This window comes from Suncus etruscus, chromosome 9 (assembly GCF_024139225.1).
Source record: "Suncus etruscus isolate mSunEtr1 chromosome 9, mSunEtr1.pri.cur, whole genome shotgun sequence".
Lineage (NCBI taxonomy): Eukaryota > Metazoa > Chordata > Mammalia > Eulipotyphla > Soricidae > Suncus > Suncus etruscus.
This window is the reverse complement of record NC_064856.1, coordinates 77065326-77353683: the sequence shown is the minus strand read 5'-3', so window position 1 is coordinate 77353683 and position 288358 is coordinate 77065326. Positions and strand designations below refer to the sequence as shown.

Below are 288358 nucleotides of genomic sequence, written 5' to 3'. Positions count from 1 at the left end.
AGCCACGTGCAAGGCAAATGGCCTACCACTGCACTATCGCTCCAGCCCCAGTTTATGCATTTAAATTGTTTTATTCATTTTTGTTGTTGTAACATAAATTATAATACTGCTAATGGTAGTTTGATGCATACATCACTCTTATGTAGAATGTTCAATTATTTAAGTCAAGTAATATACTGCTAAAGACAATCAACCATTAGTGGATATCATCTATTACAAAAATTTGCATTATCTTCCTGACGACTGACAAGTAGGTCAATTAAACTAATTCTTAATTACCCAGAAAGGATGTGACCACTTATCATCTGCCAAGGGAACTGGAAATCAAAAATGACCCCTTCTTTCTATAGAGTAAGGAGCACAATCAAGTGCATAGGTTGAAGTTCAAAATAAATGTTGAAATGCCAAACAGGAATAAGGAAACGGTGTCAGATACACAAAAAATAGAAAACAAAAAACACGAGTTATTTTGAAAAGGGAAATAATCCTAAAGTTAGCTCCCATTAAGGAAGAATTCTAATATATGTTGAACTTCAAATGACTGGTGAGAAGTAATGGACTATCTGATGTGTAAACTGGTTTTTCATCTTCATTGATAAAATGGTATGGCTGGTCAGGATAACTTACAGACAGGCATAGGAGAGGAAGTGACTGGAAAAGCAAATATGTTGATGGTTTTATGCCAGGATAATGAACTTTAATATATGATAATCACAATAATATTTATGATGTATTGAGCACAAAAATTTTCACTGTGTAGCTGGAATCCTCACATATCCTCTTTCACACAGTTAAGTGAATTCTGTATGTTAGATTTTTTTTTTTTTTTTTTGGTTTTTGGGCCACACCCGGTAGTGCTCAGGGGTTACTCCTGGCTGTCTGCTCAGAAATAGCTCCTGGCAGGCACGGGGGACCATATGGGACATCAGGATTCGAACCAACCACCTTTGGTCCTGGATCAGCTGCTTGCAAGGCAAACACCGCTGTGCTATCTCTCCGGGCCCTGTATGTTAGAATTTTAATTCAAATCCATAGCTCTCTAAATACAAAACCAATAGCCTAGACAAGTAAGGTTCATACCTATATCCTGGTTGTGGAGATAGTTGAGAATAGTGAATGCCTTTAGAGGGAAATATATATGATCTATTTTTTGGATGATAATAATTTTTGGAGAGGTGAGAAACTTCAAGTGGAAAGGTTAATTAGAAAGTTATTTGTTCTGGACTGGAAGGATAGTAAATAAAGTAAGACATTTGCCTACCTGGGTTCCCATATTTAATCCCTGGCATTATGTATATGGTTTCTTGAGACATGCATGCTAGGAATGATGCTTAAGCACAGAGCTAGGAGAAAACCCCTGAGCACCCTTGAGTGTGACCTCACACACCGAAAAGGAAAGAAGAGTTCAGGTAACAAAGGACCTGAATAAACTCAATAACAATAAAATGGGGGCAAATAAAGATATTTAAAAGGTAAAATTAAGGTAATTCAATTACAAGTTTTCTAAACTGCATATCAAATTAATATATTAGTTATTTAAAGCAGCCTTTTATCAGACATGTTATCAGTTTCTGTGGTTCATGAGTATTTTCACAGCTGAGTTAGGGTCTTTACTTGTGGTCTCTCAAGACAATAGCCAAGGTACTAGTGGGGATATAGTCTGATCTAGAGGCTAAGATTCTAATTCCAAGGTCACTTAGATTACTACAGAATTAATTTCACTATAAATAATGTGAATGTGTCCCTCATCTTCTTGATAGCTGACAGTTGGAAACCCTTCTTACTTAAATACTCTAATTTACTCCCAGGTCCTTGCCATCTGCTCCCTCCTTTCAAAACATTGTAGCTTACTTTTTCCAGGACAGAACAGAATCTTTCAAATTCAGAGATAGAGAAAGGCTAAAGACTTCTTATAAGGATTAAACTTTTCTCATTTTCCACATTTTGATGAGTTCAAAATCAGCTGATTTGTGACCTTACTCTGAAAAGACCCTTATATTATTAATAGAACATAATCACTGGAGGAACACTTAAAAGGGATTATAAAGATTAATCTTAAATCAGAGGTAGGAGTTCTAGGGAGTTTGCCTCTTCTTTCACATCTGTTTTGACACAGAGGAGAGTTCACTCAGTATTTTTATTTTGATCAAATAAAAGGATAGTGATATAATTACTGAAATAGGGACATGGAAAAAGAGAGGTTTCATAAGAAAAATTATGAATCATATTTGTAGTTGTTGATCTTTTACTTTTTAGTTTTATTTTTGCAGGGGGAGGCACACCCAGCGATGGTCAGGGGTTAATTCTAGCTCTACCCTCAGGTATCACTCCTAGCAGTACTCTAAGGACAATATGGGATCCTACGAACTGAACCTGGTTTAGCAACTGTCTTACCCATTGCATTGTCACTCCATCCTGAAATAATTCATCCTAAGGAATTAGTGGTAAACTGCCCCAGATTTTCAGTGTTATCTACTCTTTATATGATTGATGTGAAAAGGTTATTTTTTAAATCCAGAAGTTATTCTAGATAACTTTAAATGTTCAAATGATCGTGAACTTTAGAAACAATTAACCAGTTGAGTATGTTTGAGATTCATGTCTTCTTTTTACCCCAGTAAATAGTCAGATTTATTTTTTGAGTTGTTTTGATAAGTGCTCCTTTCAGGCCATGTTATTTCTGAGAAATAGCCAAACATCTTTTTCTCTCCATGAATGTTTATCTTAAAATATATCCAGCAATAACTGAATGGGTTGTTAAGAAACAGATAAATGAAATATCCAAATAACTAAGGAAATATTAGGATTAGTGGTATATAAATTAGAGTAAATAGTTTAAACTATGTGAATTATCCCATGGCCATTGGGGTCAGTGAAGATCATATGACTCCTGATACAAATAATATACAGGATATTGTTACTTGGCATGGTATAGAAAATAAATAGGGAATTGGAGAGATAAAACAGTAAGTATTGTGTTTGCCTTGCACACCATTGACCCAGGATTGATCCTCAAAAAAGGAAATAAATAAATATTTACAAGATATTTTCCTATTGCCAACCCCTGTTCTAGAACTTTAAAATATGCTATCTCATTTCTAACTCTGAAATGGAAAAAATATTAGTCTTATTTTGAATAAATAAAGTAGTTGATGCTAAATTAAACATTTTATCCAAGACAAAAGTGGAAATTGCCAGATTACAGACCCATATTTGGAATAGTTTTCAGGTTTTATTCGTTTTGTTATTCAACATTCTTCAGTTCTCAGATTAGTAGAAACTTCTAAGAGGCCTTCCATGATGATCTTCCACAATCATGCTTCCTACATGTTCTCATTGCTATATTTTGTCATATAGCCAAGAGTTCAGGTAGCCTTGGCAACTCTTGGCAGAATAGAGGATCCACACCATTTTTATACATTCTAATAATCAAGCTAGCAAACATTTTTACACAAATGATGTTGCAGTTAAAATTGATGCATACTTACACAAAACTCTTACACAAACTAAGTTACAGTCCAAGCTAATGTTGTTGGCTTTGAGGAATAGTGTTCTACACTTAATCTATATAGCTGCAGCTGCTATATGTGCTCTTGTTATTGGGGGCACCTCTATGTCTGTACATCCTTGTCAGCTGGATTTTACTCCCCAGTTTTTACTTTTAGTTTCCCTCACAGCAGCTGCAGCAGCAGCGATGGTGGTGGTGGTGGTGGTGCTGCTGCTGCTGCTGCTGATGGTGGTGGTGGTGGTGGTGGTGGTGGTGGTGGTGGTGGTGGTGGTGGTGGTGGTGGTGGTGGTGGTGGTGGTTTAAGTAGTAGTAGTAGCAGCTGCAGCAGCAGCATGCTACTCTATTTTATTTTGAAGTATCACAAAGTATATTTTTACTTAAATACCATGGTTACAAGGTTGTTTATGAGTTTTTTCACTGATAAAGTTGTTCATGATTGAGTTACAGTCATACAATGTATAATAACCTTCACCAGTGTGCATTTCCCACCAACAATGTCAACAGTTTCCCTCTCACCCTTCCTGATATCCTCTGTTATTCTATTTTTTCCCACTGGATTGCAAATGCCTATTGGCATTATACACAGACCATAAAATTATCCATGAACCTATGATTTCCCAAGTCTATCACAGTACCTATCTGGAAGATGGCCAATACTGAAAAACTGCTGAGGGAAGGAAAAAGGAAAGGAAGGAAATGGATGGAGGGCTGAAGGAAGGAAGGGGAGGAAAGGGAGTGATAGAAGTCTCCACTAGGACTTCATAATGATGAGTGCAATCTAGAAATCCTAATAGTAAGACTGAACTTGGAAATAGCTAAAGTCTCTCTTTTTTTTTTTTTTACAATTTAATATTTTTTTGTATTCTTGTTTAACAATCATTGAATTTTTTGACAAGGTTCAAATAACTGAATAGGCTTTATAAGTAATTTATATTATCTACACTCAGGATAGGCCATAAACACAGACTGGAGCAACATGAGAAATAGCATTTTCCTAAAGACAGGCTTGCAAATCTGAATCCAGTAAATTAGAATTTTTTTTCTCAAGTAACAGAACTGAGCTATCCCTGGCTGCTCTACTGAGACGAAATGAGGTATATCTGACTATACCCCTCCAAAGGTATAGTCAAGAAAACAGGGTACAGACCACCCAAAATAAGACCAAACAGCCCTTATGGGTATTATGATACAGATTTCACAATTCAAATACCCTGCATTTAAAAATAAATTTATAAAGCCTTTGTAAGACAAACCTGATGTAAAAAATGGGACCATTGCCTTTGATATGCTAAAAATTATACATCCTCCCTCGAGTCACATTTAAGATGCATTGAAAGAGACTATTTGCTATTAAGCCACTGAGAGCAGCTTGAATTCCAATATATGTGGATCCATATTCAAATAGGTTCCTGCAAGCAGGCAAGCTGGTCGAGCCACTGAGTGGAGGGGGAAATGCAGAGGTAGTAGCAAGCTGTGGGAGAACCTAAGGATCAAGATGGAGAAGCATGAAGCAGACACTGTTGCCAAGAAAAACCTGATGATGTTTAATATTATAACCAGAAAAATTAACCAACTTCCAGAAGCAAAATGGAAATGGCTAAAGCCTCTTAACAGGTGAGCCATCTGTCTCCTCAAGAAAAAAAGATCACAATCTTACTAATCTTGTGGTCTGAGGGGCTGTGCTATCTGTAAATAACAAATCTGTTGTTTCAAAGCCATGGACAAGATAACCAATCTCCAGATCTTTTGTGGAAATAATTCTGATCCCTACCGTTTTTGTTGTTTTTTTTGTTTTTTTTTTTTAAGGTTTTTGGGCCATACCAGATGATGTTCAGGGGTTACTCCTGGCTATGCACTCAGAAATAGCTCCTGGCTTGGGAAACCATATGGGATGCCGGGAGATAGAACTGAGGTTTGTCCTAGGTTAGCACACACAAGGTAAATGCACTACCACTTGCACCACTGTTCCAGCCCCCTGATCTGTACTTTTTTTAAAATGTCATATAACTAGAAGATTTTATTGAGCCATAGTTGACATATAACATTGCATCAATTTAAGAAGTCCAATATGTGGATTTAATATACTTATGCATTGTAATATGATGAAAAAAGCATCAACTAACACCTTAGTAACTTCTCCTTCTGCCCTCACCTCTGGAGTGAGAACATTCGAGGTCTAATTTGTGAACAAATTTTAAGTATATGGATTCATATTATTGGCCCTAATCACTATACTGTGCATTAAAATTTCAGAACTTATTTACTCCTCTTCTAACAGTGTGTGGTCTTTTGTAGCAGATTGTCTTCTATCCCCCTAAGTCCTTCTACCATTAAGCACCATTCTGCTCTGTATAGAGATCAGTTTTGCCACTTTTTATTTGCTCTCTCATTGCTATGCCCATTTCCATTTTGCCACCTTCAGCTCCTAGAAGGTCAGTAGAATTTTTCATTCACTTTTTTTTGGGGGGTCACACCTGGCAGCACTCAGGGGTTACTCCTGGCTCTATGCTCAGAAATTGCCCTTGGCAGGCACAGGGGACCATATGGGATGCCGGGATTCGAACCACCGACCTTCTGCATGAAAGGCGTTTGCCTTACCTCCATGCTATCTCTCCGGCTCCGAAATTTTTATTCACTTTTATACTTTTTATTCTTCTAGTAGAATTTGAAGACCAGCCTGGCAAAGAACAAAATCTCACAAACAAGCAAATTTCATAATTATAGTATCAACCCATCTGCACTTTTATGGCTCATGCTGATAAAAGGGGATACTTTATATTTCCCACATTTCTTATAATACTAAAACCAAGTCAGAAGTAAAAAAAAAAAAAAAAAAAAAAAAAAAAGGAAATTAGATAGAAGTAACCACAGGAAAGAGAGATGCATATAAACACAAGCAGCCCTATTCATTTGAGATGCAAAAATCCATTATCAGGAGCAAATCTCCTTGGACAGCCTTGTGGATCCTGCATAATTCACCAAGTCCAATTGTACTTAGGAAGTGATGGTTAAATATTGAAAATCTGATTGGAAGTTGGAGGTGGCTTCCTGCTCTTTCCTGTAATTGCCTTGTCTGATTTTTCTCATGAACAATGCATCACTGGGATTCTTGACTATGATAGAGTGCGTCCTCCTGAGAGCAATGCCCTGAGGCTAGGATGGCAACTCCATAGGAGTTATCTGAGGGGGACTTCATCTATCTCCTCTGCACCTGGCATCCCCTTTTCTCTTGTCAAACCCCAAGGTGTTGTATGGGACTTCTGAGCCTGGTTTCCTCCCACCTTCCTCCTGCTTCACCATAACCACCTCTTTGTGCATTACAGCAGCCTAATGAGTTTAAGAGACAGAGCCAGCTCAGGTTTCTTATTACGGTCACATTCTATTTTCTTCAAATATAAACCCTGCTCAGAACAAAAGTGGGGCCTTCTGGGCACAGCCTTTGTTGTAGATTTTAATCATAACATTTTGGTGGGACCCAGAAAATTACAATGATTACTCTCAAACAATTTGTGATATACATGCTTTGCAGATGAGGTAACTGCAGATTTCTGTTGTACTTTTTGCTCCATTGCTTCACGCAGTGGTGTTGACTATGACAGTACACTCTACAAATGTGAACAGATGTATTTCCCATGACCTTCACGCTGACAAATAGAGTCGTTTCATGTACTTCCCACTTCACATTTTGGAGAGCTTCAAAATGCAATCTTCTATGGTCTTCCAATATTTCTGTTTTCAGCGCTTTCAACCATTTTAGATATCTCAGAAATGTCACAGGCTAATGAGATCTTAGATCAAGAAAAAAAATATGTTCATAGATGCCAACTTTTTAAATAAACATGTATTAAACATTTCTTGTTTCCCTTTAGCTTAATTTTGCATTAACTGGCTAAGATGATAGAAAAGATTTTGAAGTATAAAAATTTAAGGGAAAAAACACCTAAATTCAGGTTATGTAGGAATATGCATGGAAAAATCTAACAAGGAAAATTCAGAAAAAATCATGAAATCATCATAAGGACACATGCAGAATTTATCTTTAATGATTTGGTGGATATAAATCTATTAAAAAGCATTCTACTTTGGATGTCATAATTGTTTCACTTCCCTTTTGGGTGTCCTCCTAGAGTCTGAGGAATGCCTGGGAATGCATCTTACTTATGCCTATAGATTTTCCCAGTAGATCCTTTCTCATATGGTATTCATGCATGAGGTAACTTGACTTGGATCAGACTGCTTTCATAATGGAACTTGAAAAAAAATCATAATTTGATGTGACCTCATTTCTTTAGGTTTGTATTTGCTTTTTTTGTCACTGGTACCATATCCCAGAGAGTTGTTTTCCTTTAAGTATTTTAAAGATTCTGTTCTAATTGCAAGGTGTTTTTTAAATTATCTCATGTATGTGGTATGAAATAGGGGTCTACTTGCAAATTTTGCATATGGCTCTCCAATTTTCCCATCACCATTTGTTAAAGAGGTTTTCCTTGTTTTATACTATGCATCTAATTTCTTGTTGATGACCATTTATAAATATTAATATAATATAATAATATAAATCTGACCATTTATATCTCAGCTCTCAATTCTATTCCATTGGTCTTAGTGTCTGGCATTATACCAGCACCACACAGCTTGGTTACTATAACTTCATAACAAACTGGAAGTTCAGGCAATACAATGCCTACATCTTGTTTTACTCAGAATTGCTTTAGTTATTTGAGAGTATTATGATTCTATATAAACCTTAACAGCATTTATGTTAATCCTTAAAGTCATTACAATTTAATAAGGATGGCATTGAATATAACCTTTGGGTATAATTCTTGGGGTAGTATTATGATTCTGATATTAATTCTTCCAATCATGAGCAAGGAATATCTTTCTATTTCCTTATAGCTACTTTATTTTTATTTGAAGGATCTGGAGGCACACCTAGTGGTGCTCATATGCTACTCCTGGCTCAGTGCTCAGGAGTCACTTCTGGAGATACTCAGGGAACTATATACACTGTTGGCGCTTGAATTGGTATCAGCTCTCTATTAGAAAAGTACTTTAATTCCTAAACCTTCTCTCTCTGGGTCTTTATTTCTTTTAATAGTGACTTATACTTATATACCTATACATATACTCATATGGTTAAGGCTCTCACATCTTTTATTAATTTTCATAGGTACTTGAGGTTATAGGACACTATTTTTTTTTTCATTTTGAGCCACACCTAGTACGCTCAGAGGTTACTCCTAGCTATGCACTGAGAAATTGCTCCTGACTTGAGGGACCATATAGGATGCCTAGAGATCAAACCCCAGTCCGTCTTAGGTTAGCACATGCAAAGCAAATGCCCTACCGCTTGCTCTACCTTTCTGGCCCCTACTTTGTATTCTTTAGTTTTGTAGGGGACCCCTCAGGAAATTCTCTAGAAACATAATATTGATTAGGCCCTGCAGTGCTCAAGTGTCAAACTCCAGGACTAATACTGGCAGTGCTTGGAATCTCCAGAGCTACACATGGTGAAGCAAGGGGAACATGTGGTACCAGGGATCAAAGCTAGATGGCCACATGCAAGGCATGTTTCTTAACCCCTATAATACCTGTCTGACACTGTTAGGGTACTATTTTATTCTGTTCTGTTTTGTTTGCGGCTTCGGGGCCATAACATGCAGAACTCAGGAGCTATTTCTCATTCTGTGTTCAGACTCCTTGGCCGTAATCAAGGGTACAGTGAATTTAAACTGGGGTCACATCTATGCATGTTAAGTACCTTATCTCCTGTATTATCTCTCCAGCATAGGATTCTATTTTAAATGGCATTTTTTTATTTCTTTCCCTTCTAATTAGTTATTTATATATAGAAATACAACAGACTTTTATATAGTATTCATTTTGTATCCTTCTATTTTGTTGTATTGATTTATTGTTTCTCAGAATTTTTTGTGGAGTATTCAGAGTCTTTACTGTCTATTGTCATGTCACCTGCAAATGATAATAGTTTAACTTTTTTTCCAATTTGGATGTATTAATTTTTTTTCCATGGTTACTCTGGTGAGGACTATTAAAACCATGTTGAATAACTGTGGAAAGAAACCTTATTTTGTGGCTGGCCTGAGAGGTGAAAGGTTTTTTTATTTTCCACCACTGAATGGGATGTTAACAATAATTTTTGCTGTATGTGACTATTAATATCTTCTTTTTTTTTTTTTTTTTTGGTTTTTGGGCCACACCTGGCAGTGCTCAGTGGTTACTCCTGGCTGTCTGCTCAGAAATAACTCCTGGCAGGCACGGCACGGGGGACCATATGAGACACTGGGATTCAAACCAACCACCTTAGGTCCTGGATCGGCTGCTTGCAAGGCAAACACCGCTGTGCTATTTCTCCGGGTCCTATTAATATCTTCTATACCTATTTTGTTCAGAATTTTTATCATAAATGAATACTGAACAATATCAATAGCTACTTCTGCACCAAGAGGAAATTGGGTTAAAATATTACACCTATTCAATAAAAAATGTATTTGTATACTATACACCAGATGAAGACTAACATCCAATATACATAAATCACTCACAAGGATTAACAACAAATAAACAAATAAGCCCATACAAAAGTAGGAAGAAGGAATTAATAGACACTTCTGGAAGAAGACATATGGGTGGCAGAAGGCATTTGATAAAGTGTTCATAATTATTTATTATCAGGAAAATTAAAATCAAATGACAATAAGAAATCACATACCCTACCAGTGATAACTGTCTATAGAAAGGGGAAAAAACCAGAAGCAATCAGTGCCGCTAGGGGAGCAGTGTACAGAGAGCGCTCATTCAGTCTTGATGGTAATGTCACCTGGATCAGCCTCTGGACAATAGAATAAAGTTATTTTAAAAAGTTAAAAATAGAATCACCATATGATATAGCATACTACTACTTGGAATCTGTCCCAATCGCACACAGTAACATTAACTCAGAAATATTTATGCACACCTATCTTGCTGGCAACACTAAGCACAATATCCAAGAAATGGCAAGAGCCCAATTGTCCAACAACAGATGTATGGATAAAGAAATTGTGGTGTATATATGTAATACATATACACATATGTGTGTATATATACATAAATATAAAATGGAATATTGGACAAACAAAAAAGAAACAGAACAAACAGTAAAAGAAAAAGATGAAATCTTGCCTTTTGCTACATCAAGGATACAGCCAGAGGGCAACATGTTAAGCAAAATAAGCCAGAGGGAGGACATATATCAGATGATATCACTCTTATGTAAGATATAAAGAAAGAAAGCAGGGGCCGGAAAGATAGCACAGCGGTAAGGCGTTTGCCTTAGACACAGAAGGATGGTGGTTCGAATCCCAGCATCCCATATGATTACAAATATGATTGTAGTTGAGTTTCTGTCATGTAAAAAACACCCTCCCACCTTGGCCCGGAGAGATAGCATGGAGGTAAGGCATTTGTTTTGCATGCAGAAGGACGGTGGTTTGAATCCTGGCATCCCATATGGTCCCCCCGAGCCTGCCAGGAGCTATTTCTGAGCACAGAGCCAGGAGTAACCTCTGAGCATCTCCAGATGTGCCCCTCCCCAAAAAAGAAAAAAAAGTATCATAGTTCAGCAACATGGTTATAGTAGTAATGTTTTTAGATCTGACATAGTTACTGTATTACCACCAAAATACCCATGTCCTCCACCATTGTCTTTGCATTTCCAATTTAATTACTATAATTTATAACAGTAATAGTCTACTTCCATACCTAATCTCTGGTAATCACTATTCGTTCATTATCATGAACTCTTATCATATATGAACATATATGAACATATCATATATGAACTCATATCATCATTATGTCTCTTCAAATGTGTTGTTCAGCCAGAGAAATAATAAGAACACTAGGTAAGGTGCTCCCTTTTTTGCAGGCGAGTACCAGCACTTAATCTGGTCTTCTGAGCACCTCCAGGATTGATCTCTGAGCACGAAGAAAAGTGAGCCTTGAGTTAGATGTGAAAAAAAATAAAATTTTAGGAAATTTGCTAACAATATTCCTGTAATCTATAATTTGGTGCATGCACTTGAAATCATATTAAACACAAATTCTAGAAATGCTACAAAGTGTTCCCATGTACCCCTTACTCAATTTTATATATGGCAATATTTACATAAACAATATTTTCAACATTAAAAAAAAGGAAATTGAGCTCCCATACAATCCAGCTATACCACTTCTAGGGATATATCCTAGAACACAAAAATACAATACAAAAATCTCTTCCTCATACCTATATTCATTGCAGCATTATTTACAATAGCCTCTCTGGAAACAATCAAGATGCCCTTCAATAGATGAACGACTAAAGAAATTGTGGTACATTACACAATGGAATATTATGAAGTCATAAAATTTTCCTATACATGGATGTACATGGAATCAATTATGCTGAGTGAAATAAGTCAAAAGGAGAGAGGTAGATGCAGAATAGTCTCACTCATCTATGGGTTTTAAGAAAAAATAAAAGACATTTTTGCAATAATTCTCAGAGACAAAAGAGAGGAGGGCTGGAAGGTCCAGCTCATGACATGAAGCTCACCAAAAGAGTGATGAGTGCAGTTAGAAAATAACTACATGAGAACTATCATAACAATGTGAATGAATGAGGGAAGTAGAAAGCCTGTCTCGAGTATAGGCGGGGGTGGGGTGGGGAGGAGGGAGATTTGGGACATTGGTGATGGGAATGTTGCATTGCAGAAGGGGGGGTGTTCTTATTTCGAGGGGGGAGGTTGGGTTTTGGGTCACACCCGGCAGTGCTCAGGGGTTACTCCTGACTCTTCACTCAAAAATCACTCCTGGCAGGCTCGGGGGGACCATATGGGATGCCAGGATTCAAACCACCATCCTTCTGCATGCAAAACAAATGCCTTACCTCCATGCTATCTCTCCGGGCCGAGGGGGGAGGGTGTTCTTTACATGACAGAAACTCAACTACAATCATATTTGTAATCAAGGTGTTTAAATAAAGATATTAATAAAAAATAAAAAAGTTTAGTATAATAGTATCCTTAAGTACACTCCAATTGCCAGCAGCACTCAGAACTTACTCCAGATTGTGCTCAGAGATCACTCCTGGTGGGGCCAGAGAACATACGTGGTGCCAGATATTCAATCCATGTCAGGTGCATTCAAGACATGCCCTAATCACTGTACTAATTTCATGAACATGTCTGTGTTTCTTTGATGATAAAATTATTGCCACATTCAGGATATATAAGTTTTCTATCACTATTATCTTCTACCACCAAGATGCTCCCTTAGGTTTACATTAACAGTAATAGCCTACCTCCAAACATAATCTCTGGTGAACACTATCCATTCACCATCATGTCTCTTCAAATGTGTTATTGAGCCAGAGAGATAGTAAGAACACTAGGTAAGGTGTTCCCTTTTTTTCACTGAGTATGGTCTTCTAAGCAGCTCCAGGAATGATCTCTGAGCACAGAGAGCAAAAAGTGAGCCTTGAGCCAGGTGCAGGGAAAAAAAAAAGAAAAGAAAAATTATTTAAATAGAATCATGCTATTTATAACCCATTAAGATTGGATTTCTGCATATAGTGTAATTCCATTGAAATCTATCTAAATTGTTAATGTCAAATAGTAACAACTATTAATATCTAAATTGTTCCTGTTAAGTGTTAAATAATTAACCATTGCATTAACTCCATTATTTGTTGAGTGTGAGACACCAAACCCATTTACCTGCTGTTGTAGAAGTGCCCGGTTTCCAATTTTTACTATAGCGAAGAAAGCTGTCAAGTACATTCATATATGGATTTTTACATAAAGATAGATTTTTCTAAGATACATAATCTGCATGACTTAGTACCTGTCCCAGTTTTATATTATCCTACACAAATGAATTTTCTTCATTATCAAAACAGAATTAACTTAGATCTGAATTAGCAAATAGATTGTATTTCTTGAACCACCAAAAATAAAGAAAAAAAGAAAAGAAACAGAAAAGCTTCTTAAAAGAGAACTCTTAAGACCACAATTAGACTTAATGAGAAGGAATGTTGCAATTAGTATAGTCTGCCCTATGCACAAGATAAAATCATGGTAGTAGCCATATTTACTTTGCTGTTATTCCTGTACCAAAAAATATGCAAGAATTGTTTTCAGAATTAAAATTCTTTGATTCTTACACAAAAAGAACATTAATTTGAATTTATAGATATTTTTGTTTCACCCATTTCCTTCATTGATGTTGCCACAATAATGGGGGGTGTCTTTTTCTTTCTTTCTCTTTCTCTTTCTCTTTCTCTTTCTCTTTCTCTTTCTCTTCCTCTTCCTCTTTCTCTTTCTCTCCCTCCTCTCCCCTCCCCTCCTCTCCCCTCCCCTCCTCTCCCCCCCTCCTCTCCCCTTCCCTCCTCTCCCCCCTCCCCTCCCCTCCCCTCCCCTCCACTCCCCTCCACTCCCCTCCTCTCCTCTCCCCTCCCCTCCCCTCCCCTCCTCTCCTCTCCCCTCCCCTCCCCTCCTCTCCCCTCCCCTCCTCTCCCCTCCCCTCCCCTCCTCTCCCCTCCCCTTCTCTCCCCTCCCCTCCCCTCCTCTCCCCTCCCCTTCTCTCCCCTCCCCTCCCCTCCTCTCCCCTCCCCTCCCCTCCCTCCTCCCCTCCTCTCCCCTCCCCTCCCCTCCTCTCCCCTCCTCTCCCCCTCCCCTCCCCCTCCTCTCCCCTCCCCTCCCCTCCTCTCCCCTCCCCTCCCCTCCTCTCCCCTCCTCTCCTCTCCCTCACAGAGAACTGTTTACAACTGTTAGTTGTAATACTCTTTAGAGCTCATATTTAAGCTTGCACTGGGAGAGGAGAAAGCAATGGGGGAGGGTATGTTTCACATTCTATCCCAGTGCTCCCTCACTCATCTTTTCCGTTGTGATGTATACACTTTGCTGCAATGTAACCAGAAGTTACCTAAAATGCCAGAGACCACCACAAATAACAAAGTTGCCAGACATATAGACAACAGAGATCAGAGAATTACTCTCAGCACATACAAGCACCATCAGGAATTGATTTCTCAGCCTCATACTTACAAGACCAGAACTTACTCACAGAGCTATCTCTTGGGTCAGAATATAGATTTTTTTTAAGTTAAGGTATTATAGTTTACTGCACTGAAGTAATTATTTTATCATTTTATAGGGTTCTACGCCAATTACAAATATTTTAGTAAAAGAAGTAAATGTAAAAGAGAAAATAATGAACATTGAAGACACAGAAATTATACTTTCTTTTTTTTATCTTTATTTAAACACCGTGATTACAAACATGATTATAGTTGTATGATTACAGTCATGTAAAGAGCACCCCCCTTCACCGGTGCAACATTCCCACCACCAATTTCCCAGATCTCCCTCCTCCCTACCCCCCTACACCTGTACTCGAGACAGGCTTTCTACTTCCCTCATTCATTCACATTTTATGATAGTTTTCAGTGTAGTCATCTCTGCAACTGCACTCATCACTCTATGTGATGAGCTGCATGTCCTGAGCTGCATGTCCTGAGCTGCACCTACCAGCCCTCATCTCTCTTGTCTCTGAGATACTGTTAAAAATGTCCTTCATTTTTCTTAAAGCCCATAGATGAGTGAAACCATTCTGCGTCTTTCTCTCTCCCTCTGACTTACTTCACTCAGCATAGTAGATTCCATGTACATCCAAGTATTGGAAAATTTCATGACTTCATCTCTCCTGATGGCTGCATAGTATTCCTTTGTGTATATGTACCACAGTTTCTTCAGCCACTCATCTGTTGAAGGGCATCTTGGTTGTTTCCAGAGTCTGGCTATTGTAAATAGCGCTGCAATGAATATAGGAGTAAGGAAGGGATTTTTGTATTGTATTTTTGTGTTTCTTGGGTATATTCCTAGGAGTGGTATAGCTGGATCGTATGGAAGCTCAATTTCCAGTTTGTGAAGGAATCTCCATATCGCTTTCCATAAAGGTTGTACTAGACGGCATTCCCACCAGCAGTGAAAAAGAGTTCCTTTCTCTCCACATCCCCGCCAGCACTGCTTGTTTTCCTTTTTTGTGATGTGTGCCAATCTCAGTGGCGTGAGGTGGTACCTCATAGTAGTTTTGATTTGCATCTCCCTGACGATTAGTGATGATGAACATCTTTTCATGTGCCTTTTGGCCATTTGCCTTTCTTCTTTTTCAAAGTGTCTGTTCATTTCTTCTCCCCATTTTTTGATGGGGTTAGTTGTTTTTTTCTTGTATAGTTCTGTCAGTACCTTGTAAATTTTGGATATTAGCCCTTTATCTGATGTGTATTGGGTGAATAATTTCTCCCACTCAGTGGGTGGCCTTTGTATTCTGGGCACTATTTCCTTTGAGATGCAGAAGCTTTTCAGCTTAATATAGTCCCATCTGTTTATCTCTGCTTCCACTTGCTTGGAAAGTGCCGTCTCCTCCTTAAAGATGCCTTTAGTCTCAATGTCCTGGAGTGTTTCACCTACATGTTGTTCTATATACCTTATAGTTTCAGTTCTGATATCAAGGTCTTTAATCCATTTGGATTTTACCTTTGTACATGGTGTTAGCTGTGGGTCTGAGTTCGCTTTTTTGCAAGTGGCTAACCAGTTGTGCCAACACCACTTGTTGAATAGGCTTTCCCTGCTCCATTTAGGATTTCTTGCTCCTTTATCAAAAACAAGGTGGTTATATGTCTGAGGAACCTTCTCTGAGTACTCAAGCCTATTCCACTGATCTGAGGGTCTGTTTTTATTCCAATACCATGCTGTTTTTATAACTGTTGCTTTGTAATACAACTTAAAATTGGGGAAAGTAATGCCTCCCATATTCCTTTTCCCAAGGAGAGCTTTAGCTATTCGAGGTTGTTTGTTGTTCCAGATGAATTTCAAAAGTATTTGATCCACTTCTTTGAAAAATGTCATGGGTATCTTTAGAGGAATCGCGTTAAATCTGTACAATGCTTTTGGAAGTATTGCCATTTTAATGATGTTGATCCTGCCAATCCATGAGCATGGTATGTGTTTCCATTTCCGCGTGTCCTCTCTTATTTCTTGGAGCAGTGTTTTGTAGTTTTCTTTGTATAGATCCTTCACATCTTTAGTCAGGTTGACTCCAAGATATTTGAGTTTGTGTGGAACTAATGTGAATGGGATTGTTCTCTTAATGTCCATTTCTTCCCTATCATTATTAGTGTATAAAAAGGCCATTGATTTTTGTGTGTTAATTTTGTATCCTGCCACTTTGCTATACAAATCTATTATTTCTAGAAGCTTTTTGGTAGAGTCTTTAGGGTTTTCTAAGTAGAGTATCATGTCATCTGCAAACAGTGAGAGCTTGACTTCTTCCTTTCCTATCTGGATTCCCTTGATATCTTTTTCTTGCCTAATCGCTATAGCAAGTACTTCCAGTGCTATGTTGAATAGGAGTGGTGAGAGAGGACAGCCTTGTCTTGTACCAGAATTTAGAGGAAAGGATTTTAGTTTTTCTCCATTGAGGATAATATTTGCCACTGGCTTCTGGTAGATGGCTTTGACTATATTGAGAAAGGTTCCTTTTATTCCTATCTTGCTGAGAGTTTTCATCAAGAATGGGTGTTGAACCTTATCAAATGCTTTTTCTGCATCTATTGATATGACCATGTGATTTTTATTTTTGTTGTTGTTTATGTTGTGTATTATATTGATAGATTTACGGATGTTAAACCATCCTTGCATTCCTGGGATGAAACCTACTTGATCAAAGTGAATGATCTTCTTGATGAGGCACTGGATCCTGTTCGCCAGGATTTTGTTGAGGATCTTTGCATCTGTGTTCATCAGGGATATTGGTCTGTAATTTTCTTTTTTGGCAGCATCTCTATCAGGTTTTGGTATTAAGGTGATGTTGGCTTCATAAAAGCTATTCGGAAGTATTCCTGTTTTTTTGATTTCATAAAAGAGCCTGGCCAGAATTGGTAGTAGTTCCTCTTGAAAGGTCTGAAAGAATTCATTCGTGAATCCATCAGGGCCTGGGCTTTTGTTTTTGGGTAAATTTTTTATTACAGTTTTAATTTTCTCAATAGTGATGGGGGTGTTTAGATATGCTACCTCTTCTTTATTAAACCGTGGAAGGTTATATGAGTTCAGAAATTTATCCATTTCTTCCAGGTTCTCATATTTAGTGGCATAGAGTTTCTCAAAGTATTCTCTGAATACCCTTTGAATCTCTGCAGTATCTGTAGTGATCTCCCCCTTTTCATTTCTAATACGCATTATCAAGTTTCTCTCTTTCTTTTGCTTTGTGAGTTTTGCCAATGGTCTATCAATCTTGTTTATTTTTTCAAAGAACCAACTTCTGCTTTCGTTGATCTTTCGGATTGTTTTTTGGGTTTCCATTTCGTTGATTTCTGCTCTCAGCTTTGTTATTTCCTTCTGTCTCCCTATTTTTGGGTCCTTTTGTTGAGCACTTTCTAGTTCTATTAGCTGTGTCATTAAGCTACTCAGGTAAGCTCCTTCTTCCTTCCTGATGTGTGCTTGCAAAGCTATAAATTTTCCTCTCAGTACTGCTTTTGCTGTGTCCCATAAGTTCTGATAGTTTGTGTCTTTATTGTCATTTGTTTCCAGGAACCTTTTCGATCTTGCTGCTTGCAGTATTCTATCTCTATCGGTGGGTTTCATCTTGGTGACTATGATGTGTCTTGGGGTGTTTCTACTGGGGTCTTTTTTAGCTGGTACTCTTCGGGCATGCAGGATTTGGTCACATGTTTTCTTTAACTCTGGTAGTTTCTCTGTGATGATGTTCTTAACCATTGATTCTTCCTGAAGATTTTCTTCTTGGGTCTCTGGAACTCCAATGATTCTAAAGTTGTTTCCGTTGAGCTTATCAAAGACTTCTATTTTCATCTTCTCATATTCTTTGAGTAAATTTTCCATTGTCTGATCATTTGATTTGAGGCTTTTTTCCAATCTCTTCTGCTGTGTAAAGTTGTTATGCATCTCGTCTTCTAAAGCACTAATTCTATCCTCAGCTGCTATTAACCTGTGGAAAGCTCATCCATTATGTTCTTCAATTCGTCTACTGAGTTTTTCAGACCTGTTATCTGATCTGATATTTCAGTTTGGAGTTTTCTGATTTCTATCTTCATATTCTCTTGATTTTTATTAGTGTTCTGATTTATACTTTCTTTGATATCTGTTAGCAACCTCCATATTTCGTCTCTAAACTCCATTTCTGAAAGACTGCTTAGGTAGTTGGTTGTTGTTGGGTCATCAGAGTTTCCATCTTCATTCTCTATGGTTGACGTTGGTCTGCGTAGTCTCTCCATTGTCACGCTTACGCTGTGGGTTTTTCTACGTGTTGTGGTGGCACTCATTGGCTAGGTGGAGTGCGCGGCCGCGAAGCGCAGCGCAGCGGCCGCGCTCCGGCCCCCAAACACTCACCTCAGCCGAGGCAAGCCGTCAGGGGATGCCAGGAGAAGTCCCCAAATGTCCACAATCCACAACTCCAACAGAAAACACACGCCTCAGGAGACACGCCTCAGCCGAGGCAAGCCGTCAGGGGATGCCAGGAGAAGTCCCCAAATGTCCACAATCCACAACTCCAACAGAAAACACACGCCTCAGGAGACACGCCTCAGCCGAGGCAAGCCGTCAGGGGATGCCAGGAGAAGTCCCCAAATGTCCACAATCCACAGATTAATGCTGAAGGAGGTCAAAGTTCCCAGGTTGATGCAGGCTGGGGGAGGTCCCAAAATATCTGCCGGGCCTAAGGGTCCCGCAGTCAGCCTGATCCGCAACTCCGGCCCCCAAACACTCACCTCAGCCGAGGCAAGCCATCAGGGGATCAGAAATTATACTTTCATGAGCAAAAGGAGAACTCATTGTATACCTCAATCTCATTGTTTTCTATTTCCTTTTTCCTGCTTTCCTATTTTCTAATGTTAAGGTTTTCTATATTTTTCTTTTTATGAACTTGAAAGCTATAGAGAATAGTTTTATCCATTTAGTGCTTTTTTTTTAATTTTAAAAAAATACTTGATGAATGTTTCAAGAAGAGTATAATGTCATCCACCCAGCACCAGCCTCTAATCTCCTCTCTTAACAGGCAAAGATATTCATAAACTGTGTCCAGTTAAGACTCCATATCATTTTAGATTATTGATTTCCTCTATGAGAATTAGAAAAGTACTTCCTCCCTTACTTTTTTTTAGTTTCTCTGCCTATTTTAATATCTTACATCATAGTTTTCCTGTCTCAATTTAATTTTCTTCTTACTAAAGTATCTTCCTTGGCACTTTTAATAATGGTTTGTAAAGAGATAATTCTCAGTCCTTGCGTGGGTAAAATGTTTTAATTTACCTTCAATTAGAGTATATATGTGTGTTAGTAGTGATCACAATTTATAATTGGGAACTGAATTCATGTAACAAAATAGAATTTAATCAAGTATTACATTATTATAGATTTATTAAAAGATTAAAATCAGGAAAAAACATTTCCTTTCATTAGAAGGCATTAAAATCATGTATGCAATTTCTTGTCTCTCCTGAACTCCACAAGATATGTGTACAAATAGGAATGACTGTAATGTGTATGGTTAACTTGACACAGTTAAGTAACTGCCTAGGTTTCCTATTACCATTTTATGCTATTCCTATTACATGAACCTAATGCTTGTATTTCCACTGTAGCAACACCAGTTCAAATGTATTCATACTGGTGAGTAATATTATGGTAAATAATATAGGCCATTGGTTAAGAGCATGAAACACTAAACACAGATCTTGACACATGTATCTAACAATTTGATGTTGTTGAGAAAGCAGAACTAAGATCTTCTACCCACTTACCCCAAAATCTTGTAAAGTTTAGGTCTCAAGTCTAATGTTACAGATGGGTTAACTAGACTTAGTTTATGTTGAGAATGATTTTTCCTTCTTAAATTTGTAGATATTATTGCATCTACATGTTACTAATCTAAATATTATGACTAGTTATTAATAATCTAAATATTAAAATCTAGAAGCTATCATATCAATAATTATCATATATTAGATATTATTACTAGTTATGTATATAGAATGATGAGAAATCAACTGTCCATATAATGAAAATTTCTTTCATAATTCAATTTTTTATAATTCAAATTTTATGATGTTCAATACTCTACTTTTATCCTAACTTTCATCTAAATGTGTGTTTATTTTTACTGCTTCTTAGAACCTTAATTATATTTTTATTTCAATATTTAAAACTTCAAAACTAAAAACACTTGTCTATGCTCTTCAACTATTTTTTCTCCACTCTTTATTTTGTTTTAATTTTTTTTTTGCTTTTTTTTTTTTTTTTTAGATTTTGGGTCACACCCAGCAGCACTCAGGGGTTACTCCTGGCTCTGTGCTCAGAAGTCGCTTCTGGCAGACTCCAGAGACCATAGGGGATGCCGGGAATCAAACCAGGGTCTATCTGGAATTGGCTGTGTGCAAGGCAAAAGACTTGCTGCTGTGCTATTGTTCTGGCCCCTATTCTGTTCTAATTTTATGTAGCTTCTGCTAGACCTATATATTATGTCCTCAATCTATTATAACACTTTTCAAATTGATTTTTCACTTTTATCAACTCTGTTTTTTCTTCTAACTTGTGTTTTCTCTAAAATGTGCATCTTCTTATTTTTAATTTTCAATCTAATAGCCTATTCTCAGATGTCTCTGTATTTTATTATTTGCTTTTCAGTTTTGGATTTTGAGCCAAAAATGACCAGTGGGACTTGGGTGCTATTCTTGGCTCCTTGTTCAGGAGTGACCCCTGCCTGTGCTTGGGAGACTATTTATAATATAAGGAATTTGAACCAGATTCAAGGCAAGGTAAGTACCTTAACCCATGTTTATTTAAAAAATTTAAACTTTATTTTTATATAAATAAATGTATTTATTTATATATTAAAAAAGTTGAAAAAAGTTGCTCATAATGCAGTTATTTCTGGCATTCCATGATTCAATACCAATCCCACCACCAATGTAATGTTTTGTCTACCACACATTTGATTTTCCACACATTTCCAAGCTTACTTTCCTCGCAGGCACAAAATATTTTCCTTTATATTACTTGTTTTACAACTAAGTGGTAAAGGAATTATTGAAAATAAAAACTTCAACAACAACAAAAAAAACAGAAAATCTTCAGCAAAAGAAAATTTGTCAGAATTTTTATATCTCACAATGAGGTCATTAAGTTAGTTTCTGAAGGTTTACTAAGATGTTTGTTGCTAGTTGGTCATTCTCTGTTGACCTTAGGCAACTTCTATACTACTTTGACACCTTATTTAGTGTATTCATACTAGGGTTGCAGTATTGAAAATTTGGACTTCAGGGCCCAGAGAGATAGCACAGCGGCGTTTGCCTTGCAAGCAGCCGATCCAGGACCAAAGGTGGTTGGTTCGAATCCCGGTGTCCCATATGGTCCCCCGTGCCTGCCAGGAGCTATTTCTGAGCAGATAGCCAGGAGTAACCCCTGAGCACCGCCGGGTGTGGCCCAAAAACCAAAAAAAAAAAAAAAAGAAAAAAAGAAAAAAAAATTTGGACTTCAAGAATTCCAGAATCTTTGGAGCTGGGCTGATGAACTGACATGGTGGCAGTTGTGAGACGTGTCTGTAGCTGTCAGGTCTTACAGAAGTTAGAAAGGGCAGGGGAGGCTGCCCACCCTTACTTCAAAGAGAACCCAGAGTTTTCAGTCTAAATACTGGGATACCTAAGAAAAAAATTACTAGGATACCTAGAGCTGTGGTTGGTTAGGTATCTTTGCAAAGATCAGTGGTAAAGCAGAGAAGTTGGACCATTGGCATAATGGTGATTATTTACATTATATTCTTGTGGAAGCATTGTTTGTTTTGTTGGTAAATATAAACTTACCTTAATCATAAAAATTTTCATATTATTCCATTTTTTATTTCATTTAAAAATAATTAATTTTAGTAATTTGTTTTGGTTGATATATTTTTGAAGGTAGTCATACCCCACAATGCTCATGAGCTACTCCTAACTCTTCACTTAGAAATTACTCCTGGGGACTGGAGAGATAGCATGGAGGTAAGGCATTTGCCTTTCATGCAGGAGGTCATCGGTTCGAATCCCGGCGCCCCATATGGTCCCCCGTGCCTGCCAGGAGCAATTTCTGAGCCTGGAGCCAGGAAGAACCCCTGAGCACTGCCAGGTGTGACCCAAAAACCACAAAAAAAAAAAAAAAAAGAAAAGAAATTACTCCTGGCGGTGCTTGGAAGATCATATGGGATGCTAGGAATTGAACCAGGTTGGCCACATGCAAGGTAAATGCCCTACTCACTTACTATCTCTCTGGCCTTTAGTAGATAATCTTTTTTTTTATCTTGTGTTATTTGTGGCACTGTGATTTACAATATAGTTAATAATAGGGTTCATTCAAAAGAAATTCCAACACTACACCCTCCACCACAGGTCCACTTTCTTCCACCATTATCTCAGGATCATCCTTTTCCACCCCTCATCCCCTACCATGTTAAACTCAGTACTGTACATTCAAGTCTCATGGTCTTGTCTTTGTCTAAATGTTTATTCCTTCACTTTGTTTCTATGTATTCTATGAATAAGAGAGATTATTCTGTATCAATCCCTCTCCTTCTTAAGCACACTCAGCATGATATCCCAAAATCTATTAACTTAGCAGCAAATTTCTCTATTTAATCTCTTTGTAAAAATCTTTTAATATTCCATTATGTGTATATATCACAGTTTCTTTATCCAGTCACATGTTCATGGACATTTCGGTTGTTTACAGTTGTTGGTTACAGTAAATGTTTCTGCAATAAATGTAGGAGTGCAAATGTCTTTTCAGAATAGTTTTTTGTCTCTCGAAATAAATGCCAAATGAAATTGCTGGATCATCTAAAAGCACATTTCATACTTTTTGAAGTGCCCATATTGCTTTTCAAAGAGGTTAAATCAGTCGACATTTCTACAAGTAGTGGGAAAAGGTCCCATTTTATGTATGATAATCTCACTAGTGTGAGGTCATGTCTTTTTGTTGTTTTTATTTGCATTTCCCTAATAATAAAGGATGCAGATCTTCTTTCATAAACCTATGAACAACTGTTTGTGTTTTCCAAGGGAGTATTTTTTCATCTCTTCTCCCTATTTTGGTGCGCCATTTGTTTATTTGTCGTTAAGTTTTACAAGAGCATATATATACATATATACATTTATTTATTTATTTTGTTTTTTTGTTTTGTTTTTATTTTGGTTTTGGGGCCACACCCGGTGATGCTCAGGGGTTACTACTGATTATGCGCTCAGAAATCGTTCCTAGGTCAGGGGATCATATGGGACTCTGGTAATACAACGCAGGTCCGTCCTGGGTCAGCCATGTGCAAGACTAACACCCTACTACTGCACTCACTCTGGTCCCAAGAGCTTATATATTTTGTACAATAATCCTTTGTCAGATGAATATAGGCAAATATTCTCTCCCAGGCTGCTGAACATCTTGTATTCTGGTCATCATTTCTTTTGCAGTGCAAAAGCTTCTTAATTTGATGTAATCCTATTTGGTTATGTTTGTTTCCACTTGTTTAACTAATAGCACTGAATCTCAGACGATGCCTCTAGGTCAGTGCTTCTCAATTATTTTTTGTCATGAAGCCTAGGGAGAAGAAAACATCCCCCCCCGCGCAACTGTAAATAGTATCTTTATTAAAAAATACTTTGACCCGCAAAACAAAAATATATAAAATAATTTGACCTGATTTTTTAATCAGAGGTGATGTCTGGATTAATGGCTACAATGAGCACGTTTTGCAATGCATAGCTTTTGGAAGCGCGTTTTGAAGCAGGACACAGCAACTCTCAGCTCCAGAGACATACAGAGACATAAACACAGCGCTTAGCTTGTTATGACATTGTTTGCCGAGGTCAAACGCGCCCCCTTTTACGGAGCCTCGCGCCCCACTATTTGAGAAGCACTGCTCTAGGTGAATGTCTTGAATAGTTTTGCCTGTATTTACCTAAATATAATTTATGGAAGGATTTTTTTGTAGTACTCTGTGAATAGTAGAATGAGATTTTCAGGTCTATGTCGAGTGAGTCTCCTTTCCATCAAGTCTCTTTCCTTCCTTTTCTTTCTGATTGTTATTCATTTGTTTCCATGCAACATTGCTAGGCCCTCAAGCTAGAACTGTGTCTCAAGTTGCTTTATTAGAACTTTAGTCACTAAATCAGATGAATCTTGGCTAAAGTCCAGGCTTCAAAACTTCAGCTAAATCTTTCCTGGCCCATATCATTATATAGTAGAAGGCATAAACTTCTACTTTGTATTTATTTATTTATTTTGGTTTTTGGACCACATCTGGCGGCGCTCAGGGGTTACTCCTGGCTCTCTGCCCAGAAATTGTTCCTGATAGGCTTGGGGAACCATATGGGATGTGGGATTCGAAACCACTGTTGGTCCCAGGTTGGCCGCTTGCAAGGCAAAGGCCCTATGGCTTGCTATCTCTCTGGTCCCATAAACTTCTACTTTCTTTTTTTGTGGTTGTTGAGCTTTCTTTTGTGGAATGGTATCCCATCCCATATCTTTTATGGTTTTTTGGTTTTTGGGGGGGTTAGAGAGGTTGGTCCACACCCAGAGGCACTCAGGGGTTACTCTTAGCTCTGCGCTCAGAAATCGCTTCTGGTAGTCTGAAAGTGGGAGTTGGGGAACAACATGGAATGGCAGGGATCCAAACAGGGTCCATCCCAGGTTGGTGGCATGCAAGGCAAACAAACGCCCTGTCCTATCGCTGTGCTATCGCTCAGTCCTCCCCCCCATATCTTAATTTCAACCAATAACCACAGATTTGATCACCACTTTACTGATACCTTCAGAGATTATTACTTTCTGAAAAGGCCACTCCTATTTGCCTTGTCAGAGTGCCAGAGCCAAGTAATTTCAACTACAACTTAATTTATTGCTTTGAATTTATATTTATTTCTGATCCAAAGAAATGCTTGTTTCATTCTTTACTTATTTTACTCATTATTTTATTTGTTATGTTATATTCTTTTATGTTTTCTCAATAATTATCTTGTTGGTATTTACTGTTACCAAGAAAAGAAAGGGTTGGTCCAAATTTTATAGCTTAGTTTTGAACAGAATTACAATAACACTCATTACCCAATATATAAAAATCACTCACTTCTGGAAAATGTCTGCCACAGAGGCAGCCACAAAAGAGAGCAGGAGGGAAACCGGGGATTTTAGTGGCAGGAAATGTACACTGGTACACTGTACAATGTGTGTATGACTGAAACTTTGAAACTGTATATCTTAAAGTGACTCAATTAAATAACTTATTTATAAGTAAAAAATCACTTCTCTTGAAATATTTTCTTCTTAAAAATAAACTCAATCAGATAATGAAAAGATACTTGGAAATTCTTCAGCAGCATAGTCTCCCTTACAATTCCTTATGAAACCAAATATCATGTTACTAAAATGTTATTCAATTATGACATTTCTAATGGAATTAGAGTTATAACCCAAACAAATTTTTTTAACTTGGTTTAAGGTTAAAACAGAAAGATTGAATGGTTAGTTCCAAATATCTCTCAAATATCACTCTTCTCAGCTAAGCTTTTTGACAGGACTGAATATCAGGCAGTTCAAAACTGAGCTCTTTAAGAAGTGAAGACATTGAGTTGACTGAAAGATATCCATATGCTTCAGGCATATGTTTTAAGCTGTCAGGTGCAAGGCTGACATTCTTCAATAAAAATTCAGGACCCTACTTGTATTCTCAGCCCAACAAATAGTATTTCTACCCCCCTAATGTGATCCACAACATGGTCCACAACATGCCTATGAAAAGCCAATCATTTTATTTAAGTGTTTCAAGGGCCAGGGATGTAACTCAGTGGTAATGAGTATGATTGATAGATAGAAAGATATATAGATAGATGATAGAGATAATAGATAGATAGATAGAAGATAGATAGATAGATAGATAGATAGATAGATAGATAGACAGATAGATGATAGATCAATAGGTAGGTAGGTAGGTAGGGAGGTAGACAGAGACAGAAATAGATAGAGACAGATAGAAATAGACGATGGATAGATAGATAGATAGATAGATAGATAGATAGATAGATAGATGATAGATAGATAGATATAGATAGGTAGGTAGAGACAGACAAATAGAGATAGTTAGATGATAGATAGATAGATAGATAGATAGATAGATAGATAGATAGATAGATAGATAGATAGATAGATAGACAGACAGACAGATAGATGATAGATCAATAGGTAGGTAGGTAGGGAGGTAGGTAGGTAGACAGAGACAGAAATAGATAGAGACAGATAGAAATAGACGATAGATAGATAGATAGATAGATAGATAGATAGATAGATAGATAGATAGATAGATAGATAGATAGGTAGAGACAGACAAATAGAGATAGATGATGATGATGATGATAGATAGATAGATAGATAGATAGATAGATAGATAGATAGATAGATAGATAGATAGATAGATAGATAGATAGATAGATAGATAGATAGATAGATAGATAGATAGATAGATGATAGATAGTAGATAGATGATAGATAGATAGATAGATAGATAGATAGATAGATAGATAGATAGATAGATAGATAGATAGATAGATAGATGATAGATAGATAGATAGATAGATAGATGATAGATAGATAGATGATAGATAGATAGATAGATAGATAGATAGATAGATAGATAGATAGATAGATAGATAGATAGATAGATAGATAGATAGATAGATAGATAGATAGATAGATAGATAGATAGATAGATAGATGATAGATAGATAAGTTAAATCATAGAGGATGGAAGGCTACCAAAACTTTAGAAGTTAAATAGCATACAGAGAAGTAGGGCTTAGACACAGAAAATCTGAATTCTAAACCATCCACAGAGAAAGCAGAGAAGGAAACCAAATTTTCAAGAAGAATCCCCAACATTTTGAAGAAGGTATTATGCTTGTAGAAATAAAAATATTAATAAAAGCAAATGGGTTAAAATATGCTAAAAGGGGGAAAGACATCTACTCATCCTCTTTGCACATGTAGTATTCCCTGTCCCTATCCTGAAGGGTTTCTCTCTGTAAGGGAATAAAGAATCAAGGTTAGGACACACCAAACTGAGTTGAGGATAGTACAGTGTTGGAAACAAAAAAAAAAAGGCTAAGTAGAATGCAATTCAATCCAGTACTGAGACTCATGGTCTTCCACAAGTTGGATCCTAAGAGTGCTGGCTGTTTATACTTTCCAGGCAGACAATTGAAAGACTCCTCAGTAGTCTGTCTGATCAAGAAAAAAAAAAGAAAAAGTAAAAAGAAAAATTGTGCTAACAAGGAATTCTTCCAGTAAACCCTCCAGCTAAATCACTCAACAATGCAGATCACAGTTGATAATGCTCAATCATATGCAAAGAGTTTTCTGTTAGAATTTTAGTGGTCTTATCTTAAGAAAATTAAATGGTAAAGAAACATAAGACATTTGAAGATCTTTGAAGCATATGGCACAGGGTCCAAGATAAACACAGAGAATTAATTTGGAACATACCACTAGAATGAAGAGAGAAAAATGACAGTTTTCCTTCAAGAAACTGTCATTAATCCCTTCAGAAAAATGAGTGTTTTTATATCTATAAAACAAGAAAAAATAATTCTTTATAGAACATGAGAGAGATTTAAAGAACATACAGACTTCCTAAAAATTAAGCATAAGAGAGATAAAAATACTTTGATGAGAAGCTTATACAATAAAGCTGAAGAAATGTTCCTTAAAATTAGATTTAAAAAAATGAAGGGAGTATATTCTCTACATTGGAGTTTTACCTGCATTTCACAACCTGAGATATGTACTCTTAGCTCTTTCACTTATGTAGAAATTTGTGTTCTCTTGAGTATTTGTGTATATGTGTGTGCGGTGTGGTGTGTGTGTATCCTTATATACCTCTAAATAAACTCCTCTAAAAGTCATATTTTAGAACAGGAAAGACAGTAGAGTGGGTAGTACTATCTCTTGTCTTATACACAGTTGTTCTGAATTAAACTCCCAGCATCTCATGTGGTATCTTGGAGTTATTCCTGAATGTATGACAGAAGTAACCCCTAGGCATCACCAAATGTAACCCCCAATGCAAAACATAAATTTAAATAACTTAAAAATATGTTTTACTTCCCAAAAAGGGTGAAGGAAAAAGTGATATATAGAAGCTATAGGAAAGACTGGGGCCAGCGTGGTGGTGCTAGAGATAAGGTGTCTGCCTTGCAAGTGCTAGCCTAGGAGGGATCACCGTGGTTGGATCCCCCTGCGTCCCATAAGGTCTGCCCAAGCCAGGGGCGATTTCTGAGCACATAGCCAGGAGTAACCCTTGAGCGTCAAATGGGTGTGGCCCCCCCTCCAAAAAAAAAAAAAGCTATAGGAAAGAAAGAGTACAAGTGTAGCCCCAGTATCACAACATAGAGAAATAAAAGAGAAAAAAAATCAGCATTAAAATAATAGAATTTTTAGATAGAAGAATAAAAATTTATAGGATAATGTATAAGTCATTAATATTTTTAATTCCAGCACTAGAGGTCATAAATTTTACATTGTAGGATCTATTGAGTCAAACATAGTGAATAAAATAGGTCCACTAAGGTACACATAAAATTTGAAAACAATGGGATCAAAGATTTCTTAGTGAAGTGGGGGGAAATTACATTATATAGAAAGGATCAGGAGTCAAATGACATACTTAACTTGTCCACATTAACTCTGGAAGCTGGTAGATTGCAAGGCAATATCTTCATGCTGCTAGATTAAAATTGTTTCTAAATTATAACACATACTCTGAAAAACAATCAATAAAATTGAAAGTTCCAATAAAGATACACAACTCTGGACCCGGAGAGATAGCACAGCGGTGTTTGCCTTGCAAGCAGCCAATCCAGGACCTAAGGTGATTGGTTCGAATCCCGGTGTCCCATATGGTCCCCCATGCCTGCCAGGAGCTATTTCTGAGCAGACAGCCAGGAGTAACCCCTGAGTATCGCCGGGTGTGGCCCAAAAACCAAAAACCAAAAACCAAAACAAAACAAAACAAAAAAAAGATACACAACTCTTCAATGTCACTAACATGAATTCATTTATACCCTAGCTCAGAAAATTGTTAGAGAATTTTTCTCTACTAAACAAGAAAATTAACCAAGAACACAGTAGGCCCAATACAATAATCTGGGAAGCAGGGAACTCAGCGCAGCAAACAGACAGAGGCAACCATCAGAGAAAGGTAAAAGACAAATGGAACAAGAAACTGAGGAAGAATTTGGTCCCCACTAGACAGATTAGGAGGTTCTAGGAGCTGCATCTTTGAGAAACCAGTGTTAATAAATGCAATTATTCAATATATCTGACATTAATAAAAAAGCAGACCTTAGCTAAAATTCAGAATGTGAGTATAGTAAATAAGAAAGAGAATAAAACTGCTCTTGACACCACACCTTCCCTAGTCATCTGTGTTTGCAAACTTTCAGTCACATTTCATTAAAAGTACATGTCTATTTCTTACGGTCAAATTCATCCAATTATATGGAGTCTTGAGTTCTTTTCAGAAAAGGTGGGAATTAGGGTGCTTGATGTGGTAGTCCGGAAACCATGTTGATTTGAGGCAGTTCTCATTCTTTAATGCCAGGCTACATGGTGGCTCTGATTGGTTTCCCTGGTTACAATTCTCATCTCTGATCCACACAGCTGGTGTTTGGGGGGATGGAAAGAGGAACCAGAGCTATTGTAATATAAAACTGACTACTGAGAGAGATGGCTTAAAAGGTTGTCCTGTATGCTTTGCATGCAAGAGAGTAGTGAGTTCAGTTTCCTACACTGAGTGGTTGGGCCTTCATGCACAGCCAGTATAAACACACACATACATAACATAAAAATAATTAATTAAATAAATAAACTAAATAAATTAAAATGTTTGCCTAAACCACTCACAGCCTCAGCAAAAGATTATTGAAAGAAAAAAATATTTCATAGGATGGGCAACTCTTTGGGATAAAGTGACATAATTAATCTCAGATAATTGGTTGCTTTTATGAAACATCAAAAAACACAATTCCTTTAAAGACTCATTCCATCAGTTTCCTCATGGTAAAAACATTTTAAAACCTAAACCACAACTTCCTGCTACAGTCATTTTCACTTATGATCTCATTGGAAAAGTGATCTAGCAGTTTCCCACCATTTCCGTAGTATTCATTCTAGAAAGTTTACATTCTTTTGGGTAGTTGCACCACCAGCCAAAATAAATCCCATTTCCTTACACTATCATTTGATTTCTTTATTTAATATTTTTATTTTAATCATGGCTTACATTTTTACAATACTATCATTGATAGGATTGCATGAATAAAACATTTCCACACCACACTTTCACCAGTGTCCATTTCTACCACCATTTTCTCAGTGTCCCCTTACTCCTCTACTCCCCCACCACATCCCTTCTCTCATCTAACTGCCATGGGGATGAGATGCCACAGATCTTATAATGTCATTTTAAAGGCTAAAAGAGGATAATTTCATTTAACACATACCATAAAATAAATATGTAATCAGGATTTGTTCAATAGTAATAGAGACATTGTATAAATCAAAAGGCATTTTTCTTCAAATACTATACTAAAATATCATTTAAATATATAAAACTTTTGCGCTCACTTAGATCAATTACAAAATGCATAAGTTGGTCTGAAGAAATAGTACAGCAGATAGGGTGCTTGCTTGCCTGCCTTGCATGCAAGTAACAAAGGTCTATATTACCAGCACTATATATGGAATGATCCCTGAGTATAGACCCAGAAGTGAGCCATGAGCACTGCTGAATATGGCTGAAAAACTAAAAATAAAAACCAAGAACTTTAGGTCATTTTCTCTAAAAAGCTACAAATATAGTTCAGTGATGTTGAGTGATACAGTAACTTAAGATACAAATTTAAAGATTAGGATTGTAGCTCAATGGTAACCCCTTGCCCTAGGTTCTATCTTCATTAAGTAAAGCAAAACAAGTGCATTTATACATAATGGAGAGATACTCATAAATTAAAGGAAATGCACTTAAGTGTGTATAAACTATGTGATAAATTATACAGTTGTATCAGACTCAAGAATACTATATATGTACCTATGTTAAGGAAGAGTGAGAAAACAAGTAAGATGTATTTAAAATATGTGGTATTAACTCTAAGGACACTCTAGAATTATAGTTTATTATTAATAAATATCAATTATGCTTTTAATGCTAACCATATGTATACCAAGAAAAAAATATAAAATTGGTTTAGCAACAGGGTCCTGAAAAATTTCAAGGATAGATACTTTCTCATTAGTAACCTTTACCATACAGTCAATATGAATATATCTGAGAAGTGGGCTCTAAGAGTTTTTTTTATCTTGTTTTAGGAAGTATAGAAAAAGCTATCTATATTTAAATATGTACAGATCTTCCTTTTAATTTGAACTATATTTGGTTATTCCCTGATCTGGGCTGCCACCATCAGAGGCCACCACATAACTGAGTTAGTGATTGCTTCACTGCTCAGTATGCTTACTATCAGTCCTTTTCCTGATATTTCCTCCTTTTATTTCTTATTTTTTCTTAGGTATATGGCATAGTTTATTGGTGTCTACATTATTCTCTAATTTTGCTTTTTCATATAAAAATTTTCATATAAAATTACAAAGCTATTCATGACTGGGTTTCAGGCATACAATGTTTCAACATGAATTCCTTGATGGGTTTAGAGAATGGGGAGGGCAGAAAATAGGGATGTGAGGCGGGGAGATGCCTATGATGCAGGAAAACACACAACTTCCTCTCTTTCTATGGTGAATATTCTCTAGAATCCCCTACCATCCATCTATGAGTGTTCCTTTAACATGACAGTCGTTGCCATTTTCATCAAAAGAAATAGCATTGCATGAAAGGACTACAGGAAAATCTCTGGATGAACACTGACAGCAAAATTACAATTCCATCTTTCCTGTGACTGAGAATTCTTAGACGTGGATGATTTTCATCTGGAAAATTATACTGTTAGGAACATGATCTCCAAACCTTATCACCAACAGGTGGATTCAGCCCTCTCCAAGGTTTCCCTGGTCTCTTTTCACAAAAGTAACAGTGGCTCTGGGGGCTTACACTGAGGAAGTGATTAGTAACATCTTGAGGACCCCATATTCTCCACACTTTTACCCCTCTATAAAGCAAGAAGAGTCCTGGGGGCTTCTTAGTTCCATCAGTCTTAGAACAAACCTATCTTAAAAATAGACAAAATATCCAAGAAACAGCTACAAGGGAATGAGACTATATAAATCTTCTTTGTTTAGGGCCTTAACATTATTAAGATCAATAGCACTTACCTTGTCTTCCCACACTGAAAACTTACACACCCTCCAGCAGGGTAATCTTAAACTTTAACTTCTTAGTTGATTGAAATTCCAATCTATTTGGGACAAAAGGGATGAACTCACCTTTAGATTGATTTATACCTATTTTCCAATCAATTAATAAATACCGTTGATTGAAAACTTGATATTTTAACAGGTGTTTTATAGTAATGTTTTAACAGATGTTTTATAGGTAGTGTCAGAATTATCCCGTTCTTCCACAAGACACTTAAATTACATATCTTAAAGCAAAAGAACTAAGTTAGCTATCCCATCCCCTAGTCTATTCCACCAATTCTCTAATTTCAGAGATCATTTTGATTTCCAGCAGCAGGGGGTTAAGAGGAGGAAGAAACTGCTTACAAAGCTCAGAGCAGCTGTTCCTAATTATAAAACATTAAGGAAGAAAGCAGCCTACGAGATCAGAACAACTGCAACAACTAATCACAAAGCATAGAAACCTTTGTTCCTCTGCTTTTGCCAAAATCAGTTGTTGTTCCACACAAAACTTCCTAAATTGAAGTTGCACATCACACCACGACCCACCTACTGTTGTTTTCAGAGAAGTCAAAGCCATTTCTGTAATTCTCTTTTACCTGTGAAAGAGAATTTTTCCTATGTTCACCCAGGTAACATAATAAAATGAAGATGCAAATTATTTTAAAGACACTAAAAGGAAAAAGCTGTAGAATGTTCCAAGTTCTTAATTTTTTTTATTTTGATCATAGTGGCTTACATATTGTTGACAATGATATTTTAGGTACATATTTACATAAAATCAGGGGGGATTCCCATCACCAAATTGTCCTCCCTACATCTCCGTTTTTGTCCTACCACCCATATCCTCTTCCCTCACCCCCAGGGTAGCTGGGATATGTGGTCTCCTCTGTATCTAGCCTACTGCATAGTAGTCTTGCACCTGTTTGGTCCTGGTGTCTCCCTTGTTTCCCCCTCTAATTGGGGGGGCAGGACTAGCTAGTTCAAGTTACGTGGTTTTGTTTGAAGGAGAGAAAAGTAATAAACTGGGGTAAAAGTCTAATACGCCGAAAATAAGCGGAATTCTTCCAGAGGCTCTCAACATCGGTTTGAGAAATGAAGGAGAGAAAAAAGGTGAAACATTCCACCAGTACAAAAAGAAGTGTCAAATATCCCGTGAGGACTCCAACAATAAACACAAGCACCAAAAACAAAACAAAACAAAAAAAAACCCACAAAAACAAACACAAAACAAAACAAAACAAGCAAACAAACAAAAAATGCCATGGTCTTGATGTAGGAAACATGGCATAGCATACAAAGGAAGTACAGAAAGGAAGAGAAAGAATAAGTATAACTGGGGACAACTTCAATTATCACACCCAAACAGAGAAATTGACCAAAAATAGATAGGTAAATAAAAATAATAATAATAAATGAAAATAAAATAATATATATAAAAAATAATAATGTTTTGTGCTTTTTGTTTTTTTCCCTCCTGCCCAGGCACAGTAAATATTGGGGTCATTCGAAAAGGAATTCACTTGGCCTAAGAGATATGGGGTTTCTCCGCCCTTGGAGTGTATTGTCATGGGATCAACTATAGACTCTGTTCAGGATCATTTACTCTCCCGGTGGTGCTTTTGTGGTGTTTGTAAGACCTCTGCTCTGTCCTGGGTGATACTATCAGGCCTCTGTGTCTAGGGATCTCAGTATCTGCACAGATCCTGCGGTGGGAGTTATGATGAAGTCAGTCTTTGTGGTTCTAGAAGTTCTGTTCCATCAGTGTCATTTTAATTCATCTTCTGTGGTTGGTGATCTTGGTCTTTGCACTGAAGCTAGGATGGCACCTAGGACAGTGTCTTTCTTTGTGCTTCCAGAAGCCCCATTCCGTTACAATGGTCTCTGCCAGACCTTTGAAACTGGGGATCATGTTCATTGTGCAGATCGTAGTTCAAACCCTAGGTTAGGGCTTTTTTATTGGTCCCAGGCTGTATACAGACTGGTCATGGTTCTAGCAGCAGTCATCTGTAACTCGAAATCTTGGCTTTTGGGCCTTCCAAAGGGTGACAAGTCTTCTGATTTTGTCCAAGTTCTTAATTTTAAACTTAATAACATTTTGCTCTTTGCAAGAATAATTTTACTTAGTTTGAAAAATAGTATCAAACTTAGAAACATAAATATCATCCTATTTCTCATTTTATTACTTTATATTTACTATTTTGTGGTTGGGTTTCTTTTTCCTTGGCTTTTGAACCATGCCCAGCTGTGCTCAGAACTTACTCTGCTCAGGATCACTCCTGGCAGGGTCAGGGGACCATATAGGGTGCAGAGGACAGAACCCAGGTCATCCATACTGTCTCTGAGCTGTCTATTTTTTGGAATATATTCCTTCAGTCTTTTTACATTTATGCAGATTTTTCAACCAAGAAATATATTTCAGCATACATATTACTATATTATATAGCACTTCTTATAATGAATTGCATGAATGCTCTATAAGTTGCTTTTGTAGATTATTTTAATGGTTGCAAAGTAATCCAATCCATTAAGTGATGACACTGTAATTTTTAAATATCCTATAGTTGCATATTTAGATTGCTTCTAATTTTGCTATTTAAAAACATTGGTGTAATGACTTACACTTATTCATTTTCTGCAAGCATCCCTGATCATTTTCTGGCTCTGTTTTTCTAGATAGATATGCTCGATCAGAGTTTACAAAATTTTAGCACTTGAAAAGTTATGCACAGAAAATTTGTTATGCCAGTAATTTCCTTATAAGAGTTAGAAATTATAGTGCCAATTCTTTTCAGTTTTTTAATCTTAGATTCTTTTAGAAAAAATTGTGCCTGGAATGTCTAATTTAAATATCCTGGAGTGGATCCCAGGTCAGCACATACATTTTTAAAGTTCTGTAGCTTTTTATACATTACATTTAAAAATGAGGACTTCTGGGACTCATTAGGAAGTTTTCTTTTTTTTGTTTGTGTATTTTGGGGCCACATCCAGCTGTGTCAGAGCTTGCTCCTGGCTCTGTGCTCAGAGTTTCCTCCTGGGCATATGTGGTGCCAGGGATCAAACCCAGGTTAGATGCATATAGTTAAGCACCTTACCTGCTGCATTTTATCTCCAGACCGTATGAGTGAGCTTTCTGGTCTACAGGAATTATAAAAAATTATAGAAAATAATTACATAATTATAGAAAAGAGGTCACTGAATTACAATATGATAAGAATTATTTTAATATAATAATTAGAATGTAAATATTTTTGAAATATGCTACTGTGGATATTTCTTTTGTTTTGTTTTGTTTTTTTGGGCCACACCCGGTGATGCTCTGGGGTTACTCCTGGCTATGTGCTTCAAGATCACTCCTGGCTTGGGGGACCATATGGGATGCTGGGGGATTGAACTGCACTAGGTTAGCCCTTGCAAGGCAAACACCCTACCACTTGTGCCACCATTCCAGCCCCTACTGTGGGTATTTTTAAAAGAGTTTTATATGATATCTTTTTTTCCACATACATTTATGTGTAGGTGTGCATAACCAGGTTGCTTTAATTGATTGATTAATTGGGTATTGGTTGATTAATTAGCAGTGTTTCCTAAAGTGGATAATACTATCCTTAAGGTTGCTTGAATGATGGTGGCAATGGTAGCCTTGGGTGTAAATGGGAGGCATTTTTTGTTTGTCTTCTTAAGGAAAGTAGATTTCCAAGGGGACACTGAGTGACTTTTTCTGAAAAGGAAGAAGCAGGCCAAATCAGTATGGTATCATTAAATGAATAAATGTTACTCTGTCTTCTTTGCTTTCTTACTTTGAAGTTCAAGTGTAAACTTTCAAAACGGGGTGGAGCAATAATACTATAAAGGAATTGTCGTGCATGTAGCAGACCCAGGTTCAATCACTGATACTCCGTAAGGTTCCCCTCATATACCAGTAGTGATCCTTCATAACAGTGGCAGAAGTAAACCCTGAGCACTATTAGATGTGTCCCAAAAGCAAAACACACAAAAATCCCCACAATTTGGAAGACTAGAGATACACTACAATAGGCAGGGGCTTACCTTGCAAACAGCTGACCCAGATTCGATTTCCAACACCCCATATGGCTCTCCAAGCACAGAGCCAGTTATATGCCCTGAGCATTTCTAGGTATGACCCAAAAACAAAAACAATAAATGTTTTAAAGACGTGGGATAATAGAGATTGGAATAATAGTAAAGGGGGTAAGTTGCTTGCTTTTCATGAAACTGACCCTGATACCAGACATTGTATATAATCCCTGGCACTACCAGAAGAGAGCCTTGGTTGTGGCCTAAAAATCTCCCCAAATCAAACAAAAACTAGAAACATAATTGCAGTACCATAAAACTGAGGCAGAAATATATAATTCTACAACTTCCTCTTCCTAAACTAGAGGAAATGTTTTAAATCTCTTAGAATCCTTTGAAGTCCTAGCGAAATTTGATCCTCAGCTTACAACTCTAGCTACTCCTGGTGCTCCTGCTGCTCTGTTTTTTCACCCCTGTCACAGTACTTACTGTCACAAGTATTCCCTCCTCACATAGCCTGGCTTGCATGGTCACTGATGCCACCTGACACATAGCAATTACTCCCCTACACCTTCTCCTATCCCATATATTGTGCCTTTTTATTTGTACATAAAAATCATTGTCTTCTCATTTATCCCATTTGATCTCTACCTTTGCATCCAACTCTAATTCTCTTTACAGTTACCATTGAGGAGGCTAGCCATGTTAGTAGCTTAAATCACATAAGGATCAATATACTGAATAAAGGACCTATTTCTGTCTGTTGGTTTCCCTTGTCTTTGGCCATTTCCTAAAAAATATAGCCACAGCCCTAATTAATAATAAAAGGAAAACCTAATATTTGTTAAGTGTTTTGTTTACTAATCCTAACAGTCCCTAAGTATACTATACATATATTCACATGTTGCCTAAGAAAGGTCAAGACACATGTCTAAAGTAGGAAGGTAAGTAAAAGAACTCCAGTGGGGATCCACCATCTAAACTGAATACTTTCTCATTAAGCTCCTAAACTCAATTTTACTTTGTAACCTCTTACTTCTCTCCCCTCAAATATTTTTCTGGCTAGGAAGTTAGATCTGGTGGTGCTTGGGATTTATGGCTTGCTCCTGACAGTGCTTAAGGACCCATGCAGTGCCAGGGATCCAAATGTATGTACTCTTTGATCTATCTCCTTAGTCTACCTCTCCCTCCAGTTTATCTTCTAAAAAACTTCTGTCAAACTGAAGACATTGTTCTTGGCATCTGGAGATACTACCGTGGATAGTACCGTGGATACTACCGTGGATAGGGTGCATGCCTACCATTTGCCTAACCTAGATTCAATCCTCAGCACCAGCTGATGTCCAGAGCATCACCAGATACAGCTATGAGCAGCACTAGGTATGATCCTGGAGACCTCTGTGCATAGCTGGGTTGCCCACATATTCTTGGCACTTCAAAGTCAAAGCAGCATTGTATTTCTGTCCCTTAAATTAAATGATAAACCTGGCTGGCTAAGAATCAGTAGTAGTTCCCTACATATCCTGAGCACCAATTGGTGTTGGAACATACATACACACCAAAATACACAAATTGTTTTACTCCCTGTCCCCCTAAATTAGGATAAGGAATACTCCTTACTCAAAAATCTTCAGAGGATTAGCATAAATTTTGAGAATATTAAAGTTAAAATATTGGGGAAAATCAAATATCTATTTATATATTCCTACTTATCTAAAATTTTTTGGTCAGATCTCTGTTCTGTTTTACAAAGCAGTCTCTTTCCTTGTACCTCTTGACTTCCTGCCTATATCCAGTTTGCATATCCATAAAGACCATACTCATATACTCTAGATTCTCAATTTGCTGCCTGTTTACTTATTCCCTTTTTCCATTTGATTATGGCTCTCTTAACTACACATATCCACTTAGGAAGGGACCAAAAGTGAGGTTATAAATATTTGCCATCTGTGTGCAAATTTATGGTAGAGAATATGGCTTAATGAAAAGAGAAAAACTTGGGAAACTAGCAAAGCATGGTAATAGGAAGCAAACAAACTTAGCAAATTTTTGGCCCCATTACTGACTCAAGTCTCAGTTTCTTCATTCAAATAAAGATGCTATGCTAAATAAACTCAAGTTTTTACTTCTTGATATCTTTCTATACAGTGAATTGTCTGCAGCACTGCATTCAATTAATAATATTGAGTTAACTTACTAATTTTAAGTCTTGAAAAAATAATGTGTCTAAACGCATTCCATATATGATTAGTTGGCTTCACGTTTTGCCAGAAATGCAAAACATTACTGAAATTCTGATTTAACTGAAAGTAATCTTCCACAACAAAACTTCAAGAATCTAAATCCATGTAAGTCAAAGTTTTATTAAGCTACTTTCTAAGTATGACATTTACTAATAAACTATGTTCTATGGTTCTATGCCATATCAACTCTAAAATTACTTTTGCAACATTGACTTCTTAGTTGCCAAACATTATAATGATTTTGAAAATCTCATCTAACTCCATGCTTCACTTCTCTGTGCCATTGGACATAACTCTTATCCTATATGACCCTTTGCTATCATCTGATGCCTTATTATTCCTCTTATTCCCACTTCCTGTTCTTATTTCTTTCATGAAATTTTTCTTTCAATTTCTTCTGATATGTATATTAACAAATATATCCACCAGAAATACCCCAACCAAAAGTAATTTAAAACCAACATATATAGAAATAAATCATTATATTTTGTCCAAAATCTAGTCGAGGGGTCGGAGAGAAAGCATGGAGGTAAGGCATTTGCCTTACATACAGAAGGACGGTGGTTCAAATATCAGTATCCTATATGGTCCCCCAAGCCTGCCAAGAGCCATTTTTGAGTGTAGAGCCAGGAGTAACCCCTGAGCACTGCCAGGTGTAACCCAAAAAACCAAAAGAAAAAAATTTAGTCAAACCTTATTAATATGTATATGTGCTGTTGAATCAGCTTCTTTTTGTAGGTGACAGATGACAAATGTATACCTGACAGATGAACAAATATCCTACATTTTAAAAATCTTTATTTTAGCTCCAACTTAATAAGTTTCTCAACACCAAAATCCTTCAATGGACTTTTATTCTTAAATATGCATGCAAATAATCAACTTCGTGTGTGTGTCCCAAGTTTATAAATCTTAACATATATATCCATTCAAATAAATAGATCTGCAAGAGAAAATACAGAACCTTTCATTATTCTCACCCCCAAAATCCTTTGTTTTATTTCCTTGTATGTCACTTCTTCTCTCACTATTCATGAAAATAATTTATATATATTTGTCACTTCAGTTCTTTTAGAAAATACAGGAAACTGGGGACTGGAAAATAGCACAGTGGGTAAGGTATTTGCTATGCATACTGCCAACCCAACCCAACTTCGATTTCTAGCATCCCATATGGTCCCCAGAGCCTGTAAATAGTGATTTCTGAGCAGAAAGCCAGAAATAACTAACCCCTGAGTACCGCCAGGTGTGGCCCAAAAACAAAAACAAAAAAAAAAAAAGAAAAAGAAAAGAAAGAAAGAAAGAAAATACAGGAAACTGACATCTTTCAATAGTTATAATGTCTTTTGATTAATTTAAAATAGTTTTGTATTTTTTTCCTTTTATGAATAATAGTCAATTTTACAGATGTAACACGAGTTAAAATTTATGTATCAAAAAATTAGTGTTTTGTATTTTGTGTGTCTATGAATAAAACTGCTAAAAATATTCATGTAAAACTCTTCCTGTGAATCTAAGTTTCTATTTCTTTAGGGCAAATACCTATAGTATATCTGGGCCATGCAGTAAGTTTATTTTGATGTTATATTAAACTCTGGATTGCCTACCCTTTGTGGCTGGTTCATTTTACAACAGCAATATGTGCAAGTTCTGGTTATTCCACATCCTTAACAATACTTGTAAATATGTTTAACTTCAACTATTCTAATAAATGTGCAGTAATATCCCATTGTGGTCTAAATCTGCACTTCCTAGATAATTAATGAATATGTTTATATGCTCATCTGTCAACCTCTTACTCTATGGGAAATCTTCCCCAACATCATAACTCATCATCATCAAGTCAGGATAGTCTTGGGGGGGAGACAGATTAAGCCGAGGAATATAAATAGACAGCAAAAATGTACCAAGGAAAGACTAGAATAAAATATTTTAAGATTATCTAGATGTAGAGGACAATGTAGACAAAATTAGAATAGGAAACTGCTCTGACTTTACTTTGTATTTTCAGGGTATCTGCTGATTGTCTATGTAAAATATTCCAGTCTCTGCTATTACTATACCCATTAAATTGTGATGTACTTATTAACTGTTTTTAATGTCAGTGGCAACTTAAACAATAACTCATATATTTGGCCAACCTCTGCACTCACTTAGCCTGCCAAAGCGAACGAAAACTTGGACAGGCCATTCATATTTGTTTGTTTTCTTATATGTTTATTTTGTCTCATCTGCAACTTATCTCACTGAATAGAGGTTGAAGACACCAATCTGAATGACATTAGAATTGCCTAAATTTGTTTGAGATCATTTATTTACTTTGTTTTAATTTATTTTACTTTGAGTTTCAGAATAAGTTTTTACATATCTACCAAAAATTCTGTTGGAATTTTATTTTTTTGTTGCATATATAAAATTTCAAAATAGAGATAAAAATCTTTGCTATGTTTAGTCTTCTAAGTCATGAAGATAGTATTTTTAAAAATAGATCTTGTTTTTGTGCAGTTAACTTTAGAGTTCTTTTTATATTTTAGATGCAAGCCATTTGTTGGAGCTATGATTGTATTTTCTTTAATCTATAGAATGCCTTTTCATTCTCATTATAGTGCCTTGATATACCCATATTTTCTGCTTTACTAAAATCTAATTCATCAATCTTTTTTTTTTTGTTAATGGGTGGTGATTTTAGTATCACTACTAAGAATGCTTTGCCTAAAAATCACAATTTATGGTCTATTTCCTACAATCCCAGGTAGTCTGGTCTGCGTTGATACCTTGGTGGCATTTTCCAAATGAGTGGAGCAGATTCCCTGTTATGTATAAACCACAACAGCCCAGTGCCACAACCTACATCCTCCAACAAAAATATTCTAGCTCCATGACTTAATCGTATCAAACTGCCAACCCAACAAAGTTTGTTTTAGATATATAAGTACCGGAAACCTCAGAATTTTGTAGTAGTGGGGCCAGAGTGGTGGCACAATGGTAGGGGATCTGCCTTGCATGCTTAGCCTAGGAAGAACTGCAGTTTGATCTCCCAATGTCCCATATGGTCCCCCATGCCAGGAGAGATTTCTGAGCACATTGCCAGGACTAACTCCTGAGTGTCACCGAGAGTGGCCCAAAATCAAACAAACAAACAAACAAACAAAAGAATTTTGTAGTAATATCTGTCCAGTAGTTTCACAAGAAATTTGATGAAAAAATTATATGTAATCTACCAAATTCAACCATAACACAGAAGGCTCAACTAGCACCAACCACAGCCAAGTAAATGTATAGACACTGACTTTTGTAACTCTATGAGAAGATACAACAATTATTTGAAATTGATCCTGTGATCTCAATTTTGATTATTTATTTTTGTATTGTAGTGAACAATATAAAATCAATTTGTACCTGTTCAAGGATGCAAACTACCATGGTGGGAAGTAAACAAGAGACATTAATGAAGGAAAGATCACACAGGTGGTGGGACTGGTATTTAAATACTAAATGCCTGAAACAACTGTATTTTGAACAACTTGGTAGATCACAGTGTTATAATAAAAAAATAAGTAAAATAAAAATTAGTTTTCCTACTTTGTCTTTTGTTACATTATATAATTCTATGTATTATAGAAAGATCATATAAAATACATTTAGCTAATTTTTATATGAACTTGGAGGTTAAGATTGTTTTATTTTTCTGCTTCCATTTATCCATTGTTCTAACATCACTGTTGAAAGGAAACCTCTCTTTCATTAATTTTTTAATGTTGCCTTGATTTGCTTTTTCCCATTAACAAGGAATGAACAAAATTTTAAAATATATACTATCCATTCTTATGTTTTCTTCAGAGATTTGTCTGCTCATCTCTTCTCCCCATTTTGATGTGATTTTTACTTTTTTTGTTTATGAGTGATTATTTTTATTTTTGATATTAGCCCTTTATTTGATAGATGGTATAAAATATTTTCTCCTATTAAGGGTTCTTTTATCTTAGTCCCAATTTCTTTTTCCATACAAAATCATTTCTATATAGTCCCAAAGTATGTACAGATTCAATGCATTCTCTATAAGGATACCCATAATATTTTTCAAAGAAATAGATCAAACACTTCTGAAATTCATATGAAGCCATAAACCTTCATGAAGAATTAAAGCAATCCTTGAGAAAAATAAGATGGGAGGCATCACTTTGCCCAATTTCAAACTGTACTATAAAGCAGTAGTCAATAAAACAGCATGGTATTGGAATAAATACAGACATTCAGAACAACTAAATAGATTTGAATATACTGAGATTTTTTCTTAGTTATATGATAAATTAATTTTTGATAAAAAAATATGAAGTGGAGCAAGGAAAACCATTTCAACAAGTGGTGCTGAGAAAACATGCAAAAAGTATATGTTGTGTATGTAAATATTTTTGGGATTATTATGTTACTGACCCTTACCCTGATCCAGTGATTGTGCCCTACTCTAGGGTGTGACCTGGCATTCTGCCCCCACCCTAGAGTGGTACCTGATTCTGCTTCCACCATTGGGTGGTATCTGATCCCACCATTGGGTGGTACCTGATTCTGGGGGATAAAACAAGGGTCTGTGGAAGGCGAGGGGTGGTTGGCTGGAACTGAGGCTGAGACCTTGGACTTCAGTCTTGTCCACTGAATAAAGCTAATATTTCCACAAGCCTGACTGTCTGCGAGCTATTTACCTGCCGTTTCACCTCAGAACTGTAGGCTGGACAGGATGGCAGACGCGTGCTGCTCCGAGCTGGAGGGGAAAGACCTCATCCTCCATCCCTCCATCAGTCAACCTCTTCAGGGGCTAACTTGCAACAATATACTCAGACCTCTGTTTAACACCGTGCACAAAAGGCAAATCAAAATGGATCCAAGACCTTGATATTATTACTGAAACCATAAGAGGAAAATGTGGGCAGAACATTCCATAACATTGAAGCAAAAGGCATCTTCAAGGATGAAACATCACTGATCAAGCAAGTAGAAGCAAAGCTAAACAAATGAGACTACATTAAATTAAGGAGCTTCTGTACCTTAAAGAAACTGTGGCAAGCATATGAAGACTGCCCATGGAATGGAAGAAATTATTCATCCAATAGCCACCTGATAAGGGGTTAATATCTGAGATCTATAAGGCACATACAGATCTTAACAAGAAAAAAAACATCTAACCCCATCCAAAAATGGAAAGAGAAGATGATAGGAATTTTCTAAAAGAAGAAATAAAGATGGTCAAAAGGCACATAAAAAAATGGTCCACATCATTAATCAACAGGGAGATGAAAATCAAAACAACAATGAGATATCATCTCACACCACTGAAACAGGCACACATCAAAAAGAACAAGAACAACCAGTGCTGGAACAGATGTAGTGGGAATGTCAATTGGTCCAATCTTTTGGAAAACAATATGGATCTCCCCTAAAAAACTAGAAATTGACTTTCATCTGATCCAACAATACCACTCCTAGAAATACCTTAAGTACCCCCCCCAAAAAAAATGCAGAAAATCTCTCTACATTCCTAGGTTCATTGTAAACCTATTCATAATAGCCAGAATCTGGAAACAACCCAAGTGCCCAAGAACAGATGAGTGGATAAAGAAACAGTGGTTTATCTACACAGCAGAATATACTACACAGCTGTTAGGAAAAATTAAGTCATGAAATTTGCTTATGCATTGATGGATATGGAGAGTATTATACTAAGCAAAATGAGTCAAATGGAAAAAGGATAGTTACAGAATAATCACAATAATTTGTGGAATCTGAAAAAAAGACAGTATGGTATTAATATACAGAGACAATAGAGATGAAGATCAGTATGATCAATCCATGGTAGGAAGCTTGCCAAAGGTAGTGGGGAAGTGCATTTTGGGTAAAGGAGGTACTACTATGACAATGATAGTTGGAAATGATCACTCTAGACAAGAACTGGGTGTAGAAAAGAAATAACTGATATGCATGATACCCCTTCAATATTACAAACATTATGAACAACAGGGTTTAAAGGAAGAAAATGAAAGAGAGAGAGGAAAAAAGTCCTCTACAGAGGTAGACAGGGCAGGGGAGTGGAGAAAAATGACACTGGGGGCAGGAAGAAATGTGCACTGGTGCAGAGTGTTGTACATCGTATATTAAAACTTAATCATGAACAACTGTGTAATTGTGTATCTCATAGTGATCCAATTAAAGAATTTATTTATGAAAAAGAAGGAACTGGTACTCACATATTTTTTACTTAGTAGAGATTTAAAATAAATCTGATGTGGTCAAGACAAACTCAGCAGTATCAATTAGAGAGAAGACTAATGGCACAATGTGGTTAGTTGCAGAACTTTCCCATTTGATCTGCCTAGGAGGTTGATAAAATGTTAAAGTGTTCCTTTAACAATGACTCATCCATAGTTTCATGACTGCTTTTGCCTGTGTTTGTGGTTATGAAATGATCTTTATGCTACCATTCCTAATATTAGAAGATTCTGTTCTAACTGGTACAAATTGTTAGTAGGTGTTTATGGTATAGGTTTATTTGTTCTCCTGGCGAGCCTGGGTTACAGTGAACTCAGCATTTACTGAGTTACATTACATACTAGAACCATCCCTAATATGCTGAATGGGACTAAACAATAGGTGCTTGGGGGCACATTCAGAGGAACTCAAAGAGCTAGATGGAGAAGTGGGGAAGGTGAATAGTAATAGCTAAAATGTTCTTATATTATGAAAACAAAATTGTCCTCCTGAGTAAACATTTAGCAAACTGGCAGATTCATAACTCTGGTGAGCAGAGGGCTAAACATGCCAATAGCAAAAACAACAAGGAGAAGCCTTGAGGACATACCTCCAATTTCCAAACCTTGTTTCATTAGTGGAAACTTTTGCAGTGCTGTTTCCTGCCCTGGAAAATTGATTCTGTAGAATATTGAGGGTAAAGTAAAACACACAGGAGATATATTTGGAGAGGAGACCATAATTAGGGTACCAGGGACACAATTCAAAGAGCTGGAGTACATAATTTGCATACAGAAGGCCTAGGTTCTATTACAAGCACCCACATGCACCCTCCCAACTACACTCCAAGTATTGAAATAGAAGGAATTCCCAAGCATACCAAATGTGACCCCAAAACCAATAAACAATAAAAACAAAATATGATTAAATGTATGATTTGGGAATCAGAATAAATAGCTGATAATTGTGAGGTTCTTGGTGAGGTAAAAATAAGTTAATGATAAACATTAACTTACCCAATTCTTTTATAGTCTCATAAAAAGCATGACTATTTTCTTTATTTCATATAATAGAAAGCTGAGGCTCAAAAGGTGAAGGGACTTTTCTGAGACACAGAAACTGTCTTGAGTATCTTTCTCTTATTTAAGTATTCTGAGAGATGGAATAAATAGCAATCTCTACACTTTGGTATCAAGAAACTAAGATGCCATGAAGCTAAACCAATTTTTAGTAAAACACAGGCAAGTACAAAAGTAGAACTAGTACCCATAAAGTCAGTTTTAGCTTTAAAGGTCAGGTTCTATCTACTAGTTGCTAAACATAGCTACTTATTAGAAGAGCCTAGGAAAATTATAAGATAATGCAAAAATCCCAACTTGCCTCTATACACTGGTTCAATAATACTTAGTCATAGAGTTCATGAAATTACATATTTATTTCCCAAATTTTTCTCAATCTTGACTACTCTTTAGATTTGGGTGGGAAGGTCATAATCTTAAAAAAAAAAGTGTGATTTTGGCATTGGATGACTGAAACTCAATAATGAACAACTTTGAAACCATTTCTCATGGTGATCCAATTTTAAATTTTATTTAAAATAATTAAGAACAAAAAATCATCCCCAAATGTTGTTATTGAAACTCGGACCAATTAACCAGAATCACCGGTATTGGCTATAGTATAGTTTAGTTTCTAAACTATAGCATAGAATTTATAGTATAGTATAGTATAGTATAGTATAGTATAGTATAGTATAGTATAGTATAGTATAGTATAGTATATAGTTTCTAAACTATAGTATAATATAGAAATATTCCCAGGTGGTATCAACTTGCAAGCCAGGCCTAAAAACAGTGCTTGAACACAGAACCTTGCAAACTCTGTTTTCCAAATTTTATCACAGGAAGTAAGAAAATACAGGTCTGCAAATAAAGAATAACTTAAAAGTAAAGAGCAAAAAGATAAAGCATCCTACACTTGTTCTTTGTCTTCACTGATACTCCTTATTTATAAATCTACTATTGTTTGTCTTATGAACAAGTCACCTCCTTAGAAAGATTTCAATCTTCTCTTCTTACTCCTCCTTCCTTAACCTCTTCACAACTCACAAAAAATGAGAAGCCTAATAGGGAAGAAAAACAGCTGGGATAAGAGCTCTTGCATATTCTATTTCTCATCAGAGGGAACATAGAGGAAGCTTGTCCCCATGAGGAGAAATGGAAAGAAATGAGAATTGTTTAGTCCCAACTGCAGGCAAATATTGTCAAAGATACAAATTCAACCAAAGGGCTGAAACATTAGCCAGTATGCTTTTCCCAGCACTCAAATACAATTCAGAAATGAGACGGTCCATTTCCAATAATAACACATCCCATCGGGAGCAAACAGCTTCTTCATCTGGGCTCTGCCAGTACTTTCTACATCTGACTCTATTGTAATGGGAATAGGAGTGACTTAGGAGTGGGAAAGAGACACAGAAAGAAACCAAACACATTAGGAAAGTAAATGCTCTCTCTGTTCAAATACAACAGCTAACTTCTAATAGGTCACTTTAAACTTTTCATAGGATGACATATTTTCTTTCAGAGGCTTTCATCCTTTGAACCTTTGGAAGAACTATGCAAATCACTAATACCTGGAGTACACCCCCACAGATTCTTTGTGCTCCCTGATGAAATCAAATTATTTTTAAGCCCCTGAAAATACTACAAAAAGTGGGTAGTCAGTGAGAAGAAATAGCAAAATAAGAGGTACAGTGTCTGTATCTCCAAACCTTTAGTTCCCTGAAGATTCTACTTCTGTATGGTCTTCTTTTTGCTTGTTCATTTCTTTTTTTAATATCTTTATTTAAACACCTTGATTACAAACATGATTATGGTTGGGTTTTAGTCATATAAAGAACATCCCCCCTCACCAGTGCAACATTCCCATCCCCAATGTCCCAAATCTCCCTCCTCCCCACCCCACCTCGGCCTGTACTCTATACAGGCTTTCTACTTCCTTCATTCATTCTCATTGTTAGGATAGTTCTCAATGTAGTTATTTCTCTAACTACACTCATCGCTGTTTGTGGAGAGCTTCATAAAGTAGGCTGGAACTTCCAGCCCTCCTCTCTTTTGTCTCTGAAAATTATTGCAAGAATGTCTTTCATTTTTCTTAAAATTGTTGGTTCATTTCTAAAAAAAAAAAAAAAAAAGAACTTTATTTTAAAGTTCCGATGAAGGGAAAAGGTGGGAATGGTGGGTAGAGAAACATGCTCAAAAGAGAATAACCTTCTCCAAAGGCAGAGAGCCCCAGTATACATCCCAGCATAAAAAATAGGAAAGTCCACTTCTCAAGTGGAGAAATGTGGGCAACATGTGCGTGCAGGCATCATGTGCCTGGGCCAGCAAGTCACATGTTTTCTACTTGTGTTTTTTCTTGTCAAACCACCAACATCTTGGCTTTAATGTGCAGGCACATTGAAAATTATGGATCAAGTGTCTCCAGGGATGGGGAAAAAAAGCCATGGCATTTTTGGTTTGTTTGGGGGTCATACCCACTTGTGCTCAGGGATAAGTCCTGGCTCTGTGCTCAAGGATCATTCCCAGTAGCTGTCAGGCAATTATATGCTGTGTAGGTATTGAAACAGGATTGGACCAGTACCTTAACTCCTGCTTCAAGAAGTAGTATTGCTAGAAATATATTTTGCCCATAGTCTCTTTCACCTGTTGCATTAGCTGCAATATTAGCAGCTAATTGTTTTCACCCAAAATTCTGTTAACACCAATAACCATATTCTTGTGTTTTCTTAGTCATTATCTTGGGGTTTGTTGTTGTGGTTTATAATTTAGTCTTTTTGAAAGTCATGGGGCTATGGAGTTGAAGAGATCATATTTTAGGTTGTAGCCATTTGAATGGAAATACGTGATCACCAACGAAGTTATAATGTTACCTTAAATTTCATAGTGCTGGCAACCAAACTCACCCTTATCCAAAATGGTAATATTTTAGAAACATGTATAATGACTGAATAAACTAGACAATAAGAAATTTTTATTTTATTTTATTTTTGGTTTTTGGGCCACACCTAGTGGCCACACAAGCTCAGAGATTACTCCTGGCTATGTGCTCAGAAATCATTGTTCCTGGCTTGGGGGACTATATGGGATACCAGGGATTGAAACCAGGTCCATCCTGGGTCAGCCCCTTGCAAGACAAACACCCTACCCCTGTGCTATCACACCAGATCCTAGACAACAAGAAATTTTTATTTCCAGTCACTTCCTTGAGCTTTGAGATGATCCTCAATATTCTAGGACCAATAGCATTTTCGATTTTGAAATACAAATTGGGCTTTCCTTAGTAGCAGCTAACATAAAGCAGTATATCTATTATTAGAGTAATAGTTAGTGTCTACAGAAAGGCAACAACTCTGTGACATGTAATAAGGTGTTGTATTAATTATTAACTATAATGTCCTAGATGGTATTAGATGGATGGATGGATGGATGGTGAGGCCTTTCTCAACCCGGCGCCTGCAGCCCCTTTGAGCCTGGAGGGTCTGTAGGTTCAGGATAACAGAGAGGAAAAGATCCACAGCAGTCAGATTTCAGGAGGCATGAAGTTTTATTATAAGGCTCTAATCACCATGTGTGGCTTCTAAGCTAAACAGCCTCTTTGCACCCAATCTGTCTCTCCTCTCCATGCTGCTTCTTCATGCTTAGTCCTCTCACACCCCTCTCCAGGCCACTTTAATTAGCAACCACAGACCCCTCCCAGTTATGGGAGGATCTCCCTCTCTAGGCGAGATAGGCAGGAAGTTGGGGAAGGGTAACAATAAGACAGTAATAATTCTTATTAAGCCTTTGGGCTAAATTGAGCACAGGGAATAACCAGAGGATTTTTGAGTTAGTTATAAAGCCCTTCCATTTTAGGCTATGAATGAAGAGTCCTGTAGATCCAGTATGTCCATATTTCTGTCTTTATTTGAGAACCACCTAAAGACTTTAGGCCAGCTACAAAAGCTGTAAAGACCAGTGCTAACCATCAAATCAAAAATGTCATCGTGAATCATTATTTCATTTGGACTGCCTTCAATCTAGATGGTTACCTGCTTCAGAGATAACAATTTCAAATTTAAAGTATAACCTTTACTTGTTCATATCAGATGTTAGGAATTGTCTTTCCCTTCTTCTCCACATGCTCGCTAATAACAAATGATTGACTTGTGTAAACTTTCCTGAGTTACAAATAGCCTGCCTTGGTGGGAATACCATCTATTCCAGCTTTTCTGTAAAACAATATGGATATTCATTAAAAACTGGAATTGAGCTCCCATATGATCCAGCAATACCACTCTTATGGAGATACCCTAGGGCCACAAAAACACAATACAATAATGCCCTCTGCAATCCTATGTTCATAATAGCACTACTTACAATAGCCAGAATTTGGAAACAACCCAGAAGCCCAACAACAGATGAGTGGCTAAAGAAATGGTGGTAAGTATAACCAGTGGAATACTATGCAGCTGTTAGAAAAAATGAAGTCACAGAATTTGCCTATACATGGATGGATATGGAGACTATTATGTTGAGTAAAATAAGTGAGAGGGAAAGAGATAAACACAGAATGGTATCACTCATATGTTGGATTTAAGAAAAATAAAAAACAGTATAATAATAATACTAATAATTAATAATACAGAGAGACAATAGAGATGAGGTTTGGAAGGACCAGCCCATGATATGAAAAAGTGGTAAATGCAGTTATAGAAATAACTATACTTAGAACTACCATGACAATGCTGGAGAGAGAAATATAATGCCTGTCTCAAAGACAGGCAGAGGATGGAGGAAGAGGGAAATGGGGACAACAGTGGTAGGAAAGTTGAACTGATGAAGGGAGGGTATGCATTTTATGGCTGAAACCCAATTACAAACATGTTTGTAACTATATGTTAATATATATATGTTTAATATATATATATTAATTATATAATATATATATAATATATATATGCTTAAATAAATAAATTATATAAAAGATAAATAATAGCCTGCCTGTCCCAACTGCCTGTAATTTGGACTTTTCTAGGGGAAATAGGGCAAACAGATGGTCAAAAATATCTCTGAGAGAGAAGAAAAAATGTCTGCCCCAAAGGCAAGCAGGGAGGAGGGTGATAGGGGAACTGGGGACATTGGTGGCAAGAAATGTGTACTCATGAGAAATATGATTGAAACTCAATCATGTGAAGAAACCTAGATATATTATGAACAACCTCGTCACCACAGTGTTTAAATAGAGTAATTAAAAAAGAAACTTTCTCTCTTTATATAAAAATGTATGTATGTATGCATATATATTTCTTCTAAGTAGCCCTAAACTTATGTAAACGTATATGTATATATAAACTTATGTAAACTTACATGTATATATATATACATACATATATTTTTTTTCTTCTAAATAGCCCTAAACTTAAACTCTAAAAGAATAAAACTATCTTCCTTTCTTTCCTGCAGCATTGGTGAAGGTGTTTTTATAGTTCACAGCCTCATTTTACTCCTGAAGAAACTGAAGTCCAGGGAGGATACCTAGCAGATTGTAAAGCTAGAAAGATGAAATGGGGATGGAAAGGAAAGAATGAAGAAAGCTGGAGTCCCTCTCAAAAGGAGGCATATGCAAAGTAAGAATGACATTAGAATAGCCTCTGATTTCTATGGAGAGGGGCCATAAATAACAAAAGCAAGTTTTTAGCAGAAAAGGGAGTAGCGACTACATGGCAGCAATGACACTTCACTTAAATACCAATTCTCCACCGTTTCCTGGGTTCAAGCCTGGAACGTTTTGCAGTTCACACAATAATGTTATGTGAGTCATTCTGGCACCATTCAATCTTCAAGTTCATCTCAGAAATCAGGACAAAGGAGATTATACTACCAGCCTCAATGATTTATATAAAGGTAGATTACCCAAAGCTTAAGCAAAATCCTTTAAGAGAGCTAGCTGTCTTTCTTACTCTACACATTAAGAGTGTTGGCTAGAAAACTTGGGAATTCTGTAGGTAACATATAAGAAGCAGGGGTGGGGAAAAGGAACAGAATAGTGCAACTCAAAGTTAAAATCAACAATCTTGTTGAACCTGAGCCCTGGACTCTGCCTAAAGGGAATAAAGAGAGACCAAGTTTCCACCTCTCAGTGTAGAAATGAGAGCAATTGTTGAAAGTAAAAAGGAAAATCTTTTTATCCCCTATTCCCAGAAAAGGCATGACTAAATAGGAAAATAATTGGGTGCCACTCATAATCCCATGACCCAATTAGAAAGCAAAAATGATAGCTTTCAAATATACATGTTCAGATCCCCCAAACTGCAATGTAGGTGTCTTCAGTCCTCTGAATAACCTGATAATGCACTAATCAACGATCTTATAACTAGCCCTGCTGGATTCATTCAGATGCCAAGAATAAGCTTCTAGTGGGTCATCAGTTATGGGTAGAAATACCTAATCTAAAGGTGCTAACTCTTTCTAAGCGATGAGTAGTGGATTTCAAATGGTTGCAGAGACATGAAAAAAAGAACAAAGCTTTTGAGACTGAAAGTCATCCAAACACCTGGCTTGCTCTTTATATGCCAAATACTGTCCCTCAGGTCCACAGATCTGTTTTGGAGAGCCAGACTCTAGCCCAGCACATGCAGCAAAGTAGAGACCCAGCCCAGTTCTTTGCTCTCTGCCAACCTGAAATTAGGCCTGAGGACATCTGCCCCAGCCAAAAAAACAGAGTACCAGGAAGCCTGCCATCCTGTGTTTGCTGGGACTTGCAGCATCAATATCTGCAGAGAGAATTTTCATGCAGGATGGCAAATTTCTGTAGGCTTAGCTTTGTATAAGGCCAAACAGAACCATCTCCTTACTGAATTATTTGGAAGATGGATTATTGTCCTGTGGTGACCAACCCATTTTAGCCATCCCTACTCAGAAGGATCAAATCATCATCAGTGGAAGCAGGCCAGCCTGAAGCCAAATTAAAAAGTAGGCCAAACCTGTCCTTGGCATAGTCAAAGCTGGGTGTCTCTACCTGTCTACCTACTTTCAACACACTGCATCTCCCCTGCTTTCTCCCTACTCTCCACTAGGCAAGACCTAAACCCTCCTTATTGCCTCTGGCTATCCAAGGTTCCTTCTTAATAAGCTAAGCAATAATTAGTGCCTTCATCATGTTTTCTGGGGACACCGAATTAGAAAGAGATGAACTGATAGTCCTAGAGTGGAATCAGAATTTGGATTATAAAGGGCAGCATTTGTTGATAAAATTAAGGTCTACTGTAGGATCTGGATCCATTTTGGAGTTGTAGTTATGATAGAAGATCCTTGAAGTAGAATGCCTGTCTCAAATTCAAGCAGGGGATGAGGGGAGGAGGGTGATAGGGGACATTGATGGTGGTAATGTTGCACTGGTGAAAGGGGGAGTACCTTTTATGACTGAAACCTAACTACAAACATGTTTGTAATCACGGTGCTTAAATATAAATATTATTAAAAAGAGAGGGCTAGGAAGAGAAGAAGAGAATGCCCTAAGACAATAAAAAAAAAAAAAGAGTAGAACTTATCTTCAGCAGGGATCTTTCTGGGGAGCAGCCTGGGGGCAGAAGGGAAACAGGGGACATTGGTGGAAAGTAGTAGAGCCTGGTAAAAAGATTCATTTTGAGCACTGATTGATGCCAAAAATATGTCACAAATATTTTTGTAACTATGTAATTTAATGTAATTCAATAAAAATATTTTTAAATAATAGCAAAAAGCCAGAGTTTCAAAATCATCATGAACACAGAGACTGAAATTTCTAAGAATAATGAGACAGTGAACTCAGAGCCCAAATCTTTGAGGAATATCTAGGAATGACTCAAAGTCCGAAAAGGACTACAGTCATGAGTGGGAACTGGTCAATGTCATTGTTTCACATCAAAGTTCTTGAAAAGCGAAGAAAGTTTTGTCAAGTAAGAGCACTGAAACCAAAGCACAATCTCCCCGATCTCCAAAATTTTATTCCAAATATAGGCTATTGGTCCTACAAGATTCCTATTCTGCCAAAAGCGAAAATGACACTAGACTTCCTGCTTTCACTCAAAGGAGTTAAGCATAGAAAATAATGATCATGGGATAAGAAAGAGGTTTCGGGGCGGAGAGATAGCATGGAGGTAAGGTGTTTTTCTTGCATGCAGAAGGACTACGATGATTTGAATCCCGGCATCCCATATGGTCCCCTGAACCTTCCAGGAGCAATTTTTGATTGTAGAGCCAGGAGTAACCCCTGAGAGCTGCTGAGTGTGACCCCACCCCCAAAATAAAACGCAGGAAAAAAAAGAAAGAAAAGAAGAAAAGAAAGTAGGTTTCAAGAAAGTTTTGAAATTCAGGATTTCAGATAGAACTGAGAACACTCAGAAGAACACTAAAAAGCCCTGAGGATACAAGGCTTTTTGCTGATGGGATTGAGCTAAAAAATTATGAATTAGAATATGAGTTAGGAATGTGAATTAGAATAAGGTCCGTATAGGTAACAATTGGATAGTATCTAGGCCTATGATATTAGGAATGACCTGGTGGTTTGAAATAAGGCAAATTAATGTTCTTGGGATTGTTTAAAATATTTAAGTTAGCATGGTGGGGGGTTGTGAGTGTTGAAGGAGAGGACAGTGAATTTCATGCCAGAAATTCAATAGGGCTTCATAGACCCTTTCTGAAATCCTTAGACTCTTTAATGCCATCTCCACTACTTTCTCAGCCAGAAAGACTGGCTCCCTAATTAAACCTTGCTCCAGCAAAATTAAAAGTTTCTCTCTTAGGATAAAGTGATATGCAAGGTTCTCCTTCATTAGCAATAGCGCTAACCACGATGTCAAAAAAGGAAAGAGAGAGACAGACAGACAGAGACAGAGAGAGAGAGAGACAGAGAGAGAGAGAGAGAGAGAGAGAAGTAAAATGCCTGCCCCAGAGGCAGGCAGGGGAGGGTGGTGGGAGAGAAACTGGGGACATTGGTGGAGGGAAATGTGCACTAGTGAAGGGTGGTGTACATTCTATGACTGAAATTCAACCATGAACAATTTTTGTAACTATAGTGCTCAAATAAAGTAATTAAAAATAGATTCCAGGGGCCAGAGAGATAGCACAGAAGTAGGGCATTACCTTGCACTCAGCTGATCCAGAACAGATGGTGGTTTGAATCCCAGCATCCCATATGGTCCCTGAGCTTGCCAGGGGTGATTTCTGAGCTCAGAGCCTGGAGGAGTGTGACCCAAAACCAAAAAAAAAAAAAAAAAAAAAAATTCCTTCCTTCCTCCCTTAAATAAGCAAATCTTTTCACAAAGTAGTTTACAAAGCCCTAAAGGAGAAAGGAAAATTAAATAACAAAGCAGAAAAAACAAGAGTCATACAAAAGGGAGAGCTACCAATAGTAAGGCCAGAAATATTGATCATCAGTATAGCAAAGACTTTTATCATATGGCAAAAACATTGATCATCAGTATGGCAAAGAAAAAGTCTATAGATCATATCTGGGCATTGTCCCATTTTGCAGATTGTTTTGCTTAGAACTTTCCTCATATCAATATCACCTCAGGGAAAAAAAACAATGAAATCATAAAAATAAGACCAAGAATTCATAGTAACTATAAAATTATAATCAAATAACAATTTAAATCCAACAAATAATAAACCTGCATATTATTTAAATAACAAGCAAATGCAAATGTGCTCAGAATAATTATAGAATAATAACATTTTATCTGATAAAATGTGAGAGATGTTTAGGTCAAGCTAAATGAGAAGTGGCAAGATGAGTCAGTGGCTAAGATCTGTAGAAATGTTCTTAATGATTTTTACAACTGTTTCCTTAATAATGGAATCTTAATAAGCAGGTCGATGTTAAATTAATAACAGGGAAGCATTCTAAAAAAGCATATTGCAACATGATTTTAGTTCATTCACTCAGACTTAAAACCATACTCTGCTTATTTTTTTCTTCTTCCTAATAGCATATCATCTATCAGAAGGAAATATTTAAGCTAGGAAATACAGTTTAGGACATAAATTAATAAGAAGAAAAGTACAGTTTTAGCTATAGCCTTACAAAGTCTGTGTATGTACAGAGCTACAATCTTTCTGTCTCTCACTGACCTCATTTGCCCTTTTACTCAATGAAGATCACTGAACATGGAAAAAAGCCAGATACTGAGTTCCTGCTGTGATGCCAGATGAGAATCAAACACCATTCTTCTCCATGAAGCATTATCTGGTTGGAAGGAACATATTGGTCAATACAATACAAAAATATTGATAATTTGCATCACATGCAGATCAGAGAATGAAACATGTGAAATGAGCTGGAAAGGAAAGATAAAAGTTTTTAGAGAAGAAAAGCACACCAAGAAAGAAGAGCAATTACTTAAGGAATACTACTTAGGGAATGTAAGTAGTTTTTATTCAAGGAATGTTTAGGGAATGGAAGTACTTCCCCTATTCTATTGAGCAATATGATAGGAACTTAAAATGAAGGGTATGAAATTATCTGTTATAAAAGCATCTAAACTCTTTGTCCCAAAGTCCCAGGCTTGCCATCCTTCTTCTTCAATGCCAGCCAATAAAAAAAATATGATCATCTGGGGCTGGAGCAATAGAACAGCAGGTAGGGCATTTGCCTTGAACACGGCTGACCTAGGTTTGATCCCCAACATTCCATATGGCCCCCTGAGTCTGCCAAGAGTAATTTCTGAGTACAAAGTAGTAACCCCTTAGTCCTACCGGTGTGGCCCCTCAAAATTAGATGAACATATCCTACCCCAAAATATTCAAACATGTTTTTTGTAAACATGAACAATTGAGGTAGAAAAAAATGAGAGGCTGGAGAGATAGTGTACTAGTTTAAGTGTTTGCTTTGTGTGAGGGTGTGATTTGTATTTGCTATGCATAAGGCTTATCCCAGTTTAAAACCAAATAGTGCATATTATTACCAGGAGTGAACCCTGAGCACAGTCAGATGTAGCCTCCCAAAGCAATCAAAACAAAAATGGATTTTGGAATCCATTCTTTAAAAATAACTAAAAATTTAAGTCTTTTCTAATAATATGTCTAAAATATAATTCTAATTCCAAATTCAATTTTAAAATCTTTTAGTAGCTTACTCTAAACCTGGTATCTCAATCTTTTCTGAGGGCCCCTTCTGACTTTGTGTCCTTCTTATAGTCCCATCATATTGGTTGGATTCCTGCCATGACCCTCTATTCATGTAATTTTTTAACCTATGTACTTCTTTGGATAACTTGGGAAACTGTTAGACAAATGTCTTAATGTAGGCTGCCGCAATCTGCTTCATTCTAAATGTTAACCCACTCCCACACCCTCCCCAACCCCAGTACTATATCCTACACTCTAATAAAGCTCTTCTCATAGCCTAAATAAGACATATTTATTTTTCTTCCTACCTTTGCTCACATACACTTCTCACTGGGATTCTCATTTCTCACTGATGTACTTATAAAATTTTTAATTAGCCCCATACAAAAGTTTCCTTCATACTAAAGCCAAATTTCTCAGCCTGGGCACTATGCAAAAATTTGTACCCATAATTGTTTGTTGAATGGGGCTCTCCTGTGCATTGTGGGATATTTAACAACATTTCTGGTCTCTACTTACTAGATGTTAACAATGATCCTCACTCCTCATTTCTATCCAACCATCTGCAGTCATGACAACTGAAAATGTCTTTCGTCATGGTCAGATATTCTCAAAACTGCCCTTGGTTGAGAATCATTGCTCTGTTCTCTGGTTATTCCTAGTGAGATTCACCATTCACTCTGAGTTTTTGTTTTTGTTTTTGTTTTTTGGGTTTTGGGTTTTTGGGTCACACCTGGCAACACTCAGGGGTTACTCCTGGCTCTATGCTCAGAAGTTGCTCCTGGCAGGCTCAGGGGACCATGAGATGCAGGGATTTGAACCACCAACCTTCTGCATTAAAGGCAATCGCCTTCCTTCATACTATCTCTCCAGCCCACCATTCACTCTTTGATCCTCAACACTATACATTAAAACCCCAATAACTGGGCCAGAGCAATCTTACAGCAGATAGGGTATTTGCCTTTCACAATATGACCTGGATTTGATCCCTGAAAACCCATATAGTCCCAAGAGACTACTGGAAATGATCCTTGAGTTCAGAAAAAAGAACAAGCCCTGAGCACTATTGTACCTGGGCCAAACTAAAATACAAGCAAGCAAGCAAACAAACCCACAACACAAAAGATGGAGCCTAGGATGGAGTCTTTCTTTATGGTTCTAGAAGTTCTGTTCCATCACTGTTGTTTTCCATTTTGTTTGGGGGCCATACTCAGTATGCTCAGATACTATTTTCAGAAATTTGTTCCAGTGTCACTCCTACCACTTCTCAGGACCACGTGATTGCAGGTATCAGGGACAATGTCCAGAGTTTGAGTAATTAAAAATATGCACTCTAGGGGCTGGAGAGATAGCATGGTGGTAAGGCCTTTGTCTTTCATGCAGAAGGTAATTGGTTCGAATCCTAGCATCCCATATGGTCCCCCGAGCCTGCCAGGAGCAATTTCTGAGTGTGGAGCCAGAAGTAAACCCTGTGCGCTGCCAGGTATGACCCCCACCCCCCCCAAAAAAAAGTGCACTCTAGCACTTTGAATGATCTCCCCAGCCTCCAAATAAATACTTTTGCATTAACTGGTTTCCTGCATGGAGAGATAAGCCTACTGTTAATCCATAGATTATTCAGAGGAAGTTTTAGAAATTTTTGTAATTTGATATGGCAAATAATGCTAGAAACTGAATCTACAATCAAGTCCTTCTTCTTTATCATCAGAGCTGATTTTTGTAGATCTATAAAGCTGTCATCCAAAATTGAAGATTTTGTTTCTCAGGTCCTTTTACCAAGATGGAGCCACTGAGTTCTGACCACAGTCCCCTATACACCACCAGGAATGAACCCTGAGCACAGAGCCAGGAGTAGTTACTGAGTATAATTCAACCTGCCCAAAATAAACAAATTGGTAAGTTAGATAACCTATGTGTAAATGTGTATCATACACTTATTTTGTAAATATCATACGTAAATGTGTAGTTTAAATCTATAAAATCTATGCAAATCATAATGTATGCTTTATGTAAATCAGATAAATCATTTCATATACTTTTATTTCTATAATATTAGTAGTAATGATCCTTCTTTAGTCCTAAATTTTAGTCATTTGAATCATCTCTGATTTTCTTCCTGGTCAAATCTATCTAAAGATATGTTAATTTTGTTGATCTTCTCAAGGAATCAAATTTTGTTGGATTAATATCTGACTTTTTTCATTTCTATTTTTTGTTTATTTTATATATTGTTTTAGTTTATTCTACTTGTGGTTTGCTCATTTTTCCCTTATTCATACTAGAGCTCAAACTTTTTTCATTATCTTAAATAAAATACTAGGTGATTGATATGAAGTCTTTCTATGAAACACAGTATTTACAAATATACATTCCCTCTAAGCTTTAGCTACATCATAAATAGAATATTTTTATTTTGGTTTTGGAGTTGTTCCTGGCAATGCTAAGGGCTTACTCTTAGCTCTGTGCTCATAAAATTGTTTAGGGGCCATATGTGGCCCAGCAAGTGAATCAGCTTTGGCAGCATGAAAGGCAAGTGCCTTAGCCCCTGAAATATCTCAGTGGTCTTTAGATGTAATTTTAAACCTCGGCAGAGAAATTTGTTGTCACACTTAGTAAGCATATACTGCAGTTCTTTACCTACTGAAGATTTTTCTTTGTTTTCTAAATCCTAGCACGATTGATGACTGTTTTAAGTAAACAACATTTTTTTCATTATAAAGCAAAATGCCTGGGCTTAAGCTTGCTGGGTCTGCAGGAAGATGGGTTACTGATAGTTAAAGATTTCTTTCACAGTCTGAAATAAAAAGCAAGGGGCTCAAGTATACACTTTACATGCAAGAGCCCCAGATTCTATATACAGGCTCAATATCTAGGTTTGAAATTCAGGAGTGATGTCTGAGCACTACCAGGTTTAGCCCAAACTAAAAAAATAAAAATTGTTCTGTCTCCCTCTTCTTCTCTATCCATCTCTTTCTTCTTCTTCTTCTTCTTCTTCTCTCTCTCTCTTTCTCTCTCTCTTTCACAAACTCACTCTTTCTTTCATGCATATACTTGAAAACTGTACATTCTTCTAGGGGGCCTTCTCAAATAGTTCTTTTAATTAGAAGTTTCCACTCTAATTGTTTTCTATTAATTAGAATTTTGGCAATCTTGATACAATGTTTTTGTCCCTTAAGCAAGGATCAACATATAGTGGAAGCTTCCTATGCTACCATAAGCCCTTTTCCTTGGCCTTCGTACTTTGTTTTTTTGCCTTGCCTTTTCCATAACTTGGCAGCATTATCATCCACTCCACGTGACAAGTGACATCATTGCTATAATGAGAATTCCAAGCAGCACCACTGGATCAAAGCCCATCTGTGTGCCTGCTCCCACACTTGACAAAACAAATTCCAAATTCATTCAGCATGCCGGTGCCATTTAGTCACTGTGACATATCCCAAATTTTGGACTCTGTGCAAAAACCAATCTGTGCCCACAAAATTAATCATGGAACACATTGTATGACGTTTGACAACAACTTAAAAGGTTCTCATCTCTGGCAGGTGGCTCTGCCAATCTGCAAGTATGTGCATGACAAAATTTTAACAATATATTGTGTGACTGAAAATACATTGTATTGGATGCACAGCTTGGTGAGACCAGAGTGAGTTCAACTGATGCAAAAGCCTGTCTTGGGGATACTTAAGTCAGACCATGGACCTGTGAAAGGACAGTAGCCCCAGGTGCAAATGGAATGCCAAAGAAAAGGCAACAGCTCGTGTGCCAGTAGATGCTGAGAACATTGGCACAATTGCCTATGCTGGCAGGACCACGAGTTTGAGATGGCTAATTTAAGCAACAAGATCCTGGCAAACAGATTTATTTAGGGCAAGGGTGCGTCAGGAAGATGCCAGAAAAATACATCAATCTGTGCCTTTACATGTACTAGAGAGTGATGATGAAACAACTGACATTATAAAAAAGTAAACCCTTACACTTTAATATAATCTGCAACTCATCCTAACCAGGAATAAAAAAGTTTTATTTAGATAACTGGTACTCCAAGATGTAATGTTGTGTTCTGATCTGGAATCTGTGACCAAGGTGTTCTTCAAGAGATTTCTCCATATTGTTGCGCAATTGCTTGTGCCAAGTGTTTTTATATATTGCTTATTTTAAATGCAAATAATCTGGGGGAGGAAAACAATAAATAAATGCAAGCTAAGAAAGTCATTTATTTAAAATGTACATGATGAAAAAGATTTTGCAATCATATTACATATACAAGTTTATTGTACAATCTCCATTGGACAAAGAAATAGGACTAAGACTTTAATTGCATTGACAGAAGCCTAAAGATAGAAAGCTTTACTTATGAGGAATGATCTTTTATCCCACAGTAAGATGTCACTATTAAAATATCTATTTGTTCTTTACGATATATCCAATGATTATTTAATAGATATCAAATATTCCATACATTACTTTACATCTCTGTCTGAATAATAGGGAATAAAAGATTAAAACATCACATTTGGATCATCAGGCTTCTCATTTTACCATTTTCTTTGCTTTCTTAGAGAGTGTTCTACTTTCAATTTCCCCCACCCATTCCCCTTTATCAAATAATTGAAGCTATATTAGTACATTGCATTTGCAATGTCTTTGGTTAAAAAAGCTTTCATATCCCAGCAACCTACTTAGGGACTCTGATTTCTTTTTAATACATAAATGTAATTTGCATAATTCTGCTTTCACTGGGATTTGTCTAGACTCGGACTTCCTCTTTTACTCTTCTCAGAGGCAGAAAGTAACAGGAAGATGCAACAGGTGAAGAAAACAATTCTTGATTAGGAAGCCTGGCAATTCAATAATGTTACAGAAGCATAAAGGCAAAGTCATTTCTACTTCTTTCATGCCCACAAAACTTCCTGTGAGATGTGGAACAAGGCTTTTAAACTTTTAAACTCTTTTATAAACACCTTTAAAATAAACACTTTTAAGCTCGTTTAAAAACTCTATTAAACAATTTATAAAGTGGAAGATTTTAACCCTCCAGATCTCTCCCAACTGTAATATTCCAAGGTAGATGAATCAGGGGGTAGTCTCAAAAGGATAGGAAACAAATTTTGCATCCTGGAACCCCAAGTTAAATCCCCAACAATGCCAATTTCCTGAGCACCATCAGATGCACTGCCCCTCACCCCTGAAAAGAAAGCACCACTGACCCGCAAGATATATGAATTAGGAGATTCCACACAAGCAAATAGCTGGTTCTTTTAATTTTGTTTGTTAAATACAAAAGGGTTGTTTGGTTATAAGTTCTCCTCTTAGAAGTAACTATATTACCCTGGTACCTAGATCATAGAACTGAGTGTAGGGAAGTAAAGATGATGAGGGTGAGAGGAGTAAGAAGAGGCAGAAAGGAGGAAACAGGGACAAAGGGGCAGGGGTAGAGACCGTGGCCGCATTGAGGGTGTAGAGCTGTGATATATCTGTATATCTGAACCATAGAACCAAAAAAACTAAAAAATGAGATCTAAACTAGAAATATGCCTATCAAAAGGCAGGGAACTGGGAGAAAAACTGAAGACACTGGTGGAAGGAAAAGAAAAAAGAAGTAGCTCCTAAAAGCTTTCTTCTTTACCTATGCATAAGATAACTATCTATAACTGTTCTGATTCCCAATTCTTTGTTTTGGTTTGGAGGGACACACCCCCAAATGCTCAAGATTTACTCTGGGCTATGTGTTCAGGGATGACTACTGACAAGGTTAGAGGATCATATGGAGCAGTGAGGATCAAATCTTGTTTGATTATGTGCAAGGCAAACACCATGCATGCTGTACTATTGCTCTCTCTGGCCCCGATTCTCAATTCTTATTCTCTAAAAAAGAATTCGACTTTTTGACCCAATTACCTCTGGGATTCTGAAATTTCATGATGATTATGCATGTTAAGAACTTACCAAGGGATGAGGACAGAGAGAGATAGCACAGTGGTAGGGAGTTTGCCCCACAAGCAGCCGATACAGGACTGATGGTGGTTCGAATCCCTGCATCCCATATGGTCCCTCGAGCATGCCAGGAGTGATTTCTGAGCACATAGCCAGGAGTAGCCCCTGAGCACCACCGGGTGTGAACCCTCCCCCCAAAAAGAGGGGAGAGGGTCAGAGCAATAGTGCAATACTGTATGAGGCTGACCCAGATTCAATCCCTGGCATCCCATATGAAAATTGAGCACCACTGGGAGTGATTCCTGAGAGAAGAGCTAGAAGTATCCCCTGAGTACCACTGGATGTGGCTCAATGCCCCCCCACCAAAGAATTTGCTGAAAGGAACATGAGTCTGTAGTTCCAAGTTCTATCCCCATCATTGCATGTATGCTACCACCCTGAATCCCTTGCACACTCTGGGTGGCTTTGGTGATTTATTTGAATCCCACTTCTGGGCCTAACCATCAGTCAGGTATCCAGTGTCAGTCAGGGAATAGGCCCCAGACCTCTGAGCACAGCTCAGAAATGACCAGAGTACTGAGAAGTTTTGTAAATTGTAGAGTCCAGTCCAGAGAGCTAAGGCATTTTTACATAAAGTTGGCCTGAGTTTGATCCCCAACACCACTTATAGTCCCCCTATTTAGACCTCAGAAGCAGAGTCAGTGGTAAGCTGTAAACTTTGAACGCAAAGTCAGGTGCCACCCTCTGGTGTAAGGTCTGAAATGGTAATTTACATGCCTAGCATTTATGAGGCCTTGAGTAATATTCATGACATTATATGGCCACTGGGCACTATTGGCTCAGTGAAAACATGAATTGCCAAGCTCCAAATGACCCCTATCTCAAGAAAAATACCTTTCAAAAGAAACCAACCAAACTATTATCTTTATGAAATAGCAACCTCCATCTACCCCCTGTACTTCCAGAAGCCCCAGCAGTCATGCCCATTTTCTACACAGCTGCTGCCCTGCCAGTGTATAGACTCATTTCTAATGATCCTGAGTTTTCAGGAGTGCATGATAAAATTTATGTCTGTGTAACACCTCCATATTCCTAAATACTAACATCTCAGTAGAAGCACCTCAAACTAGATGTGAAATTAGCAGAGAAACTAATTTCAATAAATAAAAACAATAACACAGAATGCTCATCTAACAACAAATAGCTTAGTAAATTCTCAGACAATGAATTAATGACTCCACTGTGAAACACTGTTCACAAATTTTCTTCTACTGAAATATTTTTCAATAATTCCACTAGCCACTTAGTTGTAACAATAAATATAAAATACTTTATTCTGTTCCTGCCAATGCTTGGGAGGGAAAGTAGGAAACTAGAGACAACAGTGGAAGGATTGTTACCTGGTGACGGGACTGGTGTTGGAACCTTGGATGGCAGAAACAACTGTATCATGAACAACTTTGTAAAACACAATGTTTAAACAAAGTAATTTAAAAAATAGTTCCCATTCCTTCCAGTCAAAGTAGAACCACACAGTTCATGAAGCAAAGGGTAAGAAGCTTGAAAGATGTTGAAAGATGAAGAGATACTTCAATAAAAACCAAACTGGTTCCACCTAAATAAAACTTAAAATTAAAACTCAAGGGATGAGCAATTTGCATTCTGGAGTCCTGGGTTTATTCCCTGGCACTGAAAAATTAACTCAAGTAATTTTGAAAACAGTCCCTGAGAAATAATCCCAGAGCACCACCCTTCTCTAGCCACCCAAATTAATATAGAACATCATCTGCATTTGTTATGTTCCACATGGTTATCTCAATGCCTAACAAGACACCTGGTAAATATAGGCATTTAATAACATTTCCTGAGCATATATATTTAAGATATTTAATAAGATGAAAATATAATATCATTATTTAATAATGATGATATTGATAATAATATCAATAACAATGAATAATATAATAATATAGATAATATATATTCAAGAGTGCTACTGCAGGGAGGCAGAGCATAGCACAGCAGGTAGGGCATTTGCTTTGCACATGGCCGATCTGAGTTTGATCCCTGGCATCCAATATAGTTCCCGAGCCTGCCAGGAGTAATTTCTCTGTGCTCAGTAATTTCTGAGCACAGAGCCAGGAGTAACCCCTGAGCACCGCAGGTTGTGGCCTCAAAACAAAAAACAAACAAACAAACAAAAAAGTGCTACTACAGTGTAGGAGGCACCCCAGGAACCAATGAATAGCAAGGAAATGGGATTAGTAGAAGTACCAGGCTAGGAGAGGTGATATAGTTTAGATATATACCATTTAGGGTTGGAGATGAAGAGCATTCCATCTAAGAACATCATTGAGGCCTTGTGCACAACAGTAAGTTTGAACATACTAAAGTGGTGGTTGTTTTTGAGGAATAATGGGAAAAGATCAAATGGATGAGTTTGTGCCACACATGCAAAGCTTTGGACAGGGAAGGAGAAACCACTGAACTTTTCTGAACCAGTTATTTTTTATCATTTAAAGTTTTTTAATCAAATCTATCATTTACAATATTGAACATGACCATTGTTTACATTACTGATAATTTTCATTCACATCATTCCAACACCACACCCTCCCCCAAGTATTGCAACACTCCCCCTCCTTCCCCTCCAAATCAACTGTGGGAAACTGTTCTCTCTTTTTTGTTGCCTTTGGGATTTTGCTGCTACCTCGCCAAGTATCTTTAAGACCCACATAGGTGTTCAAATTAGCTTTTGTAAGATAGTCAATCACTTTTGGATAGATCAAGGTGCTTAGCACATGAAGGTTTATTTTATGCTTTTGTACTTTGCCACTTCATCCTTTAAGATTTGTCGCGTTGCTTTTTATAAACAAAGCAAACTACAACTCCTGCCACAATAACTCATTCCCACACTTGTTACCTAAATTCCAGTCTATAGAGAATGTAAAGAAAGGGAGAGGGTGACTCACATCACTTCCCAGGAGCAGCGCAGGTTCATAGCTTCACTGATAAAAGAGCTTGGACAAGATCACAGATTTTTTTTTCTTTAGATTTTTGGGCCACCCAGCAATGTTCAGTTTACTATGAGCTTATGGATCCCTCCAGGAGGGATCAGGGGACTCTGTGAAGTGTTGGGGAATCCGGGTTAGTTGAATACAAAGTAAGTGCCCCAGAACCCTGATTCTTTTTGTTTTGTTTTGTTTTAATTTTTAATGGGCCACACTGGGCAGTGCTTGGCTCTGCACTCAGGAATCACTCTGGGTGGGCTGGGGTAAAGGAAAAGAATCCAGATCCTCCCAGTGCAATTGCAGGGTGAGAACCAAAGCTGAGTTAGCCTGGTTCAAGGCCTTACCTGCTATACTATCACTCCAGCTCTAGAATCCAGATTCTTGTAGGTGGAGTCAAAAGTAGACTGGTAGGGACTCAAGGACCAGGAGAACAAGATTAGGGAAATGGGCTTTTAGAAAGGAATCACCTTGGGCCGGAGAGATAGTACAGTGGTAGGACATTTGCCTTGCATGTGGCAGACCTGGGAGGGACCTTCTTATTCCTGCACCCATATAGTCCCCCAGCCGGCCGGGGGGAGGGGGGCGATTTCTGAGTGCAGAGCCAGGAGTAACCCCCTGAGCACCGCCGGGTGTGGCCCAAAAAACAATTAATCAATAGTTTCTTTTAATAAAATAAAATAAATATAAAGGAATCACCTTGTACTGACACTTGTACTCACAAGTGAGGCCCAGGCAGTTTCTAATCTGAAGGACCCAAGGCCCTATTGCACCCAGACACGAGACGAGAAACATCTCAGCATCCTCTACTGTGGTTTAATGGCCCAAGTTCTTGGAGCATAAAAAATGCTCCCCCACCCACTTTTGTTCAATTATAAATGGGGAGGAGCGTCCACCTTTCTTTGGAATATCACTCCAGAAGACCCCTAGGACCCATAATCTGGAAGCTTCCCTGCCTTGCCTTTTCCCTTGCTTTATTTCCCTAAATAAATTTTTACTAAATTCAGCCATTATGCTCTTGATCCCTTGTTTTTCATTTTGATTGCTTGAGGACCAGGATCTGAAGGTTTGTGCCCATTACAAGAAGACTGAGAAAGAATGTCAAGAAATGATAAAAAGATAAATAATAAAAAATGATAAAAAAGAAATGATAAAGAAAAGAAAAAGCATGATTGGGGAGCGGGCCCTTCCGAGAAAGAAACTCCCCACTAGGGCGTATTCGCCTCCCAAAGCAAAACCCTCCAAGGACCACTTCCACTTCCAAGCTCCTCTACCCACCCTCTGCGGGTCTCGGGCTCCCGCTCTCGCGAGACTTAGCCGGCCTCCCTGGATACCGGGCGCTAAGCCCCGCCCCTTCTGTCGTCACTTCCTGTGGGTCTGCAGGCGAAGGGAGACGAAGATGGCGGCTCTCGGGGAACCTGTCCGCCTGGAGAGGGGTGAGTGCGGCCGCATCTGGAGCGCGGAGGACGGAGGGGGGTGGAGGAGCGCCGTCGTTCTAGAAGGGGAGGAGGGGGGTCCGAAGCCCCGATGTTCGGAGCCCAGCTGTCCTCTGGCAGGCGCTGGGGAGCGCGGACGTCGCGGCGCCTGGGCCCCTGGGAGGACTCTGGAGCTCCCTAGATGGAGACCCAGAGCGCCTCGTTGGGCGGGGGATGGACAGTCTCAGGACGCCACTGCACAGCTCAACGCTCACCTGTCCGCCTGGCAAGACGTTGCATGCAAGTGAGCTTCCTAGATGGGCACAGCTGGCGTTGCCCAGCCATGAAGTAAGACATCACACGCCCAATTCGGTTGCTATAAGGTGCCTCCCTTCTTTCTTGAGCGCACACGACCAAGGGGGTGTCCCCTGGATCCACCTTCTTTGACGCATCCACTCCGACTATACTCTTGTTTGTATTTGCATTAGTAATTTCCTTTTGTCTGTTGTATATGGCATTAGGATATTGCATTTGTATTTGCACTAGAGTTTTCTTTTGATGCTTTCTTTCGATGCCCTTCCTCCAGGAAGCCAGCAGGTGCTTTCTAAGCAGCGTCCTGTTGGTAGGCCCCAGATGTGGCTCAGCTGTTTATACTGTACGCCTGGGATGGGTGAGGCCCCACCAGAGCAGAGAGCTATACAGTATATGTTGTCTAGTAAGTTGGTCTTGGAAAGAACACGAGTGAGTGGAGTAGTGATAGGTTGTCAATTGCCTGAAAGTGCGTTGCTGTTGCTTCTTTGCAAAACCTACCATTGCTAACTAGTTAGGACTAATTAGGATATACTGTTGAGAGCCAGCCATGGAGGAAAAGAAAGTTCTCCGGAGTAGAGACCGAAATGTGGCTGAAAAATAAAGGAGCAAGGACTTATCAGGTTTTTGTTACAGATCATAAACACTCTACTCTTATTTCCCAGCTTTTTTAATTCAAAGAATGCATTGGCTACACCATTGGTCTCTAGTGGTCGGCAACATTTTTTTTCAACTGAACTAAATCTCGCCAAAACCACGATTGAAATTTATTTTGACAGCCACACAGGGCGCGCACTGACAGAGGCTAGGAGCAGAGTCCTGATTTCTGGAGCGGCTGCCCGGCACACAGAAGAGATAAATTAAAAGTGTAAAGAGCCACATGTGTACCACTGGTGATGAGCAATAGTATTGGTCTCAATAATAGTACAGAGGATAGGGCGCTTGCCTTGCACACAGCTGACCTGAGTCCTGTCCCAGCAACCTGTATAGTATCCTAGGTACTGCCAGGAGTGGTCCAAACCTTAGAGTCAAGAATAAGCCCCGAACATTACCGGGTGAGACCCCAAAACAAGTCATTGGCTGAGTATTGAGTGGCAATTGTGACGTGTAGGATAGCGGTAGAAAATAATCTTGCAGATACTAACATTTGCAGTTAGTTGAATACTTAAATAATTTCAGCTCTAAAAAAGCAGTGCATTTTTAGTAATACCATATTTAGAGCTACCTCTTTTCTCATGCTTTCACTCAGACAATAGTGCCTTCGACATTGTTTCTCCCTCATGGTGTTCATTATTTATAAGCCTCTTTCTCCAGCATGCTGTTTCCCTCCAACCCACCAGACCATTAATTAAAGTGTCATCTTTGTCAGAGGAGTAGCTACTCTGGGAAGCCTTGCTAAGTTAGACCTAAGCCTGTGACGTATTCCTTTGGAGCACAGTGGTATTATGCTTTGTAGCTAAAACAAATCTGTGTGCTGTTAACAGGAGTAGGTGTTTTTCTTTAAAAGTTAGTTGTAGGGTTCTAACATGTTGGCAGTCTTTTGTATTTTTAAGTGCAGTAATAGAATCTGAAACTTGACTTGGCATTTAGTCATGCTTTTGTGGGCTGTTGTGTGTCCCTTGAGCTCCTTTCAAAGTTTTTCATTTCTACAATAGAAAGCTCAGCACCTTAGGATGAATTACTAGCAGGATAAGAAAGATTGCAGAGTTGTCTGATTCTTACTTAGAATGCAGTTTAACAGGATTTATAAACAAATACTCCAAATGATTTCTCAATATAAAAGTAGTGCTTATGGTCAAGTACTGAACACCTTCAAATAGTCAAATGTTTGGAACATTCAGAAGTGAAATTCATTTGAAAACATTACTAGCTACAATATAAGTTTGTTAAAAGGCCTAAGAGATAATACTGGGTTTAAGAAACATTTCTTACATATAGCCAGCTATTACCACTTGTGGTTCCCTGAGCATAGCCAGGAGTGATCTCTGAGCCCAGAGCTAGGGGTAGCCCCCAAAACATCCTCCTCAAAGGATTTTAGCATTTAAGATCTTTTGTTAATTGAAAATTTATATAGCTTACATAAATCTATTCCTGAAATTGAAATTTTTTAACTTTTGGAGCCGGAACAGTGGAGCCGCAGTAGGACGTTTGCCTAGTACTCGGCTGACTTAGTATGGATCGTGGTTCCATCCACCAGCGTCCCATATGGTCCCCCAAGCCAGGAGCAATTTCTGAGCACATAGCCAGGATAACCCCTGAGCATCACAGGGTGTGCCCTCCCCCAAAAGAAAAGAAAGAAAAATTTTAACTTTGCTTCATATTTTTTAAATTTTGCTTTTCCAACTAGAGACACACAAAGAACCCTACTAATTTTGTCAAAAGTTATTTCAATCTTTATAACTATATATTTTAGATGTAACATCAGCTTTTTCCACTTGGAAAAATATAGTCAAGGAATAGTAGAATAATCAAAGTTCAGATGGTCAGTAACAGTGCTCTTACTGAATCTAAAAAATTCATTACTTATCTTTACATTTCCAGTTGAGAATCTTTGAATATGTTTAATAGATTTTTGTAGATCTAGGGGCCAGGACAGTAGGTCAAAGGACTGGACATGTCACATGTCAGGCATTGAATTCAGTCTCAGGTACTAGAGTATAGTAGTCTACCCCATCCCAGCACCTCCAAATGTAGCGATTTTAACCCAGAGCATTACTGGGGTAGGCCTCCTGTTGAACTTAACATAATTTAGCTTAACGTAAATATGTACAGCCATGTTACTATTTCTTATTGACTGGTGTCAGTGTACTGTAGCATTTATACTGTTCTAAGCCAGGCTCTTTTTCATTAGTTTGTTGTTGTTGCTGTTACATTATCAAGCAATTTTTTTCTTTGCCTTTTTTTTTCATTGTTTATTTGGGGTATTTTGTTTTGTTTTTGTGTTGAATGAGATGTTTGAACACACCTCAGCAGTGCTTGCAGACTAGTCCCTACTCTGTTCTTAGGGTCCCTATATTGGCTGTGAATCAAACTTGGGCCCCCCATGTGCAATGTTGGTGCTCAGCCTGTTGGGGTTGGAGTGATAGTACAACAGATAAGGTGCTTGCCTTTAACATAGCCAACATGTGTTTAATCTCTTAACACTCCATATGGTTTCCAGAGCACAGAATTAGGAGTAACCCCTGAGCACAGCCAAGTGTGGCAAATATAAGGTTTGAAGACCACACCTGGCGGTGCTCTGTGGTTACTCATGGCTCTGCGCTGAGAAATCTCTCCTGGCAGGCTACGAGGACCATCATGGGATGCTGGAAATCGAACCACATCCATCCTGGGTTGGCCGAATGCAAGGCAAAAACACCTTAATGTTGTGCTATTTCTCTGGTCCCTAAAGCAAAAATAATTTTAAAGGAAAGGACTGTTTTCATTTTGCAGTTGGAGAAACCAAGTGTAACTTAACCAGTATCACACAGCTAATAAAGATGCCAGATTTTCAAAACTAATGGTCTTTTCGCTTTTGTATAAACATGTGTTTGGGTTAGTCTTTGTTTTGGGACTCCAGAGCAGTGCTCTAGGAATTGTTCAGGTGGTACTTGGCCAATCTTGCTGGACAGCAGTTTAATAATCAGTTCAGCCATTTTGCCCTGTAATGAGGGCTGAGGGACACATGCTGTGCCTGGGATTGAACTCTGATCACATAAGCATGCAAGATGCCCACCCCTGAGTCCTCAGCTGTTCCCCAGCCTTGTTTTAGCTTAGCATAATTCAAATAGCCATTCAGTGATCTGAAAATAGACAGGTAAATTTTAATTTGTTGTTCTTTTTATATACATTCCTGCCACAAATCGCATCTAACAGTGAATAATTTTGTCTTCGTGTATGTATTTTTTTTGGAAAAATGAACAGATTTAGTACTTGATGTTTTGAACTATACAGTGCTTTGATTGTTGCCATTGTTATTTCAGCCCATAATGTTCATGGGCAGAAATAATTCTTAATATTATCATCTTTTCTGATACAGCAGAAACTGTATTCGTATGTCTAATCCCAAATTCAGTTTTTTTCTATGACATTTAGTGTCTCATTTGGTTTTTTCTGTGCCTCTCAAAGTTGTTGTCTTTGTATCTTTTTCAGATTTTACGTTTCCACCCCACCTTTCTCCATATATTCCATGTATTTCTTGTTACCTTTGGAGAAATGAGTCCTAGTTTCTCTACAGGAAGTTATTGAATATATAGAAAATTGGGGTCAGAGCGGTGGCACAAACAGTAGGGCGACTGCCTTGCATGGGCTAACCTAGGATGTCCCATATGTTCAGGAGCAATTTCTGAGCACATAGCCAGGAGTAACCCCTGAGCATCTCCGAGTATGGCCCAAAAACAAACAAACAAAAAAGAACATACAGAAAATTAACAGTGTTTTTATTTAACTCTAGATATCTGTAGAGCAATAGAATTGTTGGAGAAATTACAAAGGAGTGGAGAGGTACCACCACAGAAGCTTCAGGCTTTGCAAAGAGTCCTTCAAAGTGAATTCTGCAATGCTGTAAGAGAGGTGAGTAAATGGGATTAAAATTTACTAAAATCTTGAGTTGATTAGGCAAATTAAATTAATATTTTCATTTTCTTGTTTCCTCTTTCCTTTTCTATTGCTTCTGCTGCTGTCATCCTTGGGTACTGTCTGAGCCGTACACTTGGTTACAGTTCTGGCACTCACTTGTTTGCAGTGCATGAAGAGCAAGCCCTGTAGCACAGGGATCACAACAGTAGTGCCTCCAGGATCATACTTGTTAATATTGATGGTATCTGGGATTGAACTTCAGGCTTCACACCTACAAAGCAAGCACTTTACCCCAGAGCAACATCCCTGAGACTTTATTTTTAATTATTTTTAAATCATGATAACTTTGGGTTTTACAGGTATATGAGCATGTCTATGAAACTGTGGACATCAGTAGCAGTCCTGAAGTGAGAGCTAATGCAACTGCTAAGGTAAAATTTTCTACATACTGAAATTGAGGGCTCAAACCTAGCACCTCATACATATAGCCTGTGTACTCTATCACTAATCTATGTTTCTAGCCTCATATTAGCCCAATAATTTATTTGAAAAGTAGCATATATCTTTCAACTTTCAGTGAACTCTAAAAGTAGAAACAGGTCTTTGGATGGGGGCAGGAGGACCCACACCTGGTCATGTCCAGGAGTTAGTCCTAGTTCTGTGCTTAAGGGTCACTCCTTGAAGTTCTTGGGGGACTATTTGCTATGCTGTGGATCCTACACAGTGAGCTGTCTACAAGGCAAGCACCTTACACCTTTTTGTTATTTCTCAGTCCGCAAAACAAGGCTTGGTTTTGTTTGGAGGCCACACCCAGTTGTGTTCTAGGTTTATTTTTGGTTCTGTGCTCAGTGATCACTCCTGGCAGGACTAGGGAAACCATATAAGATGTCCAAGGATCAAACACTGGTCAGCTATATAGTTCAAGGCAAGAGCATAACCTGCTTTATAGTCTCTACAGCTCCTGTTTTCCAACATTTTAATTGACCTTACAAAAACATTTTACAATGCAGTTTGGATAAAGTACTAAAAACACCTGGATATACCTAATAAAGTTTTGTTTCTTTATATAATGGATATTTATGTAACTTTTCTTCAATGATATGAAGTATTCATTTTTTTATTGGTGAATAAACTAGGTTGCTTACCTCAAGTAATCTTAAGTAGTAAATGGTAAGACTGGATTCCTTATTCCTCCAGGCTTCTTCCTGATCTTCAGGTAGATCTTTATGCGCTTTTTTGGAGGGGTGGGGGCCGCACACCCGGTAACGTTCATGGGTTACTCCTGGCTATGCGCTCAGAAATCACTCCTGGCTGTGGGACCATATGGGATGCTGGGGGATCGAACTGCGTTCCATCCTAGGCTGGCGCGCGCAAGGCAGATAGATGCCTTACTGCTTGCACCACCACTCCGGCCCCCTTTATGCGCTTTTTTTATTTTATTTTTTTAATTTTGGATTTTGGCCACACCTGGGAGCATTCATGGTTACTCTTGGCTCTGCGCTCAAAAATCACTCTGGCAGGCTCAGGGGACCATATAAGATGTTGGGGATCGAACTCGGTTCAGCAGTACACAAGGCAAATGCCCTACCTGCTATGCTATTGCTCTGGCCCCGAGGCGCTTTTCTTCACCAATGTTTCCTCACATAATTTAAGCATGGGATGACTCAAGAGATAGTACAGTAGGTGAAGCACTTGCCTTGCATATAGCTAACCCAGGTTTTTGTCTTTACATTATTAGTCACCAAGCCCTGCCAGGAAGTAAACCCTAAAGCATCACCAGGTATGGCCAAAAAAATTTTTTAAAGAATAATTTGAGCATTGACCTTAGTATTCATCATATATGGTTTAAACAAGTGAATATAATGATTTCTACTGATGTATGGTTGTTGGCAGGTCTTTCATTGTTAGATTTTGGCTTCCAAAAGGAAATACTGGATTTAAAAACACATATATGTATATTAATTCACAATGGAATTCTGCTTAGGTATAAGGAAAAAAGATGAGGTCTTATTGTTATAAAAAGATGTATCCTGTGTGGATTATGCAAAGTAGAGTAAAACAGAAGAAGAAAAAAATTCTTTAATTTCATTCAATAAAATATACAAAAGCAAATTGGACAAACTAAACAGAAATATAAAAGGACCAGAGAGCTAAATGAAGCTTATCATGCTTTGTATGTATGTTATCACTGTTTTGTTTTGTAGTACCAGCTAAAGAATCTGGGGCTCACTTGCACATGAAATTCTAAAACACTGTCATTTAGTTAACCTTTTCTCTAATTGTCACTTTATGGGCATCCAAGATGCTAAAGTTTGTCTTTCTTAAATAGTTTTGACGTTTTTTGTTTTTGTTTTTTTTTTTTTAAGAAGAGGAGCTAGAGTTCTGGGGATCAAGGTACTTATTTGCCTTGCACACTGCTGACCCTAGTTCAATCCCTGGCACTGCATGTCATTCCCTGAGCCCAGAGCCAAATCCAAAAGACCCTAAGCACCATCAACTATGACCCCAAAACAAACAAATAGAAAGGAAAAATTAAACAAACAAAAGTCATATTTTTTTTAATATGTAAAATTTTCTTTCAGGCTACTGTAGCTGCATTTGCTGCCAGTGAAGGCCATTCTCATCCTCGAGTTGTTGAGCTACCCAAAACAGAAGAAGGTCTCGGTTTCAATATTATGGGAGGCAAAGAACAAAACTCTCCAATCTATATATCTCGCATAATTCCAGGTGGAATTGCTGATAGACATGGGGGCCTCAAGAGAGGAGATCAACTCCTTTCCGTTAATGGAGTGGTACGGATCTATTTTACTTTTACTTGCAGTTACATGTTATGACCACGTGGGGGTGTGTATTCTTTACAGTAACAAGATTTTAGAGGGAAATTTCTAGTTTAGAGACTTCAGCTACAGTGCTGTTTAATATGAACAGTGCTTTTTTAAAATAAATAAATAAAAAGGCACTGTTATTTGCTCTATTTCAATGTAAATTAGCTAACAATTTTTTTTTTTTTTTTGGCAAAGATTGGGTTTTATTTTCAGGACCTATTAGAATCATAAATCCATGGAAATGAAGCACTTGCCAACACATTTTTAATTTAAAAAGAACTGTTTCTGAGCAGGGTTATTATGGGCTTTATGTTTTTTGTTTGTTTTAATTTTTATTTTGACCAAAGTGGGTTACAAATCTTTCACAGTAATTTTTTAGGTACATAGTAACATTGAATCAGGGGCATTCCCGCCACCAGTGTTGTTCTCCATCCACCCCTGTTCCCATGTCCCCCTTTCTTACCCCCCAGGTTGCTAGTATAAGTGGTTCCCTCTGTGTCTAGCATGTTGTAGATTGGGTGTAGATTCTGTTGTCTTTGGCTTTGGATTTGGTGTTTAAGTATGATCATTTTTTTATTTCTACGTTATGTTCATACGACTGTCTGGTCTTGGTACCCTCCATTATTTCCCCCTCAATTTGTGAGGCGGCACAAGATGATTATGAACTAATTAAGCTCTTTAGTACTTCAACAGGTTGAGCACACATGCATGTGCATTAGGGAGACCTAGCTAGATTCCCAGCACCACTTAGTCTTGAGAGCATTTCAGGGAGTGAGCCTAATTAGCAGAGAAAACGGCAGAGTGTGGAATAGCCAGGACATGTGTGGCTTCTAGGGAATTGCTTGGTTTGCTTTGATTGTTTTTTTGTTTTTTTTTTAATCTTTAACTGGATCACCAGGAGATATACTACAAAATAGTTTATGATAGAGTTTCAGTCATACAATGTATAACACCTTTCACCAATGCACATTTCCCTTCACCAGTGTCCCCAGTTTTCCTCCCACCTGCCCCACCCACCACTATGGTAGACATTCTCTCCTCCCTCTCACCCCCCCTTTTCTTTTAAACACTGGGTTGCTTGTTACCAAAGGTGCGTCATGCCTATCACTTTATCATCTCAGCACCCAGTTGTTGTCCAGAGTGATCATTTCCAACTATTATTTTCATAGTGGTCCTTTTCTGCCCTAACTGCACTCCACTATTTGTGGCAAGCTTCCTACCATGGACTGGTCCTCCTGGCCCTCGCCTCTATTGTCTTTAGCTATTAGCACCAAACTTATCTTATATATATATATATATATCCCACAAATGATCATTGTATATCTATCCATTCTCTCTCTGACTCTTTTAGCTCAGTGACTTTGTGTAATGAAAGTATTTAGACTGCCCAAGCATCTTGAGCAGCATTTAATGTCATTTCTCGATAGGATTGTTTCCAGGACTCCTAATTATGAGGTACTTAAAAATTAGTTTCTTTAAAAAAAAAATCTAATGTTCATTCTACATATAGAATTTAGCAGAGGATATTAAACTGATTAAAATATAAATTTCTGAAAGATTCTAATCTTGTTGAACTGCTCTAACATTAAGCATATGTTTTAGAACCCTTGCATTTTGAGTTAATGACGAAACCTAGATAATAATTATATATGTATCTGTTGTTTTTCTAGAGCGTTGAAGGAGAGCATCATGAAAAAGCTGTAGAGCTACTGAAAGCAGCTCAAGGAAAGGTTAAATTAGTAGTACGATATACACCCAAGGTTTTGGAAGAAATGGAATCACGTTTTGAAAAAATGAGATCAGCAAAACGCAGGCAACAGACCTAATGCAGTTGAGAACTTTTTATATTCTATTCTGCTTTTAGCTAGAGGAGTTTTACTTGTGACCCTACTGATGGCCGCAATGCCAATGATTGTTTAAAAAAAATTTTTTTTCCCATGAAATCCTCCTTGCCATTTTATAAATGCCTATTTTAACATCATTTCAGGTTCTAGCAACGCATATACATTTTTCTGAAAAGAAAAAGTAAAAGGTGATGAGGGCAATTCTGTCCTGCTGTTTTTACAGGCCTTTTTCAAATGCAGATTTTGTCATAAAGTTGTTATAGATTTTTAAAAATGCTTTTTTAATATTAAAATGTACTTTTACATTCTTATCTTTTTTTAGAAAGAAAAAAGGATTTCTTCCTTTGGCTGCTTATTTAAAAATAACACTTTCTCTAATTCTTTTTTTTTTTTTGCTTACTCTACTTTTTTTTAATCTGTAAAATTTCTTTACAATTCTCCAAGATTAAATATACAGTCTCAGCTACAGCAGTTCATCACACTATCAATGTTAACATCGCTGCTGCATTTTGTACTTTGGACATATACATCATGAACACTAAGTCATAGCAGTGGAAGTTTTTTACTTTAAAGAATGTCTGATGAATATTCATTTGTACTGGTTTCTAAAAGCAAGTTTTTAAACTGAAGCAATCATTGTTAAAATATGTATGCTTTCATAATATGTGAGGAGTAAGGCAAGAAGATGTAATTTGCTAGCATTACTGATTACATCTTTGTTTATATTCAACAGTCCGTCAAGTTACAAACTCAAGAGTAGTTTTGTTTTATCTTTTACAAGATTTTTAAATGCTATTCATCTTCAAATATACAATTCCTATATTTGATCTTTTCATATCTAAAGATGAGCCAGTTGGTGGTAGGAAATAGAATAAAAGTAATACCTTTAACCTCAAGTGGTCTACATTTTTACTAGCTTGGTTTAAAAAATGAGATCAAATAGAAGATAGGAGGATATATTCATGGTACATTAAAATACTGAGAGGTGGGCCCGGAGAGATATCACAGAGGCGTTTGCCTTGCAAGCAGCTGATCCAGGACCAAAGGTGGTTGGTTCGAATCCCGGTGTCCCATATGGTCCCCCGTGCCTGCCAGGAGCTATTTCTGAGCAGACAGCCAGGAGTAACCCCTGAGCACTGCCGGGTGTGGTCCCCCCCCCAAAAAAAAAATACTGAGAGGTGTTCATGAGAAGATGCAGACTTTTTTAAAATGGGTCAGAAGTCATTAAAATGGTTTGGTTTAAAGATACAGTCTTTGTTTATAATTCAAAATGCTGATGAGAATTGTGAGAGAATCTTCCTTTGTCCACTGGATGTCACTATTTGACTAAAAGGCAGCTTTTAGTGTATGACTGACTGAAATCTTTTTAAAGACTGAAATTAAAAGAGTTGAAGTTCATTTTCAGTCACAAATTACAGGAACATATTTGTAACGTTGTTTGTTTTTTCCTAATTTTGTGTGAGGAATGCTGGAAAGGTAATGGATTAAAATATATAAGAAATTTAACGTAACTATTGATCCTGTGTAACGAATGGACATCTTGTTACATTCCTTCAGGAAAAATAGCATTGTATAACTTTTTTTGCATGTTTGTGAAAAGCACTGTGAGTCTTGAAAGATGATTCCAGTTTTCAATTATTTAAGAATAAAAGTCAATCAGCATTGTTATTTATCATTTAGGTATTGAACACTGGATTGCATGGTTGAATGTGTCTTTAGTCCACTACAAAATATGCTTGTTATTGTTATAGGATCTCATTGTTAAATTGTACATTTGCAAAATTAATTGTTTTTAAAATGTTAAGACCAAAGTAGTGTAGAAGAATTATGGATTTATTTTAATTTAATTGTAAAGTTACTAGAGGTTTTTGTTTTAGAGCTTTATATATTAAACAGAGGTATTGGTGCATCTAAAAACAGTGATATTGTTATGCTTGTATTCTTGCATTAGAGGGTAAGTAAACCATGAAAAAAAAAACCTTATTTTAGTATAGCTACAGCTGCAGTTGCTTTTAAGGGCGGGTCAACATTTCATTATAAATTATAGCTTCCTGGTTCAGTGTCTCAGCTGTTTTCAGAACTTTCAGCCAAGTTAAATCTTTTTTGGTGTGGAAACTTAGTAAGTTGAGTAAGCTATTTTTTTTCTTCTACAGTAATCCACAATCTGTTCTTTGTGTGGGTTGGCATTTATTTATAATGCTTAAAATAAAGATAGCTTAAAAGAGCCAAATACTGTAGTTTTCTTGCTACTGTTGAGCATGAATAGCAGTAGTTTTAGTTGAAGCAGCTTTCACAGTTTTTAAATATTTCACAAACTTTAAGTGTTGACCATAGAAAAACTCAAGCATTCAGTGGCAAAGATGTGCAGTAGTATAAATGAAAGAAATGTCTGTTTTGGAAATAAATGACTTTTGAACATAACTAGGCACATTATATACATATATATAGGTATTTGAGTTATAAATTCTAAATATAAAGGGCCACATAGAGAGCTAAACTGGATCATTGCCGGCTTTGAATGTGAAAGTTTGGGGTTCCCCCGGCAGTGATATATATATATATAGACAACCTGAGTTCCGTTATACACCAACTAAGTTAGACTTTTCAAAGTATGCGGCCAGGTACTTTTTCCCCCAAGTTTATCCAGTGATTCGAAAGGACAAAGGATTAAGAACCACTAGTCTTTCCTTTTATAATACTGGACTCTGGAAGTATTAGGATAGGATAATTTCATGATTATATTATTTCTTAGGAATATATTCTTTAGGAATTAAAGGTATATGGCATTCCTTACTTGGGTGGTAAAGTCAGCCTATTTTTTTTCTTAAGTAAAATCTTCTAATTCTGTATCTTTTGCTTTTTAAAATTTAGAAAAATAAATGTTCGTTCATAAAAGCATGTTGAAATGTTGCAGATAATTATGTGTTGTCCTAACATGGCCACCTTACCTGTTAGTAGAATTGCAAATTACAGTGGTCTGATTTTTTGGATTTTGATAATTCTGATGTTTGTCTTGAAACTCATTGTTTTCTCCTCTTCTAAATTTTAGAGTTATTTTTGCTCAAGTACTTAGTTACATAGTTCATTTACAGCTTAAATGGAGATGATAGCATCTGATAGATGAAATGGTGGCTTACCCGAGAGAAATGTCAGCATGGCTTGGTGTCAACTTAAAAAAATACATACGATGACTCATTTATAATGTGGAATGATCATTTAAATACCCAGGATTCTAGTCATTGTATTTCCTGAATAAATGTATGTTTATGAAGTTTCTAACTTACATCTTGTTTTGTTGTTTTCTCTGTCAACTGTGAGGTGATTTTATTCTCCAAAATTTCACTATTAGTCTATCTTGTAAGGTTGTTACAGTTTTAGAATGGTAAAGTTGTGGCAAAAACTAAATAATTTGCTAATTAGTTTTCAAGAACTCCCAACTAATTTGTAACTAGACAGAGTTTTATTTTCTAAAATATGATTCTTAAATATTTAAGCAAATAGGAGCCAGAGAGATAGGACATCAGTAGAGCATTTGCCTTGCATGCAGTCAATCCAGTAGGGACGGTGGTTCGAATCCCATCATCCCATATGGTCCCCCGTGCCTGTCAGGAGCAATTTCTGAGCACAAAGCCGGGAGTAACCCTTGAGCACCACTAGATGTGACCCAAAAACCAAATAAATAAATAAAAAAAATAAACAAATAGGATAGGATACTCAAGTACATTTTAAACTTTTCGAGATGGCATTACCAGTTTAATTCTGATTCTAAAGCTGTAAATAAATAGTACAGAGGCCTGGCAGGAGACAGCTTTAAGGGCTACAGTAACTTGGTTTGGTCCCTGACTAGGCAGGCAGGTACCCCCAGCCCTTCCTAACACAACCCCACCCCACCCCCAATACCACTGGTTGTTGCTCAAAAAAAAAAAAATGCAAACCCAAGCAAAAAAAACCTTTATTTTTTAGGAATCTATCAGTTATGTTCTTTTGATTAAAAAAAACGACAACTGTGGGCTGGAGAGGTGGCGTGGAGGTAGACCATTTCCCTTGCATGCAGAAGGATGGTGGTTAAAATCCCAGCATCCCATATGGTCTCCCAAGCCTGCCAGGAACGATTTCTGAGTGTAGAATCAGAAGTAACCCCTGAGCACTGCCGGGTGTGACCCAAAAACCAAAAAGAAAAAACTAGGGCCAAAGAGATAGCACAGCAGTAGGGCTTTTTTGTCTTGCACGCAGCCAACACAGGATGGACAGATGTGGTTCGATTACTGACATCCCATGTGGTCTTTCGAGCCTGCCAGAGGCAGTTTCTGAGTGAAGAGCTAGGAGTAACCCCTGAGCACAGCCAGGTGTGACCCAAAAACCAAAAAAGAAAAAAAAAAATCTTCGGAAGCAATGTGTCATGTGATTGTGAGTGAGTGTGAAATTGAAAGCTGACTACACCATGATTACATTCCTCCTTCCTGCGATCATACAAAAGTTACTTTTTTAAAAAAAAAAAAAAGTTGCTTTTTCTTTGCCTCTCCTCAACCTTAGACTTTTACCTGGAAACCAGCTCTAAAATCATGCTTGCAGATGGCTTTAGGACAGGGAACTAGTGAAATAACAAATGTTTCTTTCGATGGCTAGGAAATAGATGAAGGCCCGTGAATTATTAATCATCTGCATTACTTTTAGAGGTTTGTTGACTTTGGTCAGGGATTTGTAGACTTCTGAGATTCTGGGATTGAAGGATTCGTGTCACATTCAAAACAAAAATCAGCAATATATACCAACTGAAAAGAAATGTGTCCAGTGAGAAAGGCAACTAGTAGGGAGGATGTAACAGCTCCAAACTAATGGCTTGGGAGGCATTACAAAGCATTAATATGTATACAAAGCAATATAGGAAAATAGATTGGTTGTTGCCCACAATTTCTTCAAGTTTTATGCGAAACAGAACCCTCCTTTTATTTTTCAGTATATTCACTTTATAATGGAGGGGCCTAATATTTATTTGGTGATAGAAAAACATGAGCTGATGAAATTGTTATATCAAGAATAACATTGCATCACTATAGCAATATTAGCGATATTGGTTCTATTATAAATCATTATTTCTTTTTTTTTTTTTTTTTTTTTTTTTTTTAAGAAATAACATTTTATTACTATGGCAGACAATTTTTTTTTGTGTGTGTGGTTTTTGGGTCACACCCGGCAGTGCTCAGGGGTTATTCCTGGCTCCAGGCTCAGAAATTGCTCCTGGCAGGCACGGGGGACCATATGGGACACCGGGATTCCAACCGATGACCTCCTGCATGAAAGGCAAATGCCTTACCTCCATGCTATCTCTCCGGCCCCAAATCATTATTTCTTATTTTCCAAAATATTCTATCCAGAGCAAAAGGTAAATTCAGTGCCAGAGATAAAATACAGTAGATAGGATACTTACTTTGCACACAGCCTACACTGCCCAGAATTAACATATGTTCACAAATTACATAATCAGTGGATACATAAATTAATGAATATTATTTTCTGTACTCACTGAGATGAGGCCCAAATGTTCATTACAATGAGTAGAATCAGAGCTGTTAACTTTCTTCTAATTTCCTCATTATCATTTCTCTTCACCTACAGAAGTATCTTTTGGTCCCCTGAGCCCACCAGGAATGACAGATTCTTGCTGATAAGGAATTCCTGGGTAGTGGGAGACAAAAGACAAGAAAACATGTTTATAGATGTGTCTTAAATCTAGCAAGGGAACCAGATAGTTCAGCAGTTAAGGTATTGCCTCTCATGTGGCCAATACCCCTCCACCCCCAGTTTAATTTCCTGCACCACCTATATAATCACAAGCACCATCAGGAATGAGCCCCGAGAATAGTCAGGAGTCCCAAGCAATAACATCATGTGGCCTCCAAACCAAAAATAATAATGAAAAAAAGAAATCTTGCAAGGTAGATGAGCTCAAGGAAAAACCCTGAGTCCCTTACCAACATTCACAGCTAATAATATTGTCAATCCTTTCTGCTGAACTCTGAAGATCTTTAGGGCCACTGTAGTCACAGCTTGTTTGGCATTTTATACAGCACTAACTGCATGTCCCCTCAGTGCTTGTTATCACTAGGTACAAGTATCATTTTTTTATGGAGTTATTTCCCACCACTTTTCACTTGGCTGTTACTGCCATTGTTGTAACATCCAGTGATTGCACAGTTGATTGTGATACACAAGAAATTTTAGGGGCCGGAGAGATAGCATGGAGGTAGGGTGTTTGCCTTGCATATAGGACAATGGTTCGAATCCCAGCATCCATATGGTCCCCCGAGCCTACCAGGAGTGATTTCTGAGCGTAGAACCAGAAGTAACCCCTGAGTGCTGCCGGGTGTGACGCAAAATCAAAAAAAAAAAAAAAAAAGGAAAAAGAAGTTTTTATTTCAGCACCAAGAATCACAACAGCAGTGCCACCAGGATTGCAATTGTTGCTTCTGGAACCAGGCCAGGGATCAAACACTTGATTTTATGCCATCAAACCAAGGTGCCCTACCACAGCATTGGGCTCCTAGCTCTAGTTTAGATGCCTTATTTATGTCAATTAGTCCTTCCTCTCCATTACCCTTAATATTTAAGTGCTCATCCTCCATTCTGATTATAATCTAGTGGGTATAGAGCAGTAGTACACCAGGCAGGGCATTTACCTTCCACTTGGCTGACTCAAATCCAATCCCCAAAACCCCAGAAGATGCCCTGTGCTCCACTAACAGTGATCCCTGTGTACATAATTGCCAGGTATCAACCTAATATGACCCCCTAAAAAAATACCTAAACACCTCACCCTGTCAGTGTGACCAGCTTCTGCTTCATTGTCCAGCCCGTTCATATATTTCTTTCCCACCTTTTGTTTCTAATAACAGGCTTTTCTTTACACTGATCATTTCTCTGAAGTCTTCACCCTCTCTAACAGTTACATCAGTCTGTTCCTCCTCCATGATCATGAATTTAAGAGAATACAGGACTCAGTTCTCTTCACTGGTGTATGTCCAAAGCTGAAGACAGGACCTATCACAGTGGACGATGTTCACCTAAGACAAAATATAAGAGGAAGCGCAGGACCCCTTGAGAGAGGACAATATAGACTTCCCTGTAGAGAGGCTATTTGAAGGTAAAGCCTGCATGCTCAGACTTGAAGAAGTTATTGGTGTAAATTGAGGAATTGAGAAGTTGACAGGCTCTAATAAATATTCCCTCTATCTCACATGAGGTTTCTGGGCACAACGAGAAGTTAAAAGTCAGTTGACTGATGGAACCTTTGTGTTATTTTCTTCATGCCAACACTTGTGAAATCAACCACAAGCCAGTCATATTTAATGGACTGAAGGGAAAGGGACCCTCAATAGAGAACATAGTCTTGCCCACCTGGAGGTCAATGAACTAGAGGTATTCTCAGTGCTGAAAGGAGGTAATATGACATACCTCCAATATTTCAGTAACAATATTACAAACCACGGGGTCTAAAAGGAAAAAATGGGGTAAAAAATAGAGAAAAAGTGTCTGTCATAATGGCAAGCTGAGGGGGTGGTCAGAAACAAAACTAGGGACATTGGTGGCAGGAATTGTGGCATTGGTGAAGGGATAAGTGTTGGAACATAATATGACTGAGACAAAAATTTTTTTAAATTATTTTTAGGGGCCGGGGAGATAGCATGGAGGTAAGGCATTTGCCTTTTATGCCTGTCATTGGTTCGAATCCCAGCATCTCATATGGTTCCTGAGCCTGCCAGGAGCGATTTTTGAGTGTAGAGCCAGGAGTAACTCCTGAGCGCTGCCGGGTATGATCCAAAAACTAAAACAAAAATAAAATATATTTTTATAAACAACTTTATAGACTGGAGAGGAAAAATGAGCTTCCTCGGGGAAATCAGAGATTCTCTCTAGCACCTACCATGATGGAACTGTCCTCAGACAAGCCTGCAGGGCAGAGTTTTGCCTGACAAGGATAAAGAGATAAAGGCAGGTGTGACACAAATGCTGCTTTCCAGGAGCCAGTGAGATAGCATAGGTTCAGGTCCCAACATTCCTATGGTCTTTGGAGCCTGCATGTGCACAAATAACCTTCATGAACAATTGCAAATAATGGCAATATGGAGACTTTAGCAAGTCAAATGTGACGTGTGAATTATTTTCTTTTAGATCTTATTACATTTTTAGAGAATTCAATAATATAATTTTTCCACCTCTCTTGTATTATGATATTTAAAAATAACTATAATACTTGTATGAACCTTCTTTCTCCTACTGTTTATATTTCTACAACCTGAATGTTAGGACTTGAAACAGTCACTAATGCAAATTGAATTGAGGTCTTGACAAGATCTAATAAACTGTCTACAAGGTGGCATCGTTTATTATATGCCACAAGGTGGCGCCAAAGTGATGCTACTTTGAATTTGAAGTGCCGAATTAAGCAGGGAATTGTGTTCTTCAGTGAAGTCACAGCCTAGCTCTTGTTTTCGTTTGTTCTACTTCTTGCTAACTAGAAATAGAATCGAGGAGTGAAGAGATAGTAGAGTGGGTAAGGTGCTTGCCTTGCTCACAGTCAACCTGCAACAAACCTCATATGGTCCCCTGAAAGTTCTTCAGGAGTGATCCCTGAGCTCAGAGCCAGGAGAAAGCCCTAAGCACCCACAGGAATATCCCCCAAACAAAACAAGCCCTAAAAATCAATCCTAAGCCTTGTTTTATTTATTTTAAATTATTTGGTGTATGGGGAAGGATGGGCTCCAAGGACCAATCCTGGAAATACTATGGGGACCATTTGTGAGTGCAGGGATTGAAGCCAGATGGGCTACATAGAAAACAAGTGTCTTAACCTTAAGCCCTGTGCTCTGTGGCCCTTAGCCTAATTTTATTTTATTTATTTTTGTTATGTAGAGGCCAAACCCAGCAATTTGGGAGACCATATGTGATGCTGGAAGTACTTTAACATAGGTACTATCTCTATGGCCTATCCTTTGGCCTAATTTAAACTCAAAATGTATTTTGAGTAAAATATATTTAAAATATATTTTATAAAATTCAAAGCGTTATAAGTGAGGAGAAACTCTTACCAACTAGACCTTAAAACAAAGCAAACCTATATTAATTGTCAAATTACATAAATATTGACCCTGAGAGATAGTACAATGATTCCATGGCATACAACCAACTCAGGTTTTAGTATTGCCACCCTATATGGTCCCTGAGACCTGTCAGAAATGATCCCTGAGCACAGAGCCAGCAGCAAGACTCAAGTACGGCTGAGTGTAACCCAAAAGCAAATAAATAATAAAAATTTAAAAAACAGAATTATATTAATATATAACACTTAGTATATTTTCTTGGGATAGAGGAAAATAATTGTTTTCCAATCAACAGAATGACTTTTCATGTGAAATGACTTTCACATCAGACCTTATTATGAAGACCCTCAGAGGCATTAGAGGAATTTTCTCGTAGGACACTAAATTTGTCCAAATTTTTCTCTTTCTAGGAAAATAAAAACTATAAATGACACCAATAGGCTATTTGTGGGGTCTGGCAATGCTATTACTTTAGGTTATATGGAAAAAATGTTCCGAAATATAACTGCCAAATCATACTAAATAGGAATATTCTGCTTTTGGATGTCCAGAGCAGAAACAGCAACTGGCCTGATATAAGGACCTGTCCTGTTGGACTGTGAGTATGTTGTTGCCTTGAGTAATTTCACTGTGCATTATAGTTCTGATTTTTCACTTTTAAGTAAAGGGATTTAATGTCTGATCATAAAAGTACCTCTGATCTGAGGAGTTTTTAATTTATCTTGGGGGATTGGGACTATACCCAGAGGTGTTTGGGGATGACTCCCAGTACAGTTGTCAGGGACTGCTGCAGTTGTTGGGGAGGAGAACAGTGCTGGGGAACCATGTAGGGATGCAAGGTACCATAATAGCCCTTAGAAATTTGTCTTTGACCTCATTTCTAAGGATTCTTTTTAAATATCAAGAAGGAAGATTAGCAAAAGTTAGAACTTTTTGTTTTTGTTTAATTTGGGGTCGTACCCGGCAGTGCTTAAGGCAGTGTCAATGTAGTGCTGGGGAATCAAAAACAGTTCTGCCTGCCTGCAAAGGCTGCAGTTGCATCCTTTTGCACTCTCTTTCCAGCCTCATACATGAAAATTTTCAGAGCCAAAAATGCCCAGATATACAGCTCTACTATCAGTTAAAATGTGCTAACTCTAGAACAAGAACAGCAGGAATGCTGAGGAACAACACTGTGGAGGATGCTTGGGGCAGCAGAGTTGGCCATTGAGGATCAAGTCCAGTGCCTCATAAATGCAAAGCACACACTCCACCATGAGCTGCATCTTGGCCTGTTGAGTATTTTTATGCCTTCAGGAGGTGTTTGGACTATTGGATTCAAACGTATCTTTACCCTATGTTTCTAATTTCCATATGTTAAATTAAATTCTGGGCATGGGAGATGGCTCAAAGGGCTGAGCACATGTTTTGCATGTAAGAGGTCTCAGATCTCCAGCTCCACATGGTCCATGTTTTGCTGAGTGCTGCAGGGAGTATTCCCCAAGCAAACCCAGAGTAGCCCCTGAATACCATTGGGTGTGACCCCAAGAAACAAAAAACAGGCAAATAATTGTACACTGCTAGAAGAAAGGTATCCATGTCATATCTTCTAACTGACATGGTCATGAAAATGGTCCTCTTGGAACTAGGGAAAGAGCCATGGTCTGCACGTTCTTATCCTTTGATGCAAGAAGTCTGGGTTCCACCCATGCCTCATCATGACTTCCAAGCATCAACAGAATATAGTCCCTGAGCACCCTCGAGAGACTATCCCCCCACCCCCAGAAACCCAAGCACGAAGAGAAAAAGCCCCTCTTAGATCTTTGGTTGAAGGGAAACCAGCCCTGCTGAAAACTCCTTTCTATTCACCCCCCAAACCCTGTCCCTATCTTCCTGGTAACCCAGCACAATGGATTCACCAAGGCAGCACATTCAGGGCCCTGGGACTCCTGGTGTGTGGTTCTGTCTTGTGCTCTCTGCCCCAGGGTCTGGCAGAACACAGAGGAATGCTCACAGCCTAAGACTTGCCCACTATCCTCCCTCCCTCTTCCATTGGAGCACCAGGCTTCTCCTCCCCTGGCTCTGCAAAACTCTTGCAGCTCCCCTGGGCCCCCATCACCACAATTCTCCTCACAAACATTTCCCTAATACATACTTTCGCATGAGTCATTCAGTGTTGGAATCTGTCTCTCAGAGAACCCAAAACTTACACAATCCTTGAACAGAGAAACTTAAATATAGGTGAGGGCAGGGTGGTAAGTCTTTATCAGAATTTTTATCAGAGCCAGCATCTTGACATGAGAATTTAGGGTTCAGTTTAGTTCTACTTCATCAGACTCAATGGAGGTGGGATTGCTGAGTTTTCTATTTGATTTGGTTTTGGTGTCACACCTGTCGGTGCTTAGGGATCACTCTTGAGCATGCTCAGAGGACTATATGCTATGCCTGGGAAAAAACCAGGGTCAGTATCATGCAAGGTAAGCACCCTAAATTCTGTGCTATCTCTCTGGCCCTAGAATTTCTGTTTTTAAAATATTTCTTTAGGTGAATCACATGTGGGACTAGCCAGAATTCACCTAAACTCTTCAATCCCTAACAGAAGAGACATCCTGAATATGTAGCATAAATATTCCTTATAAAAAATGCACCTCGAAATGTTAAAAAACTTGACAGATTTGTACTATTTAGAATAAAAAGAGTGCTTTGGCAAATGTAGTAGAGTTTATTTTTGTGGGGGTTTTCTTTCCATTTTTGTTTGTTCTGTCTTGATTTTGTTTTGTGGTTTTGTTTTTGTGCCACATCTGACAGTGCTCAAGGAAGTACAAGGTGCCAGGGATTTTTTTTTCAGGATCTCCCACATACAAAAGATGTGCTCAACACATTAAACTATCTCTCTGGCCCCTCAATTCATATACATATATATAATTTTTGGTTTGGAGCCACACCTGCTGGCACCCGAGGTAAGCTATTTCTGGCTCTGCACTCAGAAAATACTCCTGGCAGGCTTGGGTCACCATTTGGGATGCTAGATATCGAACCCAATCAGCTGCATGCAAGGCAAATCCCTTGCCCACTGTGCTACCACTCTAGCCCCTGATTTAATATATTTTAAAAACAAACATGAGGCAAATAAGAAAGAAGTAGACTTTGTTATTTAGACCCCAAGAATATTATTTTAGCTTCTTTTGAGCTATATCATGCTAAGAGAATTTTCCATCTCTTCTCCATAACTTTTTGTTGTTGCTATTTTGTCCCTTTCTGAGGTAATCTTGAAATTGTATACAGAACCAGGGAGAGAGTTTAAAGAACTGGAGCGCAAGCTTTGTTTGTAGGAGACCTAGATATAATGAAAGAGAGACATACAGACAGAGACAGAGAGAGAAGGAATTAGCAATAGTAGACAGTTTTCTATGTTTTCCTTTTTCTTTTTTCCTTGGTTTTGGTTTGAATGATCACCTAGTGAGGCTACTTCTGTTAGGTGTTGGGAGACCATATAGGATGTCAAGGATGGAACCTGATAGGCTGCATGCAAGGCAAGTGCCTTTCCACTATATAATCTCTCCTGCCCCCTTTTTAATGTATAGGGACCATACATGATAGTGCTCAGAGGCACCACACAAGTGCTGGAAAACACATCTAGGGTGTTGTACATGTTAGAATATTTTCAAATACCTTTTGAATGCTATATTTTTTACTTTGGTTGTTCTCCTCTTAATCTGAAGTTGCAACAGTTGTTAGATGAAAGACCTGCATGGGCTGGAGAGATAGTTCAGGCTCTTACCTTGCATGTGATCAATTCTGGTTTGATCCCAGGCACCCTACATGATTTCCTAAGTACTGCAAGAAGTGATCCCTGAGCACAAAGCCACAATTCCTGAGCACTGCCTGGTGTGCCCCGTCTACTTTCCGCCTCCAAGAAAAAAGGTTTGCAAATTACCTAGAATTTATGAATGTTGATCAATATCTTCATTCATATTGTAGCCAAGCTAACAAAAATAATGTTTAGACTGTAAACTCTTCATGCTATGTTTAAACACAGATTGAGTTAGATCTTTGAGTCTAAGATGTCTTTTTTTTTTTTTTAAGTGAAAAGTGGGTTTTATTTGGAGATACTGTGGACAGGGAGGGAAGAGGATAAGAAAGACAGAGACTAATCACTCAAGTGAGAATCCAGGTTTCTCCAAAGGTGGAAAGAGCCCAGGTACACAACCCATTATGAAACCATGGAAGACCACATCTCTAGAGGAGATGCAAGCCACATGTGCTCAGACACCATGTACCCAGACAACACGTGTGTGTACCTCCTTTGCTCTAAGTTGACCTTTATAGGGTTTTCCCAATGTGTCCTACATGGGCAGGTAAGAGCCCTATTGCTAAAATGGTTACCAAGAGGAAGGGTTTGGGTTCATTTATAGTCTTTTTTGATATGCCTTTCCTGACCTTTGTTTCTGCTGGAGCTTCTCTGGATAGTGGGTCCAGTCTTCTCTGGGTCTGCTGTGGCTCCAGGTAATATACTTATTAATGATGAAGTAGCTCATTCAAATACTGTCTCTTGGTTTTATTACTTTTCAAGAATTTATTACTCATGGGACTCCCTTCCCTACCTGCCTGCCATTCATTAGAATTCATAAATTTCTAAAATCTCCCTCAATTCTGTGTACATTTTGAGCATAGGAATAGTTCAATATGTCTTATTACCTTCTTTTCTAGATTTTCCCCATCCACTGAATATGTTTGCATGTTGTTTCCCTGCTATTTTAGTCATTGCAACTCACCATTTCCCTCTTCCCACACCGCTGCCACAAACAAACAATAAAAGCAAAAGCGTTGTAGGACCGAAGCGATAGCACAGAGAGTAGGGTTTTTATCTTGCACATGGCCTACTCGGATTTGATCCCAGCATCCTGTATGGTCTCCCACTACTGCCATGAATAACCCCATAGCACAACTGCTGGGTTTGACCCAAAGCAAAACCAAGAAGAATTGTGTTAAAAGACAATCACACCTATTTATTTGTATATTTAAATTTATATTTGCTTTTGGGCTACAAAACAGAGTTGCATAGTTGTGACAAGTGCCATATTGCTCACAAAATCCCAAATATTTATGACATGGCCCTAAAAAATAAAAAATAAATAAACATGTTAATAGAAAGCAAAATGGAAAAGGCGACAAATAGGCAAAAATACACCAGCATGTTTAATAAATACATGAGAGAAATGCAACTAAAACCAAGAAAATTCAAATTTAAACTGTACTAATTCCTTTTTTTTTTTTTTTTTAATGATTTTTGGGTCACACCCGGCTGTGCTCAGGGATAATTCTTGGCTCTACGTTCAGAAATCACTCCTGGCAGGCTCAGGGACCACATGGGATGCTGGGACTCGAACCATCACCATCGTACCTCTGCATGCAAGGCAAACGCCCCACCTCTGCATTGTCTCTCTGGCCCCTAATTTCATTTCTTATATGCTGGAGTCACAAATATTTAAGTCTGAACAATAACAAAAAATAACAGGTGGACCTGGGAGGTGAATGAAAGGATGGGAAAACATACTTTGAATACAAGAGTCCAAAGTTCAATTTCCATCATCCCCCAAGCACTATCCAGAGCACTGATTTAGGAATATACCCTAAACATCATCAGGCAGATTCCCTACCCCAGCCAATAAAAAAGCAAAGCAACAGAACAGCTATTGAGTGATAGGGGCTCTTAGTCTTGTTGGAAGAAGCACCAAAAGGAGACTCTTTTCTAGATCATTCGACACTAAAATGGTGAATGTGTATAAAATATTGAATGTGCGGGGCGGGCGCGGTGGCGCTGGAGGTAAGGTGTCTGCCTTGCCAGCGCTAGCGTAGGAGGGACCGCGTTTTGATCCCCTGTAGTCCCATATGGTTCCCCAAGCCAGGAGCAACTTCTGAGTGCAACGCCAGGAGTAACCCCTGAGCGTCATCGGGTGTGGCCCAAAACCGAAAAAAAAAATGTGCATGATCTATTATAGGACTATTCTTCTCCTAAACAGACATATACATACACATGCATAATATACACACACTATTACAAGGAAATATATTTCAAGGAAAAGTTGCCAATTGTATACAAAGATATATGCAAGAATGTTTATTCATCTAGCTGGAAAGATAACACAGGGTATAAGGCACTTGTATTGCATGAGGTGGCTTTTTTTTTTTTTTTTAATTTTATTTTGGGTCACACCCGGCAGTGCTCAGAGGTTACTCCTGGCTCCATGCTCAGAAATCGCACCTGGCAGGCTCGGGGACCATATGAGATGCTGGGATTCGAACTACTATCCTTCTGCATGAAAGGCAAAAACCTTACCTCCATGCTATCTCTCTGGCCCCAGCATGAAGTGGCTCTTATTGAATCCCTAGCATCACATGTTTCCCTAAGCACTAGTGACTTAAGCTGCTAGTGACTCCCAAACTCATAAGTAGGAATAGCCTCCAAGTACCTACAGGTTCAATCCCTCTCCTTGAGAATATACATGGTAACATTTTACAAAAAAATAAAATTAATTTAATATTAATAGGAAACTAAATAAATACAAGAATAGTGATTAAACAGAATACTAGATAGCAATGAAAATGTCTTAATTAAACTGAATAGTTTATGAATATGATTCAAGTTCACAAATTAAGTAAAAATGATAGAAAAGTACATTAGGCAACTGGACTAGTTCAGTGGTAGAGCAGCTGCCTTGCAATTATGAAGCCAATGAGGCTGTGAGTTCTCACCCAGGGCCCCAGCACCAGCCTTCACGCCTGAGAGCAATCCCAGGGACTTTGGTATTTGGAACCCCTGGTGTCACAACAATGTGTAATCTCTACACATTGTAATCAAGTGTGTGACCCCTGTCATCACAGAAGAACAATAATAAAAGAAAAACGAAGGAAAAGGAATGAAAGATGTTACCAAAAAAATTACAGAAGAGTACAGGATGGAAGGATGATGTTTATGAAAATCAATATTAAATATTATTTAGAAATACATAGATGGGCCGGGAAGGTGGCGCTAGAGGTAAGGTGTCTGCCTTGCAAGCGCTAGCGTAGAACGGACCGGACCGCGGTTCGATCCCCCGGTGTCCCATATGGTCCACAAGCCAGGGGCGATTTCTGAGTGCATAGCCAGGAGTAACCCCTGAGCGTCAAATGGGTGTGGCTCAAAAAAAAAAAAAAGAAATACATAGAAGTGTGAAATGAACAAGGGACCACATTTAAAAATCTAGTATGGCCAGAGAGATAGTGGAGTGCTTTGCATGTGACCAAACTAGGTTCAAATCCCAGCACTACACCTGGACTCCTGAGCACAACTGGGAGTCACCAGTTTGTTCAGAGCCAGAGTAAGCCTTGAGGACATCTCGGTGTGTTGCACCCACCCCCAAAGTACAATAATAGTTTTGGACAGTTCACACTTTTCAGAGAGAAGGAAGAGAACAAATATACATGGGCAGCTCTTACTCTATATGAAGCTAAATTGGGGGGGGGGTGATCTCTGCAGCAGTACTGTGGGGCCACCAGGAATATACCCTGACCAATAGGGAAGTTAGATAGTGCCAGGGTTGAACTCAGGGTCTGCACATGCCAAGCCTGTACTCCAACACTTTGAGCCATCTCCCTGTCTCTCAATATATGTGCCGGGGAGTAGAGCACACACCTGGCAATGCTAGAAGGACCATGTGGTACCAGGTTTTGTATCCAAGGTGGAGCATGCACTCCAGCTCCCTGAAATAGCTTTCTTTTTTCTTTTTCTTTCTTTTTTTTTCTTTCTTTTTTTTAATTTTTTTTAAATTTTTTTTAGTTTTTGGGCCACACCTGGTGGTGCTCCTGGCCGTCTGCTCAGAAATAGCTCCTGGCAGGCACGGGGGACCATATGGGACACCGGGATTCGAACCAACCACCTTAGGTCCTGGATCGGCTGCTTGCAAGGCAAACGCTGCTGTGCTATCTCTCTGGGCCCTAAAATATCTTTCTGATCAAACAACATAGTACTTTTTGGGGGGTTGTGAGAGACTGTGCTTGAAGAGACCTGCGGTTTCAGATTTTGAACCAGAGTTGGCTACATGCAAGACAAATGCCTTAACCCTTATACTCATCTGTCCTGCAAAATTCTTAAGCTGGTTGCTGGAGACTTAGACTGTTTTCTCTTGTGGACTAAAGAGAGATTAGAGTCAGCAGGTCTCTTACCTTGCTTAACTGACCCAGTTTCAATACCCAAGAACCCCATGTAGTTCCCTGAGCTCTACAAGGGGCCATCCTGGTGTGCAGAGCCAGGAATAAGCTCTAAGCACCACCTAGTGTGGTCCCAAAATCAAAACAAAAAACAACAAAACACACACACAAAAAAACCAAGACATTTTTATTTTGTAAGTGGGAAGTACTTCATAAAACCCCCAAATCTGTGTGCTTCAGTACTTACAATTCAGTCCATCATTACTGCAATGCCAGAGTTTCCACTATCACCCAATTTTTGTTTCCTGAATGAAGTAGCTTAGCCCAGTCACCTGACAAGAAATGGGTGATATGTCTGTGTGCAATTGTTCAGGTTCTATAAGGGTATTTGAGTATTGAGTAGTAGTACATGAAGCAGGGCGATATCGTTTAATTCCAGGTATCCCATATGGTCGCCCGAGTCTGGCAGAAGTGATTCCTGAGTCAGGCATCACTGTTTGGTGTTCTCTGGCACCCTAAAGAGAGTGCCTGAATTAGGGAGAGAGTGGGGCCAAGTCCAGCTTGGTCCTAATCAACAAAACTTTATGTTGTTTTTATGAGAATCCCCAAATAAGCATCACTCAGAATGTGTGTTTTTATCATTGCCTTAAGCACTCCACAGAATAAGCAGAGATTTCATTATCTCTGATTTAGCTGATAGATGCTAAGTTTATTTTTCTATAGCCATAAAAAAATATAGAAGAAAGAAGAATCAATCTGGAGACAGTCTCTTTTTTGTTTGCTACATCTTTCTTAATTCTTTCTTCTCGATTTTATATTTACCGTATTTTCCGGCGTATAAGACGACCAGGCGTATAAGATGACCCCCTAATTTTACAGTTAAAACATAGGTTTAGGCCTATATTTGCTGTATAAGACAGAATGTTCCTGTGCTGCAACTGTATCTTCCACAGTGAGCCAATCACAACAAGCAAAGGTCCAAAGGTTATACTGTAATAGACGTCCTCTCTGACTCTGGCCAATCTGAGCAGGCTTTTAACAGTGTATAATTTGCATGCATAAAAAGCCTGCTTGGATTGGCTGAGTTAGAGGGGCGGTCCGAGCAGCCTTGCAGTGATTGGTGCAAGATCGAGTTGGAAAATTTGTTTTGTGGCAATATTCAGACAATTTTTGTTTAGCGGCATATTGAAACATTTTTCGGGATATACTCGGCATATAAGATGATCCCCGATTTTCGGTTGACTTTTTTTGTTTCAAACGTCATCTTATACGCCAGAAAATATGGTCTTTAATTTTGGGCCACACCCATGCGTACAGAAGGCTTACTCCTGATTCTGTGAGTGATAACTCCAAGTATTCTATCTACAGTACTATCTCTTTGACTCTCTTTCTTTGCTTTTTGGGTCATACCCATTGATGTTCAGGGCTTACAATGGGCTCTGCACTTAGGAATTTCTCTTGGCAGTGTAAGTGGGTGTTTAGAAGGAGGAGTGCATATGGGATGCTGGGATGCAAGGTAAGCACTCTACTCATTTTACTATCACCCCTGTCCTTCAGCCCTCTTTTTAAATTCTCTCTAGGAATTTCTGGTTTGCCTACGAGCTGGTCATTTTTCTCTGAGTGAATAATCTTTATTTTTTGAGTGAATTATCTTAAATTCCTTTATGCCTTTATTCCTTAAATGCCTTTTCCTCTTTTGTTCAGGGCATCTTATTCAGGAAATTTAGATTTGAGGTGATAGTACATGAGGTTGGGTGCTTGCTTTGCACAAGCTCACCTGGGTTTAAACCCCAGCACTCATATAGTTCCTTGTTCCCTGAGCACTACCCGATGTGACTTCTTTCCTCCCCCCCCCAAAAAAAAAAGAAATACAGGCTAGGGGTCAAGAACTGCAAGAAGAGCTTTCACCTTGTATGCTGCTGTTTCAGATTCAACCCCGCCCTCGTACCCCCATAGGATCCCCTGAGCCAGCTAAGGAGTAATTCCTGGGTGTAGAGTCAGCAATAATCTCTGAATATGGCTGTGTGGCCCAAAAACTGTGAACGAAAGAGAAAGAAAGAAAAAGAAAGGAAGGAAGGAAGGAAGGAAGGAAGGAAGGAAGGAAGGAAGGAAGGAAGGAAGGAAGGAAGGAAGGAAGGAAGGAAGGAAGGAAGGAAGGAAGGAAGGAAGGATGGAAGGAAAGAAGGAAGGAAGGAAGGAAGGAAAGAAAGAAGGAAGGAAAAAAGGAAGGAAGGAAGGAAAGAAAGAAGAAAAGAAAAAAAGAAGGAAGAAAGAAAGAAATGAAACACAGGCTAATTGACCAATTAATCTTTAATGGAAAATGTATACAATGTAGCAACTATAAGAAATAACATTGTGGGCCCGGAGAGATAGCACAGTGGCGTTTGCCTTGCAAGCAGCCGATCCAGGACCAAAGGTGGTTGGTTCGAATCCCGATGTCCCATATGGTCCCCCGTGCCAGGAGCTATTTCTGAGCAGACAGCCAGGAGTAACCCCTGAACACCGCCGGGTGTGGCCCAAAAACAAACAACAACAACAACAAAAAAAACAAAAACAAAAAAAACAAAAAAAATAACATTGTTTTAACAGATCTCACCTCTTTTCTCTCAGTACTTTGTTTAGGATATAAAGTCCTTTTGAATAAGTGTCCATTAGAATCCTTTCTTACATTGCTCATCTGATAGTATGGATCTATTCTTCCATTAAATTTACATCTTCATTTTGCTTTTGTCTTGGGCCACACACAATGGTGCTCAGGATTTATTTCTGGTTCTGCACAACCACTGGTAGTGCTCAGGGAATCGCATGGAGTACCTGGGATGGAACCCGAGTTGAACATGTGCAAACATGAGCTCTACCTGCTATTCTATTGCTTTGGCACCTACATCTCTATTTTCTTAATCTCCTTTCATCCAAAATCATACTCCTAAGGTTTTTGCTTATTGGCAGCAAAGGATAAAGTTGTCCAAGTGCGGTTCACACCACTATATCACTTTCAGGTGCTGTGACATATATCAAAATACTGATTTTTGGTGCGGAATGTGACAAAGGTAAAATACTTGCTTCATGGGCATGAAACCTGGGGTTTTATCATAGCACTGTGGAAATAAAAGAACTAATTTCTGATATCCATGTAGGCCTATCATACACCTATATCTATGTCTATATCTATATTAAAATCTATATTTCTATCTGTATATATATTATATTGGAGGTCATACCTGGAAGTACTTGGAGGTTTTTCCTATCCTGAGAGCTGGGAGAGGGCTAAGGTTGTTCTAGGCTCTGCTGGGGGACCATGAAGTATAAGAGATTGAGTCTAAGCCTCCTGCTACCTTGCATGTGCTCCAACTGGTTATCCTTTTGCTCCTGCTTTACAATATTTTTGGAGGGTTCACTCCCAGGTGAACGCCTACCGAATTGCTCAAGAGTTGCTCTCAGTGGTGCCCAGGAAATCATGCAGAATCAGGGATCATACCTGGTCCTCCTGTGGGGAAAACGTGTGTAACAACCCTATTATCTATCTTCTTAGCAGCCCATCTTTATATTCTTAGCCTAGCTTTGCATGAGATACTTGTTTTAAAACAAAATACTCAAAGAAATGAATTATTTGGAGAAAATAAATGCAATCAGTATAATTTCTAGCTGTTATTTATAAGAAAGAAGAAAGTAGCACCTTGATTCAGCATCTTTGAGTACCATCATGAAATAGAATATGTGTGTGTGTGTGTGTGTGTGTGTGTGTGTGTTTTGAGCCACACTCAGTGACATTTGGGAGTTACTCCTGGCTATGCGCTCAGAAATAGCTCCTGGCTTGGGGGACCATATGGGATACTGGGGATGGAACCCAGGTATGTCCTGGGTCAGCCGCATGCAAGGCAAACGCTCTACTGCTGTGCCACCGCTCCAGCCCCCATGAAATAGAATTCTTAGAGGAATCAATTAAAGAAACTATTTTCTCCTGGCTTCACTTGTTTATGAAAGTTGTTGGAAAATGACGGAAAAAAAATAACCCCTCAAATGCAAAGATTATTTTCATTTGAAATTTCATGGGTCTGCATCCACTTGTTTCCATTTTCTTTAAGTTTACTAACATAACAAACAACTTTAGGGACTTTTCCGCCTTAATTTAAAACATTGATGAAAATGTTTCCAAGCAGGCTGGAAAAATAATTAATGAACTGAGCCCCTGTTCACCACTGAGTGTGGTCCAAAAGCAAAACAAACAAAACGTCTTCAAGGTAAAGTAAAACAGCCCAGAAGCATAGCAGAAGCATGGAAAGGAGGTAGTGGGCTCGGAGTGATAGTACAGTGGGCAGGGTGCTTGCCTTGCAGGAGGCCAACTAGGCTTCAAGCCAAGGCACTCAGGAGCCCCACCAAGATGTTCCCTGAGTGCAAAGTCCCTAATATTCCTGGGTATGGACCTCTCAAAAACCAACCCCCCCAAAAAAAGGAAGAACGGGGCCGGGTAGGTGGCGCTGGAGGTAAGGTGTCTGCCTTGCAAGCGCTAGCCAAGGATCAGGACCACGGTTCGATCCCCCAGCGTCCCATATGGTCCCCCCAAGCCAGGGGCGATTTCTGAGCACATAGCCAGGAGTAACCCCTGAGCATCAAATGGGTGTGGCCCAAAAAACCAAAAAAAAAAAAAAAAAAAAAAAAAAAAAGGAAGAACGTGGCACTAGAGCAATAAATATTTGATAGAAATAAAAATTTGCTTTTGTGGGGCAGGAGAGATAGCACAGCGGTAGGGTTTTTGCTTTGCATGCTGCTGACCTGGGACGAACCTGGGTTCAATTCCCAGGATCCCATATGGTTCCCAAAGTCTGCCAGGAGCGATTTCTGAATGCACAGCCAGGAGTAACCCTGAATACCGCCAGATGTGGCCTCAAAACAAAAATTAATAAATAACTGTTTAAAGAAATATATTTATTTTGTGATACACAAATAAACCACAGAAGTCCAGAAGAAGAAAAAATTGTTGCTAATTACTTAACAACGACATTGCTGCCAGTTTCTCAGTGGTAATACCTAGCATTCAAATGCTTAGAGACATTTTCTGTTCTCAGATAGTTCACCCCTTTTGACTCTTCCAAGAGTCCTGTGTTTTAGGATTTTAAATATGGAAGAAGATTTCTAACTAGCAAGTACCTATGAAGACAAGTATAAAGATTTCAGGTGAAGTGGGAAGCTTGGGGGGTACTTTTATTTTAATTCTGCATCTAGCTAAATAGAAGCCCCAATCTCTCTTAGGATAAAGGAAACTTCTCCCCACCTCTTAAACACCTTCTTCTCCCTTGCTCACATCTCTCAAGCTTTTAGCCCTTTGGAACTGGGTGAGGGGAGAAGAGTCATTTGAAACGTTAACTGAATGCTGGGTGACAAATTCTGCTTTCCAGGTCATCCAATTTAGGAGATCCTATTTCTTCATGAGTACATTGGAGAAGAATATGGGGTGCGGGGATGGATGGTGGGGAGAGAGAGAGGGAAAAAAAAACCCAAAACCAACCAGGGTAAGTCTCTATGGTTCCACCTACAATCTCCAACCTGCCACGCAAAGGCAGCCAAGTCAGAGATTTTTTTTTAATGCCTTGAACCATCACCGCGCAGCACCAACCACACTGTCAGTCAGTCACTACGAATAAAACACGCCCCTCTGGTCTTCTTCTCGACCAATAGAAGCTGGGCTCTTTGCATAGTAATGAGCTCGAGACCTCCCCGGACCAATAGCGCGGCGGAAGAAGGGCTCGTATTTGCATGTACCTAAGTGCTTTGCATAAGGCAGCGGCTGGGGGCTTGGGAACGCGAGTGTGCAACCCTAGAAGGGAAAAGGACGGGGAGGAGGAGGAGGAGGTGGTGGTTGAGCGAGCTGCTCGAGCAGCGCGGCGGCCGGAGCTGGAGCTGGCTCGGAGCTTGGGGCCAGGGGTTTGTTTGTGCAGCGGGGGGCTGGGGCTGAACTAAGCGAGGGGCCGAGCGCGGCATGGCTGAAGGCGGCGGCTGCACCCCGCAACCTTGAATTCAGAGCTAGCGAGGCGCGGGCATCGGCGATGGCACGGCGCGTGAGCCCCCGCCACTGCGCCCGGCCGGGTCGGCTGGCCTGAGCCGAGCCCGGGGAAGAAGAAGAAGGAGGAGAAGAGGAGAAGGAGGAGGAGGAGGAGGAGGAGGAGCGGGGCCGCCAGTGTGCTTCCTTCCATGGAGCAGCGGGAAGGGCGCAACTCCGGAGCGCCGCGTTGAAGGAAGGCACCGCGTTGCAGCCCCGCGCGATCGCCCGCGGACAGAGCCTCCCTCCGGGTGTCCCAGCCCCGCAGGCCAGCCAGCCGCGCCGGGGGTGCCGGAGGGCGCACACGGACACTCGCCGAGAGAGAGGCCGAGCGCGGGAGGCGGCCGCCGCAATGCCGGGCCCGCTGCGGCTGCTCTGCTTCCTCGCCCTGGGGCTGCGCGGCTCGGCCGAGCCCAGTGGCGCGGCGCCGCCGCCTCTCTGCTCCGCGCCCTGCAGCTGCGACGGCGACCGTCGGGTGGACTGCTCCGGCAAGGGGCTGGCGGCCGTGCCCGAGGGGCTGAGCGCCTTCACCCTAGCGCTGTGAGTGCCCCTGGAGGTTTTGGGGGGGATCCGGGGGCCGGGTGGAGTGCGGGGACCCCCCCTAAGGGGAGGAGCAAATCGCCAATCCCACCTCCCACCTCCTACCCACTCGGGTGTCCGAAGAAGTGGGGACTCCGGCGCCCCATTTCGTCTCTGGGTGCTGCACCCATACCCGCTTTCTAAAGTTTGCCACTTGCGTATCCGATCCCCCCCCCCCAAGTGGCTATTTGCAAGCTTTTTTTTATTATTGGGGTGGCGGGGATTCGAACCTTCCGACCCCTCTCCAATCCCCCCACCCGAGTACATCTGGGGCCTAGGAAAGAAGGGGGGTGAATCTGGTGATATTTGCCCCTGGCAAGTCTTTGACTCTCGTTCTTGCATGCTCGCATGCTCGCGTGGGCCCCTGCGCAGCTAGCTGGCAAGGGTTTTTCTTTTTTTGCAATAGAGTCGGGGTGGGTGAGGTGAGGGCGCCCAGAACTTGGCCCCGTGTCTGTCTGCACGTTTCTTGGGGAAGCGCCTGGAACCTTGTTGAGTTCCAGCATGTGGGGAGAAGAAACACCTGTACCTGTGCCCGAGCGACCTGGCACCCCGCTCCCCCTTTTTATTAGATTCAGCTAACAAACGTCCAGGTTTTCGCAGGGCTCAGGGGTGCCCAGAGAAAAAAGCAAGGGAGAAAAGTGAGAAGGAAATTGTAGGTTTCTTAGTGAAAGTACTCTTCTTAACCAACAAAGCCTTTTTTTTTTTTTAAGAAAAGAATGTGGACCTGAGATTTATAATGTTGGAAGAAAATCTGAGTTGCAAAGTATATGCTTTGCCTCATGCGAAATGTGGGTAGCATTTTTTCTCCCCGTACCTTAACCAGCGGAACTTTGCTTTTAAGCTGCCCGGGGGCGGGGAGGGAAAGTCACCCAAATGTTTTTAATTTCCAAAATCTCCCTCTTCCTCCCGGAACCTAAGGACCTTGGGTATTCTCTTTAGGAAAAAAGAGGAATTTGCAAGTCGGTGTTGGCACATATTACCCATAGAGAAAGAATAGGGTGATTGAGTGCTGGGGCTGGGTCTTTGCTCTTCTTCTACCTTTTTTGTGCTGTGGGCCAGTTGAGTGATTAAATCAAGAGCAGTGAAAGAACAATTTGAGAGAGGAAGGGATTCCGAGAGGCCCGTGGGTACAAGAGAATTGCCTTTTACCTTTCAGCTACTGAAAGGGACCTCTTAGGAAGAGATAGTTTGAAAGGAGTCAAGGATATCTCTGTAGATATCCATTCCATGCAGGCCAGAGCTAGGCTGTATTTTCAGGTGGGTTGTGGGAGGTGTTTTTTTTTTTTGTTTTGGGGTAATGGGGTTTTATTGAGTACTGATGGCTTTTGGCTTGGAACCTGTCCTCTTCCTTCTTTTTCTAGATACCCCACTCTGTGTCTCCTTCTCCTCGGCCCCCATAACTACAATGTTAGTTATGTATCTGAAAACATTAAAGTTCACTATCCTGAAAAATGAGTGAACTTTGCGATGGAGAGCAGTTTGGCTCCCTATGTATATTTAAGTGGGAACATTTGAAGGGGAGTGGGAAAAAGTGAGTGAGAGAAGAACTGGGAGGAGATGAGGCTTTTTGAGATTTTAGGGAATTCACTAGAAGGGTGTATTTACCAGATACCTCTTTTAAGTCTCTCTGTAAGTAGCAAAGCACGCTTTTATATTTTAACCAGTTGTAAAGAGCTTAGCAAATTCCTCAGGGTGTTTTTTTTGGGGGGAGGGGTTTGGGTTTGGGGTCACACCTAGCAGTGCTGAGGGGTCACTCCTGGCTCTGCGTTCAGAAATTGCTCCTGGCAGGTTCCAGGGGCCATATGGGATGCCGGAATTTGAACCACAGTCTGTCCTAGATAGGCTTCGTGCAAGGCAAATGCCCTACCGCTGTGTCATCTCTCTGGCCCCCAAGTTCCTCAGTTTTAATGAACAGACTTCCTTTCACAGGAAAGGGGCTGTTTACATCAGTATTTACACCACAAAGAAATAATCATATTAAACATTTAAAAATTATTTTTATTCAGGTGTTGGGTCACATCCTTTGGATCTCAGGGCTTACTCCTGGCTCTGTTTTCAAGGATCATTCTTGGCAGAGCTCAGAGGATGGATTAGGGTACCAGGGGTGAAGCATGGGTGACTCACATGCAAGGCAAGAGTTCTACCTGCTTTATTATCTTTCTAGTCCAATAATCATATTTTTATGAGAACACATTCCTTTCTGTGATACATCAGGCATCTTCTTTTCAAATTCACTCTAAGTAGTGAACACTATATATATTGTGATCTCTGGGTCTTAGAGCACTTACTTTTCTTAGCCTAGGAAACAGAAAGATAATGGGCATTGATCCTGATAGATTGCCTAGACTAGCAATACTGATGCCAGTGTTGGTGGTGGTATGTATATGTGCTCTTTTCTTCTATTTGTGTCCTGTGGACTGTACAATCTGATAATTTCTTCTTTCACTAGACCACTTTTTATTTCACTCTCAAAAGTGAATTGAAGTGAAAGACCAACCATTCCATCTAAAGGGTATTTGAAGGTCTGTATTATTTGCATTTTGAAAACCAGCTAGTTCAGTAGTTGTCCAAACCTGAGTATGGCAGGTGCTGGAGACCAGTCACACGCTTGTGGTATGTGTAGGAAGGACACAGTGGGGTTCCTGGGGTCTTTCTCCCAGTATTGCTGGTCTCTTTTCCTGTTCTAACTTTTATAATGCAACAGTTACATACCTGTGTTCTAGGAAACGGTTACACAACTGTGTTCTATAGCTACGGTTTCCAACTTACGGTCATCTATTCTTAATGAGAATGTGCGTATATGTGATATGTGTGTGTGTGTGTGTGTGTGTGCTCACGTGCATGTGCACACATTTTAGTCACATCTGACAGAGCTCAGGACTTATTGTTCCTGATTGTAAACTCTGGGGTCACTTTGGTAGGCCCAGAGGACCAAGTGAGATGCAGGGGACAAGGCCGGGTTAGCCACATGCAAGGCAAGCACTCTACCTGCTGTACTAACCCTCCTGCCCCCTTTCACTTCTTCCTAATTTCTGTAGTTTGGGCACTCTCTTCCTCTTTAGCTTACATTAAAAGAAATGAAATTACAAACAAAAATAAAAGGTGAAAAGCTGAAACTAATTATTAATCAGTATTCTTTTATTTTTTTCCTTTATCAATTTTTTCCTTTATCAACTTCACTTCTGAGGAATATGCATTCACATTGCACTGGAAAACCCCAATTTACAGACAGCTGGATATTATCTTTTCAACATGGCATTCGTAGCTCCTCATATGTAGACGACACTAGGGAAAGATTGTAGTAAATGGATAAAAACTTCAGACTCCACAGATAAGGCAAAATTAAGGCTTGGGATTTAGACATTCCCACACAGAATTGCCAGAATCAGCATTCTCAGCATTGTCTTGTCCAGATCTGAGAAGGCCCCAGAGAGAGGATTCTTCTTTAGGCTTCTTCTCCTTTAGGCCCGTTTAAACTTGTTTGGTCTAACAGTGCCTATTTCCTGCTGAAAGCTGCTTTATCCGAGTCTGGGGGCAGAGGCAGGTGTAATCCTCAGTATTATTCCTCAGAACTTCATATTCACATCTCTTGCTGCACCTGTAGTTCTCAGTCCTGTGCCATCATGCACCAACTTGTCACAGATGACCCTGGGTGTTTTAAAGGAAGTGATCTTACTAGTATTAACATTCAGTTTATATTATTAAAAGGACTCAAAGTTATTTCTGTATCAGTGGTATCAAAATCACTCTTATTAATTTTGTGGGAGAAATAAATGACATTGTAATGGGGGTGGTTGGGGACGTTGCTTGAGCACAGATTTCCACAGCCCTGCATGAGATCTGGTGCTGTTTTTGGAATATAAAGAGTATTTTAGTGATTTTTGTGGAGACAGTGATTGTTCTGAGCCCTTGATTCTAGTCCTTGCATTCCATTAAGTGATGGCCTTGGGCAAGTTATTCTGTGTGTGTGTGTGTGTGTGTGTGTGTGTGTGTGTGTGTGTGTGTGTGTGTGTGAAAGAGAGAGAGAGTGAGTGAGTGAGTGAAACAAAATGAGCTGATTGGACTTAGTAGATTATTTCTAAGGCTGCTTGTGGCTTCTAGAAGTTATATAATTTTGTCATGCTTTTAAGCTTTAAGATGACAAGGTGGTGGCAATGTTATGATTATCTCATAAAAAGATCCCGGGGACAGCAGAATGTCATTCTCTATCTGAAGTTGCACAAGCCTATTTCTTACCACTCGGAGGCGGAGTTCTTTGTGTTTAGAAGTGTGTGTTAGGAAATTTGCCATGGAGACTTGTTGCAGAATGCTAAGGTGCTTTGCTCTGGTAGAATAGCCCTGCTGTTTCCTGTGGGTATGGCTTAACACTTGGAAAATAAAATCACTCTGTTTCAGTAATTTGGATACTGTACAAATAGTTACTCAACATCCTCACTTCCATATAATTATTGTAATCTCTTCAACCTTCACAGTGTGCTATCACGGATGCTGGCAGGTTTGCAGGTTGACTGTTTTCTCCATAGAGTTGATGGTCACTGGTTACCTGAGGGGATTTTGAAGAGTTTTATAATATAAATTATTACTATTTCTTCTTTTAAAAGCATCATCTTGAATTCCTGTGTGTGTGTGTGTGTGTGTGTGTGTGTGTGTGTGTGTGTTCTTTACTTCAGATACCTTTTATTATTTTTTTTTTTTTGGAAGAGTGTTAAGTAGAAAGTATTTTCTTATATTTTCCCTTGAGTCTGCTGTGTCTGGCCAGTTCCAAGTCAGTAGCTAAATGTTTACATTGTTGTGGGGGAGGAGTCGGGTCACACTTGGTAGTGCTCAGGGGTTATTCCTGGCTTTGCACTAGAAGTTATTAATGGCAGGCTTGAGGGGGAGCATATGGAATGCTGGAGATTGATCCATGGTTGTCTGCATGCAAGGCAGATGCCTTACCTGCTATGCTCTTGCTGCAGCGGTTTACTCATTTTTGATGGGAATTTTTATATCTCTTGATTTCTGAACTATTTATCTGTAAAATTTCCATTCAATCTGTCTTTCTAGAGATGACTTGCTATGACATACAAGTGAGCTTTGTTCTAAATAAGGCAGTTTATATGCATCTACATCTTTAAGTATAGATCTATTATTTCATACTCTATTGGATTCTGTCTAAATACAATGAAAGAAAGATCAGTATGTTGAGAAAAGGAGTGCTGGTTTCCAGAATGGTCAATAAATCATGAGTGACCTTGAATGAGTGACAGGCCACTTTAACCCTTCAGAGGCTTAGTTTCTTTGCCTATAAAAGCAGGTAGTAAACAGCTCTTAATGCCAAGGGTTATCTTTTTATATAGCTGGGCTTTCAAAAAAATTGGTTTTGGGTTACACCCACCAGTGTATAGGGCTGCACTGACTCTGCCATTCACACTCCTGGTGAACTTGGAGAATCATATGTGTTGCCTGGAACCAAACTCTGGTTGGTCATATGCAAGCCAAGCACTGTACCCACTGTACTATTTCTCTGTCCCTTAGTTGTTCTTTAAAAAAGTGCATATCTTGTGTCTTCTGTTTTATGTTCAGTCAAATATAGATTCCTACTAGTGCCAGCTCACTACCCCTTTTATTTAATGGCAATAACTGCCTCCCAAGTCGATGTGCTGGCTGTGGTGTGAGAGACACCAAAAACTTGGTCTACAAGTAGCCACTAGTGTTTTATGATTTCCAGCTGAACTGAATGCTAGTGACAGTTATGGTATCACAAGCATTTATTGTCCAGGCTCTTGGCTCCTAAGATTAGAATCCTAAGGTAACTTTTGACAACTTAATCTTTTAGGGAAGATCAAAGTTGTATGCTAGTAGGTGGGTCTAGGCAAGTTTAGGCATTTTCTTGGCCTCTGTCAGTCTATCTCTCAAATCCTTATTTTAGTCATCTTTATAATAGTGGAAATGATTGACAGCCCACAAGTCTGGATTCTGGTCTCCTTTGTTGGGTATATGCTTTTAGTCTGTTTTTCTTATCAGTAAATAATGGGTATTGTTCTAGATGATGGTTTATGAATTTGAATTTCTTTTTTAGGCTTTGAATTTCTCTGAATCTGTAGAATATGAATTGAGCCATGGCTTAAATGTCTTAATTCTTAGAATTGCAGGAATCTTAATTCTTCAAATTGCAAAAATCATTTAGTGATTGAATAACTTTTTCTAAAATGATCAAATTTTTTCCACTATAAAAATGATTCAAATATTTGTGAAAACAGATGTTGTTGTTATACCTGAATTAAAAGTTTCAGTTCTTCCACATGTGCCTTTTACTGTGAAACACGCAATGTAACTTAGACTGTTGTTGATAAGATAGCTCTTCTCTTTTAAATTTTAAACAAGATCTCAAGGTTATGGCATTACCCGTGTGTTACTCAGCTTGTTGCCTCGTGCAACCTTCAAGTTACTGGCAATGCTTAAAGACTGTTTTTCTTAGGATACAAGAAAATGGATCCTTTCCCCCAACTTTGTTCAGTGAAGTGTACTTTTTCAAAAGCTTCAGGGAGGATAATAAAATGCGTTAGTTTTAAATTCTGTCAGTGAAAAAACATTTAGCAAATCAGTCCTCTCACAGAATGACTAATTTGTCTGCCTTAGGTGACTTTTCTTTTGTGTCTTAGACCAGGTAGCAGCTCTATTGTTTGAAGTTGGGCGAGGTTCAAAATGGAGTGTAGAAATCAGTCTTAGCACAAGATACCTCATGATTTTCAGAGTTCATATCCAGTTAACAACCGCTCCACTTTATAAAGGCCTTAGCAATTAGTACTCAGATACTCCTGTTAGAAATTACAATGTAATTATGTGGTAGGTAATGCACTCAGGATTCATCCACCAAAAGGCAAATGTTTGTTCTTAAATTTTTGTCTATGGCTGGGACTATTTTTTAGTGAGTTTCTTAAAGTTTTCTGAAATATTCTATGACTTGATAGGCAAATCAAAACTCTTATTTTGAGCTGTGTCTCTGAGGGATGTTTAAAGGGGCTGGAGAGGTAGTTCCGAGGTAAGTTACTTTCCTTAAATGTGGCCAACCTCAGTATAAATCCTGGCACTTTGTCTTCTCAGGCTTTACTCCTGGCTCTGCCTCCAAAACAAAAGAAAAAAAGTACATTTTTAAATTATCTTTATTTAAACACCGTGATTACAATTATGATTGTAGTTGTATGATTTCAGTCATGTAAAGAACACCCCCTTAACCAATGCAACATTCCCACCACCAATGTCCCAAATCTCTCTCCTCCCCACATTTTGATACCTGATTAGAACACTAAGCAGATTCTCTTCCCCTTCTTTGGCAAGTTTATGGTGAAATTTGGCATTATTTGCATCTCATTTTAGATGTAAGTGGTGAGGTTAGGACTACCGTTGTAATATATTAAGTCTAATGAATAATATTTTTAAATGTATATTTGTAATTCTATTTTTATGCACTAAAAGGTCTTATGGGGAAAACATTGACCCTTCCTTCCCCCCATTCCCCTGAGGCACCATGTTGGTTCATAAGGATATAAGAATCTCCTTGTAAGGAAATGTAAGCCATAGATATTTTGGGAGGCAGCTGGGCTAAGACAGGGTATACATTTAGTCCCCAGACTAGTCTGTTTGTGCTAGCGACAAAAGATGTATGGAGGAAGCATACTTTATATATAACAAAATATCTGGTGACCCCTTTGCCTTTATATTTAATTTGTAGTTAAGTATTCCAACTCAAGAGAATTTAGAAATTCTTTTAGCTAGTTGTTTCTTTTCTCTGTTTTTCTGTTGGGAATGTTGCCTTTTATTTTGCCAAACTATAACTATAAAGTTAACAAATGTGTGAAAATTTGAATATAATCCTGAAAACATTTTTTGATTCTTGAATTGAATTTTAGAATCTGCTATTTATAAATAAAACATGAACTCTATTTTCTGAAAAATATTTTTCTATCTGATGTGACTTTTTGCCTCCTAAGAAGAGGGATGTGATTCATTTCTGGCAGGAAGATGAACCTTTACCTGGACACGGTGCAAGGCAGTAACAAGAAATGTTGCTGGGATTGCTTCAGTCTCACTTCCCTGTTTCCTCAGGGCTGTGCAGTGTGCGCATGAAGCGCTGAGACTAAACCACTTGAGTATAAACCACTGAGTAACTTCCCTGAAGAGCTGGGTTAGGGCAGTTTTCCTGGAAATGTAGGTTCATGTTCTAATTCTCTCCACATTACTGGGGTTGAAGGTATTTCAGCCTTCAACAACTGCCAAGTGGCAGTCTTTTCTCTGAAATTAGAGGAACTGGAACAGAGTTGATAATATGGTCCTTCTCCCTCTACCCCTCCCCTGCATTTTTTAAGGGATAAGCTTCACGTTTAGACCCTCTTGGAGAAGATGGATGATTGAAGAAGAGCAGAGTGTGCCCTCAGAGGAGACACCACTCGCTACTATTCTGTTTTAGATTGTCACCATCTCTGCTTTTTGTCCATTTCAAAGAGCTGCTTTCTCACAGGAGAATTCTCCAGAGTTAGTCTCTTGAATGACTTACACTGTAGAAAGTCTTTTCTGGGGCTGGCGTGGCGTCCCATGTGGTCTCCTAAGCCAGGGGCGACTTCTGAGCGCATAGCCAGGAGTAACCCCTGAGCGTCACCGGGTATGGCCCAAAAACCAAAAAAAAAAAAAAAAAAAAAAAAAAGAAAAGAAGAAAGTCTTTTCCTTTTCCCCCTTCAACTCACTATTTCTGGTAGTGGGAGAGAAAAAGCAAATAATGTCAGCTAACCTGGAGTATTCTTAGAGCATTTTCCTTTTCTTTCTTTTTATTTATTTATTTATTTATTTATTTTTTATTTATATACAGGGCTGTGTTCAGGTTGGCTCTGTGCTTAAATGTCACTCCTGGTGGTGCTTAGAAAACCATGTTCATCTGCATGCAAAGTAGATGCCATACCTTTTCCCCAGGGGCCCTAAGTCAGCTTTTTATGTCACTAGTTTCCAGTCTTCTTATAAGAATATTTTTATAAACAAGCCTTCCAAAATATTTCTGTTTTTAAAAGTTTTATCCAGTAAGTTTTTCAATCTGTGTGTTTTGTTTATTTATTTTGTTAGTTTTTTGTTTTGTTTTTGGGTCACATCTATTGATATTCAAGGTCATTCCTGGCTCAGGGATCCTGGCTGTCTTGGGGGATCATAGAGAAAACTGAGGATCCAATACAGGTAGGCTGCCTGTAAGGCAAATGCCCTACCTGCTGTACTATCAGGCAGGCCCCAAGTTCCTAAATCTGAGCTTTGGGCCTCTTATTTAACTTTTTATGGCATTGACTTAGAACTACTATGTAATAGGTTACAAGGAGGACCTAGTTTGTTACCATTTGTTTTGAGGAATATTAAACAGCTGTATGTGAGTGTTATCCCTTTATGGTTTAAAATTTCATTTCTCTCTTTTTTTGAAATTTAAATTTTTTTTTGTTTTGTTTTTGGGCCACACCCGGCGGTGCTCAGGGGTTACTCCTGGCTCTCTGCTCAGAAATAGCTCCTGGCAGGCACGGGGGACCATATGGGACACCGGGATTCGAACCAACCACCTTTGGTCCTGGATTGGCTGCTTGCAAGGCAAAAACCGCTGGAAATTTTAAATTTTATTTTAAACCTATATATGTATATTTAAAGGGGTGCTTTTTGGTAACAATTAGAAAGCCTACTAGATAAATTTTAAAATTATAACACTTCTCTATTTAAAGTGTGTATTGAACCCAAAGGCTGCTGGGGTCATAATAAGGGGCCGAAGTGATAGCTCAGTGGGTAGGGCATTTGGCTTTCAGGCAGCCAAACCGGGTTCAATCCTCAATATTCCATTTGCCCCCTCTCATCTTCCCCCCCACCCCCGCCTGCCAGGAGTGATAGCTGAGCAGAGCCAGGAATAACACCTGAATGCCCTTGGGTATGTCTCCAAACCAAAAAACTACAGCAACAACAACAGTAACAAACCAACATAATAGTCCTGGTAGAGAAACAGTAGCATGTATTTTTTTTTTTAAATCAAGATAGGATCTCATAGATTGTGTTGCCTTGTTCCTCATATCTCAAGGGAAAAAATATTTTCTTGCCTTGGACTCTGATTTATTCTTACTTCTTTCAGTTGGCTAACAGGGGAACTTAGTGTTCTCCTCATGTACATGGGCACATGATCGCACTCAATGTCTGGGTGATTTTGAGATAGGAATTTTCTAAGTCCAAATTGTAGAACACTGAGGATTTTTATTACAGGATGCTCATAGAAAGCCTGGGAAAGCTGTACTTTCCCTTCAAGATGTTGGAACGTCAAGCATTCTGTCCAACACTGCTAATTCTTTGAGAACTTCATGCTAAGGAATGCCTGCTCTTATTTTCCAAATCACTTTTCACATTAGGAATGGTTCAGGCTTATTGACTATGGACAATTTAGCTGTGTTCTTGTTTTCTTCATTTTACTTCTTAGCTAGGAAGAAATTTCTACATCAAGAGAGATTTTCTTTTAAGGACTATAAAAATGATATTAAAAAGTAATTTTAGAGTCAAAAATCCTTTCTTTATAAACTTCCACATTTTCTGAAAAGTTATGTCGTTCTTGTTAAGCCATTCTTAGATCTTTTCCAGAAACTTGAAATATTTTTCTGGGTTTTGATCCAGACTTGATCTGCAAATAAGTTCTAAAGCCAGGATGACCACTAGCCTATGCAACAGTGCTCACAACCTATTAGGTTGGCTGAGTGTTTCAAATATAGTTGTGTGTTTTCAACCCGGGTGTTGCTTTCTTTAAAAACAGTGTTTGAGATGTTTTTCCCATTAACAACTTGACATCTGCCTGGTTACACATGAATAGGCTGACCCAGTCCCTCAGCGGGGAGACTACCGTGGCCTTGCTTTCAATAGCCATGTCACTGACAAAGAAAACATATGGAATATTTCATTTCCATCCTTTGAGCTGCAAGAGCATGCAACAGAAGGGTTTATATTTATTAGTAGGTTGGCAAGTTTGTGTCTACCCTCAAGTTCATATTATTTGCAATCAAACTGTTTACTGAAAACCCTTTTACTTCCTATGGAAAGGAGAAATTGCTTTTTGATAAATCTATTCCCAATAGTTGTATGAATTTAGTTGATATGACCTGCTTCCCTGGTGGGCTTTGCTAATTAATCATCTATTTAAATTTTTCCAAAGGGAATTTGCATATAGAATACTGAGATTCCATTCTCCAAGGCTTTATTTGTGGGGTTTGTGTCTGTGTGATGGATCTACATGCTATGATTGGGGTGTTTGATTCCTAATGAGCACCCCTTGAAAACTTGTCACTTTTCTCTGATCAGTTAACAGAAAGAGTTGAACTGATGTTTTTCAGACTAGTTAGGCAATATTGCATCAATTTGTAAAATTTTTTTATTAATTTTTAATCATGCCTGGTGATGCTCTGGGCTTACTCCTGGCTCTGTGCTCATAAATCACTACTGGTGGGCTCAGAATACCCTATACAGTGCTGAGGACTGAACCCAGATAGGCCATGTGCAAGGCAAGCAAGCACCATACTTGCTGTAATAATCCCTCTATTCCTTAATATGAAAGGTTTTTGATGCCTAGTGTCAGCATTATACCTAGGGTTGAGTTTCAATTCAGATTGTGTTCATGGCTTTTACTTGTGGCACCAAGATCTAGTTTGAATGAAAATGTATCAGCAAGTTGGTAGAGGAGGACCAAGAACCTGGAAGGTGGCGGATGGGAACTCATCCCATTGCTGTCTGCTGAGGGAGTCAGACAGACAGACCCTTGCCTTGCATGAGGCCAACCAATTCAGGTTTAATTCTTGGAATCTTTTTTTTTTGGTTTTTGGGTCACACCAGGCAGTGCTCAGGGGTTATTCCTGGCTCCAGGCTCAGAAATTGCTCCTGGCAGGCACGGGAGACCATATGGGATGCCGGGATTTGAACCAATGACCTCCTGCATGAAAGGCAAATGCCTTACCTCCATGCTATCTCTCCGGCCCCAAATTCTTGGAATCTTGTATGGTAGTTAGGAGTAACCCCTGAGCATCGCCAGGTGTGGCCCCGAAACCAAATATATATAATCGAGAGACAGGAGGGAGAGAAAATAAACAGGTCTTTGACAGCCAAAATAAGTCAACTCAGGACTGAGTTAATGAAATGTATATTTATTCAAAGTCCATTTTCCAACTCTAAAAGTTAGCCCAGCTTGAATCTTTAGTTTTGTTGCTTTTTAGATATGAGAGCTGATTTGGACCGAAGTTGGTGATTTATTTAAAAGGAAACACATTCCTGCTTTGTCCCAGATATAGCCAGATATTTCTATTTATATGTCTTTCTCATCTGGAAGACAATATGTGATGATTCTTGGTAGCATTTACTGGACATCATCTGTAAAATAATAATAATAGAACTGATTATCTTCCTTCCCTCTTTCCCTGCCTTGTTTTTGGGAACATAACAAGGAGTTCTGTGCTTGAGTGTCTTTCCCTGGAGTGCTCAGGAACTATGTAGTTCTATATCTTTGGCAGTGCCGCCATTTTTTTTAATCCAAAATTAATTTGTTTAAGCTTACATTGTCCATCTTCTTTCTTGATGACCTAATTCACCTTTATAACTATGAATTCATAGATAAAATTTTCTCACACTTGTTGATTTTTTTAAAATTTGTTTATTTTCTGGATCACACTTGACTGTACTCGAGGTTCACTCCTGGTTATATTTTTAGAGATCACTAAGGCTTGCCAGAAATTGAACCTGGGTTGTCTGCATACAAGGCAAATGCTTTATCTGATATTCTGTCATTACTGCTACAAACCTATCCTAAAATTTAGCATGTAAGTTCTGTAACTGTCTACAAATATTTTCTTTATTTCTTTTTTTTTCTTTCTACTGTCACTTAATCATGTCCTTCACTTCCTCAAGTCTTTTGTAGTCCACCCACTCCTCAACCCTCATCCCTAGCAACTGATAATCTTTTTTCTCTCTTGATTCTTTTTTGTTCTTTTATATTGTTTGTATCATTTATATTTTTTGCACTTGCCAAATGTCATACAAATGGAATGAAACAAATGTATTATTTGTGTTCTTTTGTTATAATGTGTTTGAGAATCTGCCATGTTCATTATTAAAAGTATGAATTATTAAATTATTAAAAGTATTCATTACATGACTACTCTACAAAATTTATTTGCCAGTAACCCTTTTGAGGGATCTTTTGCCTTATATCTTTTTTTTTTTTTTGGCCACACCCGGCAGTGCTCAGGAGTGACTCCTGGCTGTCTGCTCAGAAATAGCTCCTGGCAGGCACCGGGAACCATATGGGACACCGGGAATTCGAACCAACCACCTTAGGTCCGGATCGGCTGCTTGCAAGGCAAACACCACTGTGCTATATCTCCGGGCCCGCCTTGTATCTTTGTTGATGAAGTTAGGATCAAAATTTCATAGAGGTTTTATGTAAATGTAGGTTTATATAAATACTAGGTTAAATACCTAGATCTTTAGTCATATACAATCTTTAGTCATATGCAATCATTAGTCATATGGTAAATTCATGTTAAAAATATTGCTCCAAATTTTGTTTGTTTTACTTTATTGTTTTGTTTTTTACCATACCCAGCAGTACTCAGGGATTACTTATGGCTCTGCACTGAGGAATAACTCCTGGCAGGCTTGGGGAACCATATGGGATGCTGGGCATCCTGGGTTGGCCACCGACAACACCCTACCCACTGTCCAATCATTCTGACTCTGAAATGTTGCTTTAAATCTTATTTATTTTCAACTTTATTTATTGATTGATTGGTTTATGACCCACACCCAGCGACACTGGCTCTGCACTTAGAAACCGCCCCTGGTAGGCTCAGGTACCATATGGGATGTCAGGAATTGAACTGGGTCCCTCTTGGTTTGACGGCATTCAAGGCACATGCCTTACCGCTGTGCTATCTCTCTGGCCCCGTAATGTTGCTTTAAATTTTAATGTCTTGATATTGTAGTGAGTTTTCATATCATATCACAAATTATGTATAACCTCAGTGTATTTGTTAACATGTTATTTATGTAGTTTACAAAAGCTGTTAATAACTGTTTATATATATTTTTATTTGTATACTGTTTGTTTGGGGCCACATCCAGCAATTCTCAGGGCTTCTCAGGGCTTATTTCTGACTCTGCTCAGGGATCACTTCTGTTGAGGTAAAGGGCACCATATGGGATGTCAGGGATTGAATCCTGGTTGACTGAATGCAAGATAAGTACCTTGTTTTATTACTCCAGCTACATGTTTTTACCTTTTTGTTTCTTTTGTTTTGTTTTATTTTTTTGTCCACACTGGGTGATGCTAAGGGGTTTCTCCTGGCTGTGTATTCAGGAATTGTCACTCCTGTCTGTATTCAGGGACCACATGACATCAAACCTGGGTCAGCCAAGTGCAAGGCAAGTGCACTTCGTAAAAATCTTTCTGGCCCCAATGTTTGTACTTTTATTTTATTTTATTTTATTTTATTTTTTTATTTTATTTTATTTTATTTTATTTTGTTGTTTTTGGGTCACACTCGGCAGTGCTCAGGAGTTACTCCTGGGTCCATGCTCAGAAATTGCTCTTGGCAGGCACGGGGACCATATGGGACACTGGGATTTGAACCGATGACCTTCTGCATGAAAGGCAAATGCCTTACCTCCATGCTATCCCTTTGTACTTTTATAAAGAGAATTCTTAGGGCAGGATGTAGCTCATTGGTTGAGTAGTGCCTTGTGTGGGTTTGATCCTTTACACCACAGAGCAAAACAACAACAAAAAAGAGCTAAACAACAACAACAAAATCTTTATTCCAGACTCTTGTGTTGTTAGTAGTTATTAATAGTTAGCAGTTATTATCATACCTTCCATGGATTCAGATAGAAATGTTCACAATATGGAGCATTTTGTTATAGTGAAGAGGTCCATTTTTATGGTTTCATGGTTCTTACTTACTTATTTTTGTTTTGGGGCCACACCTGATGGTGCTCAGGGGTTACTTTTGGCAGGTTTAGAGGACTATATCATATGCCAGGGTCAGCTGAGTCCAAGGTAAACAAACACACTGTCAGCTGTACTATCGCTTCAGCACCATGGTTCCTATTTTATAGTTGAAGCAAACAGATTGGGAGGGGTTAGGTGATTTGTTTAAATGTCTCAACTGGGTGGTAGTTGATCTGCAAAGCTTGGATGGTATTGTGTATTTAAATTTGCCCATCACAATGTGTGCTTGGATAGTTGACAGAGTTTATCAGAATATGAAAAAGTTAAACACGGAACAAAATAGTGAGAAGTTACAAGTTATTACAGGAGACCCCCCAAAAAATCACAGCTAAAAAGATATGCAGAATGTTTTCTTTGAGGCTACGTATGTTCAGCAGTGAGAAGCTTAAGACTTCATTTGGGAATAAATAATATTTAAAAATCAATTTATTGATTTTTTTTTACATAATAGAATGAAAAAGTTTGTTTTACATCATCACTTTAAATTGTTCACATCATTTTTTCTGTTAATAAAGTTTTTCTGTGTTGGAGATTTAAGTGTATATTGTATGTGTTTTGACTTGCATTTTCTTTCTTTTGTGGAGTTTTCTTAGATGAGGAGCAGATCTGTGTTAGCACAGTCACTTTTCTGTTTCTTAAAAGAGCAGATTTCTCAATGTGCTTCTTTTAACCAAAATCCTGCAGTAAATGAAAAGCAAAGTGCATAGAGTGATGGTTTGCCTATAGCTGCCCCCTTTCACTCACTGGAATTTCCTGCCTCTCCTGTTGAAGATGTTTTTATAGGGAAGTCAGCGTTAAAGTGAATCACCCATGAGCCATTTTCTTCCCTGGGGCATTTCATTTCGTCAACTTGGTATGAATTTAGTTGGTACTCTTCAGTTGACTTGAACACTGTGTTTGTTGATTGTGGGAGGTGATGTTTATTAAGCTGTTAATATTTTACAGACTGAATGAATTCCTATTTGGGTCTGTGTACTCTTTCCTTTAGCAGCAGAGCTATTATGATTGAATCTGTGGCCAGAGTTGTGATTTCAAATATGCTAGTGATAGCTGATCCCATCCTCAGGCAGTTCTTTGCTAGATAACTTTTTCTTGCAGGGGAAAGAGTAAGGGTCCACATTCAGTCGTGGTTGGGGGACCATGCAGTATCAGGGATAGAATGGGGCTTCCTGTATGCAAAGGTTGCATGTGAGTTTTTTGAGCTATCTCCCCACCTCACCCCATTCTCAGTGACTCTTTGAAGATTGTATTCCAAAACATTTTATTTTTATTTCAGTTGTATCACAAAGTGCTCTGTCATATTTTCATTTAGTTAAGCCACCTTCATCAACTTGTTATTAATTTAGATGCTAGTAATAATGAAGGTAATTGATAATCAGGTATGAAGCGATGTGCTTTATATGTTAATCTCAAAGCCTGTGTTGGTATTCTCTTTTAGAGGTGGAGAAACCACAACAGGGAAGGGCACACAGGTAATAAATTGGGACTTATTGATAGGGAGGGTTGGATTTTGTTTTATCACAGGAGGGTTGAGTAGTTTTATTTGCTTGAGTGGGTTTCTATGACGGTGTTCTACATAAATGTAGGCATTCATCAATCTTCTGTGTTGTGACTATTGAACTTCTGCTCATTTTACATATGAAGAGTTAGTTCAATAGAAGTTAAATGTTTTGGGGCTGGAGAGATAGCATGAAGGTAAGGCTTTGCCTTGCATACAGAAGGACAGTGGTTTGAATCCTGACATCCCATATGGTCCCCCAGCTTGCCAGGAGCAATTTCTGAGCATAGAGCCAGTAGTAACCCCTGAGCATTGCTGGGTGTGACCCAAAAACCAAAATGAATAAAAGAAAGAAAGAAAGAAAGAAAGAAAGAAAGAAAGAAAGAAAGAAAGAAAGAAAGAAAGAAAGAGAGAGAGAGAGAGAGAGAGAAAGAAAGAAAGAAAGAAAGAAAGAAAGAAAGAAAGAAAGAAAGAAAGAAAGAAAGAAAGAAAGAAAGAAAGAAAGAAAGAAAGAAAGAAAGAGAAAAAAAAGTACTGGTAGAAAGCAGCTATAAAGAAAGAAAGAAAGAAAGAAAGAAAGAAAGAAAGAAAGAAAGAAAGAAAGAAAGAAAGAAAGAAAGAGAGAGAGAGAGAGAGAGAGAAAGAAAGAAAGAAAGAAAGAAAGAAAGAAAGAAAGAAAGAAAGAAAGAAAGAAAGAAAGAAAGAAAGAAAGAAAAAAGAAAGAAAGAAAGAAAGAGAAAGAAAGAAAAAGAAAAAAAAAGTACTGGTAGAAAGCAGCTATCTGACTCCAAGTCTTCATTTATCAGTGAAGATGTCCAGTTGCATTTAGTTTTCTGACTCAGAACCACTAATAATGCCCCTCCCCAATATACCATAGCCTTCCACAGTATGTTAAAAAAAAAGCAGGATATGGTCTTTTCTTTGCCAAGCAAATCATTATCATTTAGTAAGACTTGACTAGTATTGCTCTATCTTATAGTTTTCAGATGAAAGGTTTATCATACTTTGTCCAAGCTTTAGTGGATTCAGTACTTTGTTGAAATTGTCAGAGATAATTATTTTGTGGTATTAAATAATAAAATTTCATAAGGATAATTTTAAGGAGAGGGTTGGGCTGCATCCAGAAGTGTTTGGGTCTTACTACTAACTCTGGGCTCAGGAATCACTTCAGGCAGGCTTGTGAGACCAGGCAGGGGGTCAGGGATCAAACCTGGCTTGCCTGTAAATGACTTCTCCATAGCGCTATAGTGCCAGTCCCCCAATGGAAAAAATTTTTTAAAGTTAACAATTTTTTGAGAGTTACAAATTTTATAAATGGTTCATGGAATCAATAGCCCATAATCTTTAAAGCAGTGAAATGATTAGCTGATAGTGAGAACATGCTTAGTGGCTAAGATTCCTGCCTTCCAAGTGGGAGGCCAAAATTTTGATTCCTGATGGTGCCTGCATTTATCATGTGTCATCCTGGCAGCTCTATTTGTGATCTCAGGGCTGTGAGCAGCTTCCAGTCATACTGCAGAGAGGTGTGTACACCATGGCCAGGAGTAAGAAGACCCTGGCTGATACAAGAAGACGAAAATGCATGATCACAGCTCGAGAGTACAAACCCACCCATCTTCAGGACCAAATATCGGATGCTTGGTAGTTCCAACTACAATTAGCTCCAGAGGGATGGGAAGGTGAAAAAAAGAAAGTAATCATTTCTGAGTTAACAAGTTAATATATTTTTTTAAAGACATTTTTCCCAAAACACGAAAGACTTTTATGTGTTTGGTGCTGGGAACACAAATATCTAATACCTGACTGCTTTTCTGCTTTCACCTAATTTGCCTGACAAGTAGCAATGAGGAGAGGCCATTGATAACCACTAAAACTGTAGCCAGAAAAGCCATTAATGCAGTAATGAAGATAATTACTAATTAGGAGCTGGAGAGACAGTGTAATGAACTTGAGCAGATGCTTTGTATGCAGGAGGTCCAGCTTTGATCCCTGGTACTGCAGAGTCCCCCAAGCACCACTGGGTGTGGCCTCAAAACAATAGTAAAACCCCCAAATAAGATAATCAGTAGCTATTAGAATGTGAACCTATCTTACGTGGTGCTAAACAAGATTTGAAAAGATTTCTCCCTGTCCCATAATAACTCTTGTTTGCTTGTATTTGTTTTTGTTTTGGGGCCACACTTGGTTAGATTCAATATTGTTACTCTTTGAGGATGTTTGAGGATCACTCCCAGAGGTGTGTGAACATCATGTGATGTTAGAGATGAAACCCAGGCCTCCCACATACAAAGCATTTGTGCCAGCCTTTTTATAATGACCGTAATAACTTACCAGTTCAGAATAATCAAAACAAAAAGAGTAAAAACAATATGCTATAGTAAGTTGCTGTATTAATACAGTAGCTCACAGCAATGAAAGAGCAAACTGTTTGTCTCTGTAATGACATGAATAGCTCTCCAAGGTATTTTACAAAGTGGAAAGGACAATCTCAAGGGATATAGAAGGTATATGATTCTTTTCAAAACATCCTAGAGGTGCTGGAGAGATAGTACAGGGTGTAGGGCATTCGTCTTTCTCATCAATGACCCTGTTCTATGTCTGGTACCTCATATGACCCCCACCAGGAAAGATCCCTGAAAAACCAGGAGCAAGTCTTGAGCTCAGTTGAGTGTGACCCAAAAACTCTTTTATCTCCCAAATAAAATAAGCTACTCCAGAAAGGACAAAGTTACAGTGATGGAGAATGGGGATTAGAATTGGAAAATATAGAACCGTGTGACTATAAATGAGGTCAGGTTATGGGGAGTGAAGGAGTAGGACTGGTACAGTGATGTCTTTGTTTTATCTTGTTTATTTTAATTTGTGTAGCTGTTGATATAGGTAGAGTCACATCTGGAGCTGTCAAGCAAGAAAAGGAGACAGGAACACAATTTTCTGTGGGAGTATTTTATTTATTTAGATTTCATAGCAACAACTGTACAGGAAGTTTTGTTTCATTCTCCAGGTGGAAGTTTGTGGAGTTAGAAATGTGTGCAAGATCCAACTTCAATTTCTGGCACAGTGTGGTACCCTAGTACTGCCGGGAAGAGCACTGAGCACAGAACCAGAATGGTTCAGTACTGCCAGGTGTGCCTGCTTTCCCATGCCCCCCAAAGTCTGTTTATGTGATTTGAAATATGAGTGTATATAACATGAAGGGGGAATCAAAGGCTAGATATATGACTCAGTGGTAGAATGCTTGTCTGGAGATTTTGTTTTATTTTGGGGACACACTTGACTGTACTCAGGACTTCATTCTGCCTTTCTGCTCAGGGATCTTGCCTCATGGTGTTTCTCATGAACCATATGTGGTACTGGGTATAGAACCCAGATCAAGTGGCACAAGGCAGGTGTCCTACCTATTATACTATGTCTGCATCTCAGATCTGTAGTAATATTGCTAGTGCTGTACCTAATACACTTTTGGGCTTAGTTAATTATGATTATGTCAGATGATGACATAGGAAAAAAACGGTGCATAGGAACTCTACTACTTTGTATCTTTTAGTAAGCTGTAAATTATTTTAAATAGCAACTATAAAATATCATTTCAGTTTAAAACTGTGAGAAATTGTAGTCTTAATTCTTTTTATTTATATAATTCTATTTGAGGCTTCCTCTTGGCTCTGAGTTCAGGGATCACTGCTGATGGTGCTTGAAAGGCCCACATAGAGTGCTAGGGGTTGAACCTGGATTGACCAGGTGCAAGACAAGTGGCCTACTCACTATACTTGCTCTCTTATTCCTTGCAGCCTTACTCTAAAGTTAGGTGAGGAAACAGCCTGCTGTGAGATAATTGAGGTTGCTGAGACCAAGAGTGAGTCTAGACCTCTTAATCCCAGGTCAACATTATTTACTCCTTTAGATATAACCAGTTTTATCTTTATTTTTTATTACTATTTTTGGTTTGGAAGTTGATACTGCAGTGTTGGGTGGATCATGCAGCATTAGGGATCAAACCTAGAGCTTCTTTCTGTATGCAAATCATGCACTCCAGCCTTTGGGCTATCTTCTGAACACTTAGAGTATAACCAGGTTTTTTTTTGTTGTTGTTGTTGTGGTTTTTTTGTTTGTTTTTGTTTTTGGTGCATACCCAGCAGCACTCAGGGGCTACTCCTGGCTCTACGCTTAGAAATCGCCCCTGGCAGGCACGGGGGACCATATGGGATGCCGGGATTTGAACCACCGTCCTTCTGGACACAAGACAAATACCTTACCTCCATGCTATCTCTCAGGCCCCACCAGTTTTTATTTTGATTGTTTTGTTTATGGGTCACACCTAGCAGTGCTCAGGACCACTCTTGGTGTAGCATATAGTGCTGAGGATTGAACCTGATCTTCCCACATGCTAAGCATATACTCAGCCCTTAGAGCAGCTTTTTGGCTTAAACATATTATAACTGCTACTGAGTTGTAGCTGGGTGGTTGTATGTCCTCCATCGTTCCCCACAGGCTCTTACTTCTCTCCCAACAAATGTGTGTGTGTTTATGTTTGTGTGAATTTACATCTCTGTCTTGCAGTGTAGAAAGCATAATATGCGAAGCAAATATCAGGTGTAATATTTAAGTGATTTTTAGCCCTGTACTCGAATAAAATACACATATATATCTAGTTATGGATGCATTTCATTACTCAGTGCTTGGTACCCTTTGAGTGGTATGGGGAACAATGTTGGATCTCTGCCTGTAAATTAGTAGCTGAGTGATGTTTTACTTCTGATGATTCAGTATATTTGCCTTAATTGCTGGATTAACCAATTTCTTGCCTCCCACAAAAAGCACACACATTTGTATAAAGAGAGGATAAATGAATGAAGTTTTAGGAACTAATTTTTGTGGTATTTAAGCAACAATAGTCTAGATTGCCCACAACCTTAATTTCCTTTCATGAGTCCTATAGATGGGCTTTGTCACCATTTACACTTGATTACTTCATTGTTAACCTCAGTGATGTGATTTAGCATGCAAAGACTTAATTATTCCTTTCTGGCTTAGTGAGAAATTTCCTTCCAATAATTGCCTCCACTGCCCTTTAGCCTTTTAAGCATTTAGTTTGGAACAACATGGTTGCTCAGTAAGCAAATCCTAGCTTAACAGTGCCTGGAGCTCGCTTTGGACCATAACTTACACCTTTGACATAGTGACTTAACCCTCAGTTCTTGGGTGCGCTGACAGTAGAAACTCATTACAGTGATGTATGCTTTAGTTACAGGAAGCTATTGTTCATGACTTAACCGTACTAAATAGTTCTCTTGTGTTTTTCTTCTTTCTCTTTAACATTTCCTTATTTCAAATAAAATCATGCCAGCTTTGGAAATAATAGATTCTTCTGAAAAAAATTTAAGTTATTTTTTTGGGGGGACACCTGCTAGTGCTCAGAGGTTAATTCCTGGTTCTGCAAAAATCATTCTGGCACATATGTTGCCTAGGTACATGGTACCCAAGCACATTGACTTCATCTCCTCTCTTGAGATGTGGACTTTCCTACTTTTATGCTGTGCTGTGTAACCAAGTCCACACACACTCTACAGTGTGTTACTTGTTACTCTTTCTTTTTCTTATCCTCTCCCTCAGTACCTTTGAATAAAATACATTTTCACTTAAAAATAAAAATAAAAATGAATCTGCCCTGGTGGGCTCATATGGGGACCTTACGGGATATTGGAGATGGAACCTGGGTTGGCCATATGCAGAGCAAGCACTCATTGTGTAATCTCTCCAGCCCTATTTATTTTTAGCTTAGTGATTAATATAGGTAAAGTGCTGGAACCCACAAACACAGAAGGGAAATGAGAGCAAAATTTTCCATCAGAGGTATTATTTTATTTTTTATTTTCTTTGTGTGTGTGTGTGTGTGTGTGTGTGTGTGTGTGTGTGTGTGTGTGTTTGCTTGTTTGTTTTTGGGGGCCACACTCAGCAGTGCTCAGAGGCCACTCCTGGCTCTGCACTCAGAAATCACCCCTGGCAGGCTCAGGGGACCATATGGGATGCCAGGAATTGGGGCAAAGGCCCTACTGCTGTGCTATCACTCTGGCAGCCCTCCCTCCCTCCCACCCTTCCTCCCACCCTTCCTTCCTTCCTTCCTTCCTTCCTTCCTTCCTTCCTTCCTTCCTTCCTTCCTTCCTTCCTTCCTTCCTTCCTTCCTTCCTTCCTTCCTTCCTTCCTTCCTTCCTTCCTTCCTTCCTTCCTCTGTTTCATTTTTCAAGTGGAAGTTTATAGAATTGGAAGTATTTCTTTTTTTTGTAAGGAATTGAACAATTCTCCGAGGGGAATTGGTGATACTATAATCATGACATTTTTCTTAATAGGTATTAACTGTTATCATTGAAATTTTACGAAGTTTGGGGTGGGGAGGCAGCATAATCTTAGAATTTTATTCTTGAAATTTCTGCCATCCAGTTATAAGAATTTTCCTTTATTGTTTCCTTAAACAATATTATTGCTTCCCTCTTTTCTTGAGGAGATTGTAGAATAACATCATACCTTCACTGGATGTTCTTTCAGTCAATCTGTTGTTAAGGTTACAGGAACATTATTAGAAAGTTGAAGATTACATTTGATATACTAATTGAAAATAAGTTTTGTTTTTGAGCCTCACCCAAGAAGTTTTCAGGGGCTACTTCTCTCAGCTTTGGGGTCAGGTGGAACTCCTGATGGTGCTAGGGCAGGGAAGGACAGCATTGGGAATCAATCATCTTGGGCTTTCTGCATGCAAAGCATGTTTTGAATGTGTTTATCCTTTTGAACTGTCTCTCCTGCTTCAATGGCTTTTTAACATAAATATTATATGTAGCTAGATTTTCATTTTAAGATAAATGCAAATGATTAGTTTTAAGGACAACCAACTCACTTTCTTAACATAAAATGGATGGGGAGGAACACTTCATGACAATTCCAATCGTTACAAGTATCAGAGCACAGCAGGAACAGATGAAGCTTGTATATTTCCAAAAAAGTGTATTCTTGGTTATTTGTTTGAAAATCACACCTGGCAATGCTCAGGACTCATGTGTGGCAGTGCTCACAGGACCGTATATGGTGACAGATATCGAATTGGGGTGGGCTAGGTGCAAGACAAGCATCTTACCTATGCAAGGTTTTGTACATCTTACCTGTATTAATCCTTTTGTGTCCTTGGAGTATTCTTAAGAGTTAAATATTCATCTTATAGTACCAAGTAAATAACTTCAAGAGCTAGAGAATATAATCTGTATGCTCGAAACCCAGGTTCAATCCAATGCACAACATGGTCCCCTGAAAACTGCTAGGTGTGATTCAAAAATCTAAGTAAAAAAAAATCAATGAAACAATAATATAATATCCTAGAACAGATTTACCATTTGGTTTCTGTAAGTTGCATCTCAAGTCGTGTTCATAATTGCTTTTGTGTTTCTGTTCTGGACCATATTGTGCTTGGCGGGGGGCCACTTCTGGGGTTGCTTGGGGATCCAGGTGGTACTGAGAATCGAAACTTGGCCCTCCAATTAGGAAAGTATAGGGTCAACCATTTGTGCTGTCTCCCTGGCTTTGAAAGAAATTTTACATTCATTTTATATTATAATATCTCCAGTATTATCCTTTAAAAACTTTTAGGGATTCATTATACATAAACAGACATTATTTTATAGACATTCAGTAAATACCCAGACAGTGTTAAGATAATGGACAATTTTTCTTTGTTAAAGATAAGACTCTTGGCAGAATTTAATTAATTTACAGTAATCAGCTCTCTGAATTTCCCTCCATCTATACATTCATGGAATAGGTAAGAAAAATAGCCCAATTTGTTATGTTGTGTTTTATTTTGCTTAATTGAAAGTTGGCAATATCTAGGAGAGTGAAAAGATGATAATTGATGTAGTTTGATGAACACCCCTGCTGCCCTCAGGGGGGTTGATGCAATGACTGATTTAAGGAGCCAGTTCATGTGACTCTTTTACACTCCCCTAAAGAGAGCAGGATGCTGTGAATTGGTCTGACATTGGCAAGAACAAATAGATGTTGGTGACTGAATACTTCACAGACCATAGTAGTATTTTTTGACCAAAGAAACTGGGTCTTGGATAAGGGTCTTGAATAATAATGGAGATTCTGGATGATTGTATTTAGTAATGGATTTTAATTGTTAATGATTTCATTTTGTAAATCTTCCTAGGACTATTACATTTTTTAAAATAATTTTTTATTGAGACCCATGTGAATTACACGTTTTTCAGTTATATTTAAGGTATATAGTGACAGTGAATTAGGACAATTCCCCACCTACATTTAAGCAAGTGACCGAGTATATTAAATAGAATTGTTGAAAAAGCACATGAGACGAAGTAACAAATAATAACTGCAAGAGCTGGAGAACATAATGTGTATGCTACAGGTTATTGGGGCTAAAGATTTGTTGGGTGCTCCACAGGGTAATCATCATTATCATACGAGTGCTGGATTTGGAACTGGAACTAACATATGTTCATGTCATGTTCATAAGAATTGGAGTGAAGTATGTGAAATAGAACACCTTTATTCTCTTATCTTTCTTATCCTTTGTGAAATGAGAGATAATGTAGCATTTAATGTTTGTCAATTTAATACATTGAAAATAGCATTGTCTTTGTATGTCGGTTTAATACATTAAGAAAATAACATTAGTCAGTTATATTGCTGACACTGACCATCAGCATTTACTACAATATATAATACAACAGATACTTAGATAATGATACAGTCATGTAGATATGTATATAAAATCACTTCCCATGGCTATAATCTGTGCCTTGTATATTACACACTTTTTAGTGGTTGTTTTGTTTTGGGGGGCTTTACCCAGCAGTTCTCTGGGGTTATTGCTGACTCTGCACTCAGGAATCACTTTTGGCAAGGCTGTGTGTGGTGCCAGGAATTGAACCCAAGTCAGTTGTGTTTAAGGCTAATGCCCTGTCTGTTGTACTATTACTGCAGTCCCATACGTTATAAACTTTTAAATGTTTTATACATTGCAGGGTACGGAAAAATTGCCTTTGGAACATTCTCTGCATTCATTTATGCATAGCAAAAGTTACAGCCATGACTATGAAGTGCATGCCTATTCTTCCAGTTGTGCTCCCCAGGGGGAGGAAGGCATGGAAAAGATCCTCTGTACCCCCGTTTGAGGCTGCAAACTCTGAGGCACAAAAATGTGCAAGTCACATGAACAAGATCCTTCCTTTTCTAATCTCTCTTCAGCATTTGATCCCAGATAGTCTTACTTCAGAGCCTTCCCCCTCCTCCCAGACCACGCTGGCTCTTGCAGTGTCCTTGGGTGATCCTGTGAGTGGAGAAGACAGACGTAAACACAAATAGAGTACAGTGTGGGAGGGTGCCATCTCGGGAGGGGAACAAAGGGCTGTGGGAGCAAAGAGGAAGGGAACTCAACTCACTCTTGCCTTGGGGAGTTGGAAGGCTTCACAGCCGAGGTGACATTTGAGCTGGGTCATTTAGTCCTCTGTGGGGCAGCTGCCCGAGTTCGGCCTTGTCTGAAATAAGCACATTTACAAGAGAATAGTGGCCGCACATTCCACTTGATGGATTGGATTGACAGTTTGGAAGGAACTCCCTGGAATGATGGCTTTGTTAGGTATTTGTTCTCTCCAAACCCTACCTGCCACTCCCCTTGGGTGAATTGTGGCTGGAAAGCTGTCACATTAAGCTGTCACTCAGGATATTTGTGAGAGTGGGGAGGGATGAACAAATTATGGGCAGAACTAGATATTTTCAGGACAGTCTAAACCCCCGGAAAGATTATATTTCAGAGTGCTTAAAAATGAACACAACAGCCTCTTTTGAAGGGGTGTTAAAAAAAGAAAATTGAATAATGAAAAGTTAATGAGGCTATGGCTGTTTTAAAAGCTAGGCATTCTGGTGCTTAGCCACTAATGTGTATGGAAGCTTTGTTCAGACCAAGTTAGAGCAAGAAATTTAGAGGCAGAAATCAGTGCTAGAACTCTACACAGTTCTTACAATGAATCCTTGTAAAAGTGCTGTAAAATTTTAAATGCGAATTTCCTTTTTTTTTTTTCTTCCTAAATACATTTGGTCTCAGTTGTCAGCTGTTTACTTGAAGACTGATTCCAGGCTTCTTCTGTGGCTTTCAATGCGTGTATGTTAAGCTACTGAAAGGCAGAGGAGAGAGCAGTGTAGGTTCTTCTAAATGATGTCAGCTAACAGTTTATTTCTGAGAAATGGTTTCTCAAGGTTTCTTCAAGCTGGCACTCCTCTCTCCTACTCCCAGCTCCTGTTTTCCCCCCACTTCCTTCTTCCAAACAACCCCCACATTCACCCTCCACTCCCCTGAAATGGAAAGAACTTGCTTTGTTACCGATGATAATATTTAAGCTCTAAAAATTTTAACAGTATTTCAGTTGCAAATAAATGGAAATGGTGTATTCTGTTTAATGTGTTTCAGAAAATCCCTGCTATTTTTTTTTCTTTAAATACAAGAAAACAGGCGTGTAATGCCTCATTGAAAAAAGCCTGTAGGGGTCCTTTGTGCAGGTCTTAATTAAGGGCTTTGAAAGACCCAACAAAAGGAAAAAGGAAAATGCTACAGGGTTATTGTTATTCCACCCCATTGGCTCAGCTAGCTGACCATCCATTGGAGCATTTTGTCCATTTTGAAACTGAATGACACTTTTGTTCGTGATTAACAGAGGTGAAAGAAGCCAATTATTGGGCCCTCTTTTTCCATAGAGCAGCTGCTGTTGGATTTAACTGCAGGCAAATATGGCCTTTTACTACCTCAAGGATGTTGTGATGACAGTTTATTTTTATAGAACTATGTGGTAGAAAACAAAATCTGTCTGACTCCTGTTATGATTATGCCCTGGAATTCATCACGGAAGGGAGATTTTAATGTTCTTGTTGTTCCAAAGTTTGCCTTTTAAAAAAAAATGGTGTGTGTATAGTACATGTCAGTACACATTTTATAAACAGCTTTTTGTGTATGGGATTCCACATTAAATTTGTGTCTCTTTATAAGTACATTTGCAAGTTGCATCAACTTTTCCCTGTTTTTGAAAAAGATAATTCCATCTCCCTATTAACTCTTGAAAGTTGCAGAGTAATTAGTGGAAGACTGAGAAATCCCAGCTGAGTCTTGAGCTATTTTGCTCCAAAGACTACTTAGAAGGGACCAAATCAGACTCTGAGACCACCTACTCATTATTTCAGATTTCCGGCTCCAGCCTCTGTGGCTTTCAGTGGTAACTTGGAAAAATCTCCCCTGTGCCTTGGTATTAAATGAATGTGTAATAATGGGGTACCGTTAGGGGAGGGGCACAGGGATCAGCTTTCTAGACCCACCCTACTCTAATGCTCTTAAATAATGGGGCAGAGAATCGGAGCTTGGGCAGGGGTCAACTATGATTTCCTTCAGACTCAGGGTCTACATTTTCATCTTTGAAGCAGGTTGTGCCAGACAGAGTAGTATGTATCTTAATAGTTTTTCTCCTGAATGTACTTTTCTAGTTGGAGGAATAAATATCTGTCTTTCAGAGCCATGAGAACTAAATGAACTCAGTGTCTTGTATGTATAACATGCACAAACAAAATACTTGATTTGTATAAATTCTCTCTCTCTCTCTTTCTCTCTCTTCTCTCTCACTTGTTCACTCTCACTCTCACTCTCTCGCTCTCCCTTTCTCTCTCATTCTCGGCCACATCTGTAGTGGTCAAAAGCTATTCCTTTTTCAGTGCTTGCGGGGATCACTAAAGGTGGTACTGGGATTTAAACCCGAGACTTTTGTATACCTGTATGCAAAGTCTGCACTCAGTTCATTGAGCTATTTTTCCTGGCTCCACCCATTTTTTTGGCTTGCTGGTTTATTCTTTATATCTAAATTCAATTCAAAGAGCTTGAGTTGATTAATCTTACTTCTCTGACCCATTTAGGCATTTTGTTTGTTTGTTTGTTTTGGGCTCATATCCCAGACCTGGCAGTGCTCCGAGACTTTATGGGGTGTTGGAGATGGAATTCAGGTCAGCTGCATGCAAGGCAAGCACCCTACCTCTGCTCTCTCTCCAACCAGCTCTGCTCCTTTTATTTCTTGTTTCTTTTTTTTTTTTTTTTTTTGGTAAGCCAGAATTACCAGTAGCAGAGTGTTCAGTTGTTTTTCTTTTGAGAAGGTTAGTGGTACTCAGGGACTATTCCTGGCTTTGCCCAGGAGTGACCTCAGCAGTGTTTGGGGCATCATATTAGGTATTGAACTGGATTAGGGATATGCTGTCCAAGCATTAACAACCTGTACTGTTTCTCCAAAATGATAAAAGAAAGCAAACTTTGGTGGCAAGTTAGGTAATCTAATTGTATAACTGCTTTCCATAAATTTCTGTTGGACTCTTTTAATAGTGTAGTTTAGTTTGATGCCTTTGAGTTTTAGGACAGCATATTTATCCTGATGGAGAAAGGGAATTCTGCTGTGTTGGCTGTCTTTCTGGAGGCAAGAGAGGTTATGGTCCTGCCCCTGGCATATTTTTCCTGCCTTCCTCTCCTTAAAGCCTTTTTCTTTGAAATCCACCCTAGATTGGTGCTCTTTCCTACTTTCTCAGTCTCTTCTTTGGGTCTTGCCTAGGGCCACAGTTCCCTGAAGCCTTTTGGCTACGGTTATCCTCCCACACCTTATAGAGAATAGCTCTGGAGCTGGGTATATGACTCAAAGGACTGCATGTGGGAATTCCAGATGAACCCTGGTAGCTTGCTCCTCTAGCATTGTTCTGCCAACAGTGGCCATTTCCACAATGAGTCAGAGAGTAGGTTCCCCCACCTCTAACACTGCAGGCTGTGGCAGTGTCTCCCCTCCTCCACTCCCCCACCCTGTACCCCAAACACACACACACACACACACACACACACACACACACACACACACACACACAGCATTTAACTCCTTTTCATTATTCAATGCTGTCTGGAGGCCATTAGGTCCTCACCTACCAACCACTGTTCTTTCTGTGGTCCATGACCTTCTGGTCGACCCTTCACTAAGGTTGTCATCTCCTGGCTTCTATTGGTTCCCTTTTGGTTCCACTTCAGTTTCTTCTTAGAGCCAAAGCTATGACCTGTATTATCACTCTGGCCCTTCTCATGCATGTTCTGACTTGCTAGAGGTTACATTTTTATGGCTAATAGTATTTAACATATTTTAGGTGTGATGTACACTTAAAAAGATGGTTGCAGCCCTTTGTTGCACCATGTTAGTAATAGAAACATTTCAACTTTGTTAAATCCTCATGTCCTTAGATGTTTTCAGTTTTGTCCACTAATTGTTTCTTACTCTGGTCAGATTAAATTCTGGTTCATTTCTTTCTTTCTAGCATCAATATATTTAACCTTTAACTCCAAAGCTCCTGAAGCATATGTGGCTACGTGATACCTCCAATTTTCACAGAGCTGACAGCCCAGTAGAGCACAAAAAATTAGATGGGAAAGTTGCATAGAAGCCCACTAAGCTCAATGAGTGAAAACAATAACAGAGAAGGCTCAACTAGCACCTAACAGCTCAGTAAATCCTCAGACAATGACTTTAGTAACACCATTACGTGATGTAAGTTGTAATATGCTATATGAAGTAAATTATTTTGTGCCTGCTTAACAAACAGGCTTGGGGGGGGTTGGGTGGGAAATGGGGGACATTGGTGGAGGAAGGTCACACTGATCGTGGGATTGGTGTCAGAACATTGAATGCCTGAAACATATACTGCCTGAAACTGTCTTATGAACAGCTTTGTAAACCACGCTGTTTAAATAAAGTTAAAAAAAATCCTCCCTCTTTTTTTCTGATATTCTGATGATTGGTGATTGAATGTTTTGTTGGGGGTACTCACACCCATTCCAGATGCAGTGTCTACCAGGTTCATATACTTTAATTGTGTTGTTCCTATTCCTGTGGTTGCAGTGCACCAGGGAATTTATACTTTGTTATGCCACCAGGAATTTCTACCAACAGAACCATTGGGATCATACTTAGGCATGTGGGGTGGTGCTGGGAGTTAAACTTTTAGCTTCATTGGCTTCACACCTCCAAGGCAGGCTCTCTAATGTTGATCTATTCCCAGGCTTCAATTATATTTTCAGAATTCTTGGTGAAATAGCTAGTAGATTGCAAACCCAGTGTTGAGTTACCCAGGATTCAATTACTTGTTATCAGTTGAAGATATTACTTGTTTGGACAGCAAATGAACTTTCCTTATTAAATATGTCTTGTGTGTGGTCTTAGATGCTGTAACCTGCCTCATGCACATAATGATCACATACTCGGCTGTAGGAGCACCAATTTTATTTGGCTCTTGCTTTCCATTTGTTAGCTTTGTCACTTTTGGTCAGGCAGGTGTGCTATTTGAACCCAGTTGATTCTCCAGATTGTCACGGAATCTAAATAATATGAGCAGTGTTATAGTACTTTATGATTTAGGGTTTGGTTCTTTTTTATTTTGGTTTTGGGTCACTCTTAGCTGTGCACAGGATTTACTCCTGACTCTGTGCTTAGGGATTACTTCTAACAGGGCTCAGGGGACCATATGAAGGTTTGGGGATCAACTTAATTTAGGGTCAAAAATGTGCAGATTACATATCTAAACCCCTCTCGGACCTAGTACTGTTTTTTACCTGACCATGCAAATGTGCATTCAAATCCCCAGGAAGAATAAAATCCAGAGTTGTGCTTCCCAGGATTTTTGATACAGTAGAGCTGAATGTATTCAAGAGCCACTTAGTGGTCCTGTGGTCAGTGAAGATATTCAGGAGTGACTCAGAGGTCCAGTTCAGTGTTGGGCATTGAATTAGACCTCTTACATAGAAACATTGTCCCTTTGACTCTCTTCAGGTACCATAAATGTACACTTTTAGAACCACTAAGGAGATCTGGATATGTGAGTTATTTCTTTTAAAACAGTTTCATGTGGATATATTAACCTTGCTGTTTAGTAAGAAATGAGGCAAATCTAAGGGTCTTTTTGGTTTAATAGACCAAATTTGTAAATTAGTTTGAATATAAACGCTTCTAGAACATAATGGGTTTACTATTGTATGAAGTGTAAATATGTAAAACTCTATGTCTTTGAGAAGTAACTCATGGAAATCTTTGAACTTGGTTTTTACTCAAAAGTGGTATACTGCTGGAGAAGTTCAAAGGATAGGGCATTCTGCTTCTACATGGGCTGACCCAGGTTCAATCCTTTACACCAAATATGCTCCATGGTGCCCTGCCAGAAATAAGCCCTGAGAATCACCAGTTATGGTCCAAAACAAAATAAATAAATGAATAAATAAATAAAATAAACAGTACTGTACCTGTAAAATAAGAATTTTTCCACAAGGAATATTTAAACATGATATTTCAAAAATGGGGAGACCCCTTTTCTTAAAAAAGGGACCACACAGCTCAAGAGGTTGTGAGAATTATTTCTATTAGGTTTCACAGACTGGAGTCAGAAGTGGCTTTGAGAATGGAGAAGAGTCATCAGCTGGTTATGTAGGCATATGCTTTCCATGTTATAAATGCCTCTCCATACCCCTTCATCCTGGTTAAACTGCATTGTGGAACATATGAAAAAAAACCTACTAAGGTTTCTTTAAGTTGTTCTAATTTGGGGCCAGAGAGATAGTACAGTGGATAGAATGCTTGCTTTGCAATTGGCCAACCTGGGTACTATCCCTACCATCCCATTTGCTCCATTTAGTCCACCAGGAGTGATATCTTAGTGCAGAGCCTGGAGTAATCCCTAAGTACAGTCAGGTTTTGTCCCATAATAAAAACAACAAAACAAAAACAGTTGGTCCAACTTTTAAAGCATTGACTCACTATCTGCTTCATGAAAGAACCAGGAAGATGGAAGGGAAGTAGAGTAGAAAGAGAGTTTGCTAGTCATTAGCAAACCAGGTATTGAGAGCTTTGCCAGTCCAATGCACCTGAAGGAATGTAAAAGGTGCAGCTACTAATGAAAACAATAGTACAAATTTTTATTTTTTTAAAAAACCGAATTACCATGTGACTTAGAATTTCATGCTTGAGAACATACTCAAAAGATTAAGCAAGCTCTTGAGGAAGTATTTGCATACACATATGTTTTCAGCAGAATTAGTCACAGTAGTCAAAAAGCAGAGGTCTTCCAAGTATCCATCAGTAGATAAACAAAATGTATTCTATACATGCAGGAGAATATCATACAGCCTTTAAAAGTAAGGAAAGTAACACATGTTCCAACTTGGATGAACTTTGTCATAATGCTAAATGAAAAAAGCTAGTCATCCTAGCAGAGAGCGTATGATTCCATTCATATGTGATGCCTAGAACAGCCAGATTCACCGAGACAGAATGCAGTAGAATGGTTTCCCAACACTAGAGATGGAGGAATAAGAACTTATTATATCATGACTCCAGTTTCCTTTTGTGAGATGAAGAAAAACAAATTCTGTGATTGTGGTGATAGTTGTATAACAATGTGAGTGTACCTAATGCCACTGAGCTGTACACTTAATGGATAACATGGTAAGTTGCTACTATGTATACATAATATCAGCATTATGAAAATGCCAAAATTTTTGTCCATTGGGGATTTTTAATCTCATTATTGACATTTTGAGTGGTGGGGTTAGGGGGGAATGGGGATACTGAAGGCTTGATTTTGTTTGGGGGCAATAGTGCTTATCTGTAGCTACTGCAGTATTGATGCTTAGAAGTCACTTCCACCAGTGTTGGGTGAACATGTGCTGGATCCAACCCCATAACTCCTGCATACAAGGTATGTACTTTACTGGGCCACATCCCTAGCTTCTTGATTGAGTAATTATTTGTCATGGCAAATTGATTATTTTAGTATTTGGAGAAATGAAACCCAGTAAGATATGTGCAAATAAATTTATAGCTAGAAATTGTTTCTATGGTTCCAGAGGCTAAAAATTCTAAGATATGTATGTAGTCTGTAGGATATTGAATGGGGAGAACTCATGGAAATATTAGATCTGAATTCATAGGACTAATTTGATCAAGAGAACTGATGGTGTGCTTCTAGAGTTGAAGGCTGGAGACCTAGAAGAACTGATAGTAGATTTCTTGGTGAGTTTGAATCGAAAGGCAGGAGAAAATTGAAGTCCCAGTTCAAAGATGGGCAAAGAAAGAGAATTTCCTTTACCTTATTTTGCTCTTTCAGGTTGGGGTGAGGTTCATCTGAACTGGGGAGGGATCAGTTTTACTGAATGCACAGATCCAAATGAATGTCATCCAGCAATATCCTCACTGACACCTCTAAAAAATGTTTAAACAAATATTTAGGCAACCCATCATGACCCATCAGGTGAACACATAAAATGTACCAGTACAGGGCCTGCCTTGTGCATTGTAGGAGGTTCAGCAGCATCATTCACTGGATGCCAGTAGCAAACCCCACCTCTCCAGTTGTGATGGCTAAAAATATCTCCAGACATTGCTCCATGTCTCCCAGGGGACAGAATCGTTCTGTTGAAAAATTCTTGCTATAATACATTAATCAGTCTTTCGGTAAGGAAAATATTCTTCCTAGACTTGTGGTTGTTTTACTGTTACGTTTTTTAAAGATTTTTTTATGTTTCTGTGGAATGCACATTAATACCCCTTTGTATTGGGAGAAACGTAGGAACTGTAAAGCCATGAATTTTTGTTTTGATTCTAGTTGTCTTTATAAAAACAAATGTCTCATTAGGGGCTTTAGATTGATATACCCCACACATTATGGGGATAAGGGTGGCCTTGGAGGAGGCGAGATTTAGATATTTTCAGCTTGTTCCCACACTTGCAACTAATCTTTTAGGTGGAATCTAGGAACAACTTGACATTGATTTACTAAGTGAATCCATCTTCCTTTCATGCATTGAATGATAAGGATTGGGGGACACTAGTCTTTGTATACTTACAGAATACTCTTGCCCCGGTGGCATTTAGTAAAACCAGTCACTCTTACCCAGTTTTAGTTTACTATTTTATTATAAACTTTATGGAGGTATTTGATTTTAATGATCACTTCTAAGCACACTGTGGAACCCTTTTCAACATTAGAAAATAGTAGCATATCGTTGGTTTGTCCCACCATGCTTGGATAATTATGATTTCTTTTTAAAATAGCAGTTCATAAGAAAGAAGTTGACCAAAACAGTAGGGTTTCTGGTCTATTTTTAAGGAAGAAATTACTAAGATGCAAAATAAGTTTTAAAATAAAAACGAATGTGTATATTTGGACTCATTTCCATGTTTACGTTGGTCATCCTGGCTCAGCCGCATAAGTGGCAGTTTGCTCTCTGGGTCAAGCATTTCAGCCTCTCCATCCCCCCAATTTTAGGCCCAGCCCAACTTTTATGGCTAATGTTGCTATCTAAATATTGGGTGGAAAAAACAGAACCAAAATAAAATTGGGGCAGGAATTATTTGAAATTAAAACTAGATTGTAATCAAACAGGCAGAATTTAAATATTGTTTCTCTGACCCTTTCAGTCTTTTACTTCAGCATGCCACCTCCCCGCTATTCCCTTCTGGCTTTCAGTGTGGAGACTGGGTAAACTTAAAACTATGTGAAAGGCCCTTGACACAGATATAGGATTTGGAAACATAGATTTGTCAGAATTGAATGACCTGAAAGCATGTGAAAATAGTATTATAATAACTTCATAAACAGACAATAATAAATTAAGACCTGTGATAAGAACAGGTGAGCTAGTAGCATTTTTTTACTATCACATTATAAACTTTGGAAAATATCCTTACTGACATCATGATTTATTTTTTCTGAGATTTTTCTTTTTCTTCCTTCCTCAGATATATTTAAAAGCTATGATGGAAACACAGTGCAATAAATATTTTTGTTATCTTAGTGGCTTTGCTTCTCAACTAAAGTAAGTCAAACTCATTTTGTTTGTTTGTTTTTTCAGTCTACACCTGGTAGCACTCAGGTTACTTCTGGCTCTTTGCTCAGAAATTATTCCTGGCAGGCTTAGGGAACCATCTGGGATCTAACTTGGGTCAACGGTTTGTAAGGCAAAGACCTTACTAGTGCTATCACTTCAACCTTGAAACACACATTCTTAGTAGATATATTTCCTACGATAGGATTATAGCATTCCTTAAAATAATTTCTTGGGGGCGGGGAAAGTGTGGAGGTATAGTCCTGGAGTTCAGATGCTTGCCCATACAGCTAAGCTTGGTTGGATTCCTAATGCCTTCAGAAATGATTTCTGAGAATAGAGAAGCAGCAGCCTCTGAGCACAACTAGGTGTGCACCTCAGCCTTTTTTGAGGGTCACACCCTATAATATTCTTGACTGCACTCAGGAATTACTCCCAGCAGTACTGGTGAGGGACCATATGGGATTTTGTGATTCAGCCCAGGTCAGCCACATGCAAGGGAAGTGCCCTACCCACTATACATCATTTCATCATTTCATGTCTCCCTTCCTCTTTTTTTTGGTGGGGGGGGTCCAACCGGAAGCGCTCCTGGGTTACTCCTGGCTCTAAGCTCAGAAATTGCTCCTGGGAGGATTGGGGGACCATATGGGATGCTGGGATTTGAACCACTGTCCTCCTTCTGTGTCTAGGGCAAACGCGCTACCGCTGTGCTATCTCTCCAGCCTACTTTTTTTTTTTTAATTAAAGCACTCTGTATAGAAATATTTGGACATTGGGGCCAGCGAGGTGATGCTAGAGGTAAGGTGTCTGCCTTGCAAGCGCTAGCCAAGGAAGGACTGTGGTTCAATCCCCCGGCGTCCCATATGGTCCTCCTAAGCCAGGGACAATTTCTGAGCGCTTAGCCAGGAGTAACCCCTGAGCATCAAACTGGTGTGGCCCGAAAAAAAAAAAAAAAAGAAATATTTGGACATGAGATTTTGGAGACAAGTGTTCAAATCTTGGTTTTAGGCGTGTTCATTTCCAATTCTATACAATGAGAATAACAATAGGATTTTATGAAGATAAGGTGGGTGAATCACTTGTTAGAGTGTCTCACACTAAGTGCTATCTCTCTCTTTTTTTTAATTCTTTTGATTAGTGGAGTGGTATATGCAAATTTCTACGATAATATTATTATTAGATTTGAACCTTCAAGAGAAACCAAATATTGGAAGTTGTATCAGAATCTTTGAATTTTAAAATTATAAGTCACTTATGAACTTTAGTTACTATGATGTTGGTTCTCAGCTGTCTATATGAAGAATTACATGGTCACATAGGAAAACTAGTAGTAAGAGGGTTTGTGGGAGGTGTGGGATGGGTTGGGTTATACCCAGAAATACTCAGGCTGCGTATAGCTCTGTGGCAAATTGCATGATTTGCAAATGTAAGGCCATGAATTTGATCCTCATACATCAGGCAAGATCATGGCAGCACAAAATGTGTGATACCAAGTAAAAGATACCAAATGTGTGACCTTGGGTGATCACTGCAACCAAAATGTTTGCAAGTATCATATAAAAAGTATGATTTCCAGCGACTTATGCTCAAATACTGCAGTCATGCAGGTATCCTTTTGGTCATGATAACGATAATAGTGGTGAAAAGAGATGTAATAAAAGAAATGCTTTCTGATCTCCCCAGTCCTATGGCAGGCAGATGTTTACTCACTGGCCATGAGGAAATCGAGAGCCTTTCTAAGAACAGCATTAAATTTGAGAGTGGAGAAAGCTTTGCATACCATGCCAGCCTCACATCCCAGAAAAGCTTGGAAAAGTTAAGGGTTGTGTCTCAGGCCTCATTGTCAGACTTTGGCTATGATCCTAGGGAATTAAATGCCATTTTGGAGTCTGGATTTAGTCTAGAAGGTGAAACATTGCACTGTGCTGCCTCTGTGCTATGTAATGGGGAAAGAAAAGCTAAACCAACCGACCAAACAAAACAAAAAAGCTCTGCAATGCTACCCATGGCTTTATCATCACTTCCCGTAGAGTTCAGGGTACTGCAATGCTGGGGGACTCCAGCCACCAGAACATGCTCTCCAGCCCTTTGCATGGTCTCTCCAACCAGTGATGATTTGTTTTGCCTCTTTAATTCCCCCCCCATTTTTTTTTATTATTTTCTTCTTTTTAAAAAAAAATAATTTCAGATAAGAGAATATGCTTGAGAATAGGGATGAAGGGAGGACAACACTGCTGGTGGAAAGGCCCTCATTTATTGTCACTGTGTACCTTAAATATCACTGTGTAAGATTTGTAATTTACTTTGGCCACAATAAAAAACAAACACAAAACAAAAAAAAATAATTTCACTTCAGGGGTGTTCTTTTGTGTGACTGAAATCCAACTATAGTCATATTTGTAATCATGGTGTTTAAATAAAGATATTATTAAAAATAATTTCACTCCACTTACCTGGAACAAATATATTATGATCAACTATGTCAATGATGTAGTACATGCTCTTTAAATACAGTAAATAAAAAAAATTGTGCCAAAAGGGAATTGAAGCAATGTCTTGTGAGGTTTTAGTAGCAGTATGCCTTAACTTCTCTGTGGTAGTAGTTATGGCCAGCTGTTTTGTTTCTTTTCTTTCAAATATCTTGGCCAGTGTGAGTGGATACTTTTGTATAATCTGATCAAGATGATATTTTAGAAACATTAAATGGAATAATCACATCGAAGCCTAAAGTTTTTCTGATTGGAAACATAAAATTACTGGTGATAAATTGCTAGGCTGGGAGCTTTCTATCTCAGCTGTTGTCAGTGTGTCTCCTTAACAGCTTGCAGATTGACCACACATTTTAAATTGCACAGATGAGCTTAAGTACAGTTTGGGGAGAAGCAAGCTGTGGGGAGATGTGAGGGTAAAGGGACTTTGCAGGAGGTGGATTGAGCCAAAGCAGAGGAATGTAGGTAACATGAGTAATGAAAAAGAGAAAAAAAAATGAAGAAGTGAAGGTGGTGGTGACTGTTAGGGAAACTCAAGTTGTTTTGTTTTGGGGCTACAGCCTGTGGCAGTCAGGTTACTCCTGACTGTGCTCAGAAGTTACTCCTGGCAGGTTCAGGGGACTGTATGGGATGCTCAGGGATCGAACCTGAGTCAGCTGCGTTCAAGGAAAAAGTTCTACCCATTGTGTTCTCACTTCAGCCCTGGAAAAGTCAAGTTTGCATGGAGAAGAAAGAATTTAAAAATCATCACTGAACAAAGAGGGGGTCAGAGAGAGGGAGAGGAGAGAGAAAGGAGAGAGAGAAGGAGGAGAGAGGGAGGAGAGAGGAGAGAGAGAAGGAGAGAGAGGAAGAGGGAGAGAGGGAGAGCGAGAGAGGGAGAGCACTGCCATAGAAGCAGATTGAGAGTGGGAATGGGAGGAAGAAGAACATGATGGTAACTGAGAAAATTGGTGTTGGGAAATGAATACTGGTGAAGGAACATTGTATGATTAAAACTCAACTATCAGCAGTTTTCAATTCTGTATCTCAAGGTGATTTAATAAATAAAGAAAAAAATCAGCATTGTGGGGCCAGAGAGGTAGTATAGCAGGTTGGGCTCTTGCCTGGCATGCTGGTTTGATCTCTGGCACCTGCTATGGATCTTGAACTTGTCAGAGTAAGTTCTGAGCATCTCTGGGTGTGACCCCCAAAACAAAACAAACAAAAAAAGAAGGCCCTTAGGCTGGAGAGATAGCATGGAAGTAGTGCATTTGCCTTGCATGCAGAAGGACGGTGGTTCGAATCCCAGCATCCCATATGGTCCCCCAAGCCTGCCAGGAGCGATTTCTGGGTGTAGAGCCAGGAGTAACACCTGAGTGTTGCCAGGTGTGACACTCCTCCTTCCCCCCAAAAAAGAAGGCCACTGTGGGGTTGGAGTACATTCTTTGCATATTTGATCCTTAGCATCTCATGATCCCTTCATACTCCCAGGAGATACCCCTTGACATCACCAAGACTAACCCCCAGAGTTACTGAATTGTAGTAAAACACAAAACAAAACAAACAGAAAAACACCCAAAATTAAAATTGACACCATGAGCGAAGGATGTGGGTCAAGTGATCAAGTATATGCATAGCATGAGAGTTTGTTCTGTGTCTTCTTGAGCCCTACCTGATGTTCTGCTGGTTACACCCCAACATTGCACCACAGGCCTGAACACTGAGCTATGAGGCCCACTCGACAGGCTCAGAATTGAACTCTGGACCCCACCATCCCTCCACCATATGTGTTGCTCCTATGAAAACTAAATTGACACCATAAGTCATAGGGAGCCTCAGCAAGTCCTGTGTGTGCCTTGACACATGCTGCACTCCCGATGTTCAGGGATGTTGGGGTCAGCTGTGTGCGTGCAAGGCTCTTTAGTTCCCCTCAGAAAATTCTGAAAGCAGAAAAAATGGTTTGTCAGTCGTCTGTGTTATATACTGGGATCCTTTTGTATATTCCTGGTGATCCTACAATATTTGATGCAATCTACCAGCTTTTTATGTATCTGTCTTGTTAACATGCTCTTTACTCTGCCATGATTCCCTTGTCTATTTTTTTTCATTTTCATGTTATTATTGTTCAATATCTGCAAAGAGCACAAGAAGCCCATTTCTCCTTTGGGGATAAACACTTAGGCCAGGATAGACCAGCTCTTCTCTTCACATTCTCTCTAATTAATTAACTCTGTGCAGTTGCACATCACTGTATCTCATTCTTGAAAATGGCTAACTTTTCAAGCAAATGCTTTCATTTCATTTCTGAGCATTTTGAAAGCAAGGTCAGAGTTGCAGGAGAGGCTTCCAGAATACAATAGAACACCAGAACCTTGCGAAGGAGTATTTCAGGAACCCTAAAGATAGCCCATCTTAAGTAGGATTAGTGCTTCTGGTATGTGGAATGCCTTTGCATTGTTTGCCTCTGAGAGAGTGGCAGGAGTTTGCTATATAGACCAGTCCTGATCTATTACGACCAAGAATTTGGTAACAATTTGGGATTAACCACCAGCATACGGTAGGTAATAAGACTAAAATCTATGGAGAACTTTGTGTATAACAGGTTCTGATATAAGTGCCTTATATGCATCATATTATTTGAATTTCACAGCAACCTTGTGAGGTAGGTGACATTCTTTTTTAGTTTGGGATTTTTTTTTTGTTTGTTTGATTTTGGACCACATTCTGCAATGCTCAGAACCTACTCTTGGCTCTGCACTCTGGATTCACTACAAGCCCAGCTCAGGGAACTATATGAAGTACTAGGGAATCAAATCTGGGTTGGCTACATGCATCAAGCCACTTAATTCACTGCACTATTTCTCTAGCCCATTAATCACTATCTTTTAGCTGAGGGAACTAAAACATAAGTTGATTGTTTAGCTGAAGTCCACAGTGACTACTTGGAAGATTTTTTATTTCAATCCAGCAGTCATTACATATTATGGCTTGAACTTGATCAAAGCTTTACAATGGGGTCAGTGTGCATTGAGGATTGGTTGTCTAGCACAGATTGGCCAGTTCTATAAGGGAAAAAGTCTTTTTATCTTGAATGCTGAGGAATGTGGATGGAAAATCAGTGACCTAAATGTAAAAGAGGAAGGAACAAGGAAGTATATACTCTAGCCCACTAGGTCTGGAATAAGAATCAAGAATATGTGTTTCGACTAAATACCCAGGTGATGACTCTTCATCATTGTACTTTGTGAACCGTTGGTTAAGTAGTTACTGATATTAATTAACAGTCTGTGAGGGTTTTAAAAAGAAATGAAGTGTCAGAGCAACAGTATAGCAGGTAATGTGCTTGCCTTGCATGTTACCAACATGTATTCTATCCCAGCACCCCACATGGTCCTCTGAACTTTGCCAGGAGTGATCCCTGACTACACAGCCATGCATAGGTCTTCAGTAGGAGCCAAAATGATTATATAGCAGGTATGACATTTGCTTTACAAGTGGCCAACCTAGATTTTATCCCTGTTACCTCATATGGTCTTCTGAAGTATCCTGAGTATAGAGCCAGGAGTAACCAACCCCTTAAACACTGCCATGTGTAGCCCAAAAGCAAAACAAAAACAAAACAGAAAATAAGGGGCCGGAGAGATAGCATGGAGATAAGGTGCTTGCCTTGCATCCAAAGGACGGTGGTTCAAATCCCCGCATCCCATATGGTCCCCCGAGCCTGCCAGGAGTGATTTCTGAGCACAGAGTCAGGAGTTAACCCCTGAGCGTTGCCAGGTGTGAACCCAAAACAAAACAAAACAAAACAAAAAACAACAACCCAGAAAATAAGTTTGAGTACCGCTGTGTGTGACTAAAAAATGCACTAGAGAAAAAGGCAACAAGGTCATTAAAAAATAAGAGCTAGAAAATGGAAATAAACAGGTTGACAAGAATGAGTGAACAGGAAACCATTTTAATTGTGCTAAAGAAGGTACTCAGGGCAAGATAAAACATTGTGACTATATATAGGGATAGATGTTAACTAGATTTATTGGAGTGATCATCTTATAAGATATACAAACATGGACTCATTCTGCTGTACACCTGAAACTACTATAATGTGTGTCATTTATACTTCAGTTTAAAATATAGAGTAGGGGAAGGGAGAGTGCTGATGAAAAACTATCTGAAAGTGACATTTGAAATGAGTACCAGAGGCAAGAAGGAGCTGGGGCGATGAACTCTTGGCTGAGAGAACAAAGACTTGACAAAGTAAGGAGCTGAGGGAGCCTGCATGTGGTTTGAGATTATACCTGGGATGGACTCATGGAGTAGTTTGGTTGGGCCTTGACTTAGAGCACACTGAGTTTTGAGGAGAGGAGTGGCATGCGTTGTTTGTCATTTCAAAAACATTACTTTGGCTGAGAGGTATAGGTGAGAATAGAGAGGAGTGTGGCAGCTGGGAGATAGGATTGGAGGCTAGTCTAGTATTTGGGGGAGATGTGGTGCTGGCTTGGGTTGGGAGGAGTGGGGTGGGATAGAGATCAGTTAGAACAATGCATCTATTTTTCTAACTGGGCCTCATCAGGGTAGTGCATTTTTGTGTGCAGGGAAGTTTCATATGTGTTATTTTGGAAAGGCGAGAAGTGTGAAGAACATGTGAGAGAAATCTTGGTTATTAACAGTTCTTTGAACGCCTGTGCCTTGCTTCTCTTTCTCTCTTCCCCTAAGGGTGAGCCCTCAGCTATTTGGAAAACTTGGCCATCCAGGACAACTTCTTCTCTAAGAGCTTTGGGTTAGCACTATTAATGTGGAATATAATCTCTGTGTGTGTCATTGCTTAATTGTTGGCATGTAGTGACTCAACTGTAATTTAAATTAATAGACTGTGCATATAAGCACACTATTGTTCTTCTTAGATCTCGATGGAGCTTTGATTGGCACTTAAGTGATGGTGTATTTGAATTAATTACTTGAGCTGAGAAGGAGCTGGGAAAACACATCAGAAGTTAAAAAAAAAAAGAAAGAAAAAAGATAGTTGTGATGTGATGTAGGAGTGAAAGAAATATATTCAGTGTGGGAGTGAGCCTGGAAGAAAGGTGCCTGAATTTGGAGACTGAAGATGTAGCTCCTGAGTACTCCTAGATATCTGGGGTCTTGGCCAGATCTTAGTACTGTAGGGCATGTGGTCAGCTGATGGCTCCTGTTTTTCGGTCCTTCTGCAAGAGGAACAGTCACATCAGAGGCCCCCCTTCCGGTCGCAGGATCTGGGCCCAAGTCAGCTCCACCTCAGGCAATCTTTTTCTCACATGTTTACACACATCCTCTTTAAATCCTGTTTCTTTTCTTTTTCTCTTTCAAATCTTGCCCAGTTACCTTAGGAAATTCTTTCCCTTTCTTTGTTCTATTCCTGGAACCAAAATAAGGGGGAAAATTTTGTAGTCGTGGTTAATATTCATGAGATGCATGCTCTGATAAAGTTATTGACAAATGATCTAATTACTGAATCCTATGGCTAATAGAGTTACTGATTACTTGGGATTACTTGGCAGCATTTGACAGGCTTGGACTTCAGCTCCTAGAAGCTTTTCCTTCACATTTTGCTTTTACCTTCCTGATGGCTCCAGGACTCTGCCTTTCTTCCTGTTTCTTCTTTTCTCAAATTGAAGAACTTCTGAAACATTTTCCTGAATTATTCTTTTTTTCCATACAGACTTTGCCGAAAGGGATCTAATAAAAGGAATCCTGTGAAACTTTAGGAATCACAAATCTGTTTCATACAGTAACATTTATTTGATAAGGCAGTAGTAGCCTCCTGCCAATGTTTTATTTCTAAACAGGTAGTTGAAAAGGTGTAGAGAATGTAATAATTGTGTGTCTCCACCCCAAAAGCCACCGCATGTTCCTTGACATTTTTATTTAAATATTTTAATAATTAAAAAGTTGTTATTTAGTGGAAATGTTTTCAGGAGAGGTCTTTAGGCACGTTAGCAGTTTTTAAGATGCAATGGTTTCGTTCATCAAATCCATGCAAGTTAAGACTGTTAGAAATAAGTTTCTTTCCCCTTGACTCTTGGGCTACATCTGGCAATGCTCAGGGATTAGTTCTGGCTCTTCACTCAGGGATTGCTCTTGATGGTGCTCAGGGGACCATATGGGATGGCCTGGGATGGAACCCAAGTCAACTGTGTGTAAGGCAAATAAATGCCCTACCAACTGTACCATCTCTCTGGTCCATTGCCTCTGATCTTGAATTTTATTTCCTAGCTTCTTTAGTCTACTTGAACTTTCCTGAATGGGTCTGTCTCTCGCTCTCTTTATACCTGGCATCCATAAAGCTGCTTGCTTTTTTCCTTTCCCCCTTTAAAACTGGATATCTTCATTTTGGCACAAACACTTATTTTTAAGGAATTTACAGTTCCATATTGGAAATTTTACCTTATTTTAAATGTGATCACTTCTTCAATGACTGGTATTTAAAATTAGTAAGTGACTCTTATTGCATTTACTTGTTTAGTGCAGGCAGTATTGATTTGTTTCCATATTTGTTTTTAATTTTTATTTTTTGAGTGGATTGGTTTGAGCTGCACTTTGTGATCTCAGGGCTCTGTTCTCAGGAATTACAGCTGGCAGTGCTTGGGAGACCATATGAGATGCCAGGGATTGAAACCAAATTGTTCACATGCAAGACAAGCACTTTACTTGCTGTATTATCACATGAGCCTTTTTAAATTTTTTACTAAATCTTCATGAGATAGTGAGTTAAAAAGTTGTTGATATGAGGTTCAGTCCTATGATGTCCCAACATCCATCTCTTCATCAGTGTTCATTTTCCACTTCCAACTTCCCCAGTTACTCTCCTGCCCTTACCCCCCCACTCCCAGCCTGTTTCTATGGCAGACACTCTCATTCTCTCTCTTCTCTCATCTTTCTCTCTGTTTCTGTCTCTCTGTCTCTGTCTCTGTCTCTGTTTCTCTCTCTCTCTCTCTCTCTCTCTCTCTCTCTCTCTCTCTCTCTCTCACACACACACACACACACACACACACAAAACACTCTCTCTGCATATCCCTCTCTTACCTCCCCTTTTTTTAGGTACCATGGTTTGCAATATTGCTACCAAAGGGGCATCATATATATTACTTTACTTCCATTTAATTCCTAGTTCTAGTCCAGAGTGACCATTTCCAACTCCTGTTGTTACCATGGTCCCCTCTCTGCTCTAACTGTACTCCCCTTATTGTTTTCATTGTCTTTGGGTATTTTCCTCATACTATGTTTTTTGTTTTTGTTTTTGGGCCACACCTAGTGGCCCTCAGAAATTTCTCCTAGCAGGCTGCAGGGAGGGTATGTGTGGATATGGGATGCCTGGGACTGAACTGTGTCTGCCACTTACAAGGCAAATGCCCTACATGCCATGCTATTGCTTGGCTAGTGTTTTTATTTTTTTTAATTCTGAATCTGTGTTCCTCACCCTCTGACTCATTTCTTTCAACAGGACACTCTCCATGTTTATCCATGTATAAGCACATTTCATGATTTCATTTTCCTAATAGCTGTATAATATTCCATTGTATAGATTTTATCCTCTTATCTTGGACACTGGGATTGTTTCTGGATTCTGGCTATTGTGAATAGTGTAACACTGAGGTTAGGAGCACAGATGCCATTTCTGCATTGTGTTTTTAGGCCCATAGGATATATTCCTAGGAGCAGTATTGCTGGGTCATATAGAAGCTCAATTTTGAGTTTTTTGGGGAATGCCCATATTGTTTTCTACTGCTGGTGGTAATGTAGATTGGTTCAGTTGTTCTGGAAGACAGTATGTTTCCATGTTTTGATTGTATCTTTTGTTCACAACATTTTGAGGAAGGGAACAATACTCAGAGGTTACTCCTAGCTCTGCATTCAGCAGTCATTCCAGGTGGAGCTCACAGGGTCATATGGGATACTGAGGTTCTAACTTGCATATGCCATGGGAAAGGCAAGTACCTTACCTACTGTACTCTTTCTCTGGCTCCTTCATGCAACATTGTTTTGAGTCTTATTCAAAAACTTAACCAGTAGCCTTATTGTAAGCACTAGACATTTGTCTGGGGGGAGTTGTTTTCTCAATATTTTATACATATTACTAAATTTCTGTCATACATCCGAGTTGAGAGCAATAGAATGAACCTTGGACTGGCATTTGCCATTTTGATTCTGATATTGGTGTTTTGATTAATTGCTTAATGCTGTTAGGCCTCAGTTGCCTCATTATTAAAATGAGATTGTTAGATTAGATGGGGTGATGATTTTAATAATGGAGATGATAATAGCTGGCTTAGTTTGCTAAGAAATAGATAGGTTCTGTGCTATGCATTGGCCATAGGTCATGGTTTCTAATCTTGACAGCGTTGTTCTCAGGTCAGACATTATATTTTCATTTCTGTTTGAAGAAACTGAGGGACAGAGAGGACCTTGCCTTGCATAGCTGATGCATGAGTGGAATGAACTTAAGATGCCTGAAGAACCTGGATATTTTTTACTTTAAGGAGAAATATGTTTTTATTTAGGAATTCTGGGGAGGGAGGGAAGGAAGGAGGGAGAGAGAGAAAGAGAGAGAGAACCATCTGTTTTTTCAAAGGTGAAGAGAGCCCCAGTATGTAGATTAAGAGGGGAAATCTAAGTGATACGTGTGTGCAGACACCATGTGTATGGACTGGGGACAAACATACGTGTTGGTTGGGAGGAACTTTTGACCACTATGTTTTCCAGTTCAGCAGTTCTGTGTGATGCTATTTATAGAACAAAGCCTGTTATTTTGAAATTTTGATGACAAAATATAAGTTTTACTAAAATCTTATTTTATATAATTTTTCTCAAGCTACTTTCAAGTAACTTATTTTTATTAAAGTCTTGGTCTTTTCTTTACACAGCATTTTGAATGTATTATTCAGTTAGGGCATTAAACATTGGAGAGGAACTCTGCCATTAACACTCTTTACAGTTCATTAAAAACATCAACAGTGTGCTCCTGCTTGTCTCAGAAGTGGATTGCTGTCCCTTGATATTTTGACTTCCTTTAAATAGTTAGGAAACTAAACCTTCCTTTAAAACAGTATTCCTCCTTCCAATCTCTACCCTGAATTGTCTAGTAAGTACTTGCATCAGGACTGTTAAAGCATTGAACCGTGTCTGGCCCACCATATTCATTTATCTGTGGCTCCAGTGTGTCAGAGGCTTGGAATATGTTAGTGAACAAAACACCAATTTGAATCTAATGAAGCAAAGGGCTCAGGTGGAAGAAATTGTTTACAGTAATACCAAAATGCACAGGTGCTCAATAGTTGTTTTTCATGTTTTAAACATCAACATATTTAGATGAATTCACTTTGGGCTGGGGTTGGGCCACACCTGGTGGTGCTCAGAGATTACTCCTGGCTCTGTGCTCAGAAATCACTCCTCAGGCTTGGAGGATCATAGGCATACTGAGGATTGAACTTGGGTCTGCCACATTCAAGACAAATGCCCCACATGCTGTGCTGTTGTTTCTGCCCCAAGAATTAACTTTTATTCAAGACTGCCACATGGCAGTTCAGATTTTCACTCTGCTTTACAACTCATTAAACATTAGTCAATCAGGCCTATTGCTGTTAGTGGAATGATCATATACATTATCATCTGAAGGACTACTTTCTTTGTTTACTTGTTTAAGGGCCACACCTGGCAATGCTCAGGGGTTATTCCCTGCTTTGTGCTCGGGTATTACTCTCTGCAGTGCTCAGGGCATCATATGAGTTGCTGGGGATTAAACCTGGGTAGCCTTGCAAGGCAGACACCCTACCCGTTGTACTCTCTTTCCAGTTCCCAGGTCTGTACATTTTTTTTTTGCGGGGGGCATGGATTTTTTTTTATTGTTATGACAACAAAGATGCAAAGAAAGAGGACAAGGTAAAGTTACAGTGGGAAGACAATCACCCATAAACAGAATTCTCAGAAGAAATCCCCTTGCTGACAACTTAATTTTGAACTTTTAGCCAAAGAACATTAAGAAAAATAAAACAAAACACATGCACAATTACTTTGTCTCTCAAGTCCCCAGATTGTAGAACATTATAACATTTCTTAGCAGTACACAAAGCAATCTAAAGCCACTTTTGAGAATGAAAAGGAACACTAATAATGATACTGAGACAATGAATGTAAACTTGGATAGTCTCAGACAGAGTATATTGTGTCCTTCCCAATTAGTACATGAATTAGTCTTTTAATCTTGTATTCTTTAATTATGATTAAGTTTGTAAGGAGATTGAAGAGAGAGGCAAACACAGAAACAGGCAGAGAGAAAGAGAAAGGAAGAGAAAATCTGGTTTGTATCTAATGTGTATCTGGTTTCACTGGTAGTTGGAGGAATTAAATATTCTGTTTTATAAGAGTTTGTTTTATAAGATTCTCCCCCCCACCCTTGGGTTATGGGCCACACCCATAAATACTCAGGCTTCCTTGGATGACCATCTGGGGTACTGGAGATTGAACCAGGATCAACCACATGCAAGGCAAGTGTTTTGCCTGCTATATTGTCTCTCCAGTCCTTAGACATTACTTCTTGCCTATTTCTTTAATAATTTATTTCACAAAATATCAAGTCATTTACTAAGTTGGATGGACTTTCTCAGATAAGCATCTTACAGCAGTAATAGGGTGCTGTGATTTCTAGTCTCTTTTAAGGAAACAAATTTCATGCAGTCTTGTTGATTTTTGTCAAAGCCCACATAACCCCAATTTATTGCAAAAACTGAGAGAAATGGAGAGATAAGTCAGTGGGCTGTGTGCTTGGTTTGAATGTTGAAGGTATGGTTCAATTCACAGCAACAGGGACCACAACTGGGAGTGAAGCTGAACATCACTGGAAACCGCCAACAATAGCCTTCCAAAGCCCAAAACAGAAATAAAACGTAATTTTTCTTCTTTATAGACCACACCTGGCAGTACTCAAGGATAACTCCTGGGGGGGAATGAGTATGACAACAATGATTACCATGGGATACCTGCTATGAACTTGGGTCAGCTGCATGCAAAACAAGTACCCAGCTCACTGTGGAATCTCGTCAGCCCTGTTTCTGGGATCTTATAGAACTTAAAGACTTGTCACAAATGGGATTGTCTAGGGCTATTAAAAATAAAAACTAGGTTTGAGAATCTTTGTTCTTAAAGATTCAAAAATATTTCATGATTTGATTGTGTAACTTATTTTGGAATGAATAAATCATTAGTAATTTCAATAAGTTGTAAGTGGTTCCCAAGGGAATACATCAGCATACTTTCTATAAACTGTCATTATCAATGTCTGTTGTCTTAGAGTCAACAGAAATGATTGAGTCATCCCTGTTACACTTTTGAGTCATTCCTTTAAGGGTAGAACCTTTTTTATTAGCCTTTTAAAAAACGGCTATCGGATGGGGGCAGGGAAAATTGTCTTGAATGTTTGGGAGAGTAATATATACTTGGAAATATGTACTGAAGGAAAGCAGTTGTCCTACAAAACTTACAGCGGTAGGGCATTTGCCTTGCAAGTGGCCGACCCAGGACCAATGGTGGGTGGTTCGAATCCCAACATCCCATATGGTCCCCCATGCCTGCCAGGAGCGATTTCTGAGCAGGAGTAACCCTGAGTGCCCATGGATGTGGCCAAAAAACAAACAAACAAACAAACACCAACATGTGTTCTAAGTGGCAGTGAAATCACATAGAAACTGTCTCTAACTTCAGGCCTGGGCTGTTGGCAGTTGGCCTTTAAGTTATAGATTTTCTGATCATTTGGAATTTTTCTCATCTCAGATGTCAGTGAATTGGTATCCTGGAAATTGGGACATCTCTTTGCTTAGGGTGATTATTGGATGTATGAACAATACTTCTGGTATGTGGTGTGGAGAGTGTGTGTGTTCACATATAGTACATTCACGAGGGGGCAGTTAGAAGTCACTTTTGTTTGGGGCTTTAGAAGGTATTTATTAGAGAATAAATCATTTTTAGGAACATACCCTGCTGTGTTCAGGACTGCCTCCTGGCTCTGCAATCACTTTTGGTGGGTCTTGAGGACCATATGTATTAAACCTAGACCAGTTGCATGCAAATTTTGTACCCTACCTGCTGTATTCACCCTGAACTATATAAACCCTTATGTCTTTTGTTTCAGGTTCATACATGATGGTACTCCAAAGCTATTCTAGCTAGGTACTTGGGTTGTTCATTGTGGTACTCAGAGAACCATGTGGTTCTAGGGATTGAATCTGAGCCTCTTGCATGTAAAATATTCACTCCAACTTGTTGTGCAATCTCTCTGATTCGACTTTTTTTTCATCTTTTATGTATCTTTTCTTTTCTTTTTTTTTTTTGGGGGGGGGGTCACACCCAGCAGCGCTCAGGGGCTACTCCTGGCTCTACACTCAGAAATAGCTCCTGGCAGGCGTGGGTGACCATATGGGATGTCGGGATTTGAACCACCATCCTTCTGCATGCAAGGCAAATGCCTTACTGCTGTGCTATCTCTCTGGCCTTATTATGTATCTTTTTAAACTTTCAAATCATTGCAGTATTCAAGCATGTTTTTTTCTCAGATTATTTATAAATATGCATTGTAAATAAAAAATATCTAAAGACCCCAACAGAGCCCAGGGTTTTCAAGTTGAAATTTAGCTAACTCTACTTGCTTATTTATTGATAGTTCTATTGAATCATTTGAAAATAGTAGTGGAACAAGTTTTTTGAGTGATCTCAGTGGTATCCTCTTGCATGATGTTCGTCCATTTTAATGCATTGTGCCATTAAAATATGAGTGTGGGGGTATGGACAAATATGATCAAGTACTTAAAGATTCAAAATCTACTGGCTGGATCAGAGAGAGTACTGAAGGTGAGGTGTATGCTTGCATGCAGCTTCATTCAATTCCCTGTGATGCTTATGGTCCCCAGGGGGTCACTTCAGATCAGGAGTAGCCCCTGAGCACTGCCACATGTAGTCCCAATACCACCCCCCCTTCTTAATACTTGGAGCCATTTTTATAGTTCTGGAAAGACAATATAGTTTTGACTTCCTTTAGCTTAAGTAGCCAATTTCTTGAATTTATGGCTTTGACTATAATATATAGTGCATATTAATCTGAGATTTTGCAATCCAGAAAAGGTGCACACACATGCTGTAACAAACTTCTTGAACAATTTCTTACCATTACGCCACTTGATGCATTCTGGTATTTTTCTATTATTTGTTATTTCAACTTTAAAAAGTTGGCTATGACCATTAAAATGATTTCACAATTCATTAATAGGTTGTGAGCTGAAGTTTAAAAATTACACGTCCAAACAGACATTTTCGTGGGTGTGCATGTTTGAAGGCAAGGACCATGAAGTCATGTTTTCCTATCAGTGGTGTTAATGAGTGTAGTCATAATAAAACAAACCGTTTTGTTAATTAGAATATTTACTACAATAAATGGGTCTGGATTGATTTCTTTATGAATAGTACATTTTTTTTCTACTAGGATGAAGTCATTGAGTGTTTCCAGTCTGCCCCAACAATCCTTACAATTCTTCTTGTTGATATTAAATGGACTATTGAAATAGCATTTTGTCTGTGTGTCTTAGCTGGTAATGAGACCTGTTTATTATTGTTTGGGTTACCAAAACAGCTGTTGACACCTAAATCATGTCTGAGAACACCCATTAAGTAGCAAGAAAACACAGAATAATATAGTTTACCACTGATCTGTTCCATGGGCCACCTGGTCTGTGTCTCTTGATCAAACTATGGAAAGTAATGTTCTTTTCACCCCAAACTTGGAGCATTTTATATTTTTCTCTTTAGAACATATCCTCATGGAAAGTGGGATGCTTAAAAATTGAAAGTAAATAAACAAAAAAGCCCTAAAAACAAGTGGAACTTGTTTGAGTATTTGAAAACACTGCATTAGTCTAACAAGTTTTATTATTTTTTTAAAGGTTTCCATTGAAGTCATGCCTTTCCTTGTGGTATGACATTGACATACCATTCTTTTGTTCTTTCTCTTTTCTAACTTGTAGTGCTAGCATCTCCTTGAAGAACACACCCTTAAAAGTCTCCTAGGCTGTATTGCTTCATCGAGAGCATAAACAATTACAGCATAAAATATTACCTTTGAAAATGAAGTCATGCGTCTTCCTTAATTGCTGAACCCTAGGAATTCTAAAGAGGGTATGTTTAAGTCCTCCTCGCTTGCTAACACAAGCAAACGTTGCTGTGCATAGAGGAAAAATAACAACAACAACACAAATCCTACGTTTATAATTTTCAGCTAATTAAGCCTGGAATGCTCAGGAGCAAGAGTGTCAAAATTGAAGTTATAATAAAAATTTTGGAAAGGACTTACAAAGTGCCTACAAAATATTACTGTTGAGGAAGCAGAGATTTCGGGGACTGTGCTTGTTCATTCTAGTATGTGGCTGACAGATGATTTTTCTATAGCAAGCTTGACATGCTTATATGTCCTCTGGCAACTTACTATACATTTAGAATAAAGTTCTGATTTCTAGAGGTCACAAGCCTTTGGGGATGTGTTTTTTCTGCTTGTCTCAGTGGCATCTGTTGCCAGTGAGACATCAATTCTGGGATCCTGGATCTCTGAGTATACCAGCTGTATCTATTTATTTGATCTTGCTTTTCCACATGATACTCCCTCTGTCTGGAAGGCACCTTCTTTTCCAAACAAGTTTTCTCATTCCAGACTTGCCATTTTTTTCACCTATGAAGCCAGTTGACATTTCATATCAGGACCTAATCATTGCCATAAATAAATGCTGTGAAACTACTTAAAAACAACATGTACTATAAGAATTACATTATGAAGTTTATCTTATGGTATTTTATTCTTTTTTTTTATCTTACGGTATTTTATGTTTTAGTTAAAATTTTGTTTTTGGCTTTTGGGTTACATTTAGCAGTGCTTGGGGCTTATTTCTGGCTCTGCACTCAGATATCAGACCCACTGATATTCAGGGAACCATATACTGAGGACCATATACAGGGGAACAAACTGAGAAAGAAATAGAATCAGATTGACTATGTGCAAGCAAACACCCAACCCACAGTACCATCCCTCTAGAGTGACATTTTTGTATTTTATATTTATTATTCTCTTCCCTTTACTCTCATAGTGAGGACCAGAGTCACTGCTTGGTTGATGTGCTCACACATTCATTGTGATGCTAGCCAAGGGCAACCTACCAGGTTCTGGTTTTTGTGTCTTGGCTGTGGATTTGCTGGGGCCTGCACTCCTTAAGTTGGGCTCACACACCTTCTCACTGGGACACACTTCTTTTGACTCACTTTCTCGTTAAAATGCTCATCGGGATCACTGGGGCTCACATACATGATCACTGAAGGTTACACTTCCTGATTAGGTTTTTCCTTTTAAAGTATGGTACTCACCTAAGATCAAACCTCTTTCCTGTTCTCAAACACTTGGATACACTGCAGTTTAATTTGTTCTTGATGCCAGGGAATTCCACATCTTGGAATTGTCAGTCACAAAGAGTAGAGTGGATTTCATTCAGTGCAGGCATTGTTGGCACTGGAGATTGAACTCAACCTTACATCTGCAAGGTATAATAAACATTAAGCCACTGAACTATCCCCACCAGGACCCAAACAGTCTTTTTCTTTGTGCTAGATTGAACATTGATACCAACAATTCATCTATTTTGTTATCTCTCTATATAGATCTGGCTACTAGCTCAGTAGATTTCACATTCTTTTTTAACTACCAACTTTATAGGTAGGCTGAAATGTTTTGGGCAAAGTTTTAAATTATACTGATCAGTGTGCCAGGGGAACAGATGCCAAGAACCATCCAGTGAGTGTGCAAGATATTGTCTTGACTGATGAATTATCCCACTCAGCATAATGCTTGCACCTCTGTGAAGTTTTGCCAGCCTAATGAGTGGGATCCTAGATTGTGAGACTGCCTCCCTAAAATACTCTGCCCCTTACCTGTCAACAGAGCAGACCTGCCTCGAGAACCTCCTGTTTAACTCCATGGTTGGTTGATCATTGGCCCTTGCTGTGTGAACTATGTCATGATACTTACCCAAGGCTTTCTTGTTGCCTGGTACTATGTCTTCCTTCTTATACTCAGTACCCACCACTAGGTACAAACCTAGTAGATGTTTAATCAAAGGAGAATGAAGAGGCACATGGCCCAGTGGACCACAGAGTCTGAAATAGCCAATAAGACTGGTCAGTGTTGAGGGTGACATTGATTTGGTTTGGGAATAGACTGGAAGAAGGACCTCTAGTCATAAGATGATTTAATTTTTCCCATGAAAGGCATGTAAGGAGGTAATATCATGTGTTTTTCTTTATAAAAGGTCATCATACATAGAGGCTTAATTTATACATAGCAAAATTGTGTTAAAGGTCTAAAAGAAATTCTTAGATAAATATATATATTAAGTCCTTAAATATAAATATATATATGTAACTGTTGTCAAAAAGAAAGATTTAGAGCATTTCTATTACTTCAAATAACTTTCAGGTGCCCTATCATAGCTTAGTTTTTGCCTGTGCATCTCCCCAGTTCTTTACCATCTCAGGTCTCCTTTCTTTCTTTAAAGGTTTGCCTTTTCAGGTCATATAAATTGAAACAAACAATTTTCAGTCCTTTGGGTCTGACTTCTTTCACTCTGGATAGGTGTTTGAGAGTCATCCATGAAGTTTTTGGTATCAGCACAACTGTTTAATGTTCCTGAGTACACTATTTTATAGGTATACCGAAGTTGGCTTATTCATTCAACAACTGAAGAATATTCACGTTGACGTTAGTTTGTATTGATGTGGCCATGAGTGTTTTGTGGTTGTGAGTGTTTTCTTATTGATTTAGTTTTGGTTTGGAGGCCACATATGGCAGTGCTCAGAGTTTACTCCTGACTCTGCATTTAGGAATTACTCCTGGAAGGCTTGGAGAACTATTTAGGGTGCAAGAGATCAATCCCTGGGGGCTGGGCGGTGGCGCTGGAGGTAAGGTGCCTGCCTTGCCTGCGCTAGCCTAGGACGGACCGCGGTTCGATCCCCCGGTGTCCCATATGGTCCCCCAAGAAGCCAGGAGCAACTTCTGAGCGCATAGCCAGGAGTAACCCCTGAGCGGCACAGGGTGTGGCCCAAAAACCAAAAAAAAAAAAAAAAAAAAAAAAAAGAGAGATCAATCCCTTGAGCCTAGATCAGCTGTGTGCAAGGCAAGCACTCCTGCCTCAGTGTTTTCTTTTTTAAGATACTCCTGCAGAGTGTGTGTACTATATGTTGAAATTCCAGTTGTACTGTATCTTCACCAATATTTAATGTCTGCAACCATTATTAGTAGTAGTATTTTGTGGAAGGGAGTTGGGGCCACACCTGGTGATGCTCAGGGGTTATTCCTGGCTATGCACTCAGAAATCGCTCCTGGCTTGAAGAACCTGGAATCAAACTGAGGTCCGACCTGGGTCAACTGCGTGCAAGGCAAATGCCCTACCACTGCATTATGGCTCTGGTCCCAGTAGTAGTAGTTTGTATAATTGCCAATTGGATAGCCACGTGGCATCTCATTAAGATGTAATTTATATTTCTAATAACTATTAACAGCTTTTAAAAATGTTTTTTGTTTGTCATTTGTGTCATTTATCTGAGTGGATTAGCTGATCCACTCTGTGTCTGTTTGAAAATCAGGTTGATTTTTGCTCTGAAATAGGAAAGTTCTTTCTCTATTATAGGTAAATATCTTCTGCCTGATACTGTTTCTTTCCTCTCCTATCCTTGGTTGCCATTTTCTTTGTCATCAGTGGGAGTGACATACACATTTGGCACCTAGACATTTTTGTAGCAATGCTTGCTTGAGGCTATCCAGCATTCCCAGTGCTTGCACACTGGGTGTTCACTGAGCACAGCACCCACCATCTTGACACTTGTCCATGTTCTGCAAAGGTCATGCTCTTCAGTAGAGCTGCCCACACCTGCTCTGACTATTGAGCTCTCCAGGGTTGCTATAGTGCTTCCAATAGGTGCCCAGCAGGGGTCCCATATCTTTTACTGGTGTATGGCCATGGTGCTTGTGATGTCCACCAAGGATTGTCCCTTCTGTTTGTGGTGCTCACATACAATTGGCTATGGTGTAGCTAGAAGTTGCAATGCCAAAGATCTCAAACTGCAAGGCTGCCGGGATTATGCTTACACACACCAGCGACCAAATTTAGGATCCCTTGCCAGTCAGACAGACATTTAAAACCATGGGGCTAGGGTCAGTGAGGTGGCGCTAGAGGTAAGGTGTCTGCCTTGCAAGCGCTAGCCAAGGAAGAACCATGGTCCGATCCCCTAGCGTCCCATATGGTCCCCCCAAGCCAGGGGCAATTTCTGAGCACTTAGCCAGGAGTAATCCCTGAGCATCAAACAGGTGTGGCCCAAAAACAAAAACAAAAACAAAACCCTGGGGCTATCCCTCATCCCTGATAAATAGACATAATCTCTCCTTTCTTTTCTTGGTTTGGATTTTGGGCTGTACCTACTGTGTAGTGTTTACTTCTAGCTCTGTGCTTAGTGGCCTTTCCTGATGGAGACAGGGATTGAATCAAGACTTTGAATCAAGGTAAAAGTACAACATTACCTGTTGTACTGTCTTTCAGGCCCCATTGTAAATATTTTCCTTCAGTGTGTTTTATGTCTTTTCATAAAACTGTTTTGGGAAACAGTTTGAACCACACCTGGATGTGGGTTACTCCTGACTCTGTACTCATGAATTTTGCCTGGTGGTACTTGGGGGACTATCTAGGATGTGGGGAATTGAATACAGTAGATTGCATTTCAAGGCAAAAGCCCTACCCACTATACTGTTGCTCTGTACCTCTCCCTTTTTTGATTTTTGGTATTCAGGTAGTGCTCAGGACTTAATCCTGGCTCTATGCTCAGGGATCACTTCTAGAAGGGTTTAGAAGGTCATATAGGTTGCAGAAAATCTAACAAAGTGCAAGGCAATACCGTACCCAATGTCTCTGAAAAACTTTAAAATTTAGCATGCTTCTTCCTCTTCACAAATCTTTAAAATGAAAACTTTGAGAGAGGCCTATAAAACAGATGTAGATCCAATGAAGATTGGTGATCATAAATGAAATAAATAGTCCAAATAACGTACTACAGAATAAGATTTGTATTTTGTTGTTGTTGTTGTTGTTGTTGTTTGGGTTTGGGCCATACCCAGCATGCTCAGTTCTCTTCCCAGCTGTGTATGTTGTAGGGAGAATGTGGAAGTTGCTACCAGTGGTGTTAGAGGACCATGTGGTACTGAGGATTGAATCCAGTCCTCCCATATGCATGTGTTCAGCCCTTTAACCCATATCTTTGGTCCAGCCAGAAGATCTTACTTTTTTTTTTTAAGATTTTACTTTTTAATAAACATTTTCTTTGGGGCCCGGAGAGATAGCACAGCAGCGTTTGCCTTGCAAGCAGCTGATCCAGGACCAAAGGTGGTTGGTTTGAATCCCGGTGTCCCATATGGTCCCCTGTGCCTGTCAGGAGCTATTTCTGAGCAGACAGCCAGGAGTAACTCCTGAGCACCACTGGGTATGGCCCAAAAAACAGAAAAAAACAAAACAAAACAAAAACAAAACAAAAAAATTTTCTTTTCATTTTTTAAAGTAATGAGGCTGCCATTTTCTCTCGCCTATGCTGGAAAGATTATAGATGAGGCTGTTCAAGTACCTTAATGACTTTACAAAATGATAACTTTTCTCTGATGTATAATTAACATTTATTTTTTAAGTGTCAGTATGGTTGTAGCAGTTATCCTTTTAAGAGTTGCAAGGCTGCATAGAAGCAAATTTTGTATTCTTTTCCACCACAAAGCACTGAGCCTTTATGAAACATCATATTTCCTTGAAACATCAGGGAAGATGCCAGAAAACATGGGGCCAATTTTTCCTGCTGCCTAAAACAGTAGTAGAAATGTTGCACATGGCATTCTAAGGGTGTCTGTTGTGACATCTAGTTGGAGTCTAGCAGTACTCAAGTATGTAAGGTCAGAAAAAATATCTGTGTAGCAAAAGCTGACTAAAATAGCATGATTACTGTTTTGGCCGCATTTCTGCAGTATAAAGAGCTGTGTCTTCACATATATGCAGCTACTCCATTCACAGTGCAATGATGTATTTTGTTTTATTTTTTATTTATTTTTGGTTTGGGGGCTACGTGTAGTGTTTGTTGCTTGGAGCTACCCCCAGTGTAGTGCTCAGTGTTGAGCAAGGCTGAACTCTGTTAGAACTCTCTCTCTACCTTCCAATAATACAATTTCACAATGTAAATTTAGAGGCCAGATCAATATCTCATCCTGCTGAGTTCATGCTTTGCATGTCTAAGATGCAATTTCTGTTCCTGGCATATTGTTATATTGTTTTTAAACACTGTTAGGAGTAACCCCTGATCACTGAAGTGGGAATAGTTCCTGCATACCATAGAACACAGAAAATGACACAAATAATAATTGGATATTCCCCTATCATAAATAATAATAACAACTTAAGAATGGAGTCAATTGGGCTCAGAGAAAGAGTATAGGAGTCAGTTTGCTTGCCTTGCATATAGCTGACCTTGGTTCCTAGTTTAAACCCTAGCACCACATATGGTCCCCTAAGTAATGCTGAGTGACCCCTGAGCACTGAGTCAAGAGTAAGCGCTGGTCACAAAAAAGGATGAACTGATGGATTTGACTGAAAAGAGAAAGAACCTTATTCAGTGTTTTGATGGAGAAACCTTACTAGCTTAACTTAGTACCTTGCGTGTATGTAGATATTGGGTACTTTTGTAAATGTCTGGAAATGGGTGACAAGGAATTTCCTTTTCTCTTGTAAAGAAAAATCCTTAATCTCTTTTCCTTTTGGCATGGCAGCCTCTGTGAACAAAGACTTTGCCATTCCAGGGTGCACGGTCTGCCAAAAAGAGCTAAAATGGTTAAGCTTTGATATTTATAGTTTTACTAAAAGATATGCTCAAGCCCACAAAGATAATGTAGGGGTTATGATGCTTGACCTGCATGTGACTGACCCTAATTCGAATCCCCAGCACCACATATGGTCCCTTGAGCACTACCCAGGGTCATTCCTAAGCACTGATCTAGGAATAGCCCTTGTGTATTTCTGGGTGGTATGACTCAACCCCCTCCCAATCCCCTGCTTCAAAAGAAAAGAAAGATCACAGAAATTTTTCATTTTACAAGCTAAGAACCTTAGGCGTAAAGAGAAAAACAAAACATTGTAAAAATATAAACCATATATAGAAAAAGAATCTGTACCAGTACCTATAAAATAGATTCGATTATTTCTGGGTTTTGATCTCATAGAAATTTTCTTTTTTTTGGTTTTGGGTCACACCTGGCAGTGCTCAGGGGTTACTCCTGACTCTGTGCTTAGAAATCGCTCCTGGCAAGCTCAGGGCACCATATGAGATGCTGGGATTTGAACCTCTGTCCTTCTGCATGCAAGGCAAATACTCCATGGTATCTCTCCGGCCCCGATCTCATAGAAATTTTAATTTTATTTGGGGAATAGGTGTAATTGGGCCATATCTGGTAGTGCCCAGGGCTTACTCCTAGTTCTGTGCTCCTGGTGCCAGGGTGCTGTGGATTAAACCTCAGTTGACTCCATGCAGGGTAAGCATCTTACCCACTGTACTATTGATCTGGCCCTTATAGATGTTAATATATAAATGTATATATAAAATATGTATATTATATATGTATACTTTTATATTTATATATATAACTTTTGTTTACTTATTTTGGAGGGGGCATACTCAGTGGTGCTCAGGTGTTACTACTGGTTTTGCACTTCTGACCGGCTGAGGGGCCATATGGGATGCTAGAGATGGAACCTGGATTGGCTACATGCAAGACAAATGTGCTACCCATTATGCTATCGCTCCAACCTCTCTCTCTCTCTCTCTCTCTCTCTCTCTCTTTCTCTCTCTCTCTCTCTCTCTCTCTCTCTCTCTCTCTCATATAATCAGTTGAACTATTTTATTTTGTTTTACTTCATTTGTTTTTGCGTTACACCCAGCGGTGCTCTGGAGTTACTCCTGGCTCTGTGCTCAGAAGTCACTCCTGGCAGGCTTGGGGGACCATATGAGATGCCGGGATTCAAACCTGGCTTTATCCTGTGTTGGCCGCATGCAAGGCAAATGCCTGACCACTGTGCTATCACTTTGGTCCCTAGCTTGAACTATTTTAATGACTATAAATGACTATAGAAAATTCATTGAGATGATATTGACATTACTGCTAGATTGTTCTGTGGCCTTCCCACCATTTTCTTGAGAACCTATTAGAAAACTCCACGTTTGCCACAAGCTGCATATTATTTGGTCACTTTTTAAAAATATTTGGGCTATATTTGAGATATAAGTAATATGGTAGCAGATGCACAGTTCTAGTTAGTACAAATGGGAGAGCTTATTTAAATTTAGATAACATTGGATCAATCCTGGTAGATTTTAAATGTAATGATTCTATGGCCCTGGCAGCATGCTGTGGTGAAGTCCCTGGTGGCACATGTGTGGCCATCATCAGCAAACAGGTTGGGCTCGCTTAGGGAGCATTTTACGGGGACTTTTAAAAGGCTCTCTGTTGAAACATGATGTTCTCTTTACTCTGCAGATACTTCAGCATTAGTAAATTTTATGAGGGGGAAAAAAATGAGAGTTTAACCACTGAGGAGTTTTAGCAGTTTCTATTAAACAAGCTTTATACTTTAATTTTAAACTTAAGAACTACTAGGGCCAGAGTGATAGCACGGAGGGTAGGGTGTTTGTCTTGCTTGAGAATGACCTGGGTTTGATCATTGGCACTCCATCTGGATGCCAAGTGCTCCCAGGAGTGATCCCTGAGCACTGGGCCAGGAGTAACTTCTGAGAACCCCAAGGTATGGTCCCCAAGCCAACTAACCAAACAAAAATAACAAAAAAATAAATGCAATGACTGCTAATGCTTGAGCACTGAGCTGTATTTTTTTTTTTAAGCAGGGTACTGTGCTTTTGTATTTCTGAACTCTGTGGTAAAAATGTGAGTATAGGGGCTGGAGCAGTGGTGCAAGCAGTAAGGTATCTGCCTTGCCTGCGCTAGCCTAGGATGGACCGTGGTTTGATCCCCTGGTGTCCCATATGGTCCTCCAAGCCAGGGGCAATTTCTGAGCATATAGCCAGGAGTAACTCCTGAGTGTCACCAGGTGTGACCCAAAAACCAAAGAAAAAAAAAAAGAAGATTGCGTATATGGGGCCCAAGAGATAGCACAGCGGTAGGGCATTTGCCTTGCAGCAGTCGATCCAGGTTGGACAGTGGTTCAAATCCCGACATCCCATAGGATCCCCCTGTGCCTGCCAGAAGGGATTTCTGAGCATAGAGCCAGGAGTAACTCTGAGTGCCACCAAGTATGACCCAACTATAAAAATTTGACTATATTTACAATGTGTGGGGCTGATATAGATATACACCCTGTTCCGATGATGTATCTAGAAAGATTTATATATAAAGAAATCTGGCCAGAGTGATAGCACAGTGGCTATGGTACTGGCCTTGCATGTAGCTGATCTGGATTCAATCCCCAGCACCGCATAGCTTCCGTCCTCTGAGTACTACCAGGAATGATACCTGGGCGCAGACCCAGGAATTAGCCCTGAGCGCCACAGGCTGTGGCTCAAAAACAAACAAATAAAATAACCCAAATCAGATAACTATAAAGAAATCTGTTATGGAACAGATACGTATAGGAAAAACATATTTAAGCATTTAACTCCCCCTCCTTTTTTCCTACTAATTAGGCTTCTACATTCTATCCTTGGCTTTGTCACTAAACTTTTTTTTTTTTTTACATTTTTTTTATTGTGACTAAAGTGCATTACACAGAATTATTTACAGTACATAGTGAAATGAGTGAAGGGCATTCCCTCCACTCCTGTTCCCAGCATGTCTCCCATATGTCCCTCCTTTACCTCCCAGAATACTAGTGTAACTGGTCTCCACTCTACAGCTTGTTGTAGATTGGGTATCTATTCTGTCATTGACTTTAGGTTTGGTGTTCCAATCTGGTCATTTTTTATTCGCACTATATGTTCATATGACTGGTCCTGGTATCATCATTTTCCCCCCTCAATTTAAACTTTTTAAGGTTACCTGATCCTTTTGAAAATGACTCCTGTCTTCTCTGTCCAAAATTTTCCTATAAGAATGCAAACTGTATTTAATTTTTGTTTTAGGATCACACCCAGCTCTACTGGGGTTTATACCTGGCTCTGCTCAAGGAATACTGCTGACTGGGTTTGGGAACCATATACACTGCCAGGGACAAAACCTGGGTTGGCCACATGTAAGGCAAGGGCTTAAACCTAGTACTATTTCTTTAGCCCAAGAATGTAATGTTTTCATTTTTTCTTATTTAAAAAAAATAAAATTTGGGGGATTTTTTTGGCCACACCCTGCAGTGCTCAGAGGTTACTCCTGGCTATGTGCTCAGAAATTGCTCCTGGCAGGCTCAGGTGACCATATGGGTTGCCGGGATTCGAACTGCCGTCCTTCTGCATGCAAGGCAAATGCTCTACCTCCATGCCATCTCTCCGCCCTCCCCAAATAAAATTTTTTAATTGACCACGAGATACACAGTTACAAAGTTGTTCATAATTGAATTTCAGTCACACATTATTCAACCCCCATCCCTTCACTAGTGTACATCGTCTACAACCAATCTCCCTCCCGCCCTGCCCTCCTACCCTCTCCTTTGCCTTCCTCTATAGAAAACAATTTTCTTCTCTCTTTCTATCTCTTTTTATTCTCTTTTTCTTTTACTGCCTTTTTTTTTCACTTCAGAATGAAGTGAGATTTTTCACAATCAGAATGCATTTTCTTTTCCTTTTCCTTTTTTTTTTTTTTGTTTTTTGTTTTTTGTTTTTTGGGCCATACTCAGTGACACTTAGGGGTTTCTCCTGGCTATGCACTCAGAAATCACTCCTGGCTTGGAGAACATAGGGGACACCGGGGATTGAACAGAGGCCCGTCCTCGGTCAGCCATGTGCAAGGCAAATGCCCTACTGCTATGCCACCACTCCGGCCCCAGATTGCAGTATTTTTAAAAGAATGTTTCATGGGCCCGGAGAGATAGCATAGTGGTGTTTGCCTTGCAAGCAGCCGATCCAGGACCAAAGGTGGTTGGTTCGAATCCCGGTGTCCCATAAGGTCCCCCGTGCCTGCCAGGCGCTATTTCTGAGCAGACAGCCAGGAGTAACCCCTGAGCACTGCCATGTGTGGCCCAAAAACAAAAAAACAAAAAACAAAACAAAACAAAAAAGAATGTTTCATACTCTCATTACCTGGGCATCCTCAGTTTAAAAAAAGTTTTTTTAATTTACTGACTGTGATTTGCAAAGCAGTTGAAAACAGTTTCAGGCATTCTAATTTTGTTCTTTAACTTATGATGATTAATTTATTTATATTTCTTGGTTTGGGACCCGTAACCTGGCAATGCTCAGGGGTTACTCCTGACTCTACACTCAGGAATTACTACTGGCTGTGCTTGAGGGATACTGAGTTTTTAACCTGAATCAACTACATGCAAGGAAGCCAAGTGCCCTACCCATTATACTATTGCTCTGTTCCTTAATGCTGTTCTTTGAAAATGAAATATTTTATTTAAAAAAACTCTTGGAGCTGAAAATCTAGGTCTTCTGCCCCAGTGAGCATTTGTATTGTAACCAGTAGTTTCTTTCTGGGAAGGAAGAAAACCTGCTGGGTCCCTTATCCCACTGGATAGAGTTTTCAGAAGCAGCAAAAATACAAATGCTGATAAGAAAATAACTGTTACTTAGCTTCTTAAATGTGTCTTGACATTTTCTGATCTTCCCAGCAAGATATATATTTTGGTTATTACTGCCTCCAGTTTTTCTAAAGGAACCAGGTCTCAGAAAAGACCAACCGACAGATTAGCACCCCACAATCTCTCAGTTAGGAACAGTGAATGCATAGGCAAACTTTAACCTGGCTGGCTGGCTTCCAAGGCTGTGTGTTTTCTTCTGTGCCAGGTTTGCTCCAATTCAGTTCAGAGGTACTCCCAAAGTCTCCTTTCAGAGGTACACATGAATAAGTTACACTTTGCCCTTGTGTGTGTGTGTGTGTGTGTGTGTGTAAACATACATACATACATATAATATATATACACACATACATATATTTATTTTCTGTGTTATGTTCAGTTCTCTGTAAGAATCCAGGTGAGCATATTGTTGGGTTTAATTAAAGATTTACTGGTAAACTAGTATCATCAGATGAATGTGAAGACATTGGTATGGACAGATTTCTTCTAACTGAAAATGCTGCAGACAACTTTATTTTTATTTATATATTTCAATAATTTATATGGTGGATGAGCTTCATATATTTGTAATCATTGGCATAGGCCCTCCATTTGTAAATTGTTAGGCAAGTCATCACCCCTCACATGCTTTGGAGGCCCAGAGCTATCTTGCTGGTGACGGTGATGTCAGGTCTGGAATCTATTCTTGAGGCTGTCTGTAGGCTGTTTATCACCATTAGCCGTCATTATTTTAAATGAGTACCCACCCACCTGATATTCTGTAACCACATGTTTCCAAAGCTGCTCTGGAGATAACATCTTGTAGAACACCCCTTTATTTTACTTCTTTTCTATTCTTCTTTTTTTTTAAAAAAAATTATTCACAAATGTTTTATGACTGAAGCCCAGGATGTATGAGGGAAAACACGTCCAAATGAGAGACTCAAATCTCGGGGTTGTGAGATTCAGAACAATTTGGAAGCAAGTGTTAGTCCTGAAACTGAAGCTTTGAAACAAAACCTCACCGTGTGTTTAACATACATTAGTTTGTAAATATGGAGTCCCACTAATTGCATTTATAGCTCACAGCAAAAGACCTGTTATGTCTTGTTACTTCGAGGGAGGAAAAAAAAAAACCCTGAGAGAATTATAGGTGCATGTGCTTTTAAAAATCAGAATGTAGAGAACAGTGTGTTATAAATTCTCTAATTAGGGGCCCTTTTCTGGGGAGGCAATTAATAAGTTTTTCTGTTACTGTGATACTGAATTCAGGTGTGTCACTTGGGACGCAGTGGCTCATTTTGTAAAGCTATGAATATGCTTCCATTGCGGTTGTCTTCTCTCCCTTTAAGGGGAGAGAAGAGGAGGGTATATGTGACAGAAAAAAATAGTCTTATCTTTTTCAGATTATTGTTTTTTTTTATTCTATTACTTTCTTTTTCAATATGATTCAAGGTTTTTTTTTTTTTTTTTTTTTTGGTTTTGGGTCACACCTGGCAGAGCTCAAGGGTTACTCCTGGCTCTGCACTCAGAAATCATTTCTGGCAGGCTCAGGGGACCATGTAGATGGCAGGATTAGAACTGGGATCCTTCCTGTATAGGCTGCATGTAAGGCAAATGCCTTACCGCTGTGCTATTGTTCTGGCCCCATGATACAAAATTTTGTGTGTTCCTAGGAATACTTATGTTGATTAAGGCCTATTGTGTTTCCAGTGGGAGTAACCCAGTTTTATGACAGAAAAATAGTCTTCCAATTATGTGGTAGAGTAAATTTTTTCATTTTTTCCTCAATGAAATATGCTTTCCTCTCTAAAGTGAACTGTAATTATGGAGAGTGGGCCTTTTATGAAACTATTTTTTTAAAAAGATGATCACATACTGTTAATAACTGTTTGATTTTGGACTTTGACAACTTGGTTACTTTTTTTTTTAATTCTTATTTTATTAAAACTATTGTGATCTATAAAGATTGTCATAGTTGAATTTCATATATACAGTGAATCAGGCCCAGTGTCAACCTCCCTCCACCAGTGGACCAGAGTGCCCTCTATACCACCACCTGTTGCCCCTGGCCTGCCAGTAAAACAGGCCCATTTAAGTTTAGATAGACAATTTGAACTTTGACAAGTTACTGTGGTGAAGGGTTGAAAGGGTGGGGAAAGATGAGGTAGACTAAAGTAACATAAAGATGGTTGTGGAGGATCTTTGGCATTTTCTTGGTGGTAAAGCATAGTAACTTGGTATACCATGAGCATTAATATTAGCACTATTGTAACTATATTACCTCAAATGCAACTTTTTAGGTGTTTCTTTGTTTTTTATTTTATTTTTTATTTGGAGTCATACGCAATAGTTCTTACTGCACTCAGGAATCATTCCTTGGCTATGCTTGGGAGACCATATGGAGCTCTAGGGTTCAAATCTCAGTTTATATCCATGTAATAGAAGTACCTTACCTTTGTACTATTTCTCTGGCCTGAAAATGAAAAAATTTTAAATGTAAAAACATGGGAAAAAATAGTGATCATAGACATATATAATGCCAAGTTAGGAAGTCCCTCAAATAATCACTTTGACTAACTCATTTTCTAATATGAGCAAATGAGGAAAGTCAGAATCAGCATTGCATATCAGCGCTGTGGCCATTACTGTCAGGTACAGGATCAAGGCTGCTTTTCTGAACCAATTGTGGTACGATTTTTTTTTCTACTATCTTACTTAGAAAATCAAAAGGTCCTTTTTTTTATCCTCCAGGGATGATACCAACAGTTGACTGAGGCCTACATTTAGTTGTCATTTCTTGAGAGCTATATCAATTTTATTTTGCTTATGCATTATCTTTAATAGACTTTGAGTTGTTTTCCAAGTTATAAAATCTTGGTATGCATGTGAATTCCTATGATCTTTGGACAAAATTCAAAATAGTTTTTCCTAAGAATGACTATTTATTGCACTGAGGTCTTGGGGGAAATAGACCCACTTTTTAAACAGTCTTTTTTTTTTTTTTTCTGTTTTGAGTACTATTGGAGAAGTACAAGATTCAAAATCACCCTTAGGAAGGGGATTATGGAGTTCACATTTTTGGCTACATCCCTTGTTGGGTAGTAACCTTTGGTCAGCCTCACTCACCTTCCCATGTGTAAAGTAAGATTTTCTGTGCTCTTATCTGATCAGAATTCCCAAGTCAGGAAGATTTCCAAATCTGCTGGGAGGAAGGGTAAGTCAGAAGGAATACAAATAGTGTTTTTCAGTTTTTGTGAGAGACATGATGGGAAGAAGGAATTTACATAGGGAACTAAAAGTATCATTTCCCTTACGAAAGGAAATTTGATGGGGCCAGAGAGAAATAGCATGAAGGTAAGGCATTTGCCTTGTATGCAGAAGGATGATGGTTTGAATCCTGGCATCCCATATGGTCCCCTGAGCCTCCCAGGAGCAATTTCTGAGTGTAGAGCCAGGAGTAAGCCCTAAGCACTGCCAGTTGTGACCCAAAAACCAAAAAAAAAAAAAAAAAAAGAAATTTGAGGGCTGGAGAGAGCTCAATGGACTGAGTGCATTGCATGTGGGGCGGTCTGGGCTATAGCCCTCACACTGTGTGTGTGTGTTTCTCATTGCACTAATGCAACTGACTCTTAAATACATCTAACTGTGGCCCCCAAAACAAAAGAAAAAAAAAGAAACTTGACCTACTGAAGCTACAGTGATAAGTATTTTTTATTGTGAGCTTGTTTTTATGTGCATGATTTCTCTATTTCCCTAATTACTTATGGCAGGGTTTCACATATGAAGTTCACGGTAATTTCTTAAAAGGAGATACAGACACTAGCTGAGTGTTGAGAAACCTACAAAGCATGCTGGGACTGATTGTCCCTTTGCCACCCTATCTTGCCTGTTCTCCTGTTGTCCACGGCAAGTGGGGCTGTGACTAGATAAAGCTAGTTCTGTAAGCAGCTGCCAGGGAAGAAGGAAATGGTTAATAACTTTTTTTTAAAGCTGTTTGAACTTGCTAATTGTTGAGTTATATCATCAAGTGCATTCTCTCCTTTCTGCTGCCGCTCTAAGGAAAAACTGGAAATGAACTGCATACCTGTCATGTATACACTTGTCTCTAGCCTACTTCTATGCATAGACTAAAAGTGAAATGTACTTACAGCTGTTACTTGGAGGATTTTTTATAGATTTTCTAGAAAATATGGCCAGGATACAGCTAAGATCTGATTTTTCAGTCCCTAACAGTGACTTAAGCAATCATTTTCTTTGCAAGTCTATTTCATCAAAACCTAATATAGCTATCTATTTGTTTATCTTTTATCAAGCCTGCACTTAGAATATTGCAATATGCCCCATACCCCCTGGCATTGTAGGTAGTCTGAGACCGTTTTTTTTTTTTTTTTCCCAAGAATAGTTTAAGGGGGAAAATCCAGCTCTGGTTATGTTTCTCAATTACAGGATGTACTTTATAAGAAAAGATAAAACATTTTCCCCCTCTTTCCTGAGCATTGTGTTTTGAAGCCAAATTATGACTTGCTGTGTCTGTCTTCTGAGCTCATTTATCTTATAAAATGTCAACACCTAATTATTTTTCTGTTGAATTAATTGCTTCAAGTCTAATATTACTTAGTTAACAGTCTTCGTGTAATTTTATGTTTTCCAGGGATATCAGTATGAACAACATTACTCAGTTACCAGAAAATGCATTCAAGAACTTCCCTTTTTTAGAAGAGCTGTAAGTATGATTTTGAGAACTGCTTCTTTTTGGTTACTGCTTGTTTTTCCCTGTTGTTTTTGGATCCTCTTACAACAGAGACAGTCCAGTGTTTCTTAGGAAAGATAATTTACTTTCAGTGGACGTTGAGCAGGGGAAGTCATGTTTGGGGTGGGGGGAGATGAAGTTAAACAGAGTTGATTTTTTTTAAGCAGTGTAGTTGCTGATGGTATTTTTGAAAGCCAGAACCAAAAATGCCCTTTCCATAGGACTTTTTACTAACAATTATTATAGCCACAAATGCTGCAGTGACACAAGTTAATTACAGTGTTGTCTCATGATAACAAGGTTGCTGTATAATTACCATTGTTGCCAAAGATGTTGTATTATGGGCATCATAAGCATAAAAATAAATGCAACTTATGTCAGGGTCATGAGCCTGCAGACAATACATACTGATCCCAGTGTCAGGAAGACTAGATCTTTATAGATATTTCTGGGTAACTTTTTGGCTTGGGGCAAAGGCACAGACTATCATCCTAGTCTCTTAATATGAACTTGTCAACTGTATCTCACATTTCCAATTTAACAGTTTTCATCAAGAAAAACTTCTTTTTACTTCTGTGTGCATATGCATCTATTTGGGCCACATCCAGTTGTGCTCAGGGCCTACTCCTGGCTCTGTGATCAGGAGTCACTCCTAGCAGATTTAGGGAACCATACATAGTGCTGAGGATCAACCTGGGTTGGTTTGATTGTGTGCAAAAGCACTTTATCCACAGTACTATCTGGCTTTCTTTCTACAGTTTTATTTTTCCTTTGTTTTTCTCTCCATACTTTTTCAAAATATTTCATCATCAAAACAGAGATATTTAGAGGAGGTCTGGAAGTTCCAGCTCACCTCATGAAGCTCACCACAAAGAGTATGAGTTTAGTTAGAGAAATAACTACGTTGTGAACTATCTTAACAATGAGAATGTATGAGGGAAATGGAAAGCCTGTCTAGAGTACAGGCGGTGGTGGGGGGGGGGGGGAGAAGGGAGATTTGGGACATTGGTGATGGGAGTGTTGCACTGGTGATGGGGGGTGTTCTTTACATGACGGGAACCCAACCACAATCATGTTTGTAATCAAGGGTGTTTAAATAAAAATATTATTTAAAAAGTTTTTAGAAATAAAATACTCAAAAAGACATAAAAAAAAGAGAGAGAGACATTTTAGGATCAGAGAGATAGCTCAGTGGGCTGGTGTACAATCTTTGCAGACAGGAACCCAGGGTTCATCCCTACAACTGTATTATCCCTGAGCATCACCTGGCGTGTCTCTGGGCACCACTTCAGAGAATACTTAGCTCAGAGTTAGAACAGTAGTATCCCCCAGCAGCACAGGGGTGTCCAACAAAACAAACAATTCCACCAGACTCTAGTCTTTTCACAAAGGTGAAACCAAAAAGTAAAGAAGGAAGCCCAATCCCCTCCCAAACTGAAGCCTAAGCCAAAACCTTGAAGATTAAGAAAGCAGTTCTGAAAAGCCTCTGAAGTGACACAAAATGTACCATCCACACCTCACATCATGGTCAAAGACTCATGAACAAGGAAACTCAGATGTACTTGGGAGACCAACTAATAACATGCCTTCATCAAGTTTTTTCTCAGCACTGGGAGGAGAGAAGAGAAAAATCACCTTGCACTCACAGTCAAGGACTGATCTGGTGGAAAGAAGAGGGTGTATTCTTTGGGCTCCAGAATAGGTTGCTGTGGAAGTTGCCATAAAAGTGAGATCACATGAATCCAATTGGCTAATTTTAAATATATTTAAAGAAAAAAAAATACCATGTTGAGGGCCGGAGAGGTGGTGCAAGTAGTAGGGCATTTGCTGCCTTGTACAGGGCTAACCTAGGACCGACCTCGGTTCAATCCCCTGGTGATGGTCCCCCAAACCAAGAGCGATTTCTGAGCGCATTACCAGGAGTAACCCTTGAGCGTCACCGGGTATGGCCCAAAAACTGAAAAAAAAAAAATACCATGTTGGGACTTTTAGATTTTAAAGTAATTGGAAAATAGAATATTCTACTTCTTAGACTAAAATCTAGTTAACTCTAGGATGTTATTCACCACCTTCATTGTTGATTTGTTATGTGGAGGTTAGATGACAGTTTGATATGAAGGATAGGAAAAGATAGATATTGTGGAACTCGGAGAGATGTTACAGGATGTAAGGAATTCCATCCTGGCTCAGTCCCCAGCACTATACACAGCCATGTGTGACCAACTGCGCCCCCCACCCCCAAAGGAAAAAAAAAACACAGAAGCAAAAGATATGTGTTGCCCTGAAGGAAGCTTAATTCTTATTTTAGACAATGTCCTCTGGCCCTACTGTTTAGTATGAGATCCAAGTCAGCAGTGGTTTCTTACCTTGCTGTGACCCTGCTCTCTCACCCCCAGGTAATGTTCCTTGCTTCTGACAGAGTATTGAAACAGCTGTGGAGGATTTAATAATAATGAGAAGGTTTTCTTCCCACACTACTTAGTTGAATGTAATGTTCTCACAGCAAAAACCAAATCCAGGTTATTTGCAGCTTCCAAGTTTGTGAACTGGGTCAAGTTACTTCAACCTCTCTCTGCACTGTTTCTTTCTCTGTAAGATGCCAATAAAACAGTCCCTCTCTCCCAGCATTCCAGCAAGACAGATGAAATAATAGATGTTATATAAATGTTTTAAAAAGATGCTATTTTGTGTCTTACTATTTTATTTTATTATTTGTTGGGGGGTCATACCAGTAGTAATCAGGGTTTAGTTCTCACTTTGAGATTAGGGATCACTCCTGACAAAACTTGAGAGACCATATAGGATACTGAGGACCAAACTCTGGTAAACCATGTTCAAGGCAAGCATCAAACTCACTGCTCTGGTACCCCAAATCTTACTATTTTAAATGTACCGCCCAAATAACCTCAAAGGCATATAGACTAGGTATAATCTTTGAGTAAAATAATTATGGGGGTTTTTTCTTATGCTTGTTTTTCCCACCTATGGTGAACATTATTATTTTGTAATGATATTTCATTTTATTCAGACTTCAAATTGGGACATGAACTTTATTTGACATTCTCCTTCCCTAGATCAAGCTTTTAGATCCTTTACCTGTTCCTTTTTATTTCACATGTAGTTTCAGACTTAAGGATTAGTCTCCCTTTACAGAAGTAATTATGCAGTGAAAGGTCCCAATCCAGTGGTTATTCAGCTATTGTATAACCACTATGGATGGGTGGCATATTGGATAGGAAATGGAGAAACTCTTCTTTTCTGGATGAGGCAACTCTGCACACCACTTTTGTTGATGCTGTGAATTGCTTGCTTCACTCTGGGGGATTTCCTTGTGAGGGCCTGGATGTAGAGTCCAATGTGGTTAATCTCCACTTTGTGAAATTCACATCTTGGATTTCTTAAAATCTCAAATGACTGAGCATATGTCAAACTCGTGAATTCTATAATATGGGACTTTCAATTGGAACCAAATTGAAGCTGTGAGTTCTTTGTAATATCCTCAAGTCCTGTCCATATTCCACTGCTGCATAGATGAAACTCATAAGATCACATCAGTATAGGCTCTCAAATATTTCATGGAGCTGCAGAAATGAATTTACATGGGAGCTGATAGCCAACTTTTAAAACTTTATTTCAATACACTGGGAAACTTTTAGGCATTTAAGGGAATTTCTTTTCTATGTTAATAGAAGTTTAATGAAGTCTCCTGGATTTTTTTCTTTATAAAACAGGGTAGTTGATTTTGACATTTCAAAATGATGCTGCCCTGACTATTGTGATATTTTATAAACAATGTGACTGTTTATCCAGATCTCATCTGGAAATCATTTAAGAGTGATTTTGAAGTTGAAGTGCCCTGAATAGAAAATGAATGATTTCCCAGGGGTTTTCTTTTTTCCAAAATAGTTAATGAGGTGTGTTTTACAAGATGTGACTGGTTTGACCAAATTTTATATGGCAATCCAGAATACTTGTGGTACTAAGTGGAATTATTTCTTAGCAATATTTAAGAAGTTTACATATGTACATATGCATGCATATTGATTTATTTACATATTCAGTTTTTCTGACAACAAGTACTGAATTCTCTGTGCCATGGATAGAGAAACAATAATGACCTCTTTCTTGAGAGCAGTCAGTCAGTCTGTCTAGATCTGCGCTATCTAGTGCTATAGCTATTAGCTACAGCCATTTAAATTTAGATTTATAATTATTAAAATTAAAAAATTTAATTCTAAGTTTCACTAACCATCTTTTCATTGTCTTGTTTTTGTGTATTAAACAAAACAAATATGGGCAATTTTCAACAACACATACAGTTTGTTTATGCAACATTGGTCTAGCAGAGTCAAGTTAAAAACCTCTATAATGGTGGAGCTTGTCATAGAAGTCAGGGTCAGGGAAGTCTAAAGCAAAATACTATTTGAGACTATAGGAATAAGAGAGATTTACCAACATAGGTTTAGCTGATGAGGATGCATAGTAAGGATATTCCAGCAAGTGCCTTATATATAGCATATAGTAGATGTAGACATTTCAGAAGTGTTAGGGCACATGAAGTGGTTGGTTATTCATATTGAAATAAAGATAAATGTGTAATATTAAAAAATAAATATTAAAGAATGATGCTAGCTCATAAAGTAATATAATGTATTCACAATATAAAGGAAAGATACTGGATGAGTCCTGATAAAGCTAGATTTTATAGGATGTGTCATATGGTAAAGACTATATTTGGGAGGTTCAAGCAATAGTACAGCAAGCAGGACATTTGTGGCTAACCTGGTTTTGATCTCGGGCACCTCACATGGTCTCCTGAGCACCACCAAGAGTAATTGCTGAGTGGAGAGCAAGAAGTAATTCTTGAGCATTGCTGTATGTAGCCCAACACCCTCCCACCCAACTCACCCCAAAATACTAAATGTATTGATGACATTTACCACAACTGGGAATCCAAGGAATTCACCAGTTTGGTACATGAAAAACTCAATTTTTTGTTTGTTTGTTTTGTTTTTGGGTCACACCCAGCAGCACTCAGGGGATACTCATGGCTCCATGCTCAGAAATTGCTCCTGGCAGGCTCGGGGGACATAAGGGATGCCAGGATTCGAATCACTGTCCTTCTGCATGCGAGGCAAACACTCTACCTACATGCTATCTCTCTGGCCCATGAAAAAAAAATTTTATCAGAGAATGTTGGTTAATATGGTGTATCTAGACTGTTATGTTGTACAAGCACCTGTTCTCATAATTCTAAGAAAAGGCAATTTTGCAAAAACAGAAGAGGAAGTTGTACCATCTACAAGTTCGTTAGCTTGCTTCTTAGTTCTGTTAGGACCCAAAAACATACCTGCCAAATCCTCTCTATTTGTTCTGGAAACACTAATGTGTCTCCACCCTCAGGGAAATATTTTCTCCAACTTTTCAATGAAATATATTTTAAATATAATTCTTGCTAGATGCTTTTGTTGTTGTTGTTTTTGTTTTTGAGTCACACTCAGCAGCGTCAGGGGCTACTCCTGGCTCCACACTCAGAAATCGCTCCCGGCAGGCTTGGGGGACCATATGGAATGCCAGCATTTGAACCACTGTCCTGCATGGAAGGCAAATGCCTTACCTCCATGCTATCTCTCCGGCCCCTAGATGCTTATTTTTATATTTAATTTACTTTAGAAAATTATTACTTCAGAAAATTCTTTTCTTTTCTTGTTTTTTTTTTTTTGTTTTTTTTTTTTGGTTTTTGGGGACACACCCGTTTGATGCTCAGGGGTTACTCCTGGCTAAGTGCTCAGAAATGGCCCCTGGCTTGGGGGGACCATATGGGACACCGGGGGATTGAACCGTGGTCTTTCCTGGGCTAGCGCTTGCAAGGCCGACACCTTAACTCTAGCACCATCTCACCGGCCCCAGAAAATTATTTTCTAAATTACTTTAGAAAATCACCTAGTGATTTTTTCCTTCTTTCTTAGAATAAAGATATTAGATTCTAGCTTTTTTAGGGGGAGGGGGAAGCACCCAGAATATCCCAAGAGCTACTCCTGACTTTGTGCTCAAGGGCTATTCTTGGAAGTGAGGATTGAATTAGAATTGGCCCATACAAGTCTAGTACTTAACCCTGGTTCTAGCTTTCAATTTAGTACATACAAGGTTTGAAATAGCTTGGGGGTTTTTGTTTGCTTTATTTTGCTCATTTTTTGACTCTTTAAGATGGGTCTTCTTATAGAATACTTGTAAAAGAAAGTAGGATAATTTGTAAAACATTTTTTGGGGGGGCGGAGAGATAGTATGGAGATAAGGCGTTTGCCTTGCATGCAGGGTGACGGTTCAAATCCCGGCATCCCATATGTTCCCCGAGCCTGCCAGGAGTGATTTCTTTTTTTTTTTTTTTTTTTTTTTTGTTTTTGTTTTTGGGCCACACCCAGTAATGCTCAGGGGTTACTCCTGGCTATGCGCTCAGAAGTTGCTCCTGGCTTGGGGGACCATATGGGACGCCGGGGGATCGAACCATGGTCCATCCAAGGCTAGCTCAGGCAAGGCAGGCACCTTACCTCTAGCGTCACTGCCCGGCCCCGTGATTTCTAAGCATAGAGCCAGGAGTAACCCCTGAGCGCTGCCAGGTGTGACCCAAAAACCAAACAAAACCAAACAAAATTTGTTGCTTATTCCCCTTCCTGTGATATACCTGTATCTCAACCTGAGCTGTATAATGTCTTTCTTCTACTTGATCATGTAACTCATCCCTCTTACTGTAAACCCTTTCCTGCCTGTATTCTTTCTTATATTTTCTCTGTCTCTTTTTCACCCTTCCCTTGCTCATATTCTCTAAATAAAGTAGTCTGATTTTTTTGGGAGGGGTTTTGGGCCACACCCAGCGGTGCTCAGGGGTTACTCCTGGCTGTCTGCTCAGAAATAGTTCCTGGCAGGCATGGGGGACCATATGGGACACCAGGATTCGAACCAACCACCTTTGGTCCTGGATCAGCTGCTTGCAAGGCAAACACCGCTGTGCTATCTCTCCGGGCCCTATTTTTATTTTTTGACTTTGGGGTCACACGCAGTGGTCTCAGGGGTTATTCCTGACTCTGCACTCAGGGAACATTCCTGGCAGTGCTTGGGGTCTATATGGGATGCCAAGTATCAAGCCCATATTGGCCCTATGCAAGACAAATGCTCACTACCCAATGTCCTATCACTCCAGCCCCTGATTTACTTATTTAAAAAAAAAAGCTTTGTGACTGTGAAGTGCATTGTCCATGAAAATATCATTTTAGTAAGGATTAATTAAATTTAGATAAATTACATTAATAATCAGAAAGATTACAGTCTGTCTTTTTCTTAAGATATCTGTGGGGAGAATTTGTTTGACTTAGAGATGGGAACTGAATAGATCAATATAAATTTGTTAGTAAAATTAAAGGAAAGCAAGAATTATTGGAAAATATTTATCATGCACAGGATTTGTTGTCTATATGTACTGTCAGAACTATTTCAGCTCTTCTTGAGACCTGTCTGGGCATCAGTCACTTTTTGGAGAATGGCTGAAATGTGGAGTTATGAAATAGATTTAAGTTAAAACGGCAGCAAGAATATTCAATCACTTTTCCATTGGCTTCCACTGAAAAAATTATGGCTGTTACTTTGAACTTTCATGTTGCAATAGCAGTAGAAACCATTGCCAGTTTTGGCACGTTTACAGTCATTGTTTAAATACATTCTTCTGTAAGACTAGGATAATTCCATTCGTTTCAAAATGTACTTCAATTTTGGAAAACTTCACAATGCTAGTATGATAGATGCCCAAGACTTTGGGCACTACTTCAAAATATGTAGGGTAATTAATTAAAAATGGGATTATTTCTTTACAAAAGAGGACTAGTAAATAATTTGAATAGCAAAGTTTCAAATAGTCCTAAATCTCAAGTTTTAAAAGTTATGAATCAGTGAAAATTATGGTGTTTACCAGAAGGAAAGAAGAGAAGATAAGAGCTATAAGCAGAGGGTCTTTTTATAGGTAGGTTGGAACTGTATTGCTAAGAGTGGTGCCAAAATTGGGTCTCTTGTTTAATTCCATTTTCAGTATATCCTGTTAGCTTCTATATAGATCATCTTCAGTAATGTTTTCAGGTTGTTCAGATAGATGTTATAGAAAGTAGCTGGTTATTGTTCTCTTCAAGTACTTACTAGTAATTTCCTTGGCTTCTAAAGTAAAATATTACATGCTTAATACTGCTTTAAGAATTCTACTCAGATAAACTTGACCTATTGCTATAATTTCCCATAAAAGGTGAAAATTCAATCCTTCATTGTTTCAATGAAGCTAGGCAGTTAAAAATATTACATTCATAGAAGCGTTCAACTTTATCGTTTGCTGGTGGGGTGACTTGGTAACAGAGTTAACCACCCTTATGCTAGGATATACACAATGAATTCACAAGGAATATTTTTGTCTGGTTCATACCATTTCCTGTGTGATTTGGAAAACTTTGAGATTACAGAGCAAGGGTAAGTAGAGATAAATGGAAAAATAACTTATTCTAAGGGAACCTACCATGCACCAGAATAGACCTTCCTAGAACAAATGTTGCTTTGCTTTTTTGGTTTCCTTTCTTTGGGGAAAGGGTATTGCCTAAATTGTGTTCAGAAGCACTGGGACCCCATCAACTTGGCCATTAATTTAGTTTGAGTCCAAGGATTCAATGTCAGGTTTCTTCCCCAGCCTCTGACCCTCACCTCTCACCCCCACCCTGCACAGTGCTGGAAACCTTCAGCACTGTGCCTGGTGGTGTTTGGGGACCATATGGTGCCAGAATTGAATCTGGCATGTGTCTCAACTCCCATACTATCTCTTACCTTTAATCAAAGTTGATGAGCTACATTTGCTCCCATATTGCTGATGAAGAAACTGAGATTTTCCTCAGAGATTCTAAGTAACTTTTTAATCTGAAGTGGATGAGGAAGCCTTTTAGGCAATCTGTTAATTCCGTGAGCTTTTGGATAAATCACTGTGGTCAGTGTTGATTTCTTGCCTTCAAGAGAGATGATTAGTGTAGAATTACAGGAGTTCAAAGGAAGAAAAACCAAGGAAGACCTTGTTTCTGGAGGGCCTTGAGTTATGATATGATTTAATCGTGAAGAAATGTAGAAGAAAGAACACAGGCAAAGCCTAGCATAGGGAGTAGAATATGTGACATATACTTTGGTGCTAGATACCTAAATGGAAGTTATGGAAAAGAAATGTAGAATGGAGTTGGAGTCCAAATTGAGGAGTTTTTCTGGCAGACTTTCTTGAGGAATTTAATATTAAATATTTGGAGCTAAGAATTGACTTGATCAGTCAGATATGACCTTCAGTTACTGTAATCATGAAGCAAAGAATAAGATGTTTGAAAGTGAGAGTGGCCAGGGAGAAAAATAAAGTTTCTAATGAGTAGTTCAGATGAGAACCATGAAAATTGCTCCTAGGGAATTGAAGGAAAGGAAGAAGAAAGAGGGAAAGTCTGCAAAAAATGCTAATGGCAGTATAACCTACAGGCTGTATTAGCTGGGATGATCTTAATTTTTAAATGGTTATGAACCTGGTGGGGGTGCAATAAAAATAAAGCCAATATAGAAAGGGAATTTGTTTCAGAAGAAAAGCTATACTTTGGAATGCACTAATTGATTTTAAGTGGCATAAGGTAAGGGACATCCATTTTTAAATTTGTTTTGTTCTGTTTTGATTTGGGTTCTGGATCACACCTGGCAAAGCTCCTAGCACTACATTCAGTAATTAGTAATGCTAATAGGACCATATAAGAAGCCAGGAATCGAACGTGGGTTAGCTGCATTCATGTAAGGCAGTTGCCCTACCCACTGTACTATTGCTCTGATCTTAGTACAGGACATGTGGAAACAGGTGTGTAGTCCCAAATGAAGATTCATGAGTAAACATCATAAAATAGCAAACTAGGGGGACACATCTGTGAGTTTTATTCTGAGGTGATTGCTGGAAACATTAGATTGAAAGAAGCTGGCAAGGGAAAGAAGGTAGGTGAAGAGGAATGGAGGCCAAAGACAACTCCTTGGGAAACACTTGAATTGGAGTGTGGGAAGAAGATTAAGTACCTGAGGATGAGGAGAACTAGGGCAGAACAATGCCCCAGGAGCTGTGGGAGGAGAGATTTTTTTTTTCATAAGAAATAAGTGATCAACTTTGACATGCTGAAGAAATTGCCCATGGCCAGATATTAAGACAAGACATTGGATTTTTTTTCCTAAAGCATTGTTATAGTAATTTGTGAGAGTATCTTTGTCAGGAAAAAAGACATTTGTCAGGAAGCAGCATTTGGAGACTGTAGTATTTTCTGGTTCGGGGAGAGTAGATAAAGCTTGGACTATGTGCTGTATTTTTTGACAGGAGTCCATTGGGTCTAAAAGACAGAAACCCAGCTGAGTTCTAATAGAGGATATATTGTTTCACAAAGAGCTAGAAAGTTCAGAGGTGGGTCTGGCTTCTAATAGTCCTGAATCTCAGGATTTAAAAGGTATGAGAGTCAGAAAATTATGGTGATTACCAAAGGGAAAGAAGAGAAGGTAGAGGGTTTAAGCAGAGGGTCTTTTTAAAGGTGGGATGGTACTGGAATTGTAGTGCTAGGAGTGGTGCCAACAATGGAAGTATGATGCTTAATTCTTGGAATCCTATAGTATTGAATTATGAGCCCATGATAACTCAATGAAGAAAGAATGTTTCGTGAAAGTTTTCCTGTGCTTGCTGCTTCTTAGTTTCGAGTGTTTCTACCGTAGTGAGTTAGCTGAATTCTTTCCCAATGTATATGATTTGTCTTCATATAATATTAAATATAAACCCTAAGTATCTCTTGGTATTTTGAGATCTAAGATGACTATTTAAAACCTTCTTCATTGCTCCCAGCAGAGGGGTCCAACCTAGGAAGATTATCTGGCTAGACTTGACTTTTATTCTTGGATCAGTTACTCTATTCAGGATAGAATTGGTAAATATGAACTCGACAAAAATTTATGAAAAATAGAAAAGTTCTAAAATCTAGTTAAAACCTAGGTAATATATATCTGTGGTTTAGTCAGCACATTCTTTGTCTATGTTTTCTAAATTTGAGCATCTAGGGGCTGGAACAAGAGCATTGTGGGTGGAACTCTTGCATGCAGCCAACCTGGGTTCAATCCTTGAAACCCCATATAGTCATCTGAACCCACCAGAAATGATCCCTGGGTACTGCCAGTTGTGAACCACAAGCAAACAAACAAATAAATAAAATTTAGAAGTCTAGAAATGGAGTTGATGAAACAAGTGATAACCTCAGAATTTGGGTTTGATACATAAGTAAACAAAGCAGGAGAATCAAGCACACTTTGGTGTATATGGAATTCAGAACATATCCACAGACAAATGAATATTTGTACATCTATTCTGGCTTATCCATCTTCACCAATGCTAATTCACTATTCTTTAATTAAAAAATTGTGGTAAGTACAAATAAGTGAACATGTATTTGATTCTCTGCTGCAGGCTTTAAATTTCTATCGCAAATAGCAAGTCAATTTTATTCATGAACTGACTGCTCTTAGTCAAGATATACTTGCAATATTATATGCTTTAATAGAACCTTTAAGAAATTTTTTGCTATGACTAGATTGTTAGATGATTTTTCTCAGTAACCATCACCAGAAGTTTTACTGATTTACCTACAATAATAATAATTTTCTATGTATTACTCTAAAAGGGAGTAGAAGATACTAAGGCATCAGGATGCTGGTGGAAGCAGTTTTTTTTTTAATTGAATCAAGTCTTTTATTATATAGAAGGGTTCTGGTTTATTTGTTTATAGACTGAGTTTGAGCAGAGAAAGGTTGTTTTTTCTGTTGGGAAACATTACCATTTTAGTTTTGTTTAAACAGATATATGTAATACAATATCTACATAGAAACTAGTTTTTCCCTACTATATAAAAACCTTGGTTGGCTGACAGAGCACTAGTACAGTAGCTAGGATGTTTGCCTTGCACAGGGCTGAGCCGGGTTTGATCCTTAGAATCCCATATGGTCCTCTGGAGGTCACCAGGAGTGATCCTAAGTGTAGAGCCAGGAGTAAGTCCTTAGCATCACTGGATGTGCCCCCAAAACAAAACAAAACAGATCCTTGGCTGGGAAGTTATATAGAACTCATGCCTAGTGCAAGGCTCTGAGGTTGAGTGCTGTCCATATATCCAATTCCCAGCATAGTTATAGTATATATAACTATATATAACTATATATATATATATATATATATATATATATATATATATATATATATATATATATATATATATGAGTATAGCCTTCATGATAGTCCATCAACAAACATTTGGGTATTTGGGTAGAAGGATTCTCAGTACTCTTATATTCATAAAACATTATAATTTTACGCACAGTTTCATAAATGTTATTAGGCATCAAACCTCTTCCCTGATATGTATAGAAATAAGGTAGAACATTGCCAGTTCATTCAGACAAACTCTAATTTGTTGTATCAGATCATATTTATTTAACCTTGATAGGAAGAATGTTCCAGGGGAATTTAGCAGATGCTACTTAGTTGTTAACCCTTTTTATTCACAAAAAAAACCAATCCCATATCCTTTGAACATCATTCATGAAAAGAAAGAAAAAATAACATTGTATTGTTTCTAGATTTTTATGTTATTCATATTCTTTTTGTTTGTTTGTTTTTGGGCTACATCCAGTGATGCTCAGGGGTTACTCCTGGCTATGAGCTCAGAAATCGATTTGTTCCTGGCTTGGGGGACCATATGGGATGCCAGGGGATTGAACCAATGTCTGTCCTAGATCAGCACGTGCAAAGCAAACACCCTACTGCTTCGCTACTGCACCAGTTCCATATTTATATTCATTTCTAGGAATACGTTATTTAGCTATGCTGCAGGACTTTGGTCAAATAATGGAGGCAGCAGGCTTATTTTTCTCATCTGTTTATTAATAAAAGCAGGAAGGAGGCTGATGGTAATATACTTTTCTGAATAACAACACATGGTTATGCTTTGTTTATATATAATTATTTTATTTAAGCACTATGGTTAAAAAATTGTTCATGGTTGAGTTTCAGTCATAAAAGGTACACCACCCACCCTTCACCAATGCACATTTGCTGCCACCAGTGTTCCCAGTTTCCCTCCCACCCATCCTCCCTTGCCTGAGGCATTTTACTTTACTCCTTTTCTCTTCCTTCCTTCCTTCCTTCCTTCCTTCCTTCCTTCCTTCCTCCCTCCCTCCCTCCCTTCCTTTCTTCTTTCCCTTTTCCTTTCCCTTTCTCCTTCCCCTTCCCCTTTCCTTTCCTTTCCTTTCCTTTCCTTTCCTTTCCTTTCCTTTCCTTTCCTTTCCTTTCCTTTCCTTTCCTTTCCTTTCCTTTCCTTTCCTTTCCTTTCCTTTCCTTTCCCTTTCTTTCCTTTCCTTTCCTTTCCTTTCCTTTCCTTTCCTTTCCTTTCCTTTCCTTTCCTTTCCTTTCCTTTCCTTTCCTTTCCTTTCCTTTCCTTTCCTTTCCTTTCCTTTCCTTCCTTTTTCCTTTTTCCTTTCCCATCCCGTCCCTTCCCTTCCCTTCCTTCCCTTCCCTTCCCTTTTCTTTCTTCCCTTCCCTTCCCTTCCCTTCCCTTCCCTTCCCTTCCCTTCCCTTCCCTTCCCTTCCTTTCCCTTCCCTTCCCTTTCCCTTTCCCTTTCCTTCCCCTCCCCTCCCCTCCCCTTTCCCTCCCCTCCCCTTTCCCTTTCCCTCCCCTCCCCTCCCCTCTCCCTTTCTCTCCCCTCCCCTTTCCCTTTCTCTCCCCTCCCCTTTCCCCTCCCCTCCCCTTTCCCCTCCCCTCCCCTCCCCTCCTCTCCCCTCCCCTCCCCTCCCCTCCCCTTTCCCCTCCCCTCCCCTCCCCTCCTCTCCCCTCCCCTCCCCTCCCCTCCCCTCCCCTCCCCTCCCCTCCCCTCCTCTCCTCTCCTCTCCTCTCCCCTCCTCTCCTCTCCTCTCCTCTCCTTTCCTTTCCTTTTTCCTTTCCTTTCCTTTTTCCTTTCCTTTCCTTTCCTTTCCTTTCCTTTCCTTTCCTTTCCTTTCCTTTCCTTTTTCCTTTCCTTCTTTCCTTTCCCTTTCCTCTTTTCTACTATTGTTAATGAAGGGGTACCATACATATCACTTTATCCCTTTCCAGCATACACATGATTATGTTTGTTTTTTTGGTTTTGGGTCACACCTGGCAGCGTTCAGGGGTCACTCCTGGCTCTATGCTCAGAAATCACTTCTGGCAGACACGGGGGAACCATATGGGATGCCAGGATTCGAACCACCGTCCTTCTAATGCGAGGCAAAGGCTCTACCTCCATGCCATCTCTCCAGCCCCTATTATGTTTTGTTTTAATTTTTCTTGTAAAGATAACATTGACTTTTTGATGGGATGTTTTAAATTAGAAGAATAATTTTACCTCTCTTCTAAATATAAATTCCCATGCTGTTCGTACCTCCACAGTTTCAATATTACTCCTCTACATTCTTTGGTTCCCCTCTACTACATGGTTATTTTTGAGCTAATATAGTAGAGGGATGTAAATGTGAAGTGCAAAACAAATTTATTTTTGTTACTGAATATTGATGAGTTATTGCTAAACAGCCACCTGTATCCCTCTTGGTTCCTTAATTTTTCACAGGAGTAGCATTAATTTGACTTCATATGTAAATAAGTATCTGACTAAGGACTTACTAGAGGTGGATGTTATATTTTTGAGTTTACTTTTAAACCTGTTGCCAACATTTTAGATCCTGTTGATGGAAAATTATATTTAATAAGTGCTTGTTCCTCACCTATTAGACTCTTTTCTGTGGCCAGACTTGCTCCATATGGTTTGGATCTGGAAGTGATTTCTCAGGGATGAGTGGTTTTTGTCCATGGTACATTTACTATACATGGCGGCATGCTCGTATACCTACTTGAAAGAGTATCATGAAGTTGCAGGAGAGGCAGCCTGGGCATTTGGATATGGTCTTTGATTTGAATGTGTAGTTTCCATTCAAGATTAGTTGGGGTATATATGTATGAGAAAAAGTGGCAAGAGGAGAAAAGTCATATCTGAGCGGTAGATAAATATGGGCCAGAAGGGATGAGTAGTGTTGAGTAATTTTCTGTAAGGATTTGGTCATAAAATATGATTCTCTGCAGATGAATATAGGTCTGTGGAATGATTGGAAGCCTGACCATTGTACTTCTGATTTTGTCACCTAGTTCTTGATTTCTTGGTCGTGTTTCTCAGAGAAACTTCCCTGAGTAAAGTTTTCTATAGTGTGCATACAAAGTCTGCTCTAGGTCTGAATGCTGCTAGCTACTCTGCTTGCTCGACCTATTCCCACAGCTCATAACAGCTGCTGGAAGCTATGAATCCTCATCTGCCTGCCCCCTAATCTGGGTAAAAATGTCGTGTGTGTGTGTAATGAATGTAGTGAATGTATGTATGTTTCTTATTCTTCTGATTCTTGGCTAGAATTTCAGCCAAGTGGTTTCAATGATATTTGGTAGTAACCCAGAAGAAATGAAAAACAGAGCACTTTTCAGATAGAAAGCTCCAGTTGGTTAATTGGAGAATTATTTAATTCTCCATTTCACCTGACATCTCTTTTCTTTAAGCTGTTTCCCAAGGGAAGGATCTTGATATAATTCAGTGCATTTCATGAAGGTGTGAATCTCTAATTATACACCTTCAGATTACTTTCTGAAGTGGCCCTGCCTTTTCATACTCACCATTCACCACCAGTCTCCATTTAACCCACAGTGTTTCTGCTTTCCCCCTCCTGGGTGAAATGGCAGATGGAAATAGTTTGTGGCAGAAGCATTAAGAAGAGGGAATATAGTTGAGAAATCTAGTGTTTTTGGTTCAGGAATTCCTATTGTGAATTCTGGTCCTTATGAATAAGAAATATACAGAAAGCAGAGCCATAAAGACATTAAACACTGAGCCACTTGTATCCTCTTTCTTGGAAGAGTTCCAAAACCATGGGGACACTGGAAGGCTAATGGATCACTGATTCCCTTTCCCTCTACCCTTTCTCTATCCTCTTTCTGTCTGCTCTTTGCTTCTGGGTCTGCTGTATCGAACTTAATAAAAAGAACCTGCCTTAAGGTGGATTGTGTCCCTCCTTGGAGTCCTTGCAAGACTTGTTTTTATTCTGTGTGGTCATGTGCACTGTACAGTGTGTGTTGCGATAGTGGACTGTTGGCCAATGAACTCCTGATCCCATGTTTAAAATCTCCATTCCACCTTTATTAAGAAAATATACTCCCAGAATATGCTGAGGCAGAAAATTGTTGCCCTCACACTTTGAAACTACCAGGGGATGGCTAGGCTTGGGTCAGGGAGAAAAAGTAAATAAAAATAAAATGTATGACTCTGTTAGGAGAGAGAGAAATGAGGAAGTAGAAGTGAAGCAGGAATGTGAAGATAATCAGTATCCCTGCCTTCTTAAATAAGCAATATTCTTTTTGAACCCAGAGTTTAAGATTGGGGCTAATTTGAGACAAATATTAAGCATATATTTATAGCAGGTCTCTTTGCATAAGTATGCTAAATGAATATAAAAAAACCTCTTCCTATATAAAGCAGTGCATTTTGAGGAGATTTAACAAGTTATTGGTAATAGAGACAAAATGATTAAGGTATCTATGGTGGGCCAGACAAGGGGTTGGGCTGCATACTTTGCATGCAGGAGGCCTAGGTTTTTTTCCTTGATACACAAGTCCAGAGCCAGGAGTTGTTCCTGAGGATCTTCAGGTGTGGCTCTACCTGCCCTCACCTCACAAAATAGGTTCTTGTGGAATTAAGGGACAGGGGTATCATAATAGTTTCATGTTTGGTATTACAATACAAGTTGGGCTAAGATGGTGAAAATGAGGTCTCCATTGATAGAGTGTATTTCAGGTGACAACAAAAGGAATAAAGTGAGAAAAGGAAATCAGACCATAGTGAAAGTTGGGTTAAGTCAGCAGGGAAACATATCTTCAGGGAAAATGCTTAGAGCTATGCTTTTGGGGATTTATGTCTCACAAGAGTATAATTAAGTGGTTTGAGGCAGGAGTCCTGTTGGAAGTTCAGGACTGGAATTCAGAAGGAAAAACGAGGATCTAGACTTGGGAGACAGCAGGAAGTGGTATAATGTGGATGGATTTGAAATTGCCTATGGACTTTTGAAACTTAGGAGTTGTAGGCTGTAGTGGGAAGAAATGACATCTGCGACCTTTCATCCTTTGCAAACAGAGAAGTCTACCACCATCTCTATCACCCCTATTCAACTTTGGTTCTCACTCAAGTGATAATCAGAGCCATTAGAAAAATAAAAAAATATATAAATATTCTTGGACCAGTTGGGTGCACAAATTGTTTGCAGCTATTCCTATTCCATCCCTAGGTGTGGACCTATATCCCCCACAGTAATGCCAGGTAACCACTGGCACTGTAGTGCCTAAGCAGCCCTGTATCCTTGAACTCTGAATTTCAAAGATGGCCTAAGATCCATTTAGTAGGCCCCCTTTAAATATATATTTAAATATATTTATTATTATTTAAATACATATTAAATATATATGTATTCAAATATATTATATATAAATAAATATGTATATCTTTTATAGTTTATTACATTAAAAGAATTTTTCTGGGAACAGCCAGTAGCTCCTTAGGAAATTATATTTTAACCCACCCAGACAAATCCAGTCACAGAAGAGGAAGCTGGTGGAGGCAGGAGAGGTGGCATTAGTGAAAATTATTTCTGAGGATTCTTTTGTTCCTTTTGAGTTACTAAGAAAGCTCAACAGAGCAAGACCTTTCCTCAACAGAGCCTCTGAGTTTGGGCCACTCCTTCACCCTTGGACAGCCAAAAGTTTCCTTTGCACCCCCTTGCAACCAGCTGTCTTCGCTCTGGAAGGTTGGCACTGTTGGTATGTGGGAAGAACCTCTAAGATGGCAGTTCTGTGGTCCCATTGCCACAAGTACTTTCTTGCTGGGTGAGAACTGTTGCTTCTCAGACAATGGCTACTCAACAAGTCCACTCTGTTCTGCCTCTTGGGCAGATTGTTTCTCAATCTTTTGGTGACACAGCAGTGACATCTCAGGGCAGGAGAAAGTGGATAAGCACTGGAGTCAGTCAGGCGAGAACTGGAATTCTAGCTCCACTTAACAGCTGTGTGGCTACGCCAAGTTACCTAACTTCTCTCGGGCTACTGCCAAGAGATGACTGAAAGTCAGAAGAGGGGCCCGGAGAGATAGCACAGCGGCGTTTGCCTTGCAAGCAGCCGATCCAGGACCAAAGGTGGTTGGTTCGAATCCTGGTGTCCCATATGGTCCCCCATGCCTGCCAGGAGCTATTTCTGAGCAGACAGCCAGGAGTAACCCCTGAGCACCACTGGGTGTGGCCCAAAAACCAAAAAAAAAAAAAAAAAGAAGAAAGTCAGAAGAGTTCTGTCAGCCACTCACCTGGATGCTTGCAACTGCTCTGTGCTCATGATGTAGTGCATTTTCTCCTTCAAAGATTTTCAACTCTATTCATAACCCAGTGACTTCTTCACTTTATTCTCTTCTGGACTTGTGTTATGGCATAGGATGCATTCTCTGGGTGTGCTAAAAGAAATACTAGGTTCATCAATTAAGTAGAATCTGAGAAGGCCCTGCAGTCTGATGCTGCAGAGCCAGAAACCAAGTTGCTGTGAAGATTAGTCACTAGTAAGTAGCCTGGTGAGTCTGAAGGGAAGCATTCAGAAAGGCTCCACAGGCTTGGTTTGCTTTAGGAAGAATGGAAGGAACTGAAGTGCTGGTACGTGGTGTGTCACTGTTATCAGCCACCAACATCCTAGTCTTGTTTATTTCTCCATATGGCAGACTTGTATTTCAGGTTAAGTCATATGTGGAGAGTTCATTTGGTCATTTCTGTTAATGAAAAGTAATGGAGTGAGGACACATTTTGAAGTTAGATTAGTTTTCCCATGGCTTACAAGGAGAACAAGATTTGGACAAAAAATGTTTATATTTTCACCAGTATGACTTTCTTCCTTCCTTCCTTCCTTCCTTCCTTCCTTCCTTCCTTCCTTCCTTCCTTCCTTCCTTCCTTCCTTCCCTCCCTCCCTTATTACTTGATAAAATAACACCCTCAAGAAAAATTAAAAAAGATGGAGACTAGTATTAGAGACAGAAAAAAATAGTAATTCTGTAAATCTTGGTCTTGGTCTGCTAATAGTCTATCTTTAGATGGACTTGAGTTGATTCAGACTGGATTTTCTTACACCTTGGAGAAATAGCCATGGTAGAATGAGACTTTGAGGTTCTGAGGGACAACTACTCAAGGTCTCTGAGGTATAATTTGTTCTTTGAAAATATGAGCTTATAAACAACATGACTCTATATTATCAATTGAATTAGTTGGCCTGGGGTGCAGAGGGTCCCTAAAGAAGGTTTGCTTTGAGCCTGTGAAGATAGATTATGGGATGCTCATTGTGATGTGTGAATGGACAGCTCTGTTGAGAAAATTATGAGAATGTGGTTTCTGCTTAATGAGCTGACCTGTTGCCAGGTGGTAACCTAAGTGTGAGATTCACACCCTGTTCTTGGCAGCATTTGTACTAGGCTTATGCGATGAACATACTAGATATGTTCAATTTAAAGAAACCTGTGACTAAGTTTGATCTTGAGTGTTAAGAATTGACACATGGGGTTTACTCATAAGAACAGACTTTTCATAGAAGATAGTTCTGAAGTTGAGTATCTAGGGGTTTGGGGGTGAAGCACTTAAGAATGTCAGAGTGAAGTTGTCTAGTCTAGAACCAAGATGGGGCCATAGAGAGATAGTACAGGGGTTAGGATGCTTGACTTGCATACTTCTGGCTCTGGTTTGGACCCCCACATGATATACGATCCCCTACACACTGCCAGGAGTGAATGCTGAGCATTGAGACAAAAGCATTGCCAGGTGTAGCTCAACTCACCCCATTACCCAAAATTTGTTGAGAAATATCCATAAACTAAAAACACTGAGGAGGACTTAAAACTGTCATTTCCAATCCTTCATTTATATATGGTGAACCTTTGGAAGCAAGAGCCAATTTTCCCTTTTACATTCAAAGTCAGCTGTTGTGAGTCTGGGTTGTGGAAAGTGTGAAAGTATGCAGCAGAGTAGAGCTGGAAAGATGGCTCAAAGGCAGATTCACTCCTATCCCAGAAACTACATTTTAAAAATAATTGAAATCTTTCCTTCAGTTGATCTTTCTGTGTTACTTATACGAGTTTGGTTCTAGTTCCGACTACTCATAAAATGTATGCAAAGTGCAGAGTGTTGAACAGGCTAGAGCTTATGCAGAGACAGACAGACAGAGAACCATACACAGATTTCTTAGAAAAGGACACAAGGAATTTTTGTTTTTTTCCCTACTCCCCTTTAATCCTTCTTTTATCACTTTATTTTCTTTAGGAAAATATTTATTAAAAATTATAGATGTTGGTTTGGAAAGTTCGGCTTATCATCTTATAACAATATGCACTTTTTGCCTGTGTTGCACATGGAATGTGCTGCCCTTGGTTTTTAGAGAGAGAGGACTTTCTTGCCTCCCAAAGGCATTGCTCCCAGAGGGATTGGTTCACTCTGATATGTATAAACACTCCTGCTTGCTGACCAGTAGTCTGTATTTATGAGGCACTTGGAAAACACTGCAAGCTGCAGAGTGACCATGAATAGCAGACTTAATTTGGTTTAATGTGTTTTGGCTTGCTTGACCTCACCAGAATAAAAATGTGTCTGTTTAAATGATTGTATTGGGAGTTAAAAAAAATTCTAGAGACATTTATCTCCTTGGAAGAATCTTGGGATCACTTTAGCTAGGGTTTAAGTCCATGTTTAATGTCAGATAGACTTGAGAAATGTTTAACATAGGGCTTTAATTGCACATTGGGTCATTGTGAGTTCTGAATTTTAAGAGTCTGAATTACTATTTTTTTTTCCTCCCTTGCTACTTTGTTTTTCTAGACGATTGGCTGGCAACGACCTTTCTTTTATCCACCCAAAGGCCTTGTCTGGATTGAAAGAACTCAAAGTTCTGTAAGTAATGCAATTTTAGAGTTTCACAGCTGGCTGTGTATTTTCTTTCTGCATAGTCAACATGCTTGGAGCTAGGTTAAGCACAGTTTCTTTTAGTTCAGGATTAAAAGATTTAAGGAGTGGCCCACAGATAGTGTGGGAGGCTAGAGCAAATGGGTTTAGAGAACTGAATTTAAAATCCAAACAATCAGTATTCTGACCTCCAGTGCAGAAAATTGAAATGTTAGGCATTTTGTGGGGCTAAATAATACAGCAGAATTATACTTAAACTGTATAGGTAGTTTTCTGTTTACTTCATAGTTGCAAGAACTTTGAATTGGCTGAAGCTTTAAACAGGAAGAGCTTAAAAGAGCTGCAAATGCTGAAATCATTTTTTAGTGAAAGGAAATTGAGACACCTCTTATTTAGCCTAAGAGGGAAAGAAAATCATCTCCTGGCAGTGGGCTGGAGTTTGCACTCTGAAGCTTTGCAAGCAGGTGAACTGATGACCAGCAAGCAGTTCTTCTGCTTCAACCTAGCAACTTACTGATCTGCTCCAATTTTATGAACTTTAAATGAGCCCTTTTCTGCTCCATTTTTGCATTCATAATTCATGCCAGGCAGTACTACGAATGACATTAGGCAGAAATGATAAGGATTTTATTTTCAGTCTTGATCTGGGCCTCCATTCTCCAGACCCTAATCATTATTTATTAGTTAATTAGAGCTCTGTTTCTTCTTTGGCATTTGTGTTCAATAAAAACTTAGCTGCTACTTCCTTAGAGCTCAGTGTCTGTCCTTCTCTTGACAAAATTAGCTTTACCTAATGTCTGTATTTCTGGGGTCTGCTTTATTCTAGTTTAAAAAGCATTAAGGGATCCCAATAGATGTGCTTATTATACCTCTCAGTTAACTTGTTATACCTCCCAATTAACATTAGCAGTAATGAGGTGATGAGTAATTAATTAGGGGTCCTTAATTCCCAAGCATGAAACAACCCCTGGAAATGAAGGTTGCCCAGCAGGTCTGTTTTTGGAGGTGGCTTGGGACTATAGCCTGGGTTTCATTGTTAGCATTTACAAATGTTCTTTGCTCTATCTGCAATTCTCTTCTTGGGTACTTTCCACCTGAATCACTGCATCCTCATTTTCTGTGTGGGTTGGGGAGGAGGGCTCTGAATTGTTTTCAGAGGGGAAAAGGGGGGGGGGAGACATAGCTTGTTTATAATACACTAACAAAAATTTTCTTCCAGAACCCTTCAAAACAATCAGTTGAAAACTGTGCCCAGTGAAGCCATTCGAGGACTGAGTGCTTTGCAGTCGCTGTGAGTAGCCTTTTGGTTTTCTGCAGTTGTTAATTATAGAGAGACTGCTGGATGGTAACACATAAAGAACTGGAAAGAGATTTAATTTTTTTTCTTTTTTTGATTTTTGGGTCACACCCGGCAGCGCTCAGAGGCTACTCCTGGCTCTATGCTCAGAAATTGCCCCCTGGCAGGCTCAGGGGACCATATGGGATGCTGGGATTCGAACTGTGTCCTTCTGCATGCAAGGCAAATGCTTAACCGCTGTGCTATCTCTCTGGCTCCAAGATCTAATATTTTTATTTGGGGGAATTTGGAAGCCAAAACTGACAGTGCACAGGGGCTACCCCTGGCTCTGGTTCAGGGTCAGTCCTGGTGGTATCTAGGGATTGAAGTGGGGTTGGCTGCATGCAAAAGGCCTTACCCACTATATGATCTTTCTGGTCTCCCAAAAGGAGACTTACTTACATTTCTTGTCTGGGACAAAAATGAAGATGGCCAGCTCTCACTGAAATGCCTTTTGATGAAAGTGAAGAAGGTGATTCTGTTTCCCTTCTCATTAATCTCAGAAAGATGGAGAGAACAATAGGCGTGCAGGACCAGCTTTGCTTTCATGAGTCTGTCTGTGGCTTGTAATCATTAGCTCTTTGTACCCAATATTATGTGCAGTAGTCTGTTGTCTGGTGTCATGATAGTTAAGAGACAGCCAAAAAGAGGTTTCTATTTATGCTGCTAACGATGAGAACAAACTGACTACAATTGTCAGTTGTGAATGATGGTTCCTTTTTTTCCACATTTCTATAAGCAATAGCTGTTTTCTGTCATATATATTCATTATTAATGGTGTGAACTAGAGTCCAGCTTTATTTTTCTTGTTGTTGTTGTTGTTTGGGTCACACCAAACAGTGCTCAGGACTTAATTCTGATTGTGTACTCAGGGATCGCTTCTATTAGGGCTCAGGGAACCATATGGGATGCATTGAACCTAGGTAAGCAGTATGTAAGGCAAAAACCCTAACAATTGTACAGCTGTTAGCTGTAGCTGTTAACAGCTCCAGCCCCTCCAGCTTCATTTTAAATTTATAGCTATTTCAGTTTTATCAATCCCATTAAAGAAACTTTTCATACTCTATTTCATGTTCTTAGCTCCTTTGTCATAAATTAACTGTCTTCAAAATCTTTTGAGGAGGCGGGGCATATCCAGTGGTGCTCAGGGCTATTTCTAGGCTCTATGCTGTGGGAGTTTTTTTCAACTGCAGGTGTTAAAGAAACTTTTTTTAAAAACAAAACAAAACTCCATTTCATGTACTTAGCTCCTTTGTCATAAATTAACTGAAAAATTTTATATGGGAGAGCATATCTAGCAATGCTCAGGACTTATTTCTTATTCTGTGCTAAGGGATCACTCATTACTGACGAGGTTTGAATCAGGGGACCTACTGGGATGCCAGGAATTGAACCCAGGTTGGTCACTTGAAAGGCAAGTTCACTGCTAGTTGTTTTATATCTCTTGAGCCCTAAATTGTCCATAAGTTTGAGTTTCTCTAAGGACTCGATTTTATTTCATTGGTCCATCCTTATTCCAGTGCATGCAGTATTCCTATAGTGTATTATAGTGTAATACAAAATCAAAAATACACAGTACTACACTTCTTTTTTCTTAGAATTGCTATAGCTATTTGGCAAGGGGTGAGGGACTAGGGGAAGTTAATGGTTCCATAAAAATTTCTAGTAGAGTTTGTTTAGGACATAGTAAACAAAAAGGCCAGGAATCTGTAATAAATTGAAGTTTTTATAATTAGACTTTTGCCAATATTAAGAAATTTTTTTTTGCATATTTATCTCAGAATTTTTCATATTCTTTAAAGTTCAGGTAAGTTTAGGTTAGGTAGAATCTTGACCCAAGCCAATCTAGTCTAGCCCATTTCTTGATCCAAGCCATTTCCTTTATGGTATCTCCTAGTTGTGTGAGGTAGGTAAATTACTTAAACTTCTCTGGACCATAGTTTTTTACCATTACTTATTTTAATGCATAAAAAACACATTTGCAATATTTGATATGTAGTAAGTGCTTACCTTTGTGGGTTTAATTAATATTAATTTGGTCATTTTTTAATTACTTGTTTTCCTCTTAGCATGGCTAAGTGAAGGGAATGTTTGAAAGGAATAAAGACGTTTTCTTTTCCTCCTTTTTTTTTTTTTGTTGTTGTTGTTGTTTTTGGGCCACATTTAGCAGTGCTCATGGGTTACTACTCCTGACTCTGTGCTCAGAAATCACTCCTGTGATGCCAGGAATCGAACCTGGGCAAGGCAAACGCCCTACCGCTGTGCTATCTCTTTGGCCCCTTCTTTCCTTTTTAAAAAAAATTTTAATTAAAACATTGTGAGATACAGGGTTAAAATTTTGCTTATAGTTGACTTTTGATCATACGATATTCAACACCCATCCCTTCACCAGTGTTTATTTCCAACCATCTATTTCCCCAGTTTCCCTCTTTTCCCTACACCTGACCTCCACTCCCAGACTGTCTCTATGACTGACAATTCTTTCAAGTTTTTTTTTTTAAGGGAGCTATTGAGTTGGCTTAGTTGTTTAGAGTGCATCCTTTATAGCAGGAAGGCTGCATTCTATCCCTGGTATCTTGTGGCCTGAGTACACAAGGAACCTTTGGTCTCAGAAGGATAGCTCAGTAGCCATGTACATGCCTGGCATATGCCAGGATTCAAGTTCCAAGTCTGGCATCAAATGGTCTCTTAAACACCCCTGAATATTGACCTAGAGCCTACTGAGTATGTGGTGTGTAAGCCCTCCAACCCAGGCTTATCCACTGAGCCATCTGCCCTTTTTCATTGTGTATCACTCACAGTGGCTCATGAGCCCTTGGAGTTCTATTTGGGAGGCTCAAATAAACAAAAACAAAACAAGAAAACTTGTGAATTTGCTATTTGACTCAAAAAATGAGTATGTACTTTGACTGCTTTAGATTCTATCCTAATATTAAATACGGTCAAACAAGGGTATTGTTCATTGTGGCACTTGGACTCATAAGGAAAGAAACAAAAATGCAGATTGCTCTGCCAGGCCCTTCAAGTAAGGCTTTTCCTTTAAAATTAGGATCCAAGAAACTTCATTTTTCCTTTATTTTGGGATGGCTCATTTTGACATTTTGACAGAGCTCAGGACACCCTACTGTCTCTCACATGCGAGGACAAGATCTACTTCTTGAGTTACAGCCCTAGCCCAGGAAGCTATATATTTTAAACAGTTTCCCTGGCTATTTTTCATGGTTATGGAAGTTTTGAAAATCACTCTGAATAAAAGTTGTTACTTCGTATTCTGAGTTATGAAGTCTGCTTTTAACTACATTAGATATTTGTGTCCTAATTTGTCCCTTAGTTTTGTTTGTTCTGTCTTTTTTTTTTTTTTTTTTTTTGTACACTCGGCAGCGCTCAGGGGTTACTCCTGGCTCTATGCTCAGAAATTGCTCCTGGCAGACTCAGGGGACCATATGGGATGCCAGGATTCAAACCACCATCCTTCTGCATGAAAGGCAAATGCCTTACCTCCATGCTATCTCTCCGGCCCCTATTCTGTCTTTTATTTAAGTACCTTTAAAATAAGTGTTTAGACTATGGGCATAGCTCAGCAATAGAGTGCATGCTCTAAGGTTAAATTAAGGTTTGGGTTCAAATACTCTTACTGCAAACAAACAAGTAAATAAGTATAAATATACTTTTTTTGAGAGGAGTACATACCAGGTAGCACTCAGGGGGTACTCCTGGCTCTGCACTCAGAAATTGTTCCTGTTAGGTGTGGAGGACCCAACCTGGGTCAGCTGCATATAAGGCAAATGCCCTCCCCACTGTGCTATGGCTCCAGTCCCTAAAGAAAATTTTATTTAAAGAACTGTGTGCATTATAGAAGACTTACATGAAAATGCTTGTCTCATCTGCTTCTAGAAAACTACTTCTACCTGCACCAAGTGTGACATTGATAATTTTAAATTGAAGTTTATTTTTTGATTTTAGATTAGATATTCCAGTGTTATGGGAAGTGAATGTAAAAATGAAAATATGTACAATAAAGTGTATTGCATGTTGTAAAAGTTAAACTTTAAATGTATTGACTATCATAACTGGAGTATCTGGGGTATCGGTCAATTGATCTTAAGTTTAAAATGCTGTCTTACTTTAAAATAGACATAAATGAGGTAGCTCAAGTCACCAGAAAGTCAAGTAATGGAACAGTAGAATTTGTTATTTGCCACAATATAGATTCCATTCCAAGTAGGCATTTTCAAAAAAATGACGTGGTTCCTTTCAGGAAGTGTGACAAGGCTGTTGCTACATCCTAACTCATGTCAGACGGATGCTCTCAGATAGCTGCTTAAGCTCAACCTCCTTCACACTTCAGTGTCCAATGTCCATTGAAATTCAGTCTCACTTTCTTTTATAATTAATTCATTTTACGACCTTGTTATAGAGTTCCTGTAGAACTTGTCTGTTGTATTAAATAATTAAAGATTGAGGTGGATGGCGATGGATGGTGAAGGATGGAGGCCTTTGTCCTTGGGCCCCGGCCACGTGGCTTCATCCCCCATGAACCGGCGGGTCTGGGGTCCAGGAAAGCGACGGGTATTGAACTCACTCACAGGCAGGCATCAGGAAGCATCAACTTTATTCATGCCCTATTCACCACATGTGTGTGGCCTATCTCATAACCTTTCAAGCATTCAGCCATTCTTAGCTACCCTGCATCTTAATTCCTTTCAGCCATCTTCCTTTGACCTTCATGCTGGTCAAAGACCAAAAAGTCAAAGACCCAAAAGCCAGAGAGCCCAGCAGGGCAGAAACTCCTAATGCCCTGGCTCAAAGGCTTATCTACCATTTCCAAGACCCCTCCCAGGAATGGGCGGGTCTTGCAGGTAAGGTCACACATAATATCTGGTTCCCAAAACCCCTCCCTGGGTGGGTCTCAGGTAGCTATACCTAAATCCAGGATGGAGTTACACTAGTCCTTAAAATTTTTAATTTAATATTGTTAATGTTATTATTATTAATATTTTGGTTTTTGGAACATTCCTGACTGATTCCTGTGCTAGGAATCACTGTTGGAAAGTTCAGGAGACTTCTTCCTTCCTTCCTTCCTTCCTTCCTTCCTTCCTTCCTTCCTTCCTTCCTTCCTTCCTTCCTTCCTTCCTTCCTTCCTTCCTTCCTTCCTTCCTTCCTTCCTTCCCTCCCTCCCTCCCTCCCTCCCTCCCTCCCTCCCTCCCTCCCCATCCCTTGTTGCTGATGTTTATTAATATTGCTGAAATAGTGGTTGCACACACTTCCAGCTGTGCTACTCGTTAATTGGAGTTTGGATGGTTCTTCAGAGGGATGCATTCCTTTAAAAGCAGTGCTCACTGCTTACACTTTCAGTGAAAGCACATTTGTTATGATGGCCATGGGTGCTCTGGGGAGGTTGCTATAGTGCTCACACGAGTGCTCACTAGAGATTACTTGTCCTGGCTGAATTGCTCAGACATCTTTTCAGTTGTGTTTGTCAATGGCTGCACTCTGAAGTAGTTAGTAGTTAGACACACCTCACTGTGGTGTGGCTGAAATGTGGCATCAGGAATCACAGGCAGCAGAGCTGTCAGGATCACATTTAGTGCAAGTAGGTTTTGAATCTGTAACCAAATGTTTGCAAGACCCAATTCTAAGACTAGGCCCAGAATTGTTTCTCAACACTTAGTGATCAAAATAATGAATTTTTTCCTAATTTAAAAGCTGTAAAAATAGACTTTTTGGTATTCTTTTTTTTTTGGGGGGGGGCACACCCGGCAATGCTCAGGGGTTACTCCTGGCTGTCTGCTCAGAAATAGCTCCTGGCAGGCATGGGGGACCATATGGGACACCGGGATTCGAACCAACCACCTCTGGTCCTGGATCAGCTGCTTGTAAGGCAAACACCACTGTGCTATCTCTCTGGGCCCAACTTTTTGGTATTCTTTCTTTTACTGTTCTTTTTGTTTGTTTTGGGTAGGCTCAAGTGGTTTGTATTATACCTTGTAATGCTTAGGGACTATTCCTGGCAATGCTCGGAACGATATACTAGCACTGTGCATGGTACAAGGCTTGGCCCTGTTTACGGCAAATACCTTAACCCTGCTGTACTCTTTTAGGTACCCAACCTTTTAAGTTTGAAACAAAAATGAATTATAAAGAAAACTTAGAAAAGATTCTGGTCTGTGGTTAACTAGTATATTAAAGTGCAAATGACATTTATTGAAAATTTAGATACGCCATCTTTCACAGAAATAATTTTTTCCTCCTAAAATAATGTTTATAAAAAGTGTACTACTGTACTCAGTGCACACAGAGCAAGTTGTATCATGAAAAAAATTTTCAGCATTAAGATGAAATGTGTTTGGGAGAGAAATCAAAACTATTTTAAAAGGACATTGTGGTGGATGGGCCAGGAACATGGTGCAGAGATAGAACACTTTTCTTGTATATATGAGTTCCAGGTTTTGATTCCCAGCATCCTCCCCACCCGCCAAAAAAAAGAATGAGATCTTATATGTATTAGAAACACAAGGAGCTATGGCAGGCCAGTTTAAGAAGTCAATGCTCATGAGTTTGTTAGCAAAGTGGGTGTAGCAATCAAGTTAGATACAATTGAAATGTTGTCTTGGTGTAAAACATTCTTATCAGCTCTTGAGTCAGTTTAAAAATCTGATCTTCAGACCTGAATTACATGAAAGATTTCCTTGTGGTTTTGAAGTGTTGCTTAAAAGGAGCAAAGTTCATTAGGGGTTGAAATTCACCAGAAGTGGTTTGCTATAAGGGTGTGATAATTCTAAAATCCAAAAATGCATTGTTGATATGAATTGAAAGATAACACACAGCCTTCCACAAATCCAAGTTATTAGCTAAAGGATTCCCCGAGCAAGATATTAAGATGACATGTTACTATTTTCTCACTAGAATTTTCCCCCTTACACTAGATCATATTTACATTGACTGGTAAAGGAATTTAGAGCTAGAGAGATAGCTCAAAGAGTTTAGCACATGCTTTGCTTTTAGGAAACCCAAGTTTGATTCCCAGTACTGAGCCAGAACATTAGAAGTGACCCCCAAAACACAAGAACAACAAATCACTTTTGAGAATAGAGAGTAACAGTACATTATTATTTGCCTGTCCTTCCTTCCTTCCTTCCTTCCTTCCTTCCTTCCTTCCTTCCTTCCTTCCTTCCTTCCTTCCTTCCTTCCTTCCTTCCTTCCTTCCTTCCTTCCTTCCTTCCTTCCTTCTCTTCCTTCCTTCCTTCCTTCTCTTCCCTCCCTCTCTCCCTTCTCTTCCCTCCCTCCCTCCCTTCTCTTCCCTCCCTCCCTCCCTTCTCTTCCCTCCCTCCCTCCCTTCTCTTCCCTCCCTCCCTCCCTCCTTTCTCTTCCCTCCCTCCCTCCCTTCTCTTCCCTCCCTCCCTCCCTCCTTCTCTTCCCTACCTTTCTCCCTATACCTGGTGGTTCTTTGGGGGCTATTCTCTGCTGTTCTCAGATGTTTGCAGGTCACTATGGGACTTGTGGTGTCTGGGATTGAACTCAGGCCCTCCTGCATGCAAATCACGTATTCTGTGCATTGAGCTATTTCTTCAGGTCAGAGAAGAACACACACACGCACAAACACACACATATTTTTTTTTGGGGGGGGGACACACCTGGTGACAATGGGGGGTTACTTTTGGCCTTATGCTCAGTAATTACTCCCGGCAGACTCAGGGATCAAATGGAATGCCAAGGATTGAACCCGGGATGGCCACATGCAAGGCAAAAATTCTGCCTACTGTGTTATTGCTCCATCCTCAAGAGAAATGTATTTTAAAGACAAAATTGTAGTGGAATTCGGTACACTTTTAATAACTAAAGCACACTTAAATAATATAGTAGTCATCTCTTACCATAGGTTAAATACAAGAATACTTTACCCAAGCTCATATAATCTCTCCACTTTGTGAGGTATCTGAGGTCTTTACCACATCCACCAAAAGAATCAATTATAGACTTTTCTTACCCTGTTAAGATGAATATTAATCATGTAGGTCCTTGGTACAAAGCCACAGTTCTAAGACAATTTCTCTGAGAAACATTGATCTGGGTCTAAGAGCATTTCTTTACTTTAATGGGTGTGTCACCAACACCCACATGAGGATTAACAATTTGAGTTGCCACAAATCCTTTTTCTCATTTAACTTCTTATTTAAGGATTTCATTTTCCCTATGTTCTTTCTTTTGATCTCATTATTTATATATGACTTTCAATTTGGTAGTGTTCTCAGCACAGAAAAATCATGTCTTTGAGTTGTTAGTTTACTCTTCTGCACAGAATATAGTTTTATTATTCTCTTAGCTTAAATTTACCTGGTTATCTTGCTCTATGTTAAGGCCAGCATCTTACTTTAATGGCACAGAATTTGGTCAGTTAATACTTGGTGTATAGATTTCTGACCTCATGTTTTAAAGATGCTGACAGTTCTCCTTATAGCATTGCATCATATCTTTTCTGGGATAGGGAAGAGGCAGTTAGACCACATTCAGTTCAAAGCTGACTTCTGTGCTCATGGATCACTCCTGGCAATGCCTGGGGGATCATAGTTGGTGATGGGGCTTGAATGGGGGTTGGAGGTAAGGTCCTTACCCTCTGTACTGTCTCTCTCACTTGAATCACATTTGACTGAAATACTTTTTTTTTTTTTTTTGACTGAAATACTTTTAGAGTGAGAACTTACTTTGGATAAATGTATTTATGTTAGGGATGCATGTTTGTTATTTTGGTAAATAGAAATGCCCATCCACACAACTTTTGTAATTTATGCTTTTAAAACACTGTAACACTGAGAAACTAGGGAGGGACTGACTTCAATTTATACTCCAACTCCCTTCCCTGACCTTCATGATCTGGTCCCTCCTGTTTTTACCCCTTGCTGAGCCTCTCTGGGCTCCACTCCCTTCCTCCTGAGTTCTAATCACACTGACCTTCTGGTCAGGGTCTAAGAGTTGTTGGGACCGCACCCAGCTGGTTTCTGCAACTAAGTCCCTGGCTATTTGCTTTCCCCAGAACATCTCTGTCCTTTTCCCTCTACATTTCTGAGTCTTAGTCCAAATACTACCTTATTAGTGACACTTTTCCTAACTAGTACATTTTCAGTAGCTCTTGTTTCCTATACAATTTTATTCCAGTTCTTGTTTGTTTATTTCAAAGTAATTTTTAAGCAGTCTAGAATCATTTTAGAATTTGTTGATTATATTTTATGTGCCTCTTTTTTCTAGAATGTTAGTCTCCAGAGGACAGACATAGCTCATGTTTTTTGTTTTTATTGTTTGATCTTTTGGACAAACAGGGTGCTTGGTTTAAATTCATAAAGTATTTTGATAGGTATGCTAGCTCTTAGTTGAAGTTAAATAAATTATTGAGTTACACTTTGTGATCAACTGATGAGTATAAATTCAATCTCTGTCCCTGAATTGAATTGCCTTGAGATTGTATGCATATGTTTGTGTGGAGGGGAGAACATAATCCTGTCTATAGAGAGGATGCATGTCTTTCTCATTTTAGAGGTGTGCTTTGGAAAACTGGAGGAATAAATAAGACCCAATCCGTTAGCAAATTTGTCAGGCAGTTACTCTGTTTCCTAAAGTCTTCCCTTTTTTGAGCATATTCCATGCATCTTGACTCTTAGAAAGAAATCTCTCATCAAACTCTTACCAAGAGCAAGGACATTGATCCCAGAAAACCTTCCTATAAGGAAACTGAAACTTCTGGGGCAGAGACTTTATTAGTTGCTAACAGGAGAAAAAGACAATCATGGCAGGAACTGAAGCTGGGGCAGTAATAAGGAAACAGGTGACAGAAAAACCTGCCTTAACAGTCAAGTAGCCCTTGAACTCAAAAGCTGCCAGATTTGATTTCTTTAAAAACATGAGATTATTTTGACTTCTTATCAATTCTTCATGTTCTTTTAATTCTCTCCCATCCTGTAAGCTATAAATTAAGTAGCAAGATTCTATCAGCTAGAGATTTTGAAGAATGTTGAGATTTGTCTGGCAGGTACTATTCCTCATCATATTATACTAAAGATGTCTTTGTGCTGAGAACAGATCATTACAAGCATTACATCTTGTTCAGCCAACAATAGTGCTTAGAATTTCCCCAGGAGTTTAGACTGGAGTTTAATTCATATGAATAGGTAGGGTATCCTTAATGTTGATCTATTTTTAGTATGGACATTTTGCCATTAATAGTGACTTTTACTTTAAAAAATGCTGTGCCAATGAAAGGTTGCTTGCCAATATATGATACTGTATTTTTAACTTAACTGAGGGTACTTATGAAAGGTTTTTGAGAATACGAGGAAGTGATTTGTTGCTACAAAATCAAGTGGAAAAACTCATATTTTCTTCCATGCTTGTAGGCAAAAATAGCAGTTAAATTTAATATGAAATATAATTTAAAATGGTAAGTAAGGCACTTATTTGTTCATGTTTTTCTGCAGTTTCTGATGCATCTGTTCTGAGACGTCTAACTTGAGCTTTAAAAAGGTTATTCTCCACCCACCTTTCTTTTTAAAACATACCATTTGCTGCTTAGTTACTCATAGTCAGAGGTGCTTGAGGGATTTATATTTGAGAACTTCACTTTGTTATAAAGGACAAAAACTATTGACTTCTCTACATTGATCTTAGGAAAATTTGTTTGATTTTTAAAAGAAATTCTAGTAAAAGCTTTTGTGAAACTGTCAGGGATGCCCCCATCCTTTATGTAACTCCTTTTGCTTTTGAGAATGCAGAGCACTGGGCTCTTCCTGTAGTTACTGACCATTGGTCTTTCTGTTTCTGTCAGGCGTTTGGATGCCAACCATATTACCTCAGTTCCTGAAGACAGTTTTGAGGGGCTTACACAGTTGCGACATTTGTGGCTAGATGACAACAGTCTGACTGAGGTGCCAGTGCACCCGCTAAGCAATCTGCCCACTCTTCAGGCACTGACCTTAGCTCTCAACAAAATCTCAAACATCCCTGACTTTGCCTTTACCAACCTTTCAAGTTTGGTGGTTCTGTAAGTATCCATCTTTTATTTTACTTTTCTTTTTTTTTTTTCAGCTCCTCAGGGTTGATTCTTGGCTGTCAGTACTCAGGGCTCAATCCTGGTGGTGCTCAGAGGGGGCCAGGGGACGTATTAGGATGCTGGGTATCAAACCTGGGTTGATTGTGTGCAAGGCAAGTGCCTTAGCCTCTATACAACTTCTCTGGTCTCAGTAACCTTTTAAAATGGCAATTATGTTTATTCACTTGAGGTCAAAAGCAGATTTTTTATGATAAATTATGAAAGAGACTCATTATTCTTCCAAAGAGCTTCTGTGTGGCAAAATTGTCTCTCTGTCTTTTTCAAGATTAAATATGACTTTAAAATCTATAAATGTCGAATATTTTTTTAAAATTAGCACCTGTAAATAATTATTAAATCGTCTCTAAAATACATGGCCATTGAGCCATTCAGTAAAACACTTGGGAAAACAAAACACTTGACAGCTCTAATCCTGGACCAGTAGGCAATGTTTTCCATGATTTTATTGTTGTTGTTTTTAAATGGAATTATTTTTAGATGTTTGCAAAAAATAAGTTTCAGCGACATTTCTTGGTTTGGGCAGCTCATCTATTCAAATGCCAGATTATCCTCTGCACTTTCAATATTTAAAATCTTGAACACCAATAAGTGGCATTTCTTTACAAATGTGCTACTAGTTTTTGAGTTGCTTTACATTGTGCCATTTTCCTCACCTGCCATAGTAGAACTTGTCAAAGTTTCTCTTCATTTTATTAAAGGCTCATCACTTGCTTATACACGTCTGCAGTGTATATCAGGAAGCAGCTACTCAATTCTATTTATTTTCCAACAGTCAAATATCAATTGTTCAGTATACCCTTCCTTTCAACTGTATCAGTATAGAATTATAAAAAAAATCATGAAATTTACTACTCTGTAATATGAAAGTAATTTTAATATCTTTCTCTCTCCCCTCTCCATAGGCATCTGCATAATAATAAAATTAAAAGCCTGGGTCAACACTGTTTTGATGGACTAGATAATTTGGAGACCTTGTAAGTTTCTTCATATATTAGAGTTACATTGTGATGTTGACAGTACACATATGTAATTATTTTTTGTTTTGTGGGAAGGGGACACATCTGGCTGCGCTCAGGGATTACTCCTGGCTAGCTGCTCAGAAATTGCTCCTGGAAGGCACAGGGGACCATATAGGATACCAGGGTTCGAACCACCTTTGGTCGTGGGTCATTAGCTTGCAAGGCAAACACCCTATCGCTGTGCTATCTCTTCAGCCCCAACACTTATGTATTTCATTGTGAGAAAAACAGCGAAAAATGAGCTGATTATTATTAATTGATTTAATAACATGACTAAATTCTTGCTATCAAATAACAGCTATAATTCAAATGCCAATCTTAAAGTTGTACATGAGTTACAATTTATTATTTCTGTTTGTTGGTCCACTCAAAAGAGTGGACACTGAATGCTGTTCTATACACCAAGCCATCCACTTTTGGGCTACACCCAGTGGTTCTCAAGGGTTACTGTTGGCTCTGCATTTAGAAATTACTCCCATCAGGTTTGGAAGACCATATGGCATGCTGGAGATTGAACCAGGCTGGCTGCATGCAAGGCAACCTCCCTACCCACTGTGCTATTGCCACCCCCCCCCCCCATTTCTTTTAATTGTTACTTATAGTAGTACTCAGGGATTGTGTGCACTGCTAAAAATTAAACCTGGGTCTCATAGCTGCATAACTTAAACTACAGTTGGTGAATATATCTCCCTGTACTACTATTCACCTTTAAAATTTTTTTGATTAAAATTGATGATAGTCATGTAAATTTTAACTTTATATAAAAAAATTTTTTAGGGGCCAGAGCCATAGTACAGCAGTAGGGCATTTGCCTTGCATGAGGCTGACTCAGGACAGACCTGGGTTCTATCCCCGACTTTCAAATGGTCCCCCAAGCCCAGGAGTGATTTCAGGAGTAACCCCTGAGTGTCACCAGGTGTGTTCCAACCACCCCCCCCTTCTAATTTAAATCTGGGGATAAGAAAATTCTTTTGTTGTTTAATTTCATGAAATGAATTTCTTTGCTAATATTAACACTGTGTGCGACTCTTCTGGTTACTTTTGGTAATTGCAGTCAAGTTTTCCATTTTGCTTAGGATGTTTTTGTTGATTTTAGTAGTTAGAGGTATTTACAATTTTAGTTTCAGTTCATTTTGCATCACTCTATGGTGTGTATACCAGAGTAGGGTCCTCATTTTATTGCTTTATTTCTTATCTTTTCTCCATTTGATTTTGATTTTGTTTTGGGCCATAACTGACTGTGCTCAGAACTCCTGGTTCTGTGTTCAGAGATCACCCCTTATGAGGCTGGAAGAATATGGGGTTACTGAGGATCAAACCCAGTTCAGCCACATGCAAGTGCCTTATCCTCTACTAGATTTACAGCCTCTAGTTATCTTAATTTAGGAGTTTAAAGTAGTTGTGATTGTGATATAGTGAATAAATCAGAGAAGCTTCAATTACATGGGTTACATCTGATTGATATGCTTATGTATTTAATATGTTTTGTTTAATGTAATTTCTAATAGTAAGAAAACTTGAGATCTTTACTTCTATGTATTTAATATTTTTAAATGCCAGTATAACAGAAAACTGAGTCTTCTGATCATAGAACTTTTAAATCATTCCAATTATATTAAACCTTTCTTAGCTAAATTTTATTTACCTCTTTTATTCTATGTGGAATATAAAGACAAAACATATCTAAGCACCTATGCTTTTGATTTTTTTATTTTATCTCCCATACTGAACTTATATCTATATGCTCTTAGGTTAAAATGAATTAAAATTTAATATACTCAAAATTAAGACTTTTCAGTGTAGGTGATTATAGCTTTTTTTCTTCTAATTAATGTGACATTGTCAACAATTATGTTTTGTGGTGAATTTTCTAAAACACAATTCAGATTATCTATTATACCAGTTTTATAAGATTTTAAGAATTATTTAAACTTTTTTTTCTTATTTTTTTATATATAATTTTTATTTTGATCATAGTGGTTTACATGTTGACAATAATATTTTAGTTAACTATTTACATAACATCAGGGGGGATTCCCATCACCAAATTGTCTTCCCTTCACCTCTGTTTTTGTCGTATCTCCCATATCCACTTCCCTCACCCCCAAAATTTATTTTATTGCATTATAATAGAATTATAGATTCCCTTTTATTTACTATAAATTCAATAAAACTCTTAGAGAATGATAATATTTTGTAGAAGTATAAACATTTAGATGATGAGATTATATGTATTTATTGGTGTGGGGGCTACACCCAGTAGTAACAAGGGGCTACAACTAGCTCTGTACTGGGGAGTGATTGCTCCCAGTGGTACTTTTGTTGCCAGAAATCAAAGAATTCACTTCAGCCTTTTGAGCTCTCTCCCCAAGGCAAGGATGTAACTTTTTAAGTGCATTTGTACCAAGATACCTAATGAATTGTGACCACTCTTTAATATTTTACATATTTCTGCATTTTCCCTTTAGGGACTTGAATTATAATAACCTGGGAGAATTTCCTCAGGCAATAAAAGCCCTTCCTAGCCTAAAAGAACTGTGAGTATTTCTCTAGAATTAAAGTCCCTCAAACTCTGCATTTTAGATTCCAATAACAGAATTTTAGAGCGCTTTGTTCCATTACATGTACCACACTACGTGCACACACAGATATATACATGCATACACAAACACACAGATTGCATCATGACAGCTACGTCAGGCAATTTTGAGCATAGGGATTAGGGCTAGATACTAAAAGAAAAAATCTGTAGGCGCTTGTAATCTAAGTCTCATTGGATAGGTAACAATATGATGTAGACACATAGCAGACTTGAGGTAGAAAAAAGTGCTAAATGACTAAGATACATGAATTGTTCCCAAAAATATCTCACTGAGGTATAGTCTTTGGAAAAGGTATCACTAAAGAGAGGGATTCAGGGGCCGGGCGGTGGCGCTGGAGGTAAGGTGCCTGCCTTACCTGCGCTAGCCTAGGAGACGGACCGCGGTTCGATCCCCCGGCGTCCCATATGGTCCCCCAAGCCAGGAGCGACTTCTGAGCGCATAGCCAGGAGTAACCCCTGAGCGTTACCGGGTGTGGCCCAAAAACCAAAAAAAAAAAAAAAAAAAAGAGAGGGATTCAAATTGGACTGAAAACATGGATATATTGAAATAGATAATGAGGATGTGGAAATATTTTACTTATTTTTTATCATTTGTTACCTTTCATTTGCACATAGATAATTCTATCAGCAGAAAAAGAATCTCAGGAGTTTTCTCTCTTATGTGTTGCCTTGGTTTATTGTTCATAAAGCTGGCTGAGATTGTCAGTACAATGAAACTAAACTGACAGGATAGAAGCAGTTTAGTTTGTTCTGCTATTTTTCTAGTTCTTTTATTTACATATCAAATTTGGGGTTAATCGCACCACGACTTGTTTGCCCTGCCTGTGAGCTTCACAGCAATATTCCTGACTGTTATCATGGATGATTTCAAATTTGCCAGTTGATCTGTGCTTCCTCATCAGAATTAGAAACCTGACAATGACTTTGGAGCTCGGCCTAACGAGGATCTGGCATTTGCCAAACTTTTCAGTATTGCTGAGGCTCTTGAGTGCACTGCCAGGACATTCTTGAACACCATTATGGTAGCATGGAAGGCTGGTAGAAAGAGGACAGGAGGAGTGAGCACATAATGTCATCTGTGGGAACAATTTTAGATGATACATTTGTGAAGAGCAGAGACAGAAATGTTAGGGCTTGGCATAGATGGTCTATCTCAGCAACTGTGAGAGAGATTTTAGGATTTTAACAATCTAGGATTCATGTAGTCTATTTTTTTTTTTTTTAGAAACTGAAGCAGTCTAAAAATATATGATGGATATCAGATTAAGTAGTGAGTTTAAAAGAGAATTTGATATGGCCCTAAAACATAAGAAAATGACATTTACAATTCAGCTTCCTCAACATTTAAAACATTTTTATTGTCAGTTGTGTTTTACATATTAATGAACAGTAGTTACATATACTTGCATTTAAACTTATTTCACTAGACAACAGATACATTTCAAATTATTTTCTTTGACCTTTTTAGGTTATTTCATAGTAATTCTATATCTGTTATCCCTGATGGAGCATTTGATGGTAACCCTCTCTTAAGAACTATGTAAGTAGTTTTGAAAGTTTTTTTAAATACATAATTATATAGTTATATATGTACAATGGATGAAGAATAAAAATTCAGAATTTTATATCTGCGGACTGACAGAGTATAGATTTTCTGCCAATTCCTGTGAGCATATTTAACATGTGTTCTTGTATGTTTGTATTTTACAGACATTTGTATGATAATCCTCTGTCTTTTGTGGGGAACTCAGCGTTTCATAATTTATCTGATTTGCATTCTTTGTAAGTATAATATACATTTAAAAACAAATTTTTCCATAATTATTTTTGTTTATGAGGTTTTGTTGTTTTGTTTGTGATGCTTTTTGTTTGTCTCTGAAGATAGTTTTGCTTGGGAGCTGCACCCAGCTGTGATCAGGGTTTGCACATGACTTTGTAGTTGGGGGTCATGGCCAGCAGTGCTCTAAGGACTGGTCCTTATCATTGAACTTAGACTCCAGTATACAAAGCATATACTCAACCCTTCAAACTCTTACTCCAGTCCCTCTACAGTGTCTTTTAATGGTAAAGTACAATTTACAGTATTCTAGAAATCAAAATTTCTCACCCCCTACCCCTGGTGAAATCCAAAAACTTATTCTGAAAACTTGTTCTTGTTTACATAACAGCAAATTTGGGCACTTGTACCTATGTGGATATATATTTTCACACATCAGATTATTACACAGTCAAGAGATAAAAACTGATTTTAGCCTTTGGTAGGAGAGCAAAGTAATTTTAAATTGTTTAAAAAAAACAAAAATGAAAATATTGCCTCTAACAACCTTTTGATTTTTAAATATCTTTTCTTTCCAAATTTCTTCAAGGGTCATTCGTGGTGCAAGCATGGTTCAGTGGTTTCCTAATTTGACTGGGACTGTCCATCTGGAGAGTCTGTGAGTGTGGCCTTGGGAAAGAGTAGAGGGTGGGGGGTGGCAAGAGAAACCACTAACCTGCCCTTAGGATGTCACAGAGTTTGGAGATGATGCCTTTTTGCTGATTGCTGGCTTTTTCCTGGGTGAGCATCATACAGAAGTTTGAGATTAGTCAGCTGAAGTCATATTTGACTTAGTGTGTGGAGATAAGAACTGAGAGGGTCACTGACAAAATAGAGCAATAAATCAGTGCCAAATGCGAAACATTTCTGTAAGGAATTCAAAAGTCTTCAATGGAGCTGACCGGAAAAAGGCTTCATGAAGGAGGTGAAATATTTTAAAACTGAATACTGTTGGATTGCCCACAGCTGTGCCTTATATTTACCTTATATTTAAAAAGGCAGAATTGAGTAGAACTGGGTATATGGAAAAGATTGTCAAGGATGGCAGAGCAGTGATTAAATAGAGCTGGAATTGTTTATCATAGAATAAGGAGCAGTGTGGATATATTTGGAAAATTGTATGGGTTGCAGTTTTAAAATGGAAAGCCTTGAATTCTGAAATTCAGCTATGGTAAAGCTACCCTTTGGGTGGTCTGTGAATGGATTCCAGATGCTTCCAAGGTCTTGATGACCTGAGACCCAGACAACTTTGTAGGGCTCTAGGTGGTTAGGGTCTCTGGTAACCAGAAGCCCTACCACAGTATCTTCTATAATGCTATACTTTCGTATGTAGAAGGAGAATTAAATTAGGTAGCATCAAGTTAAAGAGGTTTGTGTTGACTCTGAAGGCAGTTTGAAGCTATTGATGATGGTTGAACAAGTGTGTGGGGATAAGGAGAGACAAGAGATAGGAAGAATGGTGAGGAAGGTATGGGCATAGTTCCATTGAGCTAACTGGACATATGTAGTCATGGTATTCTCTAGCTTCAGTCCATACTACAGCCTCCTGTAGTAGTGACCTGTCTGGGACTTCTCCACACTGATCTTCCTCAGTCTAGCATGAGTGGGCACAGAAGGAGTTGAAAATGGAGAGCCAGGGTCAGATTCTGCAGATACTGCAGTAGAAAGAAACCTGGATTTATGATTGACTATAGATAGGAACATGGAAAGGAAAGGGAGTAAGAAATTCTTAGAATAATAAGCCAGGTTAACTGAATGAGAAACAAGATTAGGGACAGGATGCTAAGATGGTATCAGATATTTTGGATGAGAGAAGGTGGTGATTTGAAGGTGACTGAACAGATGTGGCCGTGATTGGTGATTTTTTTTGTTGTAAGAAATTAGGCTCTTCATCTGGACAGATTTTTGTTTGTTTTGGGGCCACGCTGGCAATGCTCAGGGTTTACTCGTTGCTCTGCATTCAGAAATTACTCCTAGTGGGGCTCAAAGGACCATATGAAATGCAGGGGATTAAACCAAGGTCAGCTGCTTGCAAGGCAAATGCCCCACCTAAGCTTTTTTTACATGACTGATAATAATTTCTGTGTTAAGGGTTAATTCCTAGTCTCACATTTCTGCCTTGGGAGTAAATAACCAGTAGACATAGACAGTATTGTTAATGGAAATATATGGGAATTTATTCTGCATGAGAGCCACATTTGATTTTGCCATTTCAACTTGCATCATTTCTTAGATGAACCATTTTTTCCATAGGACCTTAACAGGTACCAAAATAAGAAGCATATCCAGTAACTTGTGCCAAGAACAAAAGATGCTGAGGACTTTGTAAGTTGTATTCTTTTTTATCTTCTACTTTTTGCTTAGGTGCTTCTAAGATTTTCTTTTACCATTAGGCAGTTTTAAAGTTTATTTATTTATTTATTTATTTATTTATTTATTTAATGGAAATGAGGAGTACTTTGAAATTTAATTTTAATTTTATTTCACATATTTAGGTTTGGAGATCATAACTGACAGTGTTCAGGGGTTACTCCTGGCTCTGTGTTTGGGAGTCATTCCAAGCTTGAGGATCACATGGTCCCAGGAATTAAACCCTGAGCTCCAAGTACAAAATATGTGCTTCACTCAAGTTATTTTTCCAGTCCAACAGCATTTTACTAACAATAATTTAATGTAGACAATGTTATTTAAATTTTATTTTTATATTGTTTTTGCTTTTTGGGCCACACCCGGTGGCACTCAGGGGTTACTCCTGGCTATGAGCTCAGAAGTCGCTCCTGGTTTGGAGGACCATATGAGATGCTGGGGGTGGGGGTGGGGAATCGAACCATGGTCTGTCCTAAGTTAGTGTGTGCAAAGCAAACACCTTACCACTTGCACCACCACTCTGGCCCCTTAAATTTTATTTTAGATATGTATATGCATATGCTCAAGTGAAATCACTTCTACCTTGATGAACTTCTCATCTTGACTCCTCCTCCAGTTACCTGAGCTGTACAATTCTCCCATATCCATTCTGCTCTTTCATTTATAATTTGCATAGAACCCAAATCTTTCATGTAGGCATCAACTAAGCTTGGAATGCTCCAAAACTTTAAACTGATCAAAGATTAAAAGTAAATAGTGGATGTAAAAATGTCAGTCGGACAGATAATTAGATTACTAAGTTGTTAATAAGTGCTCAATGAAGGAAGATAGTAGCAAAATAAGTGACTGATTGATTAAACAAGTGATTAAGTAGTGTCAGGCAGTATCCTGCACAATGATTACCACTGAGCAAACTCTGTAGTCAAATTAACTGAGAATTCACTAGTCTCAATATTTGACTTTATGTAAATATTTTTAAAAATGTGAGTAGGATAGGCCAGAGCGATAGCGCAGCAGTAGGGCATTTGCCTTGCACTCGCCTGACCCAGGATGGATCTGGGTTCAATCCCCGGAGTCCCATATGGTCCCCCAAGCCAGGCACAATCTCTGAGCGCATAGCCAGGAATAACTCCTGAGCGTCACCAAATGTGGCCCAACCCCCCATCCCCCCTGTGAGTAAGCATACTTTTTTGGGTATTAAATATCAACATGGGAATCATAAGGTATAAACTACATTACAAAAATATAAATTAAAAGAATTAAAAGTATGTCCCTTCAACATACTTTTATGCATTTTTTAAATTTTTCTTCTTCTGTTTTGTTTTTGGTCTATTCCTGGTGGTTTCAGGGTTACTCCTGGCTCTGTGCCCACGGATCACTCCTAGTAGGGATCATATGTGGTGCTGGGATTTAACTTAGTTGATAAGGTACAAGGCAAACACCTTATCCAACCGTACTATCTCTTTGTTTTTGTTTTTTTTGGCAACATAAAATACATTTTGAAAATAGTTCGTAAACTGTATATTTGGGGGTGGGGGGGCATACCAGTGATTCATTGTTGAATACTTGAAGCTTGTAAATATTTTTTTTTTTTTTTTTTTTTTTTTTTTTTTGGTTTTTGGGCCACACCCGGTAACGCTCAGGGGTTACTCCTGGATATGCGCTCAGAAGTTGCTCCTGGCTTGGGGGACCATATGGGACACCGGGGGATCGAACCCCTGTCCGTCCAAGGCTAGTGCAGGCAAGGCAGGCACCTTACCTTTAGCGCCACCGCCCGGCCCGAAGTTTGTAAATCTTAAAACAGTTGTAACACTGAGATACTAGTTTACAGGTCCTGGTGGGGAAAAGCTGCCTTCTTGTTTAATCTTTTATTTGTTACTGATTTTCATGTTGTTATTTAGTAACTCTTTATTAATAGAGTTGTCTGCTAACAAAAATAAATTTAACCTTTATTGTTTTAGGGACTTGTCTTACAACAATATAACAAAAATGTATTTAATCTCTATTGTTTTAAGGGACTTGTCTTACAATGACATAAAAGAACTTCCAAGTTTTCATGGTTGCCATGCTTTGGAAGAAATGTAAGTTGGTCTTTGGTTTCCTTTTGTTGTTTAATACACTGTTAATCCTTGAGCATTTTCTATTTTCTTTGGATTTTGTTTGTTTGTTTTCTTTGGGGCCATGCCTAACTGTGCTTGAGAGTTAGTCCTGGTATTGCACTCAGGAATTACTCCTACGAGTATGCAGGATGCCAGAGATTGAAAAGTAGGTTGGCCATATGCAAGGGAAGCACCCTACCTGTTAAACTACTGCTTTAGCCCTGAATACTTCCTATTTAAAAAGTACTTATTGAATTAATATTATTTATTTAAATATTCTTAAAATAGAACAATTCAAATAATATTTCTATATTAAATAACTAAATGCACCTGATCAGGTTTTCCTATGAATGAATGTTACATTTATGGGCCACCTGTGAGGACTTCTGTGAAACACGTGGGGAAAAGCAGTATGTATAGAAAAGCAAACAATAACTTGTGTTGGCGATTGAGGAAAACCAACTGTGGCTATCATTCCATTCCTCTGTGTGTACTTCTAAAACAGCACTGATGAAGGTTGATCTGGCGGTAGGGTGGTAGGGGCATTCATTCTCCTACTTTTGATCTCCTATTTTTCCTAACTTTTCTGTGGTTCATGTTATGGTTGTGTTGCCTTAGAAACCTTCTCACTATGTTGTCTTCCTGCCCTCACTCTTGAGTGGGGTTGATAAGGAATTAAGATAGTGCTGTTAACTCCCAGTATAATTTGGGGCAGAATACCAATTAGTGTGGCCTTTCATCTCACAGATGAGGAAGCAGCTGTTTTCTTTACTTTTCAATAAGATCAGTGTTACTTCTAACTGAATATTTAAACTTACCCCCCCCCAAAAAAAGGCCTAATGAAGAAATGTTATTTTTCAAAACAGCAAATGATTTTTCTTTCTGTTCTTTTTTTTTTTTTTTCTGCCTCTTCCTAGTTCTCTGCAGCGTAATCAGATCCACCAAATAAAGGAAGGGACTTTTCAAGGCCTGAGCTCCCTAAGGATTCTGTAAGTTTCTCTCTGATGATTAGAGACAGATAAAGTTTTTGGCAAGCAATAAGTTAACTGCCATGATGATTCTGAAGTTGATGTGCTCTAAAACATGATTTATTATATGTAAATATTGTTACTCATACTTCACCACATAGAACCTTATAAATAATCTGGTTTTGATGTTTAAACCATACTATAGATTGCTGAGTGAAAAAGTATAATGTGTGGAACATGAGAGATGCAGTTTATTTGCTTTCAAGTCACAATAACGAAGTTTGCTGGTCCATTAGGGAAGGAGTAGGCAAACCACAGCCTGAGGGCCAGATCCAGCCTGTCTCTTGTTTTTGCAATTAACTTTCACTGGAACACAGCCATATTCTTTTGTTTAAGAACTGTCTACAGCTGCTTTCACCATGCTGTGGAATAGTTAAATAGTTGCAGTAGAGACCATGTGGCACCCCAGAGGTGAAAAACATGGAATATTGAGACCTGGTTTTTTGTTGTTGTTGATCTCCATTATGAGATTAAGTATGCATTCAAGTAGGAAAAACAACTTTATTGGTAGTTGCTGAATCTGTCCTTGTTGCTGACAGTGGTGAGGAAGGGAACTGGCTTCTAGCTGCCATCACTTCAAAAGCACTGATAAATGACCACAATGCAAAAGCTGGCCTTTTCATGATTTAGAACCACATTGGTTGTGTTTGTTTCAGTTATCTGGGAGATGTGTCATGGAATAACTTGATTTAGTCTTTAAACTTCCATGAAAACTCCTTTTAAGTATGGTGATAGATTGTTTTTGTCTTAATAATTTTATAATAACAGAATTCCTCAGGGTGTGTTCTTGAACATGGTAAAGCTCTGATAGTGAGAGGACTTTTATTTCCTGCTTGAGAAAAGAATGATATCTAAAGTTCTCTGGAATGCTCTTGTTTGCATATTGATTATTTGTCTTCTCTCAGGGTCTTATCAGTAACCTTTGAAAAGCAAATAATATGAAGCTTGTTTTTATTTTCAGTGTTGTCAGGAGCTGAGCTTTTCTTCACCTAGTTAATAGTACCAAAGGTTAATCATAGCATTTTATAATTTTGAATTTGTACCAGAATGATAAGGTAGAGAAAATTCACAACTGTTCTGAAACAGATGCCAGCTGGAGTAACTGCTACAGGGAACATATTCCATGAAATAAGAGTATGTGAATGCGAGGTATTCAGCATAAACATTAAAAATGTTGTTGGACAAGATTAAGAATCTTTGTTATCAAGGAAATGTTGACTAACTCAGATTATAAAGTGAGTCAGTGTAACCACATTTGGAGTTTACTTGAAAATGGTTAACACTGTTATTTTACTGTTGTAGAGATCTGAGTAGAAACCTGATCCATGAAATTGACAGCAGAGCTTTTGCCAAGCTTGGGTCAATAACGAACCTGTAAGTTGACATTTTGTCCAGTAAGATCATGAAAGTGTAAATAGTGTATAGAAATTTGTTTCTTAGAGTTGTCCTATCATGGGGCCGGAGAGATAGCATGGAGGTAAGGTGTTTGCCTTTCATGCAGAAGGACAGTGGTTTGAGTCCCGGTATCCCATATGGTCCCCTGTGCCTGCCAGGGGCGATTTCTGAGCATAGAGCTAGGAGTAAACCCTGAGCACTGCCGGGTGTGACCAAATAAAACAGAGTTGTCCTATCACAAGTTTTATGTTAATTAATTGTGTCCGATATAAATGCTAAGCTGCATGTATAGTAATGCCTCTTCGGGTTGCAAGATAAATACTAGACCTATCTTTTTTTTTTTTTTTTTTTTTTTTGTGGTTTTTGGGTCACACCCGGCAGTGCTCAGGGGTTACTCCTGGCTCCATGCTCAGAAATTGCTCCTGGCAGGCACAGGGGACCATATGGGATGCTGGGATTCGAACTGATGACCTCTTGCATGAAAGGCAAATGCTTTACCTCCATGCTATCTCTCCAGCCCCTAGACCTATCTTTTTTTCATTTTATTTTTATCTTTTTATTTAGTCACTATGCAATTACAAAGTTATTCATAATTGGATTTCAGGCTTGCAATGTTTTAACACCACTCTCTTCATCAGTATCCCACTTTCCTCCACCACTGCCCACCACTACATTTGCCTCCTATCCACCAGTCTGCTTCTACAAAGGGCATTTTTTTCCATCAAGATTTTGCTCTGTGGTTTACAGTACTGTTGCTGATAGGGTTTTATATATAACATTTACAGCCTTTCATAACTGCCTTCACCTTGAGATTAAACAATTCCCTCCATGATAGACATTATCCCCTCCCTGCTTTATCCCCTGGTCCTTCAAGTGGCATGTTTCTTACCAAATTGGTTTTTGAGTACTCATTATTCCGTCATGATATTTATTTATATCCCATATAGTAGAGTGATCATTCTGTGATGTAGATCTATTATTTTATTTAATTTGGGAGGGCTTATAGCTATCCCTAACAATGCCCAGAAGTTATTCTTGGATCAGTGCTCAGAAACGATACCTGATGAGAGCAGTATAACTATATATATATTCAAAACGCAGGCAGACAACACTGAAAACATGAGATCTAAGTTGCAACTATAAAACTTTGTAATGTGCCTATCAAGGTGACAGGTGGGAGGTGGGGTTGTGAGTTGGGGTGGGAAATGGGGAGTATGGAAACCCTGGTGGAGGGAGTTGACAGTGGTGGGATTGGTGTTGAAATATTACATGCCTAGAACTTAACTCAATAAATTTGTAAATTATTTTTTAATTAAATAATATGTTTTTAAATGGCCTTTTACAGTGCTTGGAAGACCCACCAAATGTGGTGATAGAAATCAAACTAGGGGGGCCCGGAGAGATAGCACAGCGGTGTTTGCCTTGCAAGCAGCCGATCCAGGACCAAAGGTGGTTGGTTCGAATCCCGGTGTCCCATATTGTCCCCCGTGCTTGCCAGGAGCTATTTCTGAGCAGACAGCCAGGAGTAACCCCTGTGCACCGCCGAGTGTGACCCAAAAGCCAAAAAAAAAAAACAAAAAAAAAAACAAAAACAGAAATCAAACTAGGGCTGACTACATGCAAGGGTAATGCCTTCCTCCTATGTTATCTCTCCAGTCCTACCAATCATTTTAGGACACCTAAACTTTCTCTTAGATTTCGATATTTATTATGTATCATATGTGCAGATATTTTTATTTTTATTTTAAGATTTAACTTGAAATCTCATTTGCATTTTAGAGATTTGAGTTTCAATCAATTAACTTCATTTCCTACGGAAGGCCTAAATGGACTAAATCAGCTGAAACTTGTGGGTAACTTCAAGCTGAAAGAAGCCTTAGCAGCAAAAGACTTCATTAATCTCAGGTTTGTTTTTGATTATTTTGTTGTTGTTGAAAATGTAGTCTGCTTCCATACTGAAGTATGCAGTTTCTTTACTGCTGTTCCCAAATTTTTTGGAAGGCTGTGTGTGTGTACATGCACATTTGCATATGTGTATATATGTGTGTATATTCACATATATGGTTTGGGTGACACACTAAGGGGTCCTAAGGGCTTATTTCTTGCTTTGTGTTCAGGGATCACTTTTAGTGGACTCAGGATCACATGGTGTGGCAGGGATCAAACTTGTTTAGGTTGCATGTCTAAGTCAAATGGCCTACCTGCTCTTGCCCCTGGAAGACTAAATTCTTAGAAATATTTTCTGTCTCATTTTTTATTTATTTGCTTTTTTAAAATTTAACATTATTCTGTAGTTTCTAAAAACAATAACTGTAACCATTGCTGCTATGCTGTTAAAGTGACAACACAGCTATTCACCAAAATGGTTTACCCATGAGAGATTTGTCTGTAGTAATTAGATAAAAAAAAGCCACCTACTTGTGAATGAACCTACAGAAAGTTGAAACAGTTCCGTATTATTTCATAAAGACATTAAGTATTTAAAGTCCAGATTGAGGATGAGGACCTCATTAGAGAGAGGTGAGAGAAAGCATAGAAATATTATTGAGTGAGAAGAAAATATTTTGCTATTCTTAAAGAAATAAAGTCAGAGAATTAATAACATAAAGTGCAAGATTTAATGACTTTAAAATACAAGATTGCCAATATATTTGAAATAAGATTTCATTTAGATTTAGCCATTTCTTTAGGATATGGTAGGTTGAATCACCCAACAATACTCAGGAACTACTCCTGGCTCTGTAGGTGGAGGTTGCTCTTGGTATTGGCAGAGTTACATGGAGTGCAGGGATAGAATATGAGTCTCCAGGATGTAGTCAGCCCATTGTGCTCTTTGTCTAGCCTCTTAATTTCAACTTTCAAGGCAGATCTTGGGACTTGAGGCATAATATAGGGGTCATGCACTTGTCTAGAATGAGACTGACCCCATTTGGATTCCTAGTACCCCGAATGGTCCCTGAGCACAGAGCTTTGAGTGAGCCCTGAGCACCACCAGGTTTTGTCCAAAAATAAACAAAAAGCATATCTCATAAAATGGGGGAAATTGACAGTGTCAGCTGATACCAGAGTTATTTTCAGAGAAGTAAACTGAGACCCCACGATGATAATTAGCAGCATAAAGGCTGTGACAGTCTGGTTGTTCTGACTCCTACTTTGGGACTTTCAGAGATTAAAATACTTTTCCCAAAACAAAAGCTTGTCTGTGAAGTTGTTATTCAAAGTGGATTTTTGCATTTTTTCCAGGTCTTTATCTGTACCATATGCTTATCAGTGCTGTGCATTTTGGGGTTGTGACTCTTATGCACATGCAAACATGGAAGATAACAGTCTCCAAGACCACAGTGTGGCAAAGGACAAAGGCAAGTTCAGGGACCTTTGAAAGTTGAATACATGTTATAACATTAATCAGAATTTCTCATATAATCTGTGAAATATGGTGTTTAATGTGTTACTGGTATTTTTCATATGTTATCAGGCCTTGTACAAGTTGAACTTACATCCTTCACAAGAGAGAACATGGCAGGAAATTGGTTTTTTATTGTGTAAAGTTCAGATTAATCACAATGTGGCTATTGTTATATCAAACAAGTATTATATAAAAATATAATATAATCTATTACTATTATATATTCAGGTCTTGCTGATGTGACAAGTGTTACAAGCTCTGCTGAAAATGAAGAGCACACTCAAATTATTATCCACTGTACACCCTCTACAGGTATGTCCCACAAATTTCAGTCAATATTAAGCAAATATATGTAAAATTTATGCAGTAATGTGATTTCTGTTATAGGGTGGGACTGGATGATTCCATTCTTTTAGTATGATCTGTGTACTAGCAATTAAGCTTCTCTTGCACAGTTTTATGTCAATATCTACTGAATTAGAATCTTTGCGTTAACAAGCTCTCCAGATGAGGGTTTTGTGCATTAAAGCTTGAGAGGCCATTTCATTGTTTGCTTTGTGGGGAAAGGAGCCCACACCTACAGTGGTTGAGAGCTATGTCGAGCATGGTGCTCAGCACTCTGCAATGTTTGGCATCAAACACTAGGACCATAAAACAACACATGCTCTTTTAACCCTGAGAGTACGTCCATAACTACTTCCATAAATAAGTACTTCCATAACTAATTCTATGGAGATTTTTTAGTTTTTTCTTTTTAAATGCTATCTTGCCTTTGCTATTCTATTTTATTTCATTATGCCTTAGTACACTTGGAAGTTTTACCAAACTGACAGCACATATTTGGTCATCATTGTAATATGATAGGAAAGATGGAGTAAGAAATTTACTCTAAAAGGTATGGTTAAATAGTTATTGTGCTGTAAAGTAAGCTTTTTTTTTTTCAGGGTGGTTCTGAACATGAATAAACTCAGGTTTGTTATATATTTTTATAATGCATAGTACAGTACCTCACATAGAAAATAAGCTATAAAGTTAAATAAGTTTAAAGTTAAAGAAGGACTTAATTTAAATTTATGTACTTTGTTTTATTTAGTTTCTGAATTGTTAAGAGTTAAGTATGGCTTTCTCACTTCCCCACCAAGTATAGAGGATATCCATTAGGAACTGGCATCTGGATTAAAGAAAAAAAGTAGCTTTGTTAGAGGGGAGACAGGAGTTGAACATGTAGTTTTACTTCTTTTCTACTGAACTTAAACCTTGGAGTCAACTAAGGGGAAACTTGGTCACTGCTCATCACCTTAGGGATGGCTGCATTCCTCTCTCACCATCAGCTGTGATGATTCATATAGACTCACACAGAAGAAGCAGGAGAGAATAATAGGATCCTTCCATTTGAACTGGAGGAGGCAACAGCTTTGCTTTTCAAAGATAAGGTTTAGGTGGAACCTGCTGTTGAGACTTTTGAGGAAAATAATTCCATTAGCAGTCAGATACTTCCCAAAGAATATTCTGTTCTCCCAAGTAAAAGGAGCTATCCCATTCTTCCTTAAAGATAACTTAGTTCAGATACAGAGATGAAGGTGTAAGTTTTTTTCTAACAGTTTCCCAGTCTAGGAAAAAACATCCACTAACAATTTTTAAGGAGCCAAGGATGCTGTTTATCTCAAAATCACCTGCCTTGCATGTGTGTTAAAGTCCCTGGCTTTGATTCCCTGCACCAACAAAAAAGTGAAAGGAAAGAAAACTTAACAATTTTTGTTTTGTTTTGTTTTATGTTTTTTGAGGGGATGAAGACACACCCAGCTATGTCTGGGCTTACTCCTGACTGTGTTTAAAGGTAGCTTCTGGAGGTTCTTGGGGACCATATGTGGTGCCAAGGATTGATCCTGAGTCAAGTGTGTTTGTGTACAAGGCAAGCACCCTACCTGCTTTGCTATCTCATTGATCTGTTCTTTTTTTTTTTACCCCCTCCCTCATTGATCTATTCTTTGACAGTTTTCAAATAAAGACAGTTATCTTTGTGACACGATTTGTGTGTCAAAGTCACTACTAAAACATACAAATCAGCTACTAAATTATTTCCTGTAATTCTAATTAAGTTTACCAGGTTTTATTGGGCATAACAGAAATATGGTTTTGTTCTCTCTTTACTATTTTACTTAATCTTATAGTCAGTAAAATCAGTCAGTAAAATCTCATCATTTGTCAGTTCAAATAATTTAAAACCTCAGTTTTGCTGGATGAAAATGGGGATAATTATACTTTTTTTTTTTTGGTTTGGGGCCACATGTGGCAGAATTCAGGGCATTATGCAATGCTTGGACTTGAACCTAGGGGCTCACACATGTAAGGCAGATCCTCTTCCACTGAGCCACAGTCTTAACAGTTAGACTATCTTTGTATGCCTTACCAGATTGCCTTGGAAAATAATTTTAAAAATATGTAAAAATATCTGCATATATGTGATTATTATAAAGGGAATTAGGACTGGGAAGGAACATATTGTTTCTTGAAACCTGACATTACGCCTTTTAGCATCCTTAGGTATCTTATGTATAAACTTTTTATACAATTCTATGTAACTTAAATTTATACAGAAATAGATGAAAAAGTGAAATTTGTAGAGATTTACGTTGCTGTATCCAATGAGAGCAATAAGTTTTGCACCTTAAATTAAAAGCCTAGATCATTTTTTCCCAAGCTTTCAATATACCAAGTATTTTTCTTATGCTACTTACTGTACTATGTGCTGTGTAGTTATGTAAATTAACCTATGTATAAGAAAGTGACATTTTAAAAATTTTAGTATATGATTTTTATTAAATATGTATAAAGGAAGATTAGATTATATTTTCTGCCTTGGTTGCATATTTTCCTGTTACATTTATTGTTTAAACAGCTTATGTAAAAAGCATTCATACTTTTTTCCTAGCTTCAAGTAATTAAACTTTTTTCTACCAAAAAAAAAAAAGATTATTTTTAAAATAGCCTCATTTGGGGCCAGAGTGATAGTGCAGTGGGTAGGGCATTTGCCTTGCATGTAAGCTAGCCTAGTTTCAATCCCAGGCATATCATATGGTCTCTACTCAGTCACTGCCAGGAATAATTTCTGAGTGCAGAGCCAGGAGTAACTCTTGAAAATTGCTGGGTATGGTTCCCCCAAAATAAATAAAAGTAGCATTATTCAGTGATGAATATATATAAAGATAGTAATCTTTTCAGCTCAGTATAGTACAGTACAGTACAGTAGTGGATCGAATTATTCTAGACCTGCTACCTATCATATAGAATATGTTATTTTCTAAATTGTCTTTTATTTCTCTCTCATTATAGGTGCTTTTAAACCCTGCGAATATTTACTGGGAAGCTGGATGATTCGCCTTACAGTGTGGTTCATCTTCTTGGTTGCTTTGTTTTTCAACCTGATTGTCATTTTAACTACATTTGCATCTTGCACATCACTACCTTCATCCAAATTGTTCATAGGCCTGATTGCTGTATCTAACTTATTTATGGGTGCCTACACTGGCATCTTAACTTTTCTTGATGCTGTGTCCTGGGGCAGATTTGCTGAATTTGGCATTTGGTGGGAGATTGGCAGTGGCTGCAAAATAGCTGGCTTTCTTGCTGTTTTCTCTTCAGAAAGTGCCATATTTTTATTAATGTTAGCAGCTATTGAGAGAAGTTTATATGCGAAAGATATAATGAAAAGCGGGAAAAGCAATCATCTCAAACAGTTCCGGGTTGCTGCCCTTTGTGCTTTCCTAGGGGCTGCAGTAGCAGGCTGTTTTCCTCTGTTCCATGGAGGGGAATATTCTTCATCACCTCTGTGCTTGCCATTTCCCACTGGAGAGACACCATCATTGGGATTTACTGTAACCTTAGTGCTATTAAATTCACTAGCATTTTTATTAATGGCAGTTATCTACACTAAACTTTACTGCAACTTGGAAAAAGAGGACCTTTCAGAGAACTCTCATTCTAGCATGATTAAGCATGTCGCATGGCTGATCTTCACCAATTGCATCTTTTTCTGCCCCGTTGCATTTTTCTCCTTTGCACCATTGATCACTGCAATCTCTATCAGTCCTGAAATCATGAAGTCTGTGACGCTGATATTTTTCCCCTTGCCTGCTTGCCTGAACCCAGTCCTGTATGTTTTCTTCAACCCGAAATTTAAAGAAGACTGGAAGTTACTGAAGCGACTTATGACAAAAAAAAGTGGATCTGTTTCCGTTTCCATCAGTAGCCAAGCTGGTTGTGTAGAACAGGATTTCTACTATGACTGTGGCATGTACTCGCATTTACAGGGTAACCTGACTGTGTGTGACTGCTGCGAATCATTTCTTTTGACAAAGCCAGTGTCATGCAAACACTTAATAAAATCACACAGCTGCCCTGCATTGGCAGTGGGTTCTTGCCAAAGACCAGACGGCTATTGGTCTGACTGCGGGACACAGTCGGCCCACTCTGATTATGCAGATGAAGAAGATTCTTTTGTCTCGGACAGTTCTGACCAGGTGCAGGCCTGTGGGCGAGCTTGCTTCTATCAGAGTCGAGGATTTCCTTTGGTACGCTATGCCTACAATCTACCAAGAGTTAAAGACTGAATTAATATGTGTTTGTAACTGTTTTCCCCATGAACTGAAATCACAGTGTTTGTCCAATGAACCCTCGTCTGACCTTTCATCTGGGAAACACTTCTGTGATCACTTCCTGGTGTCACATAGAAGAAGATGGCAGTGTATTTCATAAACCTGATATTTTCAAAGAACAAGTGCCTGAACTCTCAGTTAAAAATGCAACATTCAAGCAGTGTTTCATCTTTTTGAAATAAATTGGTAATTTGAAAAAGACAGTCTGTATTAGTATCACTGTAAGTGATATAAGATTAGGTTTTTCTGAATCACAGGAAGCAAATATATACCTATTCTGAATAAAGCACAAGATAAAGAGCAGCTGTTAATATTTTTAAGTGTATGATTTTTATAATAACTGAAAAAAAAGTCTTGCTAATTTTACCTAATGTTTCATCTTTAATCTCAGGACAACTTACTGCAGGGCCAAAAAGGGACTATCTCCCAGTTAGAACTGTGAGAGTATGTTATGGGCATGGCATTACTGCATGTTCTGTTACTATCTTGGATGTAATAATCATAAATTTTGTTGGATATATAACTTTGAAGCCTGAAGATTTTTTAAAATAATATTAACACCTGTTACATTTTAAAAGAATAGCTAAGCATTTCTTTTGAATTATTACAATATATTGCCTTGGTGAGATCACAGTAATTTTCCCTCAGTGTTTTGTGATCACATTACTGAAAAAATAAATGACTAATTTCTGTGTGGACTCCATAGATTTGGTTAAACTTTGAACAAATAGGGGATTTGAATGGTATTGGAAGGATTTGACACCTTCGTAATTTCACCATTACTAAACATTTCTAGTTAGAATTGGCTATACCGATATTTTCCAAGATTTTGTTGGTATTTTCTACTTACCATTTGAATTAAACAAAAAATTTTCTGTGATAGACATAAATAATTACATTTATTTGAAAGAAGAAATTCTGATAAAAGCACTTAATTTATTTCTTAGTGAGCTGGATTCTCCTTACATAGATGCTTCCATACATAATGGAAAGCTTCCATACAGAAGCTTCCATACAGTAGGTTCCTTGCTGTGGCACACAATAGTGCCTCCATAATAGTTTAGATGTGTTCTTGTGAAACAAGACAAATATGTTAGTAAGGAGAGGGGATCGAAAAATTGAGGCCATTGCTTTTAAAAATTAAAAATTATACCTGACTCTCAATTTTGGACTTTTGACATGTCACTGTGTAGCGTCTTAAAAGTTATAAATGTTCAATATGTTTTTTGAACAATATGCTAAATTGATAGCATACCCACTGCCATATTAGTTATTCAGGATGTACTAAAACTTAAACTAGATTACAGTTTAATAATTAAACTGTACATACTGTGCATATAATGAATTTTTATCTTATGTAAATTATTTTAGAACACAAGTTGGGGAATGTGGCTCTGTTCATTTTGTTTAATTAAAGCTACCTCCTAAACTCTAGTGGCTGCCAGTAGCAGAATGTTAAATTGTGGTTTATATACTTCTTGGCATTGTAAATAGTCACGGTTGTACATTGTCAGTGTAATAAAAACAGAATCTTTGTATATCAAAATTTCGTAGTTTGTATAAAATTGGGATCTATTTACAGTGTGTTGTAATTTTAAAGGCCTACTATTCACAAGTTTCAAAAATTGCTATCATGTTTGTATATTTACACATCTGATAAACATTAAATCATAACTTGGGTAAAAAAAAATACTTTAACTAAAGGGTTTGTTTGTTTCAAAATCCAAGTTACTGATGAATACATTGTGTTCATTTTAAAACAGATTAGTAGAACCTAAAAAAGATGGCTCAGGGGTGGGAAAAGATCCTTACATTTGAGACCTGGATTCCATTACTAGGATAGCATCATTTTTTAGAACATTGCCAGGTAGGAAATCTAGGCTGTAGCACTGTTTTGAATTACTAAAATTATTAGCACAAAATTATTAGCTAAGTATAGTAGTGAATTTACTTAGTATTACAATAAGAGGTTAAATTCATTAGGGCAGGGTCCACCTGGTGGTGCTTGGGACTTATTCCTGCTTCTTGTTCAGGATCATTCTTGGCAATGATATGGGATACCAAGGATCAAACCTGGACTATCCTATGCAAGGCGAGTGTCCTGCCTACAGTACCATCTCTCCAATCCCTAATTTTTTTTTCATTTTTTGGATACGCCACATGATGCTCAGCATTTACTCTTGGCTCTGCAATCAGGTATTATCCCTGGTGTAGCTCGGGAGACCATACAGAATAGTGGGAATCGAATCCTAGTGGGCTGTATGCAAAACAAGCACCTTACTGTACTATCTTTCTGGCCCTCCTCAAAAGATTTTTATGTAGTGAATTTTAGAAGAAACATTGAAAAAATACTACTGCAATTTACATGGCTTTTTTCAAAGTCTGAACCAGAATCATTGTAAAATGTAAGGGAATATCATTATTTGAGCTTTTATTTAAAAGCAAATGATTTGGGTCAGAGATACAGTACAGGAGGTAAAGCACTTATATGTAACTGACCCCAGTTTGATCTCCCACACCAATCATATGTAGTCTTCTGAGCACCAACAGGGGTCACTCATAAGCACAGAGTCAGGGATAGCACCCAAGCACTCTGGGTGAAGCTCACTCCGCTCTCTCAAAGCAAATGATTAAAAAGCATGATACCAAGTGCTTTCAATTAACCAGTGCTTAGAAATATCTCAGTATTCACGATAATCAAGCACTCATTTACATGAGAAAATGAAGTCAATACAATATCACCTAAGTCACTAAAATTTAGGATCCAAAGCACAAGCCAGTTTCTATTGAGATGTAGTTGTATTTTGTTTTGGTTTTGTTAATCTTAAATTTCAGCAAATGCTTAGCAATTTCTCCCCAAAACAACAATGTAGCATGGTATAGTTACCCCTTACTTCATCCCCTCAGATCTCATCGATCACCATTACCCATAACATGAATCTTATTTCTTCTTTAACCCATTCACTAACCCCCTCTAATCTCACTGGATTATTTTGAAGCAAATCTGCAAACCTAAAATACCATTTTTTACATATTATAATATGTATAGGGCTATATATAATTATATATACATATATAATGTATATGTTTTATAACAGATAAGGGTTTTTATTGTTTTAGTTTGAGGGCCACACTCTGGTGCTCAAGCTTATTTCACGCTCTCAGGAATCACTCCTGATAGTTTTTGTAGGACCATATGTTGTATTAGGGATCAATTTGCTTTGTGCAAGACAAGTGCCTTAATCTTGGTGCACATTTTCTCAAATACACCATGAAAGTCAAAATAAGTAGAAAGTGCAGTCATATGCTAAAATTTAAGGGAAAGCCCCTCATCTGAACATTGCCATACATTAATATATAATTCACCACATTTGATTATGTCTTCTCTTTTCTCAGTAATGAAATGGCTCTTAGAAAGAGAATCAATGGAGGAACTGGAGCGATAGCACAGTGATAGGCCATTTGCCTTATATGCAGCCAATCCCAGACAGACTTTGGTTTGATTCCCAGCATCCCATATGGTTACCCAAGCCTGTGATTTCTGAGCACAGAGTCATGCCGGGTGTGACCAAAATAAAATCAACTCCCCACAAAAAAAGAGATCTAATGGAAACAGAGAAGTTGCTGGCATTTTTAATCTTTATACAAGTTACAATGGGAAAGTTTGGGGGTTTAAGTGGTATAATTTATGTCAGGTTCTATTTGTTAGAAAATTTGATGACCAATCAGGTAACACTGAACGTAGATTATTTCCCTACTTTACAGTTGGAGTAAGGATCTACTGAAGGAAATAAATGAGCAAGAAAAACCACCTACTGAAAACCGGGATCCTCTTATACTAAAACATATATGCCTGCTAGTCCCCTCCTCTCTCTCCCATGCTTTTATGTCTGGTTATGTCCATTGGGTATATACATTATCAAATTTAGTTTCTTATCAAGCTCTAGAGTGGGCAGTTTTTCTTATGCTATTACTGATCAGAATTTTTTTTTCATAAAAGGTATTAACCAGAGGCCAGAGCAATAGCACAGTGGTAGGGTGTTTGCCTTGCCCAGGACCGATCTGGAATGGATTCGGGTTCAATTCCTGGCATCCCAGTATCAGAGCCATGTGTTGCCCCAAAACAAAATAAAAAGTATTAACCATATATGAAAATATTAAAGAAGTTCCCAAGTCAGTTTTGTGACCCTATGGTGAGCAGAGGTTATCCTCAGCTCTTTGTTTAGGAGTGACCATAGGCAATGCTTATCAGAGAATATAAAGTGCACAAGTCTCTGTGATAAAAGCAAGCACCTTAACTCCTGTACTATATCCAAAGCTGTTCCTTTTGTTTTGATTAAAAGTTTTAATAGGATTAATATTCCAAGGCTGAAAAGAAAGTGTACACCCATGCAGCTGGTAAAAGCCCACCAAAAATGATTGCTGAGAGGCGGGAGAGATAGCACAGTGGTAGGGCGTTTGCCTTGCACGAAGCCAACAAAGCCGATCCAGGACAGATGGTGGTTCAATCCCGGCATCCCATGTGGTTCCTCGTGAGTGCCAGGAGTGATTTTTGAGCAAAGAGCCAGGAGTAACTCCTGAGCACCACCAGGTGTGACCCAATACCCCCACTCCCCCAAAGAATGATTGCTGAGTGCAGGCAGGGCCAGAAGTAACCTGAGCACCTTCGGATGTGGCCCCAAACAAAATGAAACAGTAATAATAATGATAATTAGGTTAATATTTCATTTATGTATTTAATCAAATATCTCTGGTTATGTATTTTACCACAGTTTTTATCTCTTGAATTGCCCTTGATTGCTATTATTTCTGCCATGCCAATTCTAAGGTATTCAATTTTGCAGATCTAAATTTCATCAAAGATTTTGTACCTTTTTTTTTGGCATGTAAGTAACAATTTTCTTTGTTTTAGCTATTATCAGTTTTCAGTGTGATAGTCCTATCAGCATTCTACATTATAAGCTGGACAAAAACCAGACTATATGGCTTTATCCGTGTAAATAAAACTATCACCTTTACCTTGCAACTTTGATTGTTGTTTCTAAGAGGATGAAATCTTTTTGATAATGTAACTTTTTCCTATCGGAGTATTTTAATGGAGTCAATGAACTTTTTCTAATCTTTTAATTCACAAAAGAAAAAACTTGTGGGGCCGGTGTGATAGCACAGCAGTAGGGCATTTGCCTTGCATGTGGTTGACTTGGACAGACCTGGGTTCCATTCCTGGCATCCCACATGGTCCTCCGAGTCTGCCAGGAGTGAATTCTGAGCACAGAGCCAGGAGTAACCCCTGAGCAATGCTGGTGTGGCCCCAAAACCTAAATAAATAAAATGTTAACGAAAAAAGAAAAAAACTTGTTAAGGCAGGGCTTTAATCTTAAATCAAAGCTCTCCTAAGTGCTTAGTTTGGACACTTGCACACACTCTACTCTTCCAAGAGGACCCCAAATTCACAGACATAAATTAGTTCTCATAGGATACATATCAAGAAAGGTTCTAGCCACAAACAAACAATTAAACAACAACCCCCCAAAAAAGTAAGAAACTGTCCTAAACTGTTTGGAGACCTTTAGTAAACTGGGCGATAGCTCAGTACCCTTTCCCATGAAATATGGTCCTATGCTGAGAAAACTTGACTTGTAGCTGAAAGATCTGGCTTGTAATTTGACTTTATCAGAGACAGGTGTAGTTTGGATTTAAAGTCTATGCCTAATTTAAAGATAGCATCTTTCAGCTACGAAATTAAACTATGAGACCACAGCAAAAAAAGGGGGGGGGGCAGGGGAAGCGGCATTCAAAATAGCTGTATTTCTTTTGTTTTTGTTTTCTTTTTTTGGTCTCACTCATCTAAGGGTTCTGAGAAAAATAAGACATTTGTGTAATGATTCTCAGAGACAAAATAGAGAACTGGAAGGTCCAGCTCAGGATATGAAGCTCACCACAGAGAGTGATGGGTGCAGTCACAGAAATAATTACACTGAGAACTATAACAAAATGTGACGGAATGAGGGAAGAAATAGAAAGCCTGTCTAGAGTACAGGCCGGATGTGGGGTGGGTAGGAAGAACTCTTGGGACATTGGTGATGGGCATGTTGCATTGGTGAAGGGTCTTTTTTTTTAATATATATAAAATAATTAAATCAAAAAAATAAAAGAAAAAAATGACATTCACCTAAAAAAATCCTCCCCTCCCCCCAAAAAAAACAAAAAAAAAACCCCAAAACCAAATTAGTCAGCTGGTTGCTGAACCTCGCAACCAATGGAGTCTAGGTGCTGACTAAACAAGTTTGACCCTATTCATTTATTTGCACGCTTCAGGAGTAGAGCTGACCGGGGCGCGGCCTAACACCGGAAGCCACGCTTTGCAGGCCGGGACCAAAAAAAAAAAAACCCTTCGCGACTCCACGCGTCGCCATGACAACGCAGGATCTGCCGCCTTCTGATTGGCCAGGCCCGGAGCGCGCAGTGCATGCTGGGAAAGCACGGCCCTGCCACCGCCGCCGCCGCCGCTAGCAGAGTTTGAACTTGGCGGGCCTGATGTGGGCGGCGGCGCGATGGGAGGCTACTCCACCGTCAGGCGAGCTCGGAATTTCGGGGGGCTGCACCTCCAAGTCTCGGGTTCGGTCTCGGCCGTCCTCGTGCTCCTCTGTAGTCAGGGCGGGCTCCCGTGGGCAGGAGCTGGTGCCTTTGGACTCGCCGCCTATGAGCTTCAGTAATTCGACCTTGTCGCTCTTGTCGCCCCTGAGCCACCGGGGCTTCCCGTTTGGCCCCAACGGGGACGGGGAGAATGAGGAGCAAGATGGCGAGCAAGAAGCCCTGCTGGCAGAGGCCAAGGTGGAGAGTTTGAGAGGCATGGATTTACAGGGGTTCTCCAGGTAAAGTCGAGGACCCAGGCCCCACACAGTCCCTCTCGACATTTTCCTTAGCCTCTCCCCCCCCCCCCCCCAATTCTCAGGACCAGATGGCTGGCACACCTCTCGCCTGTTTCTCAAGGGGCAGCTCTTGCATCCTCAGTATCTTCCTGGGTTGGGTCTTCCCATGGGGAACCATGTCTCCATGGATTCTTTCGATTTCTGGAGACTAGGATCATTATCTCACTACCCAGAAAAAAAAGAAAACAGTAGTGACAAGCATGCCCCCCCATTTTGCTACCCTTTCAGGAATTGTTTTTCAAGATTCACAAGGCAGATTGTGAGTTTTGCTGGATGCTGATTCAAACCCCTTCGGCGTCCCAAATTTAAAAAGAAAAAAGTGGTTCTTGTTGTGCCATTTGTAGTTCCAGTAGATGTTTTTAGAATTATATTATTGTCGATAAGATAGTTTTGTCTAGACTGCATACTTTATGTCATAAATAAGGAGCTGGAACACAGTGGTTAGCAAATGTCAGCTTCTGGTCTGGAAACAGCTTGGGGTCAGTGAATCAAAAAATGCTAGCAAGCGCAAACACTCTTAAAATATCTTAATGGGTTTAATACTACAATTACTCATTCTCATGCTGCCACATATTAATCTAGATACTAGCGCTATAAAGAAGATGAAAATGGTCTCTTCTGTCTTGGAGTTCAACCATAGATCAAGCTCTTTATTTTTCAGATAACAGAACTGGCTCAGAATAGAGTCTGATTCAGAGGAATACGTCTAGTTATTAATAGAGCTGGGCCTACTTTCAGAGAACACCCATCAAATCCTCTCCTCTACCCTCTGCCTGTTAATTAAATATATGAAGCAGTTGTCCATAACCCTATACAAATTGCTCTTTTGAGGGGCCGGAGAGATAGCGTGGAGGTAAGGCGTTTGCCTTTCATGCAGAGGGACGGTGGTTCGAATCCTGCCATCCCATATGGTCCCCTGTGCCTGCCAAGGGCGATTTCTGATCATAGAATCAGGAGTAACCCCTGAGCACTGCCGGGTGTGACCCAAAAACCAAAAAGAAAAAAAATTGCTCTTTTGAGGCAGGCGTAGTAGTTCAGAGCCTTTGTAGAGTAGTCTCAGTAACCTCTCTGAAAAGTCAAAATTAAGCCATAGGATAGGAGACCTAAAAGGTACAAATTGGAGTGGGAGAGAGAACTCAATGGTGTGGTGTCTGTATATTGACTATTTGAGAACTCAAGTTTAGTCCCTTGGTGTGGTGCTAGTGACGTTCCAGACTTCACTGAATTGCACTGTGCTGCTGGATCCAAGCACTGAAGAGGCTTGCATAGGCAGGCCGAGTATATCAGGACTAGCTCAGGCCTACTAAGCACCACTTGGGAACCGCCTCATTGCCTCCTAAACTCCCTTCCCAGTGAATAATGAGAAGAAAATTTAAATGCATTAATGAGAATGGAAATAGGTAAGATCTGTGAGAAATTTAGTTATGAAGAATCCTAACAAAGGACCTGCTCTCACAGGTCTTAGTATAGTATGTATCTTCTGGGCTTAAATAAGAATAAGCAATATAGATAACTTTTGCAGCTTAAGAAATCATGGCTATTAAAACCGAAGCTCAATTGCTTTATGCTTTCTAAAAATAACTCATGGGATTAAGGGAGTTGGAGTTGAATCTAAGTTAGTGAGGATTCCAGATTGGAGCAAGGAGGAAGCAGAGCTGCCTTACTCAAAGTCCAGCTGAAATTCTGGACTGTAGGCATTCTTTATACAGACCACAGTATTAACCTAGAGATTATTATTTTTGGAGGGGGAGTGTTAGGCCACACCTTGTGATGTTCAGGGGTTATCCCTTTTTCTGTGCTTAGGGATCACTCTTGGTAAGGATTAGGGAGCCATATGGGGTTTTGAAAGTTGAGTTTGGATCGGCTATATGGAAAGATAGCATCCTACCTACTGTACTGTTATTCTGACCCTGAGTAAGGCTTCTTTTGTGGACTGAGGGCTTGTTTATCTGGTAAGAAATCCATGGCCTATTAGCAGAGCTGGACAAGGGACAGAAAATCCAAGGCATCTAGTCCAGATATTTTTCAGTTTCACTATGAGGCAATGAATATAATGTCTGAGAAGGGTATTCAACATATTACTACTAAAACTAACAATCACTACTCACCCAATGTAAATTCTGTTGCAGCAAGAACACAACATACATCCAATGTTTAGTGCAAAAACTACATTAGGTACACCTAGAAAGAAACAAGTAGTGACTCACCTCAAGTATTTCACTCCCAAATCTAAGCTTGAAATCAAATCAGAAAAGGAATCTCAAGATTTTTGCAAAGCTAGTGTGTAAAGGTATGAATTCATACTGCAGAATTTTAGTAATGTTAACATAGAATTTGGATAAGAAAGAAGATGCCAGGGGCTGGAGCAATAGCACAGCTGCAGGGCATTTGCTTCACAGGCAGCCGGCCCAGGACTGACCTGGGTTCTATCCCTGGCATTCCATATGGTTCCCCACGCCTGCCAGAAGCAATTTCTGAGTACAGAGCCAGGAGTAACCTCTGAATGCTGCCAGTTGTGGCCCCCCCCCCAAAAAAAAAAGAAAAAAAGAAAAAAGATTCTGGTATATAAGCAGTTACCAAATCCTTTTTATTTATTTATTTATTTATTTATTTATTTATTTATTTATTTATTTATTTATTTATTTATTTTGGAAGGATTGGGGTGGTTTAGGTCATACGTGGTAGTGCTCCTGACTTATTCCTGTCTTTGCTTTCATTTTTTTGTGCTTAGAAGTCACTCCTGGCAGCTGTTGGGGGTGCAATACGCAGTGCTGGGGATTATACTAGTACCTAAACCTTTGTACTTTATCAAGAACTAATTCCTGAGAATCAAGTTTTGATATTTCGCTTTTATTGTTTTGACCTTTTAAGGACCTTTCTTTTTATTGTTTGTTTGGTTTTTGGGTCACAGCCAGTGATGCTCAGGGGTTACTCCTGGCAATGCGCTCAGACACCGCTCCTGGCTTGGGGGACCATATGGGATTCTGGGGGATCGAACCGAGGTCTATCCTAGGTCAGCTGTGTGCAAGGCAGATGGGACTGCTGCTCCAGTCCCAGGGATCTTTTTTGATCCTTGATCCACTAAAGAAATTGGAGACTTAGAATTGACATGAAAGAAGACTATATGAAACAATAAGCAACAAGTGAGGAGGACTATGGCTTGAAGCAGAGAGAGATAGAGACCTGTTATGTCAAGTCTGGTAGTATTTGTAATTACTTGTCCAGATATGTGATTTGTTTTTAGATTAAAGGATTGTTGTCAAAGTTGATACCTGGTTATAAAAAAATTAAAAAGTTTGCTTTTTATTGAGACATATAGACCACATATATCATTCCAATGATTTTTTAGAGGATGAAGGAAATTAAAACATTTGAATAGACAATTATTGGACTCCCTTTATAATATTTTAAATATATATTTGAATATAATTATTATGTACATTTATTGATAAAAGTGTTGTCAGGATGATATTATTCATATGTGGTATCTAGCATAATTGGATGAGGGAATGCAGTGTTTCAGAGAAGATACAGAGATTATCCTTGGCCCTTAGCATAGGAAGAAGAAGGAAAGACAGTGGCGCGGAGGGGAGGAAGTTATGAGAAGTAATGAGAAGTGAGAGTCAAGGGGATTTAGGTACATTTAGAGTTAAGGAATAAGAGCTACATATACAAACTACATAGTCAACAATATTGAAATCATGAGACTTAAACTTTAGCAACCAAACTTTAAAAAGTGCATGTGAAAATTGCAGGCTGGGAGTGGAGGTGGGGTAATGGGAAGGAATCTGGAATATTGGTGAGGGTGGTTGACACTGATAGTGTCATCTGTGTTGGAACATTGTATGCCTGAATGTATCACGGTTTTTTTAATAAAATAAATCAAAAAACTTGTGAATAAAATATTACATTCTGCTTTTTCTCTATCATTAGTGATTTTTACTTTTATGCTAAAGAATTTTGAGTACATGTGCTACCTACTATATTTTATCTTTTGTAGTAACGTGCCTAGAACAGAAGATAACCAAGAACAGAAACTAGCATGTTTAGAAGAAAGCAGCCTGACACCATGGGAACTGTGGTTTGTGGGCAAGGAAAAAGAAGAACGTGACCGTCTGCAACAGAAAGCTATAGAGGTAAAGCTGGACAATACATTTTTTAATTTCAATTTTTATATTGGGGACCTCACTGGACAGTATTAAGGGACTATTCCTGGCTAAGTTTTTTTTAATCAATCTTGATGTCAGGGAGCCTATGCCTCCTGCAATCAAAGCATGTTTTCAGCCTGTTGATCCCACCCAGAGCATTATTTTTTATTATCGAACCATGAGATCACAAAGTAAAGCAACTGTCAGAATTATAGTATTAATATGATTATCCTTTAAATAGTTTGTACATGTCATATCATTTTTGATATATAAATTTTAAGCTATTGTAGAAACCATGTTCATTGAACATTTAGAAAATATAACTAGGCATAATTGAAAATTAAAATTTCCTCTAACCTTACCACTTGAAGATAATATAACCATTTTTAATATTATGGCATATAGCTTTTCAGATTTTTTTGCTATGAAAGTTTAAAAATGTATAAATAAATATATAGATACATGCAATGGAGTTTTACCATATGCATATAGTTGGTTAAAAAAATTAGGCTGTTGGTGTGTGCCACACCTGGGAGTGCTCAGGGGAACTTAGGTCATATGTGATCATATGCAGTTTAAGACCCTAACCTTATTTACTATTTCTCTGGCCCTGAAAAAAAATTTGGGAATGGGAACGGAATTTTGGCCTTATTTAGTAGTGTTCAAGACTTATTTTTGGCTCTGTACTCACAAGAAACTCCTGGTGGGGCATAGAGGACCATATGGGATGCCAGAAATTAAATCTGGTTGGCTAAGTGCAATGCAAGTACCCTATCCACTCTAGCCCTGTGTGGTAAATTTTTTTTGTTATTGTTTTGGGGCCACAACGGCAATGCTCAAGGATTACTCCTGTACTCAGGAATTAATCCTAGCAGTGCTTTGGGGGCCTTATAATTCTGGAGATTGAACCACTACCTGCTGTACTGTTACTCCAGCTGCTGGTAAAATTTTTAAGAAAGAGGGGCCGGGCGGTGGCGCTGGAGCTAAGGTGCCTGCCTTGCCTGCGCACGGACCGCGGTTCGATCCCCCGGCGTCCCATATGGTCCCCCAAGAAGCCAGGAGCAACTTCTGAGCGCATAGCCAGGAGTAACCCCTGAGCGTCACAGGGTGTGGCCCAAAAACCAAAAAAAAAAAAAAAAAAAAAGAAAATTTTTAAGAAAGAGAAGTTGAGGGGCCAGAGCAATGGTGCAGAGGTAGGGCATTTACCTTACAGGCAGCTGACCCAGGTCAGGCCTGGGTTTGATCCCTGGTATCCCATATGGTCACCTGAGCCAGGAGCGATTTCTGAGCCAAGAGCCAGGTGTAACCCCTGAGAGTCACTGGGTGTGGCCCAAAAAACAAAAACAAAATCAACAAACAAAGAAAAGATGAGGTAGAGGCAGAAATCTCTCTCTGTGTCACTCAGAGAATGTGCCCAAGAGTGAGTTTGTAGTACAAAAATGAACATAGACTTTCATTGTATTTCTCTTTCATCCTTCCTACCTATGAACATTCTGTTTTCATGAGCCTCCTTCTGGACCTCTGTTCCTCCACATTGAAAATAGTTTGGGTTACATTTTCACTTAAGACCCTTTATTCTTTGAATTCATACTATTTGCTGCATAGAACCTAGCACCCAAATGAGTTTAGATGATTTAGCATCTCTTAGTAACCAAACTCATGAGTTGAATTCCTCTATCTCTTATACAGAAGCCAGATAGATTTTGGACAGTGTGGAGTATTTCCTGTTTTTTAATGAAATCAAAGCAAATTCTTTTTCTTTTTTTATGGTAGTTCAGGGATCAAACCCAGGGCCTCACACATCTAAGGCAAGTTCTCTGTTGCTGAGCATCATTATTAGCACTAGGGTCAAACTCTGCTATCCCATATTTTTCTATTAAGTTACAAATATATTTCTTTATCACATTTTTTTCACGTAATTTAAAATTTTTTTAATTTATTTTTTTCCTTGTTTTTTTTTTTGGCCAGACCTAACAGTGCTCAAGAATACTGTCTGTGAGCTCAGGAATTACTTCTGGCAGGGCAACCCAGGTTGGTTGCATGCAAGGCAAGCACTCTACCGTTTTTACTATTGCTCAGGCCCATATTTTTTTTTGGGGGGGGGGGAGCTTCTGGTGGAGACCAGAAGGCCTGATGGGCAAATTCTAAAAGAGCTGTAACACTGGCCTGTATTTTTAAATATACTTGTTGTATTAAATATATATTAAAATATGATTCACTGATTTACTACTTTATAATATATAAAGCTTATTCTGATCTATTAGTGATTATAAAAACACATTCTTGTTGTTTGCTAAAGCTTTGCCTAGCATGATCTTGGAGTAAATTTTGCATATTACTTTTGAAATCAGTTGTTTTTAGCATGATATATTCTTTAAAAAAATTTTTAAAGCAGTTTATTTATTAATTGATTGGTTTGGGGCATACCTCGTGATGCTCAGGGGTTACTCCTAGCTCTGTGCACAGAAATCGCTCCTGGCAAGCTTGGGGGACCATATGGGATGCCAGGAGCAGAACCAAGTCCATCCTGAGTCAGCTGCATGCAAGGCAAAAAGACCCACTTCTGTGCTCTCTCTTCGACCCTAGCATGATATATTCTAACTAGGGAATTACATATTCAGAAAGTTTGATATATTTTAAATGAAGCAAATGATACTTTGTTCTGAAATATATATTTATTTGTGGTAAAATACACAATAATATCTCCCCTTCAAAGGACAAGGACTTGAGAAATACTATGTTGTGTAGTCAGGCAGGTTTATTTAAGCATTTATAACTCAGTTTTCTCATCTGTGCAATAAGTAGAAAATAATAACTGCCACAGAATTTTTTTTTTGATGTTTGGGCCACACCCAGTGACACTCAGGGGTTACTCCTGGCTATGCACTCAGAAGTCGCTCCTGGCTTGGGGGACCATACGGGTCGCCAGGGGGATCGCCGTCTTAGGCTAGCGCTGGCAAAGCAGACACCTTACCTCTAGCACCACCGTGCTGTTTTTTTATTTTTTTATTTTTATTTTATTTATTTTTTTTTACTGCCACAGAATTTTTGTGAAGGTTAATTGCAGATAAAATTATAAAATAGCACAGTAGGGAGGATATATGCCTTGTTCACACCTGACCCCAGTCCAGTTCCTTGCATCCTTTCTGGTCCTCCAAGCCATCAGGAATAACCCTTGAGCACTGCCAAGTGTGGCCTTAAAAACAAACAAAAAATAAGTAAGGATGACTAGTAGGGGCATTTGGGGACTTGTTTTGTTTGAGGGCCCCATCCAGAGGAATTCAGGGGCTTCTACTGACTCAGTGTTTAGGTGTTGTTTGTAGCAGTGCTTGGAGACCCTGTTGTCTGCAAGGTAGAGCACACTCTAACCCACTGAGACATTTCTTCAGCTCTTTTTGTTTTGTTTTTGTTTTGGGATTACATCAGCATCGCTCAGGTTATTCCTGGCTCTGCACTCAGAAATCGCTTCTGCCAGGATCAGGGGACCATATGGAATGCCATGAATCGAACCTGGATCCATCTATGGATGGCTGTATGCAAGGCAAATGCCCTACCACTCTGCTATCACTCTGGCCCCACCATTTCTCCAGCTCTTTACTGTATTGTTTAATGTCATTGTATTCACTGCTACTCATTACTACTATTCTTAAAGTCTTTTCAGTTATTTTCAGAATTTGTGTTATCATTGAGACCATCCTGGGCTTCTTTTTCTTCTCACCTTCAAGCTTTAACATTTCTATTTTCATTATTTGAGCAGCTTTCAAAACATATATAATCAGAAATCTATTTTGCCTTGACACATACAATTGTTTTTGTGTGTATATGTGCCTACTTCTGAAATATTTTTTCTTTTTTTAATAAGTAAATAATTGTATCACCTTGAGATATGCACAGTTACATAGTAGTTTATGTTTGAATTTCAATCATACAATGTGCAACACCCTTCATCAGTGCACATATCACACCACCAATATCCCCAATTTTCTTCCCACTTTCCTTCCTACCTTCTGCTTGCTTCTGTGGTAGACACTCTTTCTGTCTCTCTCACTCGCTTTCTCCTTGGCTTATGGTTTGTAATATTGTTACTAAAGAGATATCATGCTTATCACTTGATCTCTTTTTCAGCACCTAGTTCTTGTTCCTACTTCTTAATCTTAACTTTGTGTGAAATCTGGTATCTGTTCTTTTTCTTGAAATTCTGGTCATAGTTCCTTAAATTGATTTTAGACTTATAATGTGGAAAATACTAATCTAGTGAGACTAGGAAATGGAGTTCAATTTATCTCTGGACCCCTAAGAAGTGATTGTTAGGCAAGAGAAGGAAGGTCATGCTAATGAATTTTGTATAGTATAAAATTAAAAAAAATTGATTACAAAAAATTTCTCAAGAAGTTGGAATTTTTGGAATCTCAAGAACAAGGCTGAAAGTTTAGCCCCCATTTCAATTCGGTTACCTTGGGAAGATTATTGAACTTTATTGAGTCTCTAATAGTTTCAAACACAAACTGTATAATAGACAGTAGTAGAACAGTTAAAAACATAAAAATTTGAACCTGGGGCCCTATTTTACTCTGTTCATTGTTTTTTGCAAATCCTGTGGTTGGGATGGATGAGAAGGAACCTAGGGACAGTAGAGGCGAGATATGGGCACCCGGGTAGTAGGTATGGTGCAGTAACAAATTTATGCCTAAAGTATGTATATTAGTACTATTGTAAATCATGTTACTTCAATAATTAGTAAATAATTTAATTAAATAAAAGTGTTTTGAATTTTGTTTTTGTTTGGGAGCTACCGGTATCTGGCAGTGCTAAGATGCTACTTTTGACTTGGTGTCATTCTTGGTAGTGCTCAGGGATCAGACTGAGACTTCCACATGCAAAACATATGCTCCGCTCTTTGAGCTACCTCTCTAAAAGCTTTTTAAATAGAAATTAAATTAACAGGTTTTTAACTAAAGAACAATTTATCTTAAATTCCTGTTAAAGCAAAGGGATCTAGAATTTACTTTGCCTTGGTTTCAGTATAAAGGTCACACTTGAGTGTTTAATTTTTAATTCAATCTTGCCATTTTTGGGTGGGGAGTTACATACAAGTTTGGGCCATACCTGGAAGTGTGACTTATTCCTGACTCTGTGCTCAGAATTATTCCTGGAAGTGTACTGGGAAAAAAATGTACTGGGGTAAAAAAAAAAAATGGGGTCAGTTTTGTGCAAAGCAAGCTGTTCTGTATCTTTGACCCTTGTCTTGGCTTTTTTATTACTTCTTGAAAATTTAAAGGCTAGATCATTTAAAAGATTATCTCCTTTCATAAATTTAATTTATTTAGATTTATTTCAGATACCTTTATAAGATCAAATTATATTATCCCATCAAAATTTTCCACATACTAAATTGTTTACTTTTGTAACTATATTGAGATGATAAATATGGTAAATGGAGCGGTAGCACAAGCGGCAGGGCGCTTGCCTTGCACACAGCTGTCCTAGGACAGACCGTGGTTCGATCTCCCGGCGTCCCATATGGTCCCCCAAGCCAGGAGTAACCCCTGAGCATCACCAGGTGTGACCCCCACCCAAAGATAAATATGGTAAACGTTGAATATCAGTATTATAAAAAACTTTTATGTTTTGTCAGATAAATTTACAAGTTTATTATTTAAAAAGTTGTTTAGCAGATTGGTTTCAATTCTTCATGGCCTTTGTCTAATTCTAATTTTTAATATTTGATTTACTGTATGATACAATCTGTTTTAAATTATAAAATTATCTACTTTGTGAAAAATGCAGGTGCTTTAGTCTTTCTTTTTCTCACCATTTGCCTTTGGCTATTTCATTCATCAGCCCTTAATGAGGGAATAGAATAGGATAGAGTCGATGAAACTCAAAACTGTCAGTTTTTCTGAATTTGACCTCCTGTGGTAAGAAGATTTTTGAAAGTCGACAAAAGCTATTGAAATAAAAATGTATGTTTAGTATTCTCTTTGGATTTTGGTTTTCTATAATCAAGTGTTTATTCTGTGGGAAAATAACTGTAATTCTGTTGGAGTTCAGTGGTATACCAGAAGACGACTTAGAGGCCTTGTGAGAGAAGACTCCAGCTGTGTCTGGAAGAAACTTGCTTTGGCGGTGAACAGATGGAGTTATTCCTGGTGGGAAATTCTAAGCATGGCCAATCTTGGAAGGGGGTTTGTGTCTCAAAATATGATATACAGACAGGAATGGCAAGTAACTTGAACAGATGCTATTAGAACATGGATAGTGATTGCATTTTCTAGGTTACTTTCCTTAACTCTTATAATATCATTCCTCTTACATTGTACTCTTAATAAAATTCAGTTTTCTCTGCCTGCTTCTCTGTCTTGTCCTCAATCTCTCTTTTTAATAATCTCCTCACTGTACCCTTATGATACTCATCTCAGAAAATCCTGAACCATTTTCATTTTGCTTTCTCTGCTTTTCCTTTCTTGAATTTAGATTAATACATATAATACATGCAGTATAGAATTTGATTCTTCTGTGTGTGGAGATTCATTGTAGATTAGAAACTTCTAGACATTTATTCCTGTATCTAGCAGTCTTTATATTTTAGTATTTCAAAGTATAGCAGGATTTCAGTAATTTTGCTCAGTGTATTTTGATTATAGTCAGTTGGGTTTTTTGGGCAGGGGGAGGGCCACATCCAGCTGCGCACAGGGGTTACTCCTGGCTCTGCCAGGAAGTCGCCCTAGAAGAAAATTGCCCCTAGAAGGCTCTGGGGACCATATGGGATGTCAGGAATCAAACCCAGATTTGTTCTGGGTGAGCCACATGCAAAGCAACTGCCCTACTACTGTGCTATCTCTCTGGCCCCTGATTATTGTTTTAATAAGAAAACAAAGCCCAGCCAACATTGAATGAAATAGTATTGAATATTATCCAAGGGCTCAATTTTATTAAACTCATTTCACTTAAAGACTCAGATTTGAGAACCTACCAAAGATTAACTATATTGAATGAATAAACAAGGAATAATAACTGTAAGTAATGGAAAAACATTTTTTTAAAACCAAGATGTATATTTTACTTGTGACAGGTGAATAGAATATTTAAAAGATCTTCTGGGTAAGTGAAGTCAGCTATTTTCTATGAAGCAAAATTTTAGGATGAAAACTCACAGAAGGCAGATTTTCTGTGACCAATTATTCTAAAGTGCAAAATTAGAATGTTCTTGGTGTCAAGTTTTATCTTCAGTTCATTTAATATACTAGTATAGTATGATATCTGAAGAATTGTTATTCATACTACTCTCTGTGCTCAGGTAGGTAAGTCTTTGGGATAGATAGAGGTGGGGAGAAAGAATGGGGATCAATGGGGATACATAAAAGTATCTGATTATTAGTATCTAAGGAGAGAGAAAAAAAATAACTGGTAATTATGGCAGTAAAGCTGTAGGAGTCTAGTTTGAACAGCATTCTCAACTAATGCAGTAATTCAGCTGATGAGTGACAGAGTGGTGGCATTCAGCTTGCAGTTTTATTTGGCCATACTTTACACATTCTTTCTCCCGAGGAAATGCCCAAACTTGTAGATTCGAGTGACAGCAAGGCAGTTAAATAATCTGGGATATGAATGTGGTTTTGTTTTACACTCCAGCAGCTATAAAATCAGTGAAGAAAAGCCTGGATTCTTTTTTTCCTGAAAGGAAATTGAATGGCTTCTTTACATTTCTTCTTTGGTGGAACTCTGAATTAAAAATTTCATTTAGGGATTATTTAATTCCTATTCTTTATCTTTATCGAGAATCTTGAAGCTTTTTATAACTAAGAAAGTCGCAATTCTCTTGAGCCACAGCCAATAGCTTAACAATGATGCCAAAATTTATGTGTGGGAAAGTTGATTTCAATGAGGATAATTTAGCTGAAGTTTAGTCTAAGAAACTAGTGTTTTTCTGCCAAGTAATTATTTGCATTTCTAAAAAATGACTTATGCTTTTTTACCAAAGTTCTCTTTTTTTCAGACTAGTTACTTAAGTCATTGTCACTAATGACATTTTTTTCTATAAAAGAAACTATGTTCTTATTTAATTTTGTTAACCTTAGCTTTTAAAAAATGTATTTGACTTGGAAAGAGTTTATTGCAAGGCTTTATAATCATTTATATGATTCTTCATGTAATAAAAGTTCTTTTAAAAAGTAAAAATAATATAATTGGTACTTCTATTAAATGTTGCCTTTTGCTTGAAATAAATCCACAGCAATTAAATCAAGAACTAGAAAAAATAAAAGAAATGGAAGAACGTGAGAAAAGAAAAATAATTGCTGAAGAAAAGCACAAGGAATGGGTTCAGAAGAAAAATAAAGAGGTAAGGAGAGAAAAGGATATGTGCATAAGCACACACACATATACTCACAGAGATAAGAAGAAACACACAACATACTCTTCCTCTCTTTCCCTTTTCTTTTGCAATTTTCTTCCCATTGCGCTTCAAATGTTGTCTTATTATTGCTGGGTTTTGGGTCACACCCACATGTGCTTAGAGATTACTCCTGACTCTCTGCTCAGGGATCACTACCTGTGGGTCACAGACTGAACCTTGGTCTGTCATGTGCAAGGCAAGCACCATACTTGTACTGTCTCTCAAAACCTCAAATGTTCTCATAGATATTTTCTCTGACCTGGTATTTTATCTTTTTTTATGAAGACTTTTGGCGTTTACTCTTAGCTTTCTCTTTTCTTACCCGCTAGTTTGACTGCTACTTAATTCTGTCTGTGCAGAATTAATCCTGAAATGTCCATCTTTAATCCTCACCTCTTGGAGTCTAGAGCTCTGTTCCACCTCTTCTGTTGCGAAACACATTTTGTTAGTTTTTAACCCATCATCCCTTCATAGATCTGTTCTCCAAACTTTTGGTATCTGTTGTAGGCACTTCTGCCCTTTTGTCTTAAGCATATTAAGATTTCTCAATCGTTTTTTAGCCTCCTTCTCTCAAGTCTCCTCCCCTTTTATGATTACAACTCTCATCAGTAAACTCTCCTATCTGGTACCATTTTATCTTTCAACATTATTTTTCCTCATACTTAAATGTAAACTCCATAAGGGCAGGGATTCCCCACCACCACCATTGCACAATTCTTTGTAGGTAGATTAATACCAGAGACATAATAGAATCCCTAAAATATTTGTTGAACAAACAGACCTCTCCTCTGTGTCCTTGCCAGTCTAATCTTGCTGAAGAAATAGAATGTTATCCCCAATTTTTCACTATTATTGTTTTCTGAGTAACATTTTAACAGTCTGAATCTGACTAGTTAAAGATCTACTCTACAATCAATGCATGGCTTCTTCCATCAGTGGGCCCTTTTATTCAATGTTGTTTCTTATTGGTGTCCTTTAGGGGATACACTCTGGATAATCATGATCCAGTTTTTGGAGTGTTAATTTTAATTGAAATATTTTGAGAGTAAAAAATATTATTTTTATGTTAAAGTAAGCAAGATTTAATGAAGTAGAATACAAATTTTGTATTATTCCCCTCCCCCTTTGCTGTTGTCATTGCAGTGATTGAGTGCTTGCACAGCTGTGATGCTTACCAAGGTTAACACACTTGTGGTACTTAAATACTCATTGCCATATTTGCAAGGAGTCACACACTTTGTTGTGTTCCCACACTTGTTTGCAATACTTGAACATTGGATTGTGATATGCTACAGATTGCACTTTATTGCTTTGGCTCTGGAGATCACACATCACATAGAAATGCTACTAGGATTACACTTGGCATGTGGGTGGTGCTGAGACAAGGCAGTTCTCTGCTGTCTGTGCCATATAGGCCTTTAAAATACACAGTAGATTTCAAAGAAAAAACTATATATGCATATATTATATATAAATTTATAAATATATAAATATATATACATATATTTGGCTTGGGGGCCATACATGGTAGTGCTCAAGGGCTACTCCTGGCTTTGCACTCAGAAATTATCCTGGTAGGCTCAGGTGACCATATAGGATGCCAGGGATTGAACTCAGGATGGCCATATGCAAGGCAACATCCTAGCTACTGTGTTATAATTGCAGCCTCAAAGAAACTCTTGAGCTTTGGCTTATGCTTTCCAGACCCCAGGGATTTTTGTTCATGAGGAATTTTGAGAACCTTTCCATTTTTAATGTTTCTTACTTTTCATTTTTTTATTTTGAGTCCACACACCCAGCAATGCTCAGGGACATCCCCTAGCTCTATGCTCAAATCCAAATCTCTCATGCATAGAATATGCAGTCAGCCCATTACATTGTCCCTCTAGCCCTCACTTGCTTTTTTTTTTTTTTTTTTTATGTGATGTTTCATGGCATGGAGATTGTTCACTTTTTTTTAAAAAAATTACCTTTCTCTTTACATATCACAGCTGAGAGTATTTTCTGTTTACTAATCAGAATTTTTTTTTGAAACCTTGTTCAATTCACTTTGCAGTGATTTGTCCTATATTAGATATATCTTATTACTTTTTGGTAAGCATCTGTCTTTCATTGGAATTTTAAGTCTTAAAAATGAGAATTTTAGAAAGTTCTTTTTTATTATTACAAGTACAGCAATCTTATTATAATGAATTAATATATATTAGCTATTCAAATTAAATTTCAACTTATTGCATTCTATAGGATAACAGATTAGAAATTTACTTTTTTTTTAATAATTTTTTATTGAGACCAATGTGAATTACAAATTTCTCAGTTATATTTAAGCTACATAGTGACAGTAAAAGAGGGCAATTCTCACCACCAGTGTTGCATCCTATACCTCCACCCTTAGCTTCCTGGACTGCTAGTGTAACAGCTTCCTTTTGTGTAGTAGCTTGTAGTTTGGATCACTTGATTCTATTGTTGTTGATTTTGGGTTGGGTATTTAGATCTGATCCTTTTTTAGAGAAATTTACTTTTCATTATTTTTTTCGTTTCTTTTTTTTTTTCTTCCCTCCACTCCTTTTTTATTTTAATGTTTTTGAGCCACACTCAGCCATACTTGAGGCTTATACCTGGATCTGCTCTCAGAGATCATCACTGGTGGACTTGGTAGATCAACAAGGGCTCCAGGGATCGAACCTGGATTGGCCGTGGGCAAGGCAAATACCCAATTCACTGTACTATTGCTCTGGACCATGTCAGTGTATTTCCGATTGTGATATTCATATATTTGGAATGGTACTGCTTTTATCATTATGATCCAGGTTTTGTTATTTTTTCATGTTTTCATTGTAAGATTTTTTTTGGCACTTAATTATTCTTAAATATAATGCCTCATGATACTAATAAGAATACCAAGTAAATTCATTAACATTAATGTGACATACCTCTTATTCTTATTTAGAATTATATAAGAAGGAAGTTGGCTATAGATATGTATATGTTATAGATGTTTGTTTTAGTAAGGAATTAAAAGAAGGAAGTTGGAAGAATTATAAGAAGGAAGTTGGTTAGATACGTGTATGTTATGGATGTGTGTATTATAGCCTACGTGTATATGTTCCTTATTTTGAAAATAAATGTCTTTTGTTGTTAATGTTTGTTTCCTTCCATAACCTCAGAAAGAATTATTTGTGAATACATGCCTGAATCAAAATTAGTTCATGTGGTAATGACTAGGCTTTCTATGGTGCCCTTTTTGAAATTTTAACAGTAAAATTGAGTAGTTTAACAGGTACCAAGTATATATTCTTCTAAAAGCTTCTCTTATCTGCTAACTCCATTAAGCTCATTTTACCATCCATCCAAACATAGTTGTTGTTTGTCTAAGTATGTAAGATACTGCTGAGAAATGATATATTCACTGTTTTAATTAGCAACAGCAGACGTAACCCAATTATTTGAGGAAAAGTTATTTTCTTCTGAGGAAAATGGCTTACCCCAACATAAATCACTAATTATTGAAAGCAAGATTCCATAAGGTTGACTATAGTTCAAAATGAATTCTGAGAAATTAAATTTATGTACTCTGCAGAACTCTTGTGTATGCTAAGGAATAATTGATTACACAATTTTTTTTTCTTGAGACATATCAGATTTCTTGTTTCAGTCTTTGTTAAGGTTTACCTCTGTTTGGCTCTTTTCCCCCTGGTTCTTTTCCTGTCTGGCATCTAGCTTTTTTTCTACTGTTTACATTTCATGGTGTGTGGTCCTGTACTGCCTCCAGCTTCATTCAAATTTTAGCTATATCTATGGTGCTATTTTTTTTAAGTCTTGTGCACTGTGTTCTATCAAAAAAGAAATCAGACAAAAAGAATTTATGTATCCATTAGCAAAGCTATTTTTTTATAATAAGACTAAGTTATTAACTCCTTCACACAAGAGAGTTGTCTCATATCATATTCTTAATGTTTGTGTTGCCATAATAATTCACTCTCTAGGTTTGTATTTTATTGTGTGTTATTACATATTTCATAAAAAGTCCTTTAATTTCATTGTTGAAAATATTATTTAAAGATAAAATTTGCTTTAGTTCTCAAAGTGTGGTACTAATTTTTAATGTAAAATTATTCCAAATATACAAAATATGATTGATAGCACCAGTTCTTCATTTATGAACTCAGTATTTTTCATGTTTAAGAGACATTAAAGAACAAATACAGAAATTAAGTTACTTTAAGTAGCCAGCTGTTTTACTAGTTTCTTCTAGTTGCAAGAAGCAGCTGTTTTCTTAGAGCACCAAATCATGAAGAAAAGAAGATCTATTGTGCTCTGTTACAGTGAACTGGAATTCTAGAAAATCTGAAGTTATAGTCTGTCTATTACTATTTTTCTCTGAGAGTCTTTTGTTGACTAAAAACATTTAATTTTTTTATTTTTTCCTTTTTCCTTTTTGTGCTACACCCAGTTATGCTCAGGGCTTACTCCTGGCTCTGACTCAGGGAACACTCCTGGTGGACCCAGGGAATCATTATGAGGTACTGGGAACCAAACCCATGTGGGCTGTTTACAAAACAAATGCCATACCTGCTGTACTATCATTCCAGCCCAGCTTTTCATTTTCTAGTTTAAATTCTAAAATTTTAAAATTTTTAAATTTTAAGTTTAAATTTAACATTTTAAAATAAATGTTACTGATTTCATTGGAGTCAGAGCAGTAGCTCAGATGGCTGAGCTCATTCATACTATATGGGAGACTTGAGTTTGGTCCCCAACACCGTATTGTTTTTCAACCACAGTTGCATAAGAGTTGACTGTTTGTAAGAAAAGCAATTTACTTCTGTTCTATCTTTATAGCCTCTAAAAGGGCTATTTTAATCTTGATGGTATACTTATATAACTCCAACCAGTAATATAGTCATGGCTTAGTGCCTTAAAACCACCCCAAATATTTCTTTGGACCCCTTTGTGCTTAATGTACTTAATCCTTGCTTCCCACTCCCAGCTAGTTGTAGCTCTAAGGAAACTATTAATCTACTTTCTGTCCTTGTCAATTAGATGTGCCTTTATTAGAATTTTATGTAAATGGAATCATAGATTATATATGTGTTGGGATTCTCTCATACTGTTTCCTGATATATCACCTAATAAGATTATTCCTTTTAAAATTAAAAAAGTTATTGAATTACAGTGAATAACAGTTATTCTTGATTAAGTTTTAGGGATACAATGTTCCAACACCAATCTCTTTACCATTGTTTACTTCCCTCAACCATTGTCCCCAGTTTCCCTTTACTCCTTTAGTTGTCAGGCACCTTTCCCCTCCACCATTGTCCTAGTGTTCTCTTCCTTAACTTACCCTTCCCAGTGGTATGCTTTCTACTGAAAACCATTTTTCTTGTTCTTCAGTTCTCTTTCCTTTTAGACATTTATAATTTTCCTGATAAGTTTCTTTTTATATTTCCCACATGAGATCATTGTGTCTGTACTTTTTCCTTTGACTAACTTCACTGAATATGATACTCTCCAGGTCCATTCATATATCAATAAATTTTATGACTTCATTTTTTCATACAGCTGAGCAATATTCCATTGTGTTTATATACTATAGTTTGTTTCTTTATCCACTCATCTGTTCTTGAGCGCTTGGGTTGTTTTCAGATTTTGGCTATTGGGAATAGTGCTGCAGTGGACAGAGGAATGCAGATGTCATTTCTGCTTTGTGCTTTTGGCCTTTGGGGTATAATCCCAGAAGATGAATTGCTGGATCACATGGAAGCTGAATTCCTATTTTTTTTTTGAAGATGTTACATTGTCTTCCCAAAAAACGATGGACCAGAGGCATTCCCACCAGCAGTGAATGAGGGGTCCTTCCCCCCTGCATTCACACCCACACTGTTGTTCTTTTTTGATGAGCATTTGTGATGAGAGGTTATATCGCATTGTTGTTTTGATTTGTGTGTTCCTGATGATTAGTGATATAGAGTGTTTTTTTTAATGTGCCTTTTGGCCATTTATATCTCTTTAAGGAAGTTTCTTTTCATCTCTTCTCCCCATTGTTGAAAGTTCTACCAGTGCTTTATGTATCTTGGATATTAACTTTCTATTAAATGAGTGGTAAGCAAATAATTTCTCCAGGTCTGTGTTTGTATTTGGATCATTGTTTCCTTTGAGGTGCAAGTGTTTTTTTTTTTTTTTTTTATTCAATGTAGTCCTATTTGTTTATCTTTGCTTTAACTTGCTTGGTCAGTAGTGTTTCATCTTTGAAGATGCCTTTAGCTTCAATGTCATAAAGAGTTTGTTCTGTTTCCCTCTATACACCTTATGGAGTTAGGTTCTGATATTAAGACCTTTAATCTATTTTGATTTGACTTTTCTGCATCACATTAGAAAGCAGTCTGAGTTCACTTTTTGGAGTGTGTATGGCTCACCAGTTTTCCCAGCACTACTTTATTGAAGAGACTTTGTTTTGCTCCACTTCATATTTCTTGTGCCTTTATCTAAGATTAACTGATAAAGTGCCTGATGGTCTGTCTTTATACCTAATTATATTCCATTCATCTGAGGGTCTATTCTAAGCTTGTTCTTGTTTTTGTTTGCTAAGTGATATCCTATTCTTTGGAATACCAGGTTGTTTATCCTTTCATTGGTATACAATTGGGTTGTTTCCAGTTTTGGAGAGTATTATAAATACTGTAACTATAATAAAATGCAGGGGTTTTTTTTTGTTGTTTTTTGTTTTTTTGTTTTTTTGTAATGCATAGAAACTGATATGCTGGATTATATGCTAAATGTGTTAAATTTTGTTTGTTTTTGGTTTTTGGGTTACACCTGGCAGTGCTCAGGGGTTACTCCTGGCTCTACGCTCAGAAATTGCTCCTGGCTGGCTCAGGGGATTATATGGGATGCTGGGATTCGAACCATCGACCGTCAGCATGCAAGGCAAATGCCTTACCTCCATGCTGTCTCTCCGGCTGTTTAATTTATAAGAATTTGCCAAACTAGGCCTGGAGAGATAGTACAGCGGTGTTTGCCTTGCAAGCAGCCGATCCAGGACCTAAGGTGGTTGGTTTGAATCCCGGTGTCCCATATGGTCCCCTGTGCCTGCCAGGAGCTATTTCTGAGCAGACAGCCAGGTGTAACCCCTGAGCAATGCCGGGTGTGGCCTAAAAACCAAAAAAAAAAAAAGAATTTGCCAAACTTTCTCTCTTTTTTGAAAGTGCATTTTAGGGCTGGGGAGATCATTCAAAGGACTAAAGTATGCACTTTGCATACAGGAGATTTAGTTGTTTTTCTCAGGCACCTCTTGATATCTCCCCAATCCAACTCCAGATTTTTTCCTAGAGATGCTCTTGAGAATCACTGACTGTGATTTCAAAACAAAACAATATATAAAACAGGGGCAGGAGTAATATTATAAGTATTATATATAGGTTGTATTGGTATTATAGGTGCTTGTCTTGTACTTCTCTGGCCACCCATCTAGTTTAATTTCTGGCACTGTGTGGTCCTCAATTCCCCTACCTGGCAAAACAAACAAATAAACAAACAAGCAAAAGTTGTATATTTTATGTTCCTGCTACTATTGTGTAAAGAAAAAATCATCTTGCCAAATTTTACATTATCATTGTTTTTCATTTTATACTTTTTAGTGGGTGTGTTTAGAATGCCATTATTTTAATTTTTTTTTCTTTTTGAAAGTGAATGATGTTTAGCATTTGTTCATAAGCTTATGGTATTAGTCTAGTCAGAGCTGCCAGAACAAAATATTGCAGACTGAAATGGTTTATACAACAGAAAAATTTGGAGTTGTTTGTCCAAAATGGAGGTTGCTGTTTAGTTTCTTCTGAGGCTGTGGACTCCTTGGCTTCTCACTGTACCCTCACTATACCCTTTTTTCTCTCTTTATCTTATGGCTCTTTTCTCTTATGAAGATATCAGTGTTATTTGTTTAGTTACACTCCTACTATCTCATTTAAACTTAGTGACTGGGGACAGAGTGATAGCGCAGTGGTAGGATGTTGGCCTTGCACGAGGCCAACCCAGGTTATATCCTGGTTTGTTTCCTAATGTCCCATGTGATCCCCCGAGCTTGCCAGGAGTGATTTATGAGTACAGAGCCAGGAGTAACCCCTGAGTGCTGCCACCAGGTGTGACCCCTCTAAAAAAAACACCTTAATCACTTATTTAAAGGTCTTGTCTTTTCAGTTTTGTTGAGTAGGGCTTCAGCATGAACTTGGTGAGGAACGCAATTCAGTTTCTATCACTTTTTCAGTTTTATATCTCTTTGATTTGCTGGGTGTCCACTTTAGTTTTTGCAGATTTTGTGAGAGATTTGTATGGAGTTTATGTTGTAAACTGTCTTTAAATAATTAAGCTACATAATGTCTCTTGTTTGTTTTCTAACTACTTTATTTAAATGACTTTTCTTACTGGTATGTATTAAAAGAATGGAAATTTAAAATTTCAATCCAGTGTGATATCTTTATATTTTCCTTTTGTAGCTTATGGTTGTTTTTATCATACGTAAGAAATATTTTTTGTCCCAAGGGTGTTAAACATGTTTCCATAGTCTTACTCTAGAAAGCTTAACTGACTAGCTTTCTTTTGTGTGTGTTTGGGTCCGGGGTGGGGGGATGGAAGGGATGGAGGGGAACTCCTTCACAGTATTTTTGATGCAAGGGGGCCCCCTCCTCTGAATCATTGCCAATCCAGCTGATTCTTCCTGTGGCAAGCCCAAGGATGTGGTGCTGACTGGCCTTGAGGGTGCCAGGGATCACCTAGGCCACACAGGTGGTGCTCAGGAGCCTCAGAGCCTAATCTGGTAGTGCTCTCCCAGAGCCTCCTGGGATACACGCTGTGAAATGTCAGGCATGCACCCTGTATTATTTTTCAACCCTAGCTTTTGTTGTAGTATTTTGAGTTGATTTTAGGTCTGAGTTAAGGTCAAGGTTTATTGCTTTTGCATATGGTTATCCACTTGTTCCAGTACTATTTGTTGAAAAGTTCATCTTTTCCCTATACAGCTGTCTTTGTGCTTTTGTTTAAAATAAACTTGACATAAGAAACAGGAAATGGCCTGCTTGACTATTGTTAACACTATGGGGATTGTGTTAAATACAGAGATCTACGGGGAGAAAATTGCCACTTTAATCACATCACATTTAAATAAAATAATGTCACTTTTAAATTGACATTATAAAGTGAAGTAAAATAATTTCACCTTTAAAGTAAAGTAAAACGACAGAGTACATGCCTTGCATGTGGAAGGTCGAATTTATTCCTTAACCGCAGAACTTCATTGTCCCTCTAACATTATCAGGAGAGACAACTTAGCACTTACAGTGTGGCCCCAAACAAAAAAAAAAAAGTGGGGGCCGGAGTGGTAGCACAGCAGTAGGGCATTTGCCTTGCACACAGTTGACTCGGCACAGATCTCGGTTCGATTCCCAGCATCTCATATGGTCCTCCGAGCCTGCCAGGAGAATTTCTGAGTGAAGAGAGCCAGGAGTACCCCTTACCGCTGCAAAGTGTGACCCCAAAATAAAAGAAAAAAATTGAAAGAAAAGATTAAATTTTAAGTCACTGATTTTTCTTTGCAGTTATCATCTTAAACTTCTCACAGAAATGCTTTTTAGTTCTCAATGTACAATATCTTTTTGTTTTTGTTTTGTTTTGGGGTCACACCCAGCAGCATACAGGATTACTCCTGGCTCTAGGCTCAGAAATCACTCCTGGCAGACTGGGGGAACCATATGGGGTGCCAGGGATTGAACACAGCTTGACCATGTGCAAGGCAAACTTTTTACCTGCTGTGCTATTACATATCTTTTGTTATATGCTTTCTAACATGAAATACAAATAGTTGGAAAATTAGTTTGGCTTTGGTGTTTAAGATCTACCTTTCTATATAGCACTGGATTTGTTTTATATGAGATATTATTTGAGGCTATTAATTTAGTTTTTTGTGCTCTACAAAGATACTTTTTTAAAATTACATTTATTTTTTTTTATTTTGTTTTGTTTTGTTTTGTTTTGTTTTGGAGCCATACCTGGCAGTACTCAGGGCTTACTTCTGACTCTGCACTCAAATCATTTCTGGCAGGGTATAGGGGATCTATATGAGGTTCCACGAGTCAAACCTGGGTTGACTGTGTAAGGCAAAGAATCCTCTACCAGTTGCACTATATTTCCAGTTCTTTATAGTGTATTTTCAAGGAAAAAAATTCCTTTCTTGGCTTGTATTTCTTTGTTCCAGGGTAATAGATATGGTATTTGTTTTGTCAGTACTTTAAGCATTGGGCCTATATTTTTAACCTCTGGTACATAGATATACCTGGTTCATTTGGTTATTTACATGTCTTGGTGAGCCATCTTTTATTGAGAATGAAAAAATATAAAAAACATCGTAAACAATCAAGTGTTTTCCTGTCAAGGACCAGATAAGTATTTTAGGCTTTTCAGGCTATAAGGTCTGTTGTCATTACTGGACTTTTCTGTTGTAAGCAAAAGCTACCTGAGATGTAATTATGTATGTGTTTTTTGTTTTTATATTTTAATAAAACTTTACAAGTACAAGTGACTGGTGGAACAGTTAGGTTGAGGCCTATAATTTGCCAACATCTGGTGTAAGACTTGTAAGAATTTGCCTTTCTTTACTCATATAAGGAAATTCCAAAACATTTATTTGGTAAAGATTTAGCCAAGTATTCATAGTGGCAAACTATCTGTTCTAAGGAAATACATATACATGGCCATTACTTTTAGGGAAATGTTTTTTATTTTATTTTTATTTATTTATTTAGTGGTTTGGGAGGGTCATACCCATTGGTGCTCAGAGGTTACTCCTAGCTCCTCTCAGGAATCACATATAGCTGTGCTTGGAGGACTTAGATGGGATGCTGAGGATAGAACTGGGTGAGCCCCATGTGAGGCAGTGCCTTACCTGCTGTATGATAGCTCCCATCCCTAAACTGTTTTAAAAAGTGCTAACAACTTTACGGGTTTGAAATTTCATTTTACTAGTTGATTAAGCCAGTTGACTATGCTAACAATCAGCTAGCACCCACTATTTTTAAGCTCCCTACCAATTTATTTTTGTACTTTGGTGAGCCATATCTACTGTCATCAGACTAACAACTCAGCTGGTAAACAATGTGGAAAATACAATTACAAGAATGTTATACATTTTCTCAAGCCCCAGTATGTTATCACCTATTTTTAAGAAATTACTAGTTTAGAATGACTTCACTTTGGAGAAGTCAATATTTAGTCTTGAACATGTATGCTTTTCTTCTTCTCTCACATTTTCTAAATAAATTTATTTTAATAAAAAAAAATTTTTGGGGGGGGGTCACACCTGGCTGCACTCGGGTTACTCCTGGCTCTGTACTCATGTCACTCCTGGCAGGCTCAAGGGAACCATATGGGATGCTGGGATTTGAACCAGGGTCTGTCCTATGTAGGCTGCATGCAAGGCAAATGCCTTACCACTATGCTATCGCTCCGACCCTTAATAAAACTTTTTCTTCATCTTGTTCTGCCTCACAAATTGGAGGAGAAATAATGGAGGGTACCAAGACCAAGCAGTTGTATGAACATCTGAGTAGAAATAAAAAATGATCAGACTTAAACACCAAATCCAAAGCCAACGACAACAGAATCGGCACCCAATCAATCTACAACAAGCTAGACACAGGGGACCACTTATACTAGCAGCCTGGGGGTCAAAGGAGGAGGATATGGGATGTATGCTGGGAACAGGGGTGGAGGGAGGACAACATTGGTGGTAGGAATGCCCCTGATTCAATGTCACTATGTATCTAAAATATTACTGTGAAAGATTTGTAATCCACTGTGGTCAAAATAAAAAACACTAAAAAAAAATAAACATACACACAATCTTAGAAAAACTTACCAGACTTGGGATCATAAATATAAAGATTTTTCTAATTCTCAGAAAAAAATAAAACTTTTTCTTTACTAAAAAAGGAAATAAATAGCTAGTTAACATATTACTTTATATTTTAAAATCAGTTGTGTGAGAATAATTTCATGCAAGAATAATTCATGTAGTTTAATTAAAATTCCTCTACTTTTATTTAAGAAAAGAAAAGAAAGGGAACAAAAAATTAATAAAGAAATGGAGGAAAAAGCAGCAGAAGAACTGAAGAAAGAACATTTACAGGAAAAAGCAAAAGAGAAATATCAAGAATGGTTAAAGAAAAAAAATGCTGAAGAATGTGAAAAGAAGAAGAAAGAAAAGGTTATTTTTATTAATATACTGATTTTCCTTAGAGTACATGATATGCTTTTGTAGTTTTATCAAATTAAGATATTACGCATTGATTTTTTTCAAGCAAGTACAGAATTTTTTAATTAAAATGATTTTTTAAGTATTAGGAAATTGTTTTTTACTATTATAAGCTACTTTTTTAAATCAACAAATTGCATATTTTTTCACTTGTGTTATCTCCTTTTGGTTAGAAGTAGATAACTCTTCCTCTGCTATGCTCATTGTATTTAATTTTTCTCATATCATAAAACTATAATTCAGTATTTATGATGAGTAAGTCACTGGGATAGGAAACAGGAGAATGATTAGAACCCGAATGACATTTTTAGCTGTATTTTGTCTTCTCATTTTAAGGAAAAAGAAAAACAACGGCAAGCTGAATTACAAGAAAAGAAGGAAATAGCAGAAAAAAAATTCAAGGAATGGTTGGAAAATGCGAAGCATAAACCTCGTCCTGTTGCAAAGAGCTATGGTTATGCAAATGGAAAGCTCACAGGTTTGTTTTCTTGTTATGAAGTAGTTTACACAAATACAGTTTGAAGAGCCAGTATTATGTATTATAATTCTTTTTGACAGAAATGTTCTAAAACCATATTTTTAATTTTATAGCGTATTAGATTATATAACATGCTCTTCCTATGGAAATAGTGAAGTTTTAATTTTAATTTATTTATTTTGTTTTTTGGGGGGCTACATCCAATGGTACTCAGGGGTTACTTCTGTCTCTAAGCTCAGAAATCGCTCTGGGCAGGCTTGGGGGACCTTAGGTAATACTGGGGATAGAACCCAGGTCCGTCCCGGGTCAGCCGCATTCAAGACAAATGCCCTAACACTGTGCTATTGTTCCAGCCCATTTTTCAAAAATCTTTTTTGGGGGGCGGGGGCACACCTGTTTGACGCTCAGGGGTTACTCCTGGCTATGTGCTCAGAAATCGCTCCTGGCTTGGGGGGACCATATGGGACGCCAGGGGATCGAACCAGGTCCTTTCTTGGCTAACGCTTGCAAGGCAGACACCTTACCTCTAGCACCACCTTCCCGGCCCCTTTCAAAAATCTTTTATTAATATATTTAAAGATCATGATTACAAGATGTTTATAATTGGGTTTTAGTCATATAGAAGTATACCCCCCCTTCACCAGTACACCATTCCCAACCCCCTCATGTGTCCCTTCCCATTCCAAAAAAGGCAAAGTAATAATTTTTAATATTAAGATATGTAGAAAACCTTTTTTACTTTTCTTAGCTAATAAAAGTTTAGTCATAATATACTTAAGGGGTCCTTTTTTTCTCTTCTAACTGTCTCTAAGGCAGGGCTTCAGTGTCTTCGGCACATTCTTTTGGCAGGATAGGATACTAGACAGCACATGAATCAGACAGCACAAAACCGGTTGGCCTTTAGGCTTGGTCTGATTATAAATGGCAATGCAAGTTTTCCTTTGTGCCTCACGTTGGAAGCTCATACCTTGCTGACAGCTGCCTTCACTTGTTTAAGTGATTTATTATTAAAAATACTCCTATTCTGTTTTGTTCACACAATAGAACATATTCCAGACTTTGTTTTGACCATCTTGGTGAAGTGCCTGTTGACATATCTATGTAGTCAAAGTGGGTTGCCAAAGCTGAATGACACATTCCTGCTGTCAGGATTTCACCTCTTGAACGTGTTATGGAGGTCATCCATTATTGCTACTGATCATGAGCTGCTCCTTGTTTTTTCTTTCTTATTTGAAAAAAGGGGTCATTAGCTGAGGATATAACCATTGACTAGTGTTTTTTTTTTAAAGCAAACTAATAAGTAAAATATTTTAATATGTAACATAATAAAATATTACATACTACAAAAATTATATAATAAAATACATAAAAATGTTTGTGTATATACATATATATTTGTAAAAGTAGTTTTTGGACTTAGGGTATAGATTGAAGGCTGAATGAAGCCTTATGTTTTACATCAGAGACCCTAGGTTCATTCTCTATGCTGTTCTATGGCCCTTGAAAAGCAAACTGGCTTGTTTGTTGACCTAGTATCATTGGGGGTGACCCTTGGGATTTCAGAACATTGTTTGGGGTGCCCTACCCTCTCTAAAAAAATGAAATGTTTTCTTGATACTTGTAAACATTCTAGTGCTCTTAGCTTTATTAGTTTGCAGTTAATAATGTGATTACAAAGCAAACAAGTGTACTATACCACCATGATCAAAGAGCCTCACTAATATCCTTGTCACTTTAGTCTACCTTTCTTAATCTCCTTTGCCCCATGGTTTGGTATTATCAGTTGTATGCTGAAGTTCAAGAAATCAATATTAGATATTGGCAAATCCCTTGACTTGTTTCTTTTTGAATATATGAGTGAGATAATGCAGTGTTCTTCCATCTCCATCTAACTATTTTATTAATATCTGTTTGCATTGTAGCAAAAGGCAAGATTTTGGCCTTTCTCATAGACAGTGATAGCTTATTTTATCTTATAGTCTATAACTTCTTTAAAAGTTCATCTGTTGGTAGAAATTTCTATTGTTTTCATATTGTGGCTATTATACACAGTACTATAATGGTATAGATGTTCATATATATTTTTTAAGTTAATATTTGGTCTTATCTAAACAACATTCCAACCAACAGTTAATGAGGGTTTTCTCTTTCATTGCATCCTCACTAATTCTGTTTCCATTCTTTTTGATATTTGTCATTCTCACTGCTGGGAGGTAGTGTCTTTTTTTGTGTGTTTGTTTGTTTAGTTCTTGGGCCACACCCAGTGACACTCAGGGGTAATTCATAGCTCTTTGCTTAGAAATCAATACTGGCAGGCTCGGGGACCATATGCAGGGGATCAAACTCTGTATGCTATTGCTCTGGCCCTGTAGTGGCTTATTTTAATTTGCATTTACCTATATGATAAATATTTTATTATATGTTCAGATGATTAGTAAGCTATCACTTTATTTTCTTTGAGGAAGTTTTCCATTTTTTTGATGGAATGACTTTTATTTAGTCATGGATATTTGCTTTTTGTCAGATGTATACTGTGCAAATTTTTCCCCCACTTAATTGGGTGGGGTTTTCTTTGTTTTTGTTTCTTAACACCACATCTGGGGATACTCCCAGGATTTTTGCTCAGGTCCCTCTCCCAGTGGTGCTCTGAAAAATATGTAGTACTAGAGATTGAATTTCAGTCTCCTCACTTGCAAAACATGACCTTAGCCCATTGATCTCCAATCAGTCTCTCTGCTCTTAGGGTGTTTTTTTAATTTTATACTATTAACTTACTATTTTTGTCCAGATCATCTTTACAGATTATGAAGTTTGGTGCTTGAGAGATAGATAATACAGTGTGCAAGGTACTTGCCTTATTTGCAGCCAACCTGAGTTCAATCTCTGGCATCCCTTATGGTCTCCTGAGCCTACCTGGAGTGATTGCTGTGTACAAAGCAAGAAGAAACCCCTGAGATCATTGGGTATAGCCCCCCAAAACAAAACTAACTAAAAGCAAATTATGAAGTAAATGAATTACCTATAGTTGCAAGGAAAATTGGGGTTTGATTTGTAAAATGTTTCTTCAAGATTAAGTGTCAGACATTACAACTATTTAAATATTTCATTTACATCTCAGTAGGATAGAACTCTATAATTAGTTATTAAAATCACAGTGACATGAAATTTTATTAGAGTGACAGTAATTTAGAACTTCACTGATATATATATATATTTTTTTTCTATAAAGCTTAGTGTCAGACTACGGGAAAATAGTATACATTTAGTTTCAAATAATTATGAGAATTACTTTATTTAAGAGTTCTAAAATTGGGGCTGGAGAGATAGCATGGAGGTAAGGCGTTTGCCTTTCATGCAAGAGGTCATCGGTTCGAATCCCAGCGTCCCATATGGTCCCCCGTGCCTGCCAGGAGCAATTTCTGAGCATGGAGCCAGGAGTAACCCCTGAGCACTGCCGGGTGTGACCCAAAAACCACAAAAAAAAAAAAAAAAAGAGTTCTAAAATTAATTAAAATTTGTATGTAATTTGCTTATATATTAAAGCATTAACATTCATTTATTGGTATAGAATTATTGGTATAATGGTATAGAATTACCATTTATATATTAATATTTACTCTAGTATTTATTGTGTTTGTAAAGTCAGTTGATACAAATATGAGTTAAAGTTTGGTTTTGAAAGCACCAAATTGATTTATTTATAGTTTTCTTTGATTTCAAGGATTTTTTTTTCTTGTTTTATTTTTTTTACTAATTTCAGGTTTTTACAGTGGAAATTCATACCCAGAACCTGCCTTTTATAATCCAATTCCCTGGAAACCAATTCATATGCCTCCTCCCAAAGAAGCTAAAGATCTATCAGGGAAGAAGACAAAACGCCCTATGATAAGTCAGCCAAACAGGTCATCACCTTTGGTAATTCACAAAGCCAGAAGCAATCTTTGCATTGGAAATTTGTGCAGAATACAAAGATAGTACCAAGAGAGTGGAAAGTTGCATGCTTTTCATTTTAAAAATCAGAAGTACTTATTTACTACTCACTCAGTAATTTAACATGTGATGTAATTAGTGACTTCAAATTTTGCATTTGTGTATGGAGTCTTCATACTAAAGTGAGGAACATATATTTTTTTATTTTTATAAATGTTTCAGCATTGATTTTGGCATATTGTTTTATAGAATAAGTAGCTGAATAATAATTGTATTCTATTTAACTTGTCTTAAAATTTACTGTAAAACCAATAAAACTTAAGTTTTTCCTATGTTCTTTCATACTGTTTATTTTTTATGTTTCTAGAATTTAAGGTTTAAATTAAATTGTTTACTTCTAAGCTGTGAAATAACTTTTAGAAAATCCTACAAAAGTTAAAAATTCTACAGTAATGAAAATATGTCTTAATGATATTTGGTGTACTTTTTAATGTAAATAACTAGCTGCATATATATTTTATAATAAAAAGAAAGGTTGAGATTTTGTTTTTAAGCCATACTCAGTAGTGTTCAATGCTCAGGAGTAACTGTTGGCAAAACTTGGGTACCACCGGGTGTCAAAGATTGAACCCAGACTTCCTACATGCAAAGCCTGTTGAGTATCTCTTGGCCTGAAGGTTGAGGTGTTTGAAAAAAAAAGTTTATTTGTCATTGAGATAACAGTTATTTGCATCATTGTATATATTTTAATGGACTATCTTTTAAGAAAAAAAAATCCACCTCTTCAAAAGTAAAATGTAACACTATACCCAATGCCAAATTGCCAGTATTTCTACATCCTAGTCTTTTGAATCCCTGCCTCCAATTGTGCCCACTATGTAGTAACTGTTTTCTGTCAAGCAACCTCAGCATTGTGGTATTAACAAATTTTTTTGTGTTCTGCACCTCAAGTTAATATGTAGTAATTTTGAAATACTAATAAAATGTTATAGCTTGCTATTATAAAGTCATATATTAGCTCTAAATAGGTTGCCAAAATGATGTTATCAGGGCATTATTACTATTATATTATTGTTATCATTTAGGTTGGGCATCATACCTGGTGGTGTTCAGGTGATAACTAATTCAGTGTTCAGGCATTTCTTTTGGCCATGCACTGCCAGAATGGTATTAGGTCTTTTACATACAAATTATGCACTCTAGCCCTCTGAGTTATTCATTTGGAATCCCATTATTGCATTATTTAAAATACCAAGTGTTGGGGCTGGAGTGGTGGCGCTAGAGGTAAGGTGCTGCCTTGCAAGTGCTAGACTAGGACGGACCGCGGTTCAATCCCCCAGCATCCCATATGGTCTCCCAAGCCAGGAGTGATTTCTGAGCACATGCCAGGATTAACCCCTGATCGTCAAACAGGTATGACCCCCCCCAAAAAAAAAAAACTTATTTGGAAAGGTTGGTATCACAGGTCTTTTTTAAATAAATATAAGTTAAGTAGTCTGAAAAATTACTAAACTAATGCTCTGTTATTCTCAATAATGTTTAAGTCTTGTGTTTATTTTTTAGGGGTTGGTCAAGAAATGAAAATTTGTTGTGGTAATATGAAGTTCAGTTAGTTCATTTAAACATGACAGCAATTCTATATTGCCCCTTAATTGTGAGGAGAAACTAGAGGATACTCCACACCAGCCTGACTTCAATGTAGGATGTGCATATTCCAGGATCTTTAATACAGAAACCTGATGCCAACAATAGGACTGCCTGAAAAATAAAACTGTATTGGCACTACAGACAATAACTTGAATTGAATAAATTAGTTTGCCTGGAGCCTAGAGTTGGTCTTATGCCAGGAAACTTCAGGGATAGGGATCTCCTTGTATTTAGATCAAGGCTTTTCCTTTCCACGTCCCACCATGTTTTGGTGGGCCTATGCAAACAATATTTGCCACTCTAACACCGTTTTTACTGTGCCCTTTTGACTAACCCTTAAAAAAAAACCTCTTAAACTTTTGATATTAACTTAAACTAATATGTATGCGCATGAACATATAAAAAATACTATGCCTTCAATGTTTAAGGAGTCACATAAATCTCATGGCTTTAGGTTGCTTTGTGTACTGCTAAGAAATGTTATAATGTACTACAATCTAGGGACTTGTGGACAAAGTAATTGTACATGGGTTCTGTCTTATTTTTCTTAATGTTCTTTTACTGTAAGTTCAATATCTAGGCATCAGCAAGGGGATTTCTTCTGAGAACTCTGTTTATGGGCGATTGTCCTTTCACTATAACTTTACTTTGTCCTCTTTGCATCATTTTTCTCATAATTAAAAATTTAAAAAAAAGTGACAGCAAATTAAAAAGAAATTTATGGTTCTGTTTTTCCAAGTTTCAGGAATAAACCTGTGGGATCTTGAAGAATACAAGGAAACAGGAGTAGGATATTTAGAAGATGTTTGTATTATCAAAATAGTTCTTACAAATTTTATTTCTAAGCAGAAAAGAGTTTAGAAAGAATGAGTAGTATTTATTGGTCAAAACATTTTTGCAGTTTGATCTAACCACCCTCTGAACCCTAGATACAAAAAAAAAGTCTAGGTGATTAATCAATGAAAAATCGCAATGTAGATATGATGTAGATTTTGCTAGAACCACAATAAATTGTAGACAAAATCATATTGTACACAATGACTAAATTCCTGGGGATTTTAGATATAGTTGTTATATCTAAAAGCCTTCAATTTTGCATTGTAGGTGAATTCATTGGGGAAGTATGATTCTATAACCATAATCCTATCATGATTATTAGTTTAATTAGTAACAATTAATTTAGTCGATATCAATTGAATATTTACTTTCACAGATGCTTCTCATGTCAATTTATACAAAAATAATTAACTTAGCAAGTATTTACCAACGTGCTCAGGAAAACAGTTATTAGGATGTGGAATACATGGTTTAAATCAGTTTTGCTTACATCATTAAGGGATAGTTTGGGAAGCAATCAAATGCTCCAAGGAAGTAGCATTAAAGCTAGTGAAAGTAAATTAGAAATAATTTAGATGGATATGAGATCAGCCACATTCATGGACATGTAATGATCAGTAGCTGGGAGAGTGGTAGAGGTTAGAGTGTAAAGACTTTGCTTCTGAATTTTATTTGATCTTGTAGACTCGTGCTTAGTTACTCTCCAACAGAGTAATTGCAGTTGAGGACTGAATCAGTGAGCTGTTAGATGAGATGCATAACAACTCCATACAATAGAAGAGGTTGGAAAAGAGCAGTAAAGCAAACAATTAGACAATGGAAAAATCCCTCCAAGAATGTGAACAGATGAAAATAGAAGTCTTTGATTAACTCAATAGAAACAAGGATCATTGGATTCCCAGAGACCCAGAAAGAGAATCCCATGAAGAATCAATAGTCAAGGATATCATTTGCAGAGAAACTCCCTGAACTAATTACTGCAAGCAACCAAATCTTGCATGCCCTAAAAGTATGCTAAAAGAGATCTGAAGTAAAGTACCCAAGACACATCCAAATCACAATGATGAATCCCACAGATAGGGATGGAATATTGAAAGTAGAAAGATCAAGAGGGAAATTACTTTCAACAGCACATCTAAAGATTTACAGTAGTGGTGGGATATAGTGACAAAACTCAACAAAATGAATGCTTCACCTAGAGTACTTCACCTAGCCAGACTCACATTCAGGTTTGAAAGAAGTATATAAAGATTCACGGATAAAATACAGCTCAGAAAACTTACAGACTCAAAACCATCCTCAAAGACAATCTGAAAGGTCTACTTTAAGACAAGACAGACCAAAAGACACACCAAACTCCTACACAAAGATAACACTAAATCCTATGACAGTTATCTCTCTCAACATCAATGGACTAAATCAGTGGTTCTCAAATAGTGGGGCATGCCCCCGGTGGGGGCACAAGGCTCCATAAAGGGAGGCGTGTTTGATCTTGGCAAACACTGTCATAACAAGCTAGGCCCGTAGTTATGTCTCTGTATGTCTCTGGAGCTGAAAGTTGCTGTGTCCTGCTTCAAACCCCACTTCGAAAAGCTATACATTGCAAAATGTGCTCACTGTAGCCATTAATCCAGACATCACCTCTGATTAAAAAATTAGCTCAAATTATATATTTTTGTTTCGCAGGTCAAAGTTTTTTTTTTTAAATAAAGATACTATTTACAGTTGCACGAAATATGTTTTCTTCCTTGGGGGGCATGATAGAAAATAATTGAGAAGTACTGGACTAAATGCACCAGTTAAGAGACACAGAGTAGGAAAATGTATCAAAAATCTGAATCCAACATTCTGCTGCCTACAAGAAACACACCTGAATAGTCAGAACAAGCAGAGATTGAAAATCAGGTTGGAGGAGGACAATCATCCAAGTAAACGACTTCCTTTAAAAAGCTGGAGTGGCCATATTAATATTGGAGGACACAAACTTTAGACTTAAAAAAGTTATAAGGTACAGAGATGGACATTTCATAATAATCAAGGGATATGTATGTACAACAGGAAAAAATTACACTCCTAAACATACATGCACCCAATGGGGGACCAGCAAAATATTTAATACAATTGTTGGCAAATCTGAAAGAAGACATCAATAGAAACACAAGAATAATAGGAGAACACAGTAGTGCCCTGTTACCCTTTGATAGGTCAATCAGAATGGAACCTAACAATACTAGCTATAAAAGGAGAAATGGAAGAAACTGCCCTAGTAGAACTATAGAGGGCTCTCTACCCCCAGAAAACTGGTTATACATTCTCCAATGTACAGGGATCACTCTCCAGGAAAGACAACATACTGGCCCAAAAGATATACCTCCATAAAAATCAAGAGGATAGATACTGTACAAATTACCTTCTTAGACCATAATGCACTGAAGTTTGAAGTGAATTACAGACACAGAGGAAAAAATTTAACACCTGAAATTGAACAGCTCACTACTGAATAATCAGTGGGTCAGAGATGAAATCAAAAGATGCCTGGAAACAAATGTGAATGAAGACACAAATTACCAGAATATGTGGAACACAACAAAAGCAGTACTAAAAGGAAAATTTATAGCTTTACAAGAACACATTAGGAAGGAAGAAGGGGCCTGCATAAATAATGACAGATCTTATAAAATTAAAAAGTGTTGAACAAAATGAACTAAAAATAGGTAGACAGGAATAACAAAGCTTAGAGCAGAAATTAATGAAGTGTAAATACAAACAATACAAAAGATCAGTGAAAGCAAAAGGTAATTCTTGAAAAAATCAACAAGATCGATAGTAAAACTCACAAAAGAAAGGGAGAGAAAGAAACTTAATAAACTGGATTAGAAATGAAAAGGGGAAGATCATTACAGATACTATAGAAATTCAAAGGGTAATCAGAGAGTACTTTGAGAAACTCTGCCACAAAACAAGAAAACCTGGAAGAAATTGATAAATTCATAACTCTTACAATCTTCCAGTTAAATGAGGATGACTGAGCATATCTAAACAAACCCATTATTATTGAGGAAATTAAAATGATAATCAAAAGTCTTCCCAAAAACAAAAGCCTAGGTCCAGATAGATTCACTAATGAATTCTTTCGACATTTCAAGAGGACCTACTACCAATACTTTTTAGGCTCTTCCAGGAAATTGAAACAGAAACACTACCAAATAGTTTTTATGAAGTTATCACACTGATACCAAAAGTAGAGCTACTGCAGAAAAAGAAAACTACAGACCAGTATTCCTTATGTACACAGATGCAAAGATCCTCAACAAATTCCTAGCAAATAGGATCCAACACCTCATCAAGAAGGTCATACATCATGACCAAGTAGATTTCACACTAGAGATGCAAGTATGATTTAACATAATATATGTTGATTGATGATTAAACTCCATGATAAAAAACTTAAGATGGGAATGAAAGGAACTTTTCTCAATATAGTCATTAACATTTGTCACAAGTCAATGGCAAATATTGTACTCAATGGAGATAAACTAAAAGCCTTTCCTCTAAAATCTGGCACAAGACAAGCCTGCCCACTCACCACTCTATTCAACATGGTACTGAAATACTTGATTTAGCAATTAGGGAAACAAAAGATATCAAGGGCATTATCCATTCTTTATCAAAACTCTCAGCAAGATGGGAATAAAAGGAACCTTTCTCAATAGAGTTAAGGCCATCTACCAAAATTCAATGGCAAATATTATCCTCAATGGAGAAAAAATTAAAGCCTTCCCTCTAAATTCTGGTACAAGGCAAGGCTGTCCTTTCTCACCACTCCTATTCAACATAGTACTGGAAGTACTTGCTATAGCGATTAGGCAAGAAAAAGATATCAAGGGAATCCAGATAGGAAAGGAAGAAGTCAAGCTCTCACTGTTTGCAGATGACATGATATTCTACTTAGATAACCCTAAAAACTACCAAAAACCTTCTAGAAATAATAGATTCATATAGCAATGTGTCAGGTCACAAAATTAACACACAAGAATCAATGGTCTTTTTAAACACCAATAATGACAGGGAAGAAATAGACATTAAGAAAACAACTGCCATGCTCGCTTCAGCAGCACATATACTAAAATTGGAAAGATACAGAGAAGAAAACAACTCCATTCACATTAGTGCCACACAAACTCAAATATCTTGGAGTCAACCTGACTAAAGATGTGAAGGATCTATACAAAGAAAACTATAAAACACTGCTCCAAGAAATAAGAGAGGACATACAGAAATGGAAACACATATCCTGCTCATGGATTGGCAGGATCAACATCATTAAAATGGCAATACTTCCAAAAGCATTTTACAGATTTAATGCGATTCCTCTAAAGATACCATGACATTCTTCAAAGAAGTGTATCAAACACTTCTGATATTCATTTGGAACAATAAACACCCTCGAATAGCTAAAGCACTCCTTGGGAAAAGGACTATGGGAGGCATTACTTTCCCCAATTTTAAGCTGTACTACAAAGTTGTCAAAACAACATGGTATTGGAATAAAGACAGATGCTCAGATCAGTGAAATAGGCTTGAGTACTCAGAGAATGTTTACCAGACATACAACCACCTAGTTTTTGATAAAGGAGCAAGAAATCCTAAATGGAGTAAGGAAAGCCTCTTCAACAAGTGGTGTTGGCGCAACTGGTTAGCCACTTGCAAAAAAGCAAACTCAGACCCCAGCTAATACTATGTATGAAGGTAAAATCCAAATTGATTAAAGACCTTGATATCAGTACTGAAACTATAAGGTATATAGAACAACACGTAGGTAAAACACTTCATGACATTGAGACTAAAGGCATCTTTAAGGAGGAAACAGCACTCTCCAAACAAGTGGAAACAGAGATAAACAGATGGGACTATATTAAGCTGAGAAGCTTCTGCATCTCAAAGGAGATAGTGCCCAGAATACAAAAGTCACTAAGTGGGAGAAATTATTCACCCAATACCCATCAGATAAAGGACTAATATCCAAAATATACAAGGTACTGACAGAACTTTACAAGAAAAAAAACATCTAACCCCATCTAAAAATGGGGATAAGAAATGAACAGACTCTTTGTAAAAGAAGAAATGCAAATGGCCAAAAGGCACATGAAAAGATGCTCCACATCACTAAATGTCAGGGAGATGCAAATCAAAACAACTATGAGGTACCACATCACACCACAGAGATTGACACATATCACAAAGAATGAGAATAAGCAGTGCTGGCAGGGATGTGGAGAGAGAGGTACTCTTTATCACTGCTGATGGGAATGCCATCTAGTCCAACCTTTATGGAAAGCAATATGGAGATTCCTTCAAAAATTGGAAATTGAGCTCCCATATGATCCAGCTATACAACTCCTAAGGATATACTCAAGGAACACAAAAATACAACACAAAAATCCCTTCCTCACACCTATATTCATTGCAGCACTATTTACAATAGCCAGACTCTGGAAACAACCAAGATGCCCTTCAACGGATGAGTGGCTAAAGAAACTGTGGTACATACACAATGGAAAATTATGCAGCATTTAAGAGAGAGATGAAGTCATGAAATTTTCCTATTCATGGATGTACGTGGAATCTATTATGCTGAGTGAAATAAATCAGAGGGAGAGAGTTAGACACAGAATAGTCTCAATAATCTATGGGTTTTAAGAAAAAAATGAAAGACCTTTTTGCAATAATTCTCAGAGACAAAAGAGATGAGGGCTGGAAGGTGAAGCTCACTTCAATGAAGCTCACCACAAAGAGTGATGAGTGCAGTTAGAGAAATAACTACATTGAGAACTCTCCTAACAATGTGAATGAATGAGGGAAGTAGAAAGCCTGTCTCGATTACAGGTGTGGGTGGGGTGGGTAGGAGGAAGATTTGGAACATTGGTCATGAGAATGTAGCAGTGGTAAAGGGGGGTGCTCTTTATATGACTGAAATCATATATAACTACAATCATATTTGTAATCACAGTGTTTAAATAAAGATAATTTAAAAATAAATTTAAGAAAAGATATCAAGGGCATTGAGATAGGAAAGGAAGAAGTCAAGCCCTCACTGTTTGCAGATGACATTCCACTATATTTAGAAAACCCTAAAGACTACTCAAAAGCTTCTAGAAATAATTGACTCATCTAGCAGAGTGGTATACTACAAATTATGCAAAAATCAATGGCCTCCTTATACACAAATTATAGATAAGAAATGGACATTAAAAATAACAATCCCATTTACATTAATGCCCAAAACTCAAATATCTTGGAGTCAATAATTAAAGAGTTGAAGTACTTATACAAAGAAAACTACAAAACCTTCCTTTAAGAAATAAAACAGGAGACAAGTAAATGGAGATACATAACCTTTTCATGGATTGGGAAGATAAACATCATTAAAATGGCAATACTTTTGAAAGCCTTGTATAGATTTAATGCAATTCCTCTAAGGATACCCATGATATTCTTCAAAGAAGTGAACCTAACACTCCTAAAATTCTTTTAGAATGATAAACACCCATGAAGAGCTAAAGCAATCCTTAGGAAAAGAAGATGTGAGGCATCACTTTACCCAACTTTAAAATGTATTACAAAGCAATAGTCATTAAAACTGCATGGTATTGGAATAAAGACAGACCCTCAGATCAGTGGAACAGATTTGAGTATTCAGAGAATGTTTTCCAGACATACAATCAATTAATCTTTGATTAAGGGGCAGGAAACAGAAAATGAAGCAAGAAAAGCCTCTTCAACAAGTGTTGCTGGTACTGCTGGTCAGCCACATGCAAAAAAGTGAACTTGGACCTCCATTTAACACTATGCACAACGATCAACTACAAATGGATTAAAGACCTTGATATCAGACCCGCAACCATAAAATATATAGAACAACAGGTACCATCTCATACAATAGAGATTGGCACACATCACAAAGAATAAGAACAATCAGTATTAGTGGGGATGTGGGAATATAGGAACTTTCATTCAATGCTAGTGAGAATGCCGATTAGTCCAGCCACTCTAGAAAACAATATGGAAATTCCTCAAGAAACTGGAAATTGAGCTACCATATGATCCAGCTATACCACTTCTAGGGATATAACCTAGGAACACAAAATACAATACAAAAATACCTTCTGCACAAGTATATTCATTGCAGCACTATTTACAATAGCCAGAATCTGGAAACAACCCAGATGCCTGACAACAGATGGAAGAAACTGTGATAAATATACCCAATGGAATACTATGCAGCCATCAGGAAAAATGAAGTCATGGAATTTTTATATACATATATATGGACATGGGAACTATTATCCTGAGTAAAATAAGTCAGAGGGAGAGATAAACACAGAATAGTCTCACTCATCTGTGGGATTTAAGAAAAATAACAATATGTTAATAGTACGCAGAGACAATACTGATAAGGGCTGGAAGGACCGGTCCACAGTATGAAGCTTACCACTAAGAGTGGTGAGTTCAGTTAGAGAAATAACTACTGAGAACTATAATGACAAATAGTAAGATTAATAGAATGCCTGTCTCGAATACAGGCAGGGGTTGGGGGGTAAGGGAGATGGAGCATTGGTGATGTGAAGGTTAAAGGGGTTAACATTGGTGCATTGGTTAAAGGGGGTGTTATTTTTATGATTGAAACCCAATTACAAACATGTTTGTAATGTGGTACTTAAATAAATATTAAAAAGAGAAAAATAAAAAAGATAGCTCTTTAACTTCCATAACTACTTACAGTAACTGGCACTGCTTTAAAATCTCCAGATAATCTTCTAATGTCAATGTATTCATGATTTTATACAAAGACCAACAAATATTATTGAACTGAATCTGTTTTGAGTCTTGGCCTTCCTCCCTCTATCTCCTTTCCTTCTCTCCTTTCCTCACTATTTCTCCATTCTTTCTTCCTCTCTACCCATTTCCTTCTTCCTTCCCTTTTCCTTCTTCCTTCTTTCCTTCCTTCTTTCCCTTTCTTTTTTTGCTTTTTCTTTCCTTCCCTTCCTTCCTTCCTCCCTCCCATTTCCTTCTCTCCTTCCATTCTCCCATTCATTTTCTTTCCTCCTGGCTTTATCCCATTCATTTCCTTCCTTTCTCCCCTTCCTTCCTTTTCCCCCTTCCTTCCTCCCCTTCCTTTCTCCCCTTCCTTCCTTCCTTCCCTTTCTCCCCTTCCTTCCTTTCTCCCCTTCCTTCCTTCCCTTCCTTTCTTCCTTCCCTTCCTTCCTTCCCTTCCTTTCTCCCCTTCCTTCCCTTTCTCCCCTTCCTTCCTTTCTCCCCTTCCTTCCTTCCTTCCTTCCTTCCTTCCTTCCTTCCTTCCTTCCCTTCCTTCCCTTCCTTCCTTCCTTCCCTTCCTTCCTTCCTTTCCTTCTCTTCCTTCCTTCCTTCCTTCCTTTCCTTCTCTTCCTTCCTTCCTTCCCTTTCTTCCTTCCTTCCTTCCTTCCTTCCTTCCTTCCTTTCCTTCTCTTCCTTCCTTCCTTCTTTCCTTCCTTCCTTCCTTCCTTCCTTCCTTCCTTCCTTCCTTCCCTCCCTTCCTTCCTTCCTTCTTTCCTTCCTTCCTTCCTTCCTTCCTTCCTTCCTTCCCTTCCTTCCTTCCTTCTTTCCTTCCTTCCTTCCTTCCTTCCTTCCTTCCTTCCTTCCTTCCTTCCTTCCTTCCTTCCTTCCTTCCTTCCTTCCTTTCTTCTTTCCTAAGATTATACAAAGAGACTAGACAAGACTGACTAAATACCCTAAGATGAAAATAAATTCAATACATTTCAAAAATAGACCTCTTTGGCTGGAGGTAATATTGGATTCAAGCAGACCAGATCATATATAGTCTTGAATTGACTTGTTTAAAATTTATTCTACAGTAATTTAAACTGTATTACAAAATTGGAAGGTTTTATACAGGGAATTGATATGATTTGGTTTAGACTTTGAGATCACTCTGGCCATGTGACAAAATTGGCCTGTAGGGACCAAAGATAGCAAATAGAGAGACACATTGGGAGAATTTCACAATATCTAGAAAAGTAATCATGATAGATCAGGTTAACGTGGTATAAGAAACATAGTAATATGTAGAAATAGGCTTGAATTATATTTTGGAATGGCACACAAAGCCATTAATATTTGGGTATCAGATTGAGGGAAAAGAAAAAAACAGAAACAGCTTCTTAGTTTTTAGACCTGATTGGCTGGGTGAATGATAGCTATAACAGAAATCAGACATATTGGAGCAGGTGTCTGAATGGGATGGCTTAGGGGTCATTAAGGATGCTTCCTTAGTTATATTTGTATTACCAATTCAATAACCTATTGGAGGTGGCAGTTAGGCATCTCTGATGTTTGGGGAAACTGAAGACAGAAAGTTGAAAAACATCTCCATATAATTGATATTTAAAAGTATGGGACTGGCATAGTAAAAATAAGGCATTGAACATTCTAGAATTTATATTAAGTAGCAGCAAAGATCTGAGATGGAACTACTAGTGAAGTAAAAAGAAACCCATTAAGTTATGTGTCACAGAAGCCACAAATAGATGTGTTGGAAGTAGATCATTGTCAATTCCCACATACTTAAGAGAAATAATAGCAAGAAGAGCTCTTTATTATTAAAGCTGGTGCAAGTACCCAGGTGTAAAATTCTGAAAAATTAATGGCCTACCACATTCAGTTTAGGAAAATTGTTTTTAATCTCTACTCTGTATGTGTAGGAGTTTGTAAAGCGTTGCTCTAATATATGCTCTAAACCTTCATTGAGAGCCTATGAGAATTCATTTTATCATCTACATTTTATAATTGAACAGGTGCAAAGAATTCTGTTTCTTTAACTAGTAAGTCAAATAACAGATTTGAACCTTTTAAAGAGATCAAGGCAAAGCTTAATAACTATAATTTGTTTCCCTCCTATATAATAGATGGTAAGAAAAACTTGTGTGAAACTTCAATCAATGTAGACTCAAGAGAAGGGAATGAGAAAGAAGAGTTTATTCCTGAAGACAACGCTTGAGAGAGGATAAATAGGAAAGTGAGTTAGAATGGAACATTAAGGCCAAGGACATCTGTTTGTTTTAAGATAGTTGGCATTGGGGCCTGCGAGGTGGCGCTAGAGGTAAGGTGTATGCCTTGCAAGCGCTAACCAAGGAAAGGATCACGGTTCTATCCCCTGGCGTCCTATATGGTCCCCCCAAACCAGGGGCAATTTCTGAGTGCATAGCCAGGAGTAAACCCTGAGCATCAAATGGTAGTGGCCCAAAAAAAAAGAAAAGAGGTAGTTGGCATTAACACATATGACTGCTGATGGTGATTCAGATGAAAGAGGGGACTTGAGAATTTAGGAGAGATCCAGGAGATTTTAGAAGTGTGATTCTATTTTGTTTGTTTTTATTTTGGGGCCACCACAAGGAGTGTTCAGGGCTTGTGCCTGGAAGTTCTCAGGAGACCCATATGGGTTGGCAAGGATTGAACCTAGGTTGGCTGCATGCAAAGCAAACACTCTTGCCTCTGAGCTATCTCTGTTGTCCCTAATTTATAATTATTCGCAATTTTTTAGATTTTTAAAAATAACACTGTTGTAAATTACCTTAAGCACACATACAAGTTTGTTCTTAACAGAGTTGTTTTTCTTTCTACAGTTCCAAACTGTTAGTGAATTTTAGTCAGACAATGTCCAGCAGCCTTCACCAGTGTACATTGCCACTACCAATGTCCCTCCCACCCTCCCCACTGCCCTCTTAGCTGCCTGCTTCTGTGTCAAACATTTTTCTTTTCTTTCTCTTTTTTTTTTCCCCCTTTTAGACACTGCGGTTAGTAATATTGTTACTGAAGAGGTATGCATCACTTTATCTCCTTTGAGCACCCAGTTCTTGTCCAGAGTGATCATTTCCAACAATCATTTTCATAGTCGTCCCTTCTTTTCTGAAACTGCACTCCTCCAATATTTGTGGCAAGCTTCCTACCATAAACTGGTCCCCCTAGCTCTTGCCTCTATTGTCTTTGGATATTATTACCATACTATCTTTATTTTTAATATTTCACAAATGAGTGTGGAATGTTTATTCCTCACCCTTGAATCATTTTACTCATTTTTACTCATTTACTTTCCATATCCATTCGTGTATAAGCAAATTTTATAACTTCATTTGTTCTAACAACTGCAGAATATTCCACTGTGTAGATGTACCATAGTTTATCCACTCATCAGTTCTTGAACACTTGCATTGTTTTCCATATTCTGTCTATTGTAAATAGTGCTGCAGTGAATGTAGGAGTGCAGATGCCTTTTCTGCATTGTATTTGGGGCCCTTAAGAGCAATATTACTGGGTCATATGGAAACTCTATTTCTAGTTTTTTTGAGAAATATCCATATTTTTTCCAAGAAGTCTAAACCAGTTGATATTCTCACCAGCAGTAAATAAGAGTCTTTTCCCCCTCATCTATGCCAGCACTGGTTGTTCTTGTTCTTTGTGATCTGTGCTAGTCGCTGTGGTGTGAGATGATTATCACATTGATACTTGCATCTCCCTGATGATTAATGATGTGGAACATTTTTTCATGTATTTTTAGGTTATTTCTATTTTTGAGGTAATTTCTCTCCCTATTTTTAAAAAAATGGAGTTAGATTATTTTTTATTGCTAAGCTCTACCAGTATCATATATTTTAGATAGTAACTCCTTATCAAATGGGTATTGGTAAGTAGTTTCTTCATTCCATGGGCAGTCTTTATATGCTAGTCACTGTCTCCTTTGGGTTACAGGGGTCTCAAACTCAATTTACCTGGGGGCCTCAGGAGGCAAAGTCGGGGTGATCCTTGAGTGCAAAGTCAGTAGTAAGCCTTGAACATTAGGGAGTGTGACCCAAACAACTAAAACAAAACATAACAAAAAAAAGATTCCTCTAGGGCAGGGCCACAAAATGTTGTACAGAGGGCTGCAAATGGCCTGCAGGCCGTGAGGTTGAGACCCCTGGTTTAGAAGCTCCTTAGTTTAATGTAGTCCCATTTGTTTATTTTTTCATCACTTGCTTGGTCAGTGATGTTTCATTCTTTAAGATGCCTTTAGCTTTAATGTCTACCTATGTTAAATTTTTTCTGTATTTTAGTTATTGTACTTGTGCTGCATTGAACATAGATGTTCTTTTTTAATTCTTTTGGAATTCATGTTTTTAATTTTGGGGGATGTGTTATCAAGAAGTAGAATAACTAGATCATATGGTAGTTTATTTTGATGAATCTTCATGCTATTTAGAAATAAAATTTTTAGTTACTTCAAATGATGACTATGTGAAAGCAAAGACATTTCTTTGACTTCAGCACTAAAGGATACACAGTAAATAGATTCAGATAAGGCTACGCCAATATCATTAGTAGTAGGATATAAATGGGATTAATAGCTGTATTATGATTTCTGGTTTCTCAAGTATGAAGGAAACACCATCAGCAAAAGGATATTATGTGTTGTACAAATGAGGGAAAATAATACTAATGATCAAGTTAAAAAGGAAGCTAGTGTGACTAGTGTTCAGTATTATCATTTGATATTTTGATTTAATATAAGAATTTCTTGCAAAATTTGTCAGGTTTTTTCTTCATTCATAGTGAAAACTTTAGCTTTCTTGGGTTCAGGAGAAGAGTTTTGGCTTAATTTTCTATTGTAAGAATATGGCAGGTAAGTTGGGAGCGAGAAGGAGTAGTTTAAAGCATGTTGTTGTGGGAGGGGGGAGGTTATTGGACCACATCTGGTGATACTTAAGGCTTGCTCCTGTATCTCTGTTTAGGGCACTCTTCTGGTGGGTTTATGGGACCATATGGGGTGCCAGGGATTGAACCTGGGTTGGCTGTGTGCAAGGGAAACACTCTATCCCTCTATATTATCTCTCTGATAATATAATATAGTATCCAACCGCTTCTATAGAGCCCCCTGTTTGGTTTTTTTTTTTTCCGTTTTTGGGTCACACCCAGCCGTACTCAGAGGTTACTCCTGGCTCTACACTCAGAAATCACTCCTGGCAGGCTCAGGGGACCATATGGGATGCCATGCCATGCCTTACCTCCATGTTATCTCTCCGACATATTTTTTATAATATTTTACATAATTTTTGTGAGTACCTTATTTTAATTTTAATTTTGTCTACTTTTTCATAGCATCCCATATTTCTATATTAATATGCTACCTTGCCTATAAAAGTATTAATTATAGTTTTTCTTCTATTTTTTAATTGATTCTCTTTCTTCCAAGTACCTTTCTCCCCCTCTATCTTCCGTTTTGTATTTTAAATTTAGAGGTTTTTCTAAACTGTTTTGTTTATTTATTATTTTGGTTTTGGGGCCATACCTGTTAGTTCTTGAGCTATTCCTGGTTGTGTGCATAGGACTGACTTCCTAGAGGTACACAGAGGACCATATATGTACCAGAGTTTTGAATAATGGTTTCAGACACGTCAGAAGTATATAAGGTAAAGTGCCTTACCTTGTGTACCATCTCAGTATCCCCTTCATTCCCCTTTTACAGATGATACATATACTCTTTTTGTTTATGTTTTCAATTATCATAGTTTCAGTAACATAACAACAATAGTGTTGTTTTAGTTTTCATGTTGGAAGTTACCTAATGGTTGTCTTTATGTTATTTCTACTTTTCCTCTTCATTCTCTCTACCCTGGTTCTCCCTCTGTGGTGATCTCCATTTTGTAATTTGAGCCAAGGGTTTATCATTACTATCTGTTCCCTGGACTTGTTCCTCTAACATAGATATGCATGCAAGATCACCCCGTAGTTGCCTTCTCTCTCTGATTTATTTCTTTCACAAGTTCAATCAAGGTGCATAAAATTGTGAGAATTTTCTCTTTTCAAGCAGCTACATAGAATTTGCCTGTGTGATTGTGTGTGGTGTGTATTTACATGCGTGTGCACATGCATGTACTTAATTTTTGATTTGGAGACCACACCCAATAGTGCAGGGTTCTCAAACTCGTGGCCTGTGGGCCATTTGCGGCCTTTCGCACAACATTTTGTGGCCCACGGCCGACCTTCAAATATCACAGTATTCGCGATTATTCGATTACCGAATATTCACAATAAAAATCACATTAGTAAGAAAAAAATCGCATTAACCATTCGAATACCCCGAGCAGTTCTGTTTGGAGTATGCAAATGTTTAATGCGATTTTTTGCGATTTCTTTTCTTACTAATGCAATTTTTTATTGCGAACATTCGGTAAGCGAATAATCGCGAATACTTTGCACCTAGCGCAGACGTCATTTCTGCTGCTCCTGCTCACTGTCCCTTGCATTATCAGAGGCCTAAGGGAGAGAAGGGAGAGAAGTTTATTACAGAATTAGATTTTGTCATACCTTCATCATGACTTCATCAAAGCCTGCATGAAGAGAAAGATTGACGACAAGCACAGACAATTTCAGGAAAAGTGTGAGACACAATATTTCTTTGTTGAGCACAGGATCATCCCCACATGTCTTATATGCTCAGAGAAAGTTGCAATGCACAAGGAATACAACTTGAAACACCATTATTCAACTAAACATGCTGAGGAATGTGCAAAATATTAAGAAAATGAGAGAGCCAAGCAGGTTGCCAGTCTTAAAGCATGTCTAATGAGGCAACAAGATTTCTTCAAGAAAGCAACCAAAGAAAATGTTGCATCAGTCGAAGCTAGTTACACGGTTAGTGAGATGATTGCTAAGGCAGGGAAACCATTCACAGAAGGAGAGTTTGTTAAAAAATGTATGGTACAGGCTGAAAGTATTATCTGTCCAGAAAAGAAAGGTCAGTTTAGCAAAATCAGCCTTTCTGCCAACACTGTGGCAGAGCGTATTTTTGACATGTCAAGTGACATTTATCATCAACTGTGTGAGAAAGCCAAATGTTTTGATGCATACTCAGTTGCTCTTGACAGATATAACAGACACTGTGCAGCTCACAATTTATGTCCGTGGTGTTGATTGCAATTTTGAATTGACAGAGGAGCTGCTCACAATAATTTCAATGCATGGCCAGACCACCGCTAATGAGATATTTCAGCATCTGTGTGATGCCATTGAGAATGCAGGTTTGCCATGGAAGAGGTTTGTTGGAATAATAACGGATGGAGCGCTATCGATGGCAGGGAGAAAAAATGGACTGGTGGCACTTGTTCAAAAAAAAACTTGAAGAGGAGGATGTAGAGAAGGCCATTGCTCTTCACTGCATTATCCATCAGCAGGCCTTTTGCTGTAAATGCCTGCCGTATGACAATGTGATGTCTATTGTTGTGAAATGCATCAACCCAAATCAGATCCAGGGGCTTAAAGCACAGGAGGTTCCGTGCTTTTTTAGAGGAAATGGTCAGAATATGGAGATGTGCTCTATTTCACCGAGGTATGTTGGCTCAGCAGGGGAAATGTCCTGAAAAGAGTTTTTGAGTTAAGAGAAGTGAAAGCCTTCATGGAGAAGGATGGGAATACTGTTTCTGAGTTGAGTGATCATAAATGGCTCATGGACTTAGCTTTTCTTGTTGACATCACACATAAACTGAATGTACGAAACAAGATGATACAAGGCCCGGGGCAGCTTATCAGTGCTGTCTATGACAACGTGAGTGCATTCTCCACAAAACTTGTGTTATGGAAATCCCAGCTCTCTCAGACAAACCTTTGCCATTTCCCAGCATATAAGAAACTTGTGGAGGCAGGCATACCATTCAGTGGTAAGAAATATGTTGATGCTATTTTTAAGCTAGAGAAGGAATTAGATCATTAATTTGCAGACTTCAAAAAGCACAGAGCCACTTTCCAAATTTTTGTGGACCCCTTTTCCTTTGATGTGCAAGATGCACCTCCTGTGCTTCAAATGGAGCTCATTGACCTGCCATGCAACTCTGATCTCAAAGCCAAGTTTAGGGAGATTAGTGGAAAAGCAGACATAGACATGCATGGGCAATTTTTGAGAGCATTGCCCCCCAGCTTCCCTGAGCTTTCCTGAATGTTCAAGTGCGGCATGTGCCTTCTTGGGAGCACATATTTGTGTGAAAAGTTATTCTCCACATTGGACTCCAATAAGTCAAAGTATAGGTCTAGACTTAATGATGATCATCTTCAAGTCATACTGAGGGTCTCAACTACTTCCTCTCTAAAGCCAAATGTGGTTCAGATTTGTGAGAAGAAATGCTGTCAAGTCTCTGGCAGCAAGGAATAGATAAAAGATGCCATGTTCAGAAGAACTGTTCATGATCTTCACTCAATGTTCTATTCATGTTCAGAAGAAATAATTAAAACTGTTAATAATGACGTTTGAGGGCTTTTTTTTTTTTTTTTTTTTTTGTGAAATCCCTTATGCAGCCCTGCCTCACCCCAACTTTGCCTCCTGTGGCTCCCAGGTAAATTGAGTTTGAGACCCCTGCAGTACTGCTTTATTTTTGTGATGCTTTTTTTTTTTTAAAGTTTGGCTCTTGGGGTTTAGGGGTTTCATAGTATTTAGGGAGCCTTGTGATCCTGGGACTGGAACCTGGAATTCCCGTATGCAAAGTAGGGTGTTCCAACACTTTGAGCTATCTCACCAGCTTCTCAATTGTTTTTTAATTCCTGTCTGACATTTATTTTCATAATATCAATTACGATGTGTTTATTTAAAAAAAACCTGATGGGACGATAATGTGGGCATAGATAGGGTTTATTGTTGGTGGATTTTGTTGTGGAGAGGAACATTCAAATACTTGGAAGTCTTTCTCTTAAGCTATTCAATTTCTCAAAGAAAAATCTATTCCTCCTGAGATGTCAGCCAGTAGAATCAGGGAACGTGGATTTCTGTATTGCAATTCATTGTGTAACCTGTCACTTGCCTGTATTTCAGTCTGGATGTATTTCTAATCTCTGTTCTCCATGGTACATGGAGTCTGCTGAGACCATCCAGGCTTGTTCAGACTAAATTAGTTTCTTGCCATAGAATCTACTGCAGGGCTTAATAATTAAAATTAAGTACTAATTGGGAAACAAAAGGGGAAAGGCGTAATATCTTCACAGATGTGAAAAAATTAAAAAATCTTGATAATGTACTTATCTTTTTATCCTTGTAAATTTTTATTATTACATATGTGAATGAAATATGTGTGAATATATGAGTGAAGTCTTTCTGCCATCATTTAAAAGAAGTTTAGGTACTAAATGGAGATAATTGTGTGATTTTTAGTAATTGTGTTTAATTTTTTTTGTCGGGGGGGTCACACCCAGCAGGGCTCAGGGGTTACTCCTGGCTCCACGCTCAGAAATCGCTCCTGGCAGGCACGGGGGACCATATGGGATGCTGGGATTTGAACCAATGACCTCCTGCGTGAAAGGCAAATGCCTTACCTCCATGCTACCTCTCCGGCCCCCATTGTGTTTAATTTTAAATCTTTTTTTTTTTTTGAAACTTTTTTTTTTAATTTTAATTATGACAACAAAGATGCAAAGAAAGAGGAAAGGGTAAAGTTACAGTGGAAGCCCAATCACCCATAAACAAAATTCACGGTATTCCCATCGATGATATCCCAGCCTTGAACTTTCAGCCAAAGAACATTAAGAAAAACAAAACTAAACCCATGTACAATACAATTACTTTGTCCCTCAAATCCCCAGTTGTAGTACATACTGTTTCTTAGCAGCACACATTATAATCTAAAGACATTAGACTTATGTAACTCTTTAAACATTGAGGGCAAAGTACATTTTTCTAGTTCCATGCACATGCTTACTAGTTTAAGTTAACCTCAAAAGTTTTAGTGGGTTGTTTTTCTTAAGGATTGGAGTCAAGGGAACTTAGTAAAAAACGGTATTAAAGTGGCATTTGTTTGCATAGGCCCACCAAAACAAGGGACATGGCAAGACAAATTATGGTCTAAATACAAGGAAACCCTACCCCTGAAGTTTCCTGGCACAGGACTGACTCTGGGCTCCAGGCAAACTAGTTTGTCCAATTCAAGTCATCGTCTGTAGTGGCAATACACCTCCATTCCTCACATAGTCTCTGTTGTTGGTATCATGCTTCTGTATTAAAGATCCTGGAGTCTGCATATCCCATATTGCAGTCAGGATGGTGCAGAGCATGCTCTCGTTTCACCTCACATTTAAGGGGTACTAGAGAGAACCATGTCCTGTAGAGCAGGTCATTGTTGTTGTCAAGTCTTCTCAGTGTAAACGGAAGTCTCTTTTTAGGAGGTCGATGTCAGACCCTTGGTAGTGTCTTTCCTGGTAGAGGACTGCTTCCAGCTGTTGCTATAAAAGACCTTGGATGTTTCGTAGATAGCTTGCCTGGTTCTGGCGTGAATGGATGACCATTCTTCTGAGGCCTGTGCCAGGTCATTATATCAATGTTCAGGGTGTAAGGTACATTGTACTGAGATTTATTAGATAAGAACTTATCTATATGTATGGTGTTTTCCCATTTTAATGTGTCTATGCAAACAAGGATCAATGCCATGAAGCGTTATTGGTGCATCTGGGGGCAATAGGAACAAGACCAGCAATTTCCATGACATAGTTCAATCATAGACATCAAACTGAGGGACAGTTCCAACAACAATCCTTACTAAACAGCTTACAAAGAAAAGACAAGATGAAAAGTGGATAGAAACATGGTAGAAAAATATATAGAAAGTTACATCAGTTAAAGAAAATAACCATAAAATATTCAAAAGATATATGTGTTCAATATGTGTTCAATTTGTGTCCTTCTAAATAGTTCTGGGATTTGTTAGAACTACTGTATGTCTTAGGTCAGAGATTAAAACTATGTGTTACTAAAGTTAAGAAGGGTAAATCTGGGGTACTGATGGTTGGGAGAAGCAAATGTTCGCGCGGGGGCGCTAGCCCCCACGCGGTTTGCAAAATGTAGACTGGTATGAAATTTCCAGTGTCAGCCTGAGTATAACTGAGCAGCTATCTGCCACCCACCAGATCAAACTCCACCCCCTAAGCCCCACCCTAGGCCAGTGTCCCGGCCTGGCCTGGGAGTGGGGATAACCCAGGGTGCCCCGTCAACTCCTTCCAGGAACCCACCTGGAGATCCGGAGGAATGGGGGATAGGGGGGTCGGGTGACCCAGGTCCGGGCCCCCCTGACCCTAGGCCGGACCAAAAGGCCGCTGGCACATGGGGAGGCCTGCCAGCTGCCCGTCCGTGCCGGCTAAAAATCCTGCTTCAGGAAGGGAGAGCTAATTTTAAATCTTAAATTTAGCTGTGAAACATTGACATGAAATAGCTTGTGGACATAAAGGTTTCTTGTCTAAACAATAATTTAAAGGATATTTACACCTCAACAATATAACATAACATTGGTGCCAAGATAGATAATACTTTCCAGGGGGAGTATTAAGCATGAGGTTTTTTTAATTTATTATTGACTTGCAGTACTATAAAGTTCCCAGGAATATACTTTATACCTCTATGTATGTATCGGACTCACTGTGGAACAGAGAGATAGCTGAACAATTTGAGCACAGCAGTTTGAAGATCTTATTTAATCCCTAGTACTACCTGGTCCCCAGAGCTCTTCATAACTTCAAACACACAAGTAGGAGTAATCCATCATTTTCATCTTATTCTCCCCCTAAATAACTCCTAGCACTTATCACCAAAGTTGTATCATTTCACTATTAAAATTACCCCTGCCTGTGCAATAGCGATAGCACAGCAGTAGCGCATTTGTCTTGCATGCAACTGATCTAGGACAGAACTTGGTTCGATCTCGGTGTCCCATATGGTCCTCCAAAGCCAGGGGCAATTTCTGAGCGCATAGCCAGGAGCAACCCCTGAGTGTCACTGGGTGTGGCTCAAAACCAAACAAACAAATAAAATTACCCCTTCTAAATCCTAGAGAGATAGCACGAAGTGCTGAAACAGTCTTAGCATGCAGGAGGCCTATGTTCAATCCCCAGCATTGCATAGTCCTTCAGAATAAAATAAGTAACCACTTGATCATCAAGCTGAGAGTAACCCCTAAGTACTTTAAGATATAGCCCCCAAAGTCCCAAGTAAAATTAATGAAATGACCCCTTTATCCAATGATAGTGGGTAATGACCCACTTCCTACTTTAGCTCTGGGAACTATTAAATATCACTAGTAAGATTTACTCAACTGCTGTTTATCAAGTGTGCACCATCATGTACTGACAAGGAGCAGAAGTATATAGGATAATGCATAAATATAAGGCAGAGAGAAAGAAGCCATTGGAAGAGAAATGAGAAAGGCAGGGAGAGAAAAGAATTTTCAATGTGAGGAGTTTAATAATATAAACATCACCCAAGAATTCAGGTTGATTGAGTCCTACTGTCTAATTATTTCACTAGAATTTATTGAATTACACTCACTACAATGTGAGGTTATAGAGGAATAAGTTGTCAATAAGACTAACTTCATCCTTAACCTTTTGTTAACAATTCTGATTTACAGCACAGCTGTAAGGCACATCATAAAGAAGGTATCCAACCTTTGGAGGAGTCAAGAAAAGTCTCCAAAAAGTGAGTTATTTGAGATTTAGTTTTGAGACACCAAATAAAAGTTAGAATAAAAATTTTAAGGTTGACAATTTGAAGGTTGACAAGTAAGGAATTGGCTCAGAACAACAGTGATTACACATGTAACCTTTCTTTTGGAAGAACAGGAGGCATGATAAGATAGCTTTTGAACATTAAAGGGACTTCAAATAGCCTGTATACTTTGATACAAGGGAAATTTCTAAAATCTTAGTCATTCCTAAGGATAATCTTTGGATTTACTTGGGAAGATATACCCTGAAGTTTGATGATAAAAATAGACTGTACGTAGCCTCAGGAGCTGAAGTAATTAACAGACAATGTTCTTTTATTTAAAACAAACTGCTGGGAGAGGGGCGAAGTGGTGGCATCTGCCTTGCAAGCACTAACCTAGGACAGACTGTTGTTCGATTCCCAGGTGTCCCATATGGTCCCCCAAGCCAGGAGCAATTTCTGAGCTCATAGCCAGGAGTAACCTCTGAGCATCACTGGGTGTGGCCCCAAAACCAAAACAAACAAAAAACCCACTAAACTGCTAGGGATCCCATTAGCAATTCAAAGGTTGAGCTGTCACAGATCTGTTTAACCCTTGGTAAATAACAAAGATTAAGTAGTATTAACATTTCACTGATAAATTAAACTTTTAATAACAAACTAAAATTAAGGCTTTTGATAAAAAATAGCAAATATATTTATTTGCTACACCTATTATACCATAAATTAAACTCAAACATTGGCTTGAAAATACAAAAACTTTACCAAGTGAATATTCACCTATTACTTTTGATAATGGCAGTCTTCCTGAGAGAAACTTCTCGGAAAGAGTAGTATTTTAAATTTTTTCATAAAATTGGAAAGGGAGTGGGGAAATTCAAGAAGTACAAATATTACAGTGTCTATCAGGGAAAAATGTTATGTCTAATATACATGAGAAAAGGGTTGGGTGGAAACAAGGCATTTTTCCATCCCATCACCCACAAAGAAGCCTCTTTTCACTTTCTTACTCACATGCCAAAGGAACTGCCCCCAAGAGCTTGAGAAAAGGAGGAGCAGGAAGCTTCCTTCCTATTAGCTTCTTGATCCTGGGAACCACTTGAAGGCCTGAGGAAGCTGGAAGCCATCTATTTCTCTTCCCTGGTGGCACTACAGGGTGACTTGGGAGTAGAATGTTTACTTGGTTTGAATAAATTTACCAAACAGCACACACCTACCTGTCTAGAACTCCCATTTTCTCTCTTAGCTCAGCCTGAGATGCAGGCTGAGATAAATATTTATCAAAGATAAAAGATAAATATTTATTTTAGGGGCCGGGAAGGTGGCGCTAGAGGTAAAGTGTCGCTTAGCGTAGAACAGACCACGGTTCGATCCCCTGGCGTCCCATATGGTCCCCCCAAGCCAGGGGCGATTTCTGAGTGCATAGCCAGGAGTAGCCCCTGAGCATCAAACGGGGGTAGCCCAAAAAACAAACAAAAAAATTTATTTTACAAAGATAAATAGTTAAAGGCTTCTCAACAAAGAGATCCTCACCCTTTATATTCCAATGAAGACAGATTATTAGATTATTTCAACGGCCTCTCTGCACTAAATTTCTAGCATTTTGTGTAATTTGTTCTTATCTTTGTAGAGTATGGAGTTAAGATACTGGTCAATTCTAGATAGAACAATGAAGGCAGCATCAATTTCCTCTGTGGGAGAGAGAAACAATTAACTGCAGGAAGCCTTTCTGTTAAACTTGTGTCTGCCAGGAGTCAGCATGTCTCAGGAGAGCCAGAGAGACTCCCTAAATTTCAAATGTGTTCTCTGCCAATGACATTGTGGGAACCTGTCAAGTCATCAGCTCTCTAATCCTCACATTTTTCCTCCTAAAAATCATACAGAAGTAAGTTTACAATTATAAAACTACAGCAAGGCCCATTTTACATTGTCCAGAATCCCTCTATTGCCGCTTTGAGCCATAATAAGCATATTATTATTAAACAGTTATTTTAAAACTTTGAATACGATTTTTGCAACATCATCTCTATCTTGTATAGTTTATGAATGTAGCTATTTTAACTGTATGAGTAGAAAAAAAATAAAACCATCACCAAAAAATTGCTTTAGTAGTAATATTTTATAAGATAATTGCAGTAATGTCATACTCTGTACATTTTCTAGTATAACATTGGACACATAAAAGATTTTTAATAGAATTTTCACTTACTGCTGGTGGGAATGTCATCTAGTTTAGCCTTTATGGAAAATAATATGGAGATTCTTCAAAAACATGTGGTTCAGCTATACCACTCCTAGGGATATACCCTAGGAATACAAAAACGCAATACAAAATTACCTTCCTCACACCAATATTTATTGCAGCACTATTTACAATAGCCAGAATTTGGAAACAACCAAGATGCTCTTCAACAGATTAATGGCTAAAGAAACTGTGGTACATATACACAATGAAATATTATGCAGCCATAGGAGAGATGAAGTCATGAAATTTTCCTATACATGGATGGGCATAGAAACTGTTATGCTGAGTGAAATAAGCCAGAGAGAGATACACACACACAGAATAGTGTCACTCATATATGGGTTTTAAGAAAAATAAAATACATTATTATAATAATGTCCAAAGATGAGGGCCAGAAGGACCAGCTCATGGTATGAAGTTCACCACAAAGAGTGGTGAGTGCAGAAATAACTACACTAACAACTACCATGACAATGTTAATGAGTGAGAGAAGTAGAATGCCTGTCTCGAATACAGTCAGGAGATGGGGGAGGAGGGAATGAGGGGCACTGGTGGTGGGTATGTTGCACTGGTGAAGGGGGGTGTTCTTTTTTTTTTTTGTCCCCCAATTCACAATACATACCCGGCAAGGGGCCTGTGTTGAGGTGTATATGGGGTGCCTTTACTGTACCTCCTCTTTCTATACAGCCAGTGTAAAGAACACAGCCTGTGGTAAGATTTGGGAGGCCTTATCTTATCTGTTATTTATTTTATTTTTTTTTCTTCAGAGCAAACTAAAGTTGTTTTTTTTTTGTTTTTGTTTTTTTTAAAGTAAGAATTCATTTAAAGGACAAAATTGATTAACATAATGAGGTAAACTAATATAACATAATATAGTGACATAACATAACATATAATATAATTGATATAATAATAATACATGTAAGTCAAAGAAAATTTCTGATTAAAAACACAATTTTTTTTTCATAATGGCTTACATATCTTTCAATGTAGTATTTTGGGTACATATTCACATTGAATCAGGGGAATACCCATCACCTAATATGTCCTCTTCTCAATCAAAAATCAAATATGCTGAAAATAGGCAAAATCCTGTCTAGAGGCTTCCAACCTCAGTTTGAGAGAGGATGTGAAAAAAGTAATTAAAATACCACAACAATACAAAAAAAAATAAAAATAAAAAAATATCGAATTAAATAACCGATAAGCACCACAGCAATAAAGACAGGCACCACACAATAATCTCGGTTCTGAAATCAAATCATACTCAAGTGCAAAAAAGAAAGAGAAAGACAAAACAAAATAAAATAAAATAATATTGGAGACATCAACCGTAATCTCCACACCAAAATAAAGACGTCAAAAAAAATAGATCATTTATTCTCCTCTTGCTGCTTTCGTGGTATGTAGAAGACTTCTACTTTATCTTGGATGGTAAAATCAGACCTGTTTCTAAAGATCTTGGTGGCTGTGCAGATCAGGGAATGGAGTTTATGAAGTCTTTCTTTGTGGTTCTAGCAGTTATGCTTCTTCAATGTCATTTTTTTGTTTTTTTTTTTTATGTGTTCTAGGTGTTTCAGAATAGTGCTACCATTCTGTGTTTTTCTTTTGTCTTCTGACTTACTTCGTTTAACATAACATGATCTAGGTCCATCCACGTTGCTGCAAAGTCTGTGATTGTATCATTTCTAACTGCCATGTAATATTCCATTGTATATATGTACCACATCTTAATGATCCATTCATCTGTTGTTGGACATCGAGGTTGATTCCAAGATTTGGCTATTATACTGAGTGCTGCAATAAATAGTGGGGTGCATATGTATTTTGGAATGAATGTCCTTCCATCTTGGGGATATATGCCTAGGAGAGCAATTGCTGGGTCAAATGGCAGCTCAATTCTAAGTTCTTTGAGCACTCTCCAGACTTTTTCCCATAGATGTTGGACCAAGGGGCATTCCCACCAGCAATGAATGAGAGTTCCTTTCATACCACATCCTCTCCAACAAAGGTTGTTCCCATTATTTTTGATGTGAGCCAACCTCACTGGTGTGAGGTGGTATCTCATTGTTGTCTTGATTTGGATCTCCCTGATGATGAGCGAAGGTGAGCATGTTTTCATGTGTTTGTTGGCCATCCTTCTCTCTTCTTCAGAGAAATGTCTATTCATTTCGTCTCCCCATTTTTTTATGGCTTCGTTTGGTTTTGAAGGGCTCAGGTTTCTGAGCGCTTTGTATGTTCTAGATATCAGCCCTTTATCTGATATATCAAGTGAAAAAATTTTTTCCCATTCTGTTAGCTGTCTTCTTGCATTAAGTAGGGTTTCTTTTGCCATGCAGAAGCTTTTTAGTTTGATATAGTCCCATTTGTTTATAGTTGATGCTAACGTTTTTGCCATTGGTGCTCCATTCTCAAAGACCCTTTTGATATAAAGGTCTTCGAGTGTTCTGCCTATTTTATTCTCGATAAACTTTATAGATTCAGGTCTGATTTCCAGATCTTTGATCCATTTTGAGTTGACTTTTGTATAAGGAGTGAGATATGGGTCGATTTTCACTTTCGTGCATATGAGTTTCCAGTTGTACCAACACCATTTGTTGAATAGGCTTTCTTTGTTCCATTTCATATTCTTGCCTCTTTTATCAAATATTAGCTGGCTATATATCTGGGTGTTATTATTGTGACTGAAACCCAATTACAATCATGTTTGTAATCACGGTGTTTAAATAAAGATATGATTTAAAAAAGATCTTTAATGTATAATAATATACTGGTGTCCAGATAGAGAATACAGTGATTGAGGCACCGTCCATGCCACTGACCCAGGTTTGATTTTTGTACTGCATATTACATCCTGAACTGCACCAGGAGTAACAGCTGAACCACCAAGAGTCCATTCCCAAAAGATCTTGAATGTATAATAATATACTGGTGTCCAGATAGAGAATACAGAGATTAAGGCACCATCCATGCCACTGACCCAGGTTTGATTTTTGCACTGCATATTACATCCTGAACTGCACCAGG

At 38.4% G+C, this 288358-nt stretch overlaps 3 protein-coding genes, 2 non-coding genes and 1 pseudogene across 5 annotated transcripts; 3 read left to right on the top strand and 3 right to left on the bottom strand.

Moving 5' to 3' along the window:
- Positions 1-4384: 4384 nt before the first annotated feature.
- On the bottom strand, positions 4385-13335 carry LOC126018584 (transmembrane protein 126A-like; annotated as a pseudogene).
- A 54659-nt stretch (positions 13336-67994) lies between these two features.
- On the top strand, positions 67995-79789 carry LIN7C (lin-7 homolog C, crumbs cell polarity complex component). Its single transcript, XM_049780967.1, has 6 exons — positions 67995-68045; positions 72766-72884; positions 73250-73321; positions 75473-75682; positions 77386-78544; positions 78738-79789. The coding sequence occupies exons 1-5, from the start codon at positions 68009-68011 to the stop codon at positions 77539-77541; spliced, it is 594 nt and encodes a 197-aa protein (XP_049636924.1). The 5' UTR covers positions 67995-68008; the 3' UTR covers positions 77542-78544; positions 78738-79789.
- A 21411-nt stretch (positions 79790-101200) lies between these two features.
- On the top strand, positions 101201-224452 carry LGR4 (leucine rich repeat containing G protein-coupled receptor 4). The gene is made up of 18 exons (XM_049780971.1): positions 101201-101403; positions 169863-169934; positions 190999-191070; positions 192302-192373; positions 203232-203447; positions 204419-204490; positions 207004-207072; positions 208606-208677; positions 208848-208919; positions 209504-209572; positions 211207-211278; positions 213336-213401; positions 214337-214408; positions 215750-215821; positions 217622-217747; positions 219086-219201; positions 219477-219560; positions 222582-224452. The coding sequence occupies exons 1-18, from the start codon at positions 101216-101218 to the stop codon at positions 223856-223858; spliced, it is 2859 nt and encodes a 952-aa protein (XP_049636928.1). The 5' UTR covers positions 101201-101215; the 3' UTR covers positions 223859-224452.
- Positions 224453-230414: 5962 nt separating this feature from the next.
- Positions 230415-260405, top strand: CCDC34 (coiled-coil domain containing 34). Its single transcript, XM_049780963.1, has 6 exons — positions 230415-230778; positions 234836-234971; positions 243217-243324; positions 255470-255628; positions 256013-256154; positions 259915-260405. Exons 1-6 carry the CDS (start codon positions 230441-230443, stop codon positions 260127-260129), a joined length of 1098 nt encoding a protein of 365 aa, XP_049636920.1. The 5' UTR covers positions 230415-230440; the 3' UTR covers positions 260130-260405.
- On the bottom strand, positions 237085-237147 carry LOC126019220 (U7 small nuclear RNA). The gene has a single exon (XR_007498962.1). It is a non-coding gene; the product is annotated as a U7 small nuclear RNA (small nuclear RNA).
- A 25521-nt stretch (positions 260406-285926) lies between the features above and the next one.
- On the bottom strand, positions 285927-286059 carry LOC126019375 (small nucleolar RNA SNORA51). Its single transcript, XR_007499098.1, has one exon. It is a non-coding gene; the product is annotated as a small nucleolar RNA SNORA51 (small nucleolar RNA).
- Between the last annotated feature and the right edge of the window lie 2299 nt (positions 286060-288358).

What these genes read in the sequence shown, in the direction of transcription:
- LGR4 (XM_049780971.1), top strand. Translation starts at nt 101,216, where the DNA reads ATGCCGGGCCCGCTGCGGCTGCTCTGCTTCCTCGCCCTGGGGCTGCGC. An exon ending in TTCCCTTTTTTAGAAGAGCT is followed by an intron (nt 169,935 to 190,998) that starts GTAAGTATGATT and finishes TTGTTTTTCTAG; the next exon opens with ACGATTGGCTGGCAACGACC. An exon ending in TTATCTGATTTGCATTCTTT is followed by an intron (nt 208,920 to 209,503) that starts GTAAGTATAATA and finishes AATTTCTTCAAG; the next exon opens with GGTCATTCGTGGTGCAAGCA.
- LIN7C (XM_049780967.1), top strand. Translation starts at nt 68,009, where the DNA reads ATGGCGGCTCTCGGGGAACCTGTCCGCCTGGAGAGGG. An exon ending in TCTGCAATGCTGTAAGAGAG is followed by an intron (nt 72,885 to 73,249) that starts GTGAGTAAATGG and finishes TGGGTTTTACAG; the next exon opens with GTATATGAGCATGTCTATGA. An exon ending in TCCTTTCCGTTAATGGAGTG is followed by an intron (nt 75,683 to 77,385) that starts GTACGGATCTAT and finishes TTGTTTTTCTAG; the next exon opens with AGCGTTGAAGGAGAGCATCA.
- CCDC34 (XM_049780963.1), top strand. Translation starts at nt 230,441, where the DNA reads ATGTGGGCGGCGGCGCGATGGGAGGCTACTCCACCGTCAGGCGAGCTC. An exon ending in GATTTACAGGGGTTCTCCAG is followed by an intron (nt 230,779 to 234,835) that starts GTAAAGTCGAGG and finishes TATCTTTTGTAG; the next exon opens with TAACGTGCCTAGAACAGAAG. An exon ending in TTCAGAAGAAAAATAAAGAG is followed by an intron (nt 243,325 to 255,469) that starts GTAAGGAGAGAA and finishes CTTTTATTTAAG; the next exon opens with AAAAGAAAAGAAAGGGAACA.